Genomic DNA, 231,098 nt, shown 5'->3' with positions numbered 1-231,098 from the left:
CAAGAAGTTTTGAATAGGGCAGCAAACTAGTACACTAAAATCTTATCTACAGAAAACTACATAAAGCTAAAGCATCATTTGCAACAACCACAAGTGAAGCCTGGAATGATTCATTGGTAAAGTTTATAGAGAATTTAAATTTCAAGAGATCCGTATGGGAAATTTTACAAATTTATGAAAAGAATGGGTAGTAAAAGCAATCCTCTAAACACAAACACCCCAGTTCAGTTCAGCAGAGAACTAATAATTGATGACAGGGAAAAAGCTGAAGCAGGAATTCATCACCTAAGACAGACCATAGACAAAGAGGATCCATTTATAAATACAGACCTGCACTCTAAAGTAATTGCTAAAATCAGAAAACTAGCAGAGGATGGAAGTAATGAACCATATAACTTACCTTTCACTGAAGAGGGATTAAGAGCTGTTTTATATAAATTGCCTGAAACAACCCCAGGGAGTGGAAGAATCCAACCGCCATTATTGAAAATCTTAAAATTAGATGAAAATAAGAATTATCAAAGATTTTTAACATGCTGTGGGAAAAGAGAGGATTTCTAGACTGATAGAAAGGAGGCATAGCAATAATGATACCAAAACCTGGCAAAAAAAAAAAATTGGTAGAAAACCACCAATCTCTAATATTACTCCCAGTTGCAGGAAAGATTTATGAGACTTGTCAAGAAAAGGTTGATTTTTGTTGTGAGAAGATCCAAATTCTTCAGGACATTCAAAATGGATTCTGGCAAGGTAGAAGCACAACTGATGATCTTCTTAGCACATTGAGAAATGCACTTTATGTGTAATACAATAGAAAAGCCATACTACTGATATTTCTAGATGTTAAAGGAAGCATCTTTTCCACAAGGAAGCATCTTTGGTCCTGATTATTACAACACAAGCAAACATGGCATTCCTGTTAAAGATAATGCATGTAATTGCTATGATGACAACTAGACTTGGATCGTCCAGAATACCTTAGAAGAAGCTGAAAAAGAAACCCAACAAATACTTCTAATAGAAACATTAGCAAGTATACTAAACATAATATTTGAACCATCCAAAACAAAAGCCATGTTAAAAACAAAGAGGAGAAATACTAGACCACCTGTTTTGAAATTCTAGGGAGAAAATACAGAAATAGTGCAAGAATACAAAGCCTGGGTATAATACCAGACAGTAAGATGAGGTTTGCCAAAGAAATCTGAAACCCTCATGTCTCAAAAAGATGAAAATGATGGCAGTGGAAGGTATGGAGCTAATCCAGCAGTAGTGAGAAAATTTTTTGTAGCATTTACAACCAAAGATTGGATATAGGGCCATCATATATGATAGTGCAAATGAACGTCAGCTAAATAAGCTAGAAGTTAAAAAAAAAAAAACACAACTGTTAGGATTGCTTTTGGTGCAAAAGAGACCACCCAATTCCCTTCTTATCAATTCAATCTGGTATAGAACAACTGTAAACAAGAAGACATCTACTGTTGCTAAAGTGTATTCAATGACTAATGGACATCAGATAAAAATCACCCAATCAAGAAACTTACTATTAAAAATGGACTTCTCCACACCATGAAGCCAAATAGAATAAAGAAAACATCTGAACCCATTTGAGAAAGCAGAAACCATAATGAAAGAAGAAGGTTTAAAGCTCTTTATAGCTAGAATGTTACAATATAAGAAACCCCACCCTGGCTCTTGGTTTAAATACCTTGCACCATAGAAGAATTACAAAAAATGAAAGAGATCTAATATCAACAAAAATGGAATTTATTAAACATATCACAGACAAATTTCTGTCTAATATATACTAATGGACCCAAAATAGAAGGAAGAAGAGGGGGCGGGCTGCAGCTGTTATCCCTCAGAAGAAATCTTTAGTGTAATGAGCAAGGTATTGCTGTTTTTTTGTTTTTTTTAATTTTTGATGTTTTTTTAATGATGCTCAGAATTCAGACTCCATGGAAAATTACCTACACCCATGAATAAGTCCTCCACAGAAAAATCCTCCAAAATAACACACCCCTCCCCTGGAAAAATCCCCCTGAAAAGGGGGATTTTTAGTTACTATTCAGCTACACTGCTCCTGCTCTGTTTCTTAGAGTTTCAGCTTAATATAGAGTTTATATATATATATATATATATATATATATATATATATATATATATATATATATATATATATATATATATATATATATATATATATATATATTAAGAATTTTGTTTTGTTTCAGATTACCCAGTCAAGGAACAAAGAGAAAAGTGAGGAACAAGAAGGATCATCTCAACAGAAGCTGGTGTCAAGAGGAGACATTAATAATCACCAACAACCACTTTGGAATTATTTACCAGAAGAGGTTAGTGTTAATTCATATCAGGTTAAATCGTGTCACAATCTTAACTTTTCAGAACTATGTGAAATTTTATAGATACATATTTAAAGAAAAATATGTGGTGTAATTAGAGTTTTAGGGACTTTTCACTTTCTGGGAAGTAGTTGTGTAAGGTTAGTGGGACCCTTAGGAATTCTTCTAGAGCCCATGATTTTATGGAAGGAATTTGAAGCACTTACACGCACCCCTTTTTTCTCCAAAGGGCATTTACCTTTAATAATTGCTGAATCTATGCTTTTTATGGCACTTGGTATCTACCAAGTGACATATAGCGATCGCTAATTCTGTCAGTTTGTCGGTCTGTGTCTGTCCTGGTTTTGCCACTTTAGGCACTTCCAGGTAAGCTAGGATGATGAAATTTGGCAGGCATATCAGGAACCAGACCAGATTAAATTGGAAATTGTTGTTTCCCCTATTCGACCATCTGGGGGTGGGGGTTGGGGGGGACAGTTAAATTGGAAAAAATAGAAAAAATGAGGTATTTTTAACTTACAAACGGGTGATCAGATCTTAATGAAATTTGATGTTTGGAAGGGTATCGCGTCTCAGAGCTCTTATTTTAAATTCAGACCGGATCTGATGACATTTGGGGGGAGTTGGGGGGACCTAAAATCTTGGAAAAGGCTTAGAGTGGAGGGATTGGGATGAAACTTGGCGGGAAAAATAAGCACAAGTCCTAGATACGTAATTGACATAACCGGAACGGATCCGCTCTCTTTGGGGTAGTTGAGGGGGGAGGGTCAATTCTGAAAAATTAGAAAGATATTTTTAACTTACAAACAGGTGATCGGATCTCAATGAAATTTGATTTTTAGAAGGATATCGTATCTCAAACTCTTATTTTAAATCCCGACCGGATCCGGTGACATTGGGGGGAGTTGGGGGGTGGGAACCTAAAATCTTGGAAAACGCTTGGAGTTGAGGGATTGAGATGAAACTTGGTGGTAAAAATAAGCAAAAGTCTTAGATACGTGATTGACATAATCGGAACGGATTCGCTTTATTTGGGGGAGTTGGGGGGGGGGGGGGGTTAATTCTAAAAAATTAAAAAATGACGTATTTTTAACTTACGAAGGAGTGATCGGATCTTCATGAAATTTCATATTTAGAAGGACTTTGTAACTCAAATCCCTTATTTTAAATCCCAACCGGATCCAGTGTCATTGGGAGAGACTGTTGGTGGTGGTGGGGGGTATGGAAATCTCGGAAAATACTTAAAGCAGAGATATCAGGATGGAACTGGGTGGGAAGAATAAAAACAAATCCAAGATACTTGACTGATATAAACAGACTGGATCTGCTCTCTTTGGTGGAGTTGGGTGGGTGGAGGGAATAAATCGGAAAAATTAGAAAAAATGAGGTATTTGTAACATATGAACAGGTAATCAGATCTTAATGAAATTTGATATTTAGAAGGATCTTGTGCTTTAGAGCTCTTGTTTTAAATTCTGACCAGATTCTGTGACATTGGGGGGAGGGGGAGGGGAAACCGGAATTCTTGGAAAACGTGAAAATTGGGGTATCTGTATCTTACAAATAGGTTATCGGATCTTAATGAAACTAAATATATAGAAGGAGCTTATGTTTCAGGTGCTCTTATGTTTCGACTCGAATCGGATCCGACATAGGGGGTTGGAGAGGGGAAACAAAAATCCTGGAAAACGCTTAGAATGGAGAGATCGGGATGAAACTTGATGGAAAGAATAAGCACAAGTTCTAGATATGTGATACGGATTCGTGCTCTTTAGAGGAGCTGGGGGGGGGGGGTGGTGTTAATTTGGAAAAATTAGAAAAAATGAGGTATTTTTAACCTTAGAACGGGTGACTGGATCTTAATGAAATTTTATATTTAGAAGGAAGTCATATCTCTGAGCTCTTATTTCAAATAACGAACATATCTATTGACATTGGGGGGAGTCGGAGGGGGAAATCAGAAATCTTGGAAAACGCTTAGAGTGGAAGAAGCAGGATGAAGCTTGGTGGGTAGAATAAGCAAATGTTGTAGATACTTGATTGACGTAACCGTACTGGATTCGCTGTCTTTGGGGGAGTTAGGGAGTGGGATTCAGTGCTTTGGCGAGTTTGGTGCTTCTGGACGTGCTAGGACGATGAAAATTGGTAGGTATGTCAGGGAGCTGAACAAATTGACTTCATAAAGTTTTTTTTCCCGATTCGACCATCTGGAGGGCTGAAGGGAGAGGAAAAATTAGAAAAAATGAGGTATTTATAACTTAAAATAGCGACGAAGACCACACCGCCTTTCCATAACAAACAAATACAAAGTAGAAACAATAGGGAAAATCTTTTCAAGACAGTGGAAATCAGTTCTGTGATTATTTTGGCCCTATGTCCAAGGGCCGTCTTCAGCACAAGAGAGAAAATATGTATATATAAATAAACTTACATTAAATTGTGAGAATTAGAACTAGTTATGTTTTTTAAAAACTTTTTAAAAACAGCCCTAGCATCCTTACTTCAACGAAGTTCAACCAGTACTGACAAAAAGAATGAAGTGAGAATATAAATTCATTCAAACTAAAGAGAACAAAGTGATTAAATGCAATTTCTCAGAGCCAACCTTGCATTTTTAGCAGCCTGTCTCAAAGGCCTTTCCGTAGCTGGTTTAATACTATTATAAATCGGTATAGTATAATATTTTTTTAGATCATTTTTAATTAAATTTGAGTATAAAGAATTTTGTGAGTATTCCCCTAAGTCCCTGTTCAGAGAAGTATTATTATTTATTTTGAGACTAATTTCGATTGGTTCCCGAACCACCTGTTTTATCCCCAAATCATTACTGGCGTGAAGGTTTTTCAAAAAGTATCGTGTGGGACGGATTATTAAATATATGCCAACTTAAAGCAGAATCAAAGGAGTTGTTGGAACTATTTGAAATTAATGCCTTGTCTATGTCTTTTTTATGCTGTTGTAACCGTTTTTCTAGATTCTGATGGGTCCTGCCGACATAGTAATTTCCACAATCACAGGGTGTTTGATAGACCCCTCTTTGGCGAGTAACTGGGGTCTTATCTTAACCAGAATTTAAGAAATTAATTATTCTAAAATTATTAGTAAAAACTATGTACAGATTATTTTTTGTGCAAATATTTTTTAATTTTGTTGTGATTTTTGGTATATACCGAAGATAGACAATATTTGAGGGCTTATCAGTAGCCTCACATTGTGAAATATCTTCTTCGATTTTACAAGAATGTCTTTTTATTCTACGGTTAATTATCTTATTGACAAAAAGGAATGGGGTATCCATTACCAAAAAGAATATCTCTCATAAAGTTTATTTCTGCATTTATATACGAATCGGAGCAAATATTCAGGGCACGATCAATGAGGGAAGTTACAACTGCTCTTTTAACTTGGGGGGGGGGATTTGAATTAAATTGAAAATATCTATTGTTTTGTATTGGCTTTCGATAGATAGTAAAATCCAGTTTATCAGCATTACGAATAACTAACACATCTAAAAACGGTAGTTTATTTTCAATTTCAACTTCTAGGGTGAACTGCAAATTTCGGTCATGAATGTTAAGATGATCTAAGAAGCCCCGAAGTTCAGCTTCCCCATAATTCCAAATTGAAATTACGTCATCCATATAACGACCCCAATAGACTTGTTTTAAAAAATAAGAATTTAATGCCCAATTTTCAAGGTTCTCGACATAAATATTTGCCAGTAGCCCGGATAAAGGTGCCCCCATGGGTAACCCATTTTTTTTTCTGATAAACAAAATCGCGAAATTGAAAATACATAGAAAACTTAATTACAAATTTTAACCAGTCATTAAAACTTCACAATCAATTCCCGTCGCTGAAACCTCGATTAAGTGGCAATTTTCTTCTATTTTGTTTTTTAATAATTCCTCAGAAATAGTCACATCTATATTTGTATACATGGAAACAATGTCAAAACTATTAACTATTGTGTTTTCTGAAATACTTGTGTTACTAAGTTTTTCAACCAAATCTGCCGAATTACAAAGATATGAATTTTGGGAATACAATAAAGGTTTGAAAGCTGTGCAAAGCCATTTCCCAATATTGGCAGCGGGGACTTTAGTACACGCTATGATAGGTCTTAAGGGAATACCCTGTTTATGTATATATATATATATATATATATATATATATATATATATATATATATATATATTAAGAATTTTGTTTTGTTTCAGATTACCCAATCAAGGAACAAAGAGAAAAGTGAGGAACAAGGAGGATCATCTCAACAGAAGCTGGTTTCAAGAGGAGACATTAATAATCACCAACAACCACTTTGGAATTATTTACCAGAAGAGGTTAGTGTTAATTCATATCAGGTTAAATCGTGTCACAATCTTAACTTTTCAGAACTATGTGAAATTTTCTGCATTTATTCTAGACTGTAAAGATAGTCTTGTTTATTATAAAAAAAAATTATAGACACATATTTAAAGAAAAATATGTGGTGTAATTACAGTTTTAGGGACTTTTCACTTTCTGGAAAGTAGTTGTGTAAGGTCAGTGGGCCCTTAGGAATGCTTCTAGAGCCCATGATTTTATGGAAGGAATTTGAAGCACTTACACGCAACCCTTTTTTCTCCAAAGGGCATTTACCTTTAATAATTGCTGAATCTATGCTTTTTCACATAATCTAGCTAGAAAGAAATGGAATATATCATTTGATACCTCTTTTGTACTTTGTCCAAATATAGGCTAATAGTTGCTTCTAGGGTAAAACCCCCAGTAATCTGCCTGTGCTTAATCCTGCCAGATGCTCTGATAAAAAATTATCTTTCCTATACATAGACAGCAGACTCCTATTGTTGGATGTTATGTGTATAGGATTATATAGTTGTGATTGGCGGATGATTAGGCCAAGACCAGTTGGGATTGGCTGAATATAATCTTGGAAAGCATCTGGTCTTTCAAAATTGGAATCTAGAAAAAAAGATAGCTCTACACTCTAGTTTATATTAATACTGTACAAATTATTGTGTTTTACATCACTCGTCTTATAATAAGTGCATCCAATGTCGACTGTGTCTGTCATTAGAATATGTTTTTCTAATTGTAAGATCCTGTGTCAAAGGTTAGACAACATTTTCTAAGATTCGTTTCTAGCTTTAAATGTGTGGCCGATATTAGACTCCAATATTGATGCAATATTCAAGCTAATCACATACGTATTAAGAAGACTTTGACACTTCTAATGGTGGAACAATCCACTTTCTAAGTAGTATGATTGAGGTTTTACTATGATTTACGTGTTAAAAAGAGGATTGGCTGGCTGACTATTGGGTATCTTACCCTTATTAGCTTTTAACTTTACATCACAGTCTAAAAAACTAAAGTTACCTTTTGGGGCTTAAAGTGGAATTTACCTCAGAAGCAATTTCTATATTTAGAAAGAACATAAATAAGGCTTCAAGTGAAGTGTTTGCTTTCTTTGTAGCTAAATTTTATGGAAAAGTGTATATTTATCCAACAACTATAAAAGTTAAACCTCAGAAAATAGGTCTTCTGCTCAGATGAGGCTTAATAAAAGGATGAAGTTACTAAGTTGCTCTACTTAAAACACACTATTACCATACTTCAAAACAAATTCTCCAATCAGGTAGTCAGCCTATAGAATTCCCTTATAAAAGTGAGCACCCTAGGAAAAGAGAGCATCTTCTGCTCTCTTGAAGGAGACAAACAAAAAAGTAATGGTTTAGTTTGTGATAATTTTCCTCACTCTCCTGATTAGTAACAAACTTTCAAGGTCCCCTGGAGTTATCCGCCGTCTTAAATTCTGTTTTCCTAAAAAAAAAAATCCTGAAAATGATTTATCATTCTATTTTTCATCCCCGTTTGTCTTATGGATGCTCTATATGGGCAAGCAACTTCATCTCATGTTATAAGAGAATCCAGATCATCCAAAATAAGGCCATTGAAATTATATCACCTCTTCGGCATTCAGTTAACATTAACCTCAATTTTGAACTTACTAAAATATTTGATGTGTCAAATACTAGGGATTTTCAGGTCGCAACTTTTTGTTTTAAATATCTTAACAACCTCCTTCCATCATCATTTGAAAATCTATTGATTTTAATTCAAGATTTGCATACTTACGACACGCGAAATTCATGTGACATTGTCCGCGAGACACCGTCAACAAAAAGAGCTTCTTTTTAATTAGATTTTTTGCACAAGCTATTTGGAATTTAATCCCCTTGGAAATACAGAACATAAATAACCTTATTACCTTCAAGCAAACAGTGAAGGGTCATTACAGAAATACTGTTAAGATTTGAACATCTTGCGGTCCTCCTCTTTTCGGTCTTTTTCTTTTCTTTTTCTTTCTCTTCGTCACCCCCTTTTTTCTGTTTTTGATAAGTCCAGTCGATTCGTTGTTTCTATTTGTTGATTGTTTAATTATTCTTTAGTTAAGTTTCCTAGCCAAGCACTTTTTGTGTTTTCCTTGAAGATTATGGACAGTAATTATGTGTTTTTTGTTTAAATATATATGATTGAATTTAATTGAATTGATGGTGCAATAGCATATGTAGCCGTACAATATAGGCATATAGGTAATCAAACTAAAAAAAAGTACATTTTTAGCTTGTAATATAGCATCTTTGAGTATATCAGATTATTGTATTTTTTTTATTATTATTTGTATTATTGACGCTTTTGAGATGTTTTTTCATCCAATATTAAGCATGATCTCTCAGATTAAAATGCATATCTGGAGTGTACAAAGAATAATTGGTTTTATAACAGATCAATTAATGGAAAGAATAAGATTAAAGATATTAATCTTTTCCTGCATAATTGAATTATGCAGGAAATCTTTTCCTTTTGATTACTGCTGCTGATTTCATTGATGTTCATTGAAAATCTTTTAGTAAATTATCTCTTTTGTCATATCCTCTATGTCTTTCTTTTGAAAGACATAGTTTGAGAAATGTCTTTTGAGACATTTCACCTGTTTGAGAAACATTGGCAGGCCCTAGACAGAAGTTGGGGCGAAGGCTGCACAAACATGTACTTTCGATATACAAATATCTTGCATCTAAAAGTTAAAATGAAAATTTATATTATTGTTGATTGAATGCCCTCTCCACTTTTGAATATCCGTATCATTTATTATATTTTTGACAGGGATGTTTTAAGTGTCCATAATAAATACAAATTTTGTGTCCATTGTAAAAAAAAAAGATCTCTCTTTAAATAAAGATGTCAGTGGCAGTACGTTGATACTATTGCGATTATGACTAGCATAATAAAGAACATTGGTTCAATAGTTATAAGTGTCGGGGTTCATATTTACTCATAGTCTCTAGATCAAGCCAAAATTTGAGGCTCACTTGACCCTTCAACAGCTCACTGAAGTTTCAGCTTGATCTCCCTAGCTGTTCCTTTGATGTTGTTGATATTTTAGTTGGTGGATATCTTTGACTGAAAGATTTTTGGATATTCATTGCAAACAAATATAAAAAAAACAACAACAAAGTTTCAAGCCAAGCAGAGACCTAAGATGGAGCTCTATATTTTTATCCTATCAAAATTAGCCATAAAATGGCTATCTTCAAAATTTTATCCTGTCAAATGAGCCCTCTTCCTTTTTTCTATGATCACCCTTTTGAGATAAATTGGGCAAAGGGAAAAATAAATAAATAGAAAACAGGTAAAAGGTAAATAGCACTTAAAAAGCACTAAAAGGGGAATGAATGTAATACAAGTGATAACACCACTTGTTTTGTTATTGCTAAATAGTGTATATAATATTTAATTGAACTATGTGACGTTCTCAAATATAAGGTGTAGGAGACATAGACCAGACACCTTTCTGAGGGCTAATTGTCAACATAAATTCAACAAAAGAAGCAAATTGCACATTCTATCCAAATTCTTTGGTCTAGTATATACCGTTCTAGGTTATATGTACATTCTATGAATACCTAAACTTCAGAGATGTAGAAGCTGCCAGTCAGACTTGTAAAAGCTGGTATGCAGCGTTTATCAACAACATTAAGATTCATAACAATGTTGAATTTGTCATCCACCGAAACCATAGTCAGGCTCTGGCTGCTTTATCAAGATATCCCAGTCGCTGCAAAAGGATTACAATTGAGGTAAAGTACTTTAATTGAAATTTGTACTTATGGATTACTGACATATAATGAAAGACAATAGTGGAGTAATCCCCTTAAAGGATTGGCCAAAGATCCTTTTTTCCTGAACTCTAGAACTGCTTCAGGACAGACACTCAAGACAATGTTTCTATTATAGGCCATTTAAATGAAAGCATAGACTGGAAGTAATTCTTAGGCTGTTTGATGTGTGGATTTACTGAAAAAATTGATCTAAAAAATTACTCAAAAATTTACACAAAAAATTTATATTCAAAAAATTGAATATAAACAATGAAGACAAATCAGTCATCACTCATGGCTCTGTGTACTCACATTTGCGCAAAGGGAATGCAGGGAAATGCAGGCTGTTTATAAATTGTGAAGTTGAAGTTAATATTTTTAAATTGCGAAGTTGAAGTAAAAAATAGGGCAATGCTTGGGATCTTCCTTAAGAGAAAAAAAAATGAATCCAAGCATATTTGCCCGACTATATTTATCAATATACCTTGACTGATAGAAATAAATGATGCAGCTATTTCAAAGACAAACAATTTTGTTGATGAAGTCATGCTGTATTATTTATTTTGAGTTAGGACTGGTTATAAAATCCATTTAAGAGCCTCTATACCTGCCAAAAATAGCTGAATCTATAGCTTAAAAAAATTAAATTTACAAATAATCTTCCTAGAGAATTACTACAAAAATTTAAATTGTAATAACAACGTTTTTCTCATGAAAATAAAGAGTAAAGTTGAAACATAAATTGCTGCCTTGGTTTATTTGTTACATATTTTTGAATAACTATTTAAAACATACCGGCTCTTAATTTGTTTTGTATGCTTGTAGAAATCTGAAAATAAAGCACTATACTTAAAACTGAGCTTGCTTGAGTTTTTTGGAGAATAAAATTGTATTGTTGATTTTAGTAGTTATAGAAGTAGTTGTTATTTTATCAGTCATAAGGGCTCTTATTGATACACGGGGCTTTTGCAGCCGCCAGTACGTGAGACATGACGTCATGATCGATTTTAGATAGTTTCTCAGTACCCATTTCGCATGTAATTTGTTTTGCGGTCATGCTGAAGGAAAGTTATTGTCCTGATATTTCTTAAGCTAAGGAACTAAATACTCAACTTGCTATGCTGCTATGTCAAGCTGCATGTCAGCTGATTCTAACGTTTTGCTGACAGTATTGACAGCAAACAGGATGTCATACCAAACAACCGTAGCCAGAATAAGCTCAAATTTTCCTTGGTCATTGTTAGCTAAGGACCGCTTTGCTTCTTATTTTGGAAGCTTTTGTTTCGTCAACCACTGTCGAAAGGGCTTCTCTTATATTATTTAGTTGATATTTTATTGCCTTTACGCTTTCCACGCGCTAACTTGTTTCAATCAAATATACAAAATAGCTGATCTAAGAACTCTCGTCTACAGAAAAAAGCTAAAAATCACCCGCGACCTATGGCCCAGCCGATCCTAACCTTCCCAGAATGCGACATAAAAGATTTCAGTGCAAACTAAAACTCCCTCTTTTCACCCCTCATCAAACCAGTCAGTTCATAAATTTCTTTCACTCAAGAATGAGTCACCGAACTGTGTAATAGTCTGTTAGCTAATTAATCTATCTGACAGAAAGCATTACTCTAAACGGAGACACCAGTGATAACGAAGTAGAAGAAAACCGGGAGTGGGATGCCACAGGGAGGCACCGAGTGGGGATAAGTTAAATTAACTAGAGAAACTACAGAAAAGTACATTTGTCTGGTAAGCAAGACCGAAAGGCCCTAAGGAAAAGAATTTTGGAGTTTGAATTTTACAACCTCTGACCCTGTTCCACATTAAGGGGAGCCCACATTTGTGAACCCCGGTTGACCGTTCCACGGTTTTTTTCTGTGAAGCCCCTTGTGAAGTCACAATGTCACTCACGTGATTGTTCTTCTTAACATGTTTGGCGCTTTTAGCGCGGGGCCCCGGTAGGCCTGGGACCCGCTGTGGTCACACCATTTGTCACCCCCAAAGACTAGTGTTGGTAGCAGCAGTAGTTGTTTTAGCAGTAGTAATAGTAGGAGTAGCAGTAGTAGCGTGCTCGTATTGCCAGTAGTATTGGGTCAATACAACCGGACATCGCCCATTATTGCTCCCATCTATGCCCCTTTAGTTAATTTGTTTACTATGTTCCTCCCCATGCCTCTACCTGTCTCTTTACCCCTATATTTAGCCAATATATTTACCATAGTCGCTGTATTTCTCAATTTGTTATTTCCAGCAGATGCTACTGGATCAGGTTTGGGAATATAAAAGACCTTATGTCTCCATGAACACAAGTCCCTGTCTGGACGTCGCCCCTACTGCTGGCATCTATTCCCCTATAGTCTTAATGTTTACGACGTCCTTCCCCGGGCATCTATACTTCTGATCCCCCCTTATCTGTAGCGTACATGCTAAATAGGTACTACGGGGACCTCTCGATGCTTACACAGATACTACAAGGCCCTCCCAATGCCTTAACAAATACTACGGGACCCTCCCCAAGTCTAAACAGATGCTAACTAGCCCTCTCTATGCCTCAATCGGTCGTTTCTGGCTTCACTGATTTAATAGCTTTCACTGAGTGGATCTAACATGAAATTTTATATTGTTTACTATTTTGCCAGTATCAGTTTAAAGAAAAAGCCTCTAAATTTTTACCTTTATGAAATATTTGACTGCTGAAAGATTGAAATCTGAGTCCCATGCATAAATAGATGACACGCCTATTAGAATAACTGCAAATCCATCGTTATGGAATTGCTCTAAACAATACATTTCAAAGGTTTATAAAAGTTTTAGCGTATAATTATGCAAATCAGGACTGATGGGATTATTCCGAAGGCACTCAAAGTTTCCCAACTATTAGCTGTTTTTTTATCATCTTAGAAACCCTTCAAACTTTCAGTGGGATTAAAGCATTCACCTTGCAAAAAAAGTTTTTTTATTACTTCTTAGTATAAAATATAGTTCTCTGATGAAAAGTATCTCTCACGCTTGTATCTGTTTGATTTTTTACAAAACCTGTCATTGATTATGTTTTAACAGCAATGTTGTAGAATTAGCAAGTTTCATGGTAGTGAACTTTGACTTAATTAAATAAAAAACAAGTTTTTTTAACTGAAAGTAAGGAGCGACATTACGACCTAAAACGAAGAGAAATTACTTCGTATATAAAAGGGGCTGGTCCCTCCTCAACGCCCCGCTCTTTACGCTAAAGTTTGACACTTTCTCTCAACTCTACTTTTTAAAACAGTAAAAAACTATGACTTTTAGGGGTGTTTCCCCCTATATTCTAAAATAAGGCAAATTTTCTCAGGATCGTAACTTTTGATGGGCAAGACTAAACTTGATGAAACTTATATATTTAAAATCAGCATTAAAATGGGATTCTTTAGATGTAGCTATTGCTAACAAAATTCCGTTTTTTAGGGTTTTGGTTACTATTGAGCCGGGTCGCTCCTTACTACAGTTCGTTACCACGAACTGTTTGATACAATTTGGGGGATATCAGGTGTCATTGGTAATGAGCTTTGATTTAATGCATGTCAATATTAATTAGCCTTGGAGGGACTAGTTTTCACTTATTGGATTATTTTCTTTTTTGAAGAAAAGACTGTGATTGAATCAAACTGAGAGGTTATTTTAGACAGTCCTAATAGAAACGTACTTTCCTTCGTAATTTGCATAATTTCGTTGTAAAGACGTGAAAAGCTAAATTAAAAGATATTTCTTAGAGCTTTTAATGGAGACAGCCCGATTCCTTGAGCCAAGATCAGACATACCTGTTTGAAAGGCACACATTTAAATTTAAGAATCTAAGACGTTAAGGAATAAATGTTAGTATATATATATATATATATATATATATATATATATATATATATATATATATATATATATATATATATATATATATATATATATATATATATATATATATATATATATATGTATATATATATATATATAATCAGTATCAAACAGTTCGCGGTAACGAACTGTAGTAAGGAGCGACCCGGCTCAATAGTAACCAACACTCTAAAAAATTGAGTTTTGATATCAATAGCTGCATGAAAAGAATCGCATTTTAAAGCTGATTTTAAATATATAAGTTTCATCAAGTTTAGTCTTACCCATCAAAAGTTACGAGCCTGAGAAAATGCCTTATTTAAGAAAATAGGGGGAAACACCCCCTAAAAGTCGTAGAATCTTAACGAAAATGACACCATCAGATTCAGCGTATCAGAGAACCCTACTGTAGAAGTTTCAAGCTCCTATCTACAAAAATGTGGAATTTTGTATTTTTTGCCAGAAGACAAATCACGGGTGCGTGTTTATTTTTTTTTTTCAGGGGTCATCGTATCGACCAAGTGGTCCTAGAATGTCGCAAGAGGGCTCATTCTAACGGAAATGAAAAGTTCTAGTGTCCTTTTTAAATGACCAAAAAAATTGGAGGGCATCTAGGCCCCCTCCCAAGCTCATTTTTTCCCAAAGTCAATGGATCAAAATTTTGAGATAGCCATTTTGTTCAACATAGTCGAAAACCATAATAACTATGTCCTTGGGGATGACTTACTCCCCCACAATCCCTGGGGGAGGGGCTGCAAGTTACAAACTTTGACCAGTGTTTACATATAGTAATGGTTATTGGGAAATGTACAGACGTTTTCAGGGGGATTTTATTTTGTTGGGGGTGGGGCTGAGGGGAGGGGGCTATGTTGGAGGATCTTTCCTTGGAGGAATCTGTCATGGGGGAAGAAAAATTCAATGAAAAGGGCGCAGAATTTTCTAGCATTACTATAAGAAAACAATGAAAAATAAACATGAAAAGTTTTTTCAAATGAAAAGAAGGAGTAGCATTTAAACTTAAAACGAACAGAGATTATTACGCATATGAAGGGTTCTAAAAATACTTTATCATAAAGAGCGAGGTATTTAGGAGGAGATATATACCTCTCTCTTTATGCTAAAGTATTTTTAGTAATTTCAACTATTTATTCTACGGCCTTTCTGATTCAGGGGTCATTCTTAAAGAATTGGGACAAAACATACGATTTAGTGTAAAGAGCGAGGTATTAACGAGGGTAAAAACCCCCTCGTATACATAATAAAAATATAAGATTATGAAAGTTTGTTACGTAAGTTAATTCTTAAGTTACGTATATTTTTTACTAATAAAAACGTTCGTTAAAAATTAAAAGTTCTAGTTGCCTTTTTAAGTAACCGAAAAATTGGAGGGCAACTAGGCCTCCTTCTCCACCCCTTATTTCTCAAAATCGTCTGATCAAAACTAAGAGAAAGCCATTTAGCCAAAAAAAGAATTAATATACAAATTTCATTTTAATAATTTATGTGCGGAGAGCCAAAACCAAACATGCATTAATTCAAAAACGTTCAGAAATTAAATAAAAAAAACTAATTTTTTTAGTTGAAAGTAAGGAGCGACATTAAAACTTAAAACGAACAGAAAATACTCCGTATATGAAATGGGTTGTCCCCTCCGCAATCCCTCGCTCTTTACGCTAAAGTTTGACTCTGCCACAATTCTACTTTTTAAAACAATTAAAAACTTTAGCGCAAAGAGCGAGGGATTGCGGAGGGGACAACCCATTTCATATACGGAGTAATTTCTGTTCGTTTTAAGTTTTAATGTCGCTCCTTACTCTCAGCTTAAAAAAAATTAGTTTTTTTTTATTTAATAAATTAAAAGAGCTGCTTTTCGACAGATATTCTGTAAAGTTAGGGATGTAGTCAATTATAAAGGTAGATTCATAGTCATTTTTTTTTTTTTTAACTTCAATACTGTTAACTTTATGATCATCTCTCAATTGTGTGTTTCTGAAAATTGGAACGGATTGTGGCTAAACATGATCTTTACTAATATTAAAAAAAAACGGTTTTTTTAAATTAAAGTAAGGAGTGACATTAAAACTAAAAATGAACTGAAATCATTACGAATATGAGGGGGTTGCCCCCTCCGCAATACCTCGGTTTTTACTATTGAAGTTTGACTTTTTGATCCAATCATTTAAGAATTACTCAAAAACACACGGGGCTTTTAAATAGAATAATAACCTTATTTAAAAATTCAAAAAACTTCTGTGTGAAGAGTGAGGTATTGAGGAGGGTTAACTACCTTCATAGTCGTATTATTTTCTGTTCAATTTAAATTATCATGTTTTTCTTTAGTTACAGTTGAAAATTTTGTGTTTTTATTTAATTTCCGATCGTTTTTAATAATGCCGGGAAATCCAGCCCCCCCCCGCCTGAAAAGGACCTGCATACTTCATAATAGCCAATACTATGTGCAGACAATAAGCAACAACTTTTGTCCCTTCTCCCGTGGGCTTTGGGGGTAAAGTCATCCTCAAATACATAGTTATTAGATTTTCGACTTTAGTGAACATAACGGCTATGTAATAATTTTGATCAGATGACTGTGGAAAAAATTGGCGTGGGACTGGGCTAGCTGCCTTTCAATATCGTTCTTTATTTAAAAAGGGCAATAGAATTTTGATTCCTGATCAAATGAGCCCTCTCCCGATTTTTAAGAGTAGATAACTGATTCTATACGATCACTCTTGGGAAAAAAAAACGTGCATCCATGATTTTGCTTCTGACAAAAGAATGCCAAATTCCACGTTTTTATATAGATGGGAGCTTTAAACTTCTACAGCTTGGTTCTCTGAAATGCTGAATATGATGGTATGATTTTCATTAAGATCACTTGATCTTTTGGGGATGTTTCCCCTCTCTGTCAAAAGTTGAGCAAATTTTCTTAAGCTTGCAACTTTCGATAGGTATCATTTAGCTTATTAATTTGATATATTCTGAATAAGCATCAAAATTCCTTGTGGGCATCAAGCCATGGCTAATTGTAGAAAAAGCCAAGTCAGATAGTCCTTTTGAGTGAGAGGCAAATCTGACATAACCCCCTCATTAGGATTGTATAAAAAGGATTTTAGTTCATTTGTTAATAGATTTGATTAATCAATGATTAATTTGAATATTTTATCATATCATTATATCAAAATTTTATGTCAATAAAATATGTCACCAATGTGAAACAAGGATTGCCTATCAACAGGTATTCTGCAAAGCTAGAATATAGCCAGTTACATCGATGGGTTCGTAGTAATGTTTATATTTTTCAAACTTCATTGTTTATGAAGTTATTGCTTAAAAAAATGGTTTTTTTGAAAATTGTGACAGAGTCTGGCTAATTCTGATCTTTACCAAACATTTTCATATTGACTCATTGTGTTCCTGTAGGCTAAAAATGTGACTTAGCTATGATTTTGTTTTCAGGATTTCAGGAGCCGAAAAGTATAAGTTTTGGATCACTGAAAGGACTTATAACGTCAGGTCAATCATTTTAGATTCTACTAATTATAATAAATGGAAGAAAATTTGAGTTTTCTATGTTATTGTCAATTCTTGCTAATCGTGATTTGTTGGGACTGTTTTGAATCGAGTCTCCTCTGTTAGATGTTTTACATCTTGAGTGTCCTATCTTGTCTAATTTTTTTTTTTTTGTGTGCAGGACTTTGGTCTGGACACTTCAGAAATAGAATGGGAACAAGTATTGGACTTTTGGAAGCTTTTTTCAGATCACGTGAATCATCTAAAGTTCTACAAGTGTAAAATAAATGAAAGACAAATTGAGAGTTTTCTTTGTTCCTGTACTTCCTTAATAAGCCTCACTGTGGATCGGTGTGATTCTGCTGATGGTGACACGGATTCATTTTGTGATTTAATAAATTTAGCAAGCGTAACTCATTTTGAAATTAACAATTTTTCAAATAAGGATAGTCCTTATTCCACTGATAAATCACTAATAAAATTGACTAATTTCATGCCGAAATTAGTTCACCTTTCTCTGTCTGTGAAGTGCGGTGATTACATACCTGAAAATGACCTAGAAGGTCGAATGTCACCTAGACCCGAATACAACCTAGTGCGACGGATAGTTGAACCGAAATTTGCCACCATCGTTTCAGTTGAAGTTGGTCAAAGGTGTATAAGCGGAGACCAGTTGGTTGGTTTGCTAAAAGTACCAGATTTGCGACTAACGTCATTGAATATACTGTTCAATGGTGTGGATGACGCTATAATCAACGCTATCACTACTCATCAAACCGGAATAGTTCATCTAAGTATGAATATCAATCATGTTTCTAATGAACATTTCAACTTGCTCTGTCGTCACCTGGAAAAATTAATAACGCTCCGTATCTGTGGTAGCTTATCCAATTCCTGTGGGTTAGAGTCTTTAATATACCTAAAGGAACTTAAAACTCTTGAAATAGCACGTTTTGATTTCTACGATTATCTCAGCAATTTTCCAAAGCCGACAATTTTACAAAGATTGTTAGACACGCCACGGGATATACAGTTGACACATTTAGACATAGACTTTGGCATGTCTGATCGACACTCATGTTTTAGGTACCAAAAAGAGGACCTCGATTACCTAATTCCCAAACCTGCTATTGACAATGCCAAGGAGTGCCTGAGATTTATTGCCTCACGACTCCAAAAATTGACATTTCTTAGTTTATCGTCGTGTCCTTTGGATGAACACTTGTTTAGAGAAATAACTACTAATTTGGTCAATTTGGTTGTTCTTAGAGTGGAAAACTGTAATATAGGCGACGATGCCTTAACTGGACTCAAAGATGTAGAAATTGACGCCTCCAGACCTCCGCTTAGCCATTTGAAAAGTACGTATATTCATTTTTTATTGTAGTTTAGCCGAAGTGAATGCAGATCATATGCAGGTTTTTTGTCTGTCTTACCGAAGAAACATTCATGGTAAAGTCACGTCGATTGCCTTCTACCCTGACCAATGAAGCTATTGGTTTTTTTCTATGATCATCTATCTAAATTCGGAAAAGAGATAAGAGCTACAAAACCATTATCTTACCAGTTAAAGTCAAAACATAGGTAATAACTGAGTAAAGAGCCAAGTGTTAGTTACCCTTTTTTCTGGACATATCGTATTAAAAAAAAATTGTTGTAGAAACATCTGCAACGGGTATATTTGATTTGAATTGAAACTGTTAGCATCCCTTGGCAGCTGAGTTCCCTTCCCTGTTTACCCCTTTGCTTCCCATGGCATTAGGCCAACATTTACTGATACTCGTTTTTCTCAGAATAGTTAAAACATCGAATATATGGGCCTTTAAAGATAACATAACTCGCACAGGCTCACGAGCAGGGACAATTTCCATCGTTAAAAGACAAATGGTTTAATTGGAAAAGATTGTTACGTTTAGTTTTGATTGGCCTGAAACTTCAAGGACTTTTCTTTAGCCCACAAGATTGATCATATTTTATTAAGGCAGGAATAATGTTTATGAAGGCCTATAATAGGTAAAAAAAAAGGTTTTGTCTCTAATCAAGCTTCCTTTGCACAAACTAGTCCTATTGAACATCAACAAAAACTTTTTATCTATTTCATACGAAAGACCCAGACTGGAATCCCTTTTTGGCTCTTGTAAAGCTTAAATCATTAATTTGTCGAGTCTCTAGAGCAAATTGATAAAAGATGATTTCTGCGGGAACGGACATGAAAGAGGTCCACAAAAACAAGTTTTTCTTTGCAGCATGAAAGAAAGTTCCGAAACCACATGATGTTTAGAATATTAGACTTATGGAAAGGAAAACCATAACTTACCAACATTATTTTAGTTTGGGACCCAAAAAAGATGGGCTTAAAACCTATATCTTTAAATCTTGGTATTCCAACGCCAGAAAAGAAAATCTAAGTATCATATGTATTGCAATAGTGCCGCCTATGAAAAGAGTAGTAAGACTTCAATATATTATTTTTTTTCTGGATACTTCATATTGAAGGAATTGTCACTGAAACTTCAAAGAGGGTTTATTTTAATGAAAATGAATATAGTTGTAGTTCACATTTTAAGAGTCGAAAGCGTTTGGAGGATAGATTTTTTATCGAAATTTGGAGATAACAGTTTTTTTCCAACTTGGTTAAAGGTCTAATAACTATGCCTCTGTGGTTGACATGACCCCCTGATCATCCCATTCTTAGGAGTAACAAGTCCAAGCAATGCAAGTTCCCATTGTTTATATACAGTGTTTGCTATTGGGAAAGGGGGTGTGTTTCATCCATAGGCTTGCTAAATAAGAAATTAAAAAATATCTCTCTTATCCATTAGGAACCAAAAATTTTTTTTGTGCTTCATCTAGAAGGGGCTTTCCGAATGAAAAAAAAAATAGCCTGTCTTAGATGGGGCTCGAAGAAGCACCATCATTTTCGAATTGCCTGTCAATTGTCCGGAGGTTCTTGGTCCAGGCAACCCTAATTAAAAGTAGATATTTTTAGATACGTAGATACTAGAAACCCTAATTAAAAGTAGATACTTAGAATGAGGACATGTCACCTGAAAATGATCCAAAAGTATTGTTTTTTCAAATTCCTTGAAAATTATCTCAATAAGTCTTTGCTAAAAAAAAAATACTGACTCACCAACGACTGGTTTTACTGATTACTGGTTTTACAACGACTTTTTTTTACTGAACATTTAAATTTTGCCTGTAATTTAAATTGCAATCCAATATTATAGTTCTTAAACAGGGTTGCTAGTCTCATGCTAAAATGATTAGTGAAATGTCAAACTGAGGTAAAAGAATACTGTATTCAACAATAATTTTTTCAAAGAAAAGTAAAGAGTGACATTAAAGCCTAAATTTGAGCAGAAATGAAGTTCGTAGATTTTCTTCGATAAAACTTTCTCTACAATTTTAAGGTGTGAGTAATATGTGGTATGGAAAGAACTGAGAATGTTGCAGGTAGAGGATTGATTCTGAGTTTCAGCGCAATCAGTGATGAATATTCTTATAAAGGTAAAAAAAAAGGTAAAGGATACGGCATTAGACTTAACAGTCCTTACCAGCGGTGCTGATCTCCGTTTCTTGGCCCTTCAGCCAGGAAGTGCAATGGGGGGGGTTGGGGGCCAGCCATCCTGTGCTTTCGCACACCCTTCCTGTTTACCTTTCCCAGATTTCTCCAGGTACCCAATTAGAGCTGGGTCGACTCTGGCTAAGCTTACAGGGTCACACCAATGACCCCCATCCCAAACCGAAGAATTGGGTACACTGGGATTCGAACCCGTGTCCTCTCAGACAAAGGATCCCGAATCCAGCGCACCAACCCACTTGGCCAGGACGGCCGAGTTATGACCGATTAAAAGGAACATCGTTGGAAATTTCTTAATCGAATTATAGGACGCAATTACGAAATTCGTCAGAAAGGCAAAAAAGACCATGAAATCAAGTAGAATTAGAATTGGACCACTCTACCATCCAAACACTGACATGGATACAGTATTCTATGCTATTTGTATCATAGAACGAAAATCGGAAAAACAAAGAGAAATTAGAAAAAATTCCTCGCGCTATTTTTGTTTATTAATTTAAAATTTCATCATATTGAAAACTAATTTTTTAGAGTTGTTGAGCTATTTTCGTAGCTGAAAATTTGACATCTATTTTTAGAATCAGTTCAAAAATTACTGCATATTCTTGCAGACCTAAGTAATTGTGAGTAAAAAGCCAGAAGATGAGATTTTTTAATGATTTTTTTTTTATTTGATTTTTGATGAGATTTGCATTTGATTTTTGAGATTTTATCAATTTCTGGGAACGGTAAATTAATCGTTTCAAAATCGAAGTCATTTACAATTTTATATATTCTAAAACAACATTCAACAGAAATTTTAATATTTAAATTTAAAAAGAACTGGGAACGGTAAATTAATCGTTTCAAAATCGAAGTCATTTACAATTTTATATATTCTAAAAAAACATTCAACAGAAATTTTAATATTTAAATTTAAAAAGAACGTGGAACGGTAAATTAATCGTTTCAAAATCGAAGTCATTTACAATTTTATATATTCTAAAACAACATTCAACAGAAATTTTAATATTTAAATTTAAAAAGAACTGGGAACGGTAAATTAATCGTTTCAAAATCGAAGTCATTTACAATTTTATATATTCTAAAAAAACATTCAACAGAAATTTTAATATTTAAATTTAAAAAGAACTCTTCTTGACATGCACCCTGACTGGGTTCCAGAATCAATTTGATTGGGCAAATATTCTTTTGATATCCTAATAATCTCGTCACATTTTAAATCCAAATAATTATTGAAATATCTCATCCAAACATATTCTAGTAGGATTAAAAACAAGTCAGTTTTAAATGGATTTGCATTACCATCCATAGGAATTCGTGTAGTTTGTTTGTAAAAAAAAAACAAACACCGGTAAACATTATAAATGTAATAAAGAGAACAAAATCCGGTAAATCAAATATATTGTCCATGCTATAACATCTTGTACTAGTAATACTATTAATGAAGTTTGTCCCTCTTGTATTTTTATAGAAAAATATTTTTATAGCTTAGATAGAAACGGTTGTTTCATAACAGTTCTAATGTTCAAAGAAAGAATTGAGTTATATTTTTTTTTCGATGAAATTATTAGCCAGCTTGTCAGTTTAAAACTATTTAAGAACTAAATATTAAGCTTTCTAGTTTCCATGGCATTAATGCTGCGTGATGACGGATTCATTGCTAAAGAGAAACCCTAACAATTAATGTAATTAATATAAAAAATTACTCGAATGTTTCATTTGCTACGTTTATTCATTTGAGGCTTGATAAAATCATGTACATTTGTGTATAGTTACATGTTATTCAAAATGGAGGAGGGGTGTAGGATCTTTGCGTTAGTGGTGTGAGTGTATCAGAAGTATAAGAGGGTATACACTTATGCCTAAACTTCCAAACTTCTCCGTGATTACCGGGTAATCTGAAGGGACCAAATCTGTTATAGCTTAGACTTAGCCCCTTTTTGGCCTGAGTCGGAACTGAAGCATTAATTTATTTTTTTAAAGTGAGGCCTATGCTTATCTCCACTGCGTAATTGAAACCGCTCACATTGGATATAAGCTGTTTGTCCTTTGAGTAATAGCTTATATTCGTACCAAATGTTTACTTTTTAGTCAATTGTAGCTGACTAGTTGTGCTTTTTATACCAAGACAGTCCTTGTTTTTTCAACTGGTTTTTTAAGGTGCCACTCATTGGATTTTTTGTTGTTGTTTTTTCTGAATCAGGACTTATCGTATTTTTGTTGTGACTCAGGCTTTTCTATTTGAGAATTAGCTTCTTTTTTTACCTTGGACATACATACTTTCTGTACGTAACCAGGGTTTAGTCTTTTCGCCCAATCAGTTAGCCAATTAGTTAGCTTGTTTTTGTACCAAATCTATATAAAAACGATAATATGTTTTTTCTATGTGAGCAAGTGTACTTTTTCACACAGTCTGGACTGTGTTTGTTTTTGTGCAAAAAAATCGAAAAAAAGTTTTCTATGTAAAGGGAAAATATCAAAACTTAAAATGAACAAAAATTATTACGTATTCGAGGGGGGTTGCCTCCTCTCCAACACATCGCTCTTCACGTTAAAGTTTTTAGTTCTTTTAAAGAAGCTTCTCATTGTACTAATTGAGAACCCAGGAGTTGTTCTTAAAGAATTAGGACAAAATTCAAACTAGCAAAAGAACAAGGAAAGAAATCGGAAGAAAAGATTTGTCGAAGAAAATAGGAAATTGTTGGGTAACCTGTAAAGATATCTAAATTTTGAGGGTGGCATATTGTGTTGAAGCTGCACAGCCCCTCTTTCTTCGAATTTGCAGCACTGAACATCGTTGGAACCTTTTTTTTCAAATTACAATTTACTCTGCATGTTTGTAAGCAATTTCTCCTGTAAAAAAAAAAAAAAAAATCAGCTTTAATTGTTGTTGTATGACTGTCTTTGTTGCTGTGTTTTTTATTTTATTTTTTATTTTATTTTCTTCACTTTGCAGGGCTGACTGAGTTAGACCTCAATTACTGCATTAAAGTGACCGATGCATCTTTGGAGTCAGCATTTACTTCCTGTTCTTTAAAGAAACTTTCTTTAAGACACTGCTCTCAGGTTTGCAATTCTCTCTCTTTGCGTTGATACATAATGCAATATTTATATGATTACATAGACTCTCAAATGGTCCGAAAATCTATTGTTTTGCTCAACATTCATTTAGACCACTCAAATCCTCAGTATAACTTAAGTCTAGGAGAGTTCAACTTTTTCATTTGGTTCCGTGCTTCCCTATAGCTTTTGCTGTGTTCTTTCGGATAAAGTTCATCAAAATTATCTATATAAATAGGGGGTAGAACGTATCGCTGCTGAGCTCCAAATCAATTCAAATTAGCCTCTAAACCCAGTGCCCTACATTAACCTTTGCAATTTTATTTTTTGACATCAAGTTAATGTTATCACTTTAATGTTTTTATTTGGTACACCATACAGGGATAGAACCTTCTTTAAAGATCTTCTGCTGGCTGAGTTAAACTACTACTACTACTAATAATAACTCACTTCAGCACCAAGCCGCCTGAGGCCAACACAGCTACGCACGCTCCTCCTCCAACCTAATCTATTTAAAGCCTCCCTCTTTACACCCTCCCAGGAAGTTCCCATTTCCTTTAAATCTTTATTTATGACATCCTCCCAACCCAGACAAGGACGACCTGCCTTCCGTGTAGCCCCAGACGGTTGGCCAAAAAGGACAATCTTCGGTTAAACGCTCGCTCATAATATAAAAACTGAGGACTAAAGAGGCCTGATAACACATACACTTCTCGATCATTAATATAAATGGAAACTCGGCCGACCCATCCTCCCTTTTCCTAAAACTACGCTCTTTTTCTCTTAAAGCTTTATCACAGTATTTTTAATCCCAATAGCATCATCATTCTAAGCAATTTACTTGTAACAGAAACCAGAATGCCTCTATAATTACCACATTTGCTCGTATCATCTTTTCTATATAGGGGTTTAGTTGAAGTTTTCTAAAATTTCTATGTACCTTCCTTTTTTCAAAAAAAAAAAACTTACTTTCACTATGTTCGGTTATTTATCTGTAGCTTCGTAACCACCATATCCGAAAGACTCATTTACCAGATTAACAGTGCCTGAGGCATTACTGTTTTAAGTCTTTAAGTAATGTCTTTAATCCTTCTTCACAAAATAATTCTTCTTTCACTTCTATAGTGTCAAAACCTTTTGTAGGATGTGTTGTTCTGACAAATAGCAAAAGGCATAAAAAGGAACTTGATCACTATATACTTCAATGTATAGAATTTATTTGTCAGATTTTATAATGATAAATGATGATAAAATATCATCTTTTGAATTGTTTATTGTATTCTGTCGGTCTTTAGCCCTCAGTTATAAAATAAATTCCAAACCTCTGAAACAGAAATATGAATGCAGTTTTGTTCAAAATATATAGGTATATGAGTTATGTTCAAATTATATGAGTTTTGTTCAAAGTATATAGGGTATAAATACCCTATATTTTACTGTGTAAAGAACAATAAACTCTTCTTATCTACTCTTACACGTACTTTCCATTTTTCTGCAATTTAATCTTGACAGGTTTTATATGTAATTGTATTTATGATGTTCGAATTTCTTGAATTTTATTCTAATTCTAGATTACCGACTGTGGTCTTGTGAACCTTGCAGCTCAACCGGAATCATTCAAGCGATCTATAGAAGAATTGAATTTGAGTTTTTGCGACAAAGTTACTGACTTGGGTTTGTCTAAACTCCTTCCGGAATTAAAAAGACTGCGTGTCCTCAACTTGAAGGTAATTTTTATTTCCCATTTTTTTTTAATTTTTTAACTTTAATTTTATGTAACCATTTTTTAGGTTTTGGGTTTTAGATTTTGTGCAAAGTGAAGATGTAGAAGGTGCAACTGTCTCACTTTAGCTGGTGTAACTGTCTCAACTGTCACAACTGGTGCAAAGTGAAGATATAGAAGGTGCAACCGTCTCACTTTAGCTGGTGCAACTGTCTCAACTGTCACAACTGGTGCAAAGTGAAGATGTAGAAGGTGCAACTGTCTCACTTTAGCTGCTGCAACTGTGTCAACTGTCACAACTGGTGCAAAGTGAAGATGTAGAAGGTGCAACTATCTCACTTTAGCTGGTGCAACTGTCACAACTGGTGCAAAGTGAAGATGTAGAAGGTGCAACTGTCTCACTTTAGCTGGTGCAACTGTCACAACTGGTGCAAAGTGAAGATGTAGAAGGTGCAACTATCTCACTTTAGCTGGTGCAACTTTCTCAACTGTCACAACTGGTGCAAAGTGAAGATGTAGAAGGTGCAACTGTCTCACTTTAGCTGGTGCAACTGTCACAACTGGTGCAAAGTGAAGATGTAGAAGGTGCAACTGTCTCACTTTAGCTCTCAAATCATACAGATTGAAATCCTTACAGGAATTAATAATAATTTATTTGTGACCCACTTGAAACAGCGGAGTATAAAAACAAACACACAGAAAAAAAAACTTCTGATAACACATTAAATTACTGTAGAAAACATTTTAGAAGATCATGAAAAAGGTTAATAGTAAAATGTATCGAGTCGGATAGTTTCTGGTGTAGCACTTTAAGTTTATTTAATAAATCTGGAGCCCCGAAGTTTGTTACCATATCACTGTTCTTGTACCAGGGAGGAAGATACGACAAAAAACGGAGGAAACCAAAATAAGATGCCTTGAGAGCCTTTAAATATTTTCTTTTTAAAACAGGATACAATCCAGAAAGATATAAAACCGAGTGATCGCAAAAGCAAGAATAATTTTGTGAAAGGGCTTTGCGGTTGTATTTCCCCCTGTTCGTAACAATTTTAGAATAACCCACTTGAAGTTTGCCCCGTAATGAAAAACTTAGGAAGTCTAATTTCTTTTAAGATTAATCATATGTTTATTTGAATGCCTCTCTCTGTATCTATCCATTCAAAGTTTTTCTGTATTACTACTACTAAAAAAAATTTCCCAAATATGGATATCAACCCGATATCATGTATTTTATAGTGAAAAATCTAGAAAAGCTTTATGAATATTTCTTTTTTGAACAATAAAAAAGTAATAGCAAATAGACAAATAGAAACCATTTTTAAAATACTTTCCCCACAAAAGCAGTTTTTCAAAGATAAGTAAAAACTTACAATTAACAAATAACAAGCAAAAATAAAGGTAATTAAAGATCCTAGCTTATAATAAATAATAATTTTAAAAAGTGAGACCCTAAACAAACAGAAATTGTAACAAATAATCAAGTCACACTTAAAACGAACGGAAACTACCCCAAACACGTGTAGAAATAATCCCATCTAGGCCTTCTAATGACCAGAACGTCATTACGGTGTACTAGAAACGTAACACTAGAAACATTAACTTTTGTATACCGACATTAAATTAGGAACTGCTTAGACTTTTAGGAATGAATATAAATACATATTTAATCATAAAACTACATTTATTATTTCTTTCTCAAATATTGGCTTTAATAGTTTTATGAGGGTCTAAACCCATTATTTGAGTTAATTTCATAGAAATTAAACAACCGGATAGGTCTTAATATACTGAAAACACAGGAACTTAATCGTTAATGAAAAAGATATGTATGTGAAGTGAGGCGATTTTAGCACTTAGCGCGCGCCAAGTTTGAAAATGCAGAAAAGTATGAAAAGTTCGTAGAAAATGAGCGAAAAACATACACCATCATGGAGCTCTAAAAGGTATAATTCTCCCGATTAATGTAGCAAAAGACAAACACTGCCAGTAAATCGTACATAACTTAGTAAAAAAGACTACTGAAACTACCCAAGAATAAAACCTTGATATGTTCGCTAACAGAAATTGAAAAGGATTGTAGATTACGTTGTCCCTAATTTTATTCTTGCTTCGAATGTTGCAGTGGATTCGGAGCAAACATTCTGCAATCACCTCAGCATCTCATTTAAATTCGTTATTTGCCTATTGCTAGGATAAATCCCCCACATTACTATTAGACAGAGTGGTAAAAGGTTGATGAGATTCTCTATCAAGGTAGACTAGATGATATACTAATGACAATTAAAGTACTGTCAGTTTATACTTCTTGAATTAAGCGATAGTATTTGTCTTGATAGTCTTGAAATTGTTTATGCTATATTCAAAAATGTGGTATCCCATTTGGTGTGATTGTGATAAGGCAAGATCTGGTTTGCTTTTCAGAAAGACGAAAAGACGTATATACCGAGTGTGTCAGTGACCATAAGCCTGGGGAAGCTGAGCGTGCCACTGCTGAGGCTCTTAAAAGCCCAAACTTGTTGTGGAAAAAGTATTGGGTTATTCAGAGCGGTTGGAGTAAAGCGAATGTTGGTATTCTTTAAGAGCAATACTTTTGACATTATTCTGTTGCGTTTGGCTCATCTGATTCAAATTTAGAAACTGAAGATGATGCCTTCTTAGAAAGTAGGCTTGGCCCTCTAAAGCATAAACTTAGCATTTTCCTTGATATCACGCCCCACCACCTTCAAAAGGCAACTGCACTACTGATTCAGCATCTGACACTTATTTTTAAAATACATATATATATATTATATATATATATATATATATATATATATATATATATATATATATATATATATATATATATATATATATATATATATATATATACTAGCTGTTTGGGTGGCGCTTCGCGCCATCCCAAGCCCCCCCGCACGTGTAAGTCGTTACGCCCCAACACCTAGTTGGTGGGGCGCTTCGCCCCCCCCCCAAGCCCCCCCCCCGCGCGTGTAAGTCGTTACGCGCCATATTAGTTACGCGCCATTGTAGTTGTGTCCCTGTGTCCCACCTGTGAATAGAGATAGATATACATATATGTTTTTAACTACGTAAAACATGCGAATATACAACATTCTTCGCTGTCCCATTGTCTGTGCAGATAAATAGATTGTCAGGTTTACTGACTCTTCAACATGCAGCATATACCTCATTATTCTAATGACGTGTCCCTGTGCCCCGGTCGTCATTTATATTCCCTGTGTCCCGGTGTCCCAGTTTGTAATTTCTCTTTGAGTGTCCCGGTCGTCATTTATATTCCCTGTGTCCCTGTGTCCCGGTCGTCATTTGTGTCCCGGTGTCCCAGTCTGTAATGTCTATTCGAACAATCCCTGTGTCCCGGTCCCGGTCGTCATTTATATTCCCTGTGTCCCGGTCGTGATTTGTGTCCGGGTGTCCCAGTCTGTAATTTCTCTTTGAGGTTCCCGGATTCCCTATGTCCCGATCGTCATTTGTGTCCCGGTTTCCCGGTATGTAATTTCATCAGTTGACAAACATGACGTCAGCCGACAAACAACTTCTTGACGCATACAGCTCAATCCTTAAAATGACGTCAGTCGACAAACATGACGTCAGTCGACACACAAACATGACTTCACTCGACACACACACACACACAGACAAATTATATATATATATATATATATATATATATATATATATATATCTATATCTTCTATATATATAAAAATAAGTTGTCTGTCTGTGGATGTGTGGATGGATGTGTGGATGGATGTGTCAGGTGACGTCACCTGAAAAAACTGGATTAGGTGACGTCAAAACTGAAAAAACTAAAAAAAGGCAAAAACTACAAAAAAAACTAAAAACTAATAAAAAAAATAAAAAAGCTAAAAAACTAAAAAAACTATAAAGGTAAAAACCAATAAAAAACTAAAAAAAAAACTGAAAAAACTAAAAAAAGGCAAAAACTACAAAAAAAAACTAAAAACTAATAAAAAAAGTAAAAAAGCTAAAAAACTAAAAAAACTAAAAAAACTAAAAAAAGGTAAAAAACTAAAAAAAATAAAAAATAAAAAAAAACTAAAAAAAAGGAAAAAACTGAAAAATAAGCTAAAATAAAGGTAAAAACCAATAAAAAACTAAAAAAAAAAAGGAAAAAACTAATAAATGACGACACTCAAAGAGAAAGCGACCAGGACAAAAAACTAAAAAAAAAGGCAAAAACTACAAAAAAACTAAAAACTAATAAAAAAAATAAAAAAGCTAAAAAACTAAAAAAACTAAAAAAAGGTAAAAAACTAAAAAAACTAAAAACTAAAAAAAAACTAAAAAAGGTAAAAACTAAAAGAACTAAAAAAGAAAAAAATAAATGACGACACTCAAAGAGAAAGCGACCAGGACAAAAGGAATGTTCGATTAGCAATCAACAAAGCACCGGGACACAGGGAGTATAAATGACGACCAGGACACAAGTAAAAAAAAAAATTAACAAAACTAAAAAGAAGGTAAAAACTACAAAAAAACTAAAAAGAAAAAAAAACTAAAAACTAATAAAAAAACTAAAAAATCTAAAAATCTAAATAAACTAAAAAAGAAAAAAAAAGGAAAAAAATAAAGGAGAAAAACAAAACTAAAAAACGAATGTATATACAGACCGGTACACCGGGATACAAATGACGACCGGGACACAGGGAATATAAATAACGACCGGGACACAGGGACACAACTACAACGGGGACACCGGGGGAAACAGGGGGATATAAATGACGACCGGGACAAAAAAACTAAAAAGAAATAAAAACTAAAAACTAATAAAAAAAACTAAAAAATCTAAAAATCTAAATAAGCTAAAAAAGAAAAAAAAAGGAAAAAAATAAAGGAGAAAAACAAAACTAAAAAACGAATGTATATACAGACCGGGACACCGGGATACAAATGATGACCGGGACCCGGGACACAGGGAATATAAATGACGACCGGGACACAGGGACACAACTACAACGGGGACACCGGGGGAAACAGGGGGATAACCTGACAATCTATTTATATGCAAAGACAATGGGACAGCAAAGAATGTTGTATATTCGCAAGTTTTACGTAGTTAAAACCATATATATATATATATATCTATATTCACAGGTGGGACATAGGGACACAACTACAATGGCGCGTAACTATTATGGCGCGTAACGACTTACGCGCGCGGGGGGGCTTGGGGGGGGCGCGAAGCGCCCCCACCAACTAGGTGTTGGGGTGGCGCGAAGCGCCACCCCAACAGCTAGTATATATATATATATATATATATATATATATATATATATATATATATATATATATATATATATACTAGCTGGGTCCTAGCGGTGGGCCCCAGCATGGCACGCGGCAGGCTTGTATATATGGTTTCTCATTGTCCCTTTTGTTCTAACCGCAGACAGTGCAGGGTCCCGGCGGCTTTGCTACCGGTCCCCGCGGGCCCCAGCATGGCACGTGGCAGGCTTGTATATATGGATTCTCATTGTCCCTTGTGTTCTGGGTCCCCGCAACGCTATGTAATTTTTGGATTGGTTTGGTTTTCTGTTTTAAGGTTTTCGAATTGCTTTAATCCATTGTCAAAATATATAGAAATATTTGTGCAATCACCAGTTTTTTACATTTTAAGCAATTTAATAATAATTTCTTTTTGACGTTAATTGACACTTTGACAAATTTTCTTTGAGCAGCAAGCATTCTAAACTTCAACAATTTCTACCAAACTCCAAACTTTTGGTTTTCTGTTTTAAGGTTTTCGAATTGCTTTAATCCATTGTCAAAATATATTGAAATATTTGTGCTATCACCAGTTTCTTACATTTTAAGCAATTTAATAAAATTTAAAAAGAGCCCCAATTTTTGGAGCTCGTGTAACGGTAATAACGATAATGTAACAGACGGACAATACATTTATATATATATATATATATATATATATATATATATATATATATATATATATATATATATATATATATATATTGATTCAGGTCAAGTACATAATTCATTTGGCTCTGGCGCAATAACGAACATTTAAAAAGAGTTAAAAATGTAAATTTTTGTAGTAGTTACCACCCCATCTCTGTTTCTAGTATTTTAAGCAAGGTTCTAGAAAGTCTTATCCTGCCTAAAGTGATACGTAAATGTGTGCTAGATCATTAGCAGTTTAGTTTTCGTAAGCATCTGAATTGTGCATTTGCACATCAATTACTGAAACTTCCCCTTAGTAATGCTGAAAATTTGGGAAATCATGTATATTTGTTCTGTGTGGATATACAAGCAGCATTGAATTCCATAGTCCAGTCAAAAATTGTTTTATGACTCTTGATTTTGAACTGTTTTGACTGCTTGATTTTGGAGTTATGCACGATATTGTCGGTTGCCTTCATATTTGTGAAGTCCTAGTTGCATTAGGGAAAAACTTGGAAAAGGTGTTTGAACTGGGCCTATTTGTCTTATTCGAGGACTCAGGAAAGGCTCTGTTTTAATTCCTACTAGGTTTAGCATTCTTACGACCACTGTGACTGGGACAATTAATGGAGATTTTGTAGTGACCTTTGTGATTTCAGTTAGATTTCCTATGCAGATGATTATCAGTTTGAGTCTTTCTGCTTTACAGACAAACTTTGACTCTTTTATTTCTGGTTATAAGCTTTTAGGACTTAATATTAAAGCTATGTCTTCTTTATCTGTTATTGTAAATCTATTATACTCTTCTTCAATGAAATAACTTGGCCTTGTGTATGATCCAGATAAGCGTAGTACCCGTATTCTTACTGTTGACATGCCATATCAGGTTTCCGCACCAGTTCTGCCAAATTGGCTGCATTGAAGTATAGTTATAGTAAGTGTGTACTTACTAAACTATATATTGCCCTAGCTCTGCCTCACGCGCTTTATATTCCACCACTTTTGGATTTGCTGTTGAAAACTGAGCAGTTAAGGGTTCGATAGGGGTTTTGTCGTTTACTGAAGTTTGTCGTCAGAACCCTGCTGCATTAAATGAATAATAAATAATAATATGAATAATAATGAATAATTAAAAATAATAATGAATAAAAAATAAATAACAATAATAAATAAGTTTTATTTTGAAATGATATTGCCTTCCTTACCCTTTATATGTAGAGGATCCAATTGATTTGTAATGCTTTTGGGAAAAAACTTTACTTAATGGTTACGTAAATGGTTTAAAAACCATTTACTTCATTTTCTGTCATTTAACATTATTCACCTCTGCTGTTTGGATTTATTTGGTATTATCTATTATTCTATTTGTCTGTTTTTATTTAGAAGATGATTTTTCTTTATATTTCTTTCTCTACTCTGCTTATTTTTGTATGTTATAAGGTGGCAAAAAATAAGCTTAACGTATCTTATTGTTTAAATCATTGAATTGCTAAATATCTACGCTATACATTAATATGTTTATATTTTTATAATATGTTTACAATATGTTTATATTTCAATTATTTTAAGTTTGTACTTCAATCTATGAGATAATTGACTTGTCTACAAGTAGATCTTCGAGAGATTAATCATTCTGTTTTGTTAAATTTGTCAACTTAGCGTTTCAGAGCTTATTGCGTATCAATTAAATCTTTATTTTCTTTTACTTCTGACAATATTACTTTTATTATTTAATTCTGATCGTATAATGTAAGAGTATCTAATTCGATTAGTAGCAAAAATTCCTAGATATAAATCCATGTTTAATGCATATTTACTGTCATTAAAGCATTTATGACAGGTTTTATGACATTTATGCATATTTATGTTTATGACATTTATGCAGGTTTTTGGTATTACCTTTAGGGCATTCATCAAGTATTCACGCCAATCGTGTAAAAAGCAAATAAAGTGTGATCAACATTTCAGGTAAAAAAAAATAAGAACTAAGAGCTCATATGGTACTTGTGAAGGGGGTCGGAAGAGCCTAGAGCTTTTTCCCACCAAGTTTCATTACGATCTCTCCACTCTAAGTGTTTTGCAAGATTTCCGGTTTCCTTCTCCGATTCCCCCCAAGGGATTTAAAATCAGCTCTGACACCCGGGATCCTTCTAAATATCAAATTTCATTAAGATCCGATAACCCGGATCTGAAACCCGTCTTGGTTTCAACTTCACATAAAAAAAACTGTTCCTAAGACATTGCTGATGTGCCCATTTGACAACCTGCAAACAAACGGCGTGTTCTGATTCAATTTATCTTGCCTCTAAAATTTCCCCTTCATACCCTTAGTTTTTACAATAGCCATAGAATTAGAAATATTAGTAATTGTAGTGGTATTAACAGTAGTAGTAGCATGTATGTGTTGCCTTCTGGTCAGTTGAATATCCGCTTCATAATGCCCCGAAATGTTCATTTTGTTATGATAAGTCCTTCGAGAAATATTGCTGATGTGCCCTTTGGACTCCATAATAGTTAATATTTTTTACTTAAATACTCTGAGGTGTATAAGTTGTTGCAATGGAAGTGGTAGCGAGAGTAGTTTAGTTACTGTAGTAGATATCAGTAAAAGTACCGTTGTTAGTAGTGGGGATGCACATGTTACCTTTTTGTGAATTGATCTTACCCTAAAAGTAATCTCGGGAAGTTCCAATTTAAGACTCAAATCTTTCCATCAGATACGCTTTTTTATCAATATGCATGCACACAGTGTGTTTCGATTTTGTTCAAATTCCACCTCAATATTCTGTCAAATCCCCTTAATTGCATTAGTGTCCTAGCAGTAGTGGTAGAAGTAGCAGCAATATTAATAGCAGTAATAGCTGATACATGATGCCTTTCAGTCAGTTAAACATCCCACCCACGATGCTCCAGAAGTGTCTTATTGAAACGGTAAATCGTTCCAAAAATATTGCTAATGTGCTCGTTTTAGCCATGCATGCCACAAGTATGTTTTGATTTATTTAAAACTTGTAACCTTAATATTCTGTCAAATTTTTTCCTAGCCTGAAATTTCCACTTAGCATTTTCTCATAGCCTTAATTGTACCATTATCATAGTAAGAGTGGTAATACTAGGAACAGCTGCAGCAGTACTACTACTACTGCTACCAATCCACCTGAGGCCAATACAGCTACGCACGCTCCTCTTCCACCCTAATCCCTAATAGAGGATCCAATTGATTTGTAATGCTTTTGGGAAAAAAATTTACTTAATGGTTACGTAAATGGTTTAAAAACCATTTACTTCATTTTCTGTCATTTAACATTATTCACCTCTGCTGTTTGGATTTATTTGGTATTATCTATTATTCTATTTGTCTGTTTTTATTTAGAAGATGATTTTTCTTTATAACTCTGCTTATTTTTGTATATTATAAGGTGGAAAAAATAAGCTTAACGTATCTTATTGTTTAAATCATTGAATAGCTAAATATCTAAGCTATACATTAATATGTTTATTATTTCAATTATTTTAAGTTTGTACTTCAATCTATGAGACAATTGACTTGTCTACAAGTAGATCTTCGAGAGATTAATCATTCTATTTTGTTAAATTTGTCAACTTAGCGTTTCAGACCTTATTACGTATCAATTAAATCTTTATTTTCTTTTACTTCTGACAATATTACTTTTATTATTTAATTCTGATCGTATAATGTAAGAGTATCTAATTCGATTAGTAGCAAAAATTCCTAGATATAAATCCATGTTTAATGCATATTTACTGTCATTAAAGCATTTATGCAAGTTTTGGGTATTACCTTGAGGGCATTCATCCAGTATTCACGCCAATCGTGTAAAAAGCAAATAAAGTGTGATCAACATTTCAGGTAAAAAAAAAAATAAGAACTAAGAGCTCATATGGTACTTGTGAAGGGGGTCGGAAGAGCCTAGAGCTTTTTCCCACCAAGTTTCATTACGATCTCTCCACTCGTAAGTGTTTTGCAAGATTTCCGGTTTCCTTCTCCGATTCCCCCCAAGGGATTTAAAATCAGCTCTGACACCCGGGGTCCTTCTAAATATCAAATTTCAATAAGATCCGATAACCCGTTCGTAAGTTAAAAATACCTCATTTTTTTGTTTTTTTCCGAATTAACCGTCCCCCAACCATCGCCCCCTCCCCCGCCCAGATTGTCGAATCGGGGAAACAACTATTTCTAATGTAGTCTGGTCTGGTCTCTGATACACTTGCCAAATTTCATCGTTCTATCTTATCTGGAAGTGCCCAAACTAGCAAAATTGGGACAGACCGACAGAAATTGCGATCGCTATATGTCACTTGGTAAATACCAAGTGCCATAACAACTAGTTAGGCTTGAACTTTTATAAGCGAAAAGTTTTAGTATCCACTTCTTTTTGCTTTGTTTCACAAGTCAATGCAATAATGTCAATGAAAACTTTGTATAGTTTTTCTACCTTAGTATTCTTCTAATTACTAAAAGAAGACTCTTCCCGGTTTTTAGGTATGAATAGTCCTGATATGGAACTAGAGGGCAAAAGATATTTTCCTTTTGCAGTCCTTTATACTTCAATCAGAAATAACCCACACGGGTTTGGATTTTAATTTAATAAATAAAAGTAAAATACCAAAAACATTACGACGAGAACAGCTTTATTCCCTAGTTCCTTCTTAGGTTTGTTCACTCCTTAAGGCCGTGATTCCCTACAATTTGATTTTGTTTTTATACAACTATTTATTTTAGCAAATAAATTTTTCTGAGGGTAGTGAAGAGCGAAGCTGAGACTCAAAACGAACAAAAATTATTGCTTCACAGCCTATGTAATATATATCGACAAAAATAGTGCAAATAAAATAACTGATGGTGTTTCCCAATTTTATTTATTTATTTTATTCAAAACAGGAGAAAGCCATAGATTTGTCGCTATTTTTGTAGGATTATAGAAAAGTAGTGTTTTACTGAAAGTACAAAAGCCAAGTCTAAAATGCAAGAATATTGATTTAGGTGTCGAAAGTTCGTACGTAGCCTGACAACATCAAACTAACCTGTAACACTTTATAGTCTTTTACCAGCTGTGATTTGAGTTACTTTCAATAGACAATCAAAATTATTGTAAAAACTAGACCATAAAAATGCATATTATTTTAACAACCGCAAAGTTATTGCATCGCATACAAAAAAGATCTTTTCAGGAAATATCTTTGTCTCACCAGCTATAGTAACTCAAAACAAGGAGAAGTTAACATGAGTAGGACTGACAACCCCCATACCTTCTCAAGACTTTAAATGAAACATTTATATAAAACATTTTAAATGTTTTACCTTTTTCACTTTAATTGATGAAAACTATTACCCTAAGACTTAAAAAAATAAATATCAGCATACGTATATAAGAACTGACAATGCACATTCATTGGTATGTATTCAGTAAATTGCAAATTACACTCATGTCTTCAGAAGGCATGGTGGTTCTAGTAGTAGTAGTAGTAGTTGTAGCAGTAGTAGCAGGATAAATAAAAGCAATAGCATTAGGATTCAAATATTTCCTTTTGGTAAGGTCGAAATCCCCCACAAAATGCACTCTTGGTTTCAACTTCACATACAAAACTGTTCCTAAGACATTGCTGATATGCCCATTTGACAACCTGCAAACAAACGGCGTGTTCTGATTCAATTCATCTTGCCTTTAAAATTTCCCCTTCATACCCTTAGTTTTTACAATAGCCATAGAATTAGAAATATTAGTAATTGTAGTGGTATTAACAGTAGTAGTAGCATGTATGTGTTGCCTTCTGGTCAGTTGAATATCCGCTTCATAATGCCCCGAAATGTTCATTTTGTTATGATAAGTCCTTCGAGAAATATTGCTGATGTGCCCTTTGGACTCCATAATAGTTAATATTTTTTACTTAAATACTCTGAGGTGTATAAGTTGTTGCAATGGAAGTGGTAGCGAGAGTAGTTTAGTTACTGTAGTAGATAACAGTAAAAGTACCGTTGTTAGTAGTGGGGATGCACATGTTACCTTTTTGTGAATTGATCTTACCCTAAAAGTAATCTCGGGGAAGTTCCAATTTAAGACTCAAATATTTCCATCAGATACGCTTTTTTATCAATATGCATGCACACAGCGTGTTTCGATTTTGTTCAAATTCCACCTCAATATTCTGTCAAATCCCCTTAATTGCATTAGTGTCCTAGCAGTAGTGGTAGAAGTAGCAGCAATATTAATAGCAGTAATAGCTGATACATGATGCCTTTCAGTCAGTTAAACATCCCACCCATGATGCTCCAGAAGTGTCTTATTGAAACGGTAAATCGTTCCAAAAATATTGCTAATGTGCTCGTTTTAGCCATGCATGCCACAAGTATGTTTTGATTTATTTAAACTTTTAACCTTAATATTCTGTCAAATTTTTTCCTAGCCTGAAATTTCCACTTAGCATTTTCTCATAGCCTTAATTGTACCATTATCATAGTAAGAGTGGTAATACTAGGAACAGCTGCAGCAGTACTACTACTACTGCTACCAATCCACCTGAGGCCAATACAGCTACGCACGCTCCTCTTCCACCCTAATCCACACAAGGCCTCCGTCTTTAAACCTTCCCTGGAAATTCCCATTTCCTTTACATCTTTCTTTACGAAATCCTCCCACCCATACCGTTGATGACCTGCTTTCTGTTTAGCTGAAGACGGTTGGCTGAAAAGGACGATCTTCGGCAATTTGTAATAATGTATTATTAGTAGTAAGAGTAACTGTAATGGCAACAGTAGTAGGTGCACGTTGCCTTTTGGTCAGTTGAATATCCCACCCATGATGCTCCAAGGTTTTCTCTTGATACAGTAAACTGTTCCAGAAATACTGATGATACGCCCGAATCAACGGTATGCAGATTGTATGTTTTGATTTAATTCAAGTTTCCCCTCAACACTCCCTGGAGTGTTTATTTCGATATCCACAGCCTTTGTAGTTCTTGTTTGAGAAGCAGTAGTTTTAGTGAGCAGGAGTATTTGTAGTAGTAGCATTAAATTTATCAGTAAAAGCATTGGTAGTTGTAGTTGTAATAGAATGTAGACGTTGGCTCTTTGGTCAATTGATCATCGTGCTTATCATTTCTTGTAACTTCCAAATTAATATTCTTAGGCATTCTTGAGTTACGCTCTTTTGACAACCCGTATACATATAGCGTGTATTATTGTTGTTCAAAATTTTTCTTGATGTTCTCTGAAAGTCACGTGATGCTTTTGTCTTTTTGGAAAGAAAAGATCAAACATGCCTACATTTCTCTCTTTTTGGTCAATTGATCATCGTGCTTATCATTTCCTGTTACTTCCAAATTAATATACTTAGGCATTCTTGAGTTATGCTCTTTTGACAACCCGTATGCACATAGCGTGTATTATTGTTGTTCAAAGTTTTCCTTATATTTTCTGAAAGTCACGTGAATGCTTTTGTCTTTTTGGAAAGGAAAGATCAAACAGGCCCACATTTCTCAATAACATGTATCATATGTAAACATTGAGCAAATTTTCTAGCTTACACTCCATGTCTTGATAGCTGTGAGGGTTTCGACATCCCCAAAGGCATAGTTACTGAACCTTTCAACAATTTTGAACATCATAGTTGTCTCAAAATTTTGATTCGATATGTTTTGGGAAATGATGAGTGGGAGGTGGGGCTCATTGCCTTTCAATCACTTTCAATGCTTATACAGGGCAATAAAACGTCCAATTGTTCTAGTCAAATCAGCCCTGCCCAAGGTTTATACGAACACCCATACCATAAAACTGCATGTAGCCCCGGAGTATAAACTTAAAACCCTTGCTCCTGAGCCGCAAGGGTTTTGTCAATCCTGGGGGCACTGCTATATGTTCATTGAACTTATTTTCAATGGCTATCTCAAAGTTTTCAACCAGATGTGTTTAGAGAAAGGAGGAATTCGGGTGAAAGGAGATTAATTGGCTTCTATCACTTTTGACTCTTAAAAAGGGAACTACAACATTTAATTTCGAATCAAAAAGCCTCCTGTAAAGCTTATACAACCACCACTTCCACAAAAATATTAAATGCCCTGGGGCATGACTTACAACCCTTCCCTCCATTGCTCTGGTTTTTTTTCGACACTGAAGACCTTGTTATATGATCTTTGTACTATTTTTAATAAAATGGCTATCTCATAATTTGTATTGATGCATTTTGGGAAAAGAGGACCTGGGGGGACTAGTTGCCCTTTGATCACTTTTAACTCTTAAAAAGGACTTTAGCACTTCTTGTTTCTAATCAAGCTAGTCTTCTTCGAAATTTATGCGATGATCTCTTTTACAAAAACCTTATATGTTAACAACGGACATCTAGTATAACTTGCAGTCCCTGCCCCTGAGGGCTTGGGGGGAGTTGTCATCCTCAACGACTTGATTTGCAAAAGCCCAAAAACCTTTCAACAATGTTGAACAAAATATTGGTTTCAATTTTTTTTCGATTTGATCGGGAAAATAGTAAACGCGAGGGGGGGGGCTGATTGCCCTCAAATCACTTTTACTCTAAAAAAGGACAGTAGATGTTTCAATTTCTAATCAATCGAGCGCCTTTCGAAGTTTATGATAACCCCTTTACGCTGTACCTTGATCAGAAGAAATTAATACATTGTCCTAACATCATTCTTTCCTTAGGTAGGGCAATATCACTGCTACAATTTTCTCTAATATTGAACTACTTTTTCTTTTACTTTTAATACTTTTTACTTTTTCTTTTACTTTTTCTTTTACTTTTTTCTTTTACTTTTAATAGTCTAATACTGACTATTGGGAATAGTCAATTTACAATTGACATATCTTCAAAAGCATTGAAATATGGAAAAGGACAGAAAAAAAGGTTTTATTATTAATTGTCAAATAAAAAGAGCATATGTGCTATAAAATTAATAATGATGTTTTATATTTTCCACGAAAAAAAGGAGAGTTAAAAATTGATAAAATGAATATGAACGACTAAAGAAATAAATCTTTTTAGGTGAAAGCACTGAGAAGTATTTTAAATTAATGTTGATTTTCTTTAATTGCCCTGGACTTTTTGTCTTATTTTTTGAAATCATGAGCCTAATGTTCTCTCCTTCTTTCCAGGGTTGTCGTGAAGTGACTAGCACAACGCTCGCAACTTTGAAGACATATTGTCCAAAGCTTCGGTACCTAGGTAGTTTCAATATCTATATGTCAGATAAACCCAGCTTATTGGATACTCTGCCGTTACTGAAATTGGATTCCGTCAATGATGATGATTACCTTGATAATATTGATCCCTATGAAGGCTTCAGTGACGAGTTCGATAACGATTATTACGATAACGATTATTACGATAACGATTATTACGATTACAATTATCACTATAACGATTATTACCCTTACGATTAATATGGTTACAGCTCTTGAGGATGATGATCGTCGTGGCCAATTTTTTTTTTTTTTTTTGGTAATTGTTCACTGTCTAATAGCACAGCCTTGCAAGCTGTTTTTGCTGTGCTATTAATATGATATATCTTTGTTTTGATAATATAAGTTGTTCTGATGCTACTAATCAATAACCCGTACTATGTATATGTGCTATGTACTATGTATAGAGAAGCTAATTTTTAGTTCACCAATCAGCTTTCTTTGATTTTTATTCAACAATAAGATGTGGCTATATCTTCTAAATTAATGTACGTTGTCTTTTTTTGTTTAATTCATTAAAAAGGAAGTTCTGAATACGAGTAAATTGTTGGAATTACCAAATTTTCTCCAATAACCCTGAAAATCAAATACAATAGAGATGCTTTAAGAAGCTGCGTAGGAAGCTTTTATAAAAGGAAAAAAAGAAACAAATTTCGTACAATCTGAAAAAAATTGTTTGATAGCAGCCTTGCAGACAAAGCTTTTCCTAGGGTTGGTGTTGCCTGGGAAAAATTTATTGGAGCACCCTCTCCTGACTCCAACGTAAAACAAAAAAGCCAAATTAAAGACAAAAATTTGATCATAGAGGGTAATCCCCCAGCCCCTCAAGTTACGGTGCACGGGGCAAATGTCCGGGTTGCCCCCCCTCACTTTTTGAACGGCTCTGCTTGTAGACTATTCAAAATTACGAATTACTGGAATATTATCAGTGCGTATCAAATATATATCAGTATAGAAAGTAATTTTTCAAGTGTAAGACAACCATACAGCTCTAAATTCCAAATCCATGATTACACAACCCAATCAGTGGGATTTACAAATCTCAAAATACACAATTTCTTGGTATAAATTTCTATGAATAACTGAGTCAATCTCAAAACTTGCAGAAAAAAGAGGAGTACAGCTGATGCCCCTCGTACCTTCTGTATAACTGGACATGATTTGCACTTTACTGAAAACAATTTCTATGTCAAGACATGTGTTTTATTTCTCTCAATATCGAAAAATACTCCATCATAACCGACATTTCGTAAAAAAACAAATGAATGTGGATCATCATTTAACTAATATATCAATCCCTAAAGAAGACACGGGGGAAGTCAACTTTACTCCTCTTAGTTTCTGCATATTTAGAGAGTTAATGATTTATTGTAGGTTTAAGCTTGAAAAATTTTTTGACTATTTTTACTCCTCTTCGGTTGAATTTAGTTCCTTATTTTCCTCTGAAAAAGTTTGTGTTAACGATTTTTAAATTAAGAATTTTTGGAAGCGGAGTCTTTTTTCTTATTGAAACAGTATTTTAAATCTTTTCTCAGTTCTCCCTGCTGTTCTCCCGAAAGCAGCTCAAGTAGTGATTTCCACGTTTTGTATTATTTCCCTCTGAATTTTGGTTTAACATTTGTACCACGTGGATTGATTTATAAAGCAATGGTATTTCAATTTAGACTTTGTAGCAATTTTTTCATAATTTACTGCACTTGAAGCGAACGAAAAATACTGATTCGTAGATAATTAAATATATTTTTGAATGACAGTTTCAAATAAACTCGCTTTTAATCCCAAAACAAATCTCCCCGTGTATTAATAGAGATCGTATTTTTGAATTTGAAATTATTAGTATTGAAGTACTATCGCGTTCTTAACAGATAAAGCAGGAACATAAAGAATTTTATTACATCAATATTAAGACAAATTTCCATCACATTAGTGAAAAAACTCCGTAAAAAAGTTTTTCAGAGAAAAGTAAAGAGCTTTATTATACTTAAGATTTTTCAAAAGGAAAGTCCTATAATGAATTTTAAAGAGCGAATGATAATAACGTTTGCTCTTGGAACGAAATTATTTTCCTTTGCATAGTGTTTAAGCAACCTCTTTCAGACTTTTTTGATTTTCTCGTTGTGGGTTTACATACAGTACACCTTTTGACCTGCAAGCACACCGTGGAAAATCAAGTCGTTCCCCGTCTCGGATTAAAAAATAACTTATTTGTGGCCTGGTGCTTCACTAGCTCTTGGTAAATGGACTCCTCCCAGTTGGTGTAGTCTATTTGAGAGCTAATTGGCTCACCGTTTTCCAAATCTCGCGATAAATTTTCTGTTTTAATTTTTAACAAAAGTGAGTCTGTATCCTCGTAATAAACTTGAATTTGTCACTCCCCGGTCATCGGAGCTTACACACATTGTAATAAAAATTTCAACAGAGTTTTTGAAAATTTCTAAATGGTATGTTAATGGTATTTAATAGTATAATGTTATTTACCATTTAATGGTAAAATGGTACTTCCAGTGTCAATATTTTTATTTGAAACTATGCTTCTTTTCTCCTTTGTAAAAGGACCTTATTGGAGTATATAATCGCAAATGATGTGAAAATCGATCAGTATTTATTCGGCATATTTTTTGTCGGTTACAACGTCACAACGACTCCTATGGATCACACTGACATCTTACTGAAATCTGAATTTAAAATGAGCTTAAAGATTTCTTTTTCAACCTTCGTTTTTACCTCAGAGCAATTACTAACAAAGGTGTGAACAAACTTCATCAAATATGGCTTCTGATCAAACAGCTCTATGAATCTTTGTGACCTTGAAACTGTTAGCTAGCATTTATCGCAAAAGAACGTGGTGTACAGCAATATTCCGTTTTTGCTGAAGGTTGACAATAAGCTTTGGTTTTGAAGGTGTCCTGTGGATACCCCCATCCTCTGCTAATGAAATATTATAGAGACTCAGTGAATCCCTAGGCATCAGTCTTTTTATGCATGTGAAAACAAAATCCCTTACCGAGTCATGAAGTTCCAATGGTATTTTACCATCAATTTCAAATAGCCCTCCTTATGGTCCACTCTCCGCAACAGTGGCAATGTCGAGGAAATTTGGATCACAAGGATTGTCGATCCATTTGTAATTTCCATAGGGTGAAGAGTTGCGAGACATTGCCAACGGATAAAGGGAGTTAATATCCAGTAAAACCCGATTCGACTTTTCACTGGTATGTTGTCCTGTCAGACCGGTTTCCAGGATACGATCTCTGTCAAAACAAACCCTCGCCTCGCGGACCTCTTTAAATATAAGTGTTGATCCACGTTGGTTATAAACCTTATTTTTTCTTTGCTGATTTTAAGAGTTAAATCCATCACCATATGAGGAGTTAAAAAATAGTACCCAAATTCCTCATAGATTTTGTCATTGTTTTTACAGACAATATCCAACAACGTCAATACATCACATGCCAGGTACATTTTACAATAATTCTGCCCATTGTTGCACCTTCATTTAGCCCAAATTTCCTTAGTAAAATCATTTTCAGCAGTTGTGTATTGACGCTCGTGAAGTGAATCATAAATGCTTTGATGTGTGGCAATTTTTCTTCACTTAGCCTAGAGGTGGAGTTATAGGACTCACAAGAGTATGTGCCCTTCCTCGTTAATAAATGGTACTTATAGTAATATTGTTTATAAGATTAGTCCAATCACTATTAAGCAAGTAATTTAGCCTATCTTAAATGATAAATTATAGCTGGTAGAACTAGTCATTACAACCAAACCACAAGTTGACCCAAACTTCTGATGGGCTGAATCTTTCAGGATAATACCTTGATGGAAGAAATTAGAATTCTTGTTAGGCATTATGGTTTTGTTATAACTCAAATGACAGTCCTATATTCTGTTATAGTTGCCAAAATTTTAGCTAAAAATTGGCTAAATATTTTAGCTGAAACTATCCAATTAAGACATTATTTAGGACTTTGTTATCGACATTATCACTTTAGGATTAGATTGTTAGTAAGGCATCTACCTTTAAAAAATTTTTATTATTAATATAAGTCCATAAATTGTTTCCTAACTCAAAGTGATGTACTTTCGTTAAGAATATGCCGTCGACATTTGTGGCATTGCAAGAATATCTGTGAGTTAATACATGGTAGCTGGGGGGGGGGGGTCTGTTGCATTGGTGAGTTCGATACTTTGGACGGCAAAGACAATAAAAACTGGTAAGTTTGTTAAAAATCTGTACAAACTGTGAAATATTATGTATACGTTACTATATAAATCTTAATTCATTGCTATAACAACTCAGTTTAACTTTTAGCCATTAGCCGTTCTCCCTCTAATTAAGTCACTTGCCATCTTCATACCACATGTAAATTTAATAATACGAGTGACTCAAGATTGGATGAAAAACCTGATATTTTACCTTGAATACGAGTATATATTTTTGCACGGTTACGTTTGATAATCAAATACTATTAGTTACATTGTAAAAGACATTTTAGATACAATGTTTAACATATTTTTATTTGATCCATATTGGCTTTCTTATGTGAGTTTTTAATTTCTTATTTTAGGTTGTTATTTTGAGGTCATTTGCTATTTATTTACTTCCATTAGTTTCTCTTAGCATCTATTGTGGATTGTTTTTCGCCAATTTTAGGTAAAAATGGGACTGTTTATTTTTAAGGTAAAGTGATATTAACTTGTGTTTGATTGTCAAGACTTTTATTTATTTACAGGACACTGCATCTTGTTCTGAAAGGGGCGATTTTGTTCAGAAATGAAGCTCTTTTTAGACCGCGAAATTTGTCTTTGTATCAAATCTGAAATATTTTGTTTTACTCTTACAGCAAGTATGGTTGAAATCAGTATTTTTTATTTTTTTTTTTTTTTTTTGAAGAGTATACAGAATCTATAATTTTGCTAAAGTACGAATTCGCAAGGAAGGAGTTATATTACAAATTTGTAAACAAGGAAATATAATACTTTGTCTTATTTTGTATTTAAGTACATAACGGTTCCATCAGAGTCCGCTCACTAATATTGACCAGTGTTGCCAACGCTTCGGAAGAAAAAGTACCAAAAACGCCCTAAAATTGAACCACTGATCAAAAAATTGTACCATATCTATTTTTTTGCGTGTTGTGCTACGGGAAAGACGAAAAAAAAAATTTCGCTACGCACAACACGTAGGCGATTGGAAAATTATATTACAATAAAGAGAACTAAGTATCAGATATCTTCTTTCAGTGATATATGGGAGACCTCTTTTCCCCTGCAGAGACCATTTTGGTGTCACTCCTCCAAATAGCTGCTCACCTATTTTGTACTTACCATACAGATGGCTGTGCCGCTTCACGCTATATTATGACCGCAAGAGGCCAACAACAGGCACTTAAATAAATGTGTAAAGGAAAACTTAAAACTCTAGAAGAGAAAACAAATAAAAATGCAATTCCCTCCGCTCGTTGCGTCCTGACGCCCAGTCAAATCATTGTACCATTTTATAAAACGTACCAGGAAATTTGTGATTGTACCAGAATGTACCTTTAGAGGTGGAATGTACTAAAATGGTACAATTGTACCGCTGTTGACAACCCTGACATTGACATAGGAACACCAACTGGTTTTCCGTATGTTATTGTTATTGCCTGACCTTTCTTTTGGAAGCGGTATCTTTGATATCTATGAGAGGGGTCGTTTTATCAAAAATTGGAATTCTTGTGTCCGCTTTTAAAGGCTCATATATTGGAAACAATTTGGCTTCCTTCATTTTTTTTTTTTTTTTTGACACACACGAGTAATTCCCGTGGCGTCAGAAAAAATTGTCGGATAATCATCAAAATTATCTAAAGGTCACATAAATATTTTACATTATCCTACATACTCGGATGGGATACTTTGTGATACTTGTCGTTGTCTGTAAGTTTTAATGCGAATCTCCTTTTTTTTCGACGAATTTTGTTTTAAATGACTAACTAATTTTGCTAACTTGTTTTCTTATTTAATTTCTGATCGTTTTTCAGACAATACAAAAACGCATTTAACTGTTTGATGAAAATTCAAATTACTTTATGCGAAAATTCAATGTCATACCTCTTCATTTTACTTCTGAAGAAAATCAAGGAACAACCACGTTTCAACTGCTGATCTTTCAATCTGCAGTACATTTCAGTAACAAATACTATGTGTAAATAACACGGGTAAATATCAAAACTTAATGCCCTTTCTGCTACATGAAGAAAGCTGCCCTTTCCTCAACACCTCCCTCTTCGCACTAAAGTTTTTAGTACTTTAAAAAAATCTCCTTATTTTTCTAATTAAACAACTTTTTTGCTTCAGGAGTCGTTTCTAACGAGTTGGGACAAAATCCAGACATTAACGTAAAGAGCCAGGTGTTGAGGAGGGGGAAGCCCCTTCATATAGGTATAATTTCTGTTTGTTTCAAGGTTTAATGTTTCTCCTTACTTTCAGTTGAAAAAACTTGTTTTTTTTTATTTTAGTTTTTGATGGTTTTTTAATTATGATGAGAAATCCGGCTCCACCTCTACGGAAAAATTCTCCACGTAACCCAAGGAAAAATCTTTGAGACAACTTGATTCCGGTGAAAATTTATCCGTGGCAGTTACCATTAACATCTCCACACATATAATTGGTTTGACAAAACAAAACAAATAAAAGAATTCCGTATAGGAAATCCTGCATGTTTCTCAATAACAAACTTCCTAATAACAAATACGATACGTAAACAATGGGCAAACATTATAGCATAAGGACGTTCCTCCATGGACTCTGGGGGTCACGCTATCTCTAAAGGCCTAGTTTTTGGATCTTTCTACTATACTGAACAAAATGGCTTAATCAGAATTTTGTCGGATGATTTCGGGGGGAAAATGGACATTGGAGAGGTACGCAGCTCTCTTATTTTTTTGGTCACTTAAAAAGGGCACTAAAACTTCAAACGTTCAAATGATTCCTCTCCCAATGTTGTAGGACAATTGGTTCACTATGATGACCCAATTTTTTTGTAAAAAATTACTAAATTCCACGTTTTTGCACATAGGAGCTTGAAAACTATACAGTAGGGTTCTCTGATATGCTTAATTGGGCGGTGCTGTTTTTCCTAAGGCTCATTGACTTTTAGAGAGTACATTTTTTTAAATCAGGAAAAAAAATTTCAGGCTCTTAGTACTTGATGGGTAACACTAAGCTTAATGAATATTATATATTTAGAATCAACATAACAAGGTAATCCTTTTGACATTTCTATTGGTATCATAATTCAAAATTTTAGAGCGTGTCCCCCTTACTTATAGTTTGTTGCCACGAACTGTTTGATAGAAAAAGGTATCAAGTGACGTATTCCTCTTCATTTCTGCTAAATTATCTTGGAAAGGGAATATTTACCGAAATAATAATTTTTCTCCCCAGACAGTTTTTTTGGAACCATATTTTTAGAATTCTGGTTACCATGCGCTATTTTGAACCCTCTTTGTCTCTTTAAGGGCTCAAACTGTAATTCCAAAAAATTGATTATTTAAGTAAAAAATAGCATAAAAACAGCATAAATTAATGTATTGAACTTCATTCTAGCTAGTTTATGCTAAAAAGTGCATACTTACAAGAAGTTTCACCCCTTTGTTGGTAAATTAGCCTAAGGCTAACCTAGCTAACACGAAACAATAGTACTTAGCTTATAACCTTCTAGGATTGTGATGTTGAGGCTTAAAAAAGCTTTGCTATCATTCCTCGTTTCTTTTTGTTGACTCTTACTTCGTCCCTTGACTAAACACAAGATAAAATTTTCTAGCGTAGGTTAATATAGATTTCAAACGTTCAGGGTCTTTATTCTTTATCAGTTGATCAAACTGAATAAAATCTTAGGTTTAAATCTAGATTGCAATATTGGCATCAATTGAGGTGTGCACCCCCTCCTCCTTCTACTTGAAAAAAAGCTTTTGGAAGATATTTTTTATGAATAATAACATTTTTAGTATTTCTCTTGAAAAAAACAAAATTTTATCCCTCTGTTAATTGCGATTAAAAAAACTCACGCTACTTTAGCCGTCCATGCTTAATTCCTGTTTTTACTTAAGAGCACCGAGTGGACTCATTGACGTCCACTATGGAGTAAAAACGAAATTTAATACAAGTGAAAGAAGCAGTAATCCCTGATAGTCCTATGCCTTAATTAAGTTCGAAATAAGAAGGCTTTCCAGGCTAAGGAATGATAGTTCCTCGTGCAGTAGTTTATCAAGGTTGTGTGTTTTCAATGTGTAAAAATGCTAAAAAGATTTCACTAGGCTATTAGAGGCTTAAGCTTTACTTATAGGTCATAATAAAGTGTTATTTGATTGGTCTCTTCCTACCTTGAGAAATAGTTGATTTGAATGAAAACTTCAGAGAGGAATTGTAGGCTTAAAATATACCCTGGGGAAGTAAAGAGAGAAAATTGATAAAGAATAGAATGTTAAATCTTCAAATTTTAATTAGGATTATCATCACCAATTTCCAACAATTAGGATTAAAATATTTGTGTATATATATTGGAGAGCATGTCACTGAGCAGTAAAGGCAATAATGTCATTTTAGTATTCGTGAATATCATATTGGGGGGGGGGGTATCATATATGAATAGCTGTTAGCATAGTAAAATTTTAGACTATGTACTTTTTATTATCTTGGAAAGTGGCTACGTTAGGAAAATGAAGCTTTCAGTGATGGATATGCAGATTAGAATATGTCACGGAAGGTATTTTGAAGTACCTACCTCCAATCTTTTTCCCTCTAGAGGGCACTAGCCATTGACGACCTTTAACAATATCTGTTTTATAAAAGTGAAACCTTGCAAAATAGATCTTCGGCTTAACTGAAATGTGAAAAAAGTAATTTTCAGCTTCACAACTTTGCTTGGTCCGAGCAAAGTTGAAAGATTTCAGAAATCCGCAATTGAATTTGATTAAGAAAAACACAGTTATATGGGTTAAAATTCTACTCAAGTAAAAGGAATTGTATTTTCAAAATTGACACCAGAGAAAAAGAATCTGAAAATTAAGATGAAATGTATATTTTTTAAATTTTAATAGGTATATACCTGTCAAGTAGGCAAATTTCTAAGACACAGAATTCATAAGAGGATTAACTCAGTAACTCAGTAATACCTTCATGGAGTGTGTTTTTGGCCTTGGATTCGCTACCGTAAGGTTCATTTTTCCTAGCATTACCACTTTTCAAGATATCAAAAAGCAACTTGCATCTAGTGAAGCACTCCACCTGTATTTAAAGAAGACACGTGCATATCTCTTTTAATTAATGGGGATAAAATGGCATTTTCTTTATTCATTTGTCTTATTTTCTTTTCTACAGTTATGTTTTTGTCTACTTTTTAGATTGATATTCATTTTTTGTAAGAGACTTATTCATACTAGAAGTTAATTTAGGCTTCAAATTTTTTACTTACATTGGGCTTCCTGGCTAGTCCTAAAAGTGAGATTAAATTTGTCAAAATTTGAAGACTTACTCCTCCTGTCTGTCTAAAGAAAACAGGTTCATAACTGAAGCTTTGTTTATTTCTAATTGACATTTAGTGGATCCAAAAATGTTTTTCCTTTTTTAATAAAAGTACATCTTAATACGAACATAAGACATAATTTAACTATTTTGAATGAACACAAAAAGGATGATAATTTTCCCGGCCCCTAAAATATTATCACAATAGCAGAAACCCATAAAGTATTATTAAGTGACAGTTATCTATTTATATTTTTAAGAACAAGATTCATTCTTTTTTTGGATAAAGCATAAAAAGAGGCAACAAAGTTGTTGGGCTAGCCTTGGGAAGAAGTAGGCCCCCTCTCTTCTTTGTAAAATTTTTGAAACGTTAACTTTGGGTGCAGTATTTATAAAATATGTAGTATCCATTTTTAATCCCAAAAACCAGCAATTACACATCTTTGTTCAATCATACTGCTTATTTTTAGAATAATAAAAATAGTGTTTATGTTTAAATGTGAACACGAAAGTTTCAGTTTGAAGAGACCCAAGTTAAATTCCGTAGCTTGTATTACTTAACCTAGGCTACTTAGGGCAATGTGCATCCGGCAGTTGAGCTCGCTGAATAAAATTTTAGGCTTAGATCTACAGTAATTGAGGAGGGACACCCGCTCCGCCTTGAACGTCGAAAAACCATTTGGGGAAATTTTATCTTGGTATTTATTTTGGTTTGGCAACCAAGCAATTTTTAATGCAGCTGTAGAAGTTCTGCTAAAATTTGAATGAGAAACACATTATAGTGGTCTATTCAACATGTTAATTTGTAGTTAGCAGTTTACACTGCTCAGGATGTCTATTCTTAAGCAGTTCTCAAGAATATTTCACTGGGGTCCATTAATAGCTCTAGGTATCAACTTTTTTCCTCCTTGTTTAACTTTTATTAGTTTTACAGCCCTGTAATGCATCTGGATTATAGTGTAGGGCTGGTCTAATTCCCTAATAGGCCATCTTACTCTTGAAGCCCTGGTCGTGGAGCGTTTCAGATGGGAATTAGAATGTTGTGAGTCCAAAATATATGCATTGATAGTGTGTTATTATTTAAGGTCATACCAATATTTGAAGGTGCCTCAGAAAAATACTGAAAATCACTTTAAAACCATTTTGATTACATAGGCTATCCCCATCACAAGGGAAAGGTGAAGCAGTGTACATTTAGAAATAAGATGCCCAGTAGCTGGTCAGCCAATCTACTCTTTAATAGGTAAAGGTGTAAGCCTAAGAGACCAGTCATACATAAGGAAATATGTTAAGAGAACAATTCTTGCTTCATAATATGCAGGAAAATCCTAAATAAATTTTGCAGTGGGAGAACCTTTAATTTCTTCTTTCCTTGTAGACTATTTCCAGTTTTCAGAACCTACAGCCTATATTAACAGAGTATATACTCCCCCCAAATGTGCAAATATAGGCAATACCCAGAATTACATTCTGAATCTAAATATAACCTTCATTTGCATCACAAATAAACTTTACCTCTACCCCTAATTAAGGTAAATGTACCAATGATTGAATGGTTAAAAAAATAACTTTTGCTCTAGAATACCTAACCTAAAGACTTTTGGTTTGAAAAGGACTTCAGTATGTACAGAAAACATCTAGGGATCTAACTGTTTGATTAGATGTATTAAGTTTTATCTGAAAAGGATACAAAACTCTGATTTTCCAAAATTAGAGTGTTTCCACATACAAATTTGACACAACAAAAAAGTTACCTGTTTTTGATGCAAGTTGGAACCCAATTTGACATATGTCAAAATACTTGTTTTTTTGTTATTCTTCAACTTCATTTAATATATAAAATTATGAAACCCTATTCAAAAAGTAGAAGTATTAAAACTAACAAAATTGTTTCATAAGGAGTGGGATATTGTGACCTAGATCACATAATTCTTCTTTTTTCCAAGTGTTGCTTATGTGCCACAGGAATAGCATCTCAAATTGCTCACTGGAATGGCCTACTTTTTGTCAGTTTTTATAGTCCAGCAAAGATTTGTTTGTTGTTGACAGTGTAAATATCATCAACATCTGACCATTTCAAAGTGTGATCTGCAATTCCAATCCACTTGAAAATTTTAGTTTGGACTGTCCTTTGTCAGGAAAGTCCAGAATCCTACCTACAAAATATAGAACCTAGCTTTTTTGGTGCTAAAGAAAATAGTGTAGTATTTGTCAAGCTGCAGTTCAACTTCTGACCCAACAGGTGGTGGAATTTCAGAGTCAGATCCAGAAAATGATTGCAACTTGGTATCTTTGACTGTTGCTTCATTATGAACTTTGTTTCCTCTTTTGGCTATTGCATAGCAATAGTCAAGTTTAGAAAAATGCTGATAAAAATTCCTCCTTACTGTTCCAGAAGTAGCTGCTTTCAGTGCCATTGGTGATGTTAACACAGCTGTAATCTCAGGTGCCACCTTGATTGGTGTATGCCACCATGGCCCTGTCTATGATATAGATTTGATTTGCTTCCAGAGCTTGTATAAGCCAGGTGACTTATCATCCAGTGTGTCAGTTAGGTTTCCAGGATAGGACCTTTCAAAAAGTACTAATGTTTTTGGGTCAAGAAAAGCTATCAACAAATTCAATGCTGACATTTTGGGAGCCTAGGTCTTTCTAAAGCCAGAAGGATCTTGAACAAAACCCAGGGGTGCTTAATATACAGTGATAACTGAGATGTCAAATTGCTCAGGGACCAGCACACCTTCTGAGACAAGTTTTATGTATCTAATGTTTTTTCTGTTCCATGGATAAATTCCACATACATTGAATGCCTTTAAGAGAAGTAAGGATGAAAGCAAAGGCCCAAAGCACTCCTTCAGCAGGCAAGAAAAATTTACTTTGGTAACTTTGTACTTTGACTTCTCAAGTATGGCTTTACACTTTTTATGGCACTTGGTATTAGCAATTACAATTTCTGTTGGTCTGTCAGTCTGTCTTGGTTTTGCTAGTCTGGGCACTTCCAGATGAGCTAGGACAATGAAATTTGGCAGGCGTATTAGGGACCAGACCAGATTAAATTAGAAATTGTCATTTTCTCTATTTGACAATCTGGGGCAGGGGAGTAGGGGGTGGTTAGTTCAGAAAAATAAAAAAATGAGGTATTTTGAACTTCCAAATAGATGATTGGATCTTAATGAAATTTAATATTTAGAAGGATATTGTGATTCAGAGCTCTTATTTTAAATCCCAACTGGATCTGGTGACATTGGACAGAGTTGGAGGGGGAAACCTGAAATCTTGGAAAACACTTAAGAGTGGAGGGATCAGGATGAAACTTGGTGGGAAAAATAAGCACCAAGTCCTAGATACATGATTGACACAACCAGACCAGATATGGCAAGATTCAAAATCTTGACCAGATCTGGTGACATTGGGGAAGTTGGAGGGGGAAACCAGAAATCTTGGAAAATGTGAAATTGAGGTATCTTTATCTTAAGAATGGGTGATTGGGTTGTAATGAAACTTAATATATAGAAAGATCTTATGTCTCAGATGTTCCATTTTCGAATTGGATCTGGGGATATAGGGGGGTGAAGGGGGAAACTTGGAAAATGCTTAGAGTGGAGAGATCAGGATGAAACTTGGTGGGAAGAATAAGTACAAGTTTTAGATATGTTATTGACAAAACTGGACTGGATCTACTCTCTTTGGGGGAGTTGGGGGGATTTCCAGTGCTTTGGCAAGTTTGGTGTTTCTGGACAGGGTAGGACAATGAAAATTGGTCGGCAGGTCAGGGACCTATACAAATTGACTTGATAACAGTTGTTTCCCCAATTTGACGATCTGGGGGACTGGAGGGAGGGAAAAATTAAACAAATGAGGTATTTTTAACTTACTAATTGGTGGTCAGGTCTTAATGAAATTTTATATTTAGAAGTACCTCGTATCTCAGAGCTCTTATTTTAAATTCCGGCTCTATCCAATGATAGTTGGTGGGGGAAACAGGAAATCTAGGAAAATGCTTAGAGTGGAGAGATTGGGATGAAACTTAGTGGGAAGAATAAGCACAAGTTCTAGATACATGATTGGCATAACCAGACTGAATCTGCTCTTTTTGGGAGTTATGGGGGTTGTTAATTTGGAAAAACTAGAAAAATTGAGGTATTTTTAACTTACAAATGGGTTACCAGATCTTAATGAAATTTGATATTTAGAAGGAATTCATGTCTTGGAGATCTTATTTTAAATCCCGACCGGATCTGGTTACATTGGGGGGGGGACTGGAAATCCTGGAAACCACTGAGAGTGGATCAGGATGAAACTTGGTGGGTAGAATAAGCAAATGTCATAGATACATGCTTGACGTTACCAGACTGGGTCTGCTCTCTTTGGGGGAGTTAGGGGGGTCAAGTGCTTTGGCGAGTTTGTTGCTTCTGGACGTGCTAGGACAATGAAAATTGGTAGGTGTGTCAGGGAGCTGCACAAATTGACTTGATAAAGTCGTTTTCCCTGATTCGAATATTTGGGGGGTAGGAGAGAGAGGAAAAATTAGAAAAAATGAGATATTGTCAATATATAAATGGGTGGTCAGATTGTAGTGAATTTTGATATTTAAAAGGACCTTGTGTTTCAGAGCTCTTATTTTAAATCCTGACAGGTATTAAGCCTCTGATTTTCTTTTCAAATCAATCTATTTATTCTTAGAATTTTGCTAGAGCTCATGCCATGTGAGTCTTATCTCTTCTTGCCTCGTCACAAGTGCCATATGAGCTCTTAGCTCTTGTTTTCAATTAAACTTGGTCCATGATGTCTTCAAAGATTTGAATACTGCTATTTCTAGAGGCTGCATGACAAATGTGGCATTCAGCAGAAGGCATACAAGTTCAATCCCAAGGCGTTTACACTCCTTGCTAAGTGTCAGAGAAAAGTGTAAAAAATGGAAATTCAACACACACCCCTATGCAAAAATTGATCTGAGGTAATATAATGTGATTTTGTTAATAAAGGAGAAAAATTGAAGAAATCATACATTTGGATTAGACATTCCTTTCCTAATATTAGCACTTTTTTTCATTAGAATAATCCTTTTTAAAGGATTTCTGCATGTATATTATTTAGTTGGGGGAAGAAAGAGGCGCATCAAAGGGGACTGTCTCCTCCCTGGTCTTCAAAATACCTTCTTGTGGTATTTTCATTGAAGACTGCCTTTTTGGTATTTTCATTGAAAATTTCATTGAAAACCTACAAAATAGCCCCTTGCCTTGCATTTTAAAGAATAAAACTTGGGACCCCTGCTCATACATTTCTATGGATTGATGCCGATGATTTTTTCCCTTGTTTCTATAAATTCCCCAGCAGAAAAAAATATTCATGTATTTCAGTGGATAGTTTTGTAAGGGGATCACCCACTCACCCCAGGCTCTGCATTGGTGATAGGGCTCCTTTTATTGTTCATTAAGTTAACTCAATGAATATCTTTATTTTGTGAAATGCCTCTGTGAAGCTATTAATATAAATAACTTTGTTTTATTCCTTTTCAGGCATAATTAAGTCTATCACTTTCACAACCCTTAGATACAACGAAAAATGGTGGCCTTTTGATGGAACTCTACCTGCCATTCTAAACTTAGTCCTCTTTGTAATAAGCAGTTCATTAACATTGTACCATTTTTTGGCTTCATTAGCCCTTGGACCTGGTTATGTTCCTCTACATTGGAAACCAGTAAGCTTTAGATTTCTCTATGAATTTCAACGGTTACGAAAATTGTAATAATGTGTATATAGAAGAAAGGAGCCTGTTATTCTCCCCTGCTTACTCCCTACCCCATCCTTTTTTTTCAATTTGAGAATGCTAGTTGTCTAGAATTGTCAAATTTTTTTGGCAACACATTTTGTGACAAGTTTTTATTGAAGAAAATACTAAACCAGTACCCCACACTTGTTTTGGATGTCTGAAAAAATGGAATAATGTCCACATGACTATAAACAATCAGGCAAGAACACTTGTTGAAGCAAATATTCTATCTATTTCATTATTATAATCATAAAAAGGGAATACCCAGCATTAGTTAAAAAGTAAAAAAAATGGCCAAATTACATAACAATTATGAAACTTTTTTAAAATCCTGAGGTTTGGTCTAGAGCCATCTCCCCCTCCCCCCCCCCCCCTATTACAAGTAGCATGTTATGAAATATCTAAAATTTGCCAGCATAGATAGCCTAGTCATGGATGCATTCTAGTGTTAACTCTTGAGTAATTTCGCCCAACTAACATGAAAAGAAGAATAAGACATCCTATTCCCCCCCCCCCCCAAAAAAAAAATCTAAAATTACCCAGTACACTTAATGACGGACGCCTTTTGATTTCAACTCAGAGTAATTTTTCCCAACGCCAATGAAAATATGGATGAGACCTCCATATGCCTTAATGAATTCCCTAAAATTTGGACCACTCTGAGTAGTTCTGCTCATTGAAGTACGAATGAAACCGATTAAATTATCCAGTACAGGTAATCATGGATACATTTTGAATTTAGCTCTCAGTAACTATACCCTATTCTCATAGAAGTATGAATTAAATGTCTGTTTGAGTAAAATTTTCATTCTTTCAAAACAAACCTCCGAGAATACCTTTTTATCATAGACTTTCTGATTTTTAACTCTGAGCAATTCTGTCAAACTCTTATAGAACTTCATCAAATAGTGTTAATTTGAGGGTGGAGGAAATTTTTCCAAGAAGTCTACCTATCTGTCAACAGAATAATTGAGGGAGGTTGAGATATTTACAATAATCTACCTTCAGGGAGATACAGGGAGGTCACAACCCTAAAGATTTGTCACCTTTGACACTTTCTTTAGAATAAATAAGCAGTTTTTGCCTTCAAGTGCCCAAGCAAATGACTCAATCTGAATCATCAAATTTACCTTTATTGACATTTTTTTCTTATAGACAGTTTCCTGTAGCTTTTATTTCTGTCTCTATAATTTACTTAAAAATAAAACTTATTAAGTTAAACTCCTTTGAGTTTGAAGCCTCCCTTCCTTGCTCTGCAATTTGTGTGTAAATTTATGACTTTTCAACTGGTTCTTCAATTATCGTGTAAATCGACAGTCATGCGTGAATTGCAATCTTTTTTTGTCGCGTTGTCAGATTATTTAGGGTTGAGCAGCTGAAGACCAGAAATATGAAATGGATTTTGACGTTCCTTGTCTCTAAGATTGGTTGAAAGCGCACTGTTTTTTGGAAAAATGTAAACCTTTTCCTGACCCTATCTCCCCTAGGATTGAAACTGCACGAGGAAGGTGCCACAGTGTTTGATACGGAAACTGCAAACCCCATCAATAACGGAAGACCATTCTTACTTCAACCTCTTGATTGCTTATTCAACTAAAAGTGCTATAACCACAATATGGTCAAATGGACACTGAGGCTTAACAACTTTTAACAACTCTTCAAGATCAGACTCAAATTTTGACTGAAGCAAGGGATTTGATGAGAACTCAGATGTATAATAGTTGTACCATCCAGAATCAAGTTCATCAGAAAGAGAAACTGATGGGGAACAGTCAGGTTATGAAGTACCTTCCAGAGAAAACGTCTATCCATACTAACCTTAGATAAAAATTTTGAAATGAGATTCCTTAGATACCTTGCTACTTCCTGAGCAAACTTTCTTTTAGCATGTAAGCGAACAGAATTAACGGCGCTGCTACGAAGGCAGCCACATTGATCCCACAAGCTCAGTCAAAATTTTGAAAAAGCACAAGCTTTTAACGCGTGTTAGGTTATCAGACGATTTTGGAACCATTTGGAACTGCTGCGATTTTGCACTAAATCCTGTGACATGCGACAAATGACACAAATCGTTCGATAAACGACGCAAAACCGTCCGTTTTGCTGCAATGTCGGATGCGTTGAATAATTTCAACTCATACGACAAATCACATGCGTTGTTTTGATTTAAAAAAATAAATAAATCATAACCAAAGTCTTGGAGCTGATTGAAAAGCTAATTTTGGATGTTCTAAAGTTTGTTGCAGCAACACGAAAGTCTGCGTTTCTTTGTGAACCTCCATCCGATTCTGTCGCACGTCTGTTCCGCCAGAAAAAAAAATTCGTGTCGGGATTGACGCAGCAGTGGGAACCAGGGGTTAGGCACTGCAGCCTATTCTGCACACAAGAGAATATGACAAGTTTTTATGTAGAAAATATCTAAGAAGAGGCGCTATTCAAAAATTGAAATAGAAGGCTTATTCATCAGCGACAGAAATGTCGGACGAATTTTACCTTAAATATTTAAGATACTTGAATGTAAAGGTTAGTATTAATGTTTTTCCAAATCTTAAAAGTCACAGGCGAAAGAGCAAGCGGAAAGGGAGGAGATCCATGAGAAATTGAAACCAGGGAGAGAGAAGTTGCAAGAGACAAATGATCAGAAAGCTGATAATCAAATAGGACACAAACAGGAGCAAGATATAGCGAATGCAATGCTATAACATGGTCAATATTTGAAGTTGAAAATGATGATGGAACGTATATAAAATCAGAGTTTATTTTGTTACTGTCGGATCATCCCCAAAAATCTCCAAAGGTAAAGTAGCACAAACTCAAGGATATGGATCAATCATTGACAGATCGCAATTAAAATCATAAAAGACAACACAAGGCAAAGGCTCTTCACAAGCTATTCAAAGAAGTGAGCAAAAATTAGCATGAGTAGGATCGACAACCCCCATGCCTTCTCAAGACCAGAAGATAATTCGCATTTTATTGAAAACAAATAAATTTTAAATGTTTTCACTTTTTACTTTAACAAAAAAATTATCAAAACTTCAAGGAATAAATTTCAGTATGTTTATATTAAAGTGACAATGCAAGGTCATTTTTTTTTTCAGTAAAGTAATTTTTTTGTAAGTTCCCTAGTTGAACAAGGTTTTACATGGTTTTATAACTCCTGTCCCAAAAAAATCTTCTAATCTAGCTTTCGTCAACATACACCCTATTGCTCAATGTACACCCCATCATTCTAGTTTTTTTTTCAATATTTACGAAGGTTTCATCTGTGACTGACTTAAAGTTCTAGTTATGATTAACGAAAATGGTACGGAATTCCCCCAAAGGAGGAAATATGTAGATGACATGGTCGATTTTTGAACTACGTCATAGAAATATTAAAAGTGACTCTCTTGAAATCCTAATCAATGTTTCATATGAAGCTAAGAAACTAAATGTGAAAGTAAATTCCACTAGATCAAATATAATGACGATAAATTTCTTGAAACTCCCGCTTTCCTTAACCCTATCCGACCCGAAATGCTAGTGAAACATGTTAAACTCTATGGTGTCACAAATTCCAACAATCTTAAGTGGGACGTTCATGTTTCAAATATTGTTAAACAAGCAAATATTTCATATCTATGTTGAAACCTTTAGATAAATAGAATTGCCCTAATATGGATTCCCTCCGTGTTTACTTAATACTTCTCAGGCTGCTATTGGAATATGCATATCCGGTCTGGCATTAGCATCTTTCAAGTGAACTTGTGACAAAATTGAGTCGGTCCAAAAGCGTTCACTCAGGATCATCTACATAGAGTGAAAATTACATACTCCTTATATCTGCACGCATTACCAAGTTAAAAGAAAGGAAGGAAAAAAAATTGTTTGCATTTTGCTAAATCCGCAATTGCTAATCCTTGTACTGAGGAAACCTTTCCCGATTTTCACGACCCCATTAGACCCCGACTCCCCTCTTAGCCTACTTGACAGTTCCGACATATTCTCTGATCCATGCCGTTACTGAGAGTTTCTGGAAAAGTATTATCCCGTTTATTCTGGATCAGCTAAATAATTCCTGATATGTTTACTGAATCCAAATTAACTTCCCCGTCCCTTATTTTATTTGATGATGTAGGATCGCAATAATCATGCCCACTTTTTTTCTTATCTTTTGTCACTTTTATTTTTCCCATTTGTGATGTTTATTAATGCTCTATTTCATTTTTAGCCTAGTCTTTTGCACAACCCTTTCTTTTCTTGTAAATGCTTTATTTTGACAGTTAATTTGACATTGGTTTTAATTTATTTTTTTTTACAGTATTTGACTTAGAAAGCGAATTCGGTATTTTTTTTTTTTTGTCTTTTAGCCTGTTAAATCGTTTAACATTTCTTTTAACCCTTTCTATTTCTGTTCTGCCATTTGTCGCATAAAGTTCATTTTAGTTCTTGGACTTCAAAATTTTTTTGACGTTAAGTTTCTATTGACCATTTTCTATGCTTGTTGAATGTTTCTTTTACTTTTCTCTTACTATATTATTTGTTTCTTTGTTTCGCTTTTTCTTTTTGGACATATGAAGCAAATTTGGCTGGTTGCCCTCCATCACTTTTGACTTTTAAAAGGGAACTAGTACTATACATTTCCAATCAAATGAGCCTCCTCTAAGGATCACGCGACCACTCCTTTCCATAAAACTATATGCCCCCTAGCTATAACTTACTACTCTTGCCTCAAGACTTTGGGGGGTTGTGTCAACCTCAAAAGCCTTGTTATGGGATTTTTGGACTATTTTTTGAACTAATGGCTATCTCAAATTTTTTATGAGATGTATTTGGGGAAAATGTGCTGTGTCTGGGTGGGGGTAGCTGCCCTTCGATTACATTGACTCTTAAAGAGGGCACTAGAGCTTCTGATTTCCAATCCAATAAGCCCCCTTCGAAGTTAATACGACCACCCTTTCTATAAAAAAGACGTTATATGCCCCAGACTATAACTTTTTAATTAGCTGTGTATGGGGAAATTATGGGCGTGGGGGAATGGTTTCCCTCTAATCAATTCCGAACGTTAAAAATGGCACTAGCTCCTTCAATTTCCAATCGAGTTAGCCCTTTTCGGAGTATCTGTGACAATTCCTTTTATACGAAGTGCCCTGATCTAAAAACAAGTTAAGTACATTGTGCCCACATCGCTCTCTACTTAGGCACCGCTCTCTACTCTCTACTATCTTTACTATCTCTTCTGTTATCTAATATTATCTACTATCTGCGCACATCGCTATCTACTATTGCGCTGCCTATGAAACACTGCCTATGAAGCAAACTAGTTTATCTTTTCTCAGTTTAATAATAATCTAAACAACACAAAGTTAAAATAGAATACAGTACTTGTAAAAAAAACACTTTACTTAAAAAAATAGAAACGATTTTCAGTTTTTAACTTATTTTACGGCGATTGAAATAATACGTTTTGAAAAAGGACTGACGAATAAGAGGTCTGATGTATTTAAATCATAATCTGCCAAAACACATTGTAAAAAATATTTTTGCCAAAAATAGATGTAGAAAACCTTTCTTTTTTTAGCCAAACGGAGAAATAACTATTAAACAAAATGTCACTTTTTTAAGACATGAGAAATTGGAATATAAATTTCTCTGAAAATATTTCCTTTTTTGAATGCCCTGTAGCTCTTTCATAGGAGTTACAGTTGTTAAACCTGTTTTGTTCTTATAAACCAGAAACACTCAAGCACACTCTATAACATGTTTTCAGCCAATCGGAAAGTAAATGTATTTCTCAAAAAGAACTTATTTGTTTGGGTAAATAATTGCATCTCGGATGTGACGACATTCGGGATACATGTGTATCCCATCAGACTGCGGCTAAATTAGTTTTCGATGAAAATGATATTTAACCCAAACAAGCGATTTGCGGTAATTTACTGAAGTGGGCACTAAAATGTTTGGCAAAAATTGTTCAATTAAACAATTGTTTATCTGGTTTTAAGTATTAGAGGTGATAATGATTACGCTGAACGCTGCCTATGATTACATTCAACAAATGTCGAGTGTCGCCAACCAGTTACATGGTGATGAAGGTTTTTTGTCGACACTAGCGCCAGTTCCCATTCTAGTAAATTACCCTGACTCTTTGCTTTTCAGTGTCAAAATTTAATTACATGAAAAATATTTCTACGTTTTATTTTAGGTTTCTCAAAACGACATCTCTTTTCTTCAGTTTTGTAGCATATGTAAGGCGTATAAAGCACCTAGATCTCATCATTGTAGTAAGTGTAAGTAGATCGCTTTATTTTATTATTTTATTATATTTTATTTTATATTTAATTTTTATATATATTTTATATTATATTTTATATTATATTATAGTTTATATTATATTATATTTTATATTATATTTTTATTATTTTATTATATTTTATTTATTTTATTATTTTATTTTTATCGGTCTTTTCAGCAAAGATGTCAACACCCTAAGAAAATAAGAATCGGCTGGAATGGAATAACGCTACGTACATTTCTGAAGTTTTGACCACATAGCGAAACACCTACATTCTCTCTATCTCGGGGTGAAAATTCAGATTTGGTGTCATTGAACTTGTTTTACAAGTTTCTTACAGATGTATACCGGGTCGGTGGTAAGATTTGTTCGAAATGGGAAAAAAAAAATTCCTTAGCTCTGTGCAATTCATGGTTTTCCCTCAAACGTCAAATACCAAGGACATCAGAACTTTGACATTTTTTGCGTTGGACCCATCTTAAGTCTATTCATGCCTGGAAAGTCAAAAAAATTCCTTTTAGTTGTTGGAAAAATGTATATTTTTTCGAGTAGTATAAATTTTTCTTCGCTGTTGTCACGTTGAAACAATAAATAATAATCATAAATAATTAATTAAATTTGCTTATTGTCCGCCACAATTCAATTCCTAATTACAACTATATCTTCAAAAATATTCTTAAGCTGTCTTATAACAGACATTTTTAACTGATTTTAACCCTCTTTTCTTTTTCTTCCCAGTTTTTCCTAATTTTTGTCCTAAATTTTTCCCACTTTTTCAAATTGAATATGGCTGTGTTAAAGTTCGCTTAAACAGTTCGAGCAATCATATCTCATTTTCACTGACTGATCCGTGTAAGCTACTGTAGGCTACGTATTGCCATAGTGAATTAAATCTAGCTTTTTCATTAAACATTTAATATAATTTTACTATTAATATACATTAACATTAATACATTAACATTAATATAATTTTATTTAATAATTTATATGCAAAATAAATTATTATAAAAATAAAATAAAATAATATAAAATAATTTATAGGCAAAGTCACTAAAAGCTCTATAGTTGCTTGACTATTCAAGAAAAACCTAGAAACTCGTGTGTGTCTTGGAATAAATGCCTAATTGTCATCCATTTGTTCACATTTAAAAACTTCGGGATGTTTCCTAACCCATGCGCTCAGGCACAATTAGGGCCATCTATGATTGATGGCAACCGGGATAAAATTAATTACGACACTCCCTTCTGACTCAAATATAAATAAAAAAAGGCCCGGATGTGGCGTTCCTCCAGCTATGGTGTCCCCCCAGCCAAGTTATCCGGGGCAGCTTGTCCCAGCACCCCTTCCCCCTTTGAATGGTCATGGGAACTTTTTAATCTAAATTCTATAGTCACTTTATAATTCTAGAAAAAGACTTGTAAAAACACGTGCATGTCGTATTTTATGCCTAATTTTCACCCATTGGTTCACATTTCTAATATTAGGGGTACTTTCTAACCTACGTGCTTGGGCACTTTTCTAATATAGAAAGGGATTTTTCAAGTCATTTGGTAAATCAAAAAAAAAAGATTTGTAAAATAAGTTTATATCTTTAAACTGATGCCTAATTTCTATGCTTTGGTTCACAAATTTGAAATAACGAATAATTTTTAATCTGTCCTCTAACCTTTCAGACTTTCTAATCCAAACCCTATAGTAATTTGACATATGTAGCAAAGGAGTAAGGGTTGTAACCTGAAAATACCCTCCCGGACTCTTATTTGGGCTTCAGATACGTTCGTGTAAGATTCATTCACCTGCCATAAAAGTCCTCTTAGTTCGCAAAAACTGGGTTTAGAGGCATGTATGCGGCCAGAGGGAGTACCCCCCCTCTCTGAGAAAAAATAAGACGTTAAAAAACATGTCAAAACAGGGAGATAAGAAATTTTTCCACTTAAGTCGTGGAGAGACTTGAATCCTGGTAGAATTTCCCCCAGAAGATTTTCAGGTGGTGCTCATGGTGTACAGAAAAGGAATATGGGCTAGAGAATATTCGGATCAACTTTCTCATGACTTAATTTGGTCTGTTGTTCAACCTTCTGAAATTCTTTTCGCATAGTATAACAAATTTTCTCTTTTCGAAAAGAATTTAAACGTTTCTTCATTTTTTTCCCTTTTGTTGTATTTTTCTGTTTTTACTTTTTTCAGTAAGACTCTTTGCAGAGAAAGGGGTGAATTGTCGGGAATGTCATACAATGGATTGGACATTTAGTACAATTTTTAAGAATCTAGTCTATTTATTTTTTTTTATAGGCGGAAAATGTGTTTTAAAGATGGATCATCATTGCCCTTGGATAAACAATTGCGTTGGGCATTATAATCACGGACATTTTACAGCGTTTTTAGCCTTCGCAGTGATTGGCTGTTCTCATGCAACTATTATATTGCTCTCATATTTAATGATGATCTTGTTTCAGGTGAGTCAAAATGAGAGACCCTGCTTCTGTTTTTCGTTGAGATGTTCTGGAAAATATTTATTAAGGGGGGGAAGCGAATTATAGCTTTACCCAGTATCGGTTGACATTCTCTCCTTCTTTGGAAGGAACTAATGTTAACCTCTGGTTTTACGAAACAGTGTATCTCTACAAAAATTTATGGTAATTTTTTTTAATCACAGATAGTTGAGATACCTAATTAATAGACATACCCTTAGAATCAGAATTCCAGCCTGAATTGAAATGTAACATTCATTTCCGTCACATTTTCAATGTACAGCCATATAGATCTACCTAGCAAAATCAAGATTAATTATTAAAACCTGAGTAAAAATCTATTTGTATTTCTTATCCTCTATTTTATTTTTTCCTTACAATTGACAGAAGGAAAAAAAACATATTTGCCAAAAGGCCACATAAGTATATCTATGTACTCTTTTTTTTAACTAGTTTTTTTTTTTAACTAGGCTTTGCCTAGATAGTGGGGGTTTGGAGCTACCTGGCCCTCGCTATCTTGTTGTAAAAAATCAACCAAGTTATGCATTGAGATACTACATATAGCTGATTATTGTCTAGCTCATTATCGCAATAATTATTACATCATAATACGGTATTAATAATACTGAACTTTCTGGGAGGGTGTAGAGAGGGAGGGTTTGAATAGATTGGGATGGAGGAGGAGTGTGCGTAGCTGTGTTGGCCTCAGGCGGCTTGGTGCTGCGGTGAGTCGATAGTAGTAGTATTTGTAGTAATACCGTATTAACATTATAATGAAATTTTGTTCACATTGAAATAAAAAGTTATTATAATAGCTAATTTTTAGTAATGATCAAGATATCATTGCAACTGTTTATTAAATTACAATTACAATAAACTATAGTTAAATATCGAAAATAAATAAAATTTCAGTTGTAACATCTGTTTTTCTTTTTCTTTACATTTGGATGAAGGTATATAAAAGATCCAAAGAAAAACTAAAAAATCAAACGAGTAATTCGCCACTATACAACAAGGCGTCTTTTGCGTAAAAAAAAGAAAAACTAGAAACTAAAACTAAAAAATATGGATGACTAAAATAGATTAGCATAATATATATAATTTACAATTATCCAGATTTACAATTGGCAGGTACCTTCATTTAACCACAAAAGAAACTCTACTTACTTTTTTACTGTTTTGACAGTTGCTTTTGTGGTCTTATGAAGTTTGCTGCCAATCATAATCGTGAGTCATTGTATATTATATATTTTATGTTAGCCTATTTTATTCATATATATATTTTTTTAGTTTTAGTTTCTGTTTTTTCTTTTTTCTACGCTAAAGACGCCTTATTTTAAATGGGCGAAATATTCGCTTGATTTTATTGTTTTTCTCCGTTTTCCTTTACTGGCCATAGACCCATTTGTCGTCTTTATATTCATTTCTTTGTTTTTTTTTATGAAGGTATAAAAAAATTTTTGCCCAAAGGCCAGATCAGCATGTCAATGTACTTTTTTATATAATTGGGACACTTTGCAAAGTAACCTAGCTAACAAACAAATACAAAGTAGTAACAATAGGGAAAATCTTTTCAAGACAGTGGAAATCAGTTCTGTGAATATTTCGGCCCTATGTCCAAGGGCCGTCTTCAGCACAATACGAGAACAAGAGAGAAAATATGTATATATAAATAAACCTACATTAAATTGTGAGAATTAAAACTAAATAATGCTTTTAAAACTTTTTTAAAAAACAGCCCTAGCATCCTTACTTCAACGAAGTTCAACCAGGACTGGTTGAACTTGAGTCCTGTTTGATTGAAACTGAAACATGTTCTGGGCATTGAGCTTCTGTCTTTCGAGGAACGCAAAAATATGCAAAATGCAATAGTTTTTGTGGTTTTCGGAACAACATGACACTTTTCTTCAATATTGTAAATAAATTGACTTTTAGTTAAGCACCTGAATTGAACCGGGTACCGAACTCCCCCCCCCTTCCTGGAATATCAAAATATGCAAAGAGTAGACTTTCGTTTGATATTCGGATTAAAAAATTAAACTCTCACCAGTAGTATTCATGGAATGATGTTTGATTAAAAACAGCAATTGAACTGGTCATTGCTTCTATCCCCATCCTGTAAAATACAAATATATACGAAATATATAATATACAAAATACATAAAATGTAAAAAAATAAAAATATACAAAATGCAAAATTTTCTTTTCGTGATCAGAAGAAAATATATAATTTTTCTTAATATTGTTTTTGGTTTTTTAATAAATGCTGTAATTAGGCCTGGTACAGGAATCCTATCCCTCCGCCTCGCCTCTTTCGGTAATATCAAAAATGCTTTCTTTTGTATATTCGGAGAAAACCATTATTTTTTTTAAATATTGTTTATAGCTTGACATTTGATTAAAACTGGTAACGAGCTGGGCATTGTCCATCTTTTTTTCCTAGAATGCGAAAATGTACCAAAGAAAGACCTTCTTTCGGCAATCGGAGCAAATATGACACCTTTTTTCAGTAATATTTACTGTTTGTCTCCTAATTAAACATAGCAATTTAACGGATGTCCGACTTCTATCTTCTCCCCCCCCCCCGCCCCGTCCCTCTTTGTAATGCCAAGAAGTGCACAATATTGACTTCTTTTGATATTTGGAAGTAAATGTAGCATTTTTCGTGCATTTGTATTTGATTCAAATGGATCGGAGAATGGTAATGGCAATAAAATGGTAATGCACGGGGTGGTGCCCTTCTTCCTCTTTCCTAGTCCTCTTTCTCTAGTCCTCTAATAAGTCCCCTCTTTCTAATTCATAAAATATGCAAAATGTAAGCGAGTTCTTGTAACTTGGAGCAAAGTGTGAGACTTTTCGTCACTGTAAGGGATTGATTTTGATTGAAATCTGTAATTGAACCTTCCTGTAAAACAAAACAAAAAATAATATACAAAATGTAAACGTTCTTTTGGTATTCGGAACCAAATAGAATATTTTACATTAATATTATTCATGGACTGACGTTCAGGTAAAACTGGCAATTAACTGACATAGCCCCCCCCTGGAGTACAAGATCTGAGCATAGTCCCTCCCCTGGAATACGAGAAAAAAATGTTGTGACTAGCCCATCCTCTCACATGTGTTGCTTGTTTTATGTAATTTATGACAAAACCTGACTTGAATTATCATCACAGATAGATTAGCACTGGCAGACAAACAAGGGGCAGTATAAAATTTTAAATTTGCTTCTATGGACTACATGAGTTTAATTATTTACAATTCTTTTATATATTCTTGTATTTTTAATTTTTATACTATATTTATTATATTGTATTATGATATACATTATGCTTATTAGATAAATATTTATTATTATTATTATTTTGTTCAACGACCCTAGCATTCTTAAATAAAGAAAACATTCTAGTTCTCTAAAAACAATCTATGATGGCTATAAACTACGTCGGCACTTGTACGAGGCTGTGGTAGAAATTGTCAACTATTTTGACGAAGATGTCAATAACACACTTTGGAAAATAGGAGAATATCCATTGCCAAAATAGATATCCTGCTAATTTTGGAATAAAACTGGTCATTTCTAGCTTGTAGGTCAAGCTGACAATTTCTTTGTTATAGTTTCTTTATTTTCCCATTACAGTTACTAATATTTAATAATTATCTACTCCTTTATTTGTATTTTAGATTAGCATAAGTATTCATTGATTAGTATCTGTACCTAATTTTCTTTACATTATTTCACTTACATCTCGATTAATTCCTTCAGACTAAATCTTACTTCTTTTTTTCTTAATACAGCCGTGGCAGTATCACTATCCGTCATCTCGTGGCTACATTGGAACGTGGCATATATTTTGGATAGTCATCAATATTGGTTTAGCTATAGGCGTCGTTATTGCAGTTGGAATCCTTTTATTTCTTCAGTTGAGGGCAATATTAAGAAACAGAACTGGGATTGAAGATTGGATACTAGAGAAGGCTGTGGCCAGAAGAAAAGAATCTCAGGATGCTTTCGTTTATCCCTATGATCTGGGAAGAATGGCAAACTGGAATCAGGTTTTTCCTTCTTGTTCCAATTTTTCTATTCTAGTATGTTCCGCAAAATATGTTCGCTATATTTCTTCCAATAACTAATGATACTTGTCTAATAATTATTGAACCTTTTATCTATTGATTACTAGTTTTATTACAATTTATTTATCCTTGTAAGCCAAATACTATGAGTGATTAACTTATCAGCTCCTTTCACTGTCCTTATATAAACAATTAACTGTTGTAAAATATGGACTTATATATGTGTTCATATGGTCTTATGAACTTCAAAGAACTTTTGGACTCGTTTGACTGACCTTCTATAAAACAATGAACTGTTTGAAAATATGAACTTTTGAAATTGGGGCGAATCTCCAGCATTTTTATTTGGTGGAGGACAAGAGGGGTCCATATCTGGATAGTCAAGGGGAATGGAATATATTATAATTTTTTTCTCCACATTATTGGGGGGGGGGGCTATTCTCCCCTTATATATACTTATATATATATATATATATATATATATATATATATATATATATATATATATATATATATATATATATATATATATATATATATATATAATATATATACATCTTATTCATGCTTGCCCTGTTTGTATATATGGACATTTAGACTTAGAGACTTTAAAGAACATCTGGACTGATTTGACTGCTCTTATATGAAACAATGAACTGTTTTAAATTTATGGACTTATATATATGGACATTAGAACTTATATATATATATATATATATATATATATATATATATATATATATATATATACTAGCTGTTGGGGTGGCGCTTCGCGCCACCCCAACACCTAGTTGGTGGGGGCGCTTCGCGCCCCCCCCAAGCCCCCCCGCGCGCGTAAGTCGTTACGCGCCATATTAGTTACGCGCCATTGTAGTTGTGTCCCTATGTCCCACCTGTGAATATAGATATATATATATATATATATATATATATATATATATATATATATATATATATATATATATATATATATATATATATATATATATATATATGTTTTTAACTACGTAAAACTTGCGAATATACAACATTCTTTGCTGTCCCATTGTCTGTGCATATAAATAGATTGTCAGGTTTACCGACTCTTGAACATGCAACATATAATGGTCCATGGGAAAACAATCCGTATTCAGATCTATACCTCATGATTCTAATGATTGCCCTTGAGCTTTGTTGATGGTGATTGCTAATCGACCATTCCCTGAGTCGCCATCGTCATTTATATATCCCCCTGTGCACCCCGGCGTCCCCTTTGTAGTTATGTCCCTGTGTCCCGGTCGTCATTTATATTCCCTGTGTCCCGGTCGTCATTTGTGTCCCGGTGTTCCAGTCTGTGATTTCTCTTTGAGTGTCCCGGGCGTCATTTATATTCCTTGTGTCCCGGTGTCCCGGTCGTCATTTATATCCCCCTGTGCCCCCCGGCGTCCCCATTGTAGTTGTGTCCCTGTGTCCCGGTCGTCATTTATATTCCCTGTGTCCCGGTCGTCATTTGTATCCCGGTGTCCCGGTCTGTATATACATTCGTTTTTTAGTTTTGTTTTTCTCCTTTATTTTTTTCCTTTTTTCTTTTTTTTCTTTTTTAGTTTATTTAGATTTTTAGATTTTTTAGTTTTTTTATTAGTTTTTAGTTTTTTTGTAGTTTTTACCATTTTTTTAGTGTTTTTAGTTTTTTTTTTTTTTTACTTATGTCCTGGTCGTCATTTATACTCCCTGTGTCCCGGTCGTCATTTGTGTCTCGGTGCTTTGTTGATTGCTAATTTATATTATATTTATATTTATATTTTTTATATTTATTAATATTTTTTTAGTTTTCTTTTTCTCTTATTTTTCAGTTTTTTCCTTTTTTTTAGTTTTTTCTTTTTTAGTTTTTAGTTTTTTTTTGTTTTTTACCTTTTTTTAGTTTTTTTAGTATTTTTTTTTAGTTTTTTAGCTTTTTTAGTTTTTTTATTAGTTTTTAGTTTTTTTTTTAGTTTTTGCCTTTTTTTAGTTTTTTCAGTTTTTTTTAGTTTTTAGTTTTTTACCTTTTTTTAGTTTTTTTTTAGTTTTTTAGCTTTTTTAGTTTTTTTTTCTTTTTAGTTTTTTTTTTGTAGTTTTTACCTTTTTTAGTTTTTTTTCTTCTTTTGTATTAGTGTGAAATAATTCAGACGTCATATGCGGACAAACACGACGTCACTCGACAGACAGACAGACAGACATAACCCACAAACAACTTATTTTTATATATATTTATTCATATTTTTTTAGTTTTCTTTTTCTCTTTTATTTTTCAGTTTTTTCCTTTTTTTTAGTTTTTTTCTTTTTTAGTTTTTAGTTTTTTTTAGTTTTTTACCTTTTTTTAGTTTTTTTTAGTTTTTTTAGTTTTTTAGCTTTTTTAGTTTTTTTATTAGTTTTTATTTTTTTTTTGTAGTTTTTGCCTTTTTTTATTTTTTTCAGTTTTTTTTAGTTATTAGATTTTTACCTTTTTTTAGTTTTTTTTAGTTTTTTAGCTTTTTTAGTTTTTTTTTCTTTTTAGTTTTTTTTGTAGTTTTTACCTTTTTTTAGTTTTTTTCTTCTTTTGTATTAGTGTGAAATAATTCAGACGTCATATGCGGACAAACATGACGTCACCTGATCCACATATCCACACACAGACAACTTATTTTTATATATATAGATATATATATACATCTTATTCATGCTTGCCCTGTTTGTATATATGGACATTTAGACTTAGAGACTTTAAAGAACACCTGGACTGATTTGACTGCTCTTATATGAAACAATGAACTGTTTTAGATTTATGGACTTAATATATATGGACATTAGAACTTATGGACTCAGGGCTTAATAACTTTTAAGAATATTTCATACCTGCTTAGTGACCGGTTACAAACTAAGCACAAATATGCTTGAGAAACACAACCAGTTCACAATTACTAAATTATACAATTAACCAAATCATCTCTGAAATAAACACAAATAAAGGACAATAAAAAAGATATAATAATGATAATTATTGATTAATAAATATCTTTACTGGATATTAAAAAGGAAAATAAAACGAATGTATTAATAATAGAAGAAATACCAAAATTATTTAAAATGTCTGAGGCATAGATTTCGCTGATTATAGTCTCGCAACTTTGGAAGTGTTTGTTTCTTCTTATTCTAAATAATGTAAAACGTTAATCAAACAGTTCGTGGTAACGAACTGTAGTAAGGAGCGACCCGGCTCAATAGTAACCAAAACTCTAAAAAATTGAATTTTGATATCAATAGCTACATCAAAAAAAAAGCATTTTAATGCTGATTTTAAATATTTAAGTTTCATCAAGTTTAGTCTTACCCATCAAAAGATGCGAGCCTGAGAAAATTTGCTTTATTTAAGAAAATAGGGAGAAACACCCCCTAAAAGTCGTAGAATCTTAACGAAAATCACACCATCAGATTCAGCGTATCAGAGAACCCTACTGTAGAAGTTTCAAGCTCCTATCTACAAAAATGTGGAATTTTGTATTTTTTGCCAGAAGACAAATCACGGGTGCGTGTTTATTTGTTTTTTTTTTGTTTTTTTTTCTTTTTCCCAGGGGTCATCGTATCGACCAAGTGGTCCTAGAATGTCGCAAGAGGGCTCATTCTAACGGAAATGAAAAGTTCTAGTGCCCTTTTTAAGTGACCAAAAAAATTGGAGGACATTTAGGCCCCCTCCCACGCTCATTTTTTCCCAAAGTCAACGGATCAAAATTTTGAGATAGCCATTTTGTTGAGCATAGTCGAAAACCATAATAACTATGCATTTGGGGATGATTTACTCCCCTACAATCCCTGGGGGAGGGGCTGCAAGTTACAAACTTTGACCAGTGTTTACATATAGTAATGGTTATTGGGAAGTGTGCAGACGTTTTCAGGGGGATTTTATTTTGTTTGGGGGGTGGGGCTGAGGGAAGGGGGCTATGTTGGAGGATCTTTCCTTGGAGGAATCTGACATGGGGGAAGAAAAATTCAAGGAAAAGGGCGCATGATTTTCTAGCATTACTATAAGAAAACAATGAAAAATAAACATGAAAACGTTTTTTCAAATGAAAGGTAGGAGTAGCATTGAAACTTAAAACGAACAGAGATTATTACGCATATGAGGGGTTCTAAAAATACTTTAGCATAAAGAGCGAGGTATTTAGGAGGAGATAAATACCTCGCTCTTTATGCTAAAGTATTTTTAGTAATTTCAACTATTTGTTCTACGGCCTTTCTGATTCAGGGGTCATTTTTAAAGAATTGGGACAAAACTTTAGATTTAGTGTAAAGAGCGAGGTATTAACGAGGATACAAACCCCCTTGTATACATAATAAAAATATAAGATTATGAAAGTTTGTTACGTAAGTTGCTAATTTATAAGTTACGTATATTTTTTACTAATAAAAATGTTCGTTAAAAATTAAAAGTTCTAGTTGCCTTTTTAAGCAACCGAAAAATTGGAGGGCAACTAGGCCTCCTTCTCCACCCCTTATTTCTCAAAATCGTCTGATCAAAACTAAGAGAAAGCCATTTATCCAAAAAAAGAATTAATATACAAATTTCATTTTAATAATTTATGTGGGGAGAGCCAAAACCAACATGCATTAATTCAAAAACGTTCAGAAATTAAATAAAAAAAACTAATTTTTTTTAGCTGAAAGTAAGGAGCGACATTAAAACTTAAAACGAACAGAAATTACTCCGTATATAAAATGGGTTGTCTCCTCCGCAATCCCTCGCTCTTTACGCTAAAGTTTGACTCTTTGCCACAATTCTACTTTTTTAAACAATTAAAAGCTTTAGCGTAAAGAGCGAGGGATTGCGGAGGAGACAACCCATTTTATACACGGAGTAATTTCTGTTCGTTTTAAGTTTTAATGTCGCTCCTTACTTTCAGCTAAAAAAAATAGTTTTTTTTATTTAATAATATAAGGTCTGAGGCATAAATTTCACTAGTTATAGTCTAGTAAGATTGCTTTAAAGAATCCCCACTTTTCTAAAACTATTCTCAGTAACTTTTTCCAACATTTATTTTTTCGTTCTTGTAATCTCATCCTTGCTAGCAGCCATTCTCTCCGACGGCTGAGCTGACGAGCTCGCTGGCTCGCTGATTTTGAGCACAGGGCACGATTTGCTTTGTAGATTTCGGGAGAATATTTTGTTTCTTCAAATGCATGCTTTACTCCTTTTCCCATTTTCTTTTGCAACGCTTCCTGTATATTAGCTTCATACGATTACAAACTTTTTTCGGTGAGCCTTATTTCTTTGTGATCTTTCTAGCAGAAAACAATGAAGTTTTTTCGGTTTTTGCTATCTTTAACGATCTGCAGGACTGACTGGCCATAACGGGAATCTTTGGAAAAGAGCTAGGGCTAAATCAAACTGTCTGAAGGGCAGGTTGAAGACAAAACTGGAAATAGAAAAAAAATATCTTATCTTTCAGTGAGCAGGCCCACAGATGGCATTGGCAATCATCTTCGTGGCAGGTGGCCCGATGGATCGTGTAGACCTGCGAACGTTTATTCCATCGTACTCTGGCATCCACAGCAGTGGTTATAATATTATCTAATTATCCAAAGCAAATTGTTCACAGTATTGTACAAAATTTCACTTTTTGCACAATGAAATAAATATCCAAATAATACTCCTTTTTGAAATTAAATAAAAAAACAAGTTTTTTTTAACAGAAAGAAAGGAGCGACATTAAAACTTAAAACGAAGAGAACTTACCCCGTATATGAAAGGGGCTCTCCCCTCCTCAACGCCCCGCTCTTTACGCTAAAGTTTTTTATTGTTTTAAAAATTAAAGCTGTCAGAAAGAGTCAAACCTTATCGTAAAGAGTGGGGAGTTGAGGAGGAGACAACCCCTTTCATATACGGGATATTTTCTGTTTCTTTTAAGTTTTAATGTCGCTCCTTACTTTTTTGTTCATAAAAACATGTTTTTTGAAATTTAATTTCTGAACGTTTTAATTATTGCAGGTTGTGATTTAGGCTCACTATACATGAATAATTCAAAAGAAATTTGCATATTATTTTTAATTTTTTTTTTTACACAGAGTTTATATGCTATTTGCTTTTTCTTTCAGATGCTATTTTTTAGTTACTCGGCTTTGGCAGCTCAGATTTCTCTGTTATGTTCTGGACTTGGTCTTGGCACACTTAATTACTCAACCTTCCCTGTAGAATGCGAATAGCTTGTCTCAAGTGTGTTCCGAAAAAGGGAAGAAAACGGTCCTTATATGCTATTAAACGGACGGTCCTTGTGTGTCAGGAGTCATTCGTAAAAAGCTGGACAAAAAGCCAAATATTAGCTTAAACAGTGAGGTACTGAGAAGGGGCAACCCCATCATATACGTAATAATTTCTGTTCGTTTGAAGTTTTGATGTTGTTCCTTACTTTCAGTTGGAAAAAACTTGTTTTTTATATTTAATAACAAACACAAGCCGGAGACATACAATATTTCTGGTTTGTTATCACATAAAAATCATAGTTATGATGCTGCTTGAGATAAAATTAAATGCTAAGATTGGCCGAAAAATAACACAAACAAATTATTGTTTATATTGGCCATTATTTAACAAAACTCGACCCTGTTCGCCCCCTCGTCAATACCTCGCTCTTTACGAATTCTTTAAGAAAATTTCCAATTCTTTAAGAATGACCCCTGAATCACCAAGGCCGTTTAATAAGAACAAATAGCTCTTTTGAAATTACTAAAAATAATTTAGCGTAAAGAGTTAGGTATTGAGGAAGGGACGAACCCGGTCATATAAGTAATAATTTCTTTTCTTTTTAAGTTCTAATGTTGCTACTTACTTTCAGTTGAAAAAACTGTTTTTTTTTTACTTTAATTTCTGATTGTTCTTTAAATAATGTTGGGAAATCCAACGCCCCTTCATAATAAATTCTCTTCTCCCGTGAAAAATTTCTCCATTGAAAGATCCTCCCGTGTAATCTCCTCTCCCAGACCCCTCCCCCACCATACACACCAGAAAATCCCTCTGAAAACGTCTGGATACTTCCCAATAACCAATACTATATGTAAACAATGGACAAAAGTTCATAACATGCATCCCTTCCCCCAAGGATTGTAGGGGATTAAGTAGTCCTCAATTTTGAGCCGGTGTCTTTGGGAAAAAAAGGCGTGGGATGGGGCCTAGTTGCCCTCCAATTTTTTTGTTCACTTAAAACGGGAACTAGAACTTTTAATTTCTTTTCGAATGAGCCCTCTCGCGATATTCTAGGACCACTGGGCTGATAAGATCACCCCTGGAAAAAAAGAAAAAAAAACATCAAGTAAACACAAATCCGTGATCTTTTTTTCTGGCAAAAAATACAAAATTCCACATTTTTGTAGATATGAGCCTGAAACCTTTTTATTAGGGTTCTCTGATACCCTGAATCTGGTGGTGTGATTTCTGTTAAGATTCTATGACTTTTAGGGGTGTCTCCTCCTTTTTCCAAAAATAAGGCAAATTTTCTCAGGCTCGTAACTTTTGATGGGTAAAATTAAACCAGATGAAACTTATATATTTAAAATCAGCATAAAAGCTAATTCTTTTGATGCATCTATTGGTATCAAAATTCCATTTTTTAGAGTTTTGGTACTTTAAAACACAGTTCGTTACCACGAACTGTTTGATACTAGCCAAACAATATAAACTGGTTTCAATGTTAATTGGTCAGAGAATGAAACTTATGAAATATATGACTATTCTTATATGAAACAATGATCTTGGATTTATATATTTGGACTTTGAAGAACTTATGGACTCGTTTGACTGTCCTTATATGAAACAATGAACTGTTTGAAAGTATGGACTTATATATTTGGACATATAGACTTATGGACTTTAAAGAACTTATGGACTTGTTTGACTTTCCTTATATAAAACAATAAACTGTTTGAAAACATGGACCTATATATGTGGACATATGGACTTGTTTAATTCCAAGAACTTATGGACTCGTTTGACTGATCTAAGTGTAAAACAATGAACTCTTTGAAAATATGGACTTATATATATATGGACCTCTTGGTTTCAAAGAATTTCTGGGCTCGTTCGACTGACACGTTTGACTCCACATTTTTGCAGATATGAGCCTGAAACCATTTTAGTAGGGTTCTCTGATACGATGAATCTGATGGTGTGATTTCTGTGGAACGAACGGACGAACTCCATTCACCTCCAAAACATCAACTCCTCTTCTTTTTTTTAAGGATCTAGCCTCGCCATAAACATCGGATCTAACTCACTCCAACTTTTGTCAGGTTAAACATTCTTTGTGGATCTGACATATGTGTTGGGCGGCCACAACGAATTAATGAGTCTATGTCAGTTTCCCACGCTCTTCCTTGCCCTCACAAATGTCCCCTTGCTTCCTTGGGTTTGTTCGTGCTGCATTGACTTGTTAATAGCTAGATAAGATTAATTCATATTCAGTTAAACATACAATGAATACTAATCCTTGAAAAGGCTCCTTGGCCTGTAAAGAAATAGGGCTGTGATTCGATTTTTAATCGTTATTTTTTTTTATCCTTTTAGGTCTTTATTGTGTAGAATTTTTATTTTTTTTTTCTATCTTATCAATGTGTTTCTTCGCCAATAGAATGCAGAACCTTATAACTACACTTTTTTATCAAAATCATTTCTGTGCATTCTTTTTACCCGTTTTGTAGCTGTCTTCAACATACATGTGTTGATCAAAGAATCCCTGAAGGCAGACTGTTTTGTAGTTTATGGTAGTGCAACAGAGCGTAAACGAGTATCTTCTATTGACATAAGAAAATGGTGAGTGGGGGGGGGGGTAGTGGAAACTATCCTAATTTCTATTCATTTTCAATTTTAACGTCGCTCATGTATGAAGAAAACAAACTACTTATTGAGTTTATAGGCATCGTAGATACACAATTGTTATAGCTTCAGTTTTAAGTTATAGTTTTCACTTTTCAGCTGTTACAGCTACAGTTTTATATTTTCTTTTTCAGTTTTAACGTCTCTCATAAACGAAAAAAAAAAAACCTATTTATAAAGTTTATAGGTATCAAAGACACACAGCTTTTACTAATAGAAAAACCGAATGTTGCACAGAAACCGTAATAATTTTGTTGCTGGCTATGCATGTCTGAGAATGCCAGTTTGTTTTCGGTTTTCAATCAAACTTTTTTGTTTGTACCAAAAAAGAGCAAATAGAATTTGAAACGAAGGGCTAGCCATATTTTTTTTTCAAACAGTTCGTGGTAACGAACTGTAGTAAGGAGCGACCCGGCTCAATAGTAACCGAAACTCTAAAAAATGGAATTTTGATACCAATAGTTACATCAAAAGAATCGCATTTTAATGTTGATTTTAAATATATAAGTTTCATCACGATCAGTTATACCCATCAAAAGTTACGAGTCTGGGAAAATTTGCCTCATTTTAGAAAATAGGGGGAAATACCCCCTAAAAGTCATACAATCTTAACGAAAATCAAACCATCAGATTCAGCATATCAGAGAACCTTATTGTAGAAGTTCCAAGCTCCTATCTACAAAAATGTGGAATTTCGCATTTTTTGCCAGAAGACAGTTCACGGATGCGTGTTTATTTATTTGTTTTTTTTTTTTTTGTTTTTTTTTTTCCCAGGGGTGATCGTATCGACTGAGTGGTCCTAGAATGTTGCGAGAGGGCTCATTCTAACGAAAATTAAAAGTTCTAGTGCCCTTTTTAAGTGACCAAAAATATTGGAGGGCACCTAGGCCCCCCCCCACGCTCATTTTTTCCCAAAATCACCGGATAAAAATTCTGAGATAGCCATTTTATTCACCATAGTCGAAAAACCTAATAACTATGTCTTTGGGGATGACTTACTCCCCCGCAGTCCCCGTGGGAGGGGCTGCAAGTTACAAACTTTGACCTGTGTTTACACATAGTAATGGTTACTGGGAAGTGTACAGACGTTTTCAGGGGATTTTTTTTGTTTAGTGGGGAGAGTTGAGGGGGGGGGGTTACGTGGGAGGATATATCCATGAAGAAACTTCTCACGGGGGAAGAGAATTTCAATGAAGGATTTTCTAGCATTATTTGAAAAAACAATGAAAAAATAAATATGAAAAGTTTCTTCTACTGAAAGTAAGGAGCAGCATTAAAACAAAACGAACAAAAATTATTACGCATATGAGGGGTTTATCTCCTTGTTATACCTTACTCTTTACGCTAAATTATTTTTAGTAATTTCAACTATTTATTCTACGGCCTTAGTGATTCAGAGGTCATTCTTAAGGAATTGGGACAAAATCTAAGCTTTAGTGTAAAGAGCGAGGTATCGACGAGGGTTGAACCCCCTCATACACGCAATAAAACCATACGAATATAGAAGTTCGTTACGTAAGTTAATTCGTAAGTTACGTATATTTTTTTACCAATGAAAACGTTTGTAAAAAATTAAAAGTTCTAGTTGCTTTTTTAAGTAATAAAAAACATGGAGGGCAACTAGGCTTCCTCCCTCGCTTCTTTTTTCTCAAAATCTTCCGATTAATTGCAATTAATTAATATGCAAATTTCGTTTTAATTATTTATGTGCGGAGAGCCAAGATCAAAACATGCATTAATTCAAAAACGTCCAGAAATTAAATAAAAAAAAACAAGTTTTTTTAAATGAAAGTAAGGAACAACATAAAACTTAAAACGAACAGAAATTACTCCGTATATGAAAGGGGCTTTTCCCCCTCAACGCCCCGCTCTTTACGCTAAAGTTTCTTACTGTTTTAAAAATAGAGTTAAGAGAAAGAGTCAAACTTTAGCGTAAAGAGCGGGGCGTTGAGGAGGAAAAGCCCCTTTCATATACGGAGTAATTTCTGTTCGTTTTAAGTTTTAATGTTGCTCCTTACTTTCATTTAAAAAAACTTGTTTTTTTATTTAATTTTTATGTATAAAAAACCACAGACTGAATCAAACTACTTGTATCTAGTATTCACAGTGTAACAGCTGTAACAGTTCTGCTCAGTGTAACAGATGGCACAGTTTTGTTTTCAGTACAGTTCAGTTCAGTTCAGTTGTGGTACAGTTTTTTTTTTCAAACTAGTCAGAAGTATAACGAGCATGAAGTCTGTCCTATAAGGTCAATGTAACAGTGTACAGTTCTGAACGATGTTACCAGGTGGTAAGGATTTTTTTTTCAAAACTGGTCAGAAGTCTGACGAGTTTGAAGTCTGTCCTGCAAGGTCAGTGAAGTCAACCAATTATGTATTCAGAATCTGAATCAGAAAAATAACAGAAAGTCAACCAGATTGAAAACGTAATTAGAAACATAAAACGAGCTATAATAGAAATATAATAGGAAAGTTAATGATGTGACAGGAAACTCAACAAGAAAATTTACTATCTGTCAGAGAGAAAATTATTCAAGAAGTCTGGAATTTTAATAATTTTCTAGTAAGTCTTAGTATTTTTTCATGATATTTTTTTTATAGTTTCTGCAAATTAACTAGTTTTTCCCCCAATAAAGTAGTATAGTGAGAATTTTGGCTCAGTTTTGTATCTACCATTATCCTGAATTAATTTATAATTTTTATTAATCATGCTTTTTTTTTTGCTGATGACCTCTGTACACCATGCATATTTGAATTTAAAATAGGCATCCATATTTTACATATCGCAGGGTACTGATCGCACAACTGTCATATTTTAATTATTTTTGTACACTTTTACACTTTTATAGACTTTTACACTTTCAGTGAAAGTCTGGAAAAAATTAAATATTATTATTGTATCAGTGATAAAGCAATATTAAAATTTTATTTATTTCTCTCATTGTTGAGTTTTGATTTTACTATTTGTACCAGAAAAAAAGAGCAATTACTTTCTTGTAAATTCCTTGTTATAAAGTGATTTAACTTCACTGGTTTACCTAAGTGACGTGTATTTTCACAAGCCAATCATGGTAATCGGTAAGTGTATGCCAGAAAAGAGATAAACTGTTTTTTTTTTTGTAAAAAATAGTAGCAATATGAAAGAAATTGAAGCAATATCTGTAGTAGCATTTTCATGAATGCAAAAGCCTAGCAGAAAACTGATTAGTTTTTTTTTCTACTTAAAAAGGACAGGAAAATAATGCTTCCCGGCGAAACTTCTGTTATATGTGGGAAGGCCGTTTGCCCAGTGTGTCTAAACTTACCCATTGGGTCTAAAAGTTGAAAGGGTTGAAGACTTTACTTGACTAAGCGACAGTTTAAGTACAAAAAGGAATATCCTAAATAATATAAAATAGAAGTATTACCGTGAATATCCGAAATCTGGTTAATTTCAACGTTCATCGGTGAATGTCCAAATTCCCCTTTCTCTGCTTGGATTCAGTTAACTTTGAGAATCAAGTTTTTCAGTCTTATGCAAGCTTTGATGGTAGAAGTTAAAATTAGGTTAAATTAGATTATAGATCTTAGAAATGTATTAATGCCCTAACCTAAATTCTCATCATCAAACCTTGCATAGAACTGGAAAAATTGACTGGCTAACTAAACGCAAGAATAAATAAAATGTATTTCGGTCATTCACCGGTGAATGTTGACATTCACGTCTGTAAAATGTTAGCTTTTATCAGACAGTCTTGGCTGAACTTTTCGTTAAGAAGTAATGATGCCAAGGCTATTTTAAAACAAATGGATTTTTAACTGAGAATTTTTATTGCAATTGTTTTATTGTTTTTATTTTTTCTTTGCTGAAGACGGCCCTTAGGTATAGGGCCGAAATATTCAAATAGGTTTTGTTGGTTCACTGTCTTGGGAAAAAAGTCCTCATTATTCTCTCTTTTGTTGTTGTTTTAGTTTCGGTTGAAGATCTTCTGTCACTAAACAATAGATTAATAAAAAAAAATTGAAATGCCCAAAATATAAAAAATAGAAGCATTGTAAAAACTATGCATGACCAGGGCTGCTACATCACTAGGTTTTTTCTTATACTAAGCTTTCCTTTTGTCCTTCCGTAATCTATAATTATTATTATACATTAATCTCGGTGTTGATAGAACATAATATTCTTGCCTAAATGTATTATTATTTCAAAATTGTACTACTTTGAGCAAAAAGTACTCTACCACTGCTAAGGTTGTGTTTAAGATTAAGACCCTGAATTAATAAGCAGCACAGGCTTCAAAATTATGAATGTCCCAAATGTAAAAATAGCACATGACCAGAATTGCCACATTACTGGAAATCTTTTTTATAATATGCTATCCTTGTGCCCTCTGAAAATCCGAAAATGAAATTTGTATTCATCTCGAAAATTATTGGAAATAGTGATATTATATAAGGCATGTATTTTGAGGTTAGTACTTTGGTAAAATAATTGAAAGGCTTAACGGAGACTTCAATTACTAAGCAACAGATTGATTATAAAAAAAAAAGGAATGCCCAAAACATGAACGAGAAGCGCAGTAAAAGATATACATGACCAGGGTTGCCACATCGCTAGAAATTATTTCTTGTACTATGTTATCTTTACGTCCTTGGAAATCTGAGAAATAAAATATGAAATTATTTCCGAATTTTGTCCAAAAAACAGTCTTGCCGAAAAGTATTGGTATTGTAGGTCAGCTGTAGTTCAAACTGTACGTCAGCCATTTTGACGAAAAAAAAAAGGTCAAGTTGGTCAAGTCGTTATGTATAACAACTAAGTTTTGATTTCAGGTAGTTAATTTTTCCTGTACTCCTATTGGTGATGGAATATTTTGGACGACAAAAGAAGGATGTAATGAATATACGTTGACGGTAAGAAATATTGTTGAACATGAAAGAATTAAAAATTACGAATTTAAGAAGTTTGATTTGAAATCGCCAAAAAAAAGAAATCAATGACATAGTCGTTCTTTCATTTAACATATTAAAAGGTATATTTGTCAGGGTCTTTACAAAATACTGCTATTCATTTCAGATTCCTTTGTTTTTGGTATTTTTGTTTTTATTCGCCAATGTCGATTTATAAAGTCTTTTAAATTTCGCAATTTAATCAAAACGCTTCTCTTTTATTCGTTCTTTTTGGAATTTTTTAATGACATTTTAGTTTCTTTATAAATATTTAAGCTTTGATGTTTCCTAATTTAATAAAAATGCTTCTCTTTTACCTTTTTTTGGATTTGTTAATGACATGTTTTTATCAATCAATATGTTTTGATATTTCCTAATTTAATAAAAATGCTGCTCTTCTTTCCTCTTCTTAAACATTTTTTTATGACATATTTGTTTTTATCAACCGAAGCCTTTATAAATCCTTACGCTTTGGTGTCTTAAGCAGAAAACTGTTTTTAACACTAAGCAGAAAATTAGACTGGCTTTTAAACGTCATCTTTGTGCAGTTTGATTTTCCGTTGTCGAATTTTTGACTAACGGTAATCATTAGAAAAAGGGGCTGAATGCGTCGGTACTTGAAGATTCTTCTTTTAGGTATGTTATACCAATACTCTCGTGGATTAATTATTATACGTGGATTTGTTCCAGGATTAACTATGCTGTGTAAAGCCATTGTACTGCTTTAGTTGCGAAACTTCTTCCTAATACTGTCAGCCAAAGAAATGTTATATCTTGTCAAAAACCTAATATTGTGAAGTCTCTTCTGTTAAGGGCAAAGTCTTATGATTTTGGTGGTATTTGTGCAGCATATTTTAATTCTAATTGAGTTTAACTACTGCCACGTCTTCAGTTATTATTTCAAGCGTTCCTTTCATGATCTATTGTCCCTTATTCATTTTACATGGTAATATTACTTCTATATTAAAGAAAGGACAAAAAAATAATTGTTATAGTTACCGCAGGCTGATCACTGTCAACTGCATTCTTAACAAATTATTGAAATATGTATTACCTCCGCATTGTCTTCATATAGACCCACTGCGTAAATATTAAACAGTAGCGGAAATTTAGTTCAGAAATGGGACAGATCACAGCGCATGCAAAGGGAAGTTTCCCTTTGTTTTACAGCAATAGCTGCAGCTGCTACTTGACATTCAATCAGATCATTTGTCATTGCGATTGTGTGAAGTTCTCTACTGTTTAATTTTTATGCTGTTATAGAGTTCATTGATCTCTATAGAGACAATGGGTGCTGTGTAAAGACACCAATTGGCCAAACCCGTTTCCTCCGCATCCAATCACGAGTTAAACAAGACTGAGTCTTGTTGCCGCTACACTTCTTAATTGTAATTGATTTATAATGTAAAGCACCATCCCAAACTGTATTCAGCTGAATCTTGAAGAACGACTGAGCAGTATAGACTTTGCTGACGACATCGCAATGCCAGAATTGTGTAAGTAACGACTTCAAGAACTCTTTTACTAAGTGAAGGAGAGAGGGTCAGTCCAAAAATAAATATCGAAAAAACAGAATGCATGGTTACAACAGTCTCACACCTGAGCATCGCTTGGGGAGATTAACAGTTAGAACAAGTTGTCCATTTCAAATACCTAAGAAGCATAATTGATAATGCAGGATCCACCATAAAAGAAGTGCTTACAAGAATTGGTATACCCAATGGAGCATTCAATAGACTACTGAAATTTTAGTGGTCTCAAAGCCTCTCTCTACGGCTGAAATTATGACTCTTTAATAGCAACGTCATGCCGTTTCTTCTTTATGCATCCGAAACCTGGCTGGTGCATCAACCAGAAACAAGAGAGGAGAATTCTTACTTTTGAGAACATATGTCTCAGAAGAATTATCCACATCCACTTTCAGCAGAGGATAAACAATAAATTTATCTAGGATAAAACGGGTCAGCCTTTTGTGACAGATGCAATAAGAGTTCAACAATGGAAATACCGTGGCCACGTATTACGTACGGACGACCCCCGGCTACTGAATACAACGCTCCACTAGCAATTATCGAGTAGGCCAACACTCCACAAAACCAGATCAAGAAACACCATGCAATTGACATACCAGACAGATATGCAAAACCTAAATACCTCAGTCCAGCCTCATTGTGACGATGTAGTGGCAGCAGAAAATTACAAGAAGATTGGTGACTCCTTCTTGATGCCCTGAATACCTCTGGAGGCAGAAGGGGTTTTAAGGTCTAAAATAAGGGCTTCTGGATGTTAACGAATTTGTTGATTATGAGGCTACCGAGTTTGGATTAAGGTTAGGTTTGAATGTGCATTATGCTCATCGTGTTGTCTCCCCTTTAATTTTCAAGGTATCGACGCACAGCTCTGGCCTTGGAATTCAGTGTTTTTAGTTTAATCTAGCTTCTGTATTAGCATTTGTCGCCACACAGTACGATTTTGTTGGCTTATTCTTTGTATTTTCCCTCCAAGCTTAAAACCTAAGCTGCGGTCCTGCCTGTATGTACTTCCTAATTCCTTTTAAACAATTTATCAAAAACTAAAGTTTCTTCTTTGATTATTTCCCCATACTCTGTTTTTTTTCCTATTCAGTTTCCTATTCAATTCTTTACTCCTTTTCAGTTTCCCTATGTAATTTCTAATTTCTATTGAACCATTGTTCAAGCACCAAAACTTTTTCTTTGATCAGTCTATCGTACTTTGTTTTTAGACAATGACAAATCTAAAAGAAACATTTTGCGCTATTTGAAACGCCAGTGGTTCAAAAACTCGTAATAGGTAATAAATTTGGCCATATTCCAGTTTGATTTCAGTTCTGATCATGTGTAGAACTCCAGAATTAAATTTTACAGAAATTCCTTTTCACCAAGTTTTACCAAAACTCCCACAGTGAGAGCTGACGCCAAAATTTCTTAGTAAAGAATTGTGTCCTTTTTACAAAATTTGAAGTAAAAAATTAAAGTTTTTAGTTTTTCTCAGGTTGTTGAACTAACCTATCTGTCTTGGGAACAACTTGAGGAACGATTTGAAACTCAATCTAATTTCAGTGGTCTGATGTGTACTAAAGTTTGTCCCTTCTTTCTTTCTTTCAAATAAATTCCATTCATATGCATAGAAAAATAACTGTTAAATCTTTTTTTTGACTGGTCAGTTCAAATAATGCTTAAACAAACTAAACTGTATGCTTCAAAAATTACCAGTGTTCATTCCAAAAGCTATATTTGGGCATCAATTCTCTTTTCGTTTGATTTAAAACTGATTATCAAAACAAAACTGATTAACTACAAAACAGATTAATTTTATTAGTGTACCTGGTTGGCATTTGAATTGAACTGAAAGACAGTCTGAAAAACAGTTACCTTGTTTTTTTTTATACTTAGCCAGCTATCCCCGGCAATGATGACGGCAAAAAAAAAGAAACTTTATCAATGACTTGGTCGAAGTTTTGGTGAAGTTTTTAAGAAAAATATAATTAAGCGTAAATTTCTGATCCGAAAATTAAGACTACTACAGGGATTGGAAACCAATTTTTTCGGAGTTTTGTCAGATAAAGTACAAGAGAAAAAGAAGACAACTCTGGTTCAGTAGTTCTGCCTTTTATTTTTGCTCAGCCTACGTCCAGAAAATAGTAACAATTCGCTTAATTTTTGTCTAGTCTTATAAGCTGACTCACTCTCATATGATAATTTCCCTGAATCTTGTGTTAAACTCAGTCTTATATTGTAAAGGCTAACTTAGAGCGTTACATGATTCATTTAACGGAACATTCAAGCTCAGAAAGTTCTCACTGAGCTTGATTGAACAAAACAAGAGTTTTTACTCGTTAAATTTTTCAGATCGAACAAATTGAGCAGAAACGGTTGAAAAAACTTCGCTCAATCGAGTATGAAGTTATCCGAAGCTATTCTGGTTCGTGGTTTCCAGTTAGCCATGGTCTAAGAGCTGTATTTTGTCAGCCATGCACTGAAGAACCAAGGATATATATCAATTTGGGGGAAATCATCACTGTAACACGCTGGAAAAAGTATGTTTTGGATTAAATATCTGTAATGCTGCCTTAATATTAATATAGTTCTTTAGTTTTAATTTAATATAGATCTAATGTATTTTATTTTGGTGGTATGTTCATTCTTCAAGTTAATGTAGCAATACTATCTTGAACATATACGAATGCATGATTTCTTCTTCAAATCTGTATGTTGCAGAGTTGTATAAAATAACCAGTGATTGGACTTGCTAGCCAAAAAATCTCTCTCTCTCTCTCTCTCTCTCTCTCTCTCTCTCTCTCTCTCTCCCCCTCTCTCTCTCTCTCTCCCCTCTCTCTCTCTCTCTCTCTCTCTCTCTCTCTCTCTCTCTCTCTCTCTCTCTCTCTCTCTCTCTCTCTCTCTCTCTCTCTCTCTCGCTCTCTCTCTCTCTCTATCTATCTCTCTATCTCTCTTTCTCCGTCTATCTCACTCTGGATTGAAATGTAAGTAAGTTTGAACAAAGAAATGTTAATGTTCTGCAAGCTAGTGACAGTAAAGGCATTTTTGTGGGGGGGGGGGGGTTGAAATTCTTCAGCAATAAGAAGCAGAAGAATGAAAGCTATAAATTGAAAAATGTCCGGAATTTCATTCCGATGATGAGATTACGGGAAATCGTCCCCATAGCAATGCGAACAAGAAGAAAAGCTAAGAATTTATCCATTTCCCTGAATTTGATTCCAACGAAGTTTTTCGACAAGATCCTGCAAGATCATAGGAATAACCAGAAACACATCAAAATTTGAATAATAGTGCGGTATGTCATGTGTTCTAGCCACTTAGCAAAAGAGTATGTGTTTCTCTGTCCGTTTAAATCTATTTTTTAGTATATTTTGTATTTCTGTGTATAGTTGACAGTTATTACGTTGTCTACGTCTGTATTTAAAATGTCGGTTTCACCTTAGATACAACATTTACTAACGTAGAAGAAAGTAGAAGAAGTGAAGAAGAAAGAAGAAAGTAATGTAGTAGAAATGTAAGAGAAAGTAATAATATGACTAATGCCAGCTGATCAAAGGAAAAAAGAAGATTTTGTTTTTCATCAATCAAAATAAAATTGATATAAGTAAACAAAATAAATTAATCAAGCATTTTTATTCAAGTCCTAGTTCATAAAACATCCAAAAAGCCGTAATTTGTCTTTTCTCTCTTTGCAGGTATTGGTATTATGGAGAAGTGTTTCAATTTCCGAGAGATACGGAAAATGGACGTCGACGAAGAGGCTGGTTCCCTAAGCGCTGCGTACAGGTGTTAGACTCTGCTCCGGGCCCTGTCAAAGAATTTAAGAAGAAGAAATAAGGAAAAGAAGAATAAACTCTACGCAAAGCTTTAAATAGAGTGAGTTTCAGTACACCATGTCTCTAAGCCCCATGAGGCATCGTACCACGATATACTGTGAGATATTTCTAGTGAAATTTTTATTTAAGTCTCTATATTTTAATAGATGGTTCTTGTGCTTTTGTTTTTGTCCCTCTGGTTAGTCCTCAGAAATTGGAGTATCGCAATTATCCTGGCGAATATTCCCTCTTTGTTCCACTATGTTTTAAACTAGTGCTTATCCTGGAGATTCCGAACATTAATGGATTTTAGGCAATCTTATCTAAGGGGAACCTTTTAATCTTATCTCAGCGGATTTACCAGACTTTTTCTATCCGAAGGCAATCCCTAAGTCACGCATGCTGCTCTTTCAAGATAAACAAACCACGTGGGATCAAACCACTTCGTTTACAGTGCGTAGTGTTTGGCACCTGATTACTAAGTTTTGGAACGGAACATGTCATTTATTTTCCCTGAGACACCTCCTAAATGTCATTTCCGATCAAAGAAGACGGGAATGATTGCAATTCTATATGTATAAATACAAGAATATTTGGGCCGGAATAACTCCCTAACGGTGAGTTTGCGGTAGTTTTGCAAGAGAGAAAAGATGTTCAAAAAGTCAAAATGCATTCCAGAAATCGCTGCAAATCGTACATTTGTTTTAGATGTCATTTTCACCGAAAATTAATTTCAGCCGCTCTCTGATGCGATGTACTTGTGTCCCGAATTTGGTTGCATCTTGAGATACAACTATGTAACCAAGAAGAAGAAGAAGTTATTGGAATAAGCTAACGTTATTTTTGGTTAGTTTCAAAGGTTTTATTAGGTTGCAAGATTGTTTACAGTTTTTTTTGCGAGAAATTCATTTTGATGTTTAAACTGATTTCCACATTGCATAATAATTACGCTTATTCAGTAAATTATTGCAATTAATTGCAATAAGCTCCCTTGAGCACGGGGCTTGATTAAATTCCATCTCTAGAAATTTACTGCCATTTAGCAACAGATTAGGACTTACGATTGCAAGAATTTCTAAATTACTATTGTAAATTACATTTTACGTTCGTGCGGGAAAATTAACTTAAAACTAGAAACGAAGAGGATGAAGTCTTAACTTGTGCTCTGTGGGATACCATACTTCAATGGAAGGATTTTACAATGTTTCTTTAAAATTGTGTATGGCCATTCTTGTAAATTGGCATTTAACTCAATGTAGGTCAAGTCTTGGGATGAAGGATGGTAGTAGTCCGTTTTGCTATCTGTCTTGGTCAAATGAATATCGGTTGCTCCCAAATGGGATGGGAAATTGTCATAAGGAGGGCTTCAAAGGAAATTATAACTTTATGGGAGGGATAAATAGTGAAGCGTTGAGTAAATTGGGGTGGAGGAGGAGTATATGCAGCTGTGTTCGCCTCAGGTGATTTGGTCCTGCAGGCAGTTTTTAATAGTTGTAGTAGTAATAGACCGACTGACCTAAGTGTTTACTTGGTACAGTGAAAGTTATAGTCTTGTAACCAAATCAACAAATAGAAAAAATACATGAAAGGTAAAGAGCAAATTTCAAACTTAAAATGAGGAGAAACTAGTTTACATAAGATCAAATTTTAAAGGATTAGAAATCGCTTTGAATTAAGAAATTAAAGCTGTAACTATTCAAAATTACTATGATAAATGAAGCCAAACGTAAAACCAACAGAAATTATCATGAATAAATACCATTATATAAATATCAAAATACAATGAGTAACGGATAAATACTACCATTCCTGAACGAAGCTTAAAAGGCCACTAACTTGGTATCTGTTTTTTGGGTCATCTTCTTGGCATATTTTATGCTAATGAAAAATATTGTCTGGATGCAACTCCTTTTCTACAGTGTATAGCATCATTGCAATACTATCATGTATCATTTTTGCTCCTTAAATGGCTTTGAATGTGACGTCATTCATACAATAATTAATTCTTAAAGTGTAGTCAGACGAAAGGTGCATGTCCTGCCCGTGATCCACGAAAATATTTCCATGCCCCTTAGGGTAGACCTGCGCCCCACGTTGGGACTATGAAGTCTAGAGTGTCGATGTTCTCTGTTAAGATCCAAATAGATATGTTAAATTGAAGGTTTTATAAGTAGACTTATAAAAAAATTAAACGCTGGTAAAAACAGGGTCTACATTGGACTAGCAAAACTTAGCTTAGCATTACTAATTTACATTATTACCATTATTACTAATTGTTACCAAATAAAGATGTCGTTTAAGTTGAGCACTATTGATCTTTTGACAAGGACAAATAATTTATTGCGGAATATCAAAATAAATAATCGCAATATATAAAACAAAACTAAAAAAAAAAATGAGTGGTGAAATATTGTCGGAAGATTTCCTGTATTACTGTGTTGCTCCGGGGTTGCATGGCTGTAGCTTGTTGCAGTGCTGGGTGTCGTGCTTGTTTTGTGTAATATTCGGTGCGCAATGCTTCTGTGATGAGAGAAGGCCATGTCCGAAGCCCATTAGTAGTTCGTGCCGCATTGTTTCAAGCGTTGTGAGACCTGATAGAACAGGACATTCTCCATAAGGTAACAGTGCATCCCCTAAAATCACTCGCAATGCACGCTTTTGTATTCCCTCAAGTTTGTTTGTTTGATATTTTGTGATACCAGCGTGCCAGACTGGGCACGCATATTCTAGAATTGGTCTCATGTGAGTTTTGTAGTAAGTAAGCATTGCATCTTTGCCTAGATTAAACCGGCGTAATTTTGCCAAAGACCTTAGTAGAGGGATAATTTGGGAAATTAAATGATTTATATGGTCGTCCCATGTCAATCTATCGTTAAAAATGACACCCAGAATTCTAATTTTCTGAACTACTGTTATACCCACTTCAGATAAATCTGGTACCCTGTGCTTTAAAAATGAAATCCTCATTATTGATGATTTCTTTCTATTTATGGTGAATTTTTATGCTGAAAAAAATGAAATCCAGTCTCGTTACCATTTCCTGTAGGTCTGGGATTTCGTTCTGCTTCTGTAGTACTATTATTGTTAAGTCGTCTGCAAACTTTACGCCATCTTTGTGCCACGTAGCTAGCATGTTGCAAAGTAACAAGAATAGGGTAGGGCCTAGCTTAGTTCCCCGAGGTATACCACATGTTAGGGTCGTCGTATTTGACAGCTCGTTTTTGTATTTGGTCTTCTGTTTTCGTTCAGATAGGAAACTTTCAACTATTTTGATTAAAAAAGGATGAAAACCTCCCATGCATTTTAATATTTCCTCATGGCCAAAGGTATCAAAAAGGTATCAGTTTTAATGTGGGCTACCATTGTTTCAAAGATTTTTACAAGGTTATGGCTTGTACTACGCCCCTGTTGGAAGCCGTATTGTCGGGGGTCTATTATTTCGCTGAGTCCTTGTATTAGCCATTTGTTTAAGAAAGGTTCATAAACTTTTGATAATAATGGAGTTAGAGAAATTGGTCGCATATCGCCCAGTTCTTTGGGGTTCATGAGTTCCGGGACAGGGATAACGACTGCCTCCTTCAGTGGCTCTGGAAACGTTCCTTTGATCAGGGACTTTTTAAGCTATTATGAAAAGAAAAATAAATGTAATTTTTTCAGCTTTTGAAAAATGTATGTTTACTTTAGCAGATAGAAATAGTAGAGTCGTGGGGGGGGGTCTACTAATGTTGGTGATGACACTTTTTCGTTTTATCATTGCAAGGTCAGGAGTTTCCTACCTTTCTAGTGTCACAGTCTTACAGTTTTAGTAAATAATCAGGTTGTTTTTGCAATACTCGTTGGCTTAATGTGCCAACGATAAAAGGATAAATTGCCCAAAATAATAAGGAAGAAATTAGCACTTATTTGCTATGACAAATATACTGGCTCATTTGAATGCTCATTTTTGAGTTTAAGCTCCACCAAAAACATTATTAGGGTTTCTGATTTAGATTGTTTCTAGAAATAAGGCAGGTAGAAGAAGATTCTGGAAATCATTGGGCTTTGAAGTTCTATTTTCTTGCAGACACTTTGTCATTTTGACAAATAATTTACAGTTTTTCAAGGATTCCCTCAAATGCTTTTTTTTCTGAATGCTTAAGAAAAAGCTTTAGTTAGATTTTAGAGTTACACATTTATAAGCAATGAGTAACGATAACGGTGAGCCGTATGTGTTTTCATCAGTATATTTTCTCTAACCTTTGATTCCGGATGTTTCGATGCACTAATTAAACTTTTTTGTTTCTGTTGGCAACATGTTGATGGCTGGAAGTATACCCGACATCTTAGTTTTTAATATTTTTAGTAATACCCTTTGTTTCTAAGCGTTTAATTGTTAGACGCTATATCCTAATTTATGCACTGTTAAACTGGATGTGTTCTACTAGGATTTTAGGTTAATCTGTACTCTGAGAAGCCATGGTTTATAGTTTCACTCGGCGCACTCTGCTATTGATATAGAGCAGATGGTGTTGGATCCTTCTGAAATAGGGATTAGAGAGGGAGAAACAGAGAAGGATTCAAAGAGAGGAAGCGAGAGAGCAATCGTTCTTTTGCTTTAGATCAATATTATTTGTGCATATCATATGAAAATTAATCAACTGAATCCTTTTTCCCAGGAAATACGTTTCTCAAATTGCTTGAAATTTCCTAAGTTTTCCTTGCTAACGCCGAAAGTCGCAACATGTGCAAGCGTGCTGAACTGGAGATTTTATCAGAATTAAACCAAATAGATCTATGTGTTTGGCGCCTGGTGTGAGATTCTTTGTCCAAGGGACACGGGTTCAAGTACAGTTGTGACCGGTTATTTGGTTTTGAACGGGAGTCTGTAAGCTCAGCCAGAGTCGACCCAGCTCTAAATAGGTACCTGGAGAAATCTGGGGAAGGTAAGCAGAAAGGGTGTGTGAAAGCACAGGATGGTTGGCCCCCAGCCCCCCCCCCATTTCACCTTCTGGCTGAAGGGCCATGAAACGGATGTCAGCACCAATGGTTTGAACCTTAAAGGTCTAGTGTCGTCTTAACTAACTTACTTAGATCCTATGGCGGTTAACAAGTACAGATCCCTAATTTTACCAAAGTATTCTTAGTATATTAAAATCCGTCCTCTGGATCACCCACCTAGTAAAAAAGGGTGGTGCAGTCTATGTCTATTTTTTCCTTAGAGTAACCTGTTCTCCAGAATAAGTTCAGTCCCTAGTTTATCTGAGCATGATCGAATTATTTGTCAGAAGTATCAGACGAGGTTACTCCCCCGTTCCTCTACTATTGCTGTCGTAGCTGTCTTCTTTTACTGGCCAAATCCAAAATATTGGTGAAAAACGTAGATTCATCCAGTAATTGCAGACAAATACTGATTTTACTGTCTCTTTGTATCTTAATGCAGGACCTTTTTTTTAGTTAGTGACACCAATTATCATGATATGGATTGACTTTGCTCTTCTCTGAAGGCTATAAATAACAGTTCGAATTGGGATAAATCTTTTTATTAGACTATAAAAAAAGCAATCAAAAAATGTACTGGATATATTGATCACATGTAAAGTGATCGTCATCTGCAGAAATATGTCTGCTGATGAAGATCACTGCTTATGGGATTGAAATATCCACCATATTTTTTATTGTTTTTTTTCTTTTCACTGTCTAATAAAAGCATTTATCCTTATTCGAACTGTTTTTTATCGTCCTGGAAAGGCATTAGCGTCTTCGAAATTGCCTGTCTCTGAAGGTTAAGCAAATAGCTAAATATCAATAATTAGGGGAAACCCCTCACTTGATGCTATTCAAACTAATATGAATACTTCTTAATTCTCTCATCAGCTTTGCCCCCATTGGGAGAGAATAGTCACCTCTACATCCTTTTGTCTCCCTCTTTGAACTTTAAGAATTCTTTCTCAATCACCACCCTTGCCATCCTCTTGGCATCTCCGGGCTTCTTTCTTTTGGCATATGGCTGAACACCAAAGATATATAAAGTAAATAGAATTTTAACCCTAAAAAATACTAGAATGTTAAATGATAAATATTTATTTTCTTTCCTAAAATTGTTTTATAAAAGTGCACGAGCCTTACATCCATCAACCCTTACAAATAAACTAAAGCTTTTCAGAAATGGTATAAAATACTAAGAAAAAAAAACTCGTAAAATGCTTGACAGTACTATAAAGATAAGGGTGACGAATTGTTTAAAAACAAACGGAAAAAACTGTATTCAGTGGGTAAAAATATGTGTGTCAGGAGACGTGACCAGCTTCATTTCAACCGACTAGAACTCTTGAAGCAACGACCAATAGTCTTAACAGGTCCGTTGCTCCTATCGTCCATAACCTTCTAACATTGTCAGTTACCAACTGATGATTTTCCCTGTTCTTCACCCTTTATTTCTATTTTGGAAATCGAACTAAAATTGTTAAAACAAGAAAAACCAGTGTCTAACCTCTGAATGTCCCTTTTTCTCTTTGACTTTAGTGATTTTCTTTCATCACTGTCGTCTGTCCTCTTCAATGAGATACTGGCTCTGGGCTTTTTCCACAAATGTCGAAGCAGGGATTTATGAACCTCTTAAAAAAGGAAAATGGAAGGCCTAGCTTGGAAGCTGTTCGACCTATATCTCTCAGTCTTATATTCTCGAAACTACATGAAGGATTCCTTGTAGATTATCTAAAGGAAAACACCCAACCTCAAACTAACCTGAAGCAATTTCGGAACCTCAAATTTAATTCAATTTTTCATTACCTTGTTTATTGTGTCTATGCCGTTCGAAAAAAATCTTGAAAAGCCTAATACTTAATCAAACTTAATTTCATGCCGATCCATACCCGCAAAGCATTTGGTCTTGTTTATTTGACCTATATAAATCCTTTGCTGGTGAAATTGGTTGCCTCCTTTTTATCAAGCAAATCACAACAATTAAATAACAGATCAATTATTTCAATCCTCTCCCTGTCCACCGTGGAGTATTCCAATATAATTTCCTTAACCCCCTTCTTTCCTGAGCTATGATTAATAACTTGGCCAAGGAATTTTCTAATAGATGGAAATTTGTCAATGATCTAACGGTTGTTGAAATCTGTTATAAAAATTTTGCGAGTGTCCTTAATGACATCGTCCAAAATGCCAAAGAGTTGGATACGAGATTAAACCCCTGTGAAACGACAAAAATGCTAATTCGTTTACTTAAATCTGAGCTCTATTTTCTTAACTCTATACCTCCTGAAAATTCTGTTTCTTTCTTTAAATTATCAGTTGTAATAATTTGAGAGGATACATGCTAGTAATTTAAGAGTAAGTTTGAAAAGTGAATATGCGAAATTCATCAATGCAGTGATTTTACGCTGTCAGTTGGTAAAGAATTGTCTTCAGTTGCCTTTTTAGATGCAGTAGGCCAGTGTACCTCCAATGCATATATGCGTTGATGGGATATGACCAAAAAATTTCTTTTTCTTTTTCAATGAACACCGGTTGGCTAAGATTCTGACTTCACATTATCAAATTCTAACATAGTTTTCCATTACTTAGCTAGATAGAATATAAACAAACTTTGATGCGTCTTTTTATGCTAAAGTAACAAAGAAAAGAAGAGTCGCAATATGGAACAATATAGTTTAGGAGTGTAGGTTGGACAGGTAGTTCATAAAGGGAGGGCGGGGGGGTAATATGGCGTAATACATTTTTAGGAATGAGACAAAAATGATTGTTATTATTTAAGGTAATTTTGGAAATTTCTGAATTTTTTTTTACAATAAGAAACAAGGTATTATTTTAGAGATGTTTTTAAGGAATGAAAACAGAATTTGCAAATAATTAGCGTACTTGCCCCGCATTCAATAGGCCTATTGCAATTGACTTTGTATTTATTCAAGTTCAATAGCCAACTGGAATTAATGAATTGAAATCAAAAGCACTTGTTGAAAACTACTTAAATTGATCACTTGCTTATTGTGCTTCAGACCTAAATAAACTTCTATTCTTTCCTTCACAGATAGAAAATTCTTTGAATATTTATTTTTAGTATAAGCTATTAGTAATTTAGATTAATTTTGATAATTGTACAGGTTTACATAATTCTTTCATCAAAAGTTGCAATAAATTCATTTTGGTTTTCAAACCACGTTCAATAGGGCACACAAATTACTTTTATTCAATAAGATATTACAGTTTCTTAGAATAAGCTTTGTTGAACCCGGAGTTTGGAAGAGCATAAAGAGATACATCCAATGATGTGTTATAATAACACTTGGCTGTGCAACGAAAAAAATAATCTGGATTTACAAACCGATAAATATATGAAATTTTCTTATTTGAAAAGAAATGAATACCCACTGGCCGAGCCGATCATTTCAAGAATTTGTAACTTGGCTTACTTCGCCAAAATAGTTTGCATCGTGAACACACGGCTTACAGTTTATGCACTTGTCCCGATAGATTTATACAAGAACCCAGCTACAAAGATTGATAATGAGGATTTTGTGGATTTCTCTACTCTTTTTCCTAATAGAATGTGAAGGGAAACCTAAAAAGCACTCTAAAGATATCCTAGATGATGTAGACTTTAGCTTTGAAGAGTTGGTAAGGTTTATTGGCCAAAATCCAGTTATGGTATTGTAGGCCTATTATTTGGCATGAAAATGAGTAAACACAGCCAAACGTTAGATTCTTCATTAAATGTCTAAATTACGGACTACTGAAGAGGAAAAAAGTAAAGAGAATAATTCTTAATTCATAATATAGGCTACAGAATAATGGAAACTAACATATATTGTCTACTGCTCCAGGTAAATTTTTAGTTTCATCACAAGTGCTCTGAAGTTGAATCTATGCTGTGAAGCAGCATAGTTTCTAGTTAAGAGAATTTAAAAATGCTAATCCTAGAAGTGCTTCCATTTCTAGTTGACCCTCCTTTTCCATGGGGCAAACTAAAAATGTATAAAGTGGGCAGGGTTTTGAAGCTAAGGGAAATGTTAGGGTTGTACAATATGAATGAAATTATATTTTAGATACTATTTCCAGTCATCACTGGTAACTTCTGTATAGTAGTAAGTTGAAAGATAATTAAAAACTTATGTTTCTGTTAATGCTAATTATCCACTCTCACTTTCCAGTTGAAACTAGCCAGTGAATCAGAGCAATTATTTAAATATTACATTTATGCTCTGTTGATTGGAAGAAATGCCTTCTGACACAATAGAGATACAGTTTTTCAGTTTCAAATTAAATTTGCTTTAAAAAATTACTTGGCTATGGATAGTCCTTGGTGAAACAAATTTGGTTGAATAGTGATTCATTTGAGTGAATACTAGTGAATAGTAAAGCAAATTACTCCATGGGCCCTGGGGGCATCAGGGCAAGGTCTCTATTTTATATTATTGAATAATTATTTGGCCTGAAGCCTGAAAGAGCAAACAACAAGTAGGTCAAAAACACAAACTAACAATTCAATTAATCAGAATACAGACCTTGTCTTGCTGCCCAAGGGGCTCATGGATTAGTTTGCTATGCTCTATAGTTACTATTCACTTGCAAGAATCACTATTCAACCACATTTGTTTCACCAAGGCCTTCCCATACCCAAAGAATCTTTTAAAACAAATTTAATCTCAAACTGAAAAACTGTATTATCCCCATTGCATAAGAAAGCATTTCTTCAAATCAACACAACATAAATGTCATATTTAACTAATTATCTGATTCAAGGGTTCACTGGCTAGTTGTAACTAGAAAGTAAAAGTGAATAATAATCATTAACAGATGCATAAGTTTTGAATATTTCATAAAAGGCATTAATGGATTAAAACACATTAATGGATACATAAGTTTTGAATATTTTGAATACTATTTCCAGTCATCACTGGTAATTTCTGTATAGTAGTAAGTTGAAAGATAATTAAAAACTTATGTATCCAATTTCTCAATAAAGTTGTAACTAGAAGGAATTGGCTATGCAATACAGTTTTTCAGTTTCAGTTATCTTTCAACTTCCTACTATACAGAAATTAGCAGTGATGGCTGTAAATAGCATTTCAAATATAATTTCATTCATATTGTACATGCCCCAACATTTCCTTTTGCTTCATAACCCTGCCCACTTTACACATTTTTAGTTTGTTGAAGGGGAATTTAGAAAGCTAAAGAATGGATTTTCAGAAGCTAAAAATTGAATGTGCTTCTACTTCAGGGGCTTACAAAAAAATTAAAAAAATCATCAGAATTTTTATATTCATTTTTGGTAGGTTTTTACAAGTCATTTTTTTTGGGGGGGGGCTTCAAATTTAGCCCCTCTGGATATAGTCTTGCTTGGAACTACATCATTTTTAGATTAATTTTCTGGGCAGTGTAAATTCAAAAAAGGTTTACCATTTTTGGCTTTCTAATGTTTTTTACTAATAAACTTTTTCATTTAGAATTAGCAATTTGTAGAAATGGGTCATTTCCTAGAAATATTTTTTGGATACTCATGATGAAAATATTTATTATCATTTGAAAATGATAATATCATTTGATGGTGTAAGTTTTGTCAAGATCTGATGAAGGTATATTCTTTTTCCCAAAACTAAACTGAATAGGCAGTTGATGATTTGGACACCAGAATAAAATAGAGATTCTTTTTATGTACATAATGTTTCCAAACTTGCCCTTTTTTATAGTGTAAGCTTCCATTGGTACATGTTGCTCTTTACTTATAACAAAAAACTAAACCATAATCAACACAAGGGACAAAGAAAAGAAAATAGGACAATATGTATCTTGACTCTGTCACAGACTGAGACAGGTAGCAGAATAGGCTTGCCACAAGAAGTACACATGAAATCCTTAATTTCTATTGATCCTTTTTCCTGAAGAGATGGAGAAGCCTACATGTGAAATACCATACGAGAATAAAAGTAGTAAATAGACACCCTAGCATCCTAAAGCTGGATCAACTTTAAGTAGTAGAGGCTCAGTCATATTTGATGCAAATATTCTTAATACAGTCATGGAGCAGGTAGCAAAAAGATAAGTTTCAAATACAGTGTCTAACCACCTGACCTCTATTTTGGTTTGAAGAACTGTTTAATCAAGCAGGAGAGGGTGATCAGACTTTATGTTAAAACATTAGTACTTTGACTGTCTATTGAGTGACCAATATGATTGAGTAATGCTGACAGAAAGTCATATTGAAACTATTTTGCATTCAACTAACTAAAAGAATATCATCAGCATAAGCAATATAGCTAATGCTAAAGTCAGCATAAGCAATTTAGCTAATGCTAAGGTCAGCATAAAAATAAGAAGGTATAAAATTGTTGCATAAAAATGCAATTTTATTTGGTTTTCAACCTCTACTTTTGGGTAGTGGCTACATGATATCTGGATTCTTGTCTCTTTAAAAAAAAAAAAAAAAAATATTTTTTTAAGTATTTTTTTTTTTTATTTATCATTTTGATGCTTGAAGTTTTTTTGCATCTACAAACTGCTCTACACAAATGGTCTACAAAATGCTCTACAAACTATAGTTTTGTCTTTGTTAATTTTTATTTTCTCTAACCTTTGGGCTTCAATCTTCTATTCATTAAGTAGATGCTTTAGGTATTTCATGTTAAATTCCCTAGAATGAAGCTATTCAGAACATGATTTTAGCCAGAAATATTTATCTGATTTCAAGAAGAAAAAATCTACATGTTTCTTTTGAAATTACTGACTGCTTCTTGTTAATTATTTCTAAATCATCTTTATCTTAACAAGAACCCTAGGTTCCAGTGTTTAAAGCTTGGTTTAATGATACAGAATCTTCAGTTTTTTCTTATACTTTTAATGAAACCTGGAGAGCCAATTTTGGTTAAATTTTGAAGGCCTCCTTATTAATGTTTTCTTCTTTCTGCTTTAAAGTCTCTGACTCCTGAATTCCTTCTCAAAACCAGAAAAATTCTAATTAAAAAAAAGAAGTATTCCAATTGAAATATAGATGCCAATGTTTGTTTTGGGCCAGATTAAGCTTAAAGGCAAATTTTAGAATTCTAAACCCCTTTTGCCAAAATTGAGCTGACTTCTGATAAATTAGTCTATCATTATTCTGCTAGAATTCTTGAAGAAAAAAAAAGATAGCAGTGTAATACTACAAAAATATTTATTTGGGCAATGTTGAAAGCAGAGTCAAATCATGTTGCAAGTTAGACAAAACTTGGTCATAAAATTTATAAGCTCATATTGCAATACAAGTTCATGTGACTTCCAATAAGCCAGGCTCTCATTATTCCACAAAGATGCATTTAAAACGTTTAAATCATAACACTTAAAAGGTTAAGACAAGAAGAAATTCTTCTTTTGTTGTATTATCAGTCAGTGGCAGTAGAAGCAATTGTTTGATAGCCTTTGTCAAAGCTTAGAAGTGTAAAAAAATGCTTTTCTTCTTTTATCTGTATAATCTTGAGATAAAGGTCACCTTTTGAATAATTATGGTCATGAAATGAATGTTTGCCCAAGCTTTCTTTTTTAGTCTTAAGATTTAAATTTAGTGTATAGCATATTTTGAGCCTGTTTCAAATTCTTAATATTTTTTGTTAGATCTTAAGATAAAACCTATTTTTGAATTTACTTCTAGATTTTTAAAATCTTTTTAGTACAACTCAAGACAAAACCTTCTTTGTATTCTTTATTTTTGTGTTTATTATATTATATTGTTGAATTAGGCCACTTTTAAAGTCTGAAAGACAAGGCATCAAAACATGAGTAAAATAGTCTAATCATAATGTGTTGGTTTGTATGGATATGTAGGTCCATGTTACAACCTTAGTAACTTTCTCATCTGTTAACACACCATATCTTTTTAATTAATTTGAGTAAGTGAATTCTTTACATTGTAGATCTTCAACCAGATATTTAATGCTATGCCTGATCCAATTAGTAATATAGCTGATATACAGTAATCCAATATATAATCAGTCAGAGCAGACATTTCAATCAAATTCAATAGTCAATATACAATTTGTTTGTTATGTAGGTCCCTATCCCTGGCTTGGTAAATATTTTATTCGTCTGTTGTTACTCCATGTCTGCTGAATTGATTTGAATAAGTAATTTACTATTATTTTTTTAATCCTCATTTTGATATATGGTAACATATCTGATATATGTACAAGGGCACCCACAGAAAACGGGGGGGGGGGTGTACCAGAATAATAGTGGTGGGTAGGGGATATGAGAGTATATTTTAGTATACATTTTCTTTGGAGTAATTTTGTTTTTAAATACATTTAGAAACAAATTTTCAAATAAAAAGAGTAAATAACTTTGCATCCAAAATGAAACAAACTCAGCCAATGGTAAATGGCCAAGATTCCTGGCAAAGGGATCCCAAGATTGTAATGGGTACACCCTTGTCTTCATGTAATTCCTAACCGTGTTTTGATTTTGTAATGGCCATCTAAAATATAATTATTTCATAATGGTTTATTTCCCCCCCCCCCTAACTGAAATTCCTTTTATCTTCAGACATTTAAAAAAATTGCAGAATAGCAAATGACAAAACTAATTAAATCTTACATTCTGGGCATCAAATTGATCCTCTTTTTAATGCTCAAATTCAACTGAACAAAATGAAAAGGTTAAATCAAGTTTTTTTGTCACAAGGGAATTTTATCAAGTGGTTTGTGATATCAAACTGGCAAGTAAGGAGTGACTTGGGCTAATATTCACCAAATTAAAAACAGATTAGAGGATATTTGACACATTAGCAGAATTGGCTTTTTATGTTGATTCTAAATCTTTAAAATTCATTCAGTTTAACACTGCCCACCAAAAGCTCATTCGAACATAAATTATAAGTTCCTCTTTAAGCAACCACAAAGATTTTGCCATGGGAAGGTGTTGTTTTCTGCTATTTAATGGCAACAAACTGTGACTTTGCCCCAAAGAAGATCAATTTGCAATCTATATAAAATTCTGAGAAACCAATTGATTTAAAAGTATAAATAAAACTACATTTTGTGCTTCCTAGTTGGGAAACATAGTTGTAGAAAAGGCGAGGTTTTAAATGGTAATATTTCTTTTGTTTTTCAGTTTATATAAAATATTTCAATGTATTTAAACATATTTATATAATGTAATTATTTATCAGAGAATCCTATCGAACTGAGGCCAACACAGCTAAAAACACTCCCCCTCCATCCCAATCTATTCAAAGACTCCCTCTTTACAGCCTCCCAAGAAGTTCCCAAATCCCTTGTCTTTCCTTATAATACTGTCCCACCCTATTCAGGGACAACCCAAATAAGGGTTTTGAAAACAATTAGAAATGAAACTAGGAAAAACTAGATTTATCAACTGAAAGGAGGGAGCAGCTTTGAAACCTAAAATGAACAGAAAATATTCTTTATGAGAAAGGCTGTCTCCTCCTTAACTTCTTGCTCTTTACTCTGAAGCATGACTTTTTCCCAAAATAAGCAAGGAGTTGAGGAGGGGGCAGGCCCCTTATATTCGGAATAATTTATGTTTGCTTTCATTTTTAAACCTCACTCTTTGTTGAAAAATCTTTTTTGTTTTGTTTAATTACATTTCATGAGACACTATAGTTTTATGAACACAATACTTCTGTTAACACCTCACTCTTTGCCTAGGACTAGCTTTTGCTGGGTAGCAAAGCTTAAGAAATAAAATTTTTTTGAAGGGTAATAAAAAAGTATGTCAATTAAAGGAAAAATTAAATAAAAATGAAAAAGGAAAGTAATTACTAGAATACACAAAGCAATGACCTAATGGAAAATAAGGTGGGATTTTTTAGCATTCATTTCTATTTACCAATGCTGAAGTGTTGGACAGACATTATTGGGCAACGTCATTATTGACGTTTTAATGAAATTGACGTCATTATTGAGCAACGTCAATATTTTTGAACTTGGTTATCAAACACCAATTTATTTAGCACCTCAAGACTCTGTAATTATCAAAATTATAGCATTTTCAAAGCAGGTTGCTCAAAGTAAAGTATCAAAACGAGGATCTAAACTAGGATCAAAACGAAGAATTTCTAGTGCAGGGCGTCATTGAGAAATGCTGTAAGTGTTGGATGTTACTGAGTAATATTGATATTTTAGTTTTATTTTGAATTGAAAAAAATATTTGTTTGACCACTTTATGCATCATAACTGTAAAAAATTAACGCTTTTTCAAAGTGAACAACTGTATAAATACAATCACTCGTGGTGAAATTTTTTTATAAAATACAAAAATAAACAAAAGTGTGTTCTGGGGAAAGACATATTATTTAACACTTCTTATTATAGTGGCTTCATAACTGACTCATTGGCGCTCAGGCATGCTCAATTTGATGGTATATTTTTATTGGGATTGCCGCTTTTTAAGTCGTTTTCATTCTTTTTCTATAACTATAGAAACTTTCTTATGTAGGCTACTAATAGCTTTGGATGTTTAACTTGAAACTCGAAGCAAATACATACTTGGAATAAAGCTGATTCTTTGATTTAGTGATATCATTATTTAGTTTCTTATGCTTTCGCTATGGATATGGATCTCTATCATTCATTGCTATGAAGAACTCAATTTTGTTTATTCCTACCAAGTCATGCTTTCGTTATCAAACAGTTTGTGGTAACAAACTGTAGTAAGGAGTGACCCAGCTCAAAAGTAACTGAAACTAAAAAAAAATGGAATTTTGATACCAATAGTTACATCAAAATAATCGAATTTTAATGCTGATTTTAAATATATAAGTTTCATCAAGTTTAGTATTACTCATCAATAGTTACGAGCCTGAGAATATTTGCCTTATTTTAGAAAATAGGTGGAAACACTCCCGAAAAGCCATAGCATCTTAACGAAAATCACACCATCGCATTCGGCGTATCAGAGAACCCACTGTAGAATTTTTAAGCTCCTATCTGCAAAAATGTGGATATTTGTATTTTTTGCCAGAAGACCAATCACGGGTGCGTGTTTATTTGTTTCTTTTTTTCTTTTTCCCAGGGGTGATCGTACCGACCCATTGGTTCTAGAATGTTGCAAGAGGGGTCAATATAACGGGAATTAAAAGTTCTAGTGCCTTTTTAAGTGACCCAAAAATTGGAGGGCACCTAGGCCCCCTCCCTTGCTCATTTTCTCACCAAAGTCACCGGATCAAAATTCTTAGATAGTCATTTTAATCACCATAGTCGAAAACCATAATAACTATGTCTTTGGGGACGACTTGCTCCCCCAAAGTCCCCGTGGGAGAGGCTACAAGTTACAAACTTTGACCAGTGTTTCAAACAGTTCGTGGTAACGACCTGTAGTAAGGAGCGACCCGTCTAAATAGTAACCAAAACTCTTAAAAACGGAATTTTGATACCAATAGCTACATCAAAATAATCATACTTTAATGCTGATTTTAAATATGTAAGTTTAATCAAGTTTAGTTTTACCCATCAAAAGTCACGAGCCTGAGAAATTTCCCTTATTTTAGAAAATAGGGAAAAACATCCCTTTAAAAGTAGTATAATCTTAACCAAAATCACACCATCAGATTCAGCATTTCAGAGAACCCTACAGTAGAAGTTTCAAGCTCCTATTTACAGAAATATGGAATTTCGTATTTTTTGCCAGAAGACAAGTCACGGATGCGTGTTTATTTGTTTGTTTGTTTTTTTTTATTGTTTTTTTTTTCCAGGGGTGATCATATCTACCCAGTGGTCCTAGAATGTTGCGAGAGGGCTCATTCAAACGGAAATGAAAAGTTCTAATGCCCTTTTTAAGTGGCCAAAAAAGTTGGAGGGCACCTAGGCCCCCTCTCACGCTAATTATTTTCCCAAAGTCTTCGGATCAAAATTCTGAGATAACCATTTTATTCAACATAGTCGAAAAACCTTATAACTATGTCTTTGGGGACGACTTACTCCCATACAGTCCCCATGGGAGGGGCTACAAGTTACAAACTTTGACTAGTGCTTACACAAAGTAATGGTTATGGGAAGTGTAGAGACGTTTTTAAGGGTATTTTTTGGTTGGGGGGTAAAGGATTGAGAAAAGGGGGATATGTTGGGGAAAATTCTATGGAGGAATTTGGCATGAGGGAAGAAAATTTCCATGAAGGGAGCGCAGGATTCTTTAGCGTTATTTAAAAAAAACAATGAAAAAATAATTATGAAAAGTTTTTTCAACTGAAAGTAAGCAGCAGCATTAAATCTTAAAACGAACAGAAATTATTACACATATGAGGGGTTCACCTCCTCCTAATACCTCGCTCTTTGCGCTAAAGTATTTTTAGTAATTTCAACTATTTATTCTATGGCCTTTGTGATTCAGGCGTCAATCTTAAGGAATTGGGACAAAATTTAAGCTTTAGTGTAAAGAGCGAGGTACTGACGATGGGTTGAGCCTCCTCATACACGTAATAAAAACATACAAATATAGAAGTTCGTTACGTAAGCTAATTTGTAAGTCACATATAAAAACGTTCGTAAAAAATTAAAAGTTCTAGTTGCCTTTTTAAGTCACCCAAAATTTGGAGGGCAACTAGGCCTCCTCCCCCGCTCCTTTTTTCTCAAAATGATTTGATCAAAACTATGAGAAAGCCATTTAGCGAAAAAATATGCAAATTTCGTTTTAAATATTCATCTGCGGAGAACCAAAGTCAAAACATGTATTAATTCAAAAATGTTCAAAAATTAAATAAAAAAAAACAAGTTTTTTTACTGAAAGTAAGGAGCGACATTAAAACTTAGAAGGAACAGAAATTACTTCGTTTATGAAAGGGGCTGCTTCCTCATCAACGCCCCGCTTTTTACGCTAAAGTTTTTTACTGTTTTAAAAAGTAGAGTTAAGAGAAAGAGTCAAACGCGGCGTTGAGGATGAAAAGCCCCTTTCATATACGGGGTAATATCTGTTCGTTTCAAGTTTTAATGTTGCTCCTTACTTTCAGTTAAAAAACTTGTCTTTTTTTATTCAATATGGATAAGGATCGCTATCGTTTATTGCTATGAAGAACTGAATTTTGTTTACTCCTACCAAGTCATATAAAAAACGTTTTTCGAAAATTGGAAAGGGGGTGTTCAGTCATAAATTAGAACCCATATTGCCACTATTAAGGGTCGAAACTTTTTTCATTGTTTTCTCCTACTCTGTTCTCTTTCTTTTGGTTTCCTCATAATTACTATATAGTATCTGATTTCCAGGGAGAGGGGGCATTTCCCCTCCCCCTGCAGGTGCCTATTTTTATTAAGTAATGTATCTGGTATAGCCTACCATATTCAGATATATTGTCAATCAGTTCAGATGTTCTAATCTAATACAATAGTTTGTGTGTCAGTTTGTCACTCAATATTTGCAATTAATTTGAATAAGTTAATTCATTATTTCTTAGATCTTCAATCAGAACGTTTTAATGCTATCTTGCAATTGCTCCATAGTATGAAAACCTAAATGTCAAAACTGGTCAGTTAGCTATGAAGTCTGATGTCAAACAGTTCATGTCAACGAACCGTAAGTAAGGAGCAACCCGGCTTAATATTAACGAAAACTCTAAAAAACAGAATTTTGATACTAATAGCCAAGATATATCAAAAGAATCCTCTTGTTATGCTGATCTTAAATATAGAGGTTTCATTAAGTTTTTTCTTACCCACCAAAGGCTAAAAGCCTGGAATACCTGCCTGATTTTCAAAAAAAAGGCAGGAACACCCCCTTAAAAGTCAAAGAATCTTAATGAAAAATCACACATCAGATTCGACGTATCAAACAGCCCTGCTGTAGAGGTTTCAAGCTCCTATCAACAAAAATTTGTTTTTTTTTGCCAGAACAAAGACCACAGATATATTTTTTTTTCTAGGGATGATTGTATCGATCCAGTAGTCCTAGAATATCGGGAGAGGGCTCCTTCGATCGGAAACTAAAAGTTCTAGTGACATTTTCAAGTGACAAAAAAGATTGAAAGGCAAATAGGCCCCCTCCCACGCCCTTTTTTCTCAAAACCTTCCAATCAAAATTATGAGATAGCCATTTTGTTCAGCATAGTTGAAAGGTTAAATAACTATGCCTTTGGAGATAGCGTGACCCCCGCAGCCCCTGGGGAAAGGCCTTTAAGTTAAAAATTGGCCCATTGTTTACATATAGTGTTTGTTATTGGGAAAGCATCCATGAATTTTTTGGGTGGGCGGGGAATTTTCTACTAGGAGGATTTTCGACGGGGAGGGAAGTTTACAGGAGGTGAATTTTCTAGAAGAAATTTTACACCTAGGAATTTGCCAGAATTCCTATATCGAATTCTTCATATGACCTGCTTTCTCTTTGCCGACTCAATTTTACCCATGAAGATAATTGCCCTGGGTTAAATTTCACCAGAATTGAATTTTATAGAGGATATCCATGGGGAGGAGGGATTTATCCGTTGAGAGGGAGCCAGATTTCCTGGCATTATTTAAAAAAAATCAGAAAATTAAATTAATTTTAAAGTAATAAAAGTAAGGAGCAACATTAAAACTTAAACTGGAACAGAAATTATTGTATATATGAGGGGGAGTCCCCTCCTCAACACCTCACTTTTTACATTAAAGTTTGAATTTTGTCCCAATCCTGTAAGAACGATTCCTGGAACACAAACTTCGTTAATTTGAACAGAAAGAAGCTTTTTTAAAAGTACTAAAAACTTTAGTGAAAAGAGTGAGGTGTTAAGGAGGGTGCAACCCTTCTCATATAAATAATAATTTCTGTTTTAAGTTTACTGCTGCTCCTTACTTTCAGCTGAAAAAGCTTGTTTTTATTTAATTTAATAACTTTAGAGAAGGGGGATTGGAACTAGATAGTCAATCCAGTTGTGGTAGGAAGCAAGGCGTGATTTTTTGTTTGTTTTAATGTCAAATTAGTTCAATTATTTTAAAGTACCATAGACATCAAAATAAAATAATTGTTTTTATTTGGATTCAGCTATGGTCTATTTGTGTCTGAAAACCAATATTTCTACGATTTTTCTTTTACTGCTGCTAAGAACTCACTGCAGCCCTATGTTGTCCGGTGCCACACAGCTGCGCATGTGTCCTCCTCCATCCTAATCTATTATAATCTTCCCTCTTTACACCCTCACAAAAAGGTCAAGTTTCCTTTAAATCCTTTCTTACGACCTCTTCCCTCCCCATTCAGGGATGATCTGCTTTTTTTAAACCCTGGATGAATGGCCAAAAAGGGTGCTCTTTTGTAATCTGACATCCTTCATCTGTAAAATATGTCCCAGTCATCTCAACCTTTCTCTCATTATAAACCTAGAAATTGGTATAGAACGCATTTTATGTCCAGCCTACTATTTGAAATATTCAAACGGCTTTGGTTCTTTTTTGTTGTTTAAAATTATGAAGTTTTTTGTAATTTTGTCACATTATTGTTGGTGTTACCATTTTGAACTGTGAAAATAAATAAGTGAAAATAATTTGTTAAATAAACAGCGCGATTTTGTCCTTAAAATTCAAATTTAAAACATTTGTTTATTCCTAAAGACAACAACTCCGTTAAAGGAAAATTACACCTCCTTAAGTTGTTTGGTGCTATATTTTTTTTTAACGGATTTTTCACCCAAATTTTTTGTTTAAATTTGGCATCTTCTACGAAAATGCACAACAGCATACGTAGGCCTTTTTAATTAAAATTGAATTTTCTAGTTTTTTAATATATATAAATATATATATATAGTTAGCCAGTAAGCGTTTCTTGTCTCCTGGCTAAAAAAATAATTTGTTTCTTTAGAGTTCATTTTCTCCTTCTTTTTTAGGAAGACATCAAAACTCCTTATTCCAGACGCAAGAAAACATGGATTTGGGATCCCTCAAGTATGTTCTAAACTGTCTCTTCGTTTTTATTTCTTCTTCTTCTTCTGTTTGGCGTTATATTTTTTAATTTTCCTTTTTGGTCTTGGATTATTGGGAGATGCTAATGCGTGATCTCCATGAAACCCCAGGCCCCTGTGGGCGCTGAGAACGAACTCAGTGTCCTGTATTGCCAAGGAAAGACCAATCCTAATTTGCTGCTGAAGTGTTGCTTTTTCAATCTATTTTAAATCTTATTTTTATGAATAAAAAATATATTGCCAGATTTGGTGAGCATTAAGAGAGCCACCGAAAAAAAGTTTTACAAGGTTCAACAGAAAACTTGTAACAAGTGACAAAAGCTTCCCTTAGAAATATCTTCGTTTTCATAACTAGGGGAAGCTGACCCTGTTTCTTTAGGCTTAACTTACTCTGTTTTCTTATAGAAGTTTTTATTCGTAATAAAACAAAAAGAACTAATCAGGAAACGAAATGGAAGTTAATATAGACCTACGTTTACACCTATCCAAAGAGTCACAAAATAGAGCCTATCTTGGAAAAACGGCATGTTATTAATAGACCTGTATAAGGAAAACTCTACCAAAAGAGAGAAAAAAAGAAAAAAAGATGTTAAAATAGAAGAAGAAACATCAAATACCCGTAAACACAAATAATTTCTTCTTGTTATCTCCTCCAGGATAAGCGAAAAAAAAAGAAAAAAAAAGTAAAATTAATTATATAATAGATAAGTAAACTTGATTAGTTCCTTTCAGTACTAAGCTTAATACTAAGCTTAGTATAATACTAAGCTTTTGACTTAATTTGAATATGATTTATGCTGAGTTTTGGGGTTTGTATATATAAAAAATTCTATCCTTTTCCTTGTTTCACTCACATTAATATCAAAAAGCAGAATTGTAGATTTTTGAGAAATGAGGCCGTAAATTCAATGAAGGTCATGGCTATGGCGTATCTTACATATTGCATGCCCTACAGTGAATTGAGCTCTGCACATGGTTGCCATCTGGTAAAAAAAAACAGAGGGTTTTAGTGATTTTTTTTGGTGGATTTGGTGATTTCCTTCAATTATCTAGTGATTTATGTGGTGATTTAGTGTTTCTTAGGCAATATAAAAAATCAATAGAAATGGTTATAAATCACTAGCGGTGGCAAACCTGACTACGCCTGAAACATTGCAACTGTAAAAAAGAGTGTTTTATCGGGGTGGGGGGGGGGTGGGGGTGTCCAATGTGACGAGGGTGCCAATAATTGACCAAATTGACAATTCTTTTTTTTAAGAGTGAAAAACAGAAGAAAAAAAGGAATGAGGGTGCCGAAAAAGTCTTGGGGGACAAGGTCCCCCCTAGCCCCCTTGGATGTGCCACTGGTTCTGGAACTCCGAGCACAGATGATTAGCCAAGTGACTCTGAATTTAAAGAACAACTTAGAGCCTATCACACAATATGATCCAGCAAAGCCATCAAGATCCCTAATACCTGGCAAGGTTAAAACGCCTGACTCCCGTCACAAAAGCAGGTAGTAAGCTAAGGCAGAAGGACGTTGGATTATACCAATTTTTGGCAAAAGTAAGCAGCTTACGTCTTACTGCACATTCAGAAGGACATTGGATTAGACCCATTCTAGGTCAACGTAAGCTGCTTGTTTCTTGCTGCACATTTAGGACAATTCTAGGCCAGAGTAAGCTGCTTGCTTCTTGCTGGATATTCAGAAGGACATTGGATGAGACAAATTCTAGGCCAAAGTAAGCTACTCGGTTCTTACTCCGCTTTAGAACGACATTGGATCAGACGAATTCTAAGCCAAAGTAAGCTACTTACCTCCTACTGAACATTCAGAAGGACATCAGGCCAGATTAAGTTGTTTATTTCTTACTAGAAATTCAAAAGGAAATTGGATTAGACAGATTCTATGCCAAACTAAGCTGCTACTTCTTACTGCACATTTGGAAGGACATAGAATTAGACAAATTCTTGGCCAAAGTTAGCTGCTTACTTCTTACTGAACGTTCAGAAGGACATTGGATTAGACCCATTCTAGGTCAACGTAAGCCTTTTGTTTCTTGCTGCACATTTAGAAGGACAATTCTAGGCCAGAGTAAGCTGCTTGCTTCTTGCTGGATATTCAGAAGGACATTGGATGAGACAAATTCTAGGCCAAAGTAAGCTACTCGGTTCTTACTCCGCTTTAGAACGACATTCGATCAGACGAATTCTAAGCCAAAGTAAGCTACTTACTTCCTACTGAACATTCAGAAGGACATCAGGCCAGATTAAGTTGTTTATTTCTTACTAGACATTCAAAAGGAAATTGGATTAGACAGATTCTATGCCAAACTAAGCTGCTACTTCTTACTGCACATTTGGAAGGACATAGAATTAGACAAATTCTTGGCCAAAGTTAGCTGCTTACTTCTTACTGAACGTTCAGAAGGACATTGGATTAGACCCATTCTAGGTCAACGTAAGCCTTTTGTTTCTTGCTGCACATTTAGAAGGACAATTCTAGGCCAGAGTAAGCTTCTTGCTTCTTACTGGATATTCACAAGGACATTGGATTAGGCAAATTGTGGCCAAAGTAAGCTACTTGGTTATTACTCCACATTAGAACGACATTGGATCAGACGAATTCTATGCCAAAGTAAGCTACTTACTTCTTACTGAACATTCAGAAGGAGATTGGATTAGACTCATTCTAGGCCAGATTAAGTTGTTTATTTCTTGCTAAACATTCAAAAGGAAATTGGATTAGACAGATTCTATGCCAAACTAAGCTGCTACTTCTTACTGCACATTGGAAGGACATAGAATTAGACAAATTCTTGGCCAAAGTTAGCTGGTTACTTCTTATTGAACATTCAGAAGAACATTGAATTAGACCAATTCTAGGCTAAAGTAAGCTGCTTACTTCTTGCCTACTTGCTTACTTCTGCAGACTCAGAAATGCATTGGAGTAGACGAATTCTAGGCTAAAGTATGCTGATTACCTCTTAATTTTTCTTTTAGTTGTGTCTCTATTTAAATGACTTGTAGAAAAATCTAATTTTCATGCTTAAAACAAAAAGCTGGAATAGAACCACTTGAATAGAAAACCATTGAAAAAAAAAATGATGAATTGTAATGTGCTTTCTCAGTAACAAAATCTTATTTTAATTTTTTTTCTCTTTTCCAAGAAAAAAAAAATTTCGAACTTCAGTTGTGAGGAATTTTTTAAAATATTTACTTTTCTATGGGTTTAGCTGCATGATCCAAAGTTGAACATGGTCAACGTACGTATAAGTTGACGTACGTAGTATAAGTGCAAAGTCTACAGGAAAAGATACGCTATTTTATGCACCAGGGCAGTAGCTTAATTTCGTCAATGTCCTGGAGGAGGGGGGGGGAGTTGGAAAAATTCTCCAGAATCAAGCGAAAATGACCGTAAAGACTTAAAAAAGCGATTTGGTGCCATAAAGGTACTATTTGGTACTATAAAAGTACTTTATAGTACTATAAAGGTAAATATGTACTTAAAAAGACATATATGTATCTGTTGATGCTTGAATTATGTAGGTTTATCTTAGTTTTGAGAATATTCTGGATCTCATGCGAGGGGGAAAACTAAAGGTTGGGGGAGGGAGCAAACCGAGGTCTGATGGGGGCAGTTTCCCTGCCCCATAGCAATTACGCCATTGCACCAGGAGCGCCCTGCGCAAGGGTGAATATGGTGAGTCCAGACACGATCGTCTACGAAAAAGGGGTTAATTTAGGGTGCTTAAGATGTTACGTAAGAACCTTTTGACTTTCCTGCTTTAGTTGCCTATATATGAGTAAAGAAAGAAAAAAAAACGCTTCACATGACCTTAGTGACAAGTAAGGATATGGCAATTTGACATACGGACATATATTTGAAATCTGGACGCAAGTTCTCTTTCCTAAAGCCTTCCAACTCCCTGGATCTTGTTTTTACATCTGAATTGGATAGTGCTTGTAAAGAAACAAGACAAAGAAAAGCTTCAAGTCGAGGCTAGGTGCTTTACAAGTGTTTTCTAGAACAGACAGTTTTTTTTTTCTAAAAGAAACTGATTTTGCCTCTAGAGTCTACCTAGCAGCATAGTTTCTACGAATCTGTTCCTAAAATTGTCATTCTGTTGCAATTGCTGTTAACTGTCGGGGTAAATATGGGCTGATGCAAGGAATTTTTCTCGAAGATGAAACTTCTAAAAACAAATCTATGATTAACTATAAGCCATCGTTGACTTTCAAACCTTGCTTACTGTTCATAGAGCACAAACTGACCAATGGGGGAGTGTAAAAAAAGTTTGCCTTTCTCATAGCTCGAAAAGTTAACTTCTAACTAATTGGAAGGCAATTCGACTTTAAATTACGAATTTCACCAATATCAAGTGAAAGTCAAGCAGCATCAAGGAATCTACTACTCTTACTACTACTACTAACAACTAACTGCATCACTAAGCCGCCTGAGACCAAAACAGCTACGTACGCTCTTCCTCCGCCCTAATCTATTCAAAACCTCCATCTTTCCACCCTCTCAGGAAGTTTTTCCTCTTAAATCTTTCCTTACGACATCTTACCACCCCATTTGGGGACGATCTTCTTTTCTTTTGGTTCTAGACCGGTGTCTAACAAGGACAATATTTTGCAACCTGTCATCCTTCAAACGCAGAGTATGTCCCATTCATCTCAACCTTTCTCTTATTATATTCATAGGAAGTGGGATTATACCATGTGTTTCATACAGCTTGCTGTTTTAGATACGGTTATTCAGTCGGGCGCCCAAAAGAATCCATAGGCAATTTCTGTGATAAACATCCAGCAAGTCCTCCGTCGTTTGTTTTGGAGCGCTTACGCTTCAAATGTTCAGAATCATGCTTTGCCAATATCATCATTGTAGCTTCCAATATTCTAATCTTGGTTCGCAGACTTATCTTCGTAGTTTTCCAAACCTTTTTCAACTGTGTAAAAACACCATGGGTCTTGGCTATTCTATTTTTAACATCTTCATGGCACTGACCATCTTTACTAATAATGCTACCAGTGAAGCTGTCCAGTGAAGCTGCCGACTAGATCGGTCTTCTCGTTACCCAACATCACTTCTTCAGCTTCACTTATTCCTAGTCTTAACGACTTAGTTTTCTGAACATTAATTTGTAAACCTGTTCTTGAACCATAAACTCACTAAACCTCTACTAATTCATTCTTTGCTAACATTTTCATCTAAGATGCTTAAATCATAAGCATCTCCCAATGCTTTTGCGGTGCTCCTTAGGACAGAGTCCATCAAAATGATCCATGTCATCAAGAAATTGGTTGACGATTTTTAAATTTGACGATTATAAAATTTGACGATTTTAGAATAATAGAGCTTTGTGCTGTTTTAATGAGGATCCTGTTCGTAAATTAGTTTTTAATTAGTGATAATTTTGAAAGCTTTTTAGTATTCGACGTGAAAATGGTGAAGAGAAAATACCTCCCCCCCAAATTAAACTGCGTTTCGATCTATTGGTAAATTGATTTTTGCCAAAAAAATCCTCTTCCAGATCCCCCAGTTTGACCATATCCTTTACGAGCCTAAGGCTAATTCAATTATCCTTTTAGGTGATCTATGTCAGGTATTGAAGTGCCGTAAGTCCGAAAGATGTCTGCTAGAAGATGAGCTGACTGCAGCCTGTGTCGATAGCTCAGAGATTAAGGAAAATGGGTATAATTTCCTTTTTCCTTCCTTTTTTTCCTTTTCTTGCTTCCTTTTTTCTTCCTTTTTTGGGAAAATTTTCTTCCTTTTTTGCTTTCACCTCAAATACAGGTGTTGAAAAGCAATAGGTAACTTCGCTTGTTCAACTCGTCAGCACAATGTCTAATTGACAAAAAGAAAACGAAAAAAGGTGTCAAGAAAAATAATTAATTTAAAATAATTATTATTTAATTTTCAAAATTTTGATTAATTTAAAAATGGAAATTTTGAAACATATTCGGAAAAAGAGGGACAGGCATTTTTTGACAGAGAGCCTTGCGTAATATCTTTGCTAAGATTCAACCCCCTGTACAATATATAGTCTGGAAAAGCTCGAAGTTGGAACGATTCTTGAGCAAGTTCTTTTACCAAATCTTTTTAAGCTTCATTCAATGCTTATGCGCAGGTTCAACCTTAAGATTTTCAAATTTAATTTTTAGATCAGGAATTTATCTTTTTTGCATAGTTCCAATTTTTTGGTAGGAAAAGGACCAATTAACAAGGAGGATAACCAATTATAGTTTTTCTCAAGTATTAGAGGTAGGAGATCATTGGTTGAAATTTACTTATTAAAAATCAGGCAGTTCTTACCAAAATATCCTTATTTAGTACCTAGTAAAAGGAAATAAATTTTGTCTAGTTTTTAAATACCATACATAGCAACTGTCCAAAACATTTTCCTTACATACCAAACATTGCAGAAAAATTCCTGGATTTGGCCCTAAGCATAAAGCAAGCAAGCCTTAGGCTAGCAAGTCATTAGCTATAATAAGCTAGAGCTAAGGACCAAGGATGTCCTTCAGAGTTCCAAAATGTACCTCCGCCTGAAAACCTCTGCCCCTGCTTCTGCCTAGATAAAAAGACGTGAATCAACCATGGAGTTAAGATTACAACCAATTTGGCACACTTTCTTGGTACCAAAAGAGCAAATTTTGCGAGCAGCATATAATTGAATATGTTGTCATATGCTTTCCGGGCATCCAAAAGAATTACGGCTGATGTTTTATTCCTTCGAATGAACAAAAAACTTCCTTTCTAAAAATGTACATAGTCATCTTTGTAATTTGGCTCATCGTTTTTTTTTTGCTAATTTTGACTGCTTAAGATTTGTAAGTTTTTGAATGTAACTTTGAATGGGTGCCTTCGCAACGTAATTTTGCTTAAATTGACGTTATGCCCAGACCAAATTAAGTTATGCCCAGACCAAATTAACCTCGGAAATGTAGATTTTATTGTTTTTTGTTTGTTTTTTATTATAGCCTTCGTGGCTCCAATAAAGCTGTTTAATTGCAAAAGCATGGGAATCAAAATAGTATTTTGGTGTCGTTAAGCCCTGGTTTGACACAACAATAATTATCTCAGACGCTTCCCAAATGAAGAAAATTTGCTATAATCGATTAATTGATTCATACTTCCATCTAACCTGCTCCCGTATTCAGAGAAAACACTTTAGGAGAACCGCGTAGCTCTTAAAGCACTTATTATATGGATTTTGTTCACTCCGCAAACTTATCTCCTCTTTTCACATGAAAAATATCCAAGAGAAATTCCCAAGAGAACTAAAGCTCTCTTTAAGTAATTTCTATTTCAGAATATTTTCCGCCCAATTTCTGGACTTATTAACTCGGATGTTGTTGTTTTTTTGTTGGAGAAAGACATATGTTGTCCAAAACAAGAATCATACCTAATAGTATGAGTAATATACCTAATAGTATATACCTAATAGTATCATACCTAATTAGGTATCATCATACCTAAGTATGATGAAAATATAATACTTTAGTAACAAAATTCTGGAAATTACAGAAGAAAATTATAGAAAGAAGGTTATCCAGAATGTAATATATTAAATACCTAACCTTACCTAACTTACCCTAATCACCTCTATATATTAAATATTTAATTAAAATATACTAGCATCGTCGTTTTTATGGCACTGGGTATTAACCAAGTGACATATAGCAATCGCAAATTCTGTCGGTCTGTCGGTCCCGGTTTTGCTACTTTAGGCACTCCCAGGTAAGCTAGGACGATGAAATTTGGCAGGCGTATCAGGGACCGGACCAGATTGAATTAGAAATAGTCGTTTTCCCTATTTGACGATCTGGGGGGGGGGAATGGGGGACCCGTTAATTCGGACAAAATAGAAAAATTGAAGTATTTTTAACTTACGAACGGTTGATCAGATCTTAATGAAATTTGATGTTGGGAAGGATATCGTGTCTCAGAGCTGTTATTTTAAATCCCGACTGGATCTGGTGATATTGGGGGGGAGTTGGGAGGGGGAAACCTAAAATCTTGGAAAACACTTAGAGTGGAAACACTTAGTTAATTCTGAAAAATTAGAAAAATGAGGTATTTTTAACTTACGAACGGGTGATTGGATCTCAATGAAATTTGATATTTAGAAGGATATCGTGTCTCAAAGCTCTTATTTTAAGTCCCAACAAGATCTGGTGACATTGGGGTAAGTTTTGCATGGGGGAACCTAAAATGATGGAAAACGCTTAGATTGGAGGAATCGGGATGAAACTTGGTGGGTAAAATAAGCAGAAGTCTTAGATACGTGATTTACATAATTAGAACGGATCCGCTCTATTGGGGGGGGGGGGGTTATTCTGAAAAATTAGAAAAAAATGACGTATTTTTAACTTACGAAGGAGTGATCGGATCTTCATGAAACTTCATATTTAGAAGGACCTCGTAACTCAGATATCTTATTTTAAATCTCAACCGGATCCAGCGTAATTTGGGGGGGGGGGCAGTTGGGGGGAAACCGGAAATCTTAGAAAATACTTAAAGCGGTGAGATCAGGATGAAACTGGATGGGAAGAATAAAACCTGTCTAAGATGTGTGACTGACATAACCGGACCGGATCTGCTCTCTTTGGTTGGAGTTGGGGGGGGGGGAATTTGGAAAATTGATGTATTTGTAACTTACGAAAGGATGACCAGATCTTAATGAAATTTGATATTTAGAAGGATCTTGTGCTTTAAAGCTCTAATTTTAAATTTTGACCAGATCCTGTGACATTGGGGGGATTGGAGGGGGAAACCAGAATTCTTGGAAAATGTGAAAATTGGGGTATTTTTATCTTACGAATAGATGTTCGGATCTTAATGAAATTTGATAATTAGAAGGAATTCATGTCTCAGAGCTCTTATTTCAAATCCCGACCAGATCTTTTGACATTGGGGGGTGTTGGAGGGGTAAATCTATGAAAACACTTTGAGTGGAGGAATCGGGATGAAGCTTGGTGGATAGAATAAGCAAATGTCCTTGATACGTGATTGACGGAACCGTACTGGATTCGCTCTCTTTGGGGAAGTTGGGGGAAGGGGTTCAGTTATTTGGCGAGTTTGGTGCTTCTGGACGTGCAAGGACGATGAAAATTGGTAGGCGTGTCAGGGAGCTGCACAAATTGACTTGATAAAGTCGTTTTCCCAGATTCAACCATCTGGGGGGGCTAAAGGGAGAGGAGAAATTAGAAAAAAATAGGTATTTATAACATACGAGTGGGTGATCGGATCTTAATGAATTTTGATATTTAGAAGGACATCGTGACTCATAGCTTTTATTTTATATCCTGACCGGCATTAAGCATCTTATTTTCCTTTTAAATCAGTCTATTGATTCATAGAATTTTGTTAGAGCTTATACCATATGATCTCTTGTCTCTTAGCTCTTTTTGCCTCGTCACAAGTGCTATATGAGCTCTTAGCTCTTGTTCTCATCGAGACAATGCTAATCATAACCGATTGCAGAGAGTCAAACCAGTTTACAGAGCAAACTTCTTGAGAGGGGTTGCTTTAATGCATATGTACCCATATTTGTATTATTTTCTTGAGTAAGATGCATTGTATTGTCACTGAGACTATTGATCCTGCTGTATATATTTTCCTATTAAGAGGAGACGCCCTTAGAATACATCATGGCCTTTAAACTGCTTCTTTTTGCTTTTACATTTTGCATAAGTCATTAACTTTTTCATGAGTGGGGAATGTTCCCAAAAGAGGCTCTATAAATATTTGATACCTTTAGAAATTGCCAACCTAGTTCCAAGATTCATTGTCTGGAGGAACATTTTCTGCATCTAAGAGAAATCAGATATCCGAAATCGAATCCCATTATTTAAATTTACTTTGATTTTGAGGGGCTAATCTTCTTTAAAGTAAACGGAGAGGGATAGTTTTAAAGCAAAATTTAAAAGTTTACTTAGAACAGTGACGTGTGAGGGTCGTTGAGATAATGACATAGGTGTACCTGGGTGAAGTGGATGCCATTTACGAGGACTGACAACTGGACTGCCATTTACGAGGACTGACAACCGAAGCGAGTAGAGATGTGTAAGAAAAAGTCCGCAAAGTAAGTTTAAGGGTGCTAATATTTTCTTTTTATTATTTTATTTTCTTCACATACAAAACCAAAAACACATCTTCTCCTAAATGCTGTTGCGTCAAGAAAAACTTTACAGTTTTGTAGACATACGGCAGTAACAAGTAATAATGTATATTCCATTACTAATCACAACATAACCATAATCAACTCAAACTTCAAATCAATCTCTCTCATTTAAAGAAATAACACAGTTTTCAACCCCACTCCCACCCAACAAAGAAAACACACAAAATCCCCAAAAATTGACCTATACCACACTACACAGACCCCTTTCCTGCCCTCTCCCTAAAAAAATGATTAGTTTCCAACAAACCTGAAAAAGGGGCTTTGATTACGATGTACATCAAAAGAATTGTCTTTTTATGGTGATTCTAAATATTTAAATTTTATCAAGTTAGAGTAACTCACCATAAGGTACGATCTTAGGAAATACACATGATTTAGAAAAAAAGCAAAATACCTCTAAGGGGGAGTGATTTTCATGAAAATTCCACCATGAAATTCAGCGTATCAGAAAACCTTATTATAGAGATTTCAAACCCCTGTCTACACAAATGCATTATTCCAAAGCCTGATCAAGGATGCGTGTTTATTTTTTGTTGCGTTTTTTATTTATTTTTATTTTTTCATTGCAGTGGTCCCAGAAAATTTGGAAAAGGCTTGTTTGGATAAAAATTAGAATAGTGCCCTCTTTTGGGGCACATAACAACAAACTTGCCCCAAAAAAAGCCAAGGAGCAATCGACTGAAAATTTTGATTTAATTAATTTTCATTAATTAAATTAAAAATTTTGATTTAATTAAAATTAAATAATTATTATTTAATTTTCAGAATTTTGATTAATCTAAAAATGGAAATTTTGAAACATATTCAGAAAAAGAGAGACATGCATTTTTTGACAGAGAGCCTTGCGTAAGATCTTTGCTAAGATTCAACCCCCTGTACAATATATAGTCTGGAAAAGCTCGAAGTTGGAACGATTCTTGAGCAGTTCTTTTACCAAATCTTTTTTAAGCTTCATTCAATGCTTATGCGCAGGTTCAACCTTAAGATTTTCAAATTTAATTTCTAGATCAGGAATTTCTTTTTTGCATAGTTCCAATTTTTTGGTAGGAAAAGGACCAATTAACAAGGAGGATAACCAATTATAGTTTTTCTCAAGTATTACAGGTAGGAGATCATTGGTTGAAATTTACTTATTAAAAATCAGGCAGTTCTTACCAAAATATCCTTATTTAGTACCTAGTAAAAGGAAATAAATTTTGTCTAGTTTTTAAATACCATACATAGCAACTGTCCAAAACATTTTCCTTACATACCAAACATTGCAGAAAAATTCCTGGATTTGGCCCTAAGCATAAAGCAAGCAAGCCTTAGGCTAGCAAGTCATTAGCTATAGTAAGCTAGAGCTAAGGACCAAGGATGTCCTTCAGAGTTCCAAAATGTACCTCTGCCTGAAAACCTCTGCCCCTGCTTCTGCCTAAATAAAAAGACGTGAATCAACCATGGAGTTAAGATTACAACCAATTTGGCACACTTTCTTGGTACCTAAAGAACAAATTTTGCGAGCAGCATATAATTGAATATGTTGTCATATGCTTTCCGGGCATCCAAAAGAATTACGGCTGATGTTTTATTCCTTCGAATGAACAAAAAACTTCCTTTCTAAAAATGTACATAGTCATCTTTGTAATTTGGCTCATCGTTTTTTTTTTTGCTAATTTTGACTGCTTAAGATTTGTAAGTTTTTGAATGTAACTTTGAATGGGTGCCTTCGCAACGTAATTTTGCTTAAATTGACGTTCCGTTATGCCCAGACCAAATTAACCTCGGAAATGTAGATTTTATTGTTTTTTGTTTGTTTTTTATTATAGCCTTCGTGGCTCCAATACCGCTGTTTAATTGCAAAAGCATGGGAATCAAAATAGTATTTTGGTGTCGTTAAGCCCTGGTTTGACACAACAATAATTATCTCAGACGCTTCCCAAATGAAGAAAATTTGCTATAATCGATTAATTGATTCATACTTCCATCTAACCTGCTCCCGTATTCAGAGAAAACACTTTAGGAGAACCGCGTAGCTCTTAAAGCACTTATTATATGGATTTTGTTCACTCCGCAAACTTATCTCCTCTTTTCACATGAAAAATATCCAAGAGAAATTCCCAAGAGAACTAAAGCTCTCTTTAAGTAATTTCTATTTCAGAATATTTTCCGCCCAATTTCTGGACTTATTAACTCGGATGTTGTTGTTTTATTGTTGGAGAAGGACATATTTTGTCCAAAAGAAGATGACTTCATCTATATTTGCATTGTTCCATGGTTTCCATCTATATTTTCGCTATCTTTTCCATATTTGGGTACTTTTTGGGTACCCTCAGATGTACGGGATACTTGTGTTTTATAGTGACCCCACTCAAGAGGTGAAGTTAGGTTAATCCTAATGAAATATACCTAAGTATGATGAAAATATAATACTTTAGTAACAAAATCCTGGAAATTACAGAAGAAAATTATAGAAAGAAGGTTATCCAGAATGTAATATATTAAATACCTAACCTTACCTAACTTACCCTAACCACCTCTATATATTAAATATTTAATTAAAATATACTAGCATCGTCGTTTTTATGGCACTTGGTATTAACCAAGTGACATATAGCAATCGCAAATTCTGTCGGTCCCGGTTTTGCTACTTTAGGCACTCCCAGGTAAGCTAGGACGATTAATTTTGGCAGGCGTATCAGGGACCGGACCAGATTAAATTAGAAATAGTCGTTTTCCCGATTTGACGATCTGGGGGGGGATGGGGACCCGTTAATTCGGAAAAAATAGAAAAATTGAAGTATTTTTAACTTACGAACGGTTGATCAGATCCTAATGAAATTTGATGTTGGGAAGGATATCGTGTCTCAGAGCTGTTATTTTAAATCCCGACCGGATCTGGTGATATTGGGGGGGGGGGGAATTGGGAGGGGGAAACCTAAAATTTTGGAAAACGCTTAGAGGGGAAACACTTGGTTAATTCTGAAAAATTAGAAAAATGAGGTATTTTTAACTTACGAACGGGTGATCGGATCTCAATGAAATTTGATATTTAGAAGGATATCGTGTCTAAAAGCTCTTATTTTGAGTCCCAACAAGATCTGGTGACATTGGGGTAAGTTTTGGGTGGGGGAACCTAAAATGATGGAAAACGCTTAGATTGGAGGAATCGGGATGAGACTTGGTGGGAAAAATAAGCAGAAGTCTTAGATACGTGATTGACATAATTGGAACGGATCCGCTCTATTGGGGGGGGGGTATTCTGAAAAATTAGAAAAAATGACGAATTTTTAACTTACGAAGGAGTGATCGGATCTTCATGAAACTTCATATTTAGAAGGACCTCATAACTCAGATCTGTTATTTTAAATCTCAACCGGATCCAGCGTAATTTTTTTTTTGGGGGGGGGGCAGTTGGGGGGGGGGAACCGGAAATCTTAGAAAATACTTAAAGCGGTGAGATCAGGATGAAACTGGATGGGAAGAATAAAAACCTGTCTAAGATACGTGACTGACATAACCGGACCGGATCTGCTCTCTTTGGTGGAGTTGGGGGGGGGGATTAGGAAAATTGATGTGTTTGTAACTTACGAAAGGGTGACCAGATCTTAATGAAATTTGATATTTAGAAGGATCCTGTGCTTTAAAGCTCTAATTTTAAATTTTGACCAGATCCTATGACATTGGGGGGATTGGAGGGGGAAACCAGAATTCTTGGAAAATGTGAAAATTGGGGTATTTTTATCTTACGAATAGATGATCGGATCTTAATGAAATTTGATAATTAGAAGGAAATCATATCTCAGAGCTCTTATTTTAAATCCCGACCAGATCTTTCGACATTGGGGGGAGTTGGAGGGGTAAATCTAGGAAAACACTTTGAGTGGAGGAATCGGGATGAAGCTTGGTGGATAGAATAAGCAAATGTCCTTGATACGTGATTGACGGAACCGTACTGGATTTGCTCTCTTTGGGGGAGTTGGGGGGAGGGGTTCAGTTTTTTGGCGAGTTTGGTGCTTCTGGACGTGCAAGGACGATGAAAATTGGTAGGCGTGTCAGGGAGCTGCACAATTGACTTGATAAAGTCGTTTTCCCAGATTTGACCATGTGAGGGGGCTAAAGGGAGAGGAAAAATTAGAAAAAATAGGTATTTATAACATACGAGTGGGTGATCGGATCTTAATGAATTTTGATATTTAGAAGGACATCGTGACTCAGAGCTTTTATTTTATATCCTGACTGGCATTAAGCATCTTATTTTCCTTTTAAATCAGTCTATTGATTCATAGAATTTTGTTAGAGCTCATACCATATGATCTCTTGTCTCTTAGCTCTTTTTGCCTCGTCACAAGTGCCATATGAGCTCTTAGCTCTTGTTCTCATCGAGACAATGCTAATCATAACCGATTGCAGAGAGTCAAACCAGTTTACAGAGCAAACTTCTTGAGAGGGGTTGCTTTAATGCATATGTACCCATATTTGTATTATTTTCTTGAGTAAGATGCATTGTATTGTTACTGAGACTATTGATCCTGCTGTATATATTTTCCTATTAAGAGGAGACGCCCTTAGAATACATCATGGCCTTTAAACTGCTTCTTTTTGCTTTTACATTTTGCATAAATCATTAACTTTTTCATGAGTGGGGAATGTTCCCAAAAGAGGCTCTATAAATATTTGATACCTTTAGAAATTGCCAACCTAGTTCCAAGATTCATTGTCTGGAGGAACATTTTCTGCATCTAAGAGAAATCAGATATCCGAAATCGAATCCCATTATTTAAATTTACTTTGATTTTGAGGGGCTAATCTTCTTTAAAGTAAACGGAGAGGAATAGTTTTAAAGCAAAATTTAAAAGTTTACTTAGAATAGTGACGTGTGAGGGTCGTTGAGATAATGACATAGGTGTACCTGGGTGAAGTGGATGCCATTTACGAGGACTGACAACCGAAGCGAGTAGAGATGTGTAAGAAAAAGCCCGCAAAGTAAATTTAAGGGTGCTAATATTTTCTTTTTATTATTTTATTTTCTTCACATACAAAACCCAAAACACATCTTCTCCTAAATGCTGTTGCGTCAAGAAAAACTTTACAGTTTTGTAGACGTACGGCAGTAACAAGTAATAATGTATATTCCATTACAACTCACAACATAACCATAATCAACTCAAACTTCAAATCAATCTCTCTCATTTAAACAAATAACACAATTTTCAACCCCCCCCCCAACAAAGAAAACACACAAAATCCCCAAAAATTGACCTATACACTACACAGACCCCTTTCCTGCCCTCCCCCATAAAAAAATGATTAGTTTCCAACAAACCTGAAAAAGGAGCTTTGATTACGATGTACATCAAAAGAATTGTCTTTTTATGGTGATTCTAAATATTTAAATTTTATCAAGTTAGAGTAACTCACCATAAGGTACGACCTTATGAAATACACATGATTTAGAAAAAAAGCAAAATACCTCTAAGGGGGAGTGATTTTAATGAAACTTACACCATGAAATTCAGCATATCAGAAAACCTTATTATAGAGATTTCAAACCCCTGTCTACACAAATGCATTATTCCAAAGCCTGATCAAGGATGCGTGTTTATTTTTGTTGCGTTTTTTATTTTTTTTATTTTTTCATGCAGTGGTCCCCAGAAAATTTGGAAAAGGCTTGTTTGGATAAAAATTAGAATAGTGCCCTCCTTTGGGGCACATAACAACAAACTTGCCCCAAAAAAAGCCAAGGAGCAATCGACTGAAAATTTTGAGATAACCAGTCGATTTAAAAGTTTTCAAAAATGCAATATTGAGCTTTCTAGTTTCAGTGACGGTATAGCCCCGCCCCGCGATGACGTATTAGTTCCTAAAGATTCATGTAGTCCATACAAAATTAACACTTAATTTAGTCATTTATTTCAAAGCTTCATTTAGATAGGTTGAACTCATTTGAGGTTTGGTAAATAATATAGAGTGATGTATACTCGTGCATTAGCTATTACGGAGGAGGGCAGGTGGATGTTTGTATAGGTGGGGGAGTGTGTCTGAAGCCTCAAAAAACGCATTTGTATTCCCCAGTTTTTGTAAGACTCCGCAAGTCACCATTTAGACGTAGAAGTAGGTTAAGCGGGAAGTGCATGGAAAAAATTAATTTCTAATCTCTTAACTCCTGGGAATATCTTCGGACTGAGCCTATCCTCAACAAGAGACAAAATCTATGTAATATAAAAGATTGTATTCAAATGTCTGCTGGCACAAAAGGTGCAGAAGTAGGGGAAGCAGATCCCAAGTGCTACCAGGAAATTTGAGACAATGCTACCAGGAGCTTTGTTTTGTCAAGTTAAAATATCTCTCATTTTCTTATTTATATACATTTTTCATGTATTTTGGTTTCCCGGAGTTTATTACCCCCTTGCCTTTATCCTCTTCCTTTGGTGGTATTGCTACATTTTTTTATATCTGGATTTTAAAACCAAAAGAAATGATCACCCCATCGCAACAGATCCCCCTCTTAATCGGTGTTAGAAGAATTACACTTTCAGGGATTATTATGGTTCTCGAAGTATTGCTATATGAACATTAAACTTGAATGTAAAAAATCAGGTTTGAAAGAGGAAGTAATAGCCTCCCTCACATTTAAGAGAGAGTCTTGGATCAAACAGTTCGTAGCAAAGAATTTTCATTTGAGGAGTTTGTGCATTATCACGGAAAAGAATTCGAATTTTTCTGTCAAAGGGGGTATCTTGTGGACAGTTTTGTAAACCTCAAGATTTCGGGACGGACACTGGCCCAGAGATCCCTTCCCTGCATGAGCCTGAACAGATTAAATTTTCCGTATGTTTACTTTATCGATCACCTAAGAAGTGATCACCTTATCGCTCGTTTTTGACGTAACAGATCCCCTCTTAATCAGTGTTAGAAGAATTACACTTTCAGGGATTATTATGGTTCTCGAAGCATTGCTATATGAACATTAAACTTGAATGTAAAAAATCAGGTTTGAAAGAGGAAGTAATAGCCTCCCTCACATTTAAGAGAGAGTCTTGGATCAAACAGTTCGTAGCAAAGAATTTTTATTTGAGGAGCGACCCTTGTCAATAGGAACAAAACCGAAACACTAAAAAATGGAGATTTGATTCAAACATTTGCAGCAACAAAATATATTATTCATGTTGATTGCTAGTATCCAGAATGTATTAAATTTTACATGAGAGAAATATACTAAAAATCAATAGTCGAAATCCGTTTCATTTGTCTTACTATTTCTTTGGTGACTTAATTTTACATATGGAGATGTTCCGAGGGCATTGTCAGAGGGGTTAGAATTTTTTTGGGGATTCAGCCGTTAAAATTTTCCGCTTGAGAAACTTCCCATTGGGGGGACGGAAAGGAGAGTTTCTTAGAAAAAAAATCGCATCGGAGCGATTTCTGGCATGACTTAAAAACTATCAAACATGAAAAAAAAAAAAATTAAATGAATGTATACTGACAAGAATTTGTTAGGTGGAACTGTCCGCAAGAAATTTTTTGGGGGGAATTTGCAGCGAGGATTGAATTCTCCTCAGATAGTTTCCCGCGGGGGGAGGGGGCTAACTTAAGCGTTTGTGTGTGTGTGTGTGTGTTTTTTGGGGGGAGGTAATCCATGGAAAGGGGTTTGGATTTCCCGGTATTATTTTAAAAAAGTTCAGAAATTAAATGTGAGGATGTCCCCCCTCAATACTCGGTTCTTTGTGCTAAAGTTGTACCTTAGTGACTCCTAAAACACAAGAGCCATCTAATTAGAACCAGAATTTTTTTTTAAGAGAACTAAAAACAGCCACATTAAGAGTTGGATTTTGAGGAGGGGGAAGCCTCTCTCATACAAGGAATAATTTATTTTCTTTTTAAGTTTTAAGGTTCCTCCATACTTTCAGTTGAAAGTTTTTTTTTTTCAGATTTAATCATAGGCAGCGCAATAGCACTGCCTAATTAGAGCGATGTGGGTACAGTGTATTATTTATTTATGTTGATTTTGTGTTTTCAGTAAAGCGCTAGTTTTTAGAATTCTACAAAGATAAGGAAATATCACAGGTTAGTATATTTGAGCTGGGTTGTTGATATATCTTGTATACTATGCAAAGAATGTTTTTTTTTGTCTTAGCTTTGCTCTTTACTTTCGGGAAGATTGTTTTCTTTTCATTTTTTTTTAGGTTTTACATTCTTTTACTGGTCTTGCAATCTATTTAGCTATAGTAAGTCATATCCTGGAAACTCCAGCATGTGAAAGCTAGCAAATAAGAAAAGAATCCCTACGAAATAAAAAACTCTGATAAACGATCCACATTCTAAGAAACTTTTTCAATATGGATTATTTGTTCTAGAAACTTTTGAATAGGTTTGACATTTCTTTGGAGAACTTTTAATCTTTCCTTTGTCGTTTATCCTTCTTTAAAATATGGCGTAATAACTAATTAGTCTCAATTTATAGAAGCCGAACTACTATTGTGCTTTTTTCTATAACAGTCTTACGTTTGGCAATTAATAATAATAATAATCAATAAAAGTGGAAAAAATAATCAAAAGACACAACAAAAAAGAGAAATCTTTGACTTACTTACTTTTACTTAAGTCCCATCCGGCCGTGGTGGTCGTCTCGGGGCCTCTCTCCTCACGAGCGAATGTATACTGCTTGTACCATTCTGAGAAGACCAGGGAGGTTTTAGTCGGGGAAGTTCTCCATCCAGCGCTTCGGAGGGCTACCGCGAGGACAAAAACCATGGAGGCGACCTTCGAAGGCAATGATGTTTTTCGGAAAAAAAAATCAAAGACACAAATATCATAAAAAATCATCAGCCCTAACTCAGCTGTTATTCAACTGTGAAAAATCACTAATAGTTTGGGTTGCTTGTCGCGGAAATGAAGAAATGTTTTATGAATGTTTTATAAACACTGAAGTGTGTTCAAGTGTGAAGTGTATTCAGCACTGAAGATGGCATGAAGTATTTAAGAAGTGTTATGAGTGTTATGAACCTTTTATTGCTTAAAACAGTCACTAGAGGGATAGTCTTCGTTCAATTTCCATTTTAATATGAAAACTCAAAGAGGAATGTTACACAGGGGGAGGGGGGGGGGGTATTTTCTGGTAGGAGAATTGTCTGCATGGAAATTTCCTGAGCGATTTTTTGGAATACTTTTAATTTAAAAATGGAATGGTACTTAATACATGGAGGGGATTTTTCAAGGGAATCTTCCCCAAGGGGAATATACCTTGGAGGTGGAGTTATCTGTGGGGAATTTTCCTTGAATTTTATTTCTTTTAAGATCATACCAACGCGCGACCGGTGAGCTAGTATTACAAAAAAATCGATTCAATATAAGAATCCTTTTATTTCTTCAAAGTTTCAGGATGTACCTAAATGAACTTGTACCTTTAATTGAAATGTAGTTTTTGATGAACTATAATTTAGCTTGTTTAGAATTTTCCTAGTTCTGCCGGGTGGCGGTATCTTCTCATTGGTGCTGGTAATTTGTACTTTAAGCTGACTCTATTTTAAAGTGCTAGAGTTTGCTCTCTTATCAGTTTTCAATGCTTTCTTTTCAAGGGCACCCGACCTTGTGACTGAAAGAATCAAACACGTACAGTAACCGCTATTTCCCCATGTAACCAAATTAATACCTCCTTGAAAAATAAAAAGAAAATAATTAAGCCTCTAAAAAAATCTCCTTTTCAGAGGCTGTTTTAGGGGAGGGGCAGAGAGGCACTTGACCTGGCGCAGAAATTTTAAGGGTGCAAAATTTCAAATATCTAATAGTTATAAACGTTTGGTGATTTAAAAACTTAAGTTTTGTTCCTTTTTAGGTATTTTCACTGGTAAAAAAATATGTTCCCCACTCTTGATTGAAAAAAAATTTGGCCCCCTTCCCGCTGATTTTTGCAAATTAATACCACTGAGGTGGGCCCTGTAAATCATATAAAATTAGCCTTTTGACCCTCATAACGCTAGTGAACATTTGCGGTAGTTACTAGATTTGCGGCACAAACTCTATTTTAAAGTGCCGGAGTTTGCTCTCTTATCAGTTTTCAATGCTCTCTTTTCAAGGGCACTCGACCTTGTGACTGAAAGAATCAAATACGTGCAGTAACCGCTATTTCCCCATGTAACCAAATTAATACCTCCTTGAAAAATGAAAAAAAAATTAATTAAGCCTCTAAAAAATATCTCCTTTTCAGAGGCTGTTTTAGGGGAGGGGAAGAGAGGCACTTGACCTGGCGAAGAAATTTTAAGGGTGCACAATTTCAAATGTCTAATAGTTATAAACTTTTGGTAATTTAAAAACTTAAGTTTTGTTCCTTTTTAGGTATTTTCACTGGTAAAAAAATATGTTCCCCACTCTAGATGGGAAAACAATTTGGCCCCCTTCCCGCTGATTTTTGCAAATTAATACCTCTGAGCTGGGCCCTGCAAATCATATAAAATTAGCCTTTTGACCCTCATAACGCTAGTGAACATTTGTGGTAGTTACTAGATTTGCGGCACTAATTCTATTCTAAAGTGCCGGAGTTTGCTCTCTTATCAGTTTTCAATGCTCCCTGTTCAAGGGCACTCAACCTTTTGACTGAAAGAATCAAAAACGTTAAGTAAACGTTATTTAGTAACAGGCCCATAGAAAAACTAAGGTTTATAAGATGAGGTGTTTTATTCAATTTTCTATCTAAAATGTTTTCTTTTTAGGGATGTCATTGTTCCAAAGTCAAAGTCCCCTATTAAGAAAAAACACCACAATTCAAAATTCCTATTGTCGGGTGAGCCTACATGGGCTGAATTGAAGTAAGATTTTCGCTATTTATTCTATAGGCTAAGATGGATTCGTCTCATTTAACCTGATACCAAGCCCATATAATTTAGTCTAACGCCTCAGGTCTTCGCCACATTATCTTTACATTTGTCATGGTAAAATGGCTGGAACATCGTTGAATCCCAGATGGGCTTTGAAGTTAGAGTCGGTTCTCACCTACTATTAAGTTTGATCACCTTAAGCGTTTGGACTTTGAACAGTGTGTGTTGACTGTAGTTGATTTTACCATAGTCAAGCCAACCATAGTTGTGAGTAGGTTATACCATCGAAAGTTTGCGCTACGTGTAGGTACTGGAAGAGTAGGTACTACCTTGACTAGACTACTGTCAAGACAACCATATTTCTGACAAGGTTTTAACATCGGAAGTTTGATTCGTTGTCAGTAAGACAATTGTCAGGCGAAATTTTCAGAGTAACTTAAATAGAGTTTTTTAAAATACTCAAAGACCACTTTTGTCGAGAATTCTAGGTTAAAGCGATTAGAGTAACAGTGGTTACGAAAGACTAAACTTCAAAAAGGTTAAACAGGCCCTAAACTTCAGTGTTTGACTAGACTATAGTTATGTCAACCATAGCTCCGACAAGGTCTGAACATCCAGGAGTTTGACTCGTTATCAGTAAGACACTTTTCAGGCAAAATTTTCAGAGGATCTTAAAAAGAGTCTTTTTAAAATACCCGGAGACCAGTTTTGTCGAGAATTCTAGGTTAAAACCATTAGAGTAGCAGTGATTGCGAAAGATTAAACTTCAAAAGGTTAAACGGACCCTAAACTTCAAAAGGTTAAACAGGCCCTAAACTTCAGTGCTTGACTAGACTACAGTTATGTCAACCACAGCTTTGACAAGGTCCGAAGATCGGAAGTTTGATTCGTTACCAGTAACATACTTTTCAGACAAAATTTTCAGAGGAACCCAAAAAAAGTTCTATAATCCTTAAGTGGAATTTTCGACATCCTTGAGTGACCACGCCCTTGCTCTACTCAGATGAAGGAGATGCCAAAAGTCAACTGTATTTCGAGGGTAAAACGATTAAAGTAGGTCTGACTACGAAGGGTTAAACGCTGGAAGTTGACTGTAGTTCAACTATAGTCACCCCCTACAAGCTTGCTTTGGGGAAAATAAATGTTCCTTTTCGTTGCTTAATTTGTTTTTGTTTGATTCCTTTGTTTTTGTATTCGTATTGATGAATTAGATTCCTTTGTTTTGTATTGACTGAGCGACTGAAATTTATAGATTGATTCATCATGCATGACAATGCAACAGAAATGAAAACTTGTTAATGAAATATGCATATTTTCACTTCTATATCTTAGAGATTTTTCCCTAGCAGCGTCTGATACTGAATAATTGTGCCCATTCTTCTTGGGAATTTTTCCCCCTCTGTGTGTAAGCATGGAAATATAATTAAAATAATAATACAGTTGACTATACTCAATACTAATGAAAATTTTAAAATGAGATAAATAAATTATCACATATATATATTGGAGTTTTTTCCCTAGTGGCGTCTGAAACTAAATAAATATCCCCATTCTTCTTAGGGACGTTTCTTTTCCCCTGTCTGTAATCATGGACATAAATGTAGAGTAATAATTCGGTCGATTGCTTTCTTTCCCGAGGCTTGATGATTAAAAAATTGATCATCAAGCAAGGATAGATAATGAATTTATTTTTCCTTTCAGTTCTATAATTTGCGTATATATGGATCAGTTTTAGTTGTCAAATATACGTTTCAGGAGCGCCGTTTTGAGGCGGGGGGAATTGCCTCCTCGATTGCTTCTTGAAACTTTTTCTTTTTCTATTTTCTGTCAACATATCGAAAGAAACAAAAAAAAATATAATATATATAATTTAAATATATAACTATAAATATGTATATGAATATATAAATAAATATAAATAAATATAAGAATAAAAATATTTTGTTTTGCATCTTCTAAAAAATTCCAAAAGCTCTCTCTCTTCTACGTTTCTGGAAATTTGTACCACGGTTCTTTTTTTCCTTTTTTTTCGGAAATACGTGTGAAACTACCGTCTTTTGGCTTGTTTCTGATCCGAGTTAAACTTTACTTGTGTCGCCAGATTTGCTCTCACTCCATGAAAAGAGTATCTTTATGTTGCCAAATATTCGGTTTGTTTCCCGTTTCCCCAGATGACAAAATATTATTTAAAAGTAATGACAACTAAGTTGTGTTCGCGGCACATTCCATACTTGAACAAAATTAGAGCTTTAGGCACGTTCTTTATCCTTCTCCCTTAAATATCAAGATTCTTATGATTTGTTCTAAAATCATTTTAGTTGTTGATAATTTACCTTGTTGCTATGGATTGTTTTTAAGATATGCCGCTTCCTCTAAGAAAAAAAAGTGCGTGACTCTCAGAAAATTTTGAGAATCTCCCTGTCGATGAGACACATCAGCCGAAATTATTGTCGCTTAGTCATTTTCGCATGAAAAAATGTGCCATGTTCTGTCAGAACTCAGAACTTGGGCTAATAATGAGAAATGGTGACTCATAGAATAATCTGTTGGATAATCACCAAAAACCATAATCTGTCATTCATGTTCTTGCTGATTATCAATAATCTGTTGAATATTCAGTAGTGTTAATGAGGGGAAATTTTTATTTCAAGATAAAGTGTGAATTAAGATAAATATGAACAAACCAGAAGGTAAGAACCATAGACCTATTAACTCTGCCTAGGGAAGAGCTGGGTGCCTTTTCTCATTACTAATTTTCAAGTCTTTCACCGTAAAGTAAAGAGCGACATTAGACCAAATATGAGAAAGATAAAGTTAATTAATTTGTTAAGTTTAAGCTACCATAAATCACTATCAATTAATAAATGGAACCCAAAACGAACAGAAACTAGATCTACGGTGCATGGGCAACGTGAGGTGTTGCGGCAACCTTTGTTCGGCTCCGCCGAGTAAAGTGTTGCGAGAGGAACACTTTGGTTTTGTTTCCTCGCTTTGATTAAACGCTGAAGTTGTCAATCTGTAAGGATCTTACAATAAATACTAGGGACACCAAGTCGCAAAAGTTGTAAACCCCTCATTGCAACTAGCAAAAGTTGCAAACCCCTCATCGCTGAAGATGATTGTAGCCTAACAGCCGATCATTACTTACAAGTCCCTTACATGTCTTACCACCGGAACCAAATTGGTATTACCATCAAATACACCGGAAACAAATAGGTACACACCAACTAGCAAAAGTTGCGAACCCCTAATTTCCGAAGATGATTATGGACTAACAGCCAACTGTTGCTTAAAACTCCCCTTTATGTCTTGCAATTGATATCGACCATTTTTGGTTTCAGGGTGTCAACCCCTTTGAACTTTCAAACTGGTATATCTCATGAAGGAATTTTTTTTTACCAAGAAATTGATGCAATATACTTTGATCAGCTCATCAAGAGCTATCGACTGCCGTCGAAAAAATAAATCTGTCTGTCTTAGTTCAAAAGTCGACTTTTTTGCCGTAGGCCAAGTTTCTAACGTCATCACTTAGAAAGGAGCAAAGGATAACCTCTAATTTCCTTAGCAATGAGAGAACTTTTAAAGTTTAAGAGGCACATCTGCTACCATTTCTCTACCGCAATCCCAAGTCCGAAAAACCGGATGATAAACTCAGCTGAAATAACGAACAGAAATGGGTAGAAATAATAGATGGCAGCACTTTCGGTCCCCACTTTTTTGTTTCTGTAAATTTTTCTATTTATCACTCAAAGAAGATATATTGGCTGTGGGGCCGGGTAATCGCATATATTTAACTATTACAGATTTTAGTCCATTTTCAATTTGAAAGTGGTGCCTGCCTGCTTGCGTGCTAGAACGGAGCTTTCCACTCGAAAGCAGAAACATGATTAGATGAAACGAAAGCTTGATTGCATAACTTCTGATAGTCCTCTCTGATATAGGCTATAAAACTCCAAGTAACTTCACACACTATAGGCTCGGGCTCAAGGACAAGCAAAAACCATCCTTTTTTTTGCCCCAGGCAAGAGTTCTACGAAGCTTTCCATAATGCAAAGTCTTATTCATCAATCCGGCATAAGGTCCACACTTTCGGTAAAAACTGTACCACTTTTTGGAATTAGTTAAAATTGGGATGCTAGAAAAAAAACACGACAAAACCAAAGTGTTGCTCTCGCAACACAATTACAATCAAACAGTTCGTGGTAACGAACTGTAGTAAGGAGCGACCCGGCTCAATAGTAACCAAAAGTCTAAAAAATTGAATTTTGATATCAATAGCTACATCAAAAGAATCGCATTTTAATGCTGATTTTAAATATATAAGTTTCATCAAGTTTAATCTTACCCATCATAAGTTACGAGCCTGAGAAAATTTGCCTTATTTAAGAAAATAGGGAGAAACTTCCCCTAAAAATCGTAGGATCTTAACGAAAATGACACCATCAGATTCAGCGTATCAGAGAAACCTACTATAGAAGTTTCAAGCTCCTATCTACAAAAATGTGGAATTTTGCATTTTTTGCCAGAAGACAAATCACGGGTGCGTGTTTATTTGTTTGTTTGTTTTTGTTTTCTTTTCTTTTCCCCAGGGGTCATCGTATCGACCAAAAGGTCCTAGAATGTCGCAAGAGGGCTCATTCTAACGGAAATGAAAAGTTCTAGTGCCCTTTTTAAGTGACCAAAAAAAAGATAGCCATTTTGTTCAGCATAGTCGAAAACCATAAGAACTATGTCTTTGGGGATGACTTACTCCCCCACAATCCCTGGGGGAGGAGCTGCAAGTTACAAACTTTGACCAGTGTTTACATATAGTGATGGTTATTGGGAAGTGTACAGACGTTTTCAGGGGGATTTTATTTTGTTTGGGGGTGGGGCTGAGGAGAGGGGACTATGTTGGAGGATCTTTCCTTGGAGGAATCTGTCATGGGGGAAGAAAAATTCTATGAAAAGGGCGCAGGATTCTCTAGCATTACTATAAGAAAACAATGAAAAATAAACATGAAAACGTTTTTTCAAATGAAAGGAAGAAGTAGCATTGAAACTTAAAACGAACAGAGATAATTACGCATATGAGGGGTTCTAAAAATACTTTAGCATAAAGAGCGAGGTATTTAGGAGGAGATAAATACCTTGCTCTTTATGCTAAAGTATTTTTAGTAATTTCAACTATTTATTCTACGGCCTTTCTGATTCAGGGGTCATTCTTAAAGAATTGGGACAAAACTTACGATTTAGTGTAAAGAGCGAGGTATTAACGAGGGTACAAACTCCCTCGTATACATAATAAAAATATAAGGTTGAGAAAGTTTGTTACGTAAGTTAATTCTTAAGTTACATGTATTTTTTACTAATAAAAACGTTCATTAAAAATTAAAAGTTCTAGTTGCCTTTTTAAGTAACCGAAAAATTGGAGGGCAACTAGGCCTCCTTCTCCACCCCTTATTTCTCAAAATCGTCTGATCAAAACTAAGAGAAAGCCATCTAGCCAAAAAAAGAATTAATATACAAATTTCATTTTAATAATTTATGTGCGGAGAGCCAAAACCAAACATGCATTAATTCAAAAACGTTCAGAAATTAAATAAAAAAAAACTAATTTTTTTAGCTGAAAGTAAGGAGCGACATTAAAACTTAAAACGAACAGAAATTACTCCGTATATGAAATGGGTTGTCCCCTCCGCAATCCCTCGCTCTTTACGCTGAAGTTTGACTCTTTTCCACAATTCTACTTTTTAAAACAATTAAAAGCTTTAGCGTAAAGAGCGAGGGATTGCGGAGGGGACAACCCATTTCATACACGGAGTAATTTCTGTTCGTTTTAAGTTTTAATGTCGCTTTTTAATTTCAGCTAAAAAAATTAGTTTTTTTTTATTTAATTAGCTAAAAAGCGTTCATTAAAGCTCCTTTGTTGATCCTCTTCCATCATAGCAACGCTCCAACCATACGAACGCTCCACCCTCCACGCGATACAAAAGAAGGTGAGAGAGGATTTGGTGAGAATTTCTGCGACATTATATTCCATTATATTTCTTCCATGAGTTTGACATTTTTGCCTACAGGCAGGGCTGTATCCAGGATTTATTTTTTTTTTTTTGGGGGGGGGGTACTGTTGTATGTTGGAGTTTTACCAATAAATATTTACAAAACGCGATAAAAATTTGTTTACATGTATTTTCGTTGTTTTTGGTACGAGTCGAATATAAATTTTGAAGGGGGAGGGGATTCAAATCAGATACCCTCCTCCTAGATACGACCCTACCTGCAGCTGTATGATTTTTTTTTCTTGAGCAGTAATTTTTTTTTCTTAGCTTTTGGTAATGTGACAAGATAAATATACTGAAAAGATAAATATAAAATTTGTAATGTGACAAGATAAATACAAAATTTGAATATGTTTCAAAAATATGAATATGTTTGAACATATATAAGGATATGTTTGTAGTGTTGTAGAATCGTTTTGACTGGGAACAAACGCCATCAATAGTGATACCTCTCATCGATACCGTTGTCTGCTAGGGATGAGGTTGAAAACCAAGTCTTCCGTGAGTCTGACACTTTTGCCTGCAGACAGGGCTGTATCCAGGATTTTTATTTGGGGGGGGGGCTACTGTTGCATGTTGGAGCTTTACCAACAAATATTTACAAAACGCGATAAAATTTTGAAGGGGGAGGGGATTCAAATCAGATACCCTCCTCCTAGATACGACCCTACCTGCATCTGTATGAATTTTCTTTTTTTTTCTTAGCTTTTGGTAATGTGACAAGATAAATATACTGATGTAAAAAAACATCTGTTTTTGAAGTAGCAATACAAGCCCCGGTTACTGAGCCTCCAGTTTTTTTTATGTTTTTTTTTCATAAATGGTTGTAAGTTTTAAACAAAATGAGTACGTTTCACTTTGGCCCCATAATTTTCATCGTCCAAATCCGTTATAAAGTTTGATTATTTTATTTAAAAAAAAATGAGTACGTTTCACTTTGGCCTCATAACTGTCATCGTCCAAATCCGTCATATAGTTTGATTATTTTATAGGGACTGCACTCCTTGCCCTGTCATCAAACCAGACTACATATGTGGCTCAGATAATAATACATACAGCTCACAATGTCGATTAGATTACTACAACTGTATACACGACACTCATATTGCTGTGGCTTGTCATGGATTTTGCCCTTGTAAAGGTAATATTTTGAAAGGTAATTTACGTAGTAATCATTTTACTATTAAAATAACTTGCTTTACTGGGGCATCCTAATTGCATAATTAAAGTTTTATTTATAACATTTTTTTCAATATATAGTTTTTATATAAGAAAGTTTTTATTTATGAGAAAAATATCTATATAATGAGTGTTTCCACCGTTATAATATAACTTGTTTGCTAATATTAGGTACTTTTTCAGTCATTTCTTTGTCGTAAAGCCCCGACGAGATAAAGCATGCCAGACTCACGCACTAATAATGCGTAAACCCTTTAATCAATGCTTTAAATAATGCGTAAACCCTTTAATAAACCCATTAATTAATTAATGCGATTGCTAAATCTCTTGCCACTATTGAGTGGTGCCAATTCTTGAAAATTTCGAAGAAGATTAAATTTATTTTCAAATCTAGGGGAGGGGCCGAGTTTATTCTTTAATAAAAACTCAATAGAAACACCAAAATCAAGTATTTTCAATGAAAATACATCCCAAAAAGGGAATTATAAAAATTTAGGGGATGTAAAAAGTAAGGGGGGCATGTCCCCCCTAAATTGATGCCATTAGATGAGTCAAATTTCAAGTCATAAATGTTACGCGATTCTTTGTTTTGCTTTTTTATGGCACTTGGTATTAACCAAGTGACATATAGCAATCGCAAATTCTGTCGGTCCCGGTTTTGCTACTTTAGGCACTTCCAGGTAAGCTAGGGCGATGAAATTTGGCAGGCGTATCAGGGACTGGACCAGATTAAATTAGAAATAGTCGTTTTCCCGATTTGACCATCTGGGGGGGGGGGGGAGTGGGGGCCGGTTAATTCGGGAAGAATAGAAAAAATGAATTATTTTTAACTTACGAACAGTTGATCAGATCTTAATGAAATTTGATGTTTGGAAGGATATCGTGTCTCAGAGCTATTATTTTAAATCCCGACCGGATCTGGTGACATTTAGGGGAGTTGGGAGGGGAAACCTTAAATCCTTGAAAACACTTAGAGTGAAGGGATCGGGATGAAACTTTGTGGGATAAATAAGCATAAGTCCTAGATACATGATTGACCTAACCGGAACGGATCCGCTTTCTTTGGGGTAGTTGGGGGGGGGATTAATTATGAAAAATTAGAAAAAATGAAGTATTTTTAACTTACGAACGGGTGATCGGATGTCAATGAAATTTGATATTTAAAAGGATATCGTGTCTCAAAGCTCTTATTTTAAATCCCGACCGGATCTGGTGACATTGGGGGGAGTTTGGGAGGGAGAACCTAAAATCTTAGAAAATACTTAAAGAGGAGAGATCAGGATGAAACTGGATGGGAAGAATAAAAACCTGTCTAAGATACGTGACTTACATAACCGGACCGGATCTGCTCTCTTTGTTGGATTTGGGGGGGGGGGGTATTCGGAAAAATGAGGTATTTGTAACTTACGAACGGGTCACAAGATATTAATGAAATTTGATATTTAGAAGGATCTTGTGTTTTAAAGCTCTAATTTTAAATTCCGACCAGATCCTGTGACATTGGGGGGAGTTGGAGGGGGAAACTGGAATTCTTGGAAAACGTGAAAATTGGGGTATTTTTATCTTACGATTAGTTGATCGGATCTTAATGAAACTTGATATGTATAGAAAGATCTTATGTCTCTGACGCTCCATTTTCGACTAGAATTGGATCCGGGGACAGAGGGGGTTGGAGGAGGGAAACAGAAATCTTGGAAAACGCTTAGAGTGGAGAGATCGGGATGAAAGTTGATGGGAAGAATAAGCACAAGTTCTAGATACATGATTGACATAATTGGGATGGATTCGTTCTCTTTGGAGGAGCTGGGGGGTGTTAATTTGGAAAAATTGAGGTATTTTTAACTTAAGAACGGGTGACCGGATCTTAATGAAATTTGATATTTAGAAGGAATTCATGTCTCAGAGCTCTTATTTCAAATCCCGACCAGGACTTTTGACATTGGGGGGAGTTGGAGGGGGAAATCTTGGAAAACGCTTCGAGTGGAGGAATCGGGATGAAGCTTGGTGGATAGAATAAGCAGATGTCCTTGATACGTGATTGACATAACCGTACTGGATTCGCTCTCTTTGGGGGAGTTGGGGGAGGGGTTCAGTGATTTGGCGAGTTAGGTGCTTCTGGACGTGCTAGGACGATGAAAATTGTTAGGCGTGTCAAGGAGCTGCACAAATTGATTTGATAAAGTCGTTTTCCCAAATTCAACCATCTGGGGGGCTAAAGGGAGCGGAAAAATTAGAAAAAATGAGGTATTTAGAACTTACGATTGGGTGATCGAATCTTAATGAATTTTGATATTTAGAAGGACATCGTGACTCAGAGCTCTTGTTTTAAATCCTGACCGGCATTAAGCCTCTGATTTTCCTTTTAAATCAATCTATTGATTCTTAGAATTTTTTAGAGCTCATACCATATGAACTCTTGGCTCTTAGCTCTTCTTGCCTCGTCACAAGTGCCATATGAGCTCTTAGCTCTTGTTTTACATTGAATTCCTTTGTCAAGTCAATTATAGCTTTCAGTTCATTTACTTATTCTGTTAATGCTATGCAACAAGTTGAATATTAAGAGGACGTGGTACCTTATAATCATCTTGTGAGCTTTAGCATTGGGTGACCCGCACAAAACAAAGGGCCATTAGCAAATTCTCCCAGGGGACTGGTTATCGTCGATAGCTATCTAGAAAATATCGTTTGATTGTGGAATTTGATCGGAAAGACAGATAAAATGTTATGTTTTTTTTTCGGCAAGCTTGTCAATCAAAGCGGGTGACATCAGAGGCTCAAAGCGGCCAAGTTGCTCAAATGATAATTTGTCCAATTGTTGATTTTTAGCGCTGAACATCTCTATCTCTGACACGACACGCGTGAAGCTAAACGATTTTTCTAAGATTTCTGGGAAATTTGGTGGCTGTTTTTAGTTTTCTGTAATTTATTCGGGTCTCTTATCCAAGCCCTATAAATTATGCCAAGGCCAGCAAATTAATTCTGAATAGTTTTGCCATAGTAACCGAAAAAGTTATATTGGACGATATATGGTGATCTTTTCAGGGCATCATCCTCTTGCAAGTATTTTCGATAAACACATCTGATTGATTTATGGTCCCCCTAAAAAAACCGATGTCTCTATATTCAGAGGAGTCCAACCTCTGATTTTTGCTGTTATTCAGCAGAAATTCTTCAGGTTTTGTTATATGTTGGAGTTTGGAATTTTCTTTCTTTTCTGGTTATATCCATGTTACCTTACCACACCCCTCTTTCCCACCCCTACGATAAAGTTGTCCAGTAGTACATTAGACAAACAAAAGTTGGAATTAAGTAGCGTAGTTCGGTAATCATTCCAACAGCTAACAATTGCGTATCCGTGAGCTAACTAGAAATTGTTACTAACGCTGTTATGAGATTTCTTTAATAAATTAAATCGTTCTTTTTGAAACTATTGACAATTTAAACCGGCATGTTTCAAAACAATTAACGTTTAACAATTAACGTTTTAAAAACAATTTTTTATAAAATTACAGCAATCCAATTAGTATCAGGGGCTGAGCTTCGCTATGTTTAAAAGATATGTTTTTCAATTTATTTTGCAAAAAAACTTTATTTTCGTTTTATTTTATTCGGCAAACCTTTTTGCATATTTGTACCTACAAATTATTTAATACTATAAACAGACACTCATCTTCAGATAAATTCATTATAACTATTCCAAGCATTTGTGACGTCATTGCCATATATGTTTGTTTTCTAGAATTAGGCCCTAAACGAGTCTTTCCAAAGTCGTGACCTATCTAGATCATTTTATCATACCGGAAGTTGTAAAATAATTTTAGTTTCATTTAATATTACTCATCAAACCTTTTTGGATATTTGTACTAATAAATTATTTTTTACCATCGACAATCAAATTAAATTTTAGTCTGCTTTTTCAAATATTTAGCACAGACGCTCATCTTCTGCAAAATCTATTGTAACTATTCTAAGCAGAGGCACCATTTGGGCCAAATCTTGGGGTGGGCATGAACTCCATTTTGGGCCCCCCCCCCAACTTTCACGTAAGTAAAAATGCGACTTTTGGCAGCACATCGATCGAATATTCTAAGTAAAAACTCATTTTCAGCACCCGTGTGTTGCATGGGTACTGTAACCCTATGTGGAACTCAGCCACACTGACCTCTAAGAATAATTATAACATCAAAGATCATAATCAACAATTTTAAGTGATTAAAAGCTGGCCTTCCTCCGTGAGAAACTTTCTTATTTAAGTAAACAATACGTCGGTGAAAGTAATAGACGTGCAGTAATTTCAAATCAATTGGACAGAATGGATTATGTTGGACATAATGGATTATTATGGCCGGCAAAGGGCCCTTTGTGGTGGAAGCTTGGGCCCCCCTGAAAAATCTGGGGTGGGCATTTGCCCACCCCTGACCCCCCCAAATGGCGCCTCTGATTCTAAGCATTTGTGAAGTCATTCATATGAATTTTTTTCCAAAATTAAGGCCCTATCTTAAGGGCTAACATATAAAATGTTAGCCCTATCTTAGTGTTAGCCCTATCTTAAATGTTAAAGCCCTATCTTAAATGTATCTTAAAATGTTAGCCCTATCTTAAATGTTAGCTCTATTATAATGTTACCTAAGGGCTAACATATAAAATGTTAACCCTATCTTGATCGTTTTTTCATATCGTTTTTGGAAATACCTGGAAGTTTGCAATTCTTCAGAAAAATTATAGTGCTGTTTTCGAGAAATAAATAAATAAATGAATAATACCTTTAATAATACCTTAAATAAAATAAATAAATGAATGTAAGTATATACATACATTTGTTGCTCGTTAAACACGAAAAGATTCTAGTGTGCTCATACTAAGTTTTAGCAAAAAATGGACAAAATCAGTTTCAAAGCCTAGTAGATAGGGTTAACGCCAATAGGTTACCGCATCAACGTAGGTCGTATCTCAGAAATTATGAATACAAATGATACAAATGAATACAGATACATTGATACTTGATACAAATGATACATTTGTGATACATTGATACATTTGTGATACATTTGATACATTTGTGATACATTGATACATTTATGGAAAATGATACAAATGAATACAGAAATTTTGACTGCTAGATACTGTTGTGCATAAAGCAGAATGTCTAGTTTCTACGACAGGGAATCTGTGGCTGCAGATATTTTTTACATTTAGCAAAAGAACTTGACTGATGACCTACAAATATCTACAAATATAGGCTAGCTTTGTAGACTACGTTGAATTTTTAACCAAGTGGTTATGTTTATCATTTCCCGCTCAATTAGTACATTTCTGAAATTTGTTAGATATTAATTTTGTGAGATAGAACTTCCGTTTTCACAAGTTAACGGATAACTTAAATTTGTTTTTAAAACATAATTTTGCTTTGGGAAATTGCTGTTTTGCGAAGAAATTATTTGTCCATTCTTTTTTGGAAACCTTACGTATAATAGCCTATGTTTTTGGGCAAATAATTTGTTTAAGACCCATTTGCATACCATTTGCGTGTTCAATTCAACATATTCTATTTAGTAGGATAGTGGCTTTATATCTATAGGCTAACTGGGTTGTGACGAAAGGCAAATTTTACAAATAGAACGAAAAAATTTGATCTTTCTTTAAAGGAATGAATAAGAAAAAGATTTAAAAAAGGACACGTCAGTGGTATCCATGCAGACTTTTTTTTCTTGCTTTTCAAGGTGGGGGGCTTCAACTTTCCTGCATGGGTTTTGACAATGGCGTTATCCATTATGCAGCTTCCATATCGATTTGACACCACCGTCGAAGGGTTTCAGGCTATGTTTTGAAATTCCCATAAATTTTTTTCGCAATACCGTTTACCATACAGATTACCATTAACCATGAAGATTATCATTTACCATAAATATTACCATTGAGATTACCATCTACCATAAAGATTACCATTTCCCGTCAAGATTACTATTTATCATTAAGATTACCATTTACCATAAATATTACCATTAAGATTGCCATTTACCACTAAGATTATCATTTACAATAAATATTACCATTAAGATTGCCATTTACCATAAAGATTACTGTTTCTCCTCAATATTATTATTTACCATTAAGATTACCATTCACCATCAAGATTACCGTTTACTATTAAAATTACAGTTAAGATTACCATTTACCTTTAAGATTAATTGAAATCATAGTTACCATTCCTAAATTAGGTTTCAGTTGCAATTTTTCTCGTTTGATAAAACAAAATGTGTTTTTAAATTTTTACTTACTATGGGCCGTAATTCGGTCTTTATTTCTGCAACCTAGTAAAGACTTAAAATTCAATTTTTCCATAGAGGAATTATGTATTGTCATTTACTTATTTGTCTGCGGCGCAAGAAAGTGTGTTTTAATTACATGGCAAGTACTTATGGTGGATGGTGAGGGAACGAGTGTCGTGGAGGGAATTTTATAAATTCATTCACTAGAGTTGCTGAACTCGTTTTTTACGAATTTCTGTTTGTTTAGATTAAGAAAAAAAGGAGCTGTTTATACGTAAATGAGGTCGCTGAAGCAAGGATGCTAGGACGGTTTAAAATTTTCTTTAGTTTTAATGGTAGTATTTTAATATAAGTTCCTTTTATATTTTCATTTGTAATATACTGAATACGACCCTTAGACATAAGGTTGAACTCTTCATTTTAAGTTTGGAATTTCACTGTCTTACGGAAAAATTCCCTTTTGCTCTACTTGTTATTTGTTGTTTATGAGCTTTTTTATATTTACAAACCTGTTTTAATGTTATTTTCCAGAGAAAACCAACAAATTTGAAATTGGCCGCAGACAAAATGAGAAGAAGAAGAAGAAGTCATCTTCAATGACCTCATACTCTCCTAGCTTAAAAGAACTGAGTGTGCAACTGATGCGAGTTAATGAAGAACTTGATGAGATATCGAGCAATAGTGTCCTTCAAAAAGATAACAAAAAGAAAGGTATGGTACTGGCACCTACGCAGGTGGGGGGGGGGGGCGCAGACAAAATGAAAAGAAGAAGAAGAAGTCATCTTCAATGACCTCATACTTTCCTAGCTTAAAAGTACTGAGTGTGCAACTGATGCGAGTTAATAAAGAACTTGATGAGATATTGAGCAATAGTGTCCTAAAAAAGATAACAAAAAGAAAGGTAAGGTACTGGCACCTACGCAGATGGGGGGGGGGGGGGGTTCCGGACCTGCCCCCCTTGAAATCTCACGATTTTTTATTATTTTCCCATACTTTTCTGATATTTCTCACAGAATAAGGGATTTGAAGGGTTTGGTCCTCCCCTGAAAAAAATTTCTGAATACGTGCCTGGTAAGGTATTGTATAAGAGTCTTAAAGTACCAAGGACATTGAAAATAAAACCTGTTTGTTTCAATTGGTTTATGGGAAACTTACTCAACTATGTGCATCTTAAAAAAGACCTTCTATGTGAAAAAAGGAAAAAATAGAAAAAAGACCTTATAGGAAGAAAAAAAAAAATAGGAAATGACCATTTTTTATTTTTTAATGAAAAAAAGACCTTCATATGCTGTTAGGCAGTTTCTGGCCGTAGTGGGCGCGAAATAAAAACAAGGAAATTAAAAAAAAATTAAAAAAAGCTGATTTCCATGGCAAATTAACAAAAAATAGGTGAAAAACGTGTGACACAAATGAGCTAAATAAGCTTTAACGGTTTTTTTTGAAGGTAGTTTTCTGAGAACTAGCAGATTTTTGAAGTTTGAATTTTTACTGGACGAATATGTTTACAAATTTAACTAAATAGTTTTGATTATTTATTTTCACGCATCAGCTTGGTAACTTTAAAATAATTTTGTAAACCACATTCACCAGACATCACAAAAAAAAGACAAGAAAATCCAGTATGGGTTTTTTTTTAAGGCAAACAATAATACTGGATGAAAACAAAACGGATATTTCGAAAGAACAACCGCTTCTCTTCTTCAGCGCTACAAGAAAAAGTTAGAAGAAAACACGTTCGCACTGTGTGAACAAATATGTGTGCGAAACAAACCGAATAAAAAAAAACATAACATAAAACAAACCTAGAAACCAGAGAACACGGAGAAACCATAAAAAATAACAAACATAGAATGAAAAATTAGAAGAATTAAAAATTTAAAAGCCAAATTCCTAATTCTAAAATCGTGCCACATCCGTAAAATCTCGCTAAATGTTGTACCGTACTGAAAACATCATAATTTTGAAACAGCTAAACAAAAAATCTTAGAAAATGGTAGTATTCAGGTATGAATAGACTAAGAGACCAGCCCTAGTGATTTATCACTTTTTCTAGTGATTTTTATATTGCCTACCACAGTCTCTAAATCAGCACCTAATTCACTATACTATTAAAAAAATCACTAAATCAACCAAAAAATCAATGTATTTTATTAGATAGAATGTGTGTTAGCTCTCTTAAAAGGAAGTTCAATAGATACACTTCTAAGGAGGAAAAATTGGTAAATGATTGACTAGTGGCCCGTCAGGCCCTAAGGTTTCAGCGGCGGGGTGCCGTAAAAAAGGGGATAAAAAAGAGTATGATATTGTCAAGTCCTAATGGAAGATCAGTTAAATGCATTGGTAAGTCTGATAAAATATCGATGAGATAAATGAAAACATCCTTCAAAAGATAAAAAAAAAGTTAAAACTAAACACTAGCAAGTCTTTAAAAAATGAGGTAAAAAATGGTAAATCTGGCGAAATATCGATGAGATAAATGAAGTGCTTAACGAGATGTTGTCTTAAAAAGAGATACAACAAAATATTTTTAAGTTTTAAAAGAAATAAATTAAAATATTTATCCTTAAAATTCTTTAAAATAAAGTTCAAATGTCGTTAAGACTGAAAAAATAAAATAAAATATTTAGCCTTAAAAGTCTTTAAAATAAAGTTTACATATTAGTAAAACTGAAAAAAAAGGTAAAATATTCGGCCTTAAAAATCTTTAAAATAAAGTTTTAAAAGTTGATAAGACTTAGAAAAAGTAAAACATTAAGCCTGAAAAGTCTTTAAAATAAAATTTAAATATTGGTGAGACTGAAAAAAGGTAAAATATTGAGTTTTGTTGAAAAATGGCAAAGTTGATAATTCTTAAAGCTAAACTTTAAATATTGGCAAGTCTTTTAAAAAAACTAAGCTATTTAAGCCTTAACGAAAGCAATTAAAATATTTGTGTCTTGAAAATAAAATTTAAGTCAAGAAGCTAAAGTTAAAAAATTGAAATATTATGGAGTCTTAAAAAAGTTAAAATAAAGGAAAGAGCGGTAGAATATGTATAATAATAACCTTGATTTTCCTGCCGCCAATAACTACTATCCCGAAATCAACCTCATGACAAATTCTAGCGGTCTCCACAAATTCTACCGTTCTTTCCTTTATCTTAACTTTTTTTTTTAAACTTCATAATATTTCAATTTTTTAACTTTAATTTCTTGACTTAAATTTTGTTTTCAAGACTCACAAATATTTTAACTGTTTTCGTTAAGGTTTAATTACCTTAGTTTTTAAAAAAGACTTGGCGACATTTCATCTTTCCTTTAAAGACATTTTAGCTCAATATTAAAGAGTACAATTAATAATATTATGACTTAAATGGACTGTAAACCTATTTCTTACACCTCCTTACTATTCACTCACAGGTTTATTTCTGGATGTTTTACATTAATGACTCAATAATAGTATAATTAATTAGTAAATTGGCAATTTAATTAGTAATTGACAAAAGAGTAAAATTGATAATACTATAAAAAGGGCATTTGGAAGTTTCACCCCCTCTGGCCTTTTTCAAAAATTGTCAACCATGATTTTCCTCCCGCCAATAATTGCTAACCCCAAATCAACCTCATGACAAATTCTAGCTATCTCCGCATATTCTACCGTTCTTTCCTCTATATTAATTTTTTTTAAGACTTCATAATATTTCATTTTTTAAGAATCACCAATGCTTAGATTTTATTTTCATGACTCGCATATATTTTAACTACTTTTATTAAGGCTTAATTACCTTAGTTTTTAAAAAGATTTGGCGATATTTAAACTTTACTTTAAAGACATTTAAAGCTCAATATTAAAGAGTAAAATTAATAATATTATGACTTTAATGGACTGTAAACCTGTTTCTTACACCTCCTTACAATTACAATCACAGTCAATTACCTTCTTACAATCACAGGCTTATTTCTGATGTTACATTAGTGACTCAATAATAGTATATTAATTAGTAATTCGGCAATTTAATTAGTAATCAACAAGAGAGTAAAATTAATAATACTATAAACAGGGCGTTTGAATAACCGAAAAAACTTCTGTTTGAATAAATAAGTGCCAATTTGAATAAATTTGCCTCCTTGTCTCTTGTGATCCGTCCATTGCTTTTTCTTCGACTGCCTTAGTTATAATATTATCAATTTTAGTTTTCTATTAATTACTAAATAAATTTCCGATTTACTATTATTAGATTATTAATCAAACATCAGAAGTGAACCTGTGAGTGAATAGTAAGGAGGAGCAAGAAACAGGTTTACAATCCATTAACGATATAGTGATATTAATTGTACTTTTATTAATTACTAACTCATTTGCCAATTTACTCATTATTTTACTATTATTAATTTAACATTAGAAGTAAACCTATGAGTGCCTGCAATTACTGTCATTCAGGCATTTGATTTGGTTATAACTTGGAAATTATTTACCCTATGGAAACTTGTTAGAATAGGTCCTCTATTTACTGTACGTTTACTCTACGGAGAATAGGTCCAGCGGAAGTTAGAACTGAAATAAATTTGCGTGTTGATAATGAAACTGAAATTAGGCCTGTGATCTCTTTTTGTAATTAATCTTATCGACAAAGCAAAAAGGATCGATACCTCCGCTACGGAGACTATTGGTCAGCATGCGAAAAAAAATTCATTTTTAGCATTTTAATTTCAGTTTGTCCTTCTGTACACGACGCAGGCTTTTACTTTGTTGTTTTATCAAGTAATAAAAAATAAAGTCAAAAATTTATCCTAAATTGTATTATATGGAGGATTACGTAAAAACGGCCTATGCATTATGTCATAAATATTTTAATTAAGATCTCAAACATAGTTATTTTCCCTCTTAAATAGAGGTGATGCGGCTTTAGATTTCTACTTTAATTACATTTAGTTTAGCTATTTGAATTATTAGATAATTTTAGTCAGTTGGAACCTTGTCTCTGTGGGTTTTTTTATGGTTAATTTGAAGTAGTAGAAGTAGTAGAACAATTTTATTAGAAATAAACATTTCTTAATCAATAGCACAACATAAGCGAAGCTTGTGATGCTATGCTAATTCAAAGAAAATATGGAAATAAGCAAATATGGAGAATGAGACCATATACCGAAATCAACAAAAAAACAAAAAACAAACATAAACAATACATTACCTTGCGTGACCCCAAGACAACAAAAATAACAAACAAAAAAATACGTAAATATTACAAATGAATAACCTATGAAAATTTATTTTAGTTAATCTGTTTCAAAAGTATACCTACCGAGCAACTCCACACGTAAATCAGACTTAAACTGGCCAAGGTTACCAATTTCCTTAATATCTATACTCAGTTTATTCCAAAGTTTTGAAGCTCTGTAAATAAGTGAAAAAGAAGACCTACTTGAAACTAATCGAGGAACCTCAGTATTACCTCGTATCCGAGCAATGTGGTGGTGAACATCAGACCTCTCACAAAATATTCCTGTAAAACAATCAGGAAGGCTTTCACTGTAATACTTATATAAAAATCAACTTATAAAAATCACGTAATCCAGCTGCAGGCATTATATTTAAATCTCTATACACCGACCTCAAAGACTCCTGGTTCCCAACACCACAGAAAACTCGGATAGCATTATTCTGGATCACACGGATTGGACGAACTATCGAAGGGAAAGTACCAAGCCAAATCGACGAGCAATACAAAATGTAAGGGTGAATCAGGGAATAGTATAACAATCGTAGAACATTTGGGGGGAAAATATGTTTTAATTTGCGCATGATACCTAAGTTACGTGACAATATTTTCGAAAGTGACTTCACATGATCTTTAAATGATAGGGTTTCATCAACATTGATTCCGAGTTATTTGGTGAATCTTGTTCGTTTAATAATTCCCCGCTCTAAAATCATTTCCGTAAACCGAGGGTAAAAATTTGGAGATCGAGAGAAAATAACAAGATTTGACTTATCTATATTCAGGTCAAGGTGGTTTATTTTAAGCCATGTACATATCCTGCTCATTGCTGCATTTATTGTTGACAAAAGCAGTTGTTCTGTAGGGGCAACACACACCAAGGTTGTATCATCAGCAAATAAGGGCATAGTAACCTGGGTCTTAATCAGACCGTTGTCTACAAAGTCGTCAATGCCGGGCAGAGCTTTCACAACACGCGGCAGATCATTAATAAAAATTAAAAACAGAGTCGGACCCAGTACGGATCCTTGGGGAACCCCCCAATTAACAACATTTTTACTAGACAAAAATCCTTGTAAATTGACGTACTGTTGTCTATTTTGAAGATAACTGCAAAGCAAACCCAATGTAGCACCCCTTAATCCATAAAATTTACATTTTTTCAATAATATTCGGTGGTCAACAGTGTCAAACTGAATCGAAGATTCAGTTTTTTTTTTGCTAGCAGTCATAATTGAAAAGTAGTAACCTTTTGAAGTTTTTTTTTCTTTGACTTAGGCTCAAACAGTCGAAACGTTCAAAAATTTTATCTGAAAATATATTTTAGTCAGGATTTAAATTATAATAATTCTTCCCATAATGATGAGATAACTTAGAATTCCATCTTTAAAACAGTGCGTTGATCAGTAAAAATAAACCGTTAAGTAAATAAAAAAAGAGAAAAAATTAGCTAGTTTGAAAAGCGGTGGTGGAATTTCTTATGATGAATTTAAAGATCTAGTCACACTTTTTTTTTAGCCTACACAGTTGAAAATCTTCTTGAAGTTATTTGTTTGTTATTTGGTTTGAGACAACAGAAATCAAGAGGTCATTGCAGAAAAATAGGTCCTATATCTTTGAATTCAGCATTCAAAACTACATTGTATAAATTTCTCTAACACAGGATTTTTTTTTCTGAAACATCTAAAGTTGGTAAAAAGTTTAATCCCGCACACATAGTGAAATGATATCTATTTCTTAAAAAAAAAGTCAGTTGGAAAAATGTTGTTGCAATTGTTTATTCTAAATTCAAGAATATAATCACACTTGGCTTAGCATGCACAGTTGAAAAGTTTTTGTGGATTTTTCGTTCGATATTTGGCTTGAAACGATAAAATTCAAAAGATCATTTCCGAAAAATCACGGGTTATTTATGAAGTGTGATACGTGGTGACGTTTGATATATGTGTGATAAGTGTGATGTATGACGGGATGTATATACGGGTTATATATGATGAAGTGTTCTGATATATAATAAAACACCGATATATTTTTGAATTTAACAATCATAGCTACATTGTACAATTTCTTTAATATGTCTTTTTTGAAACATGTAAGAGGTAGAAAAGCTTGTAACCACGCAAAAACTGCGAAATGAAATTTTCTTTGTTTCAATGTAAACCTTCTTATTACAATCGTATTAGGAATAGGTAGGCTAGTCCACTTATCAAAAGAGGTTTTGTTTATCGCCATAATACTAGGATAATAATGCATTATTGCAACAAAAATACAAATTCTATTCCATTTTTGAATTCTGACTTATTTCTATTGTCTCAAATTTGATTGTTTATGTCAAAACTTAAAAACTTTTTTATGTGTCTTTAAAAACGTCAAAGTTTGACCAGTACATGTATCAAAAATCATTTTTTTTGTATATTCAGGATGTTCCAAAGAGGATTTGTCTGTTCTTGGTGACCGTATGATTGACTGGTTTAACGTCGTCATGAGTTCTGCAAAGAAGGAAAGAGCCGCCAAAAGAAATAGAAAGAGTAAAGGTAAAATTTTGCAGTATCTTGCCTGACAAACCTTTAATCTAGCTCTAGTATGGGTCGAATTTTACTTCGACAGTGGGGTTTCTATCCCCCCCCCCCGGAAAAAATGTCTTAATATAAACACATATTCTGTTCATTTTTGTTTCAGATCAAAGTATATGACAGTAAATACGGTGTTTTCTGCTCTATTACTCCCATGTATAATTATTTTATTTCTGTGTTTTAAACACAATATTATTGTGTTTCGTTCAATGCTCGAAGTGGGATAGTCTAGATAATCTCAAAAGTTTGATTTTTATTACAAAATTGAAAGCCACATCATTATATATGGGAAGGATACACTATTTTATTTGATGGAACTACTGATTTGGGGCACAGGAGTAGATATTTAGCTCCAAGTTCGAGTTCTTTTTAGCCGGAATTAACGACGGCCAATGAAAAACCTATACTCGTGTGAGCAAATGTTGGGCTCACTTCTGTTTAAGATGAGTGTCGAAAGTTCGCTCCTTTGACGTGCTTTTGGCCTATCTTTAAACCGGTCCTCTGACATATCTTTAAAATAAATAAATTGTCCCTGCTTATGCGCTGGTAAAATGCACTGTTTTTGCAAATTTTGGTTTAGATGCCGGATTCCGCGTCTAGAAAATGAAAAAAACGTCTGTATAAGTGAATATTAAGTGTTTTTTTTTGTCTCTGGATCAGAGCCGTAAAGCTTGCTTCTTTGGCTAGCAATTTATATCTAAGAATGTATATGAGCAATTTTCAGTTCAATTTATTTCGGATCAGATTTCAAAAGTTCGCTCCTTTGACGTGCTTTTGGCCTATCTTTAAACCGGTCCTCTGACATATCTTTAAAATAAATAACTTGTCCCTGCTTATGCGCTGGTAAAATGCACTGTTTTTGCAAATTTTGGTTTAGATGCCGGATTCCCCGTCTAGAAAATGAAAAAAAACGTCTGTATGAGTGAATATTAAGTTTTTTTTTGTCTCTGGATCAGAGCCGTAAAGCTTGCTTCTTTGGCTGGCAATTTATATCTAAGAATGTATATGAGCAATTTTCAGTTCAATTTATTTCGGATCAGATTTCAAAAGTTCGCTCCTTTGACTGGCATATTATATTTAAAATAAATAACTACTCCCTGTTAATGCACTGGTTAAATGTACCATTTGTACCATATACCACAAAATGTATATATATATATATATATATATATATATATATATATATATATATATATATATATATATATATATATATATATATATATATATATATATATATATATATATATATATCTTTAAAAAAATGCCTAATGTGTTCAGATAGGACATTGAGAAGGATTTCAGAGGGTTTCGCTAAATTAGACAGACCACCGGGATTTTGCGCAGCCTCGTCGCTTGGCTGTTTTCGCCCGACAACTTAACTGTCTTCTGTCATTCCCTGTTGTTATTATTAGAGAGAATAATATGACGATGACGTAGAAATTTTATTTTTATTTTTATTATTATCGAGTGATAGGAGGGTTGCCATTTCGTGTGAACTGTTGGTGAATTGATTTCTATTCCTTATAGATTTATATTTATGTGTTGTTTAGTATGTATATGCAAGGTTTTAACATTATTTATTATTATGTGTATTTCCCCAAATAACGGGCCATTGGGCCATTTGGGGATTGTTTTTTGTTGTTGTTATTTTACGGAAATAAATGGAACTTGAAATTGAGTCGTAGGAGGAGCAAAAACAGAAACTATTGCGTAGACTGCTATCTACCGTTCAGTTTCTTGGAGGGTTGATCTTGCGTAGAAAAGGTGGTAAAATTAGTAATTTTAGCTGCAAAAAATTCGAATTAATAGATCCCGAATAATCTGTACGAATTGGTATATCTTGACATTTAATAGGATCGCTACTGTCTTTTAGCAAAGGGTACATGCTTGTCTAATTTTTTATTTTATATTACTTATTAACAAAAGACTGACACAACCGCATCCCCTCCAAATGTCAGGGCTTGATGCGAAGGAGGGATAATCAAATAAATCCACAAAAAAATACTTTAACCTCAGAAGGGTTAAAAAAATATATATATAATTACGACACCACGTTCCCTGCTACCACTAATTTAATACTCAACACTCAACTCTTTCATTAATACACAGCAATAAAAAATTGAAGGAGTTGTACATATATTGAAGAATCGATTGATTAGAACTTCATTAGATTGTTTCTCGTTTGTCTATTGGGACAAATATTTAACTAGGAAAATAGAACTACCTATTTAGTGTTTGGTTTTGGTCACCCAAATTTGAGTTTAAGACGTAATAGTCCTAGGCAGGCATGTACACAGATGTTTTTTTTTTTGTGGGGGGAAGGATGATAGAGAAAAATCGATAAGCATTGGGCGAATATTTATGTTCAAATGACATTTTAATTGGGGGTAATTAGCTCCTTGAGTTAGGTTTTCTACTAGTCAGAAAAACACCAATACTGCTTTGTTTTTCTTTTTTTTAAGTTTTTTTTTCTTTTTTTTGCAATGTGAATTAACCAACTTGATTAAACTTTCCCGGTGACGCGGAGAGCAAAAGCCGAGTGTATATTACTCCACAACAAACATCTTATGCCAAAACTCATTCTTAGATGTGATATTGTGAGGTATTAGAAATTTTGTTTTAACTGGTCTCAAGAGGAAATAAATGCCGCTTGTAGATTAGCTTGAAAGAGTCCTTCCATTTCTCATCATTAGTTATTTATAATTTTTTCCAAATTATTTTTTCCCAATATAGCCTGCCATATTATAATTATCGAAGAGCTTAATTTGCAATAAAGCATGCACGTGGAAGGTAGGTCGGGAAAGCCTCCCAGTACAAGTCCCAAACAATTCTATTGCGAATGTCCCAAATGAAACGTTACTGTGTTTACCTACAGGGAGTTATGTATATTACTCTTTAAATGCTCTTATTTTTTTAAGACCCAGTAACTTATTTTGTTCTTTAAAATGTTTAAAGCAGGCTATCATTATCATTATTACCCGCCACAAAAAAACTTAAGTGACGGATTATACATAAGAACAGATAGAAGAAAGGATAAGCAATTAAGCTAGACATTTTGGAATCGTCCTAGTTCACACGACCGTATCCAGGGGAAGTGGGTATGGAGTTTTAACTCCGAAATCTCGATATTTTTTCCATATTACTTATATTTTCTATTTAATTTTCTTTTTTTAGTTTCTTCTATGTTGTCCCCCTACCCCAGTAAAATACTATTGTACATACATGCATGATGTAACACACAAAATTGTGTCTCCCTGAGCAATAAAATTATATTATAAATATGTGCCTCGTGTCACGCCATAGTATATTTGGTTCATACCAAAATACGCAGAAAGATATTGCAAGAATAATGTGTATAGACGCTAACTCAAAAAGCTTCTTTTGAATGACTAGAAACTTGATTAAATAAAAAAAAACAAGTTTTTATGGCATTTGGCATTAACCAAGTGCCATATAGCGATCGCAGATTCTGTTGGTCTGTCGGTCAAGGTTTTGCTAGTTTAAGCACTTCCAGATAAGGTAGGACGATGAAATTTGGCAGGTATATCAGGGACCAGACCAGATTAAATTAAAAATAGTCGTTTCCCCGATTCGACCATTTGGGGGGGGGGGGAGTGGGGGCCGGTTAATTCAGAAAAATAGAAAAAATGAGGTATTTTTAACTTACGAAGGGGTGATCGAATATTAATGAAATTTGATGTTTAGAAGGGTATCGCGTCTCATAGTTCATATTTTAAAGCTTGGTGGGAAAAATAAGCATAAGTCCTAGATACGGGATTTACAAAACTGGAACAGATCCGCTCTCTTTGGGGGAATTGGGGGGAAGGGTTAATTCTGAAAAGTCAGAAAAAATAAGGCATTTTTAACTCACGAAGGAGTGATCGGATCTTAATGAAATTTCAATTTAGAAAGACCTCGTAACTCAGATCTCTTATTTTGAATCCTGACCGGATCCGGTGTCATTGGGGGGAGCTGGGGAGGGGGAACCGGAAATCTTGGAAAAGACTTAGAGTGGAGAGATCAGGATGAAACTTGACGGGAAGAATAAGCACAAGTCCAAGATACGTGGTTGACATAACCGGACAAAGATCCACTCTCTTTGGGGGTGTTGGGGGGAGGAGTTAATTCTGAAAAATCAGAAAAAATGAGATATTTGTAACTTACTAATGGTTGATCAGATCCTCATGAAATTTGATATTTAGAAGAATCTTGTGCTTCAGATCTCTTATTCTAAATTCTGACTAGATCCGATGACATTGGGGGGAGTTGGAGGGGAAACTGGAAATCTTGGAAAACGCGAAAATTGAGGTATCTTTATCTTATGAATGGGGGGTCGGATTTTAATGAAACTTGATATATAGAAAGCTTTTATGTCTCAGATGCTCCATTTTTATTTCGAATCGAATCCAGGGACATACGAGTGGGTGATCGGTTCTTAATGAATTTTGATATTTAGAAGGACCTCGTGTCTTGGAGCTCTTAATTTGATAGGGGATTGGAGGAGGGAAACAGAAATCTTGGAAACCGGAAATCTAGGAAAAAGCTTAGAGTGGAGATATCGGGATGAAACTTGATGGGAAGAATAAGCACAAGTTCTAGATACGTGATTGACATAATTGGAACGGATCCCCTCTCTCTGGGGGAGTTGGGGGGGCGTTAATTCGGAAAAATTTGAAAAACTGAGGTACTTGAACTTAAGAACGGGTGAACAGATCTTGATGAAATTTGATATTTAGAAGGAGCTCATGTCTCAGAGTTTTTATTTTAAGTCCCGACCAGATCTATTTACATTGGGGGTATTGAACGGGGAAACTGGAAATCTTGGAAGACGCTTAGAGTGGAGAGATCAGTATGAAACTTGTTGGGTAGAATAAGCAAATGTATTAGATACGTGACGATGAAGATCGGTAGGCGTGTCAGGGGCCTGCGCAAATTGACCTGATAAAGTCGTTTTCCCCTTTTCAACCATCTGGAGGGCTGAAGGGAGAGGAAAAATTAGAAAAATGAGATATTTTAACTTATGAGTGGGTGATCGGATCTTAATGAATTTTGATATTTAGAAGGACCTCGTGTCTCAGAGGTCTTATTTTAAATCCCGACCCGCATTAAGCCTCTGATTTTCCTTTTAAATCAATCTATTGATTCTTAGAATTTTGCTAGAGCTCATGCCTTATGAGCTCTTGGCTCTTCCGGGCTCGTCACAAGTACCATATGAGCTCTTAGCTCTTTTTTTACCTGCAAGTAAGGAGCGAAATCAAAACCTAAAACGAACACAAATTGTTCCGTATATGAAAGGGGTTGTCCCCTCCTCAACGCCTGGCTCTTTAAGCTAAAGTTTGACTCTTTCTCACAACTCTTATTTTTAAAACAGTAAATAACTATCATAAAGAGCGAGGTGTTGAGGAGGGGACAACCCCTTTCATATACGGAATAATTTCTGTTCGTTTTAAGTTTTAATGTCGCTCCTTACTTACAGTTAAAAAAAACTTGTTTTTTTTTCATTTTTGAACATTTTTGAATTAATGCATGTTTTGATTTTGGCTCACTGCACATGTTTAATTAAAACGAATTTTGCATATGAATTTTTTTCGGCTCAATAGATTTATCATAGTTTTGATCGGACGATTTTGATAAAAAGAGGGGTGGGGGAGGAGGTCTAGTTGTCCTCAAATTTTTGGCTGCTCAAAAAGGCAGTTAGAACTTTTATTTTTTTTACGAACGTTTTTATTAGTAATAATGCGTAACTAACGTAACGAACTTCTATATTTTTATTAAGTATATGAGAGGGTTCGCCTCCTCGTCAATACCTCGCTCTTTACACTAAAGCTTGAATTTTGTCCCAATTATTTAAGAATGACCCCTGAATCACAAAGGCCGTAGAATAAATCAGGGTTCTCTGATACGCTGAATTTGATGGTGTGATTTTCGTTAAGATTCAATGACTTTTAGGGGGTGTTTTCCCCTGTTTTCTTAAACAAGGCAAATTTTATCAGGCTAGTAACTTTTGATAGGTGAGACTAAACTTGATGAAACTTTTAGGTGAAGGGTGGTTGCTCAGACCCAAGCAGATCTCTTAGGAAAGATTTCCAAGCTTTTTTGGAGGGATGAGGGGGTTTTTAAGGCAAATTAGTAGAGGGGGCTCACCTTCTTGTGCCCTTCGACTTGCATTTAATATATTCCATGCCAGCGCTAAGAGTGCAGTAGGTGGCAGTAGCTTGTCGTTTATTATGAGTGTAAGGTATAATTAGTTAGCATAAGAGATAAAAACTAGAACAGACTGAAATTGCTATAAATGGGAGACTTTCCCCCACTCCATACTTCTCAGCACTTGCGCTTTAATCAAAGCTAAATAGTAGCTTGTATAACCAGCTCTGCATATATTTCTCTTTAGTAGTCCATTGATTTTCAATACATTTATGCATAATTTCAAGGTTATATAAATTTAAACAAGATAAAACTTGAAATTGAGGAATGTCATAATCAACGAGTGTGAAAAATCCGTTTCACACTCTGCAAACAAGTTTTTATAATCCTTGTCAGGATTACAATTATTGTTTCAGTCAACACTATTTTCTTTTATAATAATCTAATTGTCCATTGCTGTTCATAAGAAGAAACATTGCATTTTCACCGTGCTGTTTGGCTTGGAAAAAAATTGTAAGAAAGAAAAGCTGTGCAGTAATGTTGTAGCGAGCGAGCAGCTTTTGGGTTCACACTCCTCCCTCTAAAAAGGTTGTAACAAAGAAAAGCTGTGCAGTAATGTTGTAGCAAGCGAGCAGCCTTTTGGTTCATACTCCTCCCTCTAAAAAAGCTGTAACAAAGAAAAGCTGTGCAGTAATGTTGTAGCGAGCGAGCAGCTTTTGGGTTCACACTCCTCTGTCTAAAAAGGTTTTAACGAAGAAAAGCTATGCATTAATGTTGTAGCAAGCGAGCAGCTTTTGGGTTTACACTCCTCCCTCTAAAAAAGCTGTAACAAAGAAAAGCTGTGCAGTAATGTTGTAGCGAGCGAGCAGCTTTTGGGTTCACACTCCTCCCTCTAAAAAAGCTGTAACAAAGAAAAGCTGTGCAGTAATGTTGTAGCGAGCGAGCAGCTTTTGGGTTCACACTCCTCTCTCTAAAAAGGTTGTAACGAAGAAAAGCTATGCATTAATGTTGTAGCAAGCGAGCAGCTTTAGGGTTTACACTCCTCCCTCTAAAAAAAACTGTAACAAAGAAAAGCTGTGCAGTAATGTTGTAGCAAGCGAGCAGCCTTTTGGTTCACACTCCTCCCTCTAAAAAAGCTGTAACAAAGAAAAGCTGTGCAGTAATGTTGTAGCGAGCGAGCAGCTTTTGGGTTCACACTCCTCCCTCTAAAAAGGTTGTAACGAAGAAAAGCTGTGCATTAATGTTGTAGCAAGTGGACAGCTTATGGGTTTACACTCCTCCCTCTAAAAAAAACTGTAACAAAGAAAAGCTGTGCAGTAATGTTGTAGCAAGCGCGCAGCCTTTGGGTTCACACTCCTCCCTCTAAAAAAGCTGTAACAAAGAAAAGCTGTGCAGTAATGTTGTAGCGAGCGAGCAGCTTTTGGGTTCACACTCCTCCCTCTAAAAAGGTTGTAACGAAGAAAAGCTGTGCATTAATGTTGTAGCAAGCGAGCAGCTTTTGGGTTTACACTCCTCCCTCTAAAAAAACTGTAACAAAGAAAAGCTGTGCAGTAATGTTGTAGCGAGCGAGCAGCCTTTTGGTTCACACTCCTCCCTCTAAAAAAGCTGTAACAAAGAAAAGCTGTGCAGTAATGTTGTAGCGAGTGAGCAGCTTTTGGGTTCACACTCCTCCCTCTAAAAAAGCTGTAACAAAGAAAAGCTGTGCAGTAATGTTGTAGCGAGCGAGCAGCTTTTGGGTTCACACTCCTCCCTCTAAAAAGGTTGTAACAAAGAAAAGCTGTGCAGTAATGTTGTAGCGAGTGAGCAGCTTTTGGGTTCACACCCCTCCCTCTAAAAAAGCTGTAACAAAGAAAAGCTGTGCAGTAATGTTGTAGCGAGCAAGCAGGTTTTGGGTTCACACCCCTCCCTCTAAAAAAGCTGTAACAAAGAAAAGCTGTGCAGTAATGTTGTAGCGAGCGAGCAGCTTTTGGGTTCACACTCCTCCCTCTAAAAAGGTTGTAACGAAGAAAAGCTATGCATTAATGTTGTAGCAAGCGAGCAGCTTTTGGGTTTACACTCCTCCCTCTAAAAAAACTGTAACAAAGAAAAGCTGTGCAGTAATGTTGTAGCAAGCGCGCAGCCTTTGGGTTCACACTCCTCCCTCTAAAAAAGCTGTAACAAAGAAAAGCTGTGCAGTAATGTTGTAGCGAGTGAGCAGCTTTTGGGTTCACACTCCTCCCTCTAAAAAGGTTGTAACAAAGAAAAGCTGTGCAGTAATGTTGTAGCGAGCGAGCAGCTTTTGGGTTCACACTCCTCCCTCTAAAAAGGTTGTAACAAAGAAAAGCTGTGCAGTAATGTTGTAGCGAGTGAGCAGCTTTTCGGTTCACACTTCTCCATCTAAAAAAGCTGTAACAAAGAAACGCAGTGCAGTAATGTTGTAGGGAGCAAGCAGGTTTTGGGTTCATACCCCTCCCTCTAAAAAAGCTGTAACAAAGAAAAGCTGTGCAGTAATGTTGTAGTGAGCAAGCAGGTTTTGGGTTCACACCCCTCCCTCTAAAAAAGTTGTAACAAAGAAAAGCTGTGCAGTAATGTTGTAGGGAGCAAGCAGGTTTTGGGTTCACACCCATCCCTCTAAAAAAGCTGTAACAAAGAAAAGCTGTGCAGTAATGTTGTTGGGAGCAAGCAGGTTTTGGGATCACACCCCTCCCTCTAAAAAAGCTGTGCAGTAATGTTGTAAGGAGCGAGTAGGTTTTGGGTTCACACCCCTCCCTCTAAAAAAGCTGTAACAATGAAACGCAGTGCAGTAATGTTGTAGCGAGCGAGCAGCTTTTAGGTTCACACCCCTCCCTCTAAATTTGAAAAATACTTCGTTAATTGGCTGAAGAAAATTGGTTGGCTGAAGAATCCCTTTGTTACGTGACCTACCCCTTAAAAATTGTTTGAGCTTCTCCCAAAACAGGCTCAAGATTACGGACTTCTTATGTTTTTTTTTAATTCTGGCACAAGGTATAACTGTGTATCACTCATGTCTGAATTTCAAGTAATCAGAATAAAGGCATGGTTTTAAAGAGGGACAGTTTTTTTCCTGTCTTTACTCTGGCTGGTTAAAATTCAGTCTAGGGTTTTACTTCTTGCTACTTAACTTGTAATTAAGCATGCGCAAGAACCCCGCTTTAGTGTATACCAATCATTTATGCTAGATAATTCGTGGAAACAAACCTTTTTTCTGAGAGTGCGCTTATTTATTGACCTTTGAAATATAGTACTGTTTCTATGTGAATTGTATTTAAATATAAAAACAAAGATTCTAATTATTGCTATTTTTCTTGTGATCACTTTGTCAATTAGATTGTGGAATAGACCTTGCCACCCTATCTTCATGTTTTATCACTTTTAGTTAAGATAACCTAAAAATGGAAGGTTTCCACGTGATGTGTTCTAAAATCTCGAGTAGATGTATTTCAAATAGAGATATATTTTGACACTAGGGAGTTAACCTAGAAATTAAAAGGTTTCCACGTGACAAATTGTCATTAAAAAAAAATTAGAAAGTCTCTACGTGATTTATCGCTGGATTTCAATGAATTTATTTTTCAGTTTATTTTCCTTCTAATTGTCCAATAGAAGTTCAGTGGATGCTTGGACATTTGGACTCGAACGGTGACGGTCAATTATCGTTGAAAGAGCTTTATTCACTGGAGCATGATAAATATGAGCCGTGCATTAAACCATTGCTTGACGAATGTGACACTGATAAGTATGCTATAAAAATATAAATGAATTTTAAAAGTGACAAAAGTAGGTATTAGCAACTGTTTGTCGTGTTGGAGGTGATGGTGGCGTAGAAGAGCGGAGTGGGCACATAGTTCACCCCGTTTAGTCACAGTTCATCCCAGTTCATCCTGTTTAGAAAAATACTTTTTCCTTAAGTTAGTTCAAGTAATAATAAAAACAGATGAGATGTTTTGATATAGAATATGAGTTAACAGGTTATCTGGTTTTTCGGTTGTTTTAGACAAGGGGGAAAAGGGGCAGTGATGTCGAAAAGATATGGAAAAAATTCTGCAGGGGGCAAAAATGCAAATGAAGGTGGTACATTTAGGTTTTGGAAGCTAATTCTGGGTGTATTGATACTCTGGCTTAATTTCGAGTTGTCAGCTATAGCAATTTTGCCAGATGGGGAATATTTGATCCATTGGTGCCTTTTTGATGCGGTTGCTCGTTGAATTTTTTCAGTCAGTGTGAGGGGGGTAAAAACAGCTAAATTCTCTGAAAAACCTTGGCAAAAAAGACACTTTAAGAGAAAAATACTTTTTTCTTAAGTTAGTTCAAGTAATAATAAAAACAGATCAGATGTTTTGATATAGAATATGAGTTAACAGGTTATCTGGTTTTTCAGTTGTTTTAGACAACGGGGGAAAGGGGCAGTGATGTCGAAAAAATATGGAAAAAATTCTGCAGGGGGCAAAAGTATTTCCTTGTCGCGTCGGAGGTAATAGTGGCTTAAAATAGAGGGATGGGTATACCGTTCAGTCTGTTTAGTAACAAATGTTTATTATTATCTTGTTACAAGTAATAATAAATAATAATTGTTGATAATGTTGGATTTTAGACAATAAAATATTTTGGGGTAGAATATGAGTGCACAGGCTCTCTGGTTTTCGAGTGGTTTTGGCAGAGGAAGGGTAGTAACCTCGCTAAAATATGAGGAAAAACTCTTGATGTTTCTCTTTTAGAATTTAATCCCTTCATTGGCGTAAATTAAAAAGAAATCCTGGGGGGGGGCAAACTGGTTTTCCAGTTGACAGCCTAACACGAGGTGAACTGACAAAAATCCATAGTAGGTAGATTTACGCCATATTGAATGGTTGAAAACTTCTATTATATGAATAAGGTGTAATTATAACAAATGTAGTAATGAAAATTATGTATGCGTGACGCTTTTGAATTGGACGAAGTGAATTTGAAGTGAAACTCAGGGAGCATGTTTAGGTCTGGAGGAGCCAAAAAAGGGTCCGGAAGAGGAGATTCCTTTCCCCCATAACCAACAGAAATCTACTCCCCTGGATGACACCTTCAACACCTTCAAAAGGCGTTGAATACATCCCAAAAGGGAATTCTGTCTGTGCCCTTGTCTAGGGATGATCAATGATTAGCTACTGCTCTTCTTGACAAATTTAGCTACTCTTGGCTATGATATTTAGTGTATTTAGTAGTAATAGTATTAATTTATTATCCAAAAGAAATAACAGTGACAAAATCAATCGGTAGCACACCAAAAGCGTCGCTTGCTAGGGTGTGTTACTAACAAAAAAGAACGAAAAATAGAAGAGAAAAAAAATAATAAAAACAAGGAACAAAAAAAAAATAACAAGTTAATCTATAATAGGCAGAAGGGTGAAACCGTGTACCGAGAAAAAAAAACTTACATGAATAATTCATACACAATAAAATAAAATAATATCGTCATACAATTGAAAGCAACAATGGTTAACAAGCCCTATTACGACATAACATGCTCTATTATGGGCACTAAATAAAAATAAAAGAATAACGTAGTAAAATAGATAGGTGCAACACTGGGAGGAAGTGAGATCTAATATTATTTCGTTGGGGGGAGTGTGTCAAACGAGAAAAAGTTTTCCTATTGGGAAGTCTCCTATATTTTCTTTGGAGTTGAATGTCCCATCCCCCACTTGTAGTTATGTTTGAGTAGAATATCAAATAACAGGGCTTAATTTCAACCCACACTTTGTTGGCCAATCGTTAGTTCATTTTGGAAGAACTGTTAAATTCTTAGTTTCAATCGAAAAAATAAATGCTGTTTTTAATAGAGAATATATATATCTTTTAGGTGGAATTTTGAGCATTATTTCGCTACCCACGTGTTCTTAGATATGGGTTAGTAGCTTAAGTTGTTTTAGGTGAATTAGCTTACGTCCCTTAAGGTAGTCCTCTTATGAAGCTGATTTTAGGCTTTTAACTTGCTTAGATGCCTGCTTCTGGGCATTGTTGATGAATACTTGCCATGCCGTAAGAACGTTCTTACCATGCCGTAAGAACGTTCTTACCATGCCGGTAAGAACGACCTGCTAGGGACATGACAGAGTCAAGACTGGGTCTTCCTCTTGGCTCCTGATGGTCGATTTTTATCAGGCCAAGGCTCGAATTTGTGCGGGAAACTACATGTTGAATGTAGCTGGGGAATTTAAGCTTTTCGTCTATAATCACTCCAAGGTCTTTTTCTTATTTTTTATTCAATAAATACTCTTAAAGCTACCCTAGCCGAGGGGTTGGCGCGCTGGAATTGCAATTCTCTTTTCTTTGGGGCGAGAGCCTGGGCCATGGTATTGCCAATTCTTTGGCTTGGGGTAGGGTAAGTGGTATGACTATGCATACTTAGTCGGTGTAAGGCTGGGAAGCTTATGGTTAAACAAATTTCCAAGCTATGTCTAAATTCCAGATGCCAGGTCAGGTGAAGGACGCCTCGTCCTCCTGCAAGTAGGAGTAAGTAGATGCTTCCCATATGCTGTGTAAGATGTTTTTTTTTAGGAATGGAAATAATGTATAGAAGACAGCACGGTGACGTTGACCTAATTGTTACTATATGTTCAACTATATGTTACTTGAACTATATGTTACTATTAACAATATGTTAATTGACTTATCGAAGATGTTTAGGCTCCTAAAAAAAAAAAATGATGATGTATACTAGGGCATAAAAAAAATAAACAAGTAAAAAAAAGTCTACCCTAGATCACTTCTTGGAGTGGTTCAGGATTTTGCTATTCTGTAAGTTCTATTGGTGTTGTTTTTAAGTGTTTAAATTGACTGTTAACAAATACAACTATTAACTGTTTGAAAACATAACTGTTCACTGGTAAAAAAAAAAAAAATATTAAAAAAGAAATACTTGCCGAAAATAAAAACGCTTGACTTGCTGATTATTTTACATTCTTCTAGCTGACTCAGGGGCTTCTCAGACGAATTTTTTCACCAGAACTTCGTTGTGAAAACGAACCGTTTGAACCCTTTTTTAAGGAGATGATGTTCTGAGTTCTTTATTTAACAATAAATTTCATAAATAAAAAACTACTTTAACATAATATCCCCCATAAGGCTCCTTGGCCGTGAAAGAACAGGGGAGAAAAAATAACAACACGAAAAAATATAAACAAAACCAAAAAAAAATCCAGTCGCCCACCTTAAATGATGCCCAAAATGACAACCTAGGCAGGGGGTTGCGCATGATTTCACCAACTCAATTAAATATCAATCCAGAGACATCAACTCCAAGGTACACCGGGAAAAACTTATTCACTTGCTAGAAATTTCTGTAACATAATTTTTGAACACACCAAACGAGTGACAGCTTTGTGCAGACTCTGGGAGATCCTGTTGCAAGCTGTGAGATCCTGGGTGAAGTCAGACCTCACTGACGGAGTGTGAAGACTCTGTGAATTGTTTGAAGTGCAGAGATGATAAATCGATTGATCAGAAACAAAAGATATACTATTACATAGTTAACCTCTATTAACAAATGCTGCATCTTACGTATTTTCTTAAGAACTATCTTTACTCTTTGATGTTAAAAAGTGTCCAAATGCATAAAATGCAACATATCTATTTACATTCACGAAGTTTTAGTTTCAATATTATCCTTTATTTCAGAGATATGTTTCTAACTGGAATGGAATGGTGTTCATGCTTTAAGAAAGCAAGGAGGCCGTGTTTAGCTATGAAGAAAAAAATTAGTCCAGGACTCTTGGGTAAATATATTTTACTGTTCTTTAAGGAATAACGGGTCCTGATTCAGAAACATGTGGGGACTGGGTGGGATTTTCTTATGAAGATACAAAAAAAAATTATTTTTCAAAATCTAGGAGAGAGGATTTTTTGTTCTTTCATTTTCTTGATTGTACCAAATATTACTTTTTATATTACCTTTGTCTCCCCCCAAGTCGTCCTTTCGGAGAAATATATATTTTTAAAGCAAAATGAGGGCGACTAAATATTTTTTTTTTTACTATTTCAAACTCCCTTAGGCTTTGGAGGGTTCGGAGGGTATGCAACTAAGCACCCAATCAAGTGTGTATCACAGAACTGCCGCTAGTCTTGTTTAATACACATACATACGCCCAGTAATAGCTAAACAATTAATAAAAACAAAAACCTACACAATTAGTTAGTGTATTTAGTTACCTTTTATGTTATAATCACCACATTAAGTTTCGGCTGTTTTGCAGGTTTTCAGTTTAAGTGTTTGACTTTTCCCATTTTGGAGTGGTTCGAAGTATACGTCGTTTTTGTGTTTAAACTGAATAAACTGAAAATTTATAATTAAAGATTACTAAAAGGAACCCCGTAACTTAAGCATCGAGGTGTCCACTTACCATGTGCCATCGATGGCTCTGGAAGATCTTTGTTTTTTATCCCATCCTAAATATGACTCCCCCCTACTCCCATGCGGACAGGGTGGTTTCTGTTAGTTTTGTTTTAACGTTACTCTTCTATTTCATTGTTAATTTTTTTATATTGTCAATTTTTTTTTGCAGTTTTCTTATAATCGCTCTTTTAGTGATCAGTTACGCTGTAATATTTTTTTTAACATTGTATTCTGTTTTTTTTTGTTTTGTTTTTTTGGGAGGGGGGGGGGGTAGGTTTCCACAACATAATTCGTACGCTATTATAAACACCAGCTATGTATTTTCTTTTTTAAATTTCTGCTTTTGCTCATTTTACAGACTCTAATTATTTAAACAGATTTTAACACATAAAACAATTAATACCCTTAAAGCACATAAAACATAGCACATAACAAATAAAACACATAAAACGTAACGTATAAAACATATAAAACATAAAACACATAAAACATAAGACATAAAACACAAGTTTTCCCGTGACAGGTTATGATGTAATTATTTCTTTGTTGCCAGCCATAAAAGGATCAAAACGAGTTTATATAACATAGGAATTGGTATTTTAAACATAACATATAAAACACATAAAACATAAGACACAATTTTTCCCGTGACAGGTTGTTGTGTAATTATTTCTTTGCTGCTAGCCATAAAAGGATCAAAACGTGTGTATATGACATGGGAATTGGTATTTTGAACACATCATATAAAACACATAAAACATAAAATACTTAAAACATAAGACATAAAACACAATTTTTCTTGTGACAGGTTATGGTGTAATTATTTCTTTCTTGCCAGCCATAAAAGGATCAAAACGAGTTTACGTGACACAGGAATTGGTATTTTAAACATAACATATAAAACACATAAAACATAAAATACTTAAAACATAAGACATAAAATACAATTTTTCTTGTGACAGGTTATGGTGTAATTATTTCTTTCTTGCCATCCATAAAAAGATCAAAACGAGTTTACGTGACACAGGAATTGGTATTTTAAACATAACATATAAAACACATAAAACATAAAATACTTAAAACATAAGACATAAAACACAATTTTTCTTGTGACAGGTTATGGTGTAATTATTTCTTTCTTGCCAGCCATAAAAGGATCAAAACGAGTTTACGTTCACAGGAATTGATATTTTAAACATAACATATAAAACACATAAAACATAAGACATAAGACAAAATTTTTCTCGTGACAGGCTATGTTGTAATTATTTCTTTGTTGCCAGCCATAAAAAAGGATCAAAAGGAGTTTATATGACATAGGAATTGGTATTTTTATCTTGTCTCACTACAAATCTTCCGTCTTCATTATCTTTTACATAAGGTTCAAATGTCTAATTTTGTTATCAGGACAAACAATGATGACTGTCCCCGTTATGTACTAATAAAAAATGAAAGGAACCATATTAGGATTGAGCAAATATCTTTAATTATCAATTCTCTTGCATTCGTAATTACATTTTTGATATGTATACCGTAGCAGTGTTGCTAGATGGGGTGCACTTTTGGTATTATTGTGCTTTTTTTTAAGTGATCATGCATTGAACTCTTTAAATTTTTAGAATCGTGTGTGTGTTTTTTTTTTAATTTAAATTCAGTGTATTTTCGCTCGAAAAATGGTATGTTTGCAACAGTGCAAGAATTGGCGCATCTTTGCTTTTGTGGCTGTGATACCTTATACAGGAATCTGGCAACACTGTACTATAGCGAGAAGCTTCTCCAATGTTCTGAAATTCCTTTCTTATAAGCAGGAATTTCGTTGTTAATTTTGAGTTATTTAATGCAATTCTGTTATTTTGGCTCTTCTCGTTATTAGTTGATGGACAACCATTCATTTGTTGCCTACCGTAAAAGAATCAAAACTAGCTTATATGGCCTAAGAATTGGCATTTTCTACATGATAAATTGGTAATTGGTAATTTTATCCATGGTCAATTGGTAAATTAATTGGTATATTGGTAGTTGGTATTTTTATAAATGGTAAATTAGTAAATTGGTAATTAGTATTTTTATACATTTTGTCTCACAAAAAATCCTCGGTTTTCTATTATCTTCAAATACAATTCAAATATCGTAGTTTTCTTATCAGAGCAAATTTTGATGATAAATCCCTATTATATACTAATCAAAAATTGAAGTATATTGGGATTGAGCTAAGATAAGTAAGATGAGCTAATATAAGTGAGCTCTCTTATATATTTCACGTACAAGTATATGAAATATACCTATGCTCATATACTTATACTTGCTCATATACCCATAAAAAAGTGAAGTCAAATTTATCCATACTTACTCATATTACTTAATTACTTATACTGATTGATTAAATATTTTTTTTTTACTCCAACCATATAAAATGGGAAGAGATTCATATAAAACAGGTTTTTCAGCAGTTACAGTTTGTAGCTATTAGCGTCACACGTGTATCAAGTACATATTTAACGAAAAGAATCAACCTGTTGACCCTGAAACAATGGTGAAAATAGTTTTGATTTTTGACTTGTGAAGTTTGGAGTGGTACATAATAATGAGAATAATAAAAAGAATAAAGAAATAGGAATGACAATGCAACTTGCTGATTTAAACAATTAGTGGACTCTTAATTGAGCTTTGGAAAAAAAAATGTTTATAGCTTTTTTACAGGATTTTTTTTTTTTTTTCATGACAAACCTTAATCAAAAGTCCTTTAGGGTACATTAAAAATGCCAGTGAAAATTTGATGTGCCTGTCAGAACAGGAATATTTCTCTTACAAGCTTGAAATAGCTAGGAAATATGAAAAGCTGAATTTAAATGTCACGTGACCTTTCTCTTGCGACCTCACGCCCTCGCTTTTCTAAATCACCATGTATTTTTCAAGTCTTTTCTATTTCTTCTACATTTTTTTTTTTCATTTACTTATACTTGTTCATATACCTATAAAAAATTGAAGTCAAATTTATACTTACTTACTCATAATACTTAATCACTTATATTTACTCATATACTTGCTCAAATACATAATTACTTATACTTACTCATATACTTATTAAAAAATGAAGTCAAATTTGTACTTACTTATACTTACTCAAATATATAATTGTTTATACTTACTCATATACTTATAAAAAAGTGAAGTCAAATTTATACTTACTTACTCGTATTACTTAATTACTTATGTTTACTCATATACTTACTCAAATACATAATTACTTATGCTTACTCAAATACTTATAAAAAATGAAGTCAAATTTTGAGTTAGAGTAAATAAAACCTTTTACATTGTCAATTTTAGAAGACGTTTGACTAAATCTACAAAGAAGGTAAGTATAGAAAGGGTAGGGGGCAGACTCTGGCCAAAAAAGGAATGATTTGGGGTTTTATTCTACTACGTAGAAGAGTAATACATATTAAAGGAATACGTAGAACGTACTTGTACATGGAATTTAGTCAATTTTAGTGATGAATCAAACATTTAGTTGAAGTCCTTGCGTAAGTAGAGATTTTGTAAAACTAAACATAGAGAAGATTTATTCATAAAGAACTAAACAAAAATGAATACAAATTATTTATAAGAATGATAGACAAATAAACAAACACACACGTTTTTGTGTATACGTAAATCTAAGCATTCACTTCCAACTTTATGACTGACATCCAGTATACATTTTATAGGAGCCTACAAGCCATCTTGCGATAGTGAGGGATTCTTCAAGGAGATTCAATGCCATTCTGCAGTTGGCTTGTGTTGGTGTGTTGACAAACATGGCGTCGAAAAAACTGGAACTCGAACCCGTGGAAAACCCCATTGCAGTAAGTTTCTCGTTGTTTTTTAATCTTGGCTCTGTTAAGTAGGAATTTGATGGGAGGGAATATTTTTAACTTTATGAGAGGGAGTATTTTTAATATAAATGGTTTTCTACTGCTATTTTTTTACGTTCTATTTCGTCTTGGGATTGTTTGATTGTTTTTGTGGCACAGTCTTTTTAAACCTATTACCGTTCATGTTTTCTAACAAAATTTTATTTTATTGTAAACAGAGGAGGGTAAAAAGTACGGGAAAATGGTAAAAAAGAAATTCGAGTTGTCTCTGAAAAAAAAACTAACACCATCCAAGGCTAACCAGCGAAATTATAAAGTTTATTGTAGCAACCAAGTAAAAGAAATTGATTTCTTTAAACTTGTTATTTAGTTTTCCTTGCTCAGCGGTACAATTACTATGTTACTCCCCCACCTGTCAGCTCCAACTGCCGCCTGGAGATTCTTTTAAAGCAAGCGAGCAGGCCCTCCAAAGATCATTTATAGATATGCCAAATTTATTTCTCATATCCAACGATAGTATGTCAATGGATTACTTGGTGGACACCAATTTAGTAACTTTACTAAATTGATAATATCAATGAATTACAAAATTATTAGCCCTTTTTTTAACTAGGGAAAGAAGAATTTTTAAATTAGGACTGCCATATTCAAAGAATACGTGGACTTTTGCAGTGAGAGATGGTTTATCAAATTGTCTTGTCATAAAGACGTAAGCTGTATGGAAAATTGGTTTCGATGTTGGTGATGAAAGAAACGTAAATATTAGTGTGTGTGTTTGGTGTTTGGTCTGTTGGGATGTTGGTCTGCTTTTAGTGTGTTTGGGCAGAGGAGCAGCGTATGTGCCTGTGTTTGCCTTAGGCTGCTTGTTGCTATTTTTTTATCATTCTTTTTTTTTTAACAGACATCTTTTGACATTTTTTTGACAGCCCCTGCTTGCGATGAAACTGACTTTGGTATGTTTATGAAGAGTTATTGCGATATATGGATTAAGGACGTTGATTTTAATTTGAGGTGTGTTGAAACTGATTTTAGGTATATTTATCAAGAGTTATTGGGACATATGGATTAGGGCCGTTGATTTTAATTTGAGGTGGGATGAAACTGACTTTAGGGATTTTTTATTTTTTAGTTATTCTTTTCATAATGGTTGTTTCCCGTCTTCTTTATGTCTGATTTTTTTTTCAACAGCTTCAGCTTTTTCTTTACTTATTAATTTTGCCATGCTATTTTCAATTTAGAACCAAAAAACTTAGAGTCGAGGGAAAAGAGCCTCCCTCGTAATATGTCACATTTCTAAAAATGATTTTGTTTTTCGCAAAAAAAGGCAACTGAAGAAGCTACTTTAAACATACAAGGAATTTTTCAAAAATAAGCTGTATTTTCTGTAAAAATTTAAATGAATCAGAATACCAAATTCCTTTTTTTGTTTTGTTCTGATGTCGAAACAATGTTCTTGCTGCAAAAGTGCATATCGTCTGATCTTGTCTCTCAGGCAGAGATCACTATCCATAGTTGGGAGTAAATAATCCATAGCGTCCAATATGGGGATATTCACTTTAATTTCAACAGTAAAGCTGACAAAAAATATGAGCTTATTAAACTCACCATCACTCACCCGAAAGCTACTTTACAACTTTGTAATAGAAATTTGATTTTTTTTTGTTGGGGGGGGGGGTAGAGGGGCGTGGGAAATTATGGGCTTTGGGCAATGGGGGTAAACATTTTACCTGTGGTTCTCACAAAAAATTATTGCCCTATTTTTTCTTTTTTATATAGTTCGACAGGCTCTTTGACTACAATCATGAAACGGTCGAATTAAAATGGCATCTGTGATCAAACAGTTCGTGGTAACGAACTGTAGTAAGGAGCGACCCGGCTCAATAGTAAACAAAACTCTAAAAAACGGAACTTCGATGCTAAAAGATATATCAAAAGAATCGAATTTTTATGCTGATTTTAAATATATATTCTATAAGCGTAAATCTCTGAACAATGACTGTAAAAACTGAACAGAAACAGAGTCAGCTGAAATTTTTTGCAATTGAGTGAAAGGCTCGAATCAATTTGCTTCCAGGCTGTGCAACTATTTTTACAGGGTAAGAGGCAGTTTTTTCCCGCTGTGTATGAACTTACTGCAACTCAGAATTCAGGAGCATGTACACAGTATGTTTTGATTCCGGCTAGTAATTTTCGATTGTACGTGATATAAGCAATAAAATGGTTATATCATTGATGCGTTCGTCTGTCAATGTTTTCATATGCTTTCAAAAACGTGCAGAAATTAAAAAAGTTTGTTCAGACGAGGACAGAGGAAATTTTGAATGCCAGACATCATATACTTTTCCAAGGGGGGGAGGAGCAAAGATTAATATGTAATAATAAGGTCATCTTTTGTTCTAGCCTGTAACTGACCCCCTTTCTTTTGTTAGAGCCAATGCTGAGAGTTAATTTTTATTTTATTCCGTGGGTTGTGCAGGTATGTATTTAAAATCACCCCTTTATAGTACTGAAAAGTTTATTTTTGAACATGTTTTAAAAGAAAGTTCAAATCATGTTTTATGCAATATAATTTTACCAATTAATAGTTTCAGTTTTATTATTAGCATTTTACATTTATATTTCTTATACAGGTGTGTATCCAGGATTTTTTTTTGGGGAGGGAAGGGACGGGGTTTACAAAAGGATTTTTTTCGGGGGAAGGGTGCAAAAAACTTTAAAAAACACATCAAAATTTGTTTATATTCATTTCGTCATTTTTTCGAGTCAGACTAGCATTTCTGGGGGGCTGGGGTTCAAATCCTCTAATTCCCCCTAGATACGGCCCTGTTCTTATGCTTTATGTGTATTTCTGTCAAAGATATATGAAAAATCCCTCGTCGTTGTCATTTTCTCTCTTTAACTTAGGTGGAAAAAAACCGCGTACCAAACTTGAAAAAGTGGATTCAGACGATGACGTAGACGACACGTATGATTTCGAAGGAAGTGCAGATGACGAAAACGTTGACCCATAGACAGCTTGCTATTATATTTTAATCATTATAGTTGATAATGAGAATAGGACTAGGGTAGTCATGACTAGGATGACTCCATGGTAATAATAGATGTAGGTAAAGGGGGTTGTGCTTTAGAAAACCTGGGAGATGGGGTCAATTTCTCTTGTCTCTTCCCGCAAAATAAAATGTGTGAAAATTATATTTTAGGCACTTTTTACACTTTTATGTTCAATCTTTCTCTAAACTTTGTCTCACAACCTAATTTAGAATAATTTAGCAGATACATTTACTGCATTTAGTGTACCACCGCGTTTACTAAAATTAACGTTTTTTGAAAAGTTTTTTTATATACTTTGGAAGTTTTATGTCTTGAGATAAATCTTGTTAGTGGTTGTTTTAACGATAAATGGTAAATCTATGGCAAAAAGCGGTGAATTCGATTTTAGACATCGACCAAGTGGTGAGTATCCAAAATACATGCTGTGGAAATGTTTGACTGTAAATTTTGTGCTTGCAGCGCTTTAGACAGCACGTTCTGCTGCTGTAATTTTGGCGGAATTTGTGGGGTTTTCTACAAAATTTGATACTTTTCTTCAATACTAATTTGATGCTATGATTAATCGGAAGAGTGGTATTCTGATTCGACTTTGGCGTCGACCTCGTCGTTGTCGTCTATACTGATCTGTGATGAATGCTACGGGAACAATGGACTGCAATTCCGGACAGCTTTGATGAAAATGCGGGGGATTCCGTGAGGCTACTATTTGAGTTCAACAATACTTGGAACAGTGATATTCCTGTTCTATCTCGATTTTGTTCTAGTAAGGAAACATCCTATTCTAATTTTTCTAAATGTTGCGGAAATAATTGGCCATAATTTTTGGTGGGGGGAATTTTATCAATACATGGCGTTACGGTAACTGTTATGAAATTGTGGGAGTTATTCTGAGGGTATTATCTGCTTTCAATACTACTTTGACGCCAAGATCGAGTCGGAACAGGGGTATTCAAATTGCTCCTAAAATAATTGCCTGTAATTTTTCCCTGCAGGAATATTGATATTACGGTTTTTTACTGTAATTTTGATGAAACTGCGGTAGTCCACTTTGCAAAGACTACTTTTTGTGTTCAACACAGGGTCGACACTAGAATCGAAGTAGAATACAACTGATTCCATGGACCCCGTAATTTTGTTTTCTATAAAGTATTTTGTTTCCTATGTGTTTCCTACATTTGCTTCCTATTCAATGCGATTTCTATTTCTATAATTATTTTCCTTTTTTGTTTTATGTTGAAAGAAATTCTTAGCAAAGGAATTTCCACCTTTCCTCTCCTCTTCTATCTTAGTTCTATTCTCCCTTTTAACCTATAGTGTAGTTTACTTACCTGTACAGTTTGTTACTTAACCTATAGTCTTCATCAATAATGCACAAGTCAATGAAATAGATGGAACCTTTGTAATACGACCTTTGATAAACTTTTTCAGCGTTCAAAGAGTGACATTATGTCACTTTTGATATTAAAATCCATATTATGGATTGGGTTTTGAAGGTATTTACGCACCTTCATATTTAAAAATTTCACCATCTATCAAATTTTGGTTCTAGAAAAGCAAGTCCGAAAATTTATGGAAACTGCACCTAGAGTGGTTGGGGAGGGGAGTGGAGGGATATCCTCCTTCACTCTAGTCTGTTCGCGAGCATGGGAAATTTGCCAGACTAAAACTATCCTTTCACATGTAAAAAGCAGCCCCCTCTGAGACATATGAACATAGTGAACTTTTGAATATCCCCCCCCAAAGTACTGTTATTTTGAGCCATCATACCACTCTTAATACTATCTTTCTCCATCTCAAGCTATGTCTAGTTAATGAGTGGGTGTCCAAGTTTGAAACCCCTTCTCCCCAAGAGAAATAATGCGGAAAATAACGTTAAAAGATATTATGCTTCAATTATGTGACGGGAAAAATGTCTGAAATGGATTTTGTTCCACTATTTCTCCCCCACCCTTTGTCATTATAATGAATAATCAGATCAATTTGAAATCCGAGGTATTCTTAGGCAGTGCATAGGTTTTTGGGTTTGACCCTTCCCCTCTTTAGAAAATGATAGAGAATACATTTTAATACACTCTTTTCCGTTAAAGATGTGTAGAAAGGGGGATACTAAAGACATTTCGTAGTTGATTGCCCCCTCCTCCCCAAATCTAAGTTACGGGATGGGCTATACTTTTACCTATTTATGATTTAGTTTCCCTGAAAATGTAGTCTATCACTCTCCCGTCGTTTACCGATGCAGAGCTGTGTAAGCCGTCTTGGCTGAGTGGTTGGCGCGCTGGCGTGGGAATTCTGTATCCAAGGGGCACGGGTTCAATCCCAGTTGTGATCAGTTATTTAGTTTGAGACGGGGGTCAGTGGCGTGACTCTGTAAGTTCAGCCAGAGTCAACCCAGCTCTAAATGGGTACCTGGAAAAAACTGGGGAAGGTAAGCAGGAAGGGTGTGTGAAAGCACAGGATAGTTTGCCCCCAACCCCCCATTGCACTTCCTGGCTGAAGGGCCATGAAATGGAGATCAGCACCGCCGGTTTGGACCTTAAGGGTCTAGTGCCGTCTTACTTATTTTTTTTTACTAGCTGTGGAAACAATCAGGTCTTAATCATTATTTTTTTTTCTCTCACGCTTCCTTTTCCTTTGTCTTAATTAATGACAGTAACTAAAAATGAAGAATTGATTTTCTTTTTAGGGTCCCTTTCGTCTATTTTATGGTCTTGTGAATTATATGCATTTTAGAATTATGTTTTAGTTGTTATTGGCTTCTCAATTTCAATCTTTGATCGAACTTTGGGGAGTAATTATACAATTGTGCAATAAAATTTGTCAGGACAAGGTAAACATGAAAATGATAAAAAAAAATATCGTTACCGTTGAAACTGTTGAAATCTTACCGTTAAAAATAAATTCAGATTTCACGGTTATCATTAAAACCGTTGAAATTGTTTAACTAATTTATTAGAAAAACATAAGTATGAAAATAATGGGGGGGGGAAATCCTTACATGTCTGAAGGGTCTTTCCCCCTTCGGATGTGTTTGTAGTTGGGTAACGATGGGCTTCGTTCAACTGTTGGATTTAGTTGAATTTCATAACTTCTAAAACCTGTCATTAGCCAGTAGTTGTGGGGCTCAATGTGTATTCTACTATTTATCACCTTGTTAATAATTCTTTCTTTAAAATTTCAGTGTACGATTTTCACTGCTAAAGATCAATTAATATTCGACCGTTATTGTTGAAACCTTGAAAACTTCTGAAACCGGTGAAATTTCACCCATGTAAATCAATTGAGATTTCATATTTCCCGGAAACAATTGAAACCATTTAAATATCACCGTCAGAAAACAATCACTGTAAGAAATGTATGAGTCTCATCCTTAGATCGTTTGTTTATATTTAACCTAGTGGAAGATCTTAAGTTTTAGTATATGGAAAGAATGAAATATATAGAAACGCGTTGAACTTTTAATTGTGACAATGAAAGAAATAAAAATAGCCCGAATATTTAATTTAGGCTCTGGAAATATTTGTCAAAAAAAGAATGAAGAAAGGAAAACCACCCTAAAAAACGAATCAAAAGATAATACCGTTTTCTTTTTTTTTAACGAATTTATTTTATTTGTAAAGAATGTGAAATAGTAATCTATGGACTGTGTTAGTGTTTCTTTTATTGTCTTGACTAAAGGTTTGGCCTGTCTATCTATATATATTTTATTTTTTCATTTATTTTTCCGTTGAAAAGTATTGTGGTGTAAGGAATTATTTAGTTATTTGTGGCTACTTAGTTATAATTTAGTGGAATTTAAAAGTCGAACCTCTTTTATCTGTACAGTATATGGTTAATCTCTCCTATTTTCTGTCATTAAGCCCTTTGAAATTTAATGTTTCTAACATTAAAAAAAAAAAAAAAAAAAAAAAAAAAAAAAAAAAAAAAAAAAAAAAAAAAAAAAAACCTTTTCAATTGACCATAGTGGCTACCCAGGACATTTACGGGTGGGCTTTCCGGCTTCCTTGTATTTGTATACAGAACATCACTACACGGATCTAAAGTGGATTGTAGATGATTTTCAATTTTTATTCCATTAGAGCTTTTGAAATGATAGTTCTTGGAATTTATATTGTCTTGGCTGAATCCATATTACTTTTCTGAAGAATAGAAAACCTGTTTGTATTACTATATTGATAATTACAATATATTAACTTAGCATGGAAAAATTGAATAGAAAGAGTGTTTAGTATGGATCTTTCATTCTATAATTATTTCTTTTCTTTCCTTGTCGTTTGTCACTTTTTTGCTCTCTTTTTTTTTCTTTTTATTATGGAGGCTATTAGTATCTAATGAGCCCTGACTAATAAACAACGACCTCTTTTTCTAATATCTATTGCTATATTTGTATAAATGGGGATAATCTTTGAGATAGAGTGTTCCTTAGGAAAACTTAAATTTTCTTCTAACGATGTTGTTCTATTGAAATTGAAATTCTTTTCACTTTACGCCTTTCGACGCAGCTTAAAAATTTGTGTTAAAAAACACGTTAGCTAAATTTTACCAAACTTTCTACATGTCGTAGAAAGTTTCGCGTGACAGCTGCCATCAAAACTTTGTTCTCGGATTTCTTCAAAGTTATAGCAGTTAATTCCCTCGTATGCCTGTTCAAATATTTATTGTTATTCTTGTGTGATTTCAGTATTGTCACTTTGTTAGGTTGCACCCAAATTTCCATGGTATATTCTGTGAATTTATATGTCCTTCATTAAAAAGTAACGAAAACAGGGTCCCCAGAAACACGCCCTAAACTCCGTTTAAGCATACTGAACTCTAAGGGTATAAGTCACTTGTTGATTTACATTGCAATCGGTTTGCATATTTTGTATTAACAATCAGTGGAAAGCAACCCCCTACCCTATGTCCCCTCCCGCTCATTCCAGTAATTCTCCAAAATGTTATAGATGTTAATTATATTCTCAATAAAGTATAGCCAAGCCTTTTGTATGAGGAGTTGGGACCTGCACTCCCGTCCCTCCAATTTACGAAAATGTAGAAAGGGGAAGAGGGACAAAATGTATTTTCGATGTCTGGGATGTGGGAGTTTTTTCTCAACAATAATACCAAAAAAGCACCAGATATAATCAGAATCTAGCCAGAGGTGGGGGGAGGGGGGCAAAATATCTAGGTGACCCCCCTTCAAACAGTATTGCTGCTCACCTAGTGTATTGGATCATTTTTTAGAAAGTAAGTGAATGCGGTCGATATTTTTTTGCCATAAATAGTAAGAATGTGTAGGCTCTAAAGAAAGTATTGTCTTTAGTTATGTGTTAATGGAGGACTTAGCAGTAAAATACAATATTTTTCAATGTTAATCTGACTTCTTAAATCAAGCTAATATTTATGCACCTCTCTTCCAACCCTGGGTACACTGGATTGATTTCTCTACCTTTTTTACAGTATTTATTTAATTCTTTTATGTCCTTTTTCTCAGTGGACTATGTTGTAGAGAAAAAAAATCCATAAAATTAATACTTAGTTACTGACCATGATTTAAACCATCGCGGCGGATCTGTAATCAATTGCTTTCATGAGGTTTTTTTTCATATTTTAAAGAAAGTAGTTGAATTGAATAGAGATAGAACTGAATAGAGATATAGAAATCGAACTGAATTCAGACAACTGAATAGCTGAATAGAGGTGAAGAGCCCTCGGGAATCAGCTGAAATACCAAATACTGACAATCTCTAAAAGTTTCATTGACCCGCCTCAGCTACTTATCTTAAAAATATTACAAAAAACAAAAGAGCAGGAAATTGAGAATGAGGTTTTTAAGGCTAACGAAAATACTGGATGCAAAAAAAATGGATATTTCCTGAAGACAGCTGCTTCTCTTCTTCAACAATATTAGAGAAAGTCTAAAAAAAAAAATCAAGTTCTCATTTTTTGAGTGAAAATGCGAACGATTTAGACCAGAAAAAACTACAAAAAGGTTGTTTCTTGTCTTTTTTCTTTTTTTTCATTCGTGCTTTTCTTCTCTTCTGTTTTGTTGTGATGGTAGGCCAATGTGGTTTATGAAATTATATTTGCCATGTTTAACTTTGTTCAGAAATTGTTTGTTTACTTTGTTTATCTTACTCAATTGTACAACCTACGCGAATTATGTTATTGGAACGTGATCATTTTGTGGTCTGATCTGGTATTTGCCGGTACAAAACATATATGGTATTCTATAGTATTTGGTAGTATTATGATTAAGGTTTGAAGTGAAGTCGATGAAAATAACTGAGATACATGTTTTGTTAAAAGCAGACGAAAGTTGCTGTGAGTAAAAAATAAGAAAAAAGAAAGGTTTGGAATTTATTCTCTCCAGGGTGCGTTCTTGAAAAAAATTTTCCTATGTTGCTTTAGTTCAATATACCCTCTCAGGTACTTAACCGTCCTTGTTGTTTATTGGTTCAATTAGCACTGTGTCGGTGGTGTGATAACACATGTTTGGGATACGTTAAAAGTGTCATATTTCTTGTTAGCAAATGTATGAAATGCGTTAATTTTTACCACTGAGTTGGCCACTCGCAAAGACATAAAAATAGATTATTTTAAATCAGCAAAACGGCTGAAGCCCAATTTATCCATAAGCAAAAGACAAGGGGTGACAAAAAAAATTCAGATAATAAAAAAGGACAATCAAAACTAATTAATAAAAAATGGAGTTCAAAATAGACCAAAAACTTGGTAAATTTGATTCCAATTATCTTTACAATTGAGTCATGTCTTGGGTAATGCAAAAGACGACTGAAAAGAGTACAGGGAACTGTTAATAGTTCAAGTTTAACAATAAGAAAAAAAGAAACAACCAATGCCATCTAGCGCTGCCACGTAACATTATAAAGTTAATTATATGTATGAAAAAAGTAATGACTGTATTATTTGTTTTCCTCCTTTTTTTGAATTTGCTTTACAATAGGCCAAAGATATAAATACCCCTTTTACCTAAATGGCAGAACAGGTCAGTGGCTCCACTGTCGTAAATTTATGAGTTTCTCTCTAAAAAATAACGTTAACAAAATTAACGGTCTAAGTTTCATCTTAACGTTTGTGTATTTGCAAATGTTTATTTTTACGAAGACTTTGGAGAATCCCTTATCCTGTCGTGAAAATTAGGGAAAATTCGAAAAGATTGGGATAGTGGATAGTGGAAGAACTGCACTACCCAGTCCCTATTTGGTTTATTATCACTAAATATTGTTTAAAATACGAGTTCGCCTCTTAAACAAAAGTTTACGTGGGATTGAAATAAATTTGGATGTATAATCGAATTCCAAACTTTAATTAATGCAAAATAAAACTATTTTGCATTTTTCTAGTTCTTCTGAGCAAAGCTACACTGTATGCGGCACTATTAATTTTAAGAATTTCTATTATAAAGTATTGAAAAATCTTCTCTTATCAGTTACCTAAACTCTGTGGACAGTTTATTCAAATAAATTGAGATAATTCGGAGTTAAATGAAAATTTCTATCAGATTTTACCCTTAGCTATGTCAGCTGCTTAGACTGCTAATCAAGTCTTTATGGATGGAGTTTATTTTCTTTTTCTTCTGCAATTTTTTAAATATTAAATTAATATCCATTTTCCTCTGTGTCTCTTTAGCATTAGATTTAAATAACAAATGGGGTATAACCCGTTTTTTATCTAAAGTATGTAATTTTGTTGAAAATACGTTAAGCTTTTAGTAAAGTTTTACTTAGATGAAATAATGCAGCCAAGTTCTGCCTTTTTGTTAAAGGCAATTCCCTATAGGCGTAGGCGGTTGTTATAGGTATCCTTTACCTTGTGGTGGAACCCCCCTCCTCCTACCATCTGAGAAAACAGCGGGAACAGTTTCCTAAAAATATATCTTTGGGGTATTTCAGCTACCTTTGCACAAAAATTTTAGACCACTTTTGGTCCGCCGCAGTAGAAAATGGGAATAATTCCCTCCGCTGGGAATAGACCAGATTTTTTAATAAGGTGTTTCCCATTTTTTCTATGTTGAATTGCGATTGAAATCTGTCAAATATTAAGCTGGTTGTTAATTCCCCAGTCGATTTGGATAATGAATTAGGCTCAACCCGTTTTGGTGGTCTAAAAGAATTAATAACTTAATTAATATTAATTAATAATTAATATATTATAATAATTAATAATAATTAATTAATAAATCTCTTATTAGTTAATAAGACATGTATCATTTTTCTAACAATTTGAGATGGTGAGCACAGACTGGCAGCTGAATGAACTTAATTATCCCTTTTTGCTGTTTTATGAATTTAACCATGTTCGTGTTTTTATTTCTTGTAGTTAAATTTATGATATTATAACATTCCTGTTTTAATAAAGTAGAATTACTTACCCAATATTCTTCTTCTTCCTTTGTAAACATTAAATGCAAAGATGTACACTCACAGGCACCATCCTTTAACCTTGTCTTGATCGATAAGTCATTCAAAATTGGAACCAGACACCGGATTTGCAAAAAATGCAGGTAAGCTGTTTAATGTATAGTTTTATGAATTTTACTTCAACTGGAGCGATCCATTTTTTTTTTTATTATTTTTTTTTGTACCGTCAATCGTTTCTTTTGTGATATTTTAGAGCTTTCTAATGTCTGTCTTTTGTTTCAGGACATTTTAATGCTTTGTATAATCGCTCCTTCCTATTAGGATGTCTGTCCTATTTGGGTAGACTTTCTCTTACCAATCCTTTTTGTTAGGACAAAATCAATTCCTTTGAACGCGTTTCAATTCGTTTTTTTTTTCAGGATATTTCAGCATTTTCTATTGTCTTTCTTGTGTTCCAGGACATTTTAAAGGACTTTCTCTTTTCAATCCTTTTTGTTAGGACAAAATTAATTCTTTTGATCGCTGTTTGAAGACAGGAGGAGCAACCTTAATATCTTTAAGAGGTGTTGTGATTGAAATTCAGATCATGTGTCTGCTATGGCCATAGGTGCACGCATATATTTGGTCAAGGAGAGGGGATTTGGGCTAGAACCTGAAATTTTAGTTGGGCCATGGGTGTTTAGTTAGGTCATGACCATGGGTACCCAGACATGTTTGGTTAAGAAGAGGGGATTTATGCTAGGGCCTGAAACTTCAGTTTAAAAAATTAGCTTTATAAAAACTAAGCTTTGATTTAAAGAGTGTGTTTTACGTGGCGGTTGCCCTCCTCATATCTAAGGTAACTCTGGGCAAGGTATTAAAAACCATTCAAATTTTTTTTAAATAGTTCTTTTTCAAATGATAGTAAAGAGGGATTAAAACTTAAACCGAGCAGAAATTATTCCCTCACGTGATTTTTGTCCACAATGCATTAAGAGCAATTACAGTGGTACAAGGATGATTGGAAAGGAATAGAAAATATTTGTCACAATACCTCAAGAACGGAAGAGTTTATTGATGGCCCTCGCTTCAAAAATTCAGTTCAGATGTTTAGAAAAGGATTTTGCCGTATTTTTTACACTCAAAAATTTATTCAAAGCAACGCCACCAAAGTTTAGCGCAAAGAGTGGGAGGTTGAGGGAGGCAATGCCCCCTATAGATGGAATAGTTTCTGTTCAATTTAACTTCTTGTGTCGCTCTTTACTTTACTTGCAAAAAATTTTATCTTTATTTGATACGTGAATACTTCTCCACTTAGTGCAGCTGATGAGAACAAGAAGTTGGAGTATTGTTCAACGGATGGACAACTGGATGAGTTGTTCTGCGAATTTATTTGGGTGTAGGGAGAAGGATATTATTTATTAGTGTGTTATTATTAAGGATGTTATGTATTTATTAGGGATTAGGGAGATTTATCTATTTATTAAGGATTTACTAGGGGACAATGCTGGAATTATTAGGGGCAATGCTGGGATTATTTGGCGGAAAGATGGGAACAATGAAAACGGAGTCCTGGATAATACGTTTACTTCTCCACTTAGTGTAGCTGATGAGAACAAGAGGTTGGAGCATTGTTCAACGGATGGACAACTGGATGAGTTGTTCTGCGAATTTATATGGGTGTAGGGAGAAGGATTTTAGCTGAAACATATCTGGGAACAGTGATTTTTTTTAATATTTTAATTGATCTTCTTCAAGTCAGTTACTTTTTTACTGGGACATTCTGTTAATAAGGTTTTGAAATGAAGATAAATTCGTCGTACTGATTTGTCTTGCGCTTTTTTGCTCTCTGTCAAATATTGTATTGTTAGTTGAAGCCTTCTTTTTATACACTCCTATTTATTGGCTTCAAATACATGTCATGTCATCTTAAAGGAACGAATTTAATTTTTAAACAATGCTGACAAAAGGAAAATATGGCTATCGGACAAATCATTAGTGCATTGCGCAAACCTGAAGGAACAAAATGTTTCACTCCCTCTTTTTATCGTTCATTAAAGAATCATCAAGGTCAAACTCTCTTTTATCTCCTCTGTAAGCCAAAGGATTTTCTGATGTCCGTTCTGCTATATCTTCCTTAAGTTCGTCATGTGTGGCTTCGGTCACTGCTTTCCCTTTTCCATAAAATATATCTTCTCTGTAGATTCTATCCTTTTGACGATATGTTCCATGGAGCTGTAAGCAAGGAAGAAAAAAATAACTACAAAAACATTTTATCTTATCATGTACTGAAACTAAAAGATCATTTTTTTGCTACCAGGAAAAGTTGAAATTCCCTGCTACTAAGAAACCTTGAAATTTTTCAGACTACAAATGTAAAATTGGGTAGTTATCACAGTTTTTAGCTATTGTACGACAACTTTTATGTCAAAGCCATTTTTTTGCTACCAGGAAATGTTGAAATTCCCTGCTACTAAGAAACCTTGAAATTTTTCAGACTACAAATGTAAAATTGGGTAGTTATCACAGTCTTTAGCTATTGTACGACAACTTTTATGTCAAAGCCGCATTATATGTTGCTTCTATCATTGCTTGCAATTTTTCAAAAAATATTTTGTCTCTGTAGATTCAGTCTTGTTGACGATATTTTTCATGGGGGTGTGAGCAAAGATAAAAAATAACTCAAAAAAGGTTATCCTGTACAAAAACATAACATTAATATTTTGCTACAAGGAAAAGTTAGAAATTTCATGCTACTAGTAACACTAAATCATTATTTTGCTATAATTTGTCAGAAGCCGTATTGTGATGTCTTAATCAAAAGACAAGGGAGTTATGCACGACTAATATTTACGAAAAGGTGAATTTAGAGGATGAAAATTTAATTGAAAAAACTGAAGAAATACTTAAAAAAATTAATATTAGAAATAATGACAATGATAAAAAGTTCCCTTTCCTATATTGGACTGTAAAATTTCACAAGAATCCCCCTAAACCACGGTTTATTGCTGGAGAAGCTAGATGTCCAACCCGCATTGCTGCTACTGACCTCTCTTTAATTTTAAAGGAAATTATAAATAAACTTAAAACCTATTGTTCTGGTATTAAAAAAAAATTCGAATTTTAATCCATACTGGAGTGTTAATAATTCACTGCAGGTGATAGACTCTTTACCAATGGTTTCAGCTAAAAGAATTGAGTCTTTTGATTTTGTGACAATGTATACTAATTTATCACTTAATGTAGCGTTAGAAAATTTAAAAACGGTTATCAAGAAATCATTCCTCTGATCTAGTAAGAGGTTCTTAAAAACAGACACTTATAATAAAAAAGCTATATGGACAAACTGCTTTAAGGCTAGAGTTAGCTCGATATGTTACAGCTTAGATATGATTTTTGATTTATTAGAATTTGTTTTATATAATACTTATATAAGATTTAATGGTAATTTGTACAAGCAAATCGTTGGAATTCCCATGGGGAGGAATGCCAGCCCATTTATAGCTGACTTGTTTTTAAGACAACTCGAATATAAATATAGGAAGGGATAATTAGCTTAGCCTGAGTGAGATAAACTGCTATGCGGGTATATTTCAATTAAATATTTTAATAGATAGAGTCGCTTAGCTTAGGCATTTAATATAATGCGTCCTGAGCAGCCCGCTTTCCATAATTCTTTATTCTAGTTTCCATAACTCTGTACTAAAGTATTGTATTCTCATGAGAGAAATTGTTTTACAGAGAAATTGCCTACGGATTGGTCTGGGTACCCGGCTGACTGACCGTATTTCAAACAGTAGGTTGTACGAAAAATGTGGTTCAATCACGCTTTCTATGGCTATAATGAAAGAAAGGTTGAGATGGCTAGGCCACGTTCTGTGGATGAAGGATGACAGATTGCCAAAGATTGTCCTTCTTGGCCAACTTCTGGGGCTACAAGAAAAGCAGGTCATCCTCGTCTGGGTTGGGAGAATGTCATAAATAAAGATTTAAAGGAAATGGGAAGTTCCTGGGAGGGTGTAAAGAGGGAAACCTTGAATAGGTTAGGTTGGAGGAGGAGCGTGCGTAGCTGTGTTGGCCTCAGGCGGCTTGGTGCTGCAGTGGGTTATTGTAGTAGTAGTAGTAGTATTTTCATCATATTTTGGTATATTCCATTACGATTAACCTAGCTTCACTTCTTGAGTGTGGTCGATATAATACGCAAGTACCGCAATAGCAATATATCGAATTTCTATTCACCTCCACTTAAATAAATAAATCAAGGAAAATTACCTTATCCCAGAAGAAAATGTTGAATCCAAAATTGACGTGAAAATACTGGTGATGATTGTCATGAAAAATGCAATCTGGTTGCCAGGGTTGCCACCAATGTGCTTTAAAGTTGATTCCTGAATGATCAATTATACCGTGGTAATATATGTATGAAAGCAGGATACACATAGTTGCTAGAAAAGAAAATCAGGGGATTGACAAACTTCTGGTATATAAGACAACTTGTCACAGCACCAACCCCCCTGAGGCCAACGTGGCTGTGTGTACTCCTATACGCTACCTGTCTTCAGAGTTTAGACTTTAATCCAGTTTGAAAGTGCTTTAATCCCTCGAAATTTTTTGCGACCTCTTCCTACCACGCTCAAGGATATCCTACCTTTCTGTTTGCCCTTTGATTGTCAAAAAGTACAATTTGTGGCAATCTATTAAATCCAAAGAATTTCTTTTTATGCTGATTCTTTATTAGAAAAATTGGTTAGTTTTAAGTTTTCCGTACGAGAGCTATTATAATAAGAAAATCTAGATGATTTTGGAAAAGGGGAGAAAATCATCGCAAAAAGTCTTGCAATCTCCCTGAAAATTGCACCACGAAATTCAACATGTCTAAGGAACCTAAATATGGGTTTCAAGCTTCAGGGCCGCTCAAGGGGGAGGGGGTAACCAGGGCAAGCTACCCCGTGTGCCGTGGCTGGGTGCCGTATCTGAGGCTTCTGTGGATCAATTGTTTATCTTTACGTAGGGGGAGGGGGTGCCGTCAATAATTTTGCCCCCAGCTGCCACCAACCCTGGGAATGGCCATGCTAGCTCTTATCTATCAAAATGAGACATTTTGGTGGTAAATTTTTTAAAATCGATGGTTTAGACTACCAAGAACAAGTGAAACCACGCTGCTATAAATTACCGTTTTCATAATTTTTTTTTTGCGGAAAAATAGTAATTTGGCTCGAATGTAATAAAATGCTACAAAGAAAATGTAGTCCATAAAAACTGAACCGTTACTGTGGACAATTGAACCAGTAAAATTAAGGATTATAGAAAATTGCATTGCTGGGCACCAGCTATTAGAGCGTAGGTGCATCTTCTATGAGGAATAGTGCCTAAAGTATAGCAAATTGTATGCTTAGGCCCAAATTTTCAAACTTTCCATGCGAGGTATATCTTAAAAATAAGGAGAGAAGATTTAACCCCTTAAATTTTTCATTTGGAGGAATGTATTTAGCCTGCTCTATGGGGAAAAGCTCCTTTTTGTGGCACTTTGAATGTATTTGGAGGAATGAGCCTGCTCTATGGGGAAAAGCTCCTTTTTGTGGCACTTATAGCCATCGCAAATTATGTCTGTCTGTCTGTCTGTCTGTTCCGGTTTTGCTAGTTTAGGCACTTCCAGATAAGCTAGGACGATGAAATTTGGCAGGCGTATCAGGGACCGGACCAGATTAAATTAGAAATAGTCGTTTCCTCGATTTGACCATCTGGGGGGGGGGGGGCAGTGGGGGCCGGTTAATTCGGAAAAATAGAAAAAATGAAGTATTTTTAACTTACGCACGGGTGATTGGATCTTATTGAACTTTGATGTTTGGAATGATATCGTGTCTCAGAGCTCTTATTTCAAATCTTGACCGGATCTGGTGACATTGGGGGGACCTAAAATCTTGGAAACGCTTAGAGTGGAGGGATTGGGATGAAACTTGGTGGGAAAAATAAGCACGAGTCCTAGATACGTGATTGAAATAACTGGAACGGATCCGTTCTCTATTGAGGAGTTGGGGGGAGGGTTAATTCTGAAAAACTAGACAAAAATTAGGTATTTTTAACTTACGAAGGAGTGATTGGATCTTAGTGAAATTTCATATTTAGAAGGGCCTCGTAGCTCAGATATCTTATTTTAAATCCCGACTGGATCCAGTGTCAATGGGGGATGGGGGGACCGGAAATTTTGGAAAACGCTTAAAGCGGAGAGATCAGGATGAAACTCGGTGGGAAGAATAAGCACAAGTCCAAGATACGTGACTGAAATAACCCAACCGCATCCGTTCTCTTTGGTGGAGTTGGGGGGGGGAATAATTCGGAAAAATTTGAAAAAATGAGGTATTTGTAACTTACGAACGGGTGATCAGATCTTAATGGGTTTTGATATTTAAAAGTATCTTGTGCTTTACTAATCTTATTTTAAATACCAACCTGATATGGAGACATTGGGGGGGTAGTTTGTTGGGGGAAACTGGAATTCTTGGAAAACGTGGAACGATTTCCACGTTTTCCAAGAATTCCAGGTATCTTACGAATGGGTGATCGGATCTTAACGAAACTTGATATATAAAAGAATTTCATGTCTCAGATGCTCCATTTTCAATTTGAATCGGATCTGGGGACACAGATAGTTGGCGGGGGAAACAGAAATCTTGGAAACCGGAAATCTCGGAAAACGCTTAGAGTGGAGAGATCGGAATGAAACTTGATGAGAAGAATAAGCACAAGTTATAGATACGCGATTGATATAATTGGAATGGATCCGTTCTCTTTGGGGGAGCTGGGGGTTGTTAATTTGGATAAATTGGAAAAATAGAGGTATTTTTAACTTAAGAACGGGTAATCGGATCTTAATGAGATGTGACATTTAGAAGGAAATCATGTCTCAGAGCTCTTATCTTCAATCCTGACCAGATCTGTTGACATTGGGGGGCGGAAATCTTGGAAAATGCTTAGAGTGGAGAGATCGGTATGAAACTTGGCGGGTAGAATAAGCAAATGTCGTAGATACGTGATTGACGCAACCGAACTGGATCTGCTCTCTTTGGAGGAGTTAGGGGGTGGGGTAAAGTGTTTTGGCGAGTTTGGTGCTTCTAGACGTGCTAGGACAATGAAAATTGGTAGGCGTGTCAGGGAGCTGCACAAATTGACTTCATAAAAGTCGTTTTCTCCTATTTGACCATATGGGGGGCTGAGGGGGGGAATATTAGAAAAATTGAGGTATTTTTAACTTACCAGTGGGTGATTGGATCTAAATGAATTTTGATATTTAGAAGGACCTCGTGACTCACAGCTCTTATTTTAAATCCCGACCGGCATTAAGCCTCTGATTTTCCTTTTAAATCAATCTATTGATTCTTAGAATTTTGCTAGAGCTCAGACCATATGAGCTCTTGGCTCTTCCGACCTTGTCACAAGTGCCATATGAGCTCTCAGCTCTTGTTCATTGAAGAATGGGTTTTTTCGTTTTTTTTCTACTGGAAAATGTTAGATTTAAATATCGAAGCATTTCAGTAAAAAAAATTCTTGAAATACTGTTATACAAGAACAGTAATTTAGTGAAAAGGGAAGGAGGGTTGACGAAGTCAGTTTTTTTGTATTATCCTCATATTTATGGTAACCCCAAATGGTATATCCAAATCGTACAGGTATTTAATTAAAACTACATATTTTTTAAATGAACATAAAGAGTGACATTACAATTTTTAACGACCCAAAACCCACTACCCTCTCAATATTCCAACCTCTACGCTCCCCTTCCCCCAAATACTTAAAGAACGAAACTGTTAACGCAATAGTAGCTGAGAAAACAAAACAGTTTTTATTACAATGCTTCGAAGAAAAAGCTGTTGCAGCTATTGCGAGTCTATATTTCTTATATTTCTGTGTTCTATATTAAATAATAAAAAAACAGTCTTTCAAGTGAAAGTAAGGCGCAACATTAAAACTTAAAACAAACAGAAAGTATTACATATATGAGTTGATGCGCCCCTCGTCAATATCTTGCTCTTTGCGCTAAAGTTTGAATTCTGTTCCCATTCTTCAAGAATGGCCCCTGAGTCACAAAGGTCGTTTAGTTAGAATGAATAGCTCTCTTGAAAGTACTAAAAAAAAACTTAAGCGTAAAGAGTGAGATATTGACGAGGGGGCACGCCCCCCTCATATGTGTAATAATTTCTGTTTGTTTCAAGTTTTAACGTTGCTCCTTACTTTCAGTTGAAAAAACTTGCCTTTTTTATTTATTTTCTGATAGTTTTTGGAATAATGCTGGAAAATTCGGCCCCCCTTCATGGCAAATTCTCTTCCCCCATGAAAAATTCATCCATGGAAGGATCCTCCCCCGTAGCCGTCTTCAAACACCAAAAACAAGAAGAACAATAGGAAATTTCTCAAGACGCTGGGAAACAAATTAGAATGAATATTTCGGCCTTATGTCCAAGGGCTGTCCTCAGCAATACAAAAATATATAAGAAGAAAAAACTTACAGTAGGATAAAATCATTAAAACTAAAATGAAAAATTCTTCAAAATAGTCCCAGCATCCTTACCTCAGTGAAGTTCAGCCAGGACTGATAAATAAACTGTGATGAAACGAGGCAATTTATTGAAATAAAAGAGGATTATTTAAAACACGTGTATACAAAACATGTATACAAATATTAATGAAGCAGAATCCGAATAATTATTAGAAAATAAAACAAACGAAAATTATGACTTCATAGATGTTTCAGCAACAGGATTAAATTGCGACGTTTTAATGACATTGGTTAAACTTTGTAACAAGTACTCAATGTATTTTCAATTCCGTAAATCTTTCTACCAACAAACAAATGGCTTACCTCTGGGTGTTCCTCTCTCCGGGCTACTGGCGAAATATCGAAAATTGGGTATTAAATTCGTATTTTTTTAAACACATCTTTTGGGGACGTTACATGGATGACGTGATTTCACTTTGGAACTATGAGGAAAATGAACGTAGGGTTTTTTTTATCATCTTAATACATATGATAGGAATTTACAGTTTACCTTGGAAATTGAAATTATAAATAAAATCTCATTCCTAGATGTGCTAATTATTCGTAGCTTAGATAAACTCAATTTTACTATTTACAGGAAACCAACGCAAAACAATAGATATTTACATTTTAAATCAAACTACCCCCCCCCCACAAGTTAAAAGAGCTGTTATAGTATTTTCGTCGATCGTGCCTAAACATTTGTTCTGATTCATACTTCACAGCTGAACTAGACTTTATCAGGGACATACTTTTTTGGAAATGAGTATCCTCTTTTATTTATTAATAATACAATTAACCGTAGACTGAAATAACACTCCCGTAACATCAACGATAATTTACCATGTGAGAATCCTGATAAGCCCCAAAACATAATTTACCTCCCATATATCCCAAAAATCACTAGGAATCTTAAAAAAGTATGCACACAAAATAATCTGTATCTTGTATTTACCAATAATTTGAAAATCATAAATCTCTTAAACTCTGGTAAAGATAAAACTCCAGTTACTCGCCAAAGAGATGTCTAACAAATACTATGCGACTGTGGCAAATTCTATGTAGGGAGAACTCACCATAATTTAGAGAAATGCCTACAACAGCATAAGGATGAATTCACCAAAGCTCTGAATTCTAATATTACTTCTGTTTCTTTTGATTCTGCTTTAAGCAGCCATGTTCCTGAAAATCCCAGCCACAAAATACTTTTGAAGAATCCGCCATTATTAGCAACGATCTAGACATAAAGCAAGTAGTTCGAGAAGCAATTGAAAAGATTAATAATAATAATTCCTTAAATAGAAACTTGGGAGAATATTCACTAAATGCTCTATACACAAATTTAATTAAAAATGACCTTACGAAATATTATAAAAAACCAATAGATATTAACACAGACCCTGTCACAGATAGACCTATGAGATCAGCAGCCAAAAAAGCAAGGCTGGCATTAAAAACGAGTTTTTAAATCATTCTTTTTCATTTCAATGAATTGCCTCGTTTCATCACAATTTATTTATCAGTCCTGGTTGAAATTAAATAAAAAAAACAAGTTTTTTTAACTGAAAGTAAGGAGCGACATTAAAACTTAAAACGCACAGAAATTACTTCGTATATGAAAGAGGCTGCTTCCTCATCAACGCTCCGCTCTTTACGCTAAAGTTTGACTCTTTCTCTCAATTCTTCTTTTTAAAACAGTAAAAAACTTTAGCGTAAAGAGCGGGGCGTTGATAAGGAAGCAGCCTCTTTCATATACGAAGTAAGATGCAAAAATGCAAAATTCCACATTTTTGTAGATAGGAGGTCGAAACTTCTACAGTAGGGTTCTCTGATACGCTGAATCTGATGGTGTGATTTTCGTTAAAATTTTATGACTTTTAGGGGGTGTTTCCCCCTATTTTCTAAAATAATGCAAAGTTTCTTAGGCTCGTAACTTTTGATGGGTAAGACTAAACTTGATGAAACTTATATATTTAAAACCAGCATTAAAATGCGATTCTTTTGATGTAGCTATTGGTATCAAAATTCCATTTTTTAGAGTTTTGGTTACTATTGAGCCGGGTCGCTCCTTACTACAGTTCGTTACCACGAACTGTTTGATTCCCTGAAGTAAGGATGCTGGGACTGTTTTGAAAAATTTTTCATTTTAGTTTCATTGATTTCATCATGTTGTAAGTTTTTCTTCTTATATGTTTTGTCTTGCTGAGGACGGCCCTAAATATTCATTCTAATTTGTTTCCCACTGTCTTGAGAAATTCCATATTGTTCTTCTCGTTTTTGGTGTTTGTGATGGAAAGGCAGTGTGGTGTTTGTCACTATTTATGTAGCCTTCTTCCCTCGACCCCCCCCCACCAGAAAAAATTCCCCCCGAAAAAGTTTCTATTCTTCCCCATAACCAAAACAAAAACAGTTTTTATTACAATGCCTTGCAAGCGAAGAAAAGAAAAATTAAGAACTTAAAATAGAAGAAAAGCAAAGTTGCAGCTATTTTGAGTTTATATTTTGAATATGCTCATTCTTTTCTTCTCACTGATTGGTAAAGCTGCCTTCTATAAGTTAAGGCTACTGACTTACCTAATCTAACCAGTCTGTAATATGGGTGCCAAGGGTATAAAAAAGGTCTTTTTTCATTGTCGAATATTTGTCGTTTTGTTCTTAAATAAAAAGCTGAAATCAAGCTTGAAGAGCGGGGGCTTGACAGGGACCCGGGCTTTCCTTCGAAAAAGTAGTCTTTCTAATACCTCTGTCTTGCTCTTTAACATTGGAAAGATTACCCTGTTTTGCAGTCAATTTCAGCAAAACATAGAAAATAAAACTCAACTTTTTCTTTATTTAACTCAAAAAATACATAAACAATATTATGCCCCAACAGAGAGCAGAGCTCGTAAGGCTACAGAGAGCAGAGCTCGTAAGGCTACAGAGAGCAGAGCTCGTAAGGCTACGAGTATAAAGAAATAACTTACTCCAGTGAACAGGCATTGTATACATAGGCAAAATCTGGACGAACTGCATATTGACAAACTCGACGGGATGAATGGCTGTCACTGAAAAGGCTGTTGGCTGTTTGTAATAATGATGCATCTTATGAAAGTTCTTGTATAAGAAGGGGGTATGGTAAGTCCTGTGGAACCAATATGTTACATAGTCCTAAAATATTAAATAAAATAACGGTCACTCGAAAAGCTCTTGTTTTTTTATCTTTTCTCAGTGGAATTGTCACTGGCAACCTCGGTCAGATAAATCACCTCGCTACATGAGATAACTTTTTAAAGCAGCTACTAAAGAAATTGTTCGAAGCCCTTGGAAAATTCCTCCTTTTGCTTCTGTACAGTCAATTAATTTTTCAGTTAGTTCCTTGTATTCGTTGTAAAATGTAATAACCAATTAAATATACATAGGTTCTTTAATATATGCATACGAGTACCGAATTCTGAATGCATAGGGAAAAGAAACTTGAAGCTGGATTATCTGATTGGGTTATATTGAACCTTGGGTTATCTGAAGGGAATATTTATCACTGATATTTGGTGTTCTCGAGCAAGGAGTGTACTGAGATTTCTAAGTTAGAGGTATCGCGGGGTTTTCTTTCAGGCTTAAATTCCACACGACTGTGTGTACCTTGAACCCTCCCTGGGACTGGGATGCCAAAAGTTGGCTTTTAACTTGAACACACTGTGTTTTTAGCAGTGTTGGACATTCCAGCGCTAAGATTAGGCAAAGTTAATTCTGACACTCGTGAAGAAAGACTTGTGTTGAGAAGTGTTGTGTTTTTTTTGGAATTTCAACCATGTTTTGCTTACTAAAAATGAAGCTTTTATTTTTTCTGTTTCTTTTTTAATTTATTTTCTTGTTTTGTCCATTCTTATTGTTTTTATTTTTATTACTTTTTGATTTAAAATTTGTGTGACGGTATTATTGAAAGGTAGATTGACGTTTACCTATCGATTTTAGGAAAACTTTAACTAAATCCCTTTATAAGAAGGGGGATAAGATTGAGCATGGTAGTCATAGAGACATTACTATGATGATACTTTTGAACTTAGGAATGGCGTAGATGAAGTCTCAAGGCAAGAACACGGGGGTTTTAGGAAGTAAAGAGTATGCATTGACCCAAATTTCACTTTTAGGTTAATATTTGAGAAGTGCCTGAGTCATCAGACACCTTTACTGCCTTAGTGGAGGTCCTATCCTTGCATGGTATATCAGATAAATATGTTGAAGTGATAAGTATGTACGAGAATAATATTGCTGCGTTTAAGGTCGGAAATGAGGTTAGTAGCTGGTTTTTATTGAATCAGGAGTTAAGCAGGGTTGCGTTCTATACCCTTAAGTTCTCAGCCTTCAATAGAATAGTTAAAGCTGGAAGTTTATTGATAGATTTTAGGCAGCGCAATTCCTAAGTAAAAAGTAATATAAATCGGCGAACTAGGGGAAAGTATATATTTTAAAAAGAGAAAACGACTCAGCTATCTCATCAGTCCACGAAAAATAAAGCAAAGATCACTAGGTTAATACGGATAATTTTGATAGAACTTGCCCTAAGGAATACGGCAAAGGCTATGTGCGAGCACGGTATGAAATGGGAGATGAAACTCTCCTAGATTGAAATTACGCAGATAAATTGAGCGTAAAAAGGCTATCATTTTTGTTTAGATAAAAATGTTAGCAAAATGAATGTTTTTTCAATGCTTCAAGAGTTAAGGATGAAAGAACAGGTTTGAAAATTAATGTTAAGAAGACTAGGTTGCTTAGACTATTGATAAATATAGGTAAACAGATGGTATTGGGTAAAGATAAAATCAATCAAGTGGATAGCTGAACTTGGCTGTCTAGTATCAAACAGTTCGTGGTAACGAACTGAAGTAAGAAGCGACCCGGCTCAATAGTAACCGAAACTCCAGAAAACGGAAACTCTAAAATTCTCTTCAATGCAACCGGATCAAAATTTTGAGATAGCCATTCTGTTCAACTTAGTCAAAAACCTGATAAATATGTCTTTGGGGACGGCTTAATCCTCCACAGTCCCTGGGGGAGGGGCTGCAATTTCCAAACTTGACCATTGTTTACATATATTAATGGTTATTATGAAGTGTACAGACGTTTTCAGGGGAACTTCTTCGCATTGGGGTGGGGGTGGGTTAGGGGTAGTGGGTTACGTGGGAGGATCTTTCCATCGAGGAATTTATCACGAGGGAAGTGAATTTCCATGTAGGATTTTCTAGTATTATTTAAAAAAAAAACAATGAGAAAATAAATAAAAACAATTTCACTTGGCAGTAATGAGTAGCATTAAAACTTAAAACTAACATAAACTATTACGTATATAAGAGGGTTCGTCTCCTCCACAATACCTTGCTATTTACGCTAAAGTATTTTTAGTATTTCAACTATTTTAGTATTCAAGTATATTCTACGGCCTTTGTGATTCAGGGTTCATTCTTAAAGATTTTGGATAAAATTCAAGCTTTAGTGTAGAGATCGAGGTATTGATAAGGGAAAAAACCCCTGATATACGTAATAAAAATACACAAATAAAGAAGTTCGTTACGTAAGTTAATTTGTAAGGTACCTATGTTTACTTCTAACAAATCTTTTGTACAAAAATAAAAAAAATATAGTTGCATTTTTAAGTAACCAAAAATTGGAGGACAACTAGGCCTCCTCTCCCACCCCTTTTTTTATCGAAATCGTCCTATCAAAACTATGAAAAAGCCATTTAGCGAAAAAAAATTAATAACAATATGCAAATTTCGTTTTAATTATTCATGTGCGGTGAGCCAAAACCTAAACATACATTAATTCAAAAACGTTCAGAAATTAAATAAAAAAAACAAGTTTTAACTGCAAGTAAGGAGTGACATTAAAACTTCAAATGAACAGAAATTATTCCGTATATGAAAGGGGTTGTCCCCTCCGCAACGCCTCGCTCTTTACGCTAAAGTTTGACTCTGTCACAACTCTACTTTTTAAAACAATAAAAAAAAATTTGCGTAAAGAGCGGGTGTTGCGGAGGGGACAACCCCTTTCCTATACGGAATAATTTCTGTTCGCTTTAAGGTTTAATGTCGCTCCTTACTTGCAGTTAAAAAAACTTGTTTTTTTAATTTAATTATTAGTAAAGACGATGGTCACAGTGAAGATGTTAAAAGGACAGTAACCAAGGTCCAGGTTTTTTTTTTCACGGTTGAGAAAAGTTTGGAGGAATAGGAAGAAAAGTCTTCGGAACAGGATCAGAATATTTGAAGCTACAATGATGACAGTAATTAAGGAAGATTTTCTTAGAGAAACATTCTGCGGGTAGTTTCGGGTACCCGTTTGACTGACCTTTTTTCAAAGAGTGAGCTTTACAAAAAATGTGGTCCTATCCCACTTCATTGGGCTATAATGAGAGAAAATGGGGGATGACTAAGACACATTTTGTGAATGAAGGAAGACAGATTGGCAAAGGTTATCCTTTTTGCCATCCATTAAGGGTGAAGGAAAAAGTAGGTTTTTCTTGAATGGGATGAAAAGAGGTCGAAATAAAGGATTTGAAGGAATTTAGAACTTCTTGAGAGAGTGTAATGAGGGACACATTAAATAGATCAGAATGGAAGTGGGGCATTTGCAACTGTGTATCCCTCATGTTACTTGGTGCTATAGTGAGTTGTTATTAGTAATATTAGTGTAAAATTTGGCCTAAAAAAATTATTTAAGCAGCTCAAAAGTTCTTCATTTTATTCCCTGTAAGTTGATTTTTATTCATTTTATTCCCTGTAATTTATTGCAGGAAAAAAAAAGAATGAATTTAGTTCCTTTTAGAAGACTTATGGAAGTGAGAAGAACTTTTTTATTTAAACCCGTTTAAAGGTAAAAATTTACATTTTGTTTCATCCGCGTTAAATATTCTTGTGTAATTCCTCATCGATCAATAGTTTCAACATTCATATATTTGGTGGCATTAATTGCGTCCCCTCCCCCTTAGAATTTTTTCTATGAATTGTGTTTAATGTTTAATGGTGGAACTTCATCTCTGTTGAGCTCTTTTACTGTCCACATATACTATATTTACATTTTTATCCCTTAAACTTCTGGCATATCGTATTTAAAAACTTGTCAAGTTTTGGGGGAAACATGTATTTTGCTGGGTAGCGCAATGTTAAAATGACCACATTTGTCCATATAGTATGAAAATTTCCTGTGCTGGACCGGTGGATTGATCAATGCCTAAACATAATCCAGAATTTAATCCCTAGTGTGAAACACCGTAGGAATTGCAGAGAGGTTCTAAGTCTTGCTTAAAAGCTGAAATTGAACAGAGAGAAGAAACGACATTGCTGAGTATACATGCGCTATAGTGTACGCATAGTGCCTTCGGGTATTATTTGTGTGTAATGGGTCTGAACACCACTGAGGATATTCTCGTTGTTGCTGCTTTTCCATCATAACAAGGTATATTTTTTAGATTAGGCTCAAGTTTTAGAAAAATCTAGTGGAATGACGAAGTAACACCTTCACCACTCAAATTAGTAACTGATGCAGAACCAAGAAAATCTTGGTTTTCTGAGGTGCTACTGACACACAGAAATAGTTGTTCAATGTTAGAAAACCCACCGGTTGGCCAGAAAAATACAAACATTTAGGGTTTGGTGTTTATTTTTTGACAATGATTTGCTGAAATTGTTCCCGACACGGAACAGCCACACCATTCTGGAGCGTCTGAGAAACATAAGGGCCGCAGAAAAAAAAATCTCTAGATTTTCTTTACCATGTCTTGCTTATAGTGTTTGAAATGAGCCAGTATTTCAACAGCTTTGAAATGAAGCAAGAATTTTAGTAAAATATTTTAGTTCAAATAATTGGCCTCAGTTATTGACAATTTTCTTCAATCTGCCCTTTTTCTTACTGTGTCTTAACAGATTGATTTTCATCACTGACTTTTCAGACAGTTCATGGTAACGAACTGTAGTAAGGAGCGATCCGGCTCAATAGTAACCGAAACTCTAAAAAACGGAATTTTTATACCAATAGTTACATCAAAAGAATCGTATTTTAATGCTGATTTTAAATATATAAGTTTCATCAAGTTTAGTACCCATCAAAAGCTTATGAGCCTGAGAAAATTGCCTTATTTTAGAAAATAGGAGAAACACCCGTTAAAAGTAATAGAATCTTAACGAAAATCACACCATCAGATTCAGTGTATTAGAGAACCCTACATGTATTATTATAGGTTGCATAAAACTTGAACTAGTGGATCTCAAAATTCCAGTCTGTCATATTATTTAGTTTATTTTTTATTTATTATGAATTTCTTTAGACCATTTACGAGTCACAAAAGCAAAGAGGTCCTATAAAGCACACCTCAACTAGCCAAAAAAGAGCTTAAAATAACAATAAAAAAGCTTTATGAGTTATCTTACCACCATGACGAAAGCAACAGGATACTGTAGTATATACCACAACCAGCCGTAATCTTCAATTTTGAAGTAGACCGTGGACCACCCTCCGTTGATGACCCAACATGCGATGATACCCGAAATAATTGAACCAATAAACAAAGATACTGATCCAAGGGTGATTTCATGCCTTTCCAGTTCTGGAGGCAACCATTTTTGGGGCTGGCATTTCCATTCCTCCGCTCTGTCCCTTTGCCTCACATAGTAATACCACTGCAAAATTATGAGAAAATTGGGTATTAGCTTCGTTCCCAAAATTTTATTACTTTTGCTAGCACAAACGAAAATATCCTTAAAAAGTATAAAAGGGGTGGCATAGCACGGTTGCCATGTACACATGCTCATTTTGTAAGCAAAAACAAATTCCTTACAAAAGCAATTTAAACCCTCTTTAAACTCTCTGTCACGAGAGGGCTCATCTGAGAGGAAACTAAAAGTTCTATTGCACTTCTTAAGTAACCAAAAAATTAGAGGGCAACTAGACCCCCTCCTTTGCTCATTTCTTCCCAATGTCACCGGATCAAAATTTTGAGATAGTCATTTTGTTCAGCATAGTACAAAATATAATAAAATATAATAACTATGTCTTTGAGGACGAATTAATCCCCCACAATCCCCGGGAAAGGACTGCAAGCTATGAACTTTGCCCATTCTTTGCATATGGTATTGGCTATTGGTTGCATATAGTATTGGTTATACATACGTTTTCAGGGGGGATTATATAGGGCGGGGGGTACGTGAGAGGATCTTTCCTTGGTGGAATTTTTCATGGGGGAAGAGAATTTGTATGAAGGGGAGCGCTGGATTTACCAGAATTATTTATAAATACAATGGCGAAAGTAAAACAGTTCAAAATAGGGATGAAACCTTTTAATTGACAGTGAACAGATATAAAATTATTTAACTGGATATTTCGAACACACATACAGTGTTCATCATCAGCAGTAAAACTCTGATGTTTTACTGTAAGTAAATGTTTTTGTAAGTAATTTGGAGCTCTGCGAGCTCTAAGTCTTGTATTAGGAAGGATTGGGGGGTTTTCTTTGAAGGGGAAAGAAGAAGTCGATGATAGTCAGAAAAATTGATTGAAGAAAAAACAGGTTTAATTTCTATAAAGCAGTGAACAAAAATTAAATATATAAACTACACTTTAACTAAAAAAAATTAAAATGCTCCGAATATTTCGGCCCCACGTCCGGGAGTCTTTCTCAGCAGAAAAAAAAGAAGAAAATTACATACCGACAATTTAAGACTTTTTTTTAAGACATCATAAATAAAATGCCTCGACAAATAAAACACCACAAAACATCTTCATCGTAAGTGGTATAGGACGTCCCCAGTATAATTTGTATAGCTCTTTTTTGAATGCTTTCAATTTTAGAACATTGGGATTTGGTCAACTCAGGGTGTCAGACAGGGCAAGCATATTCAAGACAAGGTCATATATAAGAACAATAAATTATCTTAAGATTCTGGATTGATATGGAGAACTGTTTGAGAAGGGAGAAAGATTTAAGGAGAAAACCACCTGTTTAAATAAGTGAAAAGAAGGAGACTTATTTAATGACTTATTTCAATGATTTGAGGTCATTGTCCAAGTGCACACCAAGCAGTTATTCTCCGTATTATGAAGTACGAATTGTTTTCTGACTTCACACTGTCCAAACTAATTTACCCCATCCCCCTCTTATATGCAAATATATAGCCCATATTATATATTTCCCATTTATTCTGTCACTTGTCTTTGTCTTGTCTCATGCTAAGCTAAAAGAAACGAACGAAGAAACCGCTCTGTTCTCCAGTTTTACATAGCGTCAACTTGAGCGAGTGGCGTACTAGTCCAGGACTTTTAGGGTTTGACCCGGACAAAATTGCAATATAAACGAAAATGGTACCAAAATGATCAGAAAAAAATTCTGTACAACATACTAAAAGTCCCCATAAATCCGAGTGGGGCGAGTACCCGAAAAACAGGGGAAAAGGGGGAAATGCGGGGGAAAATGGGAAAAATGTCGAACATGCCCAGAAAATAGTTTAAAGTGAGTTTTCTGGGGTTTTCACATACGCTGATTACGAAATTGACATCTAAAATTCAGTATAGAAAAAGAGTACTACGGAAAACGGGGGAACAGGGGAAAGAGGGGAGAAAAGAGAAGAATACAGGGTAGGGGTAGAAAGCGGTTTGAAAGATATTTTCTGGGGTATTCCTATCTGGTGATTACGAAATTGAGAAATAAAATGATATAAAAAAATCAATTAACATAAAACGGGGAAATGGGGGGGGGGAAAGGGAAATATACAGGGTAGGGGTAGAAAGCATGTGGAAATGTGTTTTCTGGGGGTTTTCTATCTGCTGATCACGAAACTGACCCCTAAAATGAAGGAAAGAAAACGAGAACCATGAAAACCGAACAAAACTGGAGGAAACAACGGAAAAGGGGAAGGGAGGCCTGACTCCTGAGCCAGCTGCTAATGGCTAATAAGTAGGCCTATGGACAAAATAACTCGCTTAAGTATCAAACTTGTACTTTCTTGAATCACAGACATTTCTTACAACCATTTGAATTACTAAACATAAAGAAAACAACCGCTTGGCAGTTATATATAAAATGGCTATTATATGTAAAATTTGCACTTTCGAAGGCAGTATAGTTGACTTGAAAAACACAGCATTGATATCACTAGTCGAGCTCCTCGTCTTCGACAATCTCGTTGTTCCTGTTCAAACAGTTGATACCCTGACATTCTCCGCACGCGAACGTACACGCTAATCCATTTTTCTTGCAGCTGCATCGCGAGTTCTCGCAGCCTGTCTTACAGTTGCATCTCACGACACTCAAAAGAGTCTGAGGTGCGGGCAACAAATGGGTCATCACAGGTGAGTATTTATGGTCTCTGAGGACCCAACCCCAGTCAGCCGGGTCGAGGTCAGCTGGTTTCCCTTTCCAACGGGATACCTGGAGGCGCACTCGCTGGGAGTGGAATGAAGCTGCAGCTTCGGTTGGCGGAAGCCTTTCAGGCTTAACAAACGCCGTAGTATTAGACGAAGAAACTTTTTCCAAGAAAATTCGATGTCGCAGCTTAGTGAGATCTTCGTTTGGTCGTGCTTTATACAAGCTGAGGAGAAGATATTCACCCGCTTTCACAATTTCATCTTTGGACGATGATTCATCCAGAAACACTTTGCATTTTTTTCTGAACACTTCGCTCTTCTTCAAAAGAGGTAGCACAGCTTGCTTTCCAAGTCCGAAAACTCGTGAGGTCGTGTCACATCCCAAGAGTGCGTGCCCTACCAGAAGCAGCCTGGATACTTCTCCCATTTTTTTTTGCACTTCGTTGAGGCACCAGAACCGTGTTATCGCTTCTTTTGCGTTCGTTGACGATTCGAAGTAAAGTGTTTTTGCATTAGGCGGGAGGTGATACAAGAGTAGAATCAGAAGGTCAGTGTCGTTGCCAAGAACTATTGTTTCAGAGTTTTCTGCTTTCGTTACGGCAGTCTTCACGATTAGATAGTCAGCATCGTCCTTCGTATGGACGACTTCAAATCCTTTGGCTCTGAGTTTTTCCTCGATGTAGCTTATAATTCGCTGTTTGTTCTGAGAGTTGCTCAAAAACTCTTCCTTCTTTTTCTGGAGCTTCATCCCTAAACTGAAATCGATCACTTGATGCTGGCTTCCCTTACACCGTCGGTTGTGCGTAGCATCTTTCGTGGTTGGACCAGCGCTGTATCCAACGAAGACAACAGTAGTGGAGGTACAGCGTCGAGTAACGGCTTAGTACTGAAAGAAGAGTTGCCGATACGCAAAATTATGCTTGACTTAAAAAAAAATCTCGTCGTACCTTGATTTATCCTGCTACCATGTCACATGTGTAAGCATCCATGCAGACTGGGGACTATTGGATCCGCTAGATGTCATTCCGTCAGGATAGGTTTTGTCGTCGGCACTGGAACTCCGCGGTGACTAGTCTACCTTGCTTCTCTTACTGGATGTCGAATTAGAACAGGATTATGTTGACGAACCCACGCGCTTGTCGATAACGGCGAGGAATACGGAATAATGTAATTTCAGTATTTTTCCGTATTTCTTTCTCGAATTTTTTTTTCCTTTTCCGAACCTATGGGGTAGCCGAACCTCTATAGATCTCCTGTATTTGTTCTCGAACTTTGTTTTAGATGTCAATTTTATAATCAGCAGATAGAAAAACCCTAGAAAACACATTTCCACATGCTTTCTACCCCTACCCTGTATATTTTCTTTTTTCCCCTCCCTCCCCCCCATTTCCCCGTTTTATGTTAATCGATTTTTGTATATCATTTTATATCTCAATTTCATAATCACCAGATAGGAATACCCCAGAAAATATCTTCCAAACCGCTTTCTACCCCTACCCTGTATTCTTCTCTTTTCTCCCCTCTTTCCCCTGTTCCCCCATTTTCCGTAGTACTCTTTTTCTATACTGAGTTTTAGATGTCAATTTCGTAATCAGCGTATGTGAAAACCCCAGAAAACTCACTTTAAACTATTTTCTGGGCATGTTCGGCATTTTTCCCATTTTCCCCCGCATTTCCCCCTTTTCCCCTGTTTTTCGGGTACTCGCCCCACTCGGATTTATGGGGACTTTTAGTATGTTGTACAGAATTTTTTTCTGATCATTTTGGTACCATTTTCGTTTATATTGCAATTTTGTCCGGGTTCGACCCTTTTTTGAGCTAAAAGTCCTGGACTATACAATAAACAAATACCAAAATTCCTTCCCCTTTCCCCATTCATATTTGTAAAGCCTTATTTTTAACGGAGGGGTATTTTCTAGGGGTATTTTCTGCGGTTTTTTTTCAGATGGGGGATTTTCTGGCGGGGGAGGTAAACGCCGGGGGTATTTTCCAGGGGGAGTAGGCTCCACGGGGGTATTTTCCGGAGGAACTTTACGGGGGATGTTTTCCACGGGTGGGTATTTAAAGTGGCTACGTGGCTGCAGCTCATCCTCCCCCAATCACTTGCTACTTATGAAATGCTAAAAAGTGCATATAAACTAATGTTGGTGCATTTTGTTAAGTTTTTTTTTATAAGCCCTTTTGAACAAAATACCCAAAATGATGCGGAATTTTTTGAAGATTTGTTTTTATTCTTTGCAATGAAGTTTTCCAATAACGAATCTATTCAGCTCTTTTGTGCATTTTAAAGAAATATGTTGGGAATGAAGAAATATTAATGGAACTTTAGAGCATATCAGTTTGATGGAACCACGTTGATGTTAGAAAATGTAATCGCAACAAATTCGACAACTTTCACTTCTCTACTTATTTTTTAATGTTATAATAATAAAAGAACAAATTACTTAACTATATATTGTTTTCAGTAAAGTGCGTGTATCAATCGCGCTATTATTAGAGTGTAAGGGGGGAGGGAATTTCCCACTTCATAAATCTAGTAGTTTCCGTTCGTTTGAGTTTTTTTAGAATATCAATTTTATTTTTGGTATATTCAAAGTTCAATATTGGTTTTATTTATTTTTATTAACTCTAATATCTGCTTCTTTTAACTGCTTTATCTCTTATATTGTTTATGTATACCTTTGTAATACAAACGGGTCCTGCAGTTTTCTCACATTAAATGTTTTAATGTTTTAAAGTTTTAATGTTGCTCCTTACTTTCAGTTGAAAAATTTGTTTTTTTATTTAATTTCTGATCATTTTTTAAATAATGCTGGGAAATTCGGTACTTCTTTCATGAAAAATTTCCCTTCCCCATGAACACTTCCTTCATGGAAGGTTTCTCCCACGTAAACCTTCATACAAACCGATTCTTTTGATGCATCTATTGGTGCCAAAATTCTGTTTTTTAGAGTTTCGATTACTATTTAGCCGGGTCGCTTCTTACTTACAGTTCTTTACCACGAACTGTTTGATAGTACAGACACGAGACATGTTGCACCTCCTTATAATCTTAAAAAATTTTTGGATTGACGGAAAAAATTTAGTTCTTTACTCTTTGACTGCCCCCTCCAATCACTGCCAAGACTTTTGCAAAAAGATAGATATTTTGCAGCTTTTTAAGCCAAAAAAGGGAAGGATTTTTGATATATGTAATTGGATTGTGAAAAGTTAGGCCTCTGGAACTTACGCAAACAAGAAAATTCGTGACGTGGTGCCAGATCGAGCTAAGTCTACGCTGTGGACTAACTTGATGTAAAAATAAGCTAAGTCTCACCTATAGAGATTTTCAGTATAGTTTTAAGTTTAATTAAATAAAAAAAACTAATTTTTTTAACTGAAAGTAAGGAGCGACATTAAAACTTAGAACGAACAGAAATTACTCCGTATATGAAAGGGGCTGTTCCCTCCTCAACGCCCCGCTCTTTACGCTAAAGTTTGTCTCTCAACTCTAATTTTTAAAACGGTAAAAACTTTTCTCTGATACACTAAATCTGATGGTGTGATTTTCGCTTAGATTCTATGACTTTTAAGGGGTGTTTCCCCTTATTTTCTAAAATGAGGCAAATTTTCTCAGGCTCTTAACTTTTGATGGGTAAATCTAAACTTGATGAAACTTATATATTTAAAATCAGCATTAAAATACAATTCTTTTGATATAACAGTTGTTATAAAAATTACATTTTTTAGAGTTTCGGTTCCTATTGAGCCGGGTCGCTCCTTACTACAGTTCGTTACCACGAACTGTTTCATTGGTGAAAAAAAGATGCATCTTGACTAGGTTGAAAAAAAAAAGTAAAATTGCGACTCAGGGCCAACATCAGGTAAGTCAAACTTTAGACTGACATAGTGGAAAAATGAGCGAAGATCTAACTTTTTTTAAAGTCTACCTGAGTTCCAATGGGGTACTAAAACGAATTTGATCCAATTTGCACTTAGTTTTTTTTACAAATATTGAGAAACAGCTAATGACTAATTGTTCATTTTACTCCGTAAATCGCGGCAAATTTTATCCCCTCGTTACCAATTTCTCAGCTTTAACAAAATATAATATGAAAAAAACTTCGTCAAGGAGGCACACTCGTGCCTCTTTAAAGAGGCGAACCACGACAATGTTAAGCGATCTTCGGTTAATTAGGACTGCCTCTCCTAATTCCTGTACGTTTTAAGGTTCGACTTTGGGACGCAGACTCTTTAACTCTTTAAGAAAACGAAGTTTTTTCATATTTTGTGAAAAAAACCGCCCGGTAAGGGACTTGAACCCTTGACCTTAGGATTAAAAGTCCCACGCTCTACCGACTGAGATAACCGGGCATGTTTGAAGTCGAAATACCTGCATGTGTATAAATATAACTTTTAAATAACTTTTAAGAATTTCAAAAATTAACATGGGCTCTTATGGGGAAATGGGTTTTTCTAAGCCAGAAAATCGGGGGGTTAAGATTTTCCGACGAAACTTTCCAGGAAAATTAGTCGGAGAATTCCGCGTCGAATGAGTCTTCGTACACCCAGATCCGATGTCGGCTGTGACCTGTAGGCGTGGCGAACAAAAAACAAAAGGAGAACATGAACATTAAGTGGCTATGCGTGATTTCTGGAAAACAGGGAAGGAGTTATCTGATCGAGCTGAAATTTCGCGGATACGCTCCTGGGCCCTAGGGGACCTTAACTTGTGAATTTCAGCCCGATCGGACAACGTTAAAGGGGGGGGGGGGTGGGGTTGGGGGGTCGAAACTTTCGGCCAGATTTCCCCCTGAGAAAGAAAAGTCGGAGGGGGATGAAATTTGGCAGGTTTCTTAGTTGGAGCTCAGGCTACGAAATGCATCCCTCCCCATCCCTCTGCGACCACTGGAACCGAAGATCGCTTAACATTGTCGTGGTTCGCCTCTTTAAAGAGGCACGAGTGTGCCTCCTTGATGGAAATTTCTTGAAATAATAAATGAATTGAAATAATTGAATGAATTGAATAAATGAATGAATTGAAATAAATGAATTGAATAAATGAATAATAATTGAATTGAAATAATAAACAATGAAAGCTGAAGGGTTCAGCTTGCTACAAATATCGTGCTCTCTACAGATGGAAAAGAGGACAAAAAAGTAGTAACTGAGTTGCAACTGAACAGTTACCGAAACTTTAAGGAAAGTGGATTCCTCTAGCATTCAATTACTTGAAACATACTAAATTTGGTAGCTTAGTTTCCATCAATACTAGAAACCACTTTTGAGTGGTGTTTCTTCCCCCCCTTTATATTGATACTGTAAATTTTTGTGTATCCTTTTCCTTTGCAAATATTCTTTTATTTGCCAATATCCTTTTAGTTGATAGCTATTTGATGAGCTTCACATCGAAGCTAATTTAAATATGTATTTCTGATTGTATTTTCGGATCGGGGGTATAAGGATATGCACGAGACAATAGTGGAAAATTATATTAGAAGTATTTTTCACTTTTCTTCAGATTGCTGTTGGTCTTTTAGGTTTATTAGATTACTTCCTCTTTGTCTCTGATACACTGAATTATTACCTCATTAGTTCTTAGAATTTTCTAGTGCCTCCCACTTTGACGGCAAGATATATTACGCTTTATGATATTCTTTTATTAATGGTATAGCTTTTCTCTATTATTTTGGCTTAAAGCATTGTTGTCAAATACTGTTTGGCTTCTATTGGAACTGATTTGAAAATTGACGAGAAAAAATCAAATAAATCAAAGAAATTTTCCCTCCCCCTCTCTCTATTCTTTATTCTCTCTCTGTCTCTCTGATTTCTTTTTGTTAATGAATGTATCCTAATCAGGTTTCATTGCTCCAAAGAATATTAACCTACACCTCAAAAATGGACTATACAAAGTATAAAAGCTCATTTTCAGAAAATATGCCGAGCTGAATATATAATTGCCATTGGTAGCAATGGCAAGAATGCATACAAGCATTCTCGTTCTGCTACTCCGACATGAGAACGTTTGGCAACTTCCAAAGACACTAAAAAATAGTTTAAATAAGACTGTTCCTTATTACTATTATAATTTTGTCTCTATTTGAAGTATTGCTGTCAAATATTGTTTGGTTTGAATTTAAGCTGGTTCAGATTTTGCTAAGTGAACAGAATAAGCTCATATGAATCGCGTAAATCTCAATCTTTCTCTTTCTTTCTCTCTCTTGCTATTTTAGCACTTTCTATTTTAATTTTTTTTTGTTTATAAGTATATGTTATGCTATTCTTTGGTTTCCATTGCTTCGAACGGAATAAGTACTTACGTTGCAACAGGAGGATTATGAGTATAATAGGTCATTTTCAGAAAATATGTCAGAAAACCCCTCAGCATGGAGCAGAACAATGTAATAAAATTAATTTTAAATAAATATATAGCTTTGATTTATATCAAAAAGATAATAAAGAAGAAATAAATATAAACAAACATAATAAAATAGTACATACGTGAAGAAATCCACCGACTCCGAAAAAGGTAATATAAGAGACAATAGTGGTAATAGTACAATAGAAACCTAAATCCTTTAGATGAAAATGCTCCAAAGAGAATTCATCATTGTCAATGATGTTCATGGTCTCATTCTTATCCTCGTTCCGATATCTTAAGAAAAATGCCAAGAATAACATCCATTCACCTAAAATTAAAACAAAAAGCGTATCTGTTTCATGATTTTGTACATTCTATTATGTTTGTATGATAGTAAAAATCGCATTCAATATTCCCCTCAGATTGGCAACAAAACTGAATAGGTAATATCTGCCAAGTAAGGCTATTCATAATAAGGTCTAGATTCCCATTTTAGCGCATGTCTAAGCTTAAAATAAGGGAGTAGACATAACCACAGGAGGGGAGATGGTGTCCTCCTCCCATACAAAATTTTTAGTTTTTAGGACTAAACCTGTAGTTTTTCCGAAACTACCTGCCCTCCACAAAAAGTCTAGCTTAAATCCCCAAGCTTACGTTCCTCAAACAAATTATCATTCAAGAGCTGGTAAAAGGTAAAGGAGATAAAAAAGAACGATAAGCAATGAAAAAAAAGTAACAAGCATAGTTAAGTAGAATTGAATCTACGCTATTATCCTCCACCGTAAATGAAAGTAAAAGTTAATTAAAGAGCAGCCATAGAGTAAATTATAACGGATTTTGCTAAGTACTCATGAATAAAACAACTGAAACGAGGCATCAAACAAAAAGACACTTAATTTTCATTTCATTATTCATTTCATTATTTCATTTCTTAATTTTCATTTCACCTGAATGAATTGGCTAGTTTCGTTTTGTTTTATCTATGAGTCTTGCTTAAACTTCGTTGAAGTGGTTCTATCCTGCTGTCTAGCACTATGATAAAAGAAAGAATTAAAATGCTAATTATGGGAGGGGATGCAGTGACCCACCGTGATTTTTTGTCCCACCTTTCCTGATTTTTAAACTTTCTTTTATATCTGTTTTGTTTTTAAATTAATAGAAGTATTTTTTGTTTTATAAAGATTTAAAAAAAGGGTACACTTTGTTATTACAGCATTTTTTCTGTAAGCTTATTTTAATTGCGTGTGTTTAGCTGAGAACGGTCCTTTGATATAGGGCCGAAATATTCATATGATGTTTGAGTGAGTTTTATTGTCTTAGAAGTTACTTGTTGTTTTGCTTGTTGTTTGTTTTTATGTGGGAAAGGTAGTGTGGTCTTCGTTGTTATTTACAGAGCAAGTCAAATAGTGACAATCAAAACCTTAAAACTTTTAGTTATTTCATTCAGAGAAGCAAAACAAAAACATAAAATATGCATAGAAAGGATAGCATTTTTGAAAAAAAATTAATTTTTTAAGGGAAAAATGGCTGCCACACAAAAGCTTATGTGAATAATCACAAGTGGATGATCACAATTTATTGAGAACGTAATTGTCTTCTGAAAAGTGAACACTTTTCTATCCGTAAACAGTTTAAAAAATTAAAAAATTACACGTCAGATGTGGCATTTGAGGGAACATCTTTGGCAGACTGTTTCTTGGGCAATGGATTTTCGATAAAAGGGAAAAATATAGGTATTCTTGATGTCCGAAATTTACTATTAGAGTTCAAAACATATGAGATCCGAATATTTCTTTGTCCCCTATTCCACCAAATATATAGACTTATTAGGGTTGATTTTAGTAGAATGTATGTTCATATCTGCTAAGCAAATTGAATAGGCTTTCAAAAATAATAGGGGTTAGTACACAGATGGATTTTAAGTTGATTTGAAGGGGGGTTGTATGTGGATATCACTGAATATATAAATTGGTTAGAGTGTGAAAAAAGTTGTGAAGGCTTAAGAAAACGTTTAGTACAGGGACAAATAGGCTTAAAATTAGATGGATATAGAAGGCTATAGGGGTTATTACGGGATATGTGAATTGGTTAGTATAGACTGCAAGAATGGATTATATATAATCACAAACAAACAAAAAAGGTGCAACAACAAATACGAGTCAAAGGCTCCATAGTCTATAAAGTAGGGGAAAGATAAAATTACTTTTTAAACTGTGGCTCATTAACTATAAAGGGAAAGGGAGAGAGACACAGAGAGAGAGAGAGAGAGAGAGAGAGAGAGAGAGAGAGAGAGAGAGAGAGAGAGAGAGAGAGAGAGAGAGAGAGAGAGAGAAAGGGTTGGGGGAGAAAGTGAGAAAGAATTAAAATATATTTTGATCACAAGGCAAAAACTAGAGTGGCTTCAGAAGGCACATATAAGCGTGAAGTAAGCTGATATGAATTAATACCTGAAGAAAGTTGTGCAAGTCTTAGAAAATGTAAAGAGTTAGCACGCGGACAAATAGCTTTGCGATTAGGATTCATTTAGTGGGATTCAGTAACATATAACTGGATGTTTAAATTGGTTAGGGGGTAGTTAATTAGATCATACGCATACATCTTTCAATGGAAACAATGGGCATTAGTGTCCTGAACCTCAACTAGATTTTTGAATGCAACCCCACTATATCTTTGAAGCAAGTTGAGCAGGCTTAGGGAAGTCATCGGTCTCAGAACATGGACAAAAATGTTGCGATTCTGGGGGATTTGAATCATTTTTTTTAAATACAAGATTAGCAAACATGGTCAAGTATGTGTGTGTTGGGGAGGAGACGGTTAGTTTACTGCGAAAAAGATTATATCACGAACAAATCAGATCATCTTACGTTAACTGTAGATTAACTAAAAATTCTTGGCCCTACCAAATTAATAGTTTCTTTTAGAGTTGTGCGCCTGGTTAAAATATTAAATAAAAAACAAGTTTTTTTAACTGCAAGTAAGGAGTGACATGAAAACTTAAAACGAACAGAAATTATTCCTTATATAAAAGAGGCTGTCCCTTCCTCAACGCCTAGCTCTTTACGCTAAAGTTTGACTCTGTCACAACTCTACTGTTTAAACAATTAAACAATTGGCTTCTGAGCTACTCCAGAAACGATTTGTTAGATAACTTCTACTGTCATTTTAGGGTTTAATAGATGAATATTTACCTCTAAGCGTTGCTCCAAATGTGAATACGGCAAAAGAGACAATAAAAGTACCCAAAAATCTGGGTATCTTCGCCCATACTTTATCCAGTGTTTCTGAATATTTTTCTATCCATTTTGGAGCGAATGGGTCGTTTGGAAATTCTTTTTCCACTTTTGGATATTCTTGTTGTATTACCGTTTTCATTGTAGTTATCTTTTCACGGCATATTTAAGACTGAAGTCTCATCTAAAAAGATGTTTAGATGAGCATAGAAAATTGATAAGAAGCTCTTACATTTTTTTACGAGAATGTTTTATCTTAAGCTGCCAAAAATTGATTTTTATAAAATCTGTGAAATTATACGTCTATAAAATCTAAAAAAAATTGTATTCTCTTAGCTTTTGGGTAGAAGTAAACCCTTTTAAGTTCACTGTTTTGGCAAGAAATGGGACAATCAAAAACCATATCTTGCAAATCTGCACCCTAAGTCCATACGCTTACTTATCAATCACAAAAAAAGAAAGAAAAGTAAATAACGTCCCATATTAAAAGCAAAGTAGCTAGATAACTTCACACGTGGATTCACGATGACATACCGGGTCAATACTATCTAAAATCGGTAATGCAACAAGCTACTTCTGGTACCCAAGAAATTCAAAGGTAACTAATATTTGGGGAGCTTACATTTCTGCTATGCTTAGAAAAATAAATGAAATTATACACATGGTATGAAAGTATGTATTTTGCATGGTCGTTGTTTCATTACATGGTCGGCTTTGAAAACCTTGAGATTAAATGTGGTCTTCAGGAAAACATGAGCTCTAATTTTATCTGAGTTAGAAAAACCCTGTGTACTTTATTAATTAGAAATTGTTTGGTCTTAAAGGGGGAAGAGGGAAGTAGTACCTCCTAAAGAACTTATTTAAAGGCTGTATTGAAGACAGAATGACTGAAGTCACTCTTCATTCACCGTTAAATTGTCATGGTGAATCACGTCAGTGTTGATAATCTGTATAGGAATAGGTTACCTAGGGCCTGAACCCTCTCCCGCTTTTATACTGATCCATTGCACCTCTTTGAAATAGGTTCTTCGAATTAAAGAACAGTCCTAAAGATTTGCATTCACTCTTCATAAATACACATAAAAAACAGTTAGACAAGTTAAACCTTGTCATTTCATAATTAATAGTCTCTTCAGCTATTGGGTTTCATCTGGACGAATTGCACCTCTTTCGAAACTTGATTATTCAGTGTCAACTTAAGGATTGGTCCCAAGCTTTTACACTCCTCTTCATAAGCAAGATATTAGAGACAATGTTGGAGGTAGAATGCTAGTCCCTACCTAGTCTAATATATACATGCTACATCTCTTTGAACCGTCGTCTTTCAGGGAGTGGTCAGTGAAATTCGGGCCTATTCACTTTTTGTATATACATGCCGTAGAACGGTCGAATAAATAAAACTTGTTTGAATAAGAATCAGTACAAAATTGCTAACGGTGAAAAGTATAGACTAAAGGATCCAAGTACCTCTGTTTCCCCTGTATCCCTTTTAAGGATATATAAGATCTGTTGGGGTTTCACTCCTGTTTCTTTTCTTTTTTCAGATAAATGACCTGTTTTCGTTTCCATAATTACATTTGCTTGGGTTTCCCCATAGAATAATTTTCAATGATAAGTTAAAGTCTCGTTGCTAAGCTATGGTGGATTTGCAATAAGTAAGCTTTCAAGTTAAATTCTATTTTTATCCTCCTGCTACGGACATTTATTCAAAAGAAGCCAGAACCTAGGTTGCAGTGGCAGCTGCAACCTAGTAAAGAGCGAACCACAGCACATAGTAACCAAAGGTTAAACAGCGTGTTTTCAAAAAAAATGCCAGGTGAAAAAAATTGCCATTTGACTCTGACTCAGTAATATTAACTATTATTTCGGTTCGTCTTAAAAGTAAAAGTTTATTGAAAAATAGATTTATGGTGATTACGAAAAGAGTCTGAAACTCCTTAAAACGGTGTCAGATCAAAATGAAAAGTGTACAATTGGAATCAACATAGCCGGAAACATTGTACAGGGAAATTACAGTCCCCCCTCTTTGAACAACAAGTAAAATCACGTTTTTGCATGGGTAGCACTTAAATGTCTCCTTTTTTTCTAGGCCCAGGGGGTTACCAGAACATCATAGAGAGATGCTTAATAGCTCGTTCGAAAGCTATTTCTTATATTTACGTATTTTTATAGATTCCATCATCTGCAAGTGCAATTTGGCACTAGAATGGCCACTTCCCAAGGGGTAGCGTTAGCAGGCTAGTGGAAATCTTAGACATATTTTGTATAGCTCATATAAAAGATTTGTCTACGCTCTTCCTGTAAAGTCCACCATCTGCGACTTCAAATGACGCTAAAAAAGATACTTTAGTGCCATGTTTAAAATAGAAAATCTGGGGCTATTGGGCAAGCAGAACTTCTCTGTGTGATGTTTAATGGCTCATTTGAAAGTCATTGCTCATATACGTGTATATTTACGTGGTTTTTATCAATTATACCATCCGTACGTGCAATATAGCACTGAAATCAATACTTTTGGTGCCACTTCTTAAGTGGAAAAGCTCGGAAGTACAAAACAGATCCTCTTGCAAAATTTTTGTTCCAAAACCCTTTACTGGAGGTTTACAAGAACCCCTCCCGTATACTTCCCCTTGCAGCCCCCTTGGTAGGTTTCATAAATTTTCTACTCACCAGTAAGCTACAGCAGCATTAGCAGGCTACCACACCATCGTAGATATATGTTTCATGGCTCAACTAAAAGCTTTTCCTTATATTTACTGGGTTTTTACAAATTATACCATCTATTAGATTTCACAAATTTCAATGTTAGCTGATCTCTTGCGAGAATTTGCAATGAACTCTTTTTCATGGCTGAAGCAGTAATTGGAACCTAGTAAAGAGCGAACCACACAGCCAATATCAACTAAAAGTAAAAGAACGTTACAACGGTCTATTTTTTCTTCTTCTTTTTTCCAGGCCTAGCGGGTTACCAGAATATCAAAAAGAGATGCTTAAGGATTCTTTCAAAAGCTATTTCTGATATGTATGGGTTTTTTTTTAAATTCCACCATCTACAAGTATCTTATGGTATCCACAATTGCACTTTTTATAATCTCAAGGGGTATGGCTAGCGGGCTACCCGAACGTTTTGGATGGATTTTTAATAGCCCATATAAAAAATATTGCACATATCTATGTTTCCTATAAAGTCCACCATCTATAAGTTTTAAATGGTACTAAAAATAAAAAAAAAACAGTTTTGATGCCATGTCTCAAGTGGAAGAGCTGGGGATAATGGGCTACCAGAACTTTTTAGAGTAATGTTTAATGGCTAATTTGAAAGCTATTGCTCATATCTACGTGCTTTTCATGAATCCTACCATTGTAAGTAAGATATAGCACTGAAAACGATACTTTTGGTGCTACTTCTTAAGTGGAGAATTTTGGAAGTATAAAACGGTAGCAATGTAATAATTAAGGTCCAAAACCATTAAATGAAGGTTTACAAGAACACGCCCGTATTTTCCTCCTCCAAACTCCCTTAATAAGCTACGCAATTAAAGTCCTAAAATGCCGATATATTAATTTATTAGAGGCATAGTTCTTGTAGTGGAGCGCTGGACTTCAAATTAGACTACCTTGCGTTCGATTCCTGCTTTGGCATTTTCTTTTGTCAATCACGGGTTTTCCTTTTTTATGATTACTTTTCAGATAAAGCACTATTTTTGCAAATGTGATGTACTCATTTTTTTAAATCATGTCCCGGAAGGCTCATTTTAAAGCTATTACTCATATCCACGTTCTTTTTTTATCAATTTTTCATCCATAAGTGCCATGCAGCACTAAAAATGGCACTTTTGGTGCCCCTTCTTAAGTAGAAAAGTTTCGAAGCATAGAACGGTAGCATTGCAACAAATACGGTCCACAGCCTTAGACTGGAGGTTTATCTCACATATACTCTCCCTTCAAGCCCTTTCAGCAAGTTTTATAAATTGTCAAATCGTCTTAGACCTATAAGATTATTGCAAAAACAAAAGTCAACTAAAAATCACACAAAAATTAAGGTTGAATGATAAACAGTTTTGAACTGAACCTTCAAACTTCACTCTGCAATGAGGCCTGTGTGCTACTTCTAACGGTGGTGATTGAGGGGATGGGGACATCCTTGCCCTCTTCGTTTTTGGAAAGTGTTTTGGGAAACACTTTTGGAAAACACAAGGCGCTAAAACTTTTCATTTTGAATCAAATTAGCTCCTTTAAAAAGTTTCTATGATAATTCTAGCTATTATAGAGTGGTGCTACCTATGATATTGCTTATATACCCTTTTGACAACCTGCATGTGTACAGTTTTTGTACGATGGCAGCAGTAGAGATAGAAGTAGTAATAATAGTAACAGCTGTAGTACTAGTATGAGTAGAAGCCTTATTATTAAGATACAAATATTTTGTTTTGGTTAGTTCAACATCCTTCACAACGAGCCCTTTTGATTTCAACTTCACACGCCTAACTGTTCCTGAGCTTTTGCTGGTAAACTCTTTCGACAACCTGCAAAAAGGCGGCATGTTGTGACTCAGTTCACCTCCCCCACCCCCCAAAAAAAAATCCTTTAAAATTTCACCTTCATACCCTTAGGCATAGTTTTAATAATAATCACAGTAGTAGTATGGATGTTATTAGTAATAGTATTGAATAGCGATAGTACTACTAGCAGCAGTAGTGTTAACATATTGCCTTTTCGTCGGTAGAGCATTTGTTTCATCAAGTCCTGAAAGTTTCAACTCAAATCAATTAGCCACTGCCTTGACATTGCTGATATGTCCTCTTGATAACCTCAATCTTCATACACTTCTTGAAATTTTCGTCTCAATGTTCTTAACCTTACAAGTAGTTGCAATAGAAGTAATATTAGAAGTAGTACTACTAGTAGTAGTAGTAGTAAACGTAGCAGTGACAGTAGTATTGTCATTAGTAAGCACATATTGCCTTTTGGGGAGAAGATCTTCCCCTTTAATCATTCTCTGAAAGTTCCAAGTTAATACCCGTATCAATTCTGGAGATACGCTCTTTTGACAGTGTGCATACGCATATTGTCTTCTGATTAATTCCAAATTTTTCCTCAATATTGTAAATGGAGTAGCGTGGTAGTAGTAGGGATGATGGTTGTAGCTGTATTGGTAGCATGAAAGTATTGCCTTTTTGATCAACTCCCTTATCTTTTTTTGAATTTTCCAAATTAATATACTCAGTTGTTCCTGTGTTACACCCTTTTGACAATCTACTTACACATAACTTGTTTTGATTTAGTTCAACACTCCTCTCAACATTCTCTGGAAGGCTCACCTGAATGCCCTTCGTTTTCTTAGAAAGCAGAGTACAAACATGCATACCTTTCTCAATAGCATATACTATGTGTAAACAATGAACAAATCGTCTAACTTGAGGCCCTTTTCCATAGGACAGTGGGAAGGGGGTTGACATTACCAAAAACATATTTACTGGACCTTTCAGTAATGCTGAACATTATAGTTCTCTTAAAATTTCGGTCGGATATTTTTTGCGAAATGATAGGTTTGGGGGGGGGGTGATTGCCATGCAATCACTTTTGACTCTTAAAAGGGACACTAAAACTTCCAACTTCCGATTAAACGAGCTCCATTCAATCCAAAGCTTATATAAGTTCCGTAAAAGTTCCGTATATAAAGTTATAGTTCCGTAAAAACCTTAAATGCCCCGGGACATAACTCACAACCCTTGCCTATGGGCTCTGGGGGATTTTGTCTACCAAAAAGACATTGTTTACATGATTTCTGTACTATTGGTAAGAAAACAGCTCTCTCACAATTTCAGTTAAATGTGTTTTGAGATAAGAGGAGGTCAGGGAAGGTAGGGGGCTAGTTGCTTTCCATTATTATTAACTCGTAAAAGGGAACTAGAACTATACATTTCCAATCAAATGAGCCCTTCTAAATTTCACACGACCACCCCTTCATAAAAACCTTATATGTCCCTAGAGCATAACTTACAACTCTTACCCCCTTACTCTGGGGATTCTTTCAACTCCAAAGGCCTTACTAAATAATCTTTGGGCTATTTTTGAACAAATGGTTATCCTAGATTTCTATCAGATGTATTTGTGGAAAATACAACTTGGGTGGTGGTGGCTGCTCCTGTTCGATTTGACTCTTAAAAAGGGCACTGCAACATCTGATTTTCAATCCAATAGGCCCCTCCAGAATTCATACGACCCTCCTTTCCGTAAGAACCTTATATGCCATTTGGGTAGGCTATAACCTACAACCTTTTCGCTGAAGGCTGTGTGGGAGCTGTCATCCTCAAAAACGTAACTTCAAAAACTTTCAGCTAGCCTGAGCAAAATGGATATTTCAAAATTTTGATTAGGTGGGTTTTGGGAATTGATGGGTGAGGGGTCGGTTTTGTTGTCCTCCACTTTTGACTATTAAAAATGGCACTATCCCTTTCAATTTCCGACCGGATGAGTTTGGAGAGAGGCGTTCCGCCGACCGATAACTTTGAATCTTAAAAAGGGTGCTAGAGCGTCTCCTTACCAATCCAATGAACCCCCGTCTGAAGCTTATACGACCACACTTTCTATAAAAGACTTATATGCCCCCAGGGTACAACAAAAGGAAATAGTCATCTCAAAATTTTGATTGTAAGCGTTTGGGGAAACGGTAGGTGTAGAAAGGGCGTTAGTTGCCCTCCAGTCACTTTCAACTAGTAATTAGGGAACTAGCCCTTTTCAGTTTCCAATTGAATGAGCCCATTTTGAAGTTTCTACAACAACTTATTCGATACAAGGGGCCCTTGTCTATAAAAAAAATGTTCCCACTTCTTTTTTACTAAGGCAGCGCTGCTGCGCTGCCTATGATGCCTATGATTGATGAAAACAGCATTGAATAATTTGGGGAATTTACACGTGTGACCCCTTGTTCAATTGGATGGGGGATCTGACCAAGAAATCGAAAGACGTATTCGCCTAATATCTATCAGCTTTGTTCAGTTAATTAATTCACTAGGGAAAAGTCGAAGCAAAAGTCTTACTACAAAAATTCGAGTCAAGAAGATGATCGTCAGGAGTAATCTCCTATTCCGGTGTGAAACATGGGCTGTCACAGCTCAAACTAGCTGGAAGCTGGATATCTTTCATCATGATTGTCTCCACAGTATTCTACGTGTCTAACGTAACGAACAAGTATCCAACTCGAAGATCTGTGAGCACCGTACAAACAGAGCCTAGTCTTTGACATTGCAAAGAGATGGTGGCTGGTGCAACTGGGTAACTGTTTGCGCCATGAAGACCACTGATGTTCACTATTTAAGCGTATACGCTTGAAAATTGGAAGCGTCAGCCTAAAGGCCACAATAAAGATATGTGGTCAATCGCGAAAAGCTACAGGGAGCTGCTTGGAAGCTTCTGCCTCTTGGGCTTTCTCAGGGACTGTGACTGGTTGCACCATGTCAAAGCCGTTGCACATGCACATGACCGTGCTGCATGAAAAACCAGTTAGTGAAATTGTGGATACCGGACAAGGCGGAGCAACGTTTGTTTTCTATTAAAAACTACATCTAAATGAGTAAAATTTTATCGAAGCATCATAGTTCTTCTGATTAAACTTCTACCAATGCACAGCCGGAGCATCCGTACAAAATATAAGCGTTTCCGTATTGTAACATTGATACTAAGACGTGCTAAGAGAAAGTATCTGGGAAGGGCGAGGCTGAAGATAGGTCCTTACTTTTGCCCAGTGAGTGATGTTGGGGAGAATAACTTCATTTTTTTTTGGCTATTTTTAGGAATTAAATGGTCTGAGGCTGGAAATTTTTCAGGGGGAGACAAGGGAGGAATGGGTGGATACAATACATAGTGATAGAAGTTTTGAGGAGATTTAGAAGTTGGGTAAGTTTGTGGGAGTAAGTATGATGCATTGGGACCATTTTCTGTAGTTTATTTATAATGTAATTTGGATTTAAGGCTCCGCATTTATTTGCAATTGGGACTGTGTTGTATTTTACCATGGCCCATGAAGGCTTTTAGTGCTAATAAATATCGTATTGTATCATTGCAAAACTTTATGATGGACAACCTTACTTGGAAACTTACTAAACTTTAAGATCCTTGAATCCTCTAAGCAAAAAAAAAAAAAAAAAAAAAACAGAAAGGAAAAGAAAAAGAAAACTAACTCTGACCAAGATATCAATAAAATTCAACAATAAGGATTTGACAAACAATTTAGTTCTCAACTTTTTAATAGCATGTAATTGTTTGAATCGTGTAAATTTAATTTCAATAATATTGATTTAAGCTTTGATCCTTATTATTCAGATAAGCTGCTAGAGTATAATGAAAACTTTTCCCATTTTTCAGTTTAATTTTGAGTAAAATTTGTCTCAACATATTTTTAAATTAACGTTTCATTTTGGATTAGTTTATAATAAATTCAAAAAGAGGCATTTAAACATCCAGTCAAACAGTACAGCAAGTGGATTGCCATGAAGTTTGATGCTAGGCGTATTCCCTTCGAAAAATTCCCCTGCTGAAAATTTCTTCCGGAAAACTCTCATCCGTGAAATCCCCCCGTGGAAAATTTCCTCCCAAGAAATACCCCAAGAAAATCCCTCGGAAATATTCCCCCTCATGCAAAATTGAGTTGATAAAGAGTAAGTTTGACAAATAAAGTAAAGACGAAAAGAAGGAATTTTGGAACATTCCACCTATGTTCCAAAATATTGGCAGAATTGATGGTGTACAATGTCCTATAGCATTTGTTTTTTCCTTTTATTTATTTTAATTTTTTTTCGTGTTTTGGAGGGTTGATTTATCATAGCAGGGTAAGATAAAAGCTAGAGAAAATAATTTGAGTTTATGAAATTAATGGCAAGGTTAGAAGAGCTTTCCTATAATAGAAGTAGACAGAAAACAGGTTGGGACTAAGAAGTATGAGTAATAACATCCATTGGACTTGGTCTGGCACCCACCAGAGCTGTCACTAGCCGAAATATTTTTCATTTTTTTTGGGAGGGGAGCGACAGATTTTACTAACTGGCCGTTTATTTTTACCGACTGGATTTGGGTGATATTATTATTAAAATCGCTTCAGTTCTTGTTCTTTATCGAGTAAGACTGATTCTCTTTCAATGATCTTATGTCATATTTTTCCATCAGTCCATTTTCCTTAATCAGAAAAATTTTGGCGAATAAAATAGTTGCATAAACCTCAATTTTCGATCCAACTGGCTGAAAATATTCGGGGACTTCTGTCGACAACTAAAGAACATGATAACAGTTCACTCTTAGTGACAAAGAACACCAAAGTTTTTCCGTCTGATTTTTATCTAATTTAATCTAAATAACAAGCAGACCAATTCCAAGTCCGAGCTAAGCAAATTTAATTTAGACAGAGCTCCTTATTTCAAACACGCAGCCAATAGTTTAAGCTCAATACACAGTATTTTTTAATACTTTTCATTAGATTGGTAATTTCTGAAGTTCTTATTGATAGAAACTTGATCCTCCGTGGGGCTAAATCATAGCTTGGTGCCGCAAAATGACAGAAAATGCCAATTTCTCATGGTACAATATTTTTGGTTACTTTAAAATGACTTTAGAGCCTTGAGTCTTTGTTTGAAAAAGCCACCTCCAGACGTTCTAGAACCATCATATCGATGCCATCACCCCTGGGAAAAAAAATAAATACATATTCCTGATTGTTCTTCTGTGAAAAATGCAAAATTAAACATTTCATAAACATTAGCTTGTAATCTTCACACTTTGGTTTTCATATACGCTGAAAGTAATTGTAAAATTTTCAATGGGATCGCTTGCATTTTTGGATAATGATTTCCCCATTTTTTGAAAATAAAGCAAATTTTCTCAGGCTCATGGTGATTACAGCCTAATCAAAGAGTGATGTGAGCTCAATGTGTTATTTATGTATTTATTTCTTCTTCTTTTTTTAGACCAGGGCACTTCGTATAGAAGGAATTGTCATAGAAACTTCAAAAACAGAACATTGGATTGGATATTGAGAGGGTTAGTGCCCTTTTAATAATCCAAGGTTGGAGGGTAATCACCCTTCTCACCCATCATTTACCTGAACTTATCCAATTGAATTTTTTAGATAGTCATTTTGTTTAGAATAGTTGAAAGTTCCGGAAATTATGTCTTTGAGGATAACAAACCCTCTGTAGTATTAGGGCAATGATTGTAATTTATACCCCGGGGGCATATAAGGTCTTATAGAAAGAGTGGTCGTATAGACTTTGGAGGGGCTCATTAGACTGGTAATCAGAAGTTCCAGGGCATTTTGAAGATTCAGAGTCATCAGAGGGCAGCTCCTCCCATTTTGTTTTGTTTCAGATCGGGGCACTTTTATAGAAGGAATTGTCGTAGAAATTGTGAAAATGACTCGTTCGATTCGAAATCTACAGCATCTATTACCTTTTTTAACAGTTGAAAATGATTGGAGGGCAACCAGCCCCCCTCTAGACCCGTCATTGCCCCATATACAGCCAATCAAAATTTTGAGATAGCCATTTGGTTCAGCGTAAATGAAGGGCTCGTTAATTATGTCTGAAGATTACGACACTCCCCACTGTTATCAGGATAAGGGTTGTAATTTATGCCCGGGGGAATATAGCGTTCTTATTAAAAGCGTGGTCGTAAAAACTTTGGAGGAGGCGTATTGGATTGGAGATCAGAAATTCTGAAACCGTCTTAAGACTAAAAGTGTCGGAGGCCAACTGCCCCCCTCCTCCTACGGTCTTTTTTTATTCAAATGCATCTGATAGAAAATTTGAGAGTAATTTGTTCAAAAACAGTCTAAAGATCATATAACAAGGCTTTTGGAGATGACAGAGCCTCCTGGAATCTGTTGGTAAGGATTGTAAGTTATGCTCAGGGGGCATATAAGCTTTTTATGGACTACCCTCCCTGACTCTTTTTCCCAAACTCAATCAATCAAAAATGGTGAAATAGCAATTTTTTCTCGATATTCCAAAGAGCATATAACAATGCCTTCAGGATGAAAACATCCCTCCAGAACCCAAGTGCAACAATCGTAAGTTATGCCCAGGCTATATCAAGTTTTTATGGGACGGATGGTCGTATAAACCTCGAATCGGATGGGGCTCATTTGATTGGAATTAAGAGAATTTGTAGAAACCATTATGAAGTCTAAAAGAGCAAGTTGCAAAGAGCAAGAGGTGTTTTGTTACGTTTTGAAATGCTGGAAAAAAAATCTCGGAGGTATTTGATATTTCGCATTGTCGTACCTGGAGGCTTGTAAATTTTGATTGCAGTGCTTTTCGACTTTCAGAATTTGATGGTTCCTTATTCATAAGAATTTTCTAGCGTTTGAGGGTTGTTTCACCCTCTGAGCCTGCTATAAATGTTCATATGCAAAATTTCAATATTTGGAATCAGAATAAAACGGAGGTCTTATAGACCTACATGTTATCCCGATTTTTTTTCTTTTTTTTACTTTTTTAGTTTCGGGGAACTAAGTAAGTTAAGGTTTCGTTAAGCTTGGGTTTCATTTAATTATTGATGGTGATTTGTGGTAGTTTTATGCTTATAAGATTATTTAACTTTATTTCTGCTCTTTTGTGGTTTAATGGAGCTCTTTACTTGTCCTTGAAAAGCTTGCTTTGTAGAAAAAGTTTTAGAAACCAATTTCTCTTTGTTTTTATTGACATAATCTCTTTCGTGGAAAAAACATATGTTAGATCTTTACCGTTTTTTTTTTCTATAAGAATCCATAGTTTAGCCTGATATTATTTGAAGATTTTTTTCAGCAATGTTTAATCATGACACAAATAGAATTGCTCAATTTAATTATATATCTCCTTAAGTTGACGTGAAAAATAAAATATAATACCATTCCCCAAAATAATTCTTTCTAAGCTTTTTGACACTTCGGATATACTTACACTCTTTTAATTTACTTAAATTGTAAGAGGAGATGTAGTAATAGTAGTAACCCTTGAATTTTTCAACTTAATACCCCCAGTTGTTCCTATTGGCTGAGCTGTCCTGTCCTATTGGACAGCTGAGCTGTCCTATTGGCTGAGCTATACTGCTGAGCTGTCCTATTGGCAACCATACACGCAGTGCCTTTTGGTTTACTTTTAAACCAAAGTTTGGTTTTAAGCATAATGGGCCGATTACATAATTGTGAGGGGCTCACATACCCAATATCTAGAGCGACATTGTTACTGGACTGTTCTACTATGCTGAACAAATGACTGTCTAAAAGTTTTGACAGGATGTGTTTTGCAAATGAAGGCGCTCGGGAGGAGGGCTGATTGCCCTACAAATATTCTTTGAAAGCTTCTTCTTAATACTCATAGCTTGTATAGTAGTAATCGTTGTAGTAGCATTAGCAGCAATATAAGCATAGCACCTTTGGTGCTTTAAAAGCCATTTCAACATACTTTGAAAGTTTAGACTTAATACCATGAACCGTTCCTAAAGTAATTCTGATACGTCCTCAAAACATCATGCATGGACATAGTGTGTTTCGATTTAGTTCCATACAGTTTCAATAATACCCTTAGTTTTAGTAGCAGCAGCAGCAGTTGTAGCCTTGGCTCTAGTGCCAGTATTAATAGTTGAAGTAGTAATAATAGTAGCAGTAGTAGTAGTAGTATGAGTAGAAGCAGCACCAATAAAATGCAAAAATGTTTTGTTGATTAGTTCAACATCTTCTACAACAAATCCTTTTAGTTTGTTTACACACAAAATTATTCTTAAGATAATGTACTTAAACCTTTTAACAGCCTGCATACAGATGGTGTGTTCTGACTAAGTTCACATCCCCCCTCCCAATAAAAATAATCCTTGAAAATTTCACCTACATGCCCTTAGGCATAGTTGTAATAGTAGTCATAGCAGTAGCATTAATAGTAATAGCGGTAGTACTAGTAACAGCAGCAGTATTAACGTATTGCCTTTACAAGTAGTTGCAATAGAAGTATTAGTTGATGTAGTAGTAGTAAATATAGCAGCAATAGGAGTATTAGTAGTAGTGCGTATATATTGCCTTTTGATCAGATTATTTTCTCCTTTTAGTATTCTCCGAAAGTTCTAACCTAATAACCAAATTAATTCTCAAGATATACTTTTTTGAAAATGCAGATGCACTTAGCGCCTTTTGATTTTGTTCAAAATTTCCCTCAATATTATAAATGGAGTTGTCTGGTAGTAGTGGTAGTAGTAGTAGCAGCATTAATTGCAGTAGTAGTGATTGTATACAAATATTCCCTTTTTGATCACCTCCCATATTTCCTGAAAGTTCCGAATCAATATACACAGTCATTCAAGATTCACGCTCTTTCGATAATCCTTATACACATAACGTGTTTTGATTTAGTTGAAAACTCCCCTCAACATTCTCTGAAAGGCTTACCTTCGTCTTTTCGGGAAATAAAGTTCAAACATGCATATCCTTCTCAATAATATATACCATAAAAAAACGAAGAAAGAATTGCCTAACTTACAGTAGCAAAATCCTTAGTTTTATAGCAGCACTTTACTCAAAACAAATAAATTTCAAATATTTTAATTTTTTTGACTTTAATGAATAAAATAATTCATGAAACTTTAAACAATAAATATCAGTATATGCATAATAAACTGGCAGGGGCTGTCAGCACTACTAACGTAAATTTTTGCTCGTTTTGAGTTCGATTAAGTTTTTGCTCGTTAACTAATTAAGTTAATTAGCTTAAAAAGCCTATTCTTTTTATGTATTAATTGCAACAAAAATTTCTTTTTTAGAGTTTTTTTTCCATTGCCCCAAGTCGCTCCTAATTTTCAGTTATTTATTTTTAGCTGTTTGATCCATATATTCGACATGTATTTTGGACTATAGGAAGAATATTTCAGAATTCCTTCTTTTTATTTGTCTTGATTCCCCATTGGTTGCCCTCTTTTACTTGTTTGTCAAAAATTCCAGGGATGAATTGTTGGAGGCTCCCAGGGCGAATTTTGGGTTTCACTTATTTATTGATGGTGATTTGTGTTACCCTTGAAAGATTATTTGAAATTTCTTCTACTCATTTTTTGTTTGATAGAGCTCTTTATTTTTCCTTGAAAAACTTGTGTTGTGGACAAATCTTTTTAGTGTTTTTCTATTGCCTCGAGTCGCTCTTTATTTACAGTTAATTACCTCGAACAGTTTGATTTATATATCCGACATGTATTCTGGAATATAGGTGGAATATTTCAGAATTCCTTCTTTTTATTTGTTTTAATTTCCCATTGGTTGCCCTATTTTACTTGTGTGAAAATTCACAGGGATGAATTGTCGCGGGGATCCCATGGAGAATATTTGGCGGGAGGAATTTTCCGTGGGGGGAATTTTCCAGAAGGAAACTTTCCGAGGGATATATACCACATGGTGTACTTAATTATTTCTCGTCTATTCTTATTAGAAATATGTCACATGGTTTACTTAATTGTTACTCGTCTATTCTTATTAGAGGTACTTGGGCCACTCCTTTCAACAGTCTAAGAGCTAGAGCACAATATGCCAATTTACCTATAGCTGTACACTGTGTTGGTGGTAACAGCTTTCAAGCCGCCTCTTCCGTAATGTTCCCTGTGGTCTTTGTATTCCTATTCTTGGTTTGTGACTTCGTGTATTATATCTGGTAAACAATCAGAGTGACATTCTTTTGAAATACCCAGGCTACTGAAGTTGCTCTTGTTCGATTTTATTTGGAACATTGTGGCGAGGCTTCACAGTAAAGTCAATCTAAGGTTTAACCTTGAACAAATGGCGATAGTTTTGGTACCATTTGAACCGGAAAAATATTACTACGTCATATAAAAAATCGGCTAAAGTTGGACGAGGTGAAATTGTCCATTTTTTCATTTTCTTTTCTAAAATGATAACTTTTTAAAAACAGTTAAATTTGCACGTATAGAAAGACGGTAATAAGTAAATCTGGTAGAAAGACCACGAATATGCACTTTTTTTGTTTTTTAAAACTCATGTACAGTTACCCCTCCCCTCCCGCTCATAAAGCAAGCGTCAATATAGGTCTGAAAGTGACACAACGCGAAGTCGTATTCGCATACATGGAAAAACTGGACTGCTATTACAGAAAAGAAGCCGTTTGCATGTAAATTTACCCTCCCCCCACCTTTCACTCTGAACATGACCTTCCCAAATTCTTAGAATACAGTAAGCAACTTATCACAACTAGTTAAATCATTAATTTTAATTTGAACAAAAAATAATAGATAATTTGAATTGCAAAGGGATAGGAGATTTATCACATTTATTTAATTGGTCACATTTCTTCTTCATCTTCGATTCGGTCCTGAGCATTAGAGCAACTAGTTCCTTTGTAAGATATGCAACCAGAGTCGCCTTCCATGCCATTTCGATGACAGCTGCACTGGACACTACGCAGCCATCCACCTAACGACGGTATACAACTTCAACCTCACGATACTATACAACTTCACAACGGTGAGAATTGTCTTTGGTACCACTAGAAGATTTGTTAGGATAGGGTGCAGAATGCCCTTCTTAAGTTTCTGTCCTCAATTCTCGGGATTAAGTGCAGGGCTCTAAAGCCCAATTCAATCTTGTACTTGAAGATAGGCTCAGAAACAGTAAAATTTTGGTGCTACTTAAGTAGGAGGTAGATTTTGGAGACGGATGAAAGTTGAAGACGTTGCTACTTTCTGCTGAGCGGCTCGGTGTCAGTAACTGTCAAGATTGTCAGTAAATTTTGCACCGTACAGTACAGAAAGTCTTTCCTGTTGTTTTAATCTCTTCTTTCAAAGCATCAATTCTGGAAAACGTTGAAGCATTTTCCCTAAACTGTTCGTTGTCTCTCAGCAGTTTAAGCACAATCCCTTTGCCAAATCCATGTAGACAGGAAGTTATGTGACAGCCAGGAATTGAGGGAGAAAAATGAGGCAGTTTGCAGGTTTCAGTTCCAATCTTCTTCTTAACGAAAGTTTCGATGTCCCAAAATACCCCTAAAGTTTTTGACTTAGGCTCACTGTGCAGGTAGACTTTATGGTGCTTAGGAACACAATGATAAAATAACAACACCAACAAGTCGGCATTGTCAGCGATAACTACAGTGTCCAAAGACTTTGAAAACTCAACCGTTGTTAGCACAATAGGAAAGTCAGCATCTGCTTTAGCTTGGATGGTTCTCTGACCTTTGCATCGTAAATAATCAAAAAACAAACTGGCAAAACGGGATTTATTCTTTTTACACGAAAGAAATTCCTTCTTTCGACACGGTTTCTGTCCAGTGACACGGTTTCGCTTAAGGTGAGCCATAGCTTTGGTTGAAGCAGAAATGTCTTAGCCATCAAATGCAGTAATAGCGTCTAGATATTTGGCCGAAACGTAGTTCCAGTATCGGTCTAAGATCTCCGAACACGTTTTTTTTCTTCGCCCAGGGAATCCTGTGAAGCGATGTCTAATCGATGAAACGATCTGTGAAGCGATTCGTCTAAGCTATGTGTGCAATTCATGCTATATTTTTCCCCAGTAATATCAATTTCTGGAAGTTACTTGATAGCTTTTGCTAGTTCTGGTTTGTTTGCTTTTGGAACTTGCCCGAATCATCAAAAATCAGCGAAGGAAAGGAGCAAGTTTATATTTTTATGAGGATATTTCGGCTATATTCAGTCTTTTGGAAATAGATTGAGGACGCTCAAACAGCAATGAAAGGTCCAAACGGTGGATAACTCCCCATTTTTTCCCCTCGCCGCCAAAAGAACTGTCTGATCCTTTTGTTTGAACAAATACTTTTTTCAGAGATTTCCCTACCAATTCGTGAATAATCTTCTTTCCGACTTCCATTGCTTTGTCGGAGTCAATAGTTTCTTCAGCAGTCATACCGGTAGCAAGGCTTCGAAGTGATAGTGGATCACCCTCGAAAGGAGACAACTGCTTGACGAGGTCAATAGCTATTTTAGTGTCTTTGCACTCCCTCTGTTGCCTTGAAATACCAGACTTTTGTGTTGGTCGCTTGTGTGATACGGAACATCTGTCGGTTCTTGTATCAGAAGATTAACATGAGCACAGGCTGTACGTATCATTACCCACTAAAGTCTCTGTACTTCCATCATTCCTCTACCTCTAGTCAATCCGGTTGCCTTTTTATGACTTCTCATCAGTTCTTTTTCTATGATCAAATCTGTACGCAAACCGGCCCGACGTCTGTCCAGTCTTCTCACAGAGTGTAAGCCCTTTACGAAAGACTGAAAAAGTGTTAAAATTATATGTTCAAGGCTGATCATCTGCTTTAAGCACAACCTCTTTGATTCTATGTAGGCTTTGTGACCAGCTGCTGCTAGGTAAGGGAGCATGTTGGAAAATGTTTTCAAATGAAGTTTCTATTGATCTATACATTCGGCTCTGAGGAAATTTCGAAGAATGGCAACCATGTCCATTTAGTGTACCGAAAGTTTTCCTGTTAATTCACTCTGATTTAAGAGACAGTTTTCCTGTTAAAAAAGTTTTCCTATTAATTCACTCTGATTTAACAGACAATAGAGAAATTTTGACTTTCATGAGGCTTGAAGACTGTGATATATGTTTAAACGAAGTTCGTCCATCCATTACTTTTTCATATAGGTCTTTGATTTCACTAGGCTCAACCATATTTGATGCAAGTTCTGTATTCAATTCAAATTCTGCATCTGAATCCCCGTTTACAAGTTTCCTTATCAGAATTGAGTGAAGTGATGCATCTACAATGGTAAAGGCTCGCAGTGCTAGAGAAATAGCCTTGCCACTTACATGATGAGGAGCTGTATTGGAAGAGTAAATCAATTCAAAGATTTCTTTCAGTTCAGCTACATCCATAAAAGATCTATTTGCGCTGGCAAAACTCATAATTGAAAACTCATAACAGCAATGAAAGGTCCAAACGGTGGATAACTCCCCATTTTTTCCCCTCGCCGCCAAAAGAACTGTCTGATCCTTTTGTTTGAACAAATACTTTTTTCAGAGATTTCCCTACCAATTCGTGAATAATCTTCTTTCCGACTTCCATTGCTTTGTCGGAGTCAATAGTTTCTTCAGCAGTCATACCGGTAGCAAGGCTTCGAAGTGATAGTGGATCACCCTCGAAAGGAGACAACTGCTTGACGAGGTCAATAGCTATTTTAGTGTCTTTGCACTCCCTCTGTTGCCTTGAAATACCAGACTTTTGTGTTGGTCGCTTGTGTGATACGGAACATCTGTCGGTTCTTGTATCAGAAGATTAACATGAGCACAGGCTGTACGTATCATTACCCACTAAAGTCTCTGTACTTCCATCATTCCTCTACCTCTAGTCAATCCGGTTGCCGTTTTATGACTTCTCATCAGTTCTTTTTCTATGATCAAATCTGTACACAAACCGGCCCGACGTCTGTCCAGTCTTCTCACAGAGTGTAAGCCCTTTACGAAAGACTGAAAAAGTGTTAAAATTATATGTTCAAGGCTGATCATCTGCTTTAAGCACAACCTCTCTGATTCTATGTAGGCTTTGTGACCAGCTGCTGCTAGGTAAGGGAGCATGTTGGAAAATGTTTTCAAATGAAGTTTCTATTGATCTATACATTCGGCTCTGAGGAAATTTCGAAGAATGGCAACCATGTCCATTTAGTGTACCGAAAGTTTTCCTGTTAATTCACTCTGATTTAAGAGACAGTTTTCCTGTTAAAAAAGTTTTCCTGTTAATTCACTCTGATTTAAGAGACAATAGAGAAATTTTGACTTTCATGAGGCTTGAAGACTGTGATATATGTTTAAACGAAGTTCGTCCATCCATTACTTTTTCATATAGGTCTTTGATTTCACTAGGCTCAACCATATTTGATGCAAGTTCTGTATTCAATTCAAATTCTGCATCTGAATCCCCGTTTACAAGTTTCCTTATCAGAATTGAGTGAAGTGATGCATCTACAATGGTAAAGGCTCGCAGTGCTAGAGAAATAGCCTTGCCACTTACATGATGAGGAGCTGTATTGGAAGAGTAAATCAATTCAAAGATTTCATTCAGTTCAGTTACATCCATAAAAGATCTATTTGCGCTGGCAAAACTCATAAGATTGTGGAATTCTCCTAGTCTAACCACTACTTTTGCAACGCTACTTTCAGGTCCTGTTGCAGCAATAATCTTCATGGGCTTCCACCACAATGGCTAGTCAAAGGTTACGACCGGAGTAAATCTATACTGTTCGCCCTGATGGGCAATGAATGTCAGTGTAGAAGGTATACAATTCTAGCCGCTTCAAAGAAGATTGATAAAAGCAAGAAAGAAAATATTGAACTTGCCAGGACGGTTTCCAGCCACGACTGACTGCATGGCTCCACTCCGGCCTTGCCTAAGTTGCATAAGATGCCACAAAGTAAGCCCAAAAACATCTAAGCTTGAAATCTTATCTTCTTTGAATCCTAGATGAAGAAGATCATAATACATTGTCGAAAGGAAAGAATCGTTTGACTTCCGATTCTTCCAGCTGCATTTATCCCCTCAGCGGTAATCTCCCGCCTATGTATACTTTTCAAGGTGACTTTTAGCCCTGGGGTTACAGCAGCAATGCAATAAAAGATTTTTTTACCCTCGAGAGCAAATATGTTGTGATGAACGTTGCCTCGATCGGTTTTGACCGATTTCGTATATGTTGCAGAGAGTTTTTTCTGGTTTTGGTGATATCAAAATCAAAACTATTACAATATGTTTGAGGTGACACCTAAAACTAATTTAGATTGACTGTACTATCAATATCTTTTTCTCTTCTGTCCAAAGGCAGAACAAGAAAAATTGTGGGTAAACATTTTGCAGTTCATATAATTGACTTACCAATAAAGTCAACACACCGCTCGATGCCTTTTTTATGTTCTTTACGAATATAATAACCGCTTCTATCGTAAATTCAAATTAAGCACTTTTTGAACTCTTGAAATTTACCAAAAATGGGGTATAAAAAAGACTTAAAACATTGGTCGCAAGCTTACTGTTTCGTTATAAATCCATTTTTTTTAAGGTTATATAATCCAAAAGTAAAGATTTTCCACTATTAAGTTGGATAAATAAATTTTATTTTGCGGTTTATGCCGTTTTCTTCTTCCTTGACGCCGAATTTTCAACTAAAATATGCGTTTTTGGTAGTTTTTAACAAAATAATATTACGTTTTCTCAGAGCCAAAATTAATTATAGTTACGTTAGGTCAAAA

General features: G+C 34.8%; 4 protein-coding genes across 5 annotated transcripts; 3 read left to right on the top strand and 1 right to left on the bottom strand.

Annotated features, from left to right (window-relative positions):
- The first annotated feature begins 2,241 nt into the window (after positions 1-2,241).
- Positions 2,242-44,199, top strand: LOC136036474 (uncharacterized). The gene is made up of 7 exons (XM_065718734.1): positions 2,242-2,360; positions 6,590-6,712; positions 10,319-10,516; positions 18,090-19,269; positions 24,451-24,560; positions 26,126-26,281; positions 41,342-44,199. The coding sequence occupies exons 4-7, from the start codon at positions 18,402-18,404 to the stop codon at positions 41,627-41,629; spliced, it is 1,422 nt and encodes a 473-aa protein (XP_065574806.1). The 5' UTR covers positions 2,242-2,360; positions 6,590-6,712; positions 10,319-10,516; positions 18,090-18,401; the 3' UTR covers positions 41,630-44,199.
- Positions 44,200-51,681: 7,482 nt separating this feature from the next.
- On the top strand, positions 51,682-88,823 carry LOC136036475 (palmitoyltransferase ZDHHC6-like). The gene is made up of 8 exons (XM_065718735.1): positions 51,682-51,821; positions 56,452-56,633; positions 62,893-62,977; positions 65,276-65,439; positions 69,253-69,510; positions 83,194-83,274; positions 87,180-87,367; positions 88,523-88,823. The coding sequence occupies exons 1-8, from the start codon at positions 51,764-51,766 to the stop codon at positions 88,662-88,664; spliced, it is 1,158 nt and encodes a 385-aa protein (XP_065574807.1). The 5' UTR covers positions 51,682-51,763; the 3' UTR covers positions 88,665-88,823.
- Positions 88,824-97,073: 8,250 nt separating this feature from the next.
- LOC136036472 (proteoglycan Cow-like) lies at positions 97,074-174,519 on the top strand. 2 transcript variants are annotated; one of them, XM_065718731.1, is made up of 11 exons: positions 97,075-97,243; positions 109,398-109,455; positions 115,047-115,149; positions 130,333-130,428; positions 137,471-137,619; positions 144,458-144,637; positions 151,544-151,657; positions 161,420-161,579; positions 165,494-165,591; positions 169,919-170,056; positions 172,970-174,519. In XM_065718731.1, the coding sequence occupies exons 1-11, from the start codon at positions 97,133-97,135 to the stop codon at positions 173,074-173,076; spliced, it is 1,314 nt and encodes a 437-aa protein (XP_065574803.1). In that variant the 5' UTR covers positions 97,075-97,132; the 3' UTR covers positions 173,077-174,519. The 2 variants fall into 2 exon arrangements, with proteins under 2 accessions (XP_065574804.1, XP_065574803.1); XM_065718732.1 differs by lacking the exon at positions 130,333-130,428 and having other exon boundaries at positions 97,074-97,243.
- Positions 174,520-183,379: 8,860 nt separating this feature from the next.
- On the bottom strand, positions 183,380-211,074 carry LOC136036473 (uncharacterized). The gene is made up of 6 exons (XM_065718733.1): positions 210,848-211,074; positions 207,800-207,987; positions 198,391-198,639; positions 192,952-193,135; positions 185,728-185,900; positions 183,380-183,690 (listed from the first exon to the last, which is right to left on the bottom strand). Exons 1-6 carry the CDS (start codon positions 211,029-211,031, stop codon positions 183,487-183,489), a joined length of 1,182 nt encoding a protein of 393 aa, XP_065574805.1. The 5' UTR covers positions 211,032-211,074; the 3' UTR covers positions 183,380-183,486.
- Between the last annotated feature and the right edge of the window lie 20,024 nt (positions 211,075-231,098).

This window comes from Artemia franciscana, chromosome 15 (assembly GCF_032884065.1).
Source record: "Artemia franciscana chromosome 15, ASM3288406v1, whole genome shotgun sequence".
Lineage (NCBI taxonomy): Eukaryota > Metazoa > Arthropoda > Branchiopoda > Anostraca > Artemiidae > Artemia > Artemia franciscana.
Note: the sequence above shows the minus strand (reverse complement) of the source record. Positions and strands in the feature narration are given on the sequence as shown.

Excerpts from the sequence above, each read along its gene's own strand:
- LOC136036474 (XM_065718734.1), top strand. The coding sequence starts at position 18,402 with ATGCCGAAATTAGTTCACCTTTCTCTGTCTGTGAAGTGCGGTGATTAC. Across the intron at positions 19,270-24,450 it reads TCCGCTTAGCCATTTGAAAA|GGCTGACTGAGTTAGACCTC; the intron begins GTACGTATATTC and ends TTCACTTTGCAG. Across the intron at positions 24,561-26,125 it reads CTTTAAGACACTGCTCTCAG|ATTACCGACTGTGGTCTTGT; the intron begins GTTTGCAATTCT and ends TTCTAATTCTAG.
- LOC136036475 (XM_065718735.1), top strand. The coding sequence starts at position 51,764 with ATGTCTATTCTTAAGCAGTTCTCAAGAATATTTCACTGGGGTCCATTA. Across the intron at positions 62,978-65,275 it reads ATCTCATCATTGTAGTAAGT|GCGGAAAATGTGTTTTAAAG; the intron begins GTAAGTAGATCG and ends TTTTTTTTATAG. Across the intron at positions 65,440-69,252 it reads TAATGATGATCTTGTTTCAG|CCGTGGCAGTATCACTATCC; the intron begins GTGAGTCAAAAT and ends TTCTTAATACAG.
- LOC136036472 (XM_065718731.1), top strand. The coding sequence starts at position 97,133 with ATGAGGATTTTGTGGATTTCTCTACTCTTTTTCCTAATAGAATGTGAA. Across the intron at positions 115,150-130,332 it reads TCAGAGATTAAGGAAAATGG|GGATGTCATTGTTCCAAAGT; the intron begins GTATAATTTCCT and ends TTTTCTTTTTAG. Across the intron at positions 130,429-137,470 it reads CCTACATGGGCTGAATTGAA|GGACTGCACTCCTTGCCCTG; the intron begins GTAAGATTTTCG and ends ATTATTTTATAG.
- LOC136036473 (XM_065718733.1), bottom strand. The coding sequence starts at position 211,031 with ATGAAAACGGTAATACAACAAGAATATCCAAAAGTGGAAAAAGAATTT. Across the intron at positions 207,988-210,847 it reads ATTTGGAGCAACGCTTAGAG|GTGAATGGATGTTATTCTTG; the intron begins GTAAATATTCAT and ends TTTTAATTTTAG. Across the intron at positions 193,136-198,390 it reads CTGTTGCTTTCGTCATGGTG|GACTATGTAACATATTGGTT; the intron begins GTAAGATAACTC and ends TTAATATTTTAG.